The sequence below is a fragment of the Wyeomyia smithii genome, chromosome 2 (assembly GCF_029784165.1).
Source record: "Wyeomyia smithii strain HCP4-BCI-WySm-NY-G18 chromosome 2, ASM2978416v1, whole genome shotgun sequence".
NCBI classification, from domain to species: Eukaryota; Metazoa; Arthropoda; class Insecta; order Diptera; family Culicidae; genus Wyeomyia; species Wyeomyia smithii.
The window spans coordinates 52,138,294-52,426,651 of NC_073695.1; the positions used below are offsets into that span (position 1 = coordinate 52,138,294).

Consider the following 288,358-nt stretch of genomic DNA (forward strand, 5'->3'; position numbering starts at 1 on the left):
AAAATGATCCTCTTATGGTTAGACAAATGGGTCGAAACAAACGGTTTACTTTCAGATACTCAATTTGGCTTTCGCCGGGGCAAAGGGACGAACGATTGCCTAGCGTTGCTTTCTACTGAAATTCAACTCGCATTTGCTCGAAAAGAGCAAATGGCTTTTGCGTTCTTGGATATTGAGGGGGCTTTTGACTCTGTCTCTGTAGAAGTTTTAAGCGCGAAACTTCATTCGCAGGGACTTTCATCAAATTTGAATAACTTTTTGCTCAATTTGTTGTCAGAAAAGCATATGTATTTTTCACATGGCGATTCGACAACATCCAGAATTAGTTACATGGGCCTTCCCCAGGGCTCATGTTTAAGTCCTCTCTTATATAATTTTTACGTCAATGACATCGATGAATGTCTTGCAAATTCATGCACGCTAAGGCAACTTGCAGACGATAGCGTTGTATCCATTACTGGTAGCGAGGCTATCGATCTGCAAGGACCATTGCAAGATACCTTAGACAATTTGTTCGAATGGGCTCTTAAGCTGGGTATCGAATTCTCTCCGGAGAAAACTGAGATGGTCGTTTTTTCTAGGAAGCATAACCCAGCTCAGCTGCAGCTCCTACTAACGGGTAAAACGATCACTCAGGTTTTAGTCGCGTAATACCTCGGGGTCTGGTTCGACTCTAAATGCACCTGGGCTTGTCATATTAGGTATCTGACACAAAAATGCCAACAGAGGATTAATTTTCTTCGTACGATTACCGGAACATTGTGGGGTGCTCACCCAGGAGACCTTCTAAGGTTATACCAAACAACGATATTGTCAGTTATTGAGTACGGCTGTTTCTGCTTTCGCTCCGCCGCGAACACGCACATTATAGAACTAGAGAGAATACAATATCGTTGTTTGCGTATTGCTTTGGGCTGCATGCAGTCGACCCATACGATGAGTCTTGAAGTGCTAGCGGGTATTCTTCCGTTGAAACATCGTTTTTGGAATCTCTCTTACCGGTTACTAATTCGATGTACGGTCATGAACACATTAGTAATTGAAAATTTCGAGAGGTTGGTCGACCTTCAATCCCAAACCAGATTTTTGACTTTATATTTTGACTACATGGCTCAAGATATTAACCCTTCTTCATACGTTCCCTTCAATGTCGCACCTTTAGATACTTCTAACAATGCTATATTCTTCGACACCACCATGAAAGAAGACATTATTGGTATCCCGGATCAATTGCGCCCACAAGAGATCCCTGAGATTTTTCTAAATCAGTTTAAACATGTGAGTTGTGACAAAATGTTTTATACTGACGGATCTAATCTAGATGAGCCCACTGGCTTCGGTGTTTTCCACGAAAATTTTACCGCCTCCTACAAACGCGATGCTCCTGCTTCCGTGTACGTCGCAGAACTTGCTGGTATTCAGTACTCCCTTGGAATCATCGAAACCCTACCCATAGACCACTACTTCATCTTCACAGATAGTCTCAGTGCCATTGAGGCTCTGCGATCGATGAAGACTGTGAAGCACACCCCACAAATACGGCGGTTTTTAAGTGCTTTAACAGATAAAAATTACCGGGTTACCTTAGCGTGGGTCCCTTCTCATAGCTCGATTCCGGGCAATGAAAAGGCTGACGCTTTAGCTAAGGTGGGTGCTATTGATGGCGATATTTATGTAAGACCAATTGCTTATGATGAATTTTATAGCCATTTGCGTCAGAGAACACTCAACAGTTGGCAATCATCATGGAACTCAGATGAACTGGGACGGTGGCTACATTCCATTTTTCCTAAGGTATCGACGAAAGCATGGTTCAAGGGGTTGGATGTAGGTCGGGACTTCATTCGCGTGATGTCCAGACTTATGTCCAATTGTAACGGCCCCCACGTGTCCCGTGGATGCCTACAGGGTCCCGTCACATTAGGTGACATACTTAGAACCCCGAAAAGAGGCCGGTTTCCTACCGCATTCTTTTCGACGTTGGCGCAGCCTTCAGCTGTGCGCGAAAGTAGGTCGGAGCTTGCTTACTATTGAAGCCAAGTCTTCCGCTTGACTTGGGTGACGAAAACCGACACCCGTAAGCAAATTATATTGAAACAAACCAAAGTCCAAGGTTGGTTACTTGATGGGTCGGTAACTCATCGACGTGCGAGAAGTGAGTTACCGAAAATGTTAGTAAACAAGGTAGAGTGACGAGCGCACGGCGCCCCACTCTCAGTAGAATTGAAATTAAGTGTTCTAAAATAGAGACAGGCCGAAAAAAGGCCATTAAAGTAATAAGGACAGGTGCTAATTTCGCGAGGGGAAATTGTCTCTCGCGAAATACACTCTAGGGGTAGCTGTAAGTTCTCATGTAAGACAAAAATCAATCGCTAAGTATAAGAGATTCCGCACGGTCGTGTGACAGGAATTCGTGGTTCGGTGTAGATTTATTCGCACAAAATATCACAATTACTGGTAGGGTAACCCGGGGTTGCCCTACACAATCACTATACGTTAAACAAGCATATCTTTCGTATAGGGCTTGTAGACAGTAAGCACTGCGTTTTTGGCGATGGCTACCATGACATCGAGCATGTTGTTTGGTCGTGTGCCGAATTCTGTGATGTTAGGTCCGAGCTTATAGACTCCCTCCGGGCCCGAGGAAAACAACCGAACGTTCCCGTTAGAGACATTCTGGGAAGCGGTGATCTTCAGTACATGACACAACTGTACTATTATTTGAAAAAGACTGACATTAAAATTTAATATTCTTTTGTCTATTCGTCAAAATACCCGTATACGACGCTGGAGACACGAACACGAAGAGCTTAAATCTATGTTTTAAAAACAAAAAGAACACCAGTCGAAACACAAATAGATCGTATATCTTAATTAGTTTTAAGCAAGAATTGTATCTCCCCTCCCCTCACCTTTAATCCCCACTAGCTCGTAGTCGGCCGCGAAAAATAAAAAAAGTGCCTCCCTCCTTTTCCCGCTAATCTAGAATTAATAAAAAGTGTACTTGGCTCAGTTAAACTCAAAATTGTATTGTGCTGTGTCAAATAAACCATATTTAAATCATGTGTGAATGTGCGGAACCATAACTTTAATGAGTTTTTAATTACACAAATTAGATTTACATTTTCATAATTTCACAGTTGAGTGGTATCATTTTGTGCTGAAATCGTTAATCCAGTTTTTGAGGAATTAATGCTCGCTAAGTAAATAATCTTTTTAATTGTGCTCAATTGCAAAGAAATTAAGTTTCCCGAAAAACAGGAAGGATTAAAGGGTGATCCCATTTTGGAAGGTTGAAAATTATTAAATTTTTGTGATTTTATTTTCGGGTGTCTGCATGGGCGTAGCCAGAGGGGGCAGGGGGGGCCTTTGCCCCCCCCCCCCTAAATGTTGACATTGGTGCAAAATTTTGTTTTCAATAACTCTGATAGCACAAAACGACATCTTTAGCCCATAGAAACATCTGTGTAAAGTATCAGCCAGATCAAAAATAATTGATTGAAATGCTTGCGCTATGTTGCGTGGAATTGCACAGGTTTTTCAGTTGATCCACCAAGGATATTGCAGCGACAAAAGTGCCGGGCAAATCCGCATGCATAAACTAGCTTGGAGTATTGGAACCGAGCTGTGATAATTCCTTACCTTGATTCTCTTGTAACCTCACTGGAAACACGGTTCGATGAAGATAGTGCACCTGCCTACGCGTTGTCCTTGCTGCATCCCGCTAACGTAATACGCATTTCGTTGGAAGAGTTCAAGCGCAAAACCGAAAATTTCGTAATTTTTTATGAAGTTGACAATTTTGTTGAAGAAGTGGAAGTTTGATATTAACATTGCAGCAGCATGAGAGTAGACCGTAAGAACTTGAAAGAGTTGGATCTTATAGACCTGCTAGCTAAAGCCCGTTCTTTCTTCCCTGCGACTGAGAAAGCAGTTAAAATTGCACTTGCTCTACCTTGGAAACATGCACGATTGAACGCTCGTTCAGCACAACAATATTCGAACAGCGGTTGAGTGCTCTCTGCTTGCTGAGTGTTCATCGGCAGATGGTCAACAACAATCGTGAAAAGTCACATGAACCGCTTCCGGAACGTTTGACGTTTGATATCCGAAGACTGTACCTTCGCCGCATCATTCAGCTGGCCTGCATCGTTCTCGAAGAAGTCCTGGTAGCGGTTAAACAACAACATCCAAACGTAACTCCGTTTTCTTCGTCGAAGACAAACTCGATGATGTTCAAAGAGAGGGACTCCAAAATCTGCTCCGAGGTTTGATACTGCCGCTGCTGCTGGACCGCTATCCGCTGTAAAATTAGGGCCATCTTGTGAATCATATCTCGAATTCCCGGTTGCGGCTGCTGATCAACTCTATCTTCTGCCATGTTCGTGGATTCTTGAGATCCTCGTCGCCAAAATAATATGTCCAAAGGTTAAAATGAACTTAAAAGTTTTTAGTAAAGAACATCTATTTATATTCGAGGTTGGACAAAGAATAATCAAATTTTCCACTCTGATGTCAAGGACAACTTTTCACTGGTTGCCTTGATGTAACAATCACTAAAGACAAGTATTAATTTCTATTTTTCAAAACACACTAAAGTCGCTTTTTACGCGGGGGATACGTGCCGCGTAAAAAAACGCGTAAATTCCGGAATCCGCGTAAAAATGGCGTAAATTTCGGAATCCGCGTAAATTCCGGGATCATGGGTTACGAATACGCTAATGCTAAAAGTACCTATTTAGTGTTTGCACAGCCTGGTTGAGCAGTGTTCAACATTTACACAGTTTTATGTCTACTGCAAGACAAGTATACTCGCACTTTTAGGTATATTGAAATAAATTTAGAATGGTTCTCCCGAGCTGGTCTAACAAGCCAGTCGTCGTGGGCTCGAATCTCGGCTCGGAAGAAACTGTTAGTGTTAGTAGGATCGTAGCGCTAACCCTGCAATTGCCCTTTACACTAAACATTTGACTGCGAAGTCTATGTATAATGAACGAATCGGAATGTAGCACCAAGGCTTTGCTTACTTTGCTTAGCATAGATTTCAGAATATTCTTACGAACATTTGCTTCATTTGGTCAAACCGATGTTAGGATTTTTTTTGTTCAATTGCTATCATAGCATGTTTAATTGGTCTCATATCATGTAAACACGTTTTGTTTTGTAACTTTTGCATGAACCATCAGATCAAACAAATGTCCGATGATGACCTAATGGCCTTCAAGCCCTTCCAATTGCAGCCAAGGAAATCAAATCAATACATCCATTGCTGAGATAATCCAAATGTATTTTTCAAGATTGTTTTTGTACACTACGCATAATATCATTCAATTGGTTACCTCCAAGCTACTGCAATGTACTAGGCGTTTCCACAAGTTTTGTTTTTTTTTTTTTTTTAACGTACCTTTGGAAATTATCATTTAATTTTAAGTATATTTTTGAATATAAATCTACCCTCTAAATCCTTACAAACGCATCTAGCACCAAAAGGACTCAAATCAGTCAAACCGCTGAAAGAAAAAATCGGTTAGTTTATCAGTTCCTATATATGCTGACTACATTTCGTTACGTCATTTCTGAATGAACCTTCGGATCAAAACGATATTTTTCGTCAAATAACTAGACTTTTAGCTCTTTCAAACGCGACTAAGAACAATCGAATCGGTTTAGCCCATGCTGAGAAAATCGAGATATGATAGTCGTAAGAATGAAAATATTCACACATACACATACTTCTGCACACATACATACCTCTTTAGATTTTCGAAACAGGATTATTTGGAACCTATAGCTTCAGGTATGTATGTACTCAATGGAAAAAATAAGTTTGGGGCAAAATTAAGCTGTTTCTTGTCCAAAACAAATTCAAATGTTGTATGTGTGGAAAACCACACACCAGGGTAAACAACGTAAGTTTTTTTTTAGGATGCAATGAAGGTTAAAGATTTGAATAAGGAAGCTTCTGGCATCGCGTGCAACACATCACCGATCATATGGGTCCATGCATTGCTATAAAATCTCGAAAGAGTATCACGAAAGAGCGAGATCACAACACTGATGACCAATGACATATAATAATTACCCGTTGACGGACAACAATTAGTTTGAAACTAAACCAGCAAAAGATCGAATCATGTCGCCCCACTCGTTTGCACTGTCAACGGCTTACTCTATGTTTTTCCAAATGCGCGAGACTATCAAATGATCTCGGTTGCGGTCTGTCCCATAGCCAAACTGCGCTGAGTGATTCAAGCAAATTTAATCGCGAGACGATCATGTTCTAGGCAAAGCAAACTGTTCGTAATTTGGCATCCGAGCTGAATGAATTTGCCTCTTCCTTTACGCGAGAAGCTCTACTAGAGTGGCATTATCGAGGCGGATCATTACCGAGTCTGGGCCCGGGGATAGGATTGTATCAGCATAACGATAAATAAATAGTGTCGCTAGTTAATCTTGCCTTGCCACAAGGAATGGCGAACGGCATGAAAGATGAGGATCAAATTAAAATTACTCACTTCACTTTTTACACCCGGCTGCGTCACTTTAATTAAGTCATATAGCGTGCTTATCGCGTGGCCCAAGTCAACTAAATTACATATTGTTTTTGGCACTCGCAGGACAGAACCTAGGTAATGGATGTATGGGAAGGAGAAGGAATCGCCGGCACTAACTAATGGTGACGGATGACAGGCCGTGTGAATTCGTAAAACAGCAGCGGGAATGTTAAGTAGATAAACGACATGAAGCCTGCCCGAGAGATTTTTGTAGCGTGTACGATAGACACAGTCGAATCTTTTTTCTCACGACTTGGGTTTGATGCAATTAAAATTGTACTCTTTATAACTAGTAAGACACTTGAGACACACGGCGAAGGATATTTTGAGTGACATTTATGGTTTCGCTTTTCGGCAACGTATAAAATTTACAAACAACGTGTGTGCGCTAATTATGTGCGGAACCATAACTTTAATGAGTTTTTAATTACACAAAGTAGATTTACATTTTCATAATTTCACAGTTAGGTGGTATTATTTTGTGCTGAAATCGTTAATCCAGTTTTTGAGGAATGAATGCTCGCTAAGTAAATAATCTTTTTAATTGTGCTCATTTGCAAAGAAATTAAGTTTCCCGAAAAACAGGAAGGATTAAAGGGGGATCCCACTTTGGAAGGTTGAAAATTATTAAATTTTTGTGATTTTATTTTCGGGTGTCTGCATAGGCGTAGCCAGAGGGGGGCCTTTGCCCCCCCCCCTAAATGTTGACATTGGTGCAAAATTTTGTTTTCAATAACTCTAATAGCACAAAACGACATCTTTAGCCCATAGAAATATCTGTGTAAAGTATCAGCCAGATCAAAAATAATTGATCGAAATGCTTGCGCTATGTTGCGTGGAATTGCACAGGTTTTTCAGTTGATCCACCAAGGATATTGCCGCGACAAAAGTGCCGGGCAAATCCGCATGCATAAACTAGCTTGGAGTATTGGAACCGAGCTGTGATAATTCCTTACCTTGATTCTCTTGTAACCTCACTGGAAACACGGTTCGATGAAGATAGTGCACCTGCCTACGCGTTGTCCTTGCTGCATCCCGCTAACGTAATACGCATTTCGTTGGAAGAGTTCAAGCGCAAAACCGAAAATTTCGTAATTTTTTATGAAGTTGACAATTTTGTTGAAGAAGTGGAAGTTTGATATTAACATTGCAGCAGCATGAGAGCAGACCGTAAGAACTTGTAAGAGTTGGATCTTATAGACCTGCTAGCTAAAGCCCGTTCTTTCTTCCCTGCGACTGAGAAAGCAGTTAAAATTTCACTTGCTCTACCATGGAAACATGCACGATTGAACGCTCGTTCAGCACAACAATATTTGAACAGCGGTTGGGTGCTCTCTGCTTGCTGAGTGTTCATCGGCAGATGGTCAACAACAATCGTGAAAAGTCACATGAACCGCTTCCGGAACGTTTGACGTTTGATATCCGAAGACTGTACCTTCGCCGCATCATTCAGCTGGCCTGCATCGTTCTCGAAGAAGTCCTGGTAGCGGTTAAACAACAACATTCAAACGTAACTCCGTTTTCTTCGTCGAAGACAAACTCGATGATGTTCAAAGAGAGGGACTCCAAAATCTGCTCCGAGGTTTGATACTGCCGCTGCTGCTGGACCGCTATCCGCTGTAAAATTAGGGCCATCTTGTGAATCATATCTCGAATTCCCGGTTGCGGCTGCTGATCAACTCTATCTTCTGCCATGTTCGTGGATTCTTGAGATCCTCGTCGCCAAAATAATATGTCCAAAGGTTAAAATGAACTTAAAAGTTTTTAGTAAAGAACATCTATTTATATTCGAGGTTGGACAAAGAATAATCAAATTTTCCACTCTGATGTCAAGGACAACTTTTCACTGGTTGCCTTGATGTAACGATCACTAAAGACTAGTATTTATTTCTATTTTTCAAAACACACTAAAGTCGCTTTTTACGCGGGGGATACGTGCCGCGTAAAAAAACGCGTAAATTCCGGAATCCGCGTAAAAATGGCGTAAATTTCGGAATCCGCGTAAAAAAACCGCATTAATTCCGGGATCCACGTAAAAAAAGCCGCGTAAAAACCCGCGTGAAAAGCAACCTTAGTGTACCATTTTTTTACTTCTGAAATTTTAAAGAGCTTGCCCCCCCCCCTATTTGAAATTCTGGCTACGCCCATGGGTGTCTGGAGTAAGGTGTATTGTTCAGGTATTCTGGCTATTGATTAAGGTATATTTCAAGATGTATTTTGCATGTTGTGGATGCAAATATAAAGAGTATTACGCTGTTGGTGGCGTTTTTCTTGAAACATTTTTTTCAATCGGTGACAAGTTTTTCTCAGAATCTACTGAACCGATTTGGCTGAAATTTTTTTAGCGTGTAAAAATGGATTATCTAACTTGTAACATTGCCGTTTTTTGATATCTGAATTATTGAATTTATTTATGATTTTTCAATACAGGTCGGACTCGATTATCCGGAGACTCGATTATCCGGAAACTCGATTATCCGGAATTTTATTTTTTTGGTGTTCGTTTTTAATTTTTATTCCAAAATTTTACCTTTACCATTCGTTCTGGCATATTTGGGACATGTTCGAATAAAGTGAAAATAATCAATGTCCAATTTATTTTTTTCACTTCTAAAGATTTTACTCCTTTTCGCCTCGGAAATAAATTCTGGTTACGCCACTGCATCATACAAGTGAAATAAAAAAAAGAAAATGTTTATTTAATGTTCGTTAATAATTAATTTTGAATTCGAATTTTTTTTCTGTGACTCGATTATTCGGAATGGAATTTTTTTTTAATGTTCCGGATAATCACGTCCGACCTAGAATGGTCGTCCGTTTTTACTAGAATGGTCGCCATTTTGTTAATGTTTGGTATTTTCAAAACGGTTATGTAACAAGTTAGATAATTCATTTTTACAAGCTAAAACAAAATTTCAGCCAAACCGGTTGATAACGCACTTGGAATCCAAAACATAAAAAAAAAACCAAGATATTTCAATTTGATCTTACCAGAGGTTTAAAGTTATGGTGAAGTTTTTGAATTCAAATTAGCCTAAAAATCTCGAAAAAATATTGTACTTTAACTTAATTTCTACAAAGGTTTACAACCACTGTTCGACAACCTTTCCAAAAGAAATGAAGAGGCCAAAACCCAAGTGATCATATCGGTACAATTTTTATTGTATTGATGATAATTTGTTTCCATTTTCACCATTTCTTTTTTTTGGAAATAATATCGTCACCTCGTCACCTCGACATTATCATCACCCACGCTCCATCCCGTAAACAAGCATGGACATTTCCGTGCCTTTTACCTCCACTAAGTTGTTCATGTGGAAAGTGGACAGCCTTCAACTGTACTGCAAGCAACAAAATTCATCAGCGAATAAACTTCAATTATTGAATTAGTTAGGTGGAACCTTTAGTATAATTTAAATCATCTTACCTATACATGATACAAAATACTTTTTTATTTTAGTCCATTTTAATCAAGCATATGCTCAGAGCTTTCCACTTTCTACTCGGCATGATTGCTCCCCTGGCGGCGAATAGTAGTATTAGCACGTGCTATATGTCTAGACTAAATAGAAGTACATTTTTTACCCGCTGGTAGTAATATGGCGCCACTAGCAAACAATATGTGCTTTAAAGAGGTTTTCCATGGTGGAGTAAAAAATCTAACCGACCTTTGACGATTGCGCTTGATTTATTTCATCAATTTACTACTATCATACTTATCGTTTTACGTGGTGTTGGGACACAATGCCACTAGAAAATATAAAATTTTATGAAATGTTATAAGAAGAAGCTCAGTGAATTTTGATTAACCCGTGAAGACCCGGGACGGAACTTGTTTTTTGAAAATGCTTGTTCTCAGTACTGGAACGGCCGATTTGGGAAAACTTGGGATTTCATTCAAGGGGAATAGTCGCTCTAAGTTTTGGTGCATGTGCATGTTAGAAAAAATCTTTCACCATCTTTGGATTCAGAAGACGTTACTCTAAAAATATAGAGCTTGAAAATTTAAGAGCTAAGTTGAAACCTACCTTGGGAGACTGAGAAAATCAGGTTTCCATGAAAATACGTACTTTGGTGAACTAAACTGGTTTTTCTCAAAATGTTTGCATGCTAAAATAAATATTTCATCGCGTATGGATTCAGGAGACCTTACCGCAAAAATGTAGAGCTTGAAATTTTAATAGCGGTTTTGTTGTTTGAATTTTTATGAAAATACGTAGTTTTGTGATTTTGTACTGAAATAATTTAGAAACCCCAAAACTCACTATTACATACCATATTTCATCTACCTGACATGATTTGATACATGGAGCAATTGGTTCGTATGAAAATTCCTACTGTTTGCGCAATCTGTTTGAAAAATTAGAAAAAAACACAGACATATTTGCGTCTCACAAAAACGGGGAGGGGTCCAAAGGGGTGGCACCTTTACCAAAACTTAGAGCAACTATTCCCCTTGAATAAAATTCCAAGTTTTCCTAAATCGGCCGCTCCAGTGCTGAGAACGAGCATTTTCAAAAAACAAGTTCCGTCCCGGGTCCATACGGGTTGAAGAAAAAAATAACATGAAAAATCGAAACGATAATATAACTGTAAATTAAGGCACAAACAATTAAAAAAAGTTATCTTGGTCCTTTGAGTTGTTCAACCCAATGATTTTTCATGAAACTGACCATAACCTTAACTTTAGAATAATTCGTCCAATTTTTTTGCAGCCGAAGAAAGCTGTGCTATATTGATAATAAATTGCAACGAATCCATGCTGGTTACTGGAGAATCACAAATAATTCCAATTGAGATTTTCAAAACATATGAGCTATTTCATAGAAAATGAATAAAAATAAACATTTATTTTAACATGTCACTTCTGATTTCACTGTAGCTTTTCATAGGTGGTTCCTTTTGGTTAAAATCATTATTATAACAGTTGTTCATGTTAACTCACGACTTCTGTTTCAAAAGGACCTATCCAAAAATGTGACTGATAAATAAAATATTCTACATCAGAAAAGTGGTTTGTTTAATTGAAAAAGTGTCTTCGTCAAAGCTGCCGGTCATAAAGTTGCGGCTCTATATAAAATACATACAATGTATTATTTTCCTGTTCCAAATTTTATAAATTGTCACATATTAAATACCCCAAAAAATAACTATTGAAAAACCTAATTTTTTTAGAGATTGAATACAACAATGATTACTACATCGGTAAAAATTTGGTAATGGTGAAATAAAAACAAAAAAAGTTAAAATTTTCAAGAAAGAAATATTTTTTTATTTGAGCCAAAACGGTTTGTTTAATTTATGTCACGATTTCAGCAAATTTGTAGATAATATTTTGTCGCTCTAGAAAACAAAATGAAGTAAGAAAAAAAATTCTCGTTGAGAAAATGTACAAAGAGCTATCATAAAACGAATGTAGGGATACCATCTGGTCGAAGAGAAAAATCAGGACATTTTTTTTCGGCACAAATTTTATCTATAAATTATTTCATTCTTCGAAGTGTAGGAAATAAAACTTGTGGTATTTTATCAAGTAATTTTTGAGCATTAGCAGATATCTAAAAAATTTAGCACTGTTTGAAATTAAACCTAACAATTGTCACATGTTCAACAGTTTCTACAACTATCAATCAACGAAACAAATCACTCATAGTAAGCGTTGTGTCCCGGAAACAAATGGAAATACTGAGTAATCTTCAAAAATTCCGAGTATCCGGTAATATTCACGCTGCTATTGAAAAACTTGCACACTTTTGAATTTTAATTCTGATTGTAGTACTCATTGTCACTTTGGCTTAAAAACTTCTTTAGATTGACAAGTTGGTCGGAAACAAGGTCTTCGGCTATTTGAATGTTCCTCTCCTTGAGATATGACAGTTTTCTCAACATATTCGTACTTTATTGGCACATTTTTGAAGTCCAACCATTGGAATACCTGTAGACAATTACAATACATGTGAAGTTTCGTAGGTCAATCAGTGCAACGTAGCTTATACCCTGAATCCTTCTAGAGGTTCCGTCCATTTCTGCAAGTAGTGTTTTGTTGCTCAATCAACTTCCAGGGCCAATGGCTTTGTACTCTGTGCATTATTGTTCTTCGCCTTTCTTCCCTTTTTTGCGTAACTTGGCGAGTGTTGCTTGGATTGTCAGAGATAAAAACTTAGCAATGATTCTTTCATCGAGAGAATCATGTACCGTTTTGATTCATACTTCGAACAGTCTCAAACTTCGAACACTTTACAATAAACATCGTTCTAGTGAACAAAGCAGTAAAATGCTATCCTGTGACAGAATTTGTAAAACGAGATATTGTAGCGGTCATGGTTCAGGTGCCAACCACCAGGGGAAATACTAAGGGTATTTGTTGCTTCGGCTTATTTTCCAGGTGAAATAAATGAGGCGCCTCCTCCTGAGATTGCTTCGTTTGTCAAATTTTGCAGAGACAATAATAGGGCATTCATCATAGGCTGTGATGCCAACGCTCACCATACAGTTTGGGGGAGCAAGGGCGTTAATGGTCGTGGTGAGTGCCTATTGGAGTTTCTCTCGTCAAATAATATAGATATATGCAATAAAGGTAACAAACCAACATTTACAAACGCTATCAGAGGTGAAGTTTTGGATCTGACGCTATGCAGTCCAGCAATTTCTGAAAAAATTGCTAACTGGCATGTATCGGATGAAACCTGACTATCTGATCACGAGCACATTTTGTTTGAATGGATTGGTGGGAAACCATCATCTGTTACTTACAGAGATCCTAAAAAAACAGACTGGGATCAATATGCACAATATTTGCGAAAAGATTCACCTCTTGCCAAAGATCATACCGTTGAGCTTGGCAATCTAAAGCGTCACGACGGAATCTATACTAGTGGTCCTCGTGATACCTTAAATCTAATGATGGAAACGCATTTTCCCGGTTCTATTGAAAAGGCGGATTCAGCCATCTCTGATTTAGTTGAAATTTGTTCTACGCAGACTAGTTCTTGGTCTGCTAGAACGGAAAATACTGTATCAGATGTGGCGGATGAAATTTTTACGAGAACCAGGGTGGAAAGTGCTATGAGATCCTTTGAGCCTTTTAAGTCTGCAAGTGTAGATGGAATATTTCCAGCATTGCTTCAAAAAGGTGAAGCAATACTTATTCCTTCTCTCATTGAGATTTTCAAGGCCAGTTTAAGGTTGAATCATATTCCATCAAAATGGAGGGTAGTAAGAGTAATCTTTATACCTAAAACTGGGAAGCGTGATAAGACGCATCCTAAATCATTCAGACCCATTAGTCTTTCTTCGGTTTTGTTGAAGACAATGGAAAAAGTGCTGAATGATTTCATTCATACATCTTACATGCAAACAAAACCGCTTTCAAAGTTCCAGTTTGCCTATCAAACTGGAAAATCCACTATAACAGCGCTTCATACGCTGGTCATGAAAATTGAAAAGTCACTTTCAGCTAAAGAAATTGCTCTGTGCTCTTTTTTGGATATTGAAGGTGCTTTTGATAATGCGTCCTATTCTTCAATGTCTAGTGCAATGAAGAACAAAGGATTTTAACACGAGCATTGTTAACTGGATTCATACCATGCTTGCAAAAAGAAAAATCACTTCTGAGTTGGGAGGTTCGTCTATTACGGTAAGGGCAACGAAAGGATGTCCGCAAGGAGGTGTTCTTTCGCCACTTATGTGGTCTTTGGTGGTGGACGATCTTCTCAAAAGCTTAGAAGCAAAAGGTTTCGAAGTTGTGGGCTTTGCAGATGACATAGTCATCTTGGTAAGAGGAAAGTTCGACAACATAGTTTCGGAAAGAATGCAGGAGGCTCTGGAGTATACCCAGTCTTGGTGTATAAAGGAGGGTCTCAGCATTAATCCGACAAAAGCTGTAATCGTACCTTTCACTAGAAAGAGGAAATTCAATCTAAAAACTCTCAAGCTTGGAGGAGTAGAAATTCCATTCAGTGAACAGGTTAAATACTTAGGAGTTATCCTTGATGCCAAGCTAAACTGGAATGCACATCTTGACTATGCATTCAACAGGGCGGTCAGTGCATTATGGTTGTGCTACAAAACCGTTGGGAGAAAGTGGGGCTTGAGACCGAAAATGGTGATGTGGATATTCACATCTATTATACGTCCAAAACTGACCTACGCTGCGTTAGTGTGGTGGCCAAAAACCAAAGAGTCCACCGCTAGAACAAAGCTAGATAAAGTTCAACGACTTGCGTGCATTGCTATAACAGGAGCAATGAAAAGCACCCCGTCAAAAGCTCTTGATGCAATTCTTCATCTGCTGCCGTTGTACGAATACGTGCAACTAGAAGCAGAAAAGAGTGCCTTGAAGCTAAAAAGAATAAAAACTATCTTGTCAGGTGATCTTGTGGGTCACCTGACAATACTGGACTTTTTCAAAAGAGGGCCAGTGATGAGTATGAATGGAGACTGGATGGCACCTCAGGATAACCATGATATTCCCTACAAGGTATGCGAAACGTCGCGTGCAGACTGGGAAGTCGGAGTTCCTGATGTCCGTCCCGGTTCAACGATATTTTTCACAGATGGCTCAAAAATAGGTACCAAAACTGGTGCAGGAATCTTCGGCCCTGGAATTAATATTTCAGTGGCAATGGGACACTGGCCAACAGTGTTTCAAGCAGAGATTTTTGCAATCCTTGAATGTGCGAATGTATCATTCTGTCATTCTGACTAGGAAATACATACATGCAAATATTTGTATTTTCTCTGACAGTCAAGCAGCACTGAAAGCACTTGATGCTTATAAATGTACATCCAAGATTGTCTGGGAATGTATTCTCACATTGCGACAGCTATGTCAAACAAACTCAGTAAATTTGTATTGGGTTCCAGGACATTGTGGCATTGGTGGGAATGAAAAGGCAGACGAAGGAATGAATATTATACACCATTTTGTTCTTTGGAATGTCCAAAGGCTGGGCCACTTCCGGGGAATCAGCAGGCGTTGAAAAAAGTGACAGTCAGTATTCAGACGGTTTGCCTATCTATCTTTGTACATACGTCGGCCTAGTAACGGGGCACTGTCCGAGTAGATATCATTTAAAGAACATTGGCCGGGTTCAGGATGATATTTGTCGCTTTTGTAATATGGAAAACGAGACATCGGAACATCTGCTGTGCAGTTGTGGTGCATTATTTAAACGCAGATCAAGGTTTCTTGGCAGTGGCTGTTTACAGCCCAAAGAGATTTGGTCTTTGAATCCTGGGAAGGTGATTGGCTTCATAAACCATATTTCACCTGACTGGGAGCGTGTCGGTGCAGGTACCTGATCACTCAACAATAGTGGTCATTGTATTTTGCAAGGGGGCACGTATAGCAATTGACTGGGATATATATTACAAAAGTTCACATCAATGGACAACGTAATTCTAATTCCCTAACAAAAAAAAAAAAAAAAAACATCGAATTATTATAGCTAGTGTAATAAAAAGAATGAATATTATACACCATTTTGTTCTTTGGAATGTCCTTCACTTTGTTATGTATAGCTCTCCACTGTAGGGCCACTTCCGGGGAATCAGCAGGCGTTGAAAAAAGTGACAGTCAGTATTCAGACGGTTTGCCTATCTATCCTTTAGCGATTACGTTGAATGTTCGGAGTTTGAATCACAGCCGATTTCTAAATTCTTCTTGTTTTCATATACGAAACGTGTTTAAATATTAATAGCACCTCAATGCAACAACAATGATTAAGCTACATGCTAAACCTTTAAGATCGATAAGAAAGTTAATTTTCCGCAGATTTTTTATTGTAAGACGTTACATTTCTTAAGTGTTCTAAATTTAATGCAGTACGGTACTTCGTCAATTGTTCGCAGTACCTAGTCCTACCTCTACTGCGGTGTTGTCCAACCTCTCAAGAAATTCATCTTCTCACACATTAGAGAGTGCGTCAACAGCAGGTAACACTCACTTAATAAATCGCTAAAGAAACTGTGAAGAATTTTAGGCGGCTCGTCTTGTGAGAGAAAATATGATTTTAACGCACGGTACATTTGCAGTATTTGATGAACTGCTGGCTTCAAACTATGCCAGTGTGTTTTACTATGATACAACAATTTTCGATACTCGATGTCTACTTAAATCGCAAAATTCCCTCAACTTTGTTGTCCTTACAGTGTGAATCGAAAAGAAGTTGAAAATTTTCAAAATCAGTGAATCCATGTTAAAGACTTCCATCTGTTAAATATTGATGTCAAATATTTGTTTTATCACCTCAAAAATATTTTTCTATCCACGTCTGTTGATACCATCAAAGATGGTGTCCGTGTTATCCCTGCCAAAAGCTACCAATTTTGCTTGCAAATTGTACTTAATCACATTTTCGATATCTCCAGCAATGGTAAAAACTGTTTTATTGAACACTTCATGAAGATCCAGAATCCGCACTTGGATGCCACCTTTCGATAGGTCAAAATACTGCACGCTGATTGGAAATAGCTTCTGTTCCCGTGATCACTCCCATCCGTACTCACACTGATGAACGGAGTATTCGAAAGTTCATTCAAAGTAACGTCAATAGAGTGCGGTGGAAATACTCCGGAGACGATGCTCTAGGTTTATGAAATGAACACTCAAAGTAAATACAGATGGATATGTCATTATTACACGTTCGCAAAATTTGAGTCAACAATTAGAAAGTTTTTACTCAAAAATAAATTGACACAAAAAAAACAACAAAATTAGGTGCCACATGAAAATCAGGACAAATGTTAGAATATGGAAAAAAATCAGGACGCCCAAATAGGACATGTCCTGCTGAATCAGAACGGATTGTATCCCTAAATAAATGTCTCCAGAAGTTAACTTTTCCCGGACAATTTCCATCAGTCTGGAAAAAATCTTTTCTTATACCAATTTTTGAGCCAGGTAAGAGATCTGACATCAAAAATTATCTTGGTATTGCAATAATATCTTGTATCCCCAAACTTTTTGAAGCTATCGTAAACCAAAAAATATTTAATTAGGTAAAGAACCGCATAACGTGTAACCAACATGGTTTTTACAAAGGAAGGTCTACGGCTACCAACTTACTTGAATTGGTTGATTTCTCTCTTGCGTCTATGGACAGAGGCAACTTCGTGGAAACACTATACACGGATTTTAGTAAACAGAGTGACAGAGTAGATATTTCCATGCTTATGTTCAAATTAAAAAAACTGGGATTTGAGTCAGGCCTACTTAGATGGATTGAATCTTATCTGACAAATAGGATACAAACGGTTTGGTTTAAGGAACGCGTTTCTGTACCAGTAAAAGTGACATCTGGATTTCCACAAGGCTTCCATTTGGGCCCTTTGATCTTCATCTTATTTGTTAATGACGTTACCCTTGTGTTGAATCGTCTCAAAGTATTGATATATGCCGATGACATGAACTTGTACATGGAAATAAGAAACAAATCAGACATCCAACAATTCCAACAAGAGGTTGACATTTTCTACATTTGGTGTAAAAAAGCCTTCTTGATCTCAACGTAAAAAAATGTAATATTAAATCCTGAACATTCCAGTTGCACTCTTGGACATCAAATTGTAGAAAGGTGATATCAAATTGGAGATTAAGGAGTGATTATGGTTTCTAAGTTAACACTACAATACGATCATCAATAGAGCCAACAGTATGCTAAGTTTTATTAAAAGGTTCAGTTATCATTTCGTAGACTCGTACACTACAAAAACTCTTTTTGTTACATATGTTAGATCTATTTTAGAATACTATAGTGTTGTTTGGTCGCCTTATCAAGACGTCCATTCCAATAGAGTCGAATCCGTACAAAAACAGTTTTTGTTATATGCACTAAGAAAACTAGGTTGGAATTCATTTCTTCTCGCTTGTTATGAATCGCGTTGCATACTTATTCTGCCGTGATTGTGACGTAGATCCAAGTGATCAGTTTTTCAGTACGGCCCAAAAACGAATAAATTTCTCAACACTTTTGTATTGAAATGGGTGCCTACGTCACTTTGTTTTTTTGATTTTATACAACGTACGAATAAGTAACAACGAAAAGGAAAAAACCAAAAGAAAGGTGTTAGAATAATGAACAGACTGGCATGAAAAACCCAATCTTTGATGATTTCGATAAAATGGCCTTTACGTCACTTTGTCATCTCACGCTTGAAAAAAGAAGAAAAATTGCTTCGGTAACTCTTTTTAGATTTTTTTTTATTTAGATAGATGGACTAGTATTATTATATGTCAAATCCATCCAACTAGTGCTAGTTCAATGGAAATATCCAATGAACTATAGTTTGACAACCTACATCAAATGTCCAATCCATCCGCCATTACCGCTCGTGGAAAGCTGGATAGTTTTTAAAATGTAGTCTACTATGATTGACGCAAATAAACAAACAAATAAAGATCTGAATGTTTTTTTGCAAAACCAACACACTATTGGGTCAATAGTATTTGCTGAACATTGATACTAATTTGAAAATGGTAGAGTATAAATTAAAAAGATTTGATATTTTGAAAACAAAACCGAATTTTTTAAAATTTTTTCTAAAGTGTGTTTTTGTTGTTGAAAGGACAGAATTATTGCCTACATCTTTGCCGAGGATACTAATCCGATCAAACGAACCGTTTAGACGCAAAACATACTTTTTATCTTTAATTAATACTTAGCGTACTATGATTATGCCATAACTTGATGTTCCGTGTTTTGTGTTTTGACATCAAGTTAGGGACGTACACAAATTACATAACGCTGAAAACTTAGATTTTAGACCCCCTCCCCCCCCCTATGTAACGATAAGTAACGTTCGATATGACTCCCCCCTCTAAAATTACGTAACGCTGGACAACCTGCATCCCCATCCAAATTTGCAATTTTGAGCAAACATCAAAGTTACGTAACGGTCTCAACTAACCCCCCTCCCCCCTATGTAACAATAAGTAACGCAGACTTGACCCCCCTCCCCCCCTTCATGCGTTACGTAATTTGTGTACGACGCCTTATGAGCTAATCTCCTGCGCTGAGTATCTATTCACGTTAATAAATATATTTACCGTCTAAACGGTTTGTTTGTTCGGTGAATTGTCTTCGGCAAAGTTAATTTTGTCCTTCCAGAAGAAAAACATACGGGTCATTCCATACGAAGTGTACATGCCACTTGGACACGACCATCACAGATTTTGTTCACAGTTGGGGGAATTATTCATCTACTGTCTCTTTGGAAAAATCTCAATTTTGGTGTCGATTGGAATACCTCCCGCTCTCTAGGACCCCCCTCTTTTTTGCAGTCACGCAATTTTTGTCAAAAATCTCTTTTTTCTTTTTCTTACAATTCATAGACGTAAGATGTCCGGAAAATGCTGATAGATGATTTCTGAAGAAAATTAACCAAGGAATCCAGAAAAAATATAAGTTTTGGCCGGAAGTGTTGCCAGATAAATTATTTTTGTATTTGAAAATTAAATTTACATTTTTCGGCAAATGCAGCCATTTTTATTTTAAATTTGATAATTTCATCGTGTTCCTTGGAAAACTTCACGTAAGAAACAACTATCATCCCGAGGTAATATGAGCCAATCTCGAGATAGAACATTTTTACAAAAAAGTTGTAAACTTCGTAATTATTTTATTTTATAATTTATAGACGTAAGACACCCGAAAAATAGTGATAAGTGAATTTTGAAGAAAATAAACCAAGAAATCCAGAAAATATATTGTTTTTGCCCGGAAGTGTTGCCAGATATAATATTTTTGTATTTCAAAACTAAATTCGCTTTTTCGGCCAATGCAGCTAATTTTATTTTAAATTGGATAATTTCATTATATTTCTCAGAATATTTTACGTAAGAAACACTTACCACCCCGTTGTAATATTAGCCAATCTTGAGATATAACATTTTTACGAAAAATTAATTTCGAAATTCAGAACAATTTTCGTAAAAATGCTATATCTCGAGATTGGCTTATATTACCACGGGGTGGTAAGTGTTTCTTACGTAAAATTTTCTGAGAAACACAATGAAATCATTCAATTTAAAATAAAATTAGCTGTATTAGCCGAAAAAAGCGAATTTAGTTTTAAAACACAAAAATAATATATCTGGCAACACTTCCGGTCGAAAATATTATTTTTTTCTGGATTGCTTGGTCTATTTTCTTCAAAATTCACCTATCACTATTTTCCGAGTGTCTTACGTCTATAAATTGTAAAAAAAAAATAATTAGGAAGTTTACAACTTTTTTCGTAAAAATGTTATATCTCGAGATCGGCTCATATTACCTCGGGATGATAGTTGTTTCTTATGTGAAATTTTCCAAGGAACATGATGAAATTATCAAATTCAAAGTAAAGTTGGCTGCAATTACCGAAAAATGTAAATTTATTTTTCAAATACAAAAATAATTTATCTGGCAACATTTCCGGTTAAAACTTATATTTTTTCTGGATTCCTTGGTTTATTTTCTTCAAAAGTCATTTATCAGTATTTTTCAGACATCTTACGTCTACGAATTGTAAGAAAAAGAAAAAAGAGATTTTGAACAAAAAATGCGTGACTTTGCAATAAACAGGGGGGTCCCACAGAGCGGGGGGTATTCCAATCGACACCAAATTTGAGATTTTTCCAAAGTGACAGTAGATGAATAATTCTCCCAACTTTGAGCAAAATCTGTGATGGTCGCGTCCAAGTTTGTGCTTTTTCGTGATCACTTCGTATGGAATGACCCATACACATTAATTTTTTTCCAAAATATAATTTTTTTTACTTTTTGTTCTACTGATTAAGCTTCAATGTTTAGCGATCTTTAAAAAGTGGAATTTTACAGATATTTAATTTATATTTAATCATTTTATTTTTTCTCAAAAAGATTTTTTTTTGACACGGTATATTATTCCTGGAACGACGAGAAATCTACAATTTTGCTGAAGACATGACTTAAATTAAATAAGCCATTTTGGCTCAAATAAAAAAATAGCTTTTTGAAATTTTTACCATCAACAAATTTCAACAGATTGTAGTAGACATTGTTATCTTCAATGGGTAAACAATAAATTTTGAAAAATGGCACGTTCTGAGATATTTATTATTTTGTGACAATTTGTAAAATTAGAAGCAGAATTTTTTTGTCGGTGTATATATTTTTTCTAAAATCGCATTTTTATTGCCTATAACCTTGTCGAAGACACTGTTTCAATGAATCAAACCAGGTTTCTAGTATAGAACATTTTATTTACCAGTCATATCGTTGTATCATGTTGTGGCTCAGAAGGAAGACAACCAAATTCTTCTCGTATCGGGTGGGAGCAGGTTTTTCAGATATAGTATAATTTTGGGCTTGGTTTGCGCATAACAGTGGTCTCTGTTTTGACAATCAAAAGGTGCGTTTTCTCTAACTATTGAAAAAAAAAATAGCAATACAATACCAACGGGTGGAGGGAGGACTCTTGTTTCATCATACCATTCATCTCAGCTTTTCAGTTTGCCCTGGTGTACCTTAGGCGGCGTCAATGAATTACGTAACGCTTAACGCTAACTCTTTGAGCGTTACGATTTGTTACATAGGATAGGGGGGGGAGGGTGTAGGTAAGATCATCGTTACGTAACAATAATCTCTGGAGAAACTCTTCAAAAATCGTGCATTTTTATTAACCCATTCCAGGCGGAGAGAAATCAGTTTGCACTTAAAAAATGGGCTTCAAACTCTCATTACTCATCAACTATACGCACGATTGACACAAACTGTATTGCAGATTAGAGATCAATCTGTTTCCTAATCATACTGATTAGTTCCATCGTGAAAATTTTCAAGTATAATTGTTGAACTTAAATCAAAGTTTGGCTGTCAGGTCACCTGACAGTCAAATTTTGATTTGGCCATACAACACTCTTGTTTTGGAATCATAAGAGAACTTCGTCGGGTGTTTCAAGTGTTAAAATTTTTTTGTTAGTCCACAATGAATGTATCTTTATGGGAAATAAATTAGTTTTTTTTTTCAAGCTCTTCCACCTTTTTTGACAGCTTTAGAAAAACTTCCAAATTTTTAGTTGTCACCCGTTACTTACCCTTCTACTGCCCAAGTTATTTTTCAGATGGACTTCGGAAATCACTATGAAGCGTTATTAACATTTTTCATGTATTTATTGAAGCTTTTAAGAGGTTCATCTGAAGCGTGTCTAAAGGCGGCACTGGGTACTAGAGGGTTAATAAAATAAACAAAATAAACAAACATAAACATGAACATTCAAAGGAAAAAAAAAACAATTGGAAAGCAGTGGCTCATTAGTTACAGGCTAGCTTTCTGTTCTTGATGTGTATTTTAGACAAATGTTGTAAGAGACCTAACCTTTTTTGTAAGTGTTTTTTTGCATGTTATGAATGAAATTTGCTGAAAACTTACCGAGTGATTAGCGAAAGCAATTGGCCAAATTTCGTTCGTTCTTAGAGCTCTATTTTACATTTCTGTAGAGAAGCTTCCTCAGAGACGCAGTTCCAAGTCCAAAAAGAATTGTTCTACGGCAGCGGTTCTCAACCTTTTTTTGTCCGCGTACCCCATGGCGATATTCTCCAAACCAATTGTACCCCCTGGCTTAGAATGTTCTCGCAGAGTGGGAGAGAGTAGTGGTAGATCATTGTGTGGTAGTCTAGTTTAGGTTTTAAAATGAGCTATAGTTTGTTTGATTGGTACAGTCTTGTTTTAAGAGCAGGTTTGAACAACAAATGAAGTATTATGAAGAAAAACTGCTTTATCCGCCATTACTGATTTTTCTTTCGCGTACCCCCTGGAGGCTTTCGCGTACCCCTAGGGGCCACCGCTGTTCTACGGTGTACATTTTCTGTGAAACATTATAAGTTCTCTAAAATTCATTCTTAGACAATTTTTCTTTGTGCACCTTTGCAGGTTCTATTGTAAGTGTGGTAATATTATATTCATTTATTTATTCATTCATTTCCATCCAACCATAAGATCTACATGAAAAATAATGTAATGGGGAAAAGCCAAAAATTGGCATAAAAACCCCATATCTTTTTATTGCTTAATTCTAACAAAATACAGAACTTAGGTCTAACACATAAGAGTCTTTATTATTATAAACAGTAATACTATTAGAAGAAAAGTCATTAATTCTACACAACAAATAAATCGTAGTCAAGATATTAAAAAATTCAACATAATTATAGACATAATATTTGTAATTGCTAGATGAATATCTAGAAGCAACTTACGTCGGAACACTTCAGCTCTCTCTCCAAATTCAAAGAGATGGAAGTATAAGAGATGAATATAGCGCTCATCGAATGTAGAGGTGAGTTTTGAAAATACTCAGTTCTTGCAAGTGAACGACGAAAGAAACCGAGATTTCGAGATCTTAAACGCCTAACTTGGGCACTTACGCTAAGCTGCTCCAACAAAGAACTGCAAGCAATCTCAGACGAAAGAAGCTTAGCGGCGAAAACGGCTTTCGAAATCTTTCGTCTTCTCTCCAACGTTGTAATGCCCAGCAAGTGGCAGCAAGCTTCATATGGAGGCAGATCATGTGGGTTGAGCCATCGTAGATTCCTGAGGGCGTACCAACCAAACTTGCGTTGGATGCTTTCATTTTTGCGAATCTAAATTCCATAATACGGTGACCAAATGACGGCAGAAGATTCCAAATGTGACCGTACTAACGCAAAATATAGCGATCAAAGGCATAGCGGGTCATCGAACTCCAGGGCGATTTTAAATAAGAATCCGAGCTGTCGATTCGCTTTATCTACTACAAACTGCTGATGTTGTCGGAAAGTAAGTTCAGAGTCGAGATAAACACCAAGATCTTTTACGACTTCTACACGCTCCAACGTATGGCTAGCGATCGTGTAATCAAAGCGGAAGGCTTCGCGGTTCGATTTATGATGGAACGAGATTGTTATACACTTTTCGATACTAAGGGTCAATCGATTGATATTACACCACTTAGCAAAATGGTCCAGGTGAGACTGTAGAGTGTCGCAATTAGCCAAACTAATCACTTCAGTAAAGAGTTTAAAGTCATCCGCGTAAACAAGCTTGCGATTTCCGGTAAAAAAGGTGCATCGCATCGTTGAAAAAGAAAAAGAGCAGGATTGGCCCGAGATTGCTGCCTTGAGGTACACCGGAGTAGTTGGTAAACTCCTGAGATAGAGATGAGCCAATTTTTACTTATAAAGTACTCTGTTTCAGGTACGACGGCAACCAGCCACAGAGACGAACAGAAAATCCCAGTTGTTTGAACTTCTTGAGAGCTCTATCGCGATCATTTCGATCAAAAGTAGCATTTAAATCGGTGTAAATGCATCTACTTGATTACCTCTGGATATCTCGTCAAAAACATATGTTGAAACACTATCAAAAATCTATTGATAAACAGTCATTTAACGATCAATTTCAAAACCACATATTATACAAAATGATAGTTATACTAACATTAAAAAGTTTCTTGAGAAAGGAAATGCAGTTTTTGGTAGTCAGGAAACAAAATCCACGTTCAAAAGATTTGATAATATGTAGGGGAGGGGTGATAATAGCTATTTCTCAATTTTCACCACAATTCAACGCTTAAATCATGAGTTGATCGCGCACATCAACTGAAAACCAATCATTGATGCAAAAAATAGGTAGAGATACTTTAATATAGTATTTTTCGAAGTTTTCTTGAGCTTATTTAAAAAGTTTTTTGGGGGTAAATGGACACGTGTGGGTAAAATGAATATAGAGAGGTGGTATTATAAACATCTTGGATGTGAACGTTAATTACCGCTTTACTGGTAGCAAAATGTTGTTCGATTACACTAACACAGTTATGCTATCACCTACAGTTCAATTTTCACCGGTTGTCGTAGAATTAATAACAATATATGACCTTATCCGCAAGAAACTGGGAAATGGTGGAAGCTTGTTTTATGGACACGCCGCATTCAATGGCACGCTTAGCCGCTGCCATATGTTCATCGGTCCAGGCTCAATTTTGCGTTTTCTGATACAAACACAAAGCATCTATAATTTTGAATAAAAAATCGCACAATTTTTCTACCATCACTGTGGGCTGTCCATTTTACTCCCACAGTACGTGTTATGGAAAATACTTAATAATATTGAAAAAATCATTCAAACAATTACTAACCATTAATGATTTCTGTTAGTTAGTAGTCTGAGTACAGATATATGCACAAAAGTCCTTACGAAAAACTGTTACACACTAAAAAAAGGTTATTTTTTGTGAGCAACATCACTACCATGAATGTGCACGTGTCTTTCGTTTTTGTTTATTATTTTCGTTGTTTGACTGTTTCATGTCACATAGTTTGTCTTAAATATCTTCTAGTGCATCTAAGATAAGGTGCCAATGGAATTTGTACTTTTTTCAACGTATTTTACCGGCCCCTGTTCATTTCACCCACAATTCCCCTACAGATGTTAGCACGAAAGCAGGGTCCCTCTGGACACACAAGGAATTTCGAACGATATCCAAACCCTCAAAGTCACTTTTAACTTATTTTATTTAATCATAGCAATTTTTTGCAGGCGTGAACGTTTGCTAGAGATACACAATCTTGTTTGTACAATAAAAAAAAAGATCTTCCACCGTCATTCGAACCTATCATTTGTTCAAAATTATCCTACTACCGTTTGCTACAGTTTACTAAACGCTATTGCTGCATATTTCACTATGTACATGAATCGATGCCCAAGGTTTTCCTCCAAAAAGTGGACATCGATCGCAGTTTTATTTTCAGTTGGGCCTATCATTACAGTTTAGCTGGTTTCGGTTTCAGTATCTACATTCTGTTAACTCTATACTTGAAGCTTAAAAAAAACGAGCCATCATCAAGCTATACTACACATTCCTCGGCGTTACTAATTAGTTCTAGGTGATTTATGTACAATCTAAGCATAACTGAGAGGGGCTCAGTTTCATTATTAAATATCGATTATCTAATTAGTACTTTTATCAGCGATCAAGCATAATCCAGGAGATCAGTATCCGCTTGTCCGGCTTGTCTAACAGTGTATTTGTGTTTGTTGTGTACGTGCGAGAGCTATCATAATAAATAGGAAACATTTTCACCATTTTCGTTTGATTCACGCGCCAGCAATTACACCATCGTGGTCATGCCCTTGCTGATGTTTTCCAGGTGCTCCTTGGCTTTGATGCGCAGGGTGGCGATCGAGTTGGTCCTCATGTCGGTCGAATGATTCACAGTCATGTTGAGCGCTGCGGCCCCCGGAAGGCCATCTTTTCCCAGACCCAGCAGGCTACCATCCAGTGGACTGTCCTGCGAAGGTTGATCCAAGTTGGCTAGTTTCCCCATTTTTAGCCCCTGCGACGAAGTAGGCGACGATGCCGACGAGGATGAGTTTGGGCTAATTGGGTGGCCAGCGCCGATATTGTTGTTGTTGTTGTTATTGTTGTTGGAGGTATTGCTATTTAAACTTGGCGGCGATCTTAAACCAGGTGGCGTTAGTGAAAGATTTTGGGGTGATGATGTTATGGGTATATTTACAGAAGCAAGCTGCGGGGTATGCTGCGGTGGTGGCGGAGGTTGCCCACCGAGGGGTCCACCGTGTCCACCAAGTGGAGAATGTCTGGGGGTGAGCGATTGCTGCGGGGCCATCGAGAGGTTCTGCGGAGCGATGGCTCCGTTAGGATGGGGCGGGGAAAGGCGCATATTGGGGCCACCCATGGGCGAAGACATCCCGGGCATCCCTTGCGGGGATATCCTGAGGTTTTGTGGTCCATTCGGGTGTCCAAGGCCGTGATTCGCCATGCCCAGGTTGGACGGATTCAGGCTTAGCGGGGGCGTTAAATAGCTGGGATAGACGCCTTGCGGGTGGGAGAGAAAACCTAAATACAAATATAAATCGATTAGTTTTTGTCGGGTAAAATTAACTTGGAGGGGGAGGTTTTGTTTACCTGGTAAAGCCGAGAGTAAAGGAGGTGACAACCACGGATCCATCGGCAGATTGGCACCATTGCAGGATAATCGATGCGGCAGCTGGGAGAAATGCGACAGTCCTAACCTCAAACTTTCCGACTTCTCCTGGCGGCGCCATTTCGCACGTCGATTCTGGAACCAAACCTGTCGTTGTTGTAGCGGATGGAAGGGAAAAGAAAGAAAAACCAGTGAAGGAAAAATTAATGACATTATTTTTCATTTATGAACGTTTAATTACATTTCGAGAGCTTCATCAGAGCGACCGTTTCCGATGGGTGGTTGCGGGGGAGAAAATAATTACGACGGATTGACGGCGAATGCAAGCCGCCGGAAGTGGAAAGAAAATTTATCGCGATGCAGAGAACGTGAAAAACATTCAATTTTCATTATATATAACTTTTAATTAAAAAATGAAGAACCCTTAAGCGGTGTGGATGCCCACAGCGGATGGAAATTATGCAGCGCGCTGCGGCGGTCGGAGGCAGAAAAGGATCCTCTCTCGGTGAAATAATTAAGCGAAAGAGAAAAGATTAAAATGCAATTAGCCTTGTATTTCGGGTTTTGCAGTGTTTCGCTCTCTGCTCTGACGGCCCAGCCTTCCGGCTGCTGTTCTTCCTTAGTGGGCGTTTTTCTATTGATATCCGCCCGCGCTAGGCGCTGAAAACATCACGCTATTTGTTAGATTCTAGAAAAGGTGTCGGACTTGGTCAAGCATATTAAGCATTCAGGGAAATGGAGCAGAAACGTATTTGAAAGTGTAACGAAAAAAATGAGAATATTCACAGTGAGTCTGCCTTCATACCGGGTTACCACCCACTTTTATGTAAATTAAAACCTAATTAATATCTGAATTAAATAATTAATTTAACCATTGGGTTTGCTTTTCTCGCTCGATTCTGGGTAATTTTCTCCACCGTCACCGGAGGAGGATGATGGCATTAGCCCGGAGCGCTAGAAACAAACGAGACTGACTAGTTAAAGCGGAAAATGGTGAACATCCGCACTCGAGTCAGCAGTGAGGGTCGCTGGGGGTGTGAGAGTTTTATCTTTTTCGTGTGCGAAGCGTGGAGGTATTTTTCATTAGAATGCAGAAAAAGGCGCATTTAAGCAGCGGTGGTAGTTACTTTTGAGAGAAGTTTGGACTGACTTTTGGAGTTTTTGGTTTGTTAGAAGGCGGTAGAAAATGCATCAAGTAATGTTTGTATGTTAACAACGGTTTTGTGCACAACTTTTCCAATTTAGTCTGTTTTACAGACTGTTAGTCTGTTTTATATATTTTCAGTATCTTCCAGATTGTCTCGAGTTACGATGCTGGTCTAACAAACCAGTCTTCATATGTTCGAGTCCCGGCTTAGGAGAGACTGTTAGTGTCAGTAGGATCGTAGCACTAGGCCCGCAATTGTCCTGTACACTAAACAGTTGGCTGCTAAGTTTGTGTATAACAAAAAGAAACAGAACAAACAAACGGAATGTAGCACCAAGGCTTTGCTTTTCATGTATTTTCAGTATTAGGTTTCAACGCAGATTTAGTTAATGCACTAGTTACTTCAAAGTGAGTTTCTATACTCCTGAGTGTCGACTAATCAATTCCTAGTATTTTTCATAATAATAGTTTGATCCTATTTTTTTAGCTGCTTCAATGACCCACCTCATTAATCTGTCAATAGACTTATAGCGAATTTCTTTGTTCCCAGGGCTCATCTGGAGCTATCTGGCATCTCTTTCTTACATTATAATGCGCAATATCACTTCTCTATTTCTACGATTATTAAAAAAGGTACTTTTTGAGATATTCAATGTTAGGTGGCAATTTGGGAAATTTGGCACAGAAAAAAAAATTTACAGTGTATATGTTTTTCCTAGAACCGAAATTACATCACCTAAAATTTTTCTGAAGACACCATTTCAATCAAACAAGTCGTTTTTCTGATATAGATATTTTATCTATCAAAAAAGAAATTATTTTTGACCTATTTTCCATGGAATGCCTCATTTGTGCAGCCATCTGAGATAAAATCATCAGTTTTATTGTAAAACCACATACATAAGACAAACGCTAGAATAACGATACGTCCAAATTTAACAAAATGTTATTTACAAAATCAATGCTGAGCTAATCGAGTGGGAACGAGACAAATGTAGGGCTGCGCAGGTACACCGTCTTCCCAAACTACTCAAACAGTGATTTTGTTCAGAGGATCTTACCTTCCGAGTAGTTCATTTTTATCAACTTTCTCGGAAGATTTCCTCCTGAGTGTAACGTATGTCTCACATAAGTGGTAAAACTACTGATTACTGATAGCTGCGATTTTGGGATTCAATTGTGAAAAAAGATCTAGTGAAGATATTCACATTTTGAAGATCATGAATCTACCGAATTCAGCAAAAAAAAAAAAAAAAAAAAAAAACGACTTTAATTTTACATCTGGATGTTTTCAAATTGTAGCTGTATTTCATCTGATCAAATTTGAAAAAAAACACTGAACACTACCCTGAAAAATTAATTTTCGATTGAAAATTGTCAGGTAATAGAGATACTGTTAATCAGTGCTGATAAAGGTCATTTTCCCCAGCGAAATTCTTCGAAAATTATAGCCAATCATTTTCAATTTTCGCTTCCAATGACCGCAGCACTCTTTCAGATACACTAGATTTTCGTCCTAGTAACGTGCTTTTATAGTCAGATGAAATAGATCGCGCGCATCGTTCACGGTTACGGAATAAAATTTGACGACAAATCCAACCAAATGATCTTCACTTCAAATCGAAAAAGAAAAACAAACAGTCCACTCAACCAAAATGAACCTCACCGAAACATTTTTTCACTAGCACTGACCTTGACAATCTTCGTTAACTGACAAACTGATTTTGTTGTCTTGCTTTCATCGCATGAAATATAATGAGGTGTTTTGACAGTTCACTCCCATGCAAAAAACGGGAAGGGTGAACTCTGAAAGGATTGTAAAAAAATAACGTTTATGGATGCTTTTTTTCACTTTCACTCAAGAGTGTCAACAAATATCAACCCTGCTGTTAATCTTTGGCTTCAATTGAAAATCATTTGCTTTATTTTCACTCTTTAAGTCATATGAAAACTGCTCGATTGCTGTTGTGTTGATTTTGACAGCCAGAGGGCTCTAGAAGGAAAGGAATGATTTTCAACTGAAAGCAAGAATTAAAAGCAGCAGTATCACCTGACGATATTCAATTTTCCATTGAACACTGACGGAGACAGGGGGCATCCATGAAGTTTGTAACGCATATAGATTTGGAAAATTGTTTTATTTATTTATTATTCAGAACCTTTTTAGTTAGTACTCTGCTGCCGAAGAGATTTTTGCCACTCCCTATACCAGTTTCACAACCCTCACTAACGGACGGGGAGGTATTAATAATCAAAACTTGCATGGCGTACTTGAAGGATGCCACACATGGCCCTTAGTTTCCGCGCGTTGATTGTCGTTTAAACTGCGTTTGGTGGCGAACCAGCCTGTGGCTGAAAGCCACCCTAATAAAGAAATTAAAAAAAAATTTTAAACTGCGACTTGCAGTAGACCGAAAAATAGGCGCTGCCTTCGAAAAGTATCAAATAACATTTTATTTTCAAGTTTCGGGGCCTTCGAACACAATGCTCTTGGAGTTCAAGATTAATCCTTATTTAAATTTTATTTCTTGAGGACTGGTGAATATTAATATAAAACAAAACTAAGAAATTATTAAATATATTTCCTCCACTTTGACAGTATGGATGTCATGGAGAATAATGTTGTGAATTATAATTAACAGTGTTGATAGAAAATAGATTTTCTGATTCAACATTATCGACGCTATATTCAGAGCTGCAGACTGAACAACAGCGAGCTAAAATAGCTGTCAAACGAAGTTAGTATCAACTATGTATTTTAATTAGCTCTTTTCGAAAACAGCAACACCATAAAAATTGTTATAATACCATGATTTAGCTATGCTGTTGACAATTTCAATGACAGAATAAAGAACTCTGATGATCCAGTTGTATTATGAATATATAAAATAACATGTACATCAATAAACATCAATCGAAAAAATCAACCTAGATTATCGCCAATCAGTGCAAAACAGATGCAAAGGCTTTATTTATTGTGTCCGTGGTAATCGCGTTTTATTGTGGTATATAGCACGATAAATTGTGAATTTCGTGTGGTAATTGTGGGTAAAAGTGTTTCGAGTGTTATAACAGTGTTTTAAAAGTGATTTGGAAGTAAAACGATCTGGAAATTTAAAGTTTTATTGCCGTTTTTTTCACAATTTGTCGCCTAGCAAATGGCTGCTTTTAAAGCGCAGTGTTGTGTTGGTGACTTTCCTTTGATACGGTAGTGTGCAAGCTTATTCTCCGCCGACGGCACGATCTGCTGAGAGGCAGAAACTGAGAGAGCGGCAGTTGTAACCATAGAAACAAGTTGCCTTTACTTGTTTGCGTGCGAGCGGAGGCATGTTTGGTTTGCTGAAAGCTGATTCAATGGCTAAGAAAAGTGCATACATTTACAGACATGTTTGTTTATTTATAAATGACTCGAAGGTAGTAGTTTTCACCGACAAGAATCAAATTGTTTTTTTTTTATATATATATTTCGTGTTGTAGTGTGTGCAGTACAGTATGATTTTTTAGCGATGAATTTGTGCGTCATTTAATGGCGAATTCATCTTTCATGTGTAGCTACCACAGCGTAGCATTTTCGTACTGTTCTGTCATTCATTTATGCACCGCATGAAAAGGTGTACCAGACGATTGCTGTTTATCTATTTTGCGATATTGCATAATGTTAAAATTGTCTTGAATTTCCGAACTGAAATATATCTGATGACTATGTTTTAATATCCATTGTCATTCCTTTTCTATTTATGACTTCACTAGCTTTTGAATAATTATTTTTACGCCATAGCTAAGTTTTGTTAAATATGCTAAATTTTTATAGGCGCAGATCCAAAACGGTGAAATGAATAATAATTGTTCTAGCATTTTGTAAAGGGTTCAGGAATACTGTAATAGTGTGTCAAGCTCGTTTCCGCAGCTGTGCTACACCGTTCTGAACTACACTTTACAGCACGAAAACGAACACGCAAGCGACGCTACACTCAGTTGTCATATTTTTCGTACGGCATTTGAGAGCATTTGTTTTTGTTATTAGTGTTTTGAGACTGCACCCTGTTTCTTTCGGGTGTAGTCCAGGATAAAGTGTGAAGTCGGATACAGAAAAAGTATAGTCCGGAAAGTGAAAAAGAAAGTACAGGACAAAACTGTAGTCCGGGTGTGAACGTGCCGCGGAGACGAGTTCGACATTACTTATGCTTTTACGCATGTCGTTTGACAAAAAGGTCCCTATTGCTCAGCTTAATAATGAGCCAACATAACGCGTAACATTACTTGAACTCGTCACCCAGAGAGTACTGGTGTGGTTTGTGGAATTCAGAGTATGGTGCATTGTTGCTAGTCGAAGTCGAAATCTTATAATTCAATTTTTTCGATTTGTCTAGTTTTTGAGCAGAGGTTTTTGTATACTTTGTCCCAATAATGACTAGTTCGGCATTTTGTCAACAAACTATAGATATATATTTTGGTCAATCTGCGTATCTGCATTTTTCAAATTATTGGGGCTTTGGATGCATGAAACTTTGCCAATTTTTCTATTTGATAGGCAACACTCGCATCGACTGCTAATAGAGAATCGGCGTGAAATATCGTGCTCCCGAGCGTCTCCGTCGGTAGTCGGGGATTGAGCGGTCGTGCATAATGCTTTGGTAAAACGCGTCTCCGGCCCGGGAGAGTTTTATGATGTCTTAGTTCGAATCGTCCACTTAGTGTGGTATACCATTTTGCGTTTCACTAGGATGTACCACACTTACCTGTGCGTGACCCTACAACACTCTTTAGTTTATTACTGCTTTAAATCGGTCTCAAATCAAAAAATCGCTTTTATAGAACAGACGAACAGTATAAAAGAAACGTCGTTAGTCGACCTGTTAGGCTCAAAGTCAGATGCCCGGGTGACCGAATATCTAGAGACTTCGCGTCGATACCTTTCATGAGGTCGTATTTTCTACAGATTGGTTATAACCGTGTTATAATTTTCGATATAAATAGGGTCAATTCACGAAGAAGTGATAGGAGTCGCGAGGCGTTAACGTGGACTCAACTCTTGTAGCTTTCGTAACATTGTGTAGTCAGCTGAGATCAATCAATGGGAGATACGTTTCGGTAGTTTCATAATAACTACATAAACAGATGTTCAAATATTTGAGTCGGTCTTGATTGAGTCATAGGTCCGGTATCCTCGCGTGCGCTTTTTTATTTTTGCGGTGTTACTTCATCTAACATATTGATCGCGTTATGACTTCCGTAGAAGGTATAATGAACTCGTACGTGCGATATTTATTATTATGAACCCGGTACTCGAACTCAGCGCATCGTTTACCAAAACGAAACCTGCTGCAAACCTTAACCTTTTCACCAACATCCCAGTGATTTCTCGTGGAAGTGCAGAGGTGTTCTCGGCTTCCAATAAAGCGAGTATCACGTCAACATATTCCTATACACACTCCTTCTTTGACCTGCATTCGGATGCGGCCGGCGCTGGTATTGCCTAATATAAAGATTAAGGTCACCAGTTTTTACACATTGAAGATGAATGTTAGTCCCAAGCATCATCTGTTGGTTCTCTGTGTAATTACAGCTGATCTGGCAATAACGGAGTAGCAACCGCGGGCGGTCAATCATGCTCATGCTCATGCTCAATCAGTGCAAAACAGATGCAAACTGTTTAAAATAGGCTCGGATTGATTGAAATGGTGTTGTTCGATTGGGGATATCAACTGATTATTGTTAAAGGTAGCTAAACCAGTTTTATAATCTGATGAATTTTACAAAGACTCGTAGATCTCAGAAACTGGAAGAGAAAGAAATTTTTTGTATTCCACGAGGTTTCATAAAATTATACAATCTACAACTTCGTCGAAAACCGCAAAGCTCTAGCGTGTAAGAGAAAGAAGTTGACATCGCTGCGCCTTCTTTGCGGTCAAATCTCAAACTAATCTAAGCATCCAAATTGAAGCCCTAAATATACCAAGAAACTTTGCAGAACTTCGAAAACTGTTTGGTTTAACCGTGAGAGCGCTAATAATTTTGTTCTGATAGATTTCATTTTTGGCCCAGTGTGCAGTGGTGCCACTTTTGCTGCCCGCTTATCGGTTTTCCAGAACCAAGTTTTTTGTTTTTATTTGGAACCCCAAAAAATCCTACACCGGAAGATGACTGCTTTGATCTCCGCATAGCATTAAAAAATTTTCCAGGAAAAACCTGCTCTTTTGCATTTTCCTTCCTGAAGAGATCAGTAATGCTTTAAAAGTGCACTACATTAAGTAGAAGTATAGTGTCTAGATACTTAACACATTTGCCGAAAACACTAAAGAGCTAGACTGTCCTTGAAGAGCTCTAGCTTTTGACGTAGGACTACGTCTAACCGCACTATATCGAGATACATTCTGAGGAAACTAAAAACCAAGATGTAACGTCGGAATGAAAGATTTCAAACGGTATTACTGATGTAACCACATGATGGATCACAATAATCAATATGTCGTTGGATTGAAAAAATGATGGACAATTTTGTGATTCTTCATATATTGTTGTTACTCAATTGTTAAACAGTGAAAATTGATGAAAAGTTTCAAGGTCGTATTTTCACGAACAATGTACGAATCACATGCGAGCACGCCTGGCACAGACTTCATAAGTGGACACCAACTGCCTGCTATGATAACCTCTATATCAGTGGCAAAAAAAAAAATTTACAGAATCTCCCCGTCCCAATAGGTCAACTAATATTTGCTTATATGTACCTAGACTATTTCAATGTCTTAAAAGTGAAGCTTTTTTGGAAAGTTCGTATCAACCCCCTTCATCAGACAATTAAACGATCTGCTGTGAGAATATTATTAAAACTGATGTCTTGAAAGAAAACATGCTGGCACAGGCAACAGTACTGCACCGAGTCATGTATGAGAAGAGGGTCGCTCGTCGTCAGTACAGTAGCACTCGATTGCCATTTGTGTGCAGTCAAGCCAAGTGGAAACAATATAGCTGCTGTCGACGTACAGTGGTGCGTGTTCGCACACTACGCTGTGCGGCCGGGGATAAAATAATTCTGTACGCAACAGTATATCACGATGTTGGATGTTGCATCTAATATGTGAATACAACTGAACAGATTTTGACCACCAATGCTTTGATCGAACGACGACGGTTGTCTGCCAAAGCATGTGATACAATAATTGGCATATCATTGTACATTGTACATTGAACAGTAAATTAGTAAAAAGTTCAGTTGGAATCCACTTTTTCTAGTTTAATTTCGCAGCTTTCAACCAATCACGAGCTCGCTTTATATAGCTGCAACAGATGTTATCTCATCGTTTTAAAGTGCTTATTGTATTACTACCCCTGAACAGATTTCAAACACCGATGTCCTTATCGACAGGTTGAATATTGCGAAAGATTGTAATATAATAATTATAATATCTTTTCAACAAAAGTTGTGTTAAAAATCGTGGACATTCTACTAATCAAAAGCTTGCTTCCCCGTTGCTCATTTCGTTTTGGTTGTCGTGACGATTAGATGGTTTTTGAACTGCAACCGTAGTGATTTTCATATCCATGTTTAATGATGAAAATTTCTTTCGAATTCGTAAAATTCGAAGTTGCATTGGGTTGCTGTCTTTTTGAATTCCACACTCTGTTTTTTTCTCAGATTTATTTAAATGACCAACTATAGGCTATTTGAAAGACAATAGAAAACCAATATGCTTCGTAAAGATTTTTAAACAGATAGTTCAGATAGCTCGTTTAAGCTGTACTGATTGTTATATTTTTCCAGTTAAATAAATTTAATTCAATATGACAATTCTAGTTGCATTACGCGGTTGTGGTATAGAGAAAAACCAAATTATATGCATCTTGACGTTAGGTTTTAAGCATTCATATTCGTATTTTTCAATTACAAAAATATTACATCAGCATCTGCAAGAAACTATTTAGATACTAAACATATAAACACAACCTGTCATTGCCGGACTTGTAATTGAACAACATTATGCAAACATCAGTTGGAGAGGTTAATGTTGTTTATCAAATCGAGCTAGGTTTATTTTTGAAGGAAACAGACAGATGACTTTCAAATATGGCATTTTGTTGTTTGTTTTTTTATTGGTATCTTAAAACTGATTAATTTTTTTCTGGTTCTTCCTAATGAATAAATGTTTCAATTGGCCTAAAATAAAAAAAAATGAACGTCAATTTCAAAATTTTTGTAAATCTAGGTTTTCCACTTTAAACTGCAATTCAATATCGTTACTTTTCCAACGAACTTGTAAATACAGGATTTTTTTTATGTGACATCTTTGCTAAGCAGTTGGAAGAAACTGACAATGATGCTGCTTTGGAACCGGTGAGTGAGGTATCTTTTACAAGCGCAATTGAAGATGAAAGGAAGTTTACTTTTACTAAATCGTTCTTAATTAAGACCTATATAAAAAATTGCCTTTTCGCGTGTTGACTGCATTAGAATGCAAGGATTTCATCAATGTTAAAAACAGTATTTTTTCTTCTTAAATAGATGTCTGCAAATAAATAATCAGAATTTTTTCAGTTGTCAAAATCGGACCATGTTAAAAATAAACGCTTTTCTTTTTATGACTTTCTGGTGTCATATGAACTAAACAATATGTGGCCACCAATGAGCTAGTTATAGGATTGTAAGTCGTTAGAGGTGTCGCTTGATGAATTTAGGCTCAATAATCTGGAAGTATCAGGAACGCACCGGGGACAGGTCCGCATGAAGCCTTCAACGACCTAGAAACTTGATATGACTCTTCCGAGTAATTAGAGGTATAGCACGGTGCTGTGTACTGCTTTGATCATGTCTATTTCTGTTTCGGTTTCGGCAACACAATGGACAAAATGCCTTTCTTCTGGTGGTTGTTGAGCTTGAATTGGTTAAAAGCAAAACAAGAAAACTATGAATTATGATTAAACATAACCGCTCGTTTTTGGCTTATGTGTGCCAAAGTCGAACCGTGCCAAAACTGAATCGTGTCGGAAGTGAAACGTGGTCAAATCGAACAAAGTCTGAATTCTCTAAATGAAATATAAAACTAGCGTAGTCCTACGTCAAACATGCGGTCGTGTCTTGGATACCACCCTCGTACTATTTTTTAAAGTTGAGTATAGCTTATTAATCTCAAGTGTCCGAGGAAATGCATCGACCATCTCCGATTCTAACCAAAACTTGTGAGTTTTGTACCGGTTGGTGAACCCCTTGGCCGATGGGACTTTCGTCACTTTTTGCGAATCTAAAAAAACTAGCTGATATCTCTGACCGCAAAAAACTACAAGCTGAAGGGACGAATCAAACTGCGCAATTAATTTTTTCTGCAGTGTTGCCAACTTTTTTTTTTCTTATATAAAACAAAATTTTCAAATTTTTCAAAATGTCCCCCCTCTGTATTTCTATTCAGACCACGCTCACAGCTTACAGAAACAAGACTAGCTACTCCGGCACTGTCAATATGTTAGAAATGCATGAAACGTCGAGATCTGGTGTAAATTCGAAACAAATTTATTACAAAACATCGAAATCTGGGAGAGTGAATTGAATATCCAAATAGGAATTGGAATACAATCTATGGAATATTCATCACAATAGTATTGTAACATATTCTATATCATACACATAAAAATATTTTTCAGGTTATTGTTACGTGAAATTTCCTGTACTTATTCATTTTCTGTCATTTTGCATGATTTATGTAACAAATAATCTAATCTACGTGAAAATCATATGCATACTATGTTTTATCACGTTGCATCTAGGTACGTCAACTTGGCAACGTCAAACAGAATTAAGTATCGCACGAACTCTCCGTGCGAAAATACACAGAAATCAAAATGGCGAAGCTGTTGTCTGATTCAGTCTTTGAACATAAAAAGGAATTTCATGATGACTTGCCTCGATAAGTAAGCTTTAGAAAAATCATAAGAGTCCGACATCGAGATTTCACACAGATTCAGTTCAAATTGCGAGGAAAAACCTGAATATAAACAGTTGCAGCTAACAGTGATTATCGCCGGCGACTGTCGCAATATCACTTTGTCATTTTGTATGCCGTTTAATTCATTCACGAATTGGCGATTTTGCATGCCCGTACGACTTTTCAAGCTACATATTTGAATAATTTCTGAAAACTATTTCCAGTCTCCCAACGTTTGGGAAACCACAATTGAAAATTATACGTTGTATAAAACGAAGAACCTATCAGACAATCAAATGATTTTCACTTTACCGGTAGTTGAATTCTACGTGAAACTCACATGTAATGCATATATCTACTGAATAAGATTCAAAGGATAAATCATCTCACCAGTTCATGATGAACTCGAATAACAATCACGTAAAATCTACGTGAAAATGACAGTGGAGAATATTCACATAACTTTTCCGGTAATTATAACGTCAAAAATATTTTGAGTGTAGTACATCACTGCTGGCATACACTGAGAGAAAAGCACTTAAGAATTTCATAAGTTATAACTTATGAACATGCATAATTTTGATTTCATTAGACACTTATGCATTGCATATCAAGCTTATAAATTTCATAAGTATACTTTGGATTTTTTTTTATTCTAGCAACTATTGAATTTTGTGATCATTAAGAAGGACAACGCTGACGACATTCGGCAAAAAGAATCAAAGGCGAACTTGTTTCCCGAATTTTAATCTCCATTTACTTGTACTCTTAACTATATATTTGTAATATTTGCGAGTAAAGAATAAGTAAGAACTAGTGTAAAAAAGTTTTTTTTAAAAAAACATGTTAGCATACCCTAGTATTATTTGTTTATTTGTTTATTTCTAAGTGCATCATCTGACATAAAGTCTTAATGAAAAAGGATAATCATTAAAAGTAACTAGAATTAGTTAACCTACGTTTAAAAATATGACTAGGCACACCAAAATCAAAAAGATGCTCGACACTCGTGAATGTTCTCACACAAAAGGCAACAGGTTCATAATAACCATAGTTCGTGCGATGGAATTGGTTCAAAAGCATCGAAGAGGGCCTCAGCATACGTTGAGATGCACGGAAATTCATCAATGACAGCAACTTCGGGGAATCCAGTTCAGCGTTTAGAATCTTGGCAATGCATACAGCCTGTTGTACTTTGCGGCGGTGCTCTAGAGTGTCTAGTCCAAGCAGGCGGCAACGATCCGGGTAGGGTGGCAGATTCGTAGGATCACGCCAAGGTAGTTCTTTCAGGGCCAATCGAACGAAACGTCTCTGTATACGCTCGAGGCGCAGGTTCCATGAAAGCTGGTGCGGACTCCAAACCACACTTACGTTTTCTACTAGGGGTCGTACAAGTGAGCAGTATAAAGCTTTTAGACAATGGGGATCCTTGAAGTCACGTCCAATTTTTGCGATGAATCCTAATTGCCGACTTGCTTTCGAAATAATTGCAGTACGGTGACTATCGAAGGTCAGCTTTCTGTCAAGTATAACTCCAAGGTCGTTGACGTAATCTACTCTGCGCAGCACTTCTCCGTCGACAGCATAATCAAAAAGTATTGGCCGTTCAATGCGGTGAAAGGTTATCACTTCACATTTGGCAATACTTAGAATTAGCGAGTTTAGTTTACACCACGTCACAAAGGTATTTAAAAGTGATTGTAGATGATAACAATCCTCGATGGTGCGAATCGTCAAGTAAATTTTTAAATCATCGGCGTAAACTAATCTGCAACCAATCCCAAGTGCATCAGCAACGTCATTGAAGAATATAATGAAAAGAAGCGGTCCTAGGTTACTACCCTGTGGTACGCCAGACTTGTTCGTGAACGCAGACGATACACCTGATCCAAGCTTAACTTGCAAAATTCTATTACACAGGAATGATTCAAGCCATTTAACGAACCGTGATGAAGCACCAAGACGGGAAATTTTGTTCAGCAGTATTCGATGATCAATTCGGTCGAAGGCAGCTTTGAGGTCAGTGTAAATAACGTCAACCTGTACGTTTCGTTCGAGTTCAGAAATACAATTCGACGTGAAATCCATCAGATTTGTTGTTACAGATCGCCCAGGAACAAAACCATGCTGGTCCGAAGAAATGTAGTTGCGTGTGCAATTCAATACAATAGAGCTTACAATGATCTCGAACAATTTAGACGCAGCTGACAGATTAGTTATTCCACGGTAGTTTTTGACATTTCGTCGATCACCACTTTTAAAAACCGGAAACATATAGAAGTGCTTCCATACCTCAGGAAACTTCCCTTGAGCCAAAGATTGGGTGAAAATTGTGCAAAGTGGAGCAGCCAGAATATCAATACAACGGCACAAAAGAACGGCCGGTATTCCGTCGGGACCAACAATGTACGAACATTTAAGTTTCTTAGCGGCGGTAGTAATCATGTCATGTGTGACTTCAAAAATGTCAAGATCAACAAGGTCGGCAGGCACATTAGCCGCAGCACGCCGAGCATCGTCATTTGAGGCACAATCCGTGGCAAATACTGAAGAGAAAAACTTCGCAAAAAGCTCACAAGAGTCAGAGTCCGAGCAGGATACCATTTCCTCCAAATAGACGTCCGAAGGAGTTGAGCGACTTTTCCGTTTTGAATTAACGAAATTCCAAAATTTTTTCGGATTTCTGCGCAAGTCTGTTTGAACTCCCAGAACATATGATTTGTAGAGACTAGAGTTTAACCGCCGATATTATTCACTTGAGCGTTTAAAATTTTGTTTAGATTCGTAAGACCGCAAACGGTGAAGCCTGCGCAGGCATGCGTTTCGTTTACGCTTTAAAACTCTTAAGCTGTGATTACTCCAAGCTGGAGTGGAAGGCTGTTTCACAAATGGTAAATTTTCTCTAAGCCATGAACCAACAACTGAGCAGAAGTTTGCTGCCATCAAGTCCACATCGTTACTGTTCAACAGTGCTGGCCAGTCAATGTTTGAAATAAAAGCATTAAAAGCTTCAAAATCGATTCTTCTGTAGTTTAATTCCCGCCTCACGGGTGTGTCACTAGAACGGCCAATCGCATTATACAAGTTAGTAGTAGAAATTGTCAGGGGGGGATGGTGTACATCAACGGGTAGCATCGGGGCAACACTCTCATCAACGAAGATTTCGCAACCAGAGGTGTAAAATACCAAATCGAGCATGCGTCCAAGTTGATTCCGAGTAAAATTTCCTTGGTTCAAGTTTAAAAAATCCATACCGTCAATAAGAGTAGCACTTGCGTTCGATAGTTGCGTGGATTCATTGTGCTTAATGACACCATTGTAGTTGTCCCATACAATACGCGGTTGGTTATAATCCCCACATACCATCATGATGCTATCGACTGCGCTGCTCGCAAAAAAATCTCGTAGGGAAGCGATGTGTGCATCAACAATGGTACTGTCGTTACTCTTGTCAGGGGGAATATATATAACACATAGCAAAAACTTCAATCCATTGATAGTGGCTCTTACGCATACCTGTTCCAAACATCTTCCGTGTATAGACTCAAACACAACGCTAGCGTGATGCCGTGCGACAGCAATCAGAACACCGCCGAAAGAACGTTTGTTGCTGTTGAGTGGACTTCGATCGCATCGAAAAACGTTGAAAGCGTTGCCGAATAACTGTGGTGAAAGAATATTATCGTCCAATCCCGTCTCGGTCAGCATAATTACATCGAAGCTGCAGTCGGTGGTCGCCAGAAAGATGTCGTCAACTTTCGTCCTCAATCCGCGTACGTTCTGGTAGTATATACTAACGATGGACGCATCACAGACAGTTTTCTGAAGACGAGCCATACAGCACAGGCGGCGCAAAAGAATTAACGGAATACTCGCCTCTGGCGGGAGCCCGTGAGCTCCCACCGTCAATAAAAGATCGCAAGAGAATGGGTTCGGTAACAGCACACGATGCGGCAGACTGTGATCTGCTACAAGGAATTAGTTTTTTGGACGATCGACAAACTCCCTGAATAAAAGTCCAGTTGGCCAAGAAGCAGGATCTAGGGCAATGGATTTCAAGCCCGGGTCCAATCCGATTTTGTACGATACATATGAAAAGTTACTCGTGTCAGCACCTCGCTGCACTAGTCGTATAACTGCGATGGGCTCACTTCCATGTAAGCAACGAGAAACAATTTTTAGCACGTCGCCGTCGCTTATTTTTGGGTTTAGACCAGATAAATAAAGCCAAAAGCATTTCTGTGCTGCTGCAGAAGTAATAGACTGCACAGAAAGATCGCTGATGTCGACAGTGTTAGTGCCGCGATCAGAAGCAATTTCCACTGGCAAGCGATCAGCACGACGACGCTTGGGGTTTCGTACAGACCAGACTGGTGTGGCTGATAAATTTGTTGGGGTGCTAGTAGAACCATCAATATTCAGCGGTTTATGCGGCATGCTATCAATTTTCTTACTCAACCCCTCAACTACCTCGGCGAGTCTTTGCACTTGACCAGGTAAGTAGAACATGGGACTACTATGATTGGAACGGAAGTGTATGTGTCTGTATGATATGGTATGATGTGCGTGTGTCTATAATATGGTATGATTTGTGTGTGTGTGCTGTGTATGGTTTTTAACTCGGCACGTTCTGCTAACTGCTGAATCCGGTTCACGAAATTCACAACCCTTCATTAGTAGACATTATAACTCATTACCCAAGTAAAAATATTGGTTTTATCAAAGTTTTATAGCACTCAATACAGCCAAAAAAGCGCTATAAAACTTTGATAAAACCAGTTGTGTTACTAGGGTAATGAAACACTCAATGCATTGTACGTAGTTCTACGTCATTTATGTGGTCGTGTCTTGGATACAACCTCCTACTTTTTTGTTCACATTTCAAGATTTTCACAAATGATCGAAGATGAGCTGCAATGCATTCACAACTTACGAGTATGTAACTTTTTGGAATGGAAAGAAGTTTCGACTTTGTTCATGCTTAAGGTGTAAGAGTTTTTATTTTGAAAATGTAATTCAACCAACCTGTGGCTGAAAGTCACCTTAACCCTCTAATGCCCAAGTCATATTTCAGATGAACTTCGGTAAAATCACTATGTATCTTTATAAACATTTTTTAAGTATTTATTGAAGCTTTTTAGGGATTTGATTGAAGCCCGTCTAAAGACAGCATTGGGCACTAGATGGTTAATAAAGCAATGAAAAAAATGCAATCACTTACAGATTCACAAGCGTTGGGTTTACCTCAAATGAATTCCTCGTGACGTATAGTTAGAGAGTTACAAATTGTTCTTTGAACAAAGATTGTACAAACTTTTTTTTTTTTTTTTGATAAAAATATCCTTTCCATTTTCATCGAAGACAGTCGAGTTAATTAGAATTTGATACCGGCCTAAGTACGTTTATTTTTTATTCAATCGGCAGCTTCTCATTCAATTAGGTACGACTCGATAGCCGTTACTACAAACAATTGCATAATTTTTATTTTTTCTAATCAATCTCTTTCCGATTAAGTTTTCAAACAATACATAAATAAAGAGGTTCGACATTTGAGACAAACATGTCGGGCCGTGTCGAGAGTGGTAGAAATTTGTATTGGACCAGAATTTTCAAACTTTCGAGTTTTTTTATTCGAAACATCTTTGAACCTTTTTCAATAACATTTCATATTAGGCGCCATCCACATACCACGTGGACAGCTTTGGGGGGGGAGGGGGTAGGCCAATGTCTACGGTCCATACAATTGTTTTAGAATTTATATGGGCAGCTGTCCACGGAGGAGGAGGGGGGGAGGTCAAAATCGTTAAAAATCTGTCCACGTGGTATGTGGATGGCCCCTTAACACCAAGATGCTGGGCCTTTAATTTCAACGAAAAAAAAAATTTTTTTTTACGTTAAATTTTTAATAAATGAATTTTCTAAATTTGATACAGTTCAAGTTTAAAGGGTGTCCCACATCGAATTGAATCACGGGAAAAACACTGTAAAAAATTACCCATCTGGTTTATTGTCTTGAAAATTTGGGTAGTAGTAGTTTGAAGTGTATTCCTAATACTGTTTCCCGAAAAGCAACATAGCGAATTGATTTTGCGCAAGCACCTGGAAAATCGTCACCTCTCTCATTGGAACATCGGAAAAGAATTTGGAAGCGTCAAAGATTACTTAAACAAGATACCTGACTCTTGCAGTATGCAGCGGACAAGATTGTCGCTGCGCGTGAACGACAATCGAACTAATTTGTATATTTGATGCTGACGGCAAGGTGGCGAAAGGTGAAGCATTTTTTTTTCAAATATTTGTATGGTACTGCCATCTTATTTTCAATATCCTTGCTCGGTGCGGCTACCTGAGCTGCAATATCCTTATACGGTGCTGCCATCTAGTTTTCACCTTCATGTGGCGGAATGGATTTGGCTAATAACCAGTTTTATGCGCATTTAAGTCATCAGATGGCAGCACTAACCGTTGTAAAGGTGTCGTGGGCCAAATTTATGAAAAAACTGGGGCTCAGGTATCTTGTTCTAGTCATCTTAGGAAGCGTACAGTAAACGGTAACTTGTGTGATTGAACGATACTACGAGACTGAGCCTCAAACGGAAGGAGAAATGCGGTCAAAATGGACGTTCTATTAGGATCAAAATCATGTCGTGTAAACGTTTATGCGGAATCCCAATGCGTCGGTCAGAACGGTGGGAAAATCCAGGCACGGAAACTATACACCCAGATGCTGACGAAGCCTTATTGTCTCATCATGGACGATGAGACTTACGGCAGAGCGGACTTTTTGCGGTTTCCGGGGCTTCTGTTTTTCACTGCTTAGCACAATGTTAATGTTCCGGAGGAAGTTAGGAAGCAGAAACTTACAAAGTTCACCGAGAAATACCTGATTTGGCAATCGTTATCGGGACTGTAAACGGGGAGATCTATCACAAGGAGTGTCTGCACATGCGTCTGCTTCTTTTGTTGATACGTGGGACCTATGATCTTCTGGCCGGATCTGCTTTCGTGCCACTATTCAAAGTATGTCTTGAAGTGCTACGTGATGCAATTAAAACAGAATCCATAAACGTAGCACGCGATTCGCTTAGGAATCAGTCATTTTTCAAGCTAACAAAAGCTTGAAATGCTTCCCTAGTTTCCAAAGTGTCCAGTTAAGTTCATTTTTAATCACATTTACACCGTGTCAATTGCAAGTTTTTCAAACGGTGAGTTTTGACGTAGAACTACGTTTTACTTCAGCATACCACACAGGGATGCAAACTGAAAAACTGGGACGAAATTTGTCCCTTTTCAAATGCTTTTAGGTCGGTTGGTTTTCAACCGATTTTCTTCATTCTTGCAGCAATCGATTGGAAAATTATACACGCATCTGCCCAAATGCAAAAAAAATGTTGTTTAAATCTACGAACTATTTAACTATTGAAAATTGTCAAGCCTTGTTGAAATTAAAATAACGTCCTCTAATTGATCGCTTGCTTGCTGTGAGTGTATGATATGGTATGATATGGTATGATGTGTGTATGGTGTGATGATATGGTATGATGTGTATATATATATATATATATATATATATATATATATATATATATATATATATATATATATATATATATATATATATATATATATATATATATATATATATATATATATATATATATATATCTATATATATATATATATATATATATATATATATATATATCTATATATATATATATATATATATATATATATATATATATATATATATATATATACATATATATATATATATATATATATATATATATATATATATATATATATAAATACATATATATATATATATATATATATATATATATATATATATATATATATATATATATATATATATATATATATATATATATATATATATATATGATATGATATGTGTATGTGTGTCTGTATGATATGGTATGATGTGTACTGCCCTTCCGAGCATAGTTGTCCCAGCGTGCATAAGGTTTGTGTAGAACATGGGACTACTATGATTGGAACGGCAGTGTATGTGTCTGTATGATATGGTATGATGTGCGTGTGTCTATGATATGGTATGATTTGTGTGTGTGTGCTGTGTATGGTTTTTAACTCGGCACGTTCTGCTAACTGCTGAATCCGGTTCACGAAATTCACAACCCTTCATTAGTAGACATTATAACTCATTACCCAAGTAAAAATATTGGTTTTATCAAAGTTTTATAGCGCTCAATACAGCCAAAAAAGCGCTATAAAACTTTGATAAAACCAGTTGTGTTACTAGGGTAATGAAACACTCAATGCATTGTACGTAGTTCTACGTCATTTATGTGGTCGTGTCTTGGATACAACCTCCTACTTTTTTGTTCACATTTCAAGATTTTCACAAATGATCGAAGATGAGCTGCAATGCATTCACCACTTACAAGTCTGTAACTTTTTGGAATGGAAAGAAGTTTCGACTTTGTTCGTGCTTAAGGTGTAAGAGTTTTTATTTTGAAAATGTAATTCAACCAAACTGTGGCTGAAAGTCACATTAACCCTCTAATGCCCGAGTCATATTTCAGATGAACTTCGGTAAAATCACTATGTATCTTTATAAACATTTTTTAAGTATTTATTGAAGCTTTTTAGGGATTTGATTGAAGCCCGTCTAAAGACAGCATTGGGCACTAGATGGTTAATAAAGCAATGAAAAAAATGCAATCACTTACAGATTCACAAGCGTCGGGTTTACCTCAAATGAATTCCTCGTGACGTATAGTTAGAGAGTTACAAATTGTTCTTTGAACAAAGATTGTACAAAAATTTTTTTTTTCGATAAAAATATCCTTTCCATTTTCATCGAAGATAGTCGAGTTAATTAGAATTTGATACCGGCCTAAGTACGTTTATTTTTTATTCAATCGGCAGCTTCTCATTCAATTAGGTACGATTCGATAGCCGTTACTACGACCAATTGCATCGTTTTTATTTTTTCTAATCAATCTCTTTTCGATTGAGTTTTTAAATAAAATACATGAACTATATTTCAATTATAAAAAAGTAGCAAATAACGAACCGTTTCCCACCCCGCAAAAGTACCGTCTGCAAGTAGCGGCGTTAGTCCTCTCATAACCGCAGGGTTTAATCCAGTCAACGGGTTTTGATTTCATTTCCATTCAATTTGGCTCGGAATGTTACGAAACGGTTGTACTAAATACCAATCACGTTAATGGAATATGTGCATTCTATCTCACTTTCGCGCCCCATCCCAAATGGGGACCGAATAGAAATCAGTTTCTAATCCCAGACCAGGTTCGGTGTGCAGAGCCGCAATTTCCAATATGTGAATGTTGTGTTTTGTCAACGCTCTGTCGTTGGCTGGTTGTTTCTGCTGCGTGAATTTTAGCAAAACAAGGACTGTATTTTCAGGGTTATAGAGAAAACTAACATAGTCCGTGTCCCCGTGCTGCCGGCAGAGTGCGGTCTAGTCCGGGTCCGGATTCCCGGCGCTCTCGAGCTCCCGATGATGGCGAATAGACTCCGATAAACTATTATGCAAATGTAATTAAAACTTTTCGATCGGTATTTACACAGAACTTTAATTAAATGAAATCAGAGTTTTCCTGCCTGGCTGGTGCACATGCGATTTTCGCAAAACGACGATGTTTACACGCGGCAGCAACCCCGAGCCCCGGTTACGAGTTGGTACTCCCGATACAGACGTGAATCGTTTCCGGTCTTTGCACGATGTCGCAGATGACTGGTTTGATTGGTAAATCGTTTGCAGCATCCTGGTGCGATGGTGAGTCGATTTCGATGCGTGCGAAGGGACGGGACTGCCGCTAAACTACATACGGAAAATCTATTACGAATTTATCTTGATTTCTGGAACAGTCAGTATGAATGAAAATGAGGTTGCAGCGCGGTTACTAAGCAGGAAATTTCACAGTAAATAGTTTTGGTTATTTTGTGAATTTTAATGTAATTCATCACACTTTTCGATTTATTTATATTTGTCTAACCTCGAAATGACATTTCAATACAAACTCCCCCAGACACGCTAACGTAGCTCGAACGGTATCCTCTAAGTCACGTCAAATTACTTTCCTATGTCGTGTCTGTTGTCGTTCGCTAAACGGTGACCATTGTACGCCTAAAACGGTTTTGCAGTTTTTTTCGCCCAATATCATCCCATGCCCCAAGTAATCTATTTCCTCGGAGACCGAATCCGCACAACATTCACGTCGATTCGATGCCTTTACCCCGGGGGACACCACTCTGGCGCTGGACCCGCAAAGTGATTCCTCACCGGTTTGCGGGTAAATTCAATTAAAACAGTTATTTCATGCCATGGTTTCAATTAAGGCGCTTTTATCGTCAGGCGAGCGAACCGTTGCGTCTCACTTTTTTCTGCGCCCACCAAGAGTAAGGGAGAAAAAGGAGAGAGAGAGAGATACAGGGCTAAATCGCTGCACCCTGATTGGAAACTGTCAGTTTGGTTTCTGTAGTGTTCCGAGTTCCGAGCCTATTTCGGCCTGAAAAGATCCTTTGATCAAAGTCAAAGGTGCGCGCCACCAAAAAACGCACATCAATGAAAAAACTTCAATATCGTTAACTGCCTTTTTAGCTTGGGATTTGAATTTTGACCGATATATTAACACTTTTGTTGTACTTTTTTTCGTGTTTTTACAGTGTATCGCAAAAGACCGGCGATCGAAAAAAAGCATTTCCCTGACCGGTTGATGTTTATTGCGTCAAGCATACAGACGGGGGAAAAAGTCCACCTCGGTTGCTATCGACAGTTTGGAAATAAAACCAGAGGAAAAAGTGGTTCCATGCCAAAGCGTTAGCACACGAAAATTCATTACAGAATGCTGTCATAGCGGTGGGTTCACGTACCCGCAACCCGCAGGATGCGCTCGCACTGCAAAATCGTTTCAATTTCGCTCAATTTTATTATTTTCTTCATCGTATGCGTGCAGAAAGATCACATGCGCTATGCGTGAGTGTGCTGTTGGTCGTCATCGAACACCGTACCCGAAGATGGAATACAGAAGCTGGCGTCCGCCGTTGCACTGTCGGATGTTTAAGCGGACAGCCAGGATGAAACTGATGGAACACCGTGGGTTTAGATTGGAACAAAGCAATAAATGGCGTTTTTTTGCGACTATAATGGAAGCAATTTCTGTGGCCTCGTCCAACGGAACGGGACCGGACGGGTGACAGGTTTTTCCCACGATAAAATTGATTTTTCCAGTTTGATGTTTGCATGCAAGACATGTATGTTGAAATTGTTTCGTTAAAATGGATACACGAGTTTTATTGATAGCGATTGGTTTTTTGTCCAGCAATACTTTTGACCTTTTTCGGGTAAAATTTGATTTTAGCTATTTCCAAAAACCATTTTAGTGTTGCTCTCCTAAGTTTAGTTTTATTGATATTGTGAAAAAGCAGTTCTTGTTTGCGAGAGGAAACATGAAACAATGAGAAGTTGGGAACACGGGGTATGGTAGAAGTCAACTTCCTTCGTTATATTAAATCGATTTGAATTTATTAAACAAATTAAATAACGGGATTCGATTATACGACTTTTAGACCAGCTGGGAGAACGATACAGGCCAGTGTAATTCTTGATAGCGAAGCTATCGATTTTATAGTGTATCGGTCCTAATTTCGTGACGATTGGTACAGTTTAGCAGAGTTCAACTTCAACATTTTCTTAAGCACACCATCGCCTGTAGCCTGTACATGTTAAACGCCAAAAGGCTGCGTCGTCGAGGTGCGCCTCTCCGAAAAACGTTCTCGACTGTCAAGCCAATTTTCTTTTCAGCAAAACTGTCACGTCCAGCCACCGGAGCAGCAAATCTACCGCCTTCACGTTTCGGGGCCCATTCGTCTACGTGTTTCCCCCCTCAAAATCGAATCCCGTCGGCAAGCAGCCAGCCAATCTATGCTCGTTAAGAAGGGATACAAACAAACGTGCGAGCAGACCGGGAAGGAGAAACTTTCCAAAATCCAACTTCGACTTTTCTCGTGCAGAAAGAAGAAAAAATAACGGTGCCTTGCTGCTGCAGGAGGTTTCTACGATCTGCGCCTTTTCGTCTCCATCACGCCAGCTTGCGCCGCCTTCCTCCCGATCGTTTCACGCAACCAAAACGGTAAGCATCGAAGAAAACGACATTCATAATAAATGTTTTGATTGCAGTATGAAAGGGAAAATAAGCACCGCACAGCATGTTCCATTCACGTTTAATCTTCTGTCAAGGTTTCTTGCTGACAACGACTACGACGACGACGACGACGACGACGTCGGCGCTGCTTTTGCTTTTCTGCTTAGTTTGCGAAGCTTGGTTTAGGAGGGGTTGGGGAGGCCAACTAGCAACCATCTTGTGTATGGCTGCAAGCCGTGCGGTAAATCGATTTTTCTCAGCGAAACCGTCTCTAGTCGCCCGACTAATTGCGACAAATTATTAGATTAATTATTGCATTAGGCGAGCAATTAAGGCGCTACTAATGAGCGGACAAATTGTGACACGTTCGCGCTCGGTCTCTCTCTCTCTTTTTCTGGCCCTTTCTCTTTCACTTTGAAAGACGGATTTCTTCCTCGTTAAGCGAGGTGTGACATGTAATTCCCTATATGCCGAGGTACTAATTGTCAACCAGGTGGAGACAATCAGTTGCCCGTGCCGTCGGTAAACGATTGCGTCGGTCCTTTTGCTCCCGGGGGAAAAAAAATAGATTTTTTGGGGGATAATGAACTAAGCACTAATTGGCGAAAAGTTGTGGTTTATTATTGGGCACACGCACGGTCGGGTGGTTCGTTGACGTGTGAGTAATAATTTTCTGCAAATCAGAATTAATTTGAAATCAATTAGTTGTGCCGATAATGATGAAAATACGTAGGAAACAATTTATATATTGTTGAAATCGAATTTTTAAGCGTGCTTGTATGCTTTTGACCAGTATTCGTTGAGAAAATATTCATCGATTAGCTCATCTATTAGCTCATCATTCATTTCATTATTGTTCACAGTAATAATATTTTCATGAAAAGTTACTGGCACCACGCAATCTGGATGAAGTTTTCAGTAAGCACCTGATTTTTATACAAAGTTTAGATTAAGTTTTATAATTTCGGACTGCTTATTCCAAACATATTGGTAGATTTTCTCTTACAAGTCTAATTCATAAGATATGGTGAAAAAACTGCTTTGAAAACAAATGAAAGTTGTTTCATCTGAGGTACAAACAATAGGCTAAGGTTTTTTTTTTCACGATAACCCTAGCACGCGAAAAAAATGATGTTATATGAATTTGCAATGAGAAAATGAGAAAAGGTGAACATAAACAAGAAGGTAATTTTCAATCTTAAATTCGTCGATTTGCAAATTGTAAACTACAATATTTTTATATTTTGAAACTATTGGCCTAAATTAAAGGATAGCCGAAAATGTTTTTCTAATAATATCGTATACTAAACGAGTTCTGTATTCGAGTTCGTACGAAATTATCATATGAAAATTTTCAACGCTGAAAAAATGGTTCGACTTTGTTGTGACATATCTGTAACATTTTCGTTTTCTATTTTTCTTTACGTGTCAACTGTGAAACGTTTAGCATTTCGAAGTTAGTTTTGATGCAAAAACTGAAGAAATAAAAAATTTAGGACAAAAAGGTGTTTTTTCAACCTAAATCTGTTATTTTGAATAACAAAGGAAAAAAAGTTTACAAAGTTGCTTGAAGTTAACGGAACTACAACATTGTAGGACATTTTCTATTTGCATTCGCAAAAATGAGAAAGTTTAATGACTGATTTCATCGAAAATTTCGGTCATCCTAACTTTTGGAAACGCTTTTTCCAAAAATGTTACTATCGAGCCTTACATTCAAATTTCCTAAAGTGAACAGTGAATATAAGTAAATAATTGCACCTTTTAGACTAGAACAAAATGATTGCGATAAGTAAAAAATGTTTTTATCCACTAAATACAATTACGTATCTCCAATTTTGCTTAACATATTTTCAAAGCCAGATCTGAGGAGCAAATAAAGAACAGAACAAATTTTTACAAATTTTTATAGAGAACAATTTTTTATAGAATATTTCTGGTTTTGAACAAACAAATTTTAATAGAATATTTCTGGTTTTGGATAGTTAGCTTTTCATTAGGTTGAATTCCATTTTGTTTTTATTTCGAGTGCCAGTAGGTACTGTCGTTTATATCGTTTCTCTGATCATAGAATTTGTATCGTGATCGGACCAAAAAATGTATCATAACCGGACCAATGAACTTCTGAGACTTCAAGCGATTTTCCGTTTCGCGTGGTGGGCTTTATTGCATGGTGTTCGATTTGGGCTCGACAAATTAGATATTTCTGAATATTTTTTCTTAATTCTAAAATTATCTTCGAACGTTTTTTATATGACTTTGAAAACGTTATGAATTATATTTGAGTTTAAAACACGGGTAATTTCATATTTAATTTCCGAAGGTTACATTTTTGTTTCATTTTTCCTTTAAGGGGTTATATATCTTTTTGGTCGAGAAAAATAAGGGAAGTTTGAATTTATTTTTAAGTGCACAGCACCATTTTTTTGCATCAAAGTGGTATTTTTCTGAATTGTTATATTCAATTATTACTAGAGTAATGGCCCCGAAACGCTTTTTTTCGCAGAGGCTTGCGGTGATCCTGATAGAGACTCAGCGTGTCAACTGAATTAAATAAACTCATATTATTTCATTAGTTTAGAAGTGTGCCGTGTCTTTGAACGATCGCTTTTATGAATATTTTGTTTTCAGTGCAAACGAGAACGTTCTTCCCAATAAATGCACGTTTAGAGCGCCAAAAATTGCATTATTTTTTTTGCGGCAAAATGTAACTGTATGTTTCAAAAAGCGATCGTTCAAGGACTGGCGAATTCAATAACGAAAATTAAAAAAAAAGATGATGGAAATCAGTTCAATAGTTTTCCCGCAATCCGGATCACGGCAAAGTCATTTTTCGAAAAACACTATTCCGAGATAATCGCGTTTAAAGTTTCAAGTTTAGCTTATGCGGCCGTAGCGAGGCTTGTTGCAAATCGCTCGAACTTTCTCCCTATTGCTCAGATCCTTATGAAAATTTGTAAAAATGTTCTTAAGATGTTGTGGTTCAAGATAATGTAATAAAAAAATTTTCGATTTTTTGAAATCTAAAAAGGTATATAACCCCTTAATTTCAAGCTTACCGTTGTTTTGAAAACGTTATATTTTCGTATAGTTTTTGAACATGTTTTTGAGATGCCTCGATGAAAGCTTAACAACCAAATATCACGAATACACTAAGTCGCTTTTTACGCGGGAGATACGTGCCGCGTAAAAAAACCGCGTAAATTCCGGATTCCGCTTAAATTCCGGAATCCGCGTAAAAAAATCTAGCATTAATTCTGCATTCCGAGTGAAGGGAAGCCCAAATCCGCGCAAAAAAAAAAATACCGCGTAAATTCCGGAATCCGCGTAAGAAAAACCGCGTAAATTCCGGAATCCGCGTAAGAAAAACCGCGTAAATTCCGGAATCCGCGTAAAAAAAACCGCGTATATTCCGGAATCCGCGTAAAAAAACCGCGTAAAAAGCGACCTTAGTGTATAAATTTTCACATATATTTTAATTTATCACTTTCTCGTAAGATGGACGAAAATACGGAAAAAAAGTGTTTCTTGAATAAGGATGATAACGAGTTATCCTTTTTCTGTTTGAAGCATAATTGGCTGTTTGTAGTGGAGTTTTAGACGGGTTTTCTTTAATTTACGAACCTTACGTCGTTTTTGAGAGGCTTTATTCTATAGAAAATAAGCTGAAATTTTTTATTGGGTATATAAAGCATAAGCAAAAAGAAGCGGTGATGTCTTTGAAGTATGCTGATCTAATCACGGTTCAATGCTGTCCCGATCATGATACAAAACAGGTCTTCGCGTTTCTAGAATCTAGATTAAATTCCAGAAGAGTTTTTTTTTAAATGAAGCACAATTCGCCCTTGCAATTTTCATCCAGTTTTGTTTTTAAGCAAATTAGAATCAAATATTTAAAAATTGAATTATATTTTGTAGTAACTTGCTTCTGTAACATTAAAATTCAATGCAGGAACACTTTTCATACGAAATATTTGCTTCGAAATTGGAACTATTGGTGAAACGTGAAGTCCTGTTTTGTATTATGATCGGGCCATCATTGATCCATGATTTGATCAGCTCAATTCAAAGACATCACCGCTTCACTTTGCTTATGCTTGATGTACTCAATGAAAAATTTCAGCTTTTTTTCTATAGCAGCGGTTCTCAACCGTTTTTTGTCCGCGTACCTCTGGCGATATTTTTCATATCGATTGTATCCCTTGGTTTGGAATGTTCTCGCAGAGTGAGGGAGAGTAGTAGTAGATCATGTTGTAGTAGTCTAGTCCAGGTTTCAAATTTAACTATGGTTTGTTTGATTGCTACAGTCATGTTTTAAGAGCAGGATTGAATAACAAATGAAGTATTATAAAGCAAAATCGCTTTGTCCGCCATTACTGATTTTTCTTTCGCGTACCCCCTGAAGGCTTTCGAATACCCCCAGGGGTACGAGTACCCCAGGTTTAGAACCGCTGATCTAGAATTATCAAGTACCATCAAATATAAGAATTTCTGAAGTCGGAACGATACCCAGAGATGGCGAAATCCAAGATGGCGACTCGCTGTTTCTGGAATACAGCCTAAAATGGTCAAATGCAATACGAGGTTTTTCTGGATAGTGTCTAGAGGACAAAATCCAACAACAGATACCATTTCCAAATCCAACATGGCGACTTTCAGTTGGTTGAGAACCGCCAGAAATGGCCTATTGCCATCTTATGTGAATATTTTCAATTCCAGTTATCGGTTTTTGATCCAAGATGGCGAGTTACGGTTACTAGAAAATAGCCCAAAACGGTGAAATATCATTCAATATGCCGGAATCGAAATGGTTCCCAGAAATCCAATCTGGCGCCAACTGCTTTCTGTAAAGGGGCCTTGAATGGCCAAATACAGATGACATTTTGCTATCACTTTTTAATTCCATGGAGTGAAGAGTAGGGTCTCCCAAAATTGCAACAAGTCTGGAACCCTGGGGGCTCACCCTTCATATGATAGAAAATGGTGTTACGAACAAACTTTTTTTCGTAGGCAGCTCTAGAAAATGATGTTTTTAACTGGCCCCGATGACTTTTTTTTGGAGAAAATAGGTTTTTCTTGTGTTTAATTCAAAAACATGTCTGGTTATTCAATTTTCCAAGAGACCTAAAACTTTTATTTGTTTGCATGTTCCTAAGGGCCAAAACTATAAGGAAAAAATTTGCTTCGGTTTGTTTATCGTCAATTTATTTTCTTAAAAAATCACCTATCCTCTGGAAATAAGATTGTTTAAATATATTTTTACGTTTAATCGACAAAAGTGGGTATTAAGCAAAATGCAATCACCAAACTGAATACCGTCAAAGGATGGGAAATTTCATGGTAAAAACTTCACCGAAGACAGCATGGCTCTGAAATAACATGATCTTAAGTTATTCGTGATTGACTGTGAAATAGAATGTTTATATGCCGTATCAGATAGTATGATCAATTCAGCTAAACGGATTTTTTTTTCTCAAATTCGAAAGCAAAAAGTATAACAATAACACTAAGGTTAGATAAAAAAAATACTACAATGCTATTTAACCAATAACTAAGCCCTTGGTGAATTATTTTGAGTTTTGCGGGTTTCTACTACAACCAAATCCGTTATAATTTCCTACTACTTCAAGGGCACGTTCTACAGGGTCATTGATAACAGATAATAATTTCTCTCTATCCAAGTCTTGAGATCTTCCTAATTTAAAACAATCTACCAAGCTGTCAAAAATTCCAGGCTAACATTGAGTTTCGGAAGATACCATAAGTGCAGCCTACAGGCCCGGTAATTGGCCAAAATATCATGCGGAGACTGTTGGTTCGAGTCCCGTCTGGATAAAAAAAAACAATTTTTAAGTTTAAGTTCTACCACAGACAGACGTCCAAGCAAGAACAACATTGATCAAAATTTCCGTGTAAATTTTCAAAGTAAATTGCGTTATAAATCACTTGTACACTAGCGCCGCCTGGTGACCTTATCGCTACAATACATTTTTTCTCGCTGGTGTACGAGGCTGGCGGTACTGGTAGCGCCATCTGGTTACGGATTGCTACTACAAAAAACTTTACACAAGTTTGGAACTCAGCTTAGACGTCTGTCTGCGGTTCTACTTTCCGTCCTTATTAATTTTTCGCATCATCCTAAAATTACATAAATCGCCCCCTTTACCTAACTCGATATTGTTTATTTTGTTATTTTTTTATCTGACATTGATTATTGGTTCTTTTTTTGCATTCGAGTTGAACAATTGAGTTTAGTTGAATTTATATTACAATACGGCAAATAAATATTTTAGGGTAGAAAAACATAAAAATGCAACTTTTTACTCCACAGTAAATCATGTATAACTCATAATCACGTTATTTTTGAGCTTTACAATCTTTGGCAAAGTTTTCCCCTATAAAATTTTCCATTTCTTGACGGTGTTCAGTTGGCGCTAGCATTCAGCTTGATACTCACTTTTGTTGATTGAATGACAAAATGTACTTGAAAAATCTCTTTTCCAAAGAATTGATTTTTTTAGGAAAATAAATTGACGATAAACAAACCGAAACACCTCGTAGTTTGAACCCTCAGGAACCTGTAAAAATATAAAAGGATTAGGTTTCATGAAAAAATAAATAACTTGACGCGTTATCTGGATTTCACATCAGAAAGACCGATTTTTTTCAAAAAAGTCATCGGGGTCAGTTAAAACCATTATTTTCTAGAGCTGCCTAAGAGAAAAAAAAATTGGTCGTAATACCATTTCCAATCATCTGGAGGGTGAGCCCCAAGGTTTCCAGACTTGAATCAATTCTGGGACGCCCTAGTGAAGAGTCTTTCTGACTAAAATGGTATGTGGAATGTCGGACGACTTCGGCAGTGGTTTTCTTCGGCTGGTTTTCGTCAGCAGTCTTATGCTCATACCTGCCGAAAACGTTCGATACCCTATATGCAATGACTGTCAAACGTGTAGAGTTAAGATAGGGTTGCCATCCCTTTGGTTAAATACTACCCAATGGGAGAATTTTCGTAACCAGGATGAAATGAAAATCACCTCAGCCGCTATTTTGAAATTCAAGATAGCGACTTTCGGTTTCTAGAAAACAACCCAAATTTACTAAAGGCCAGCCAGGTATTAAAACTAATTGTGCTTAAAAACCATTAACTGTAATACCGCTTTTTACGCGTTTTTTACGCGGGTTTTTTTTTACGCGGATTCCGGAATTTACGCGGTTCGACTCTAGTGTATATTGGTTTTTGGATGCTTTACATCCAATCTTGTACCATTCCCTGCTTTGTGTTGGTTCAAGTTTCTAAGAAGTACCTGGTTCTCATCATTCCTAAAATCTACTAGTTTATCATGCAATATGTTGATTTCCACGAATTTCGTTTTGAAAGATAAAATTTAAAATTGGAAATTAAAATTGCCGACATATTTGTTTTTCTTCCCTTTGGATGGTTGATCTTTCTCGGTGAAATATACACACTATGTTTGTTTTAACATGACGTTTCGGCATACTGTTATTCAGCCATCGTTAGATCTAAAATTTTATTTCAATATTAGTTATACAACACGTACTACACATTTTTTTTTTAATTTTAACTTACATGACAAAACAACATTCTTCTTCCACCAGTGTGGTTTGCGTACTGACTTTTTTGTTACAATTTTTTTTTTAATTTATTACTCATATACTTTCCCTGTGTTGGTAACTTTTAATTTTCTGTTACGGTATGAGATATTGCTCGGATCTTACTCACTAAACCATTGTAGGCTGAATCCATCCCCCCACATTCGCGTTGAATATTGACCATTCTCTCGTCACCCACCCGCCGTATGTGAAACGCCTCCGCAATGGTTCTGCTCTCCTGGTTCTCGATGCGTTCCAATATTTCTGTGTTGTCAAGTCAAAATTGTGACCATGATCCAGGTGATGCTGTACTAATCCTGTTTTTGCTTCTTTTTTCCGTATATCATTTTTGTGTTCATTTATTCTTGTTTCCAACATACGCCCTTTTGTCCAGTATAAACTTTGCCATCATCTGTGCCACACGGAACCTCATATACGACATTTTTCGTTTTCATTTTTGGGATCGGGTCCTTTAGGCGGCTAAATACCGTGTTTTTTATCTTGCCACTCGGTTTATGCGCTAATGTTATTCCCTGCTTATTTAAAATTTTTGATAATTTTTCGCTTAGCCCTGGAATGTAAGGAGCAGAGATAAATCTTTTTTCTTGATGGATGCTTTTGTCTGTCTGAAGGGAGTTGTAGTGCTTATGTGTTCGTTTCTTAATTATTTTCCGTATAAACCATTCCGGGTACCGATTGCACAGAAGAATTTCCCTCACTGCTGTTATTGTGCACGGTCTTGATTTGCATCTGTGAGCTTAATTGCTCGATCGACTAACGCAATCGCTGTGTTGCACTTGTGTGCAAACGGACTTCCTGAATGAAAATCTAAGTACCGTCCATTTTCCTGTTTCGGTGCCCAAATCTTTGTTACTTTTCCCTCTCTTCTGTAAAGCATCATGTCTAGAAACCTAAGCTTTTGATTCTCCTCCCTCTCAATCGTGAACAATAATTTTTCATGATAAGCATCAAAAGTGGACAAGATGACGTCAATGTGTTGCTTATTGGCTATACAGAAGCAATCATCCACATATCTACGATATATTTTCATATATATTCCCTTCTCTTCTAGTTTATTTATTCTATCCTGCTCTAATCTTTCCATCACTAGATGTGCAACTACTGGAGATAACGGCGAGCCAATCGGAACGCCGAAATTCTGCTTATAGAAGACACTTCTGTACACGTAGAACGTAGATCCCAATACCAATTTGATCGCCGCTATGAAGCTGCCTTTGTCTATTGGTGTGTGGTCCTCTATCTCGTTCCATCGCTGTTCAACACATTTTATTGCGTATTCTGAGAGGAGTGCAAAAAAAGATTTATCTCTGCTCCTTACATCCCAGGGCTAAGCGAAAAATTATCAAAAATTTAATATAAGCAGGGAATAACATTAGCGCATACACCGAGTGACAAGATAAAAAAACACGGTATTTAGCCGCCTAAAGGACCCACTCCCAAAAATGAAAACGAAAAATGTCGTATATGAGGTTCCGTGTGACACAGATGAGGGCAAAGTTTATACTGGACAAACAGGGCGTATGTTGGAAACAAGAATAAATGAACACAAAAATGACATACGGAAAAAAGAAGCAAAAACAGGATTAGTACAGCATCACCTGGATCATGGTCACAAGTTTGACTTTGACAACACAAAAATATTGGAACGCATCGAGAACCAGGAGAGCAGAACCATTGCGGAGGCGTTTCACATACGGCGGGTGGGTGACGAGAGAATGGTCAATATGCAACGCGAATGTGGGGGGATGGATTCAGCCTACAATGGTTTAGTGAGTAAGATCCGAGCAATATCTCATACCGTAACAGAAAATTAAAAGTTACCAACACAGGGAAAGTATATGAGTAATAAATTTAAAAAAAAAATTGTAACAAAAAAGTCAGTACGCAAACCACACTGGTGGAAGAAGAATGTTGTTTTGTCATGTAAGTTAAAATTAAAAAAAAAAAATTGTGTAGTACGTGCTGTGTAACTAATGTTGAAATAAAATTTTAGATCTGACGATGGCTGAATAACAGTATGCCGAAACGTCATGTTAAAACAAACATAGTGTGTATATTTCACCGAGAAAGATCAACCATCCAAAGGGAATAAAATTATACGGTGACTAAAACCTCAAATAATATTTGTTTTTCACCGCCAATACAATTGTTTCGAGAAAATTTCTGTAGTCGGATGCTACATATATACATCTAATGACCAGAGAGGTTCGTGTGCAAAGCCACGACCGCAAGTTCAATGTAAAACTACATAAGGCAGTATGTAACATTAAATTCATTGTTATATTAAGTTATTTTAAGCTGTTCTCAAAAATTGGTTTTATTTGCCCGATGAATTACAAGTTTTTACATAACTTCAGTATGAAAGACCTCTCTTTCTGAATGGGGAATGATACCAAACCACAATAAAAACAAGTCTTGTCCCATTAAACCTTCACGTGCCAAATTTGGCTCCATTTACTTGATAAGGTCTTGAGTAATGCAAAAATTTGGGGTTTAGTTTTATAGTACGCCTCTCTTCTAGTAGAGGAAAGTGACTCAACCCAGCATGATAACCTTCCCCAGCCCAAAAAACCATTACATACAAATTATCACGCCGATCTGCTGACCCGTTTTTGAGTTAAATCGTGATTTACGAGTTCCAATTTGCTTCTATTATATAGAAGATATTTTTTTATATATGCAGCTAGAAGAGTGGCTTTTAAGGTGGAACTGTGTTGAAGCCACAAATGCCCGACTTCGAGCCACCACTTCGATTTTTCAAAAGCACAAGGCTCAGTAATAGTTAATGCAGTGTAGTGTAGTTAGTGTCACCTGTAAAAACGCAATTTGATGTTTGCCGAGGTTCAGCAATTTTCCTCAAAATCTCAAAATCAATTGCAAAAGTACCAACTAACCAATATTCAGCTCGCTTTCTATTTGAGATTTACGTTTTCAAGCTCTTTTCTGTAGGAGGCTCCGCTTTTTTGCAAGTTATGTAATTTTCCCAGTTTCGCATGTCGCAAAAAGATTTTATTCTGTATGTATTGCTGAAATCCACTTCCTTAGGCCCGCGAAAAATGGATCAACGTGATCAAGTTGATGCCGTTTATACTGATCTGAAGGCTGCTTTCGACCGTGTCGATCATGAAATTCTACTAGCTATTCTCGATAAGTTGGACGTATCGGTAAATTCAATAGCATGGCTTTCCTCATATCCTCATATGGCAGTGAAATTAGAAGCGTCAACATCTGTTTGGTTCCGAAATAGTTCTGAGTGCCTCAAGGTAGCGTTTTAGGACCTCTGCTGTTTTCACTATTTGTAAATGACTTATCTCTTTTGTTACCGACCGGGACAAGATTATTCTATGCAGATGATGCGAAAATCTACATGATTATTCGCAGCGACACTTCTTAACCTGTTTGCAGAGTGCTGTGGTTGCAACAATACACAGTCACAGATTGCCTCGAAAAAACCATACAGTGATACATGATTACTGTATATATGATCAGCCTTTGCAACGTATACTGTTGTTAGTGACCTCGGTGTTGTTTTGGATGATCAGCTTACGTTTCGACAACACTATGAGATGATCATCAATAAAGGTAATCGACAGCTAGGACTCATTTCAAAAATAGGAAAAGAGTTGAAAGATTCAGGAAAATGGTGTATACTTTTCTGCTCACTGCACAGTGGTCTAAACTCGAAAAATCGTGATCGTTTTAGATTTGACTGTGAAATATTGATTATATGTACCCAGTGTCTTCAGCAAGTTTATTCCATATAACAAGGCCTCTTCTTTGGCGTTTTAGATTTTTTGATCAATCCCCTTAGTAGTTATATATAAAAACTATTTCTTCCAATTTTCAAAATACCAGGTTGCTTTCTTCAACAAAGTTGTAGGAAAGTCTATAAGAAAAAGAATTGCTGAACACTGTAATCTTCTATCTGTACGTCTGATATGATGAATTTGGATGGTTTTATACAATCTTGACCTGCGTCACTCATAATTGTACAGTGAAAGCTAATACACAAAAATATACGAATATGTGCTTAAGGGGTCGTCCTCATTCCAGATTCCACGGACAATTGGATATTGACAAAACCACCTCCCCCCACTCCCTTTGTCCAGGTAAGCTTTTTTTTACAAATAAATATGAAAAAAAAAAATTTGTTCTGTGTTTTTTTGAGTGAATAAACATGAAAGATTTCAGCAGGAGACTAATAATAATAATATTAGATTCTGCTCAAATCCGACTAGACCAGAAAGGCCATAAATGAAAAACAAAACATCATAATTTAGCCTTAAAGGCACTCGAAACGCACCAAAAGAGCAAAAAAGAGAAAAGCGGAAATTGAAGTTGGAACCAATTGAAAACATACATGCTGATTTCCAAAGTTGCTGGAAATTTTTGTTAAAAAAATAGAAGTGTTGAACTGTTGTTTTGGTTATTGCTGTTGTAGATTGAAACCAGCAAAAAAATAAATCCAAATACTGATGAAATTAGAAAGCCAATTTTCAAGTCCTGTTAAGGTTAACACAATTACTCAGAAAATAGTTCATTAATTTAAAATTAAAAAATATCGCTAATCTTTTAAAAGAAAATAAGAGTTGCTTATTAGTGATTCATCGAATTAGCGAAATGTATGTATGTTTGTAAAATGTAAAAACTAAATGCCGAAACTATATTCAACGACAATTTAGTGAAAGAAAGAAATGGACACTTTTTCTTCTTATGCAGATAGTCTTGCAGCAGTCTTATATTCCATGTGACAAGAAGAAAAATTCTACTCAATCTCTAAATCGATTTATTTCAACCAAAGGAGCAGTGAAAGTGTTACTGTTTGCCACAATGAATAGGGTATTTACCAATATCCTACTCACGACACTGCTTGCGTAATCCTTAACTGTCTGTTTTTGAAAAAAGGCGGAAAAGAATTTCTCTTTAAATGATAGCCAGAAAAAAATAACGCTAGCCCTAATGCACTGCACCTTCCCTAATAGACCCTCGTACGCATCAGCCTGTAATGGAACTACAATAGATCCGTACAGATCAAACAGTGTTGATAGGAAAACAAGGATTTGGCTCTATTATTACCTCTGTCTGTTCGAATTTTTTTTTATTCGGGTAATTACGGTACAATGAGCTTTTAAAAAAGAGTTTCTCAAATGGATTGTTAGATTAAGACCGGAATGTGATTTGTGTGTGCGTATGATTGGGGCGAAAATGCGAAGGGTTCGGATAGGATTTACGGCAAAAGATGTGCAAAGCAAAAAAAAAAAAAAAACGACGGCTGTGTTAAACAACTTGAACTCAACTTCAACTACACTTGAGAAACAGGCCCCGCAACCATATGTCCGATAGCGCAAACGGATCTTACAGGAGGCGGAAAACAGCACATGTCGGAGCGGAGAAAAAGTGCGCCAACTAATTAGAATCTTGACGCACACTCTATCAGTTCGCCAAGAGGATCCTTTAATTTCGTTCCGGGGTAAGACAAGTCCCACCGAGATTGTCGGCGTAATCGTACACCGCAAGTAATCCGAGAAGCTTGCAATCGGGCGAAATCATCCGACAATTATCCGTGAAATCTTTGCTCTTGCCAGATCGCCACAGGATTCGGCTCGGGAAAAACTCAGTTAAGCTTTGTCCGGTGCGCGGTGATACCGTGCGAGCAAGCTGGAACAACTCAAATTTCAATTATTTCTCGCTGACAGTCCTAAACAAACAAGATCTCCTCCAGAGGTGTGAAGCGCCGCCGTCGTCGTTAGCCGATCCCGTTTCATTCGACATTCGACATGACAAAGTTCGATTGATCCCTCTTTCAATGAGGATTTAATTTGTAAGTATTACGCCTAGCTGGCAGCCGTCCCTTCGGGATACGAGCGACCTTTGACACGTTTGTCGGGTTCGAATTTCACCGCATGCGACCGTTTTCGATTAACATGGGAGTGTGAGCGTCAAGCACACTGTTGTCGGTCCCCTTTTCCATCAATCTTCGATTACAGACCATTTATAGAGGTTATGTTTATAAATAAATGGCTCAGGTTAGACCCTCTGAATGATAGCTTTCTTTTTTTTCCTATCTTGACTACTTTTTTGTCGGCAACATGCTCTCGGATACGGAAAGGAAAAATCTTCTGGAGGGGAATTCATACGAGACGGTGAGAATTTGCAAACTGTTTTTGACGGGCGAAACGAAAACGGATTCAGCTTCCGGCAGAGGACGACTCCATGTAACGCACACTTGAGTCCTATCGAAGCGGGCTTGTATGGCTTTAATTGTTTGGTGATTTGTCTTCTGAATAGCGGAAGGATCAACGCTTCTTTGCAGCATAAATCATGCCTAATCCTGGGGATCAATGAATTCTGCTACCACACGATGAAAGGGAGCCCTGTTTCCTAGTCGGGATTTAATATGAACGTCTACCGAAGCGTGTAAAGTGGCTCATAATTGTCAAATTATTCGTTAAATTAAATGCAATAAAGCTCGGTCGAAGCCTGGCTCTGGCTCCGGTACGGCGGCACCAAGGAAGCGGAACCTTGCCCCCGGAGGCGACTGCTTTGAACTTCGGCAGCCCGTGACGGTGCGCGATGCTCACTTTGTGCGCTTAAGGTCACCATTTGCCGTCATTGCCGTCATCGTGTTCTATTTACACTGGGTGGTGTGCATAGAGAATAAATTTCAATTTGATCCTTGTTGGTAAAACAAAAACAAACAGCATCGAGACGAAATAACTTTTTTGTGTCTCATCGTGAAATCGTGGGGGATATTACGGATGGGAGAAGTTTTCTTCCGCTCTGCTGAAGGGTAAAGAAAGAAGGTAGGAACATTGTTGGGTGAAACCTTTAAAGGGTGTTTGTCTCAGTCAAGATGACTGTCAGATTAAGATCGATTTTTTTCTGGTGGTTCTAGGGATTGTCTTCCGAGCATTGGATGTACCTCCGATTGAGAGACATTTTCTAGGTCCTAGGTTTTCTTGGTGATCGAAATCAAATCGGACCAGACAGACCAACAGACCAACAAGTCTAGTTCCAAGGTTTATTGAAACCGAATTTATGCTTCCATTTAAAATATAAAACAGATTATGGCCGAGTATTGGACCAGATTTCGGAACGGAGTGAAAGCGAATCGGTATCGAAAGCGGATTTTGGAGGCCGTTCTACCATTTGGATTGAATAGGAGTTAACTCCTCACTTCGAGCACTAGCTGCAACAAATAATTACCCAAAAGTTAAAAGTAAATACCTTCACAATCGCGTAGTATAACAATCTTAAAACCCGTCATTTTGCTAACACCAAACAAAATTGCTCTTTTCACCCTCGCACATTGCGGCGTTCCGCACGACTGAAGCGCTCCTATCGCTTCCTTAATCGGGGGAAAGAATCAATCTGCAGCACACGACCACTAGATCAGCGCGGGCGGACGCCACCGCCGCCGTCCGGTGATGTGCAGACAGGGAATTCTTCTCCCGACCCGAGCGAGCAGCCAACAGAGGAAGCCGATTTCGAATCATGCTTTCTATTAACTCTTAATAAAGTGCGTCTGTTGCTGTTGGCTGTGTGACTGCGAACCCAGACGGGGGCTGGTGCAACCGACAACAGATAGGAAATTGTTCGAATTCCCAACGGGTTAATTAAAAACCGATTTACCATGGCCACACTTGTCCCCCTCGGTTGCAAATTGAAACACGCGGTTATGGGTTGACTGACCATGGCAACACTGCCACCTCTCCCGGTTCTGACAGGCATCGTTTTGACAGTTCAAGGTTAATAACTCTTCCAACGTAAACGCATGGAAAGGTAATGCAGAAACAAAGAGAAAAAAAACATAAAAACAGTAAAATCAAAACAGGAAACAGCAGATGGTTCTATTTCTTTTCTAGTATAATTTAGTACCTCACTCGTTGTCGTTTCTCCCCGCCCGATGTTGGCAACCATCCCTGTTGCGTGCCCTGGCGTACCCGGGATAGGTGTGGTGCGCGCTGAGCTTCGGTCTGGGTGAAATAAGCAGCAATTTAAAATTACCATAAAACGTGTTCTTTTATCCACGTGTTCGCGCAAAAGTGTTTCAGCAACGCGTTCGCCACAGGAAAAGTAGAAATCGATTAAAAAAGATGATAATTTAGAGCTTCTGGGCAGCGCCGAGCTCTGCCATGGGGTAATCAATATAATTTCTGATATGATTTCCTCCGTAGCCCGAAAGAGCCTGCGTAGAACGCCTCGTTCCTCGCGGGTCTCGAGCGTTGGGCGAAACGAAGATTAAAGGAAAACCGCGCGCGTCCGTAACATGCGGAGATTTCGCGCCGATGGAGGAGCCTTCCGTGCTGACGATCCGGAGATGGTTTGCATATGTGGGCTCTTTGCACCCGCCGAGAGTGCGCTATTAATTTCATCGCTTTTGTTTTGCTTTGGACCTCCATTCAGCCGTTCATTCATACTTCAACAAATGTCTGCTGACGGTACAATACATACATATGTATATTGCTTACATGGCGAGCCCGACGCAAGCAACGGAACGGATGACGGGTTGAGGTTGTGCCTTTAAATCCCGGTCCTCCCCTTGGGATGAAACTACTCACAGTCGGGCATTGTTGTGTACAGAGGAAGGCAAAACAATACTCTTCCCTTTGGACGTGAATGTCGTTAATTAGCGATCTCCACCGCAATGGCAGGCTATTGTTGGCAAATTAAACAATTAGCTAGGTCATTTATGTGTGTGGGGAAAATTTTTCCTCGGAACAGGAAGCGGCAATGCAACGACACCAGGGTCTAAAACGGCAAAAATATCACCAGTCGAGTCAATGACGAATTGAACTGCCGAAAGCGTCAGCTGTGCACTGTTTTCAGCATTTTTTTTGCAATGCTTTGACATGCAGTTCCAAGCAACAATGGAGTCCTGTCCACATACACACACGCGAGTTCGTGCAGTATTTGATGACAGCACAAGTATAAATGCACGGATTAATGCTTTAGAGAATTGTGCCGACTTTGAGGGGCCGGCTGTTGAAGTTGTGTACTCGTATCATTTAACCTCGGAGATTGCGCGAATGGAGAATTGTTATTTCTTTGATAGGCAATTTTATAAGTTATTCACATCGTACATCAGCCACAAACAGATTTGGTTATCATATCATTTTTTTTGTAGCAATGGTAAATGCTGTTATTTCCGACGAGATTACTAAAATAAAATGTTTGCGCAATCTTTGGACTTTCGTCCTCCGTGAAACACTATGAATTGTTTCAAATCAGAGCTTCTTTTTAAACCTATTTAGAGTATTAATCACGCTAATTTTCGAAAATGATTTGCTTATTGCTTAAATTGGTAACCCTGGTAATTTATACAAAATAGTTCCAGCTTTCGTGAACCCCTTGTTTTGGCTTGACTTATTTCTTAATCAGTCTAAAAAAAATCATTTCTTATTATGATTTTCAAGTCGGGTAAAAGATCTGATAAACAATTCCCGTGGTATTACAATGATATCATGGATCTCCAAATTTTTTGAAGCTATTGTAAACCAGAAAATATTTAGTCTGGTGAAGAACCGTAAAAAGCTTTTAACAGAGTAGATATCCCCATGCTAATTTTAAAATTCAAAAAGCTAGGATTTGAGTCAGGCTTACTTAAATAGATTGAATCTTATTTGACGAATGGTACTCAAACGGGTAGATTTAAGGGACACCTTTCTGAACCAGTTAAACTGTCATCTGGAGTTCCACAAAGATCCCACTTAGGCCCGTTGCTTTTAATTTTTGTTAATGATGTTTTGATATGAAATGATTCGAATCATGCACAGCAGCCAAATCGACTCCAAACACCATTTTTGACGTGGGACTACGTCTTTGTTTACTATACTGGGATGCATTCTGTAAAATTGGAAATGAAACTGGCAAACGTTGCGTCAGATTTCAAACGTTAATAGCAGCATAACCACACGATGGATAACAATAACCAACATGTTGTTGGATAGATAAAATGTGTAACAATTTTATAAAACGCTAGTTATCATTATTACTTCACTGCTCAACGGTGAAAATAGATAAAAAGTTACAGGGAAACTTACGCGAACAATGAACCAATTACATGCGAGCATTCCTAGCACAGACGACGTGAATGGACACCATCCGTTCCCTGTGATATTCTCTGTATCAATATCGAAATAAAAATTGACAGAGTCTCCCCGTCCCAAAAGGTCAATTTATTTTTGCTTCCATGAGCTTGGACTTAAATGATGTCTCGAAGGTAAAAGTTTTCCGAAAAGTTTGAAACAATCCCCATTCCTGAACAATTTCTAAGCCTGCTTTCAAAACCTCATAAAAACTGATGTCTTGAAAGAAAACATGCTGGTAAAAGCAACAGTACCAGTGGAGTAAAGAACCGCAGGTCTCTCGTCGTCTATGATTGCAGCGGTACTCTTCTATTCGTACATTTCAGCGGTACACTTCTATTCGTACTGCAGCGGTACTATTCATATTGTAGTGGTACACTTTTGTTCGTACATTTCACATATTATTATTCAAAGCTTTACCATAATAAACGTATGTATATTAGCAGTCTTCGTAATACAGCGAATGTTGTTGTAAGTAAATGAATAAAATTGTCAAGCAAAAAACAAAAATGGAATTGTTGATTGTTATGGTTTTTTTGCTGGAACTCGTTAATAATCTTGTAGACATATCTTCTTATGTTTGTCAATTAATGAACCTTTATAAGGGCGTCTATATTATTTTGAAAGTAAGAACCATATCGAAGATTTGATTTAATCATAGTTAAATAAGACAAAACCATTTATTAAAATAACGTAAGTATTATTGGATTTGGTTTTCGAGGATATAAAGTTAATTCGGACTTTGACGTATTACGAGAAATTTTTGGTGCTTTTTCAACAAGAATGATATGTTTGTGCCTTGTCAAATACATATTGCTTGCACAAAAAAATACTACAGGCTAATACTAATATCACCAAATATATACGATTTTCTTTCGAGTGTTGTTGAATATATTTAAAAAAAAAATGATTTCCAGGGGAGGCTGAAAATAAAAATACGTACAGTCGCTGAGCAAATACCTTGATTCTGTCTGCAGGCTCTGTATATTTTGTAACAAAAAATCCCCTATTTACAGTGTTTAGTCCCACGTCACCATTTCATACAACCCTAGGGCTGTATACTCTGAAGTATTTCAGAATGAATATGGCGACTTCAGGGTACTGGAAAACAATCAAAAATGGCCAAATACCACTTAATATCAGTATTTCTAATTTACCTCCCAGCTGGTCTCGAGGTAAGATGGTGGCCTAAGAAGCCAGTCATCGTAGGTTCGAGTCTCGACTCGGGTGAGACTGTTAGTATCAGTAGGATCGTAGCACTGCGGGTCCCTGTACACTTAACTGTTGGCTGCGAAGTCTGTGTATAATGAACAGAAGGTCGAGTTCCGAATCGGAATGTGGCACCAAGGCTACGACTTACTATCGAACCATGATAATGCCAAGCGGCCAGAAATCGACTCCACATGGCATTTTTGAATCCGAGATGGCGACCTCCGGTGTCATGGAAAAAGCCGAGAGTGACCAAACGATTAAGGAAATACCGAATATAGGTTAGTCCCTAATAGTGATCATTCGCAAAAGCCGAACATATATCTCAGACACTGTTTTTTGACAGCGACCTCCAATTTTTGAGAAACATTTGAAAATGACCGAACCTCACTCAATATAGTTGATTATGTAATCGAGATGATGCATAGAAAGAAGCCTAGCGTTGACTACTACTTTACTTTCTAAGATGGCGACTTCTAGCTTCTGTAAAACAGTCAAAAACGGCTGTTTATTACCCAATATGGTTATTTCCGGAATCAGATTGATGTTCAGAAGCCAGAAATTGATTTCACATGCCTTTTTTAAAATCGAAAATGAAAACTTTTTGTTTCTGGAAAACAGCTGAAAATGACCGAATACTACCCAATACAAATATTATCAGAATCGAAGTGATGTATAGTCAAAGGGTGAGAATATACTCAATTTAATAAAACGAATCATTTCAAACGATTTGAGTTTGAACATCTTCAAATGAATTTAATTTTATTTAATTTACAGTCAATTATAACTAAAGAGAGGGAGCGAATAGTTTTAAAACGTGACGTAATCAGGGAGGATTTTTTTTTCAAATTTTGCGTGACATCATGGTCCCTTATCTTAAAATCAGTTGTTTGGTCGGGTGTGTCGACAAAAGCGAAACAAAATTGTCCTAATGTTTAAAAAAGTTGTCAGTTGACAGTAAGTGCTCATCGGGTTCGTCGCTTCTACGTTGGCTTACGGGAAAACTCATTTAAGTCTCTGAAAAAGTTTTAGGGGGACAAAAATTCACAGGAATGGTTAAAAAGCTATAATCTTTCTTTTTTCCATGCTTGAGGTCTAGGGCAAGCCCTGTGCTTACCACTGTTATTGTTTAAAAATGTTCATATAAAAATGATTATGATTCAGTTATAGTTGAGCAAGTTTTAAGGAAAATTATTTTGACAAGTTGGCAATACTTTCCAAACTTTTATTTGAAATATTGAAAAAATCGAATATTAATTTTTGAACCACGAAGTTATTTTGAAAAATCGGTAATATCAGATTTCTTTCGAAGTAATTTTTTTAGAAGGACAACTTTGTTGCCTAAAACTCTTTTGAACATACCAAAGTGGGCACGTTTTGTCTATTTAAAACTTATTTGAAAAAACTCGAGATGACCGTTTTTCTTTGTTTCAAAATAATTTTTTTTTTCAGTTTAAAATCTTAAATCCTTTTTTCTAATGTGTTTAAATGAAATTTCAGACAATTCCTCAGAAGTCATCCATTGACAACTTCTCTCTATCTCTTGAAAATATATCAGCGACCGCAAGGTTGACATAAAACTGCTTAGCAACATTTGAATCATTCATTTGGTTGTCCTAATAAGATCGAACCCAATAAACGGCTCTAACGTTTTGATGTCACTTGAGATGAGGAGCAAGAACTCGTTAGGTGTTAAATTTATGGTACCAGATTCTCAGTTAATTTTGCAGCTGCTATTCGCTGCTGAAATATGTTCGACGGTCGCACCATCCCATAGTAAAATGATTAGGCTGAGCAGAAGCAGGCTCTTATATAGCCCAAAGAAGGCTATTTCAGAGAGATGTTGCAAGATGCTACGCTCATTTTGTCTTTTTTGTCAAGTTTCGTCTCTTCCAGTTCCGCTAGACACTAGACGCAATGCCATAAGAAAAGGACCGATGGAGCTCTCACACACAACAATATAACCTGTATCGTGTTGCGACTTGGAACAACAAGTTTTTTTTTTCTTTTTCTGACGACTAGCAAAAGATGTAGTATTTTATTAGTTACGCAACAGCTTATTATGCTATTGCGTGTTGCTTATTGCAGCTATGCGGCTGGAGAACAACAACATTCTGTTCGTGCTGATATACATTAGGACGGAATTCGAATTGTTACTGTAAAGTCGAATTAACCATCTCTGTTAAGACTGTCCAGTATTTTGAATACAATGTAAAGAATATAAATGATGTCCAAACTAGAAGTTGAACTGCTACCGAGCTTTAATTTGCACATAAAAATACACCATCACTGGGAATGGGACCAACCCTATGCGATGCAAATTAAAATAACATTTCACTTCTAATTCTAGCACAAAACCTCTAGAGAAAATAATAAATCAACACTCATTTGTTTGTTTTGTCATTAAAAAGGACAATGTGTTGGTTAATTTAAAATCGAATATGATGCTGTTCGCATCTCTGTGATACACCGACAGTAGAAATAAAGCACTCTGGCATCAAAATAAGTAGAAAGTTGTTTTCAAGCCGAAAATTAGACGACCAGCAGATTTTGATTACTATAATTCAGAATGTTTGTGTTGTTGTCAAAACGAGACAGAGCTCACCCGAGGGAAGTGTCCGTCTGTGTCCCACCATTTGCTTGTACAATGGTATTTGATGCCGCTATTGCTATCTGCTGCTGATACCAGCTGCTACTAAGCTTGAGCTGTGCTTCCCACCATTCACTAGTAAAATGGGTGTTTTGAGCGGAGGCTTGTTTAAGGGGGGACCCTACTCTAGAGGGTCGAAAAATCATGAATTTTCATATTTATTTTGGCTGTCTAGAGTAAAGTGAAGTGTTTGGCTATTTTAGCTATTGATTAAGGTATATTTGAAGATGTATTTTCCATGTCGTGAATGTAAATATAGTGAGTATTACACTGTTGGCAGCTGGGAACGTGGATGCTCTCTCTAAATCAGTACCTAACTGGTGGTAAGTTTTTCTCAGCTTCTAGTAGACCGATCGGGCTGAAATTTTTTTTCAGTACCGTAAACTGGGGTGACTTTGATCACTTTTTTGATTGTATCTTAAATATTTTCAAAATATATTGAAAACAATATTGTTTGATATTTTTAAAATAAGTACTGACATGCATTGAGAAAGATTCAGTCACTATTTCAAAAGTTTAGCAACAATTTTGCTGTTTTTAAAAATGCTCTGAAAATTTTACATCATTCATCATTCTGGGGTGACTTTGATCACTTCATTATTTTAATGAATTAGGAGTAACACTTTGCTGCTTTCACTAAATTAAACAGCCTAAAACGACTTGAACGAGTTTATAAATATGGAAAAGAATTTGGAGGCCATTCTCATTCTATGTGAACAGTTTATGTTGGCGAATGTCCAAGATTTATACAAAATTTTTAGAATAAATATGAATGATTATCCACTGAGAAGGAAGGTGGTCTAAAATCATCGAAAAGTAGTCCACGTGGAATATGACTTATCTAATCCAAATTTGCATGTTACATCACGTCTTGGGTTTTTGTTAAGAAGAATTATGTAATACGCTGTGGAGATTATTGGGACTCAACATTGCTTTCGAGGAAAAACTTGCAAAAATAATAATGAAATGCATTGTTATAATATTTGTTTATCTTGAGAACTAATCTGGGAACAAAATAAAAAAACTTTACGTATTGCAACTTGTTGTTTTGAACCTGCTTGAACGGATTGTTTGTATGCAACAAAAATCGCAAAAAATACACTCTATTTTCAATTAATATTTTTGCATGAAAAACACGTTTAAATAGCAGGAAATGCATCAAAAGTAGCAAAGCAGACATATATCCACATGATCAGTGATGATTACGACAAATCCCAAGCACTACGAGTGCTATTTTACCACTTTTTCGAAAAAGAGGTACAGTGATCAAAGTCACCCCGGTGATCAAAGTCACCCTAGTTTACGGTATATAGAAATATATTATCTATTTTGTTACGTAGCCGTTTTTGAAAAATCCAAAAATTGCCAAAATGGCGGCCATTTTAATAAAATAATTGTTTTTTTTTTTGCATGAAAAATCACTATTTAAAAAATCATAAAACATTGAAAAACTCAGATATCAAAAAACGGCTACGTAACAAGTTAGATAATCCATTTTTACATGTTAAACAAAAAAATTCAGCAAAATCGGTTCAGTAGATGCTGAGAAAAATTTACCACCAGTTGAAAAAACATGGTTTCGAGAGAAACGCTGCTTACAGCGTATCCTCACTATATTTGTATCCAGAACGTGCAAAATATATCTTCAAATATACCTTAATCAATAGCCACAATATCCGAACACATCACGCTACTCTAAACATCCGAAAAGGAAAATTTATTATTTTTCGACTTTCCAGAGTAGGGTCCCCCCTTAACATAAAGCGTGCATTTCCTGTTAACTGGATATAATATTCCGTCAACCGTGTAAGTAAGTAAGAAAGTAAGCATTAGATGACCAACTAGAGGTCGAAATCTGCCGTTCGACAAGGCTTGACAATTTTCAATAGTACAACAGTCCGCATAATCAAATTGCGATATTCTGCATTTGGGCGGCTGTCTAGATAATTTTCCAATCGAGTGCTGCAAGAACGAAGGAAATCCGTTAAGAAATAACCAAAATCGGACGTATTTCTTCCTGTTTCTTCCGTTTTTAGATTTTTATTCTACGCTACCTTGTAGCGGAACTTTCTCAAAGACATAGTTTTACGTCTAAAACGCAGCTGTAAGAAATTTGGTAAATTCCAAAGCTGTTTTTTCAAATATTATAATAGGAAAATATCTATATAACTTTTTGACTCGCGAATGGTCTTGGCACTTTGGTTTTTTCCGAAAGTATTGATATGATTGAAATATTTCTACAAGTGGAGTCACATGCGTAAAAAGTGACTTCAGTGACCATTCAATGCAATATTATACATGTTGGTTGTAAAAAGGAGAAAAAATTTAAATTTACTGCCTTACATTAATAATATAAAAATATCTTCAAAATAAGACAAAAAAGTGAATAAAAAGTCGGGTAAGAGAAAAAAAAATTACATGATCAATTGTCAACAAAAATTCTTATTAGCCTGCTTAATTTTTATTATTTTGGTAGTTAGTCGAAATATTTTTTTATTATTTTGGTAACTGGTCCAAATATGCGCTCAAAATGCTATACATTTTTCAATAGTACAATTATTAGTATCACAAAATCTAAATTTTCCGCAGTCTGGTTAACGTACATTCAATTTTCTAACCGATTGCTGCAAAAATGCGAAAAATCTGTTAAATACTGACTGAGTTTGAAGCATTTGAAAGTGGACAACTTTCGTGACGCTTTCAATGTATTATACTGTATTATAATACATAATATTGCTGTGAGACGTAGTTCTACGTCAAAATTTTAGCCCTTTTTCAAAAGATAGTACAGATGAATTTTCAAAAAAAAAGCTGAGTTACTTAGAGTAGTAAGCCCTACACACCCACAAAGCTCCATTGTATCCAGAGAGTGTGCTGCCGGCATCTAGTCGACTGGGCGTGAAACCCCTCATTACACAATTTTCGTGATGCTGTCGATATTTTTGGTATTTTAATTTGCATCTTATTCCAGAAAGAAATGCCTAAGATCTAGATTTCTGATCCCCTTCCCCCCTATATGACAACAAGCAACGCTTTATGTGACCCCCCTAAAATTGAGTAAAGCTTAGGGGTCATCCACAAATTACGTAAGGGTTTAGGGGGAGAGGGGAGTATCCAAATTTCTTTCGAATGTTTACGAAGGGGGAGAAGGGGATTCGAGAGAATCTTACGTAAGATTGAAAAATTTGAAAGAAACTGAAAAAAAGTTTACAAAACTAAAAAAATAAAATTAGTTGAATTATTTATCGCTGCGTTCTTAACAGTTTAACCTTGTGAAAGCAGTGAATTCGCCACGGCGTGTATCCTAGAACAACTTTATTTTAAAAAAATGGGCATCGCCAAAATCTTCACCATTTGAAAATATATCTTTTTACCTTTCATTTGGGGCCCTCCGGAAAATCATCCATCGCGGGCTTTCGAACAACTTTTTTTTTCTTGAAAAGTTTATTTAACGGTGCTATAAATGGAAAAATTCAAGCACTTGACAATCTTACGTTAGATTCGTAGGGGGGAGAGGGGTAATGCAAAATCTTACTAGGCCTTATTATGGGGGGAGGGGGTCGAAAATTTCGAAAAAAGTCCTCACATATTCAATGGATGACGCCTTAACAACCTATCTCTCCCAATTTCCAAATTTGAGAAAATATTACAGTTGCGTGCCTATCTTAACTACCCCCTCATATGTAACAATAAGTATCGCAAACTCACCCCCCCTCACCTCCATGTGTTGCGTAAGTTGTGTTAGACGCCTAAGACGTAATTCTACGTCAAAAGCGTTCGACAATATTTAGCTTCAAGGTTGTACAACCTGATCCCCTTCTAATCTTTTTGTTTTATGTCCACGATGTCTAAAGTCACTGTTCTGTTATGACACAAGCATTCCGTTCAAGGAGAAAGTCTTGGTGTCTTATGCAAAAGTGGAAAAATTCTCCCAATAGTTCTAAAATTCAATGATTCATTTTTCCTCATAAGCCTGGAGCTTTTTCTCTCAAACCAACAGGCAATAACAATTTACAATTGTATTGTGTATTGTTATTGTGTTACAGAATAATTACAGAATATTACAAACAAATATTTAATTCAGGATTGTTTTATGCTGTCACGATCAATGTCAAGGTTTTTCTTTAGGAAGAAAACGTTTCAAAGCATTCAGAATGAAATCTCGCATTCTGATGGAAAATAACATTCCTTCTTCTCGTATCCCAAGAAGAATTACAGAATGGCGAAATGTCAATAATACCCTATGATATAGAACTGTTGCACTTCAAATGTTGCATCAACTGTACGTTACTCAACGTTCTACGAAGTTGAATTCAAAACTTGAATAAACAATTTTCATTGATTTACAGTAAAACATCCAACCTAACACAATCACAAACATAATGGCGTCTATATCCTAAACCCTCCGCCAACGAAATCATTCACACCGTACCGAAAGCATCTTCAATTAGCTCTATTGAATGCTTCCCCAAGGCGTACTGAGTCTCAAATAATCGGGGAGTTGATTCCCCGATCGAATCAGCATGTCCTCTCTTGTGTGTGTGGGAAGCGCATGCGTTCTTCGCAAGCTGATGGCAAGAGTGGAAAATCCAGCATCCAACTAACCGTCGGTGTAACCGTTTTATGCCGTACACAGTAAAAAAGCAATTAGAAAGTCCTCGGGAGCACATGGCCCTGGGTATACCGTTGACCGTACTCAGTGGAGGGTCTGCTGAACCTTATTAGCCCTGATGTCACACAGTCAGCAGCAGCAGCAATAATTATTCCGGGACATCCAAAGGTCCGTAAAACTAGGCCGCTCGCTGGCAGCAGCAATAGCATCCTTGTCAGATCTGCTGATTATGCAGCCCGACACAAAAGGAAACAATGTTTACCGCCGTGTTTGTCGGTGCAGATTGGCAGACGACAACGGCGCTATCGAACAGCATACGGTCCAATCGGTAGCATATTGCCCGCGCACAACCCCGGGTGAGAAACTACAATGTTGTTGATTCGTAAAATAGTTATTAGAGGGCTAATTAAACACTTGGCACGTGTGTACACAATGGATTGACTTGTTTTCGAGGTGGAAATTTAGCCGGGAAGCGTGCCGCTCGTTCGTGCCGGGACGCGGGTGCAATTTAGCCTGCGGGTGCGCGCGGGATGTCCTCCTGCAGCGGCGGTAGCAAACGGGAAAACCTCTGCCCAAATGGGAAACGAAATGTCACCAGACTCGGGATCGGGGCCCGGGGGTGCCACATACCGTGTGCACAAAAGAATGCGAATCCTATGTGTTCAGCTTTTTTGTTGATTTTTCCCGGTTGCAGACAAAAAGACGCATTGCATCCGGAAGCGGAGAAGAAAAGATGAAAAACCGTTTATTTTTCAACTTGTTTTCTTCGGTCTAAATTAAACAGTCAACTTGGGTGACGGGGTGTGTCCGTTCACCTTTTTGATTTTTGATGTTCTCATAATTAAAGAGTTCGGCTTCGGTCTGCCGATCCTCCCGAAGGCCTAGAGGCGCTATCGGACGACGTTCGTGGCGTCGTTCCCCGGTGCTCGGCAAGTACAAATCAATCTGTCAGATGCAAATGTCCAACGTCGATGCGGCTCGTACGATTAGCGTGATTGGCCCTTCTTGAGGCGAAAGTAAGTGTTGATTTAGGTGATCCTTTCTAACGGAAAAGGGATTTGTTTGTTTGTGTGAGCAATTGCTCGGATCCGAATCGAGTAAGGAACTTTTTGATTCGATGAATGCTCGATATTAATTTTTGATCAAATTAGTGGTAGCATGATGTCTTGTTTCCACGAAACTGGCTCTATTAGGCGAACCTGGAATTCAAATCTTTCAAAGTATCAGCAGACGAAAAGTAATTAGAGAGTTGACTTAAGAGAAAACTTTCCACCATCGTCAAACTACGAAAATAAGACGACAAGGAACTGAAGTCATTATCGACCCAACAATTATAACTTCGCTCACATTTGTGCTGCTAATTTGCCACCTCGAACCGTTTAACCTCAAAAAAGGATTGACGGTCATCAGGTGGATAATAAAAGTTTCGAACAATTTTAATTTACTTTTTAACGAATGTTTACTTAGGTACGCGCAGTAACAACACCCAAACTTTTTGAGGACTGTTTCCGCGCTTTCCTGTCACTTGCTTCACACGACAGCACGTCGAGTCCTGTCACCTACCATCGTTTACCGAGTTATGCCCGGAACAAAAACAAAAAAAAAGAAACAGGAAATAGACCGAGCTCTTTTCTGATGGTTTAATCAAATTGGGCTCACGTCGCGCTCGCGCTCTTCGCCTCGGTCGAGAATGAAATTGCTTTGACTACACCTTGTACTGGTTTGTTTGCCTCTGTCGGGTGCCCACGAGTGGGAGATGGTTCCGTGATAGGCGCTAATAAAATTAAAGCCAAGCAGCTGCAGAGTTATTCGGTTTCTTTTCATTTCCTTTCCGGAATTGCACCCAGGCTGGTGTGATTACGATGCGACAAGTAGTAATGAATTTGAAAGTTTGTAGCGATTTGGGTGTGATATTGTTACGATTTTTCCACCATAACTTTGGCGGAAACGTGAGGCAATGCTCAAACTAAGTTGATTGCTGATTGAAGCGAAAAGATCCTTTCATTACTTTGCGCAGTTCGGTCTGCCTACTAAACCCACCGCCCGACGCCGCGAAGAAGGAAACGATCGTCGTCGGCTCGGATCAAGGAAAATATCAAATAACATATAATTTTCGTTCTTTGTGTCTCACACCGGTTTTTCGGCACAACGTTTAATCGTTTGTTCCCTGGCGCAGGTTGGACCACATCGTATGGAAAAAAAGAAGGGTTTAATTGAATTACAATTCAAATTACCGGTACATGATCCAACAATTTGCGTGTCTCTCGAGAAGCCGAAGCAACAAAAGACTGCGCCGCTCAAATGTACGTGTCTTGAGCGGTAACTGGCTGCAAAACTTAAAAGCATTTGAAGCCGAACCGAAAACTGTTGACGGAATGATTTAAGCTAATTGCGTAATTGGTGGTTTGTCATGTATTTATTGAATTCAACAGGATACGACCTGACGTAACGTGTACATATGTGAGCTAGATCGATACACAGTTCCACTTAAATTACCACCAATATAAAAAAGCCCAGTACCAAGCGGGCATCGATAATCGTTTGTTTTTATTTGCCAATAAAAAGCGACATTCGTGAACGGCTTGGAATAAAACTCGATATAAACCCAACCGCTCTATGACACAACTAACTAAAACGAAAAACCGTGGGCCTTCCAACAACCTGCTCGATTTGAGCCTCACATGCGTTTGCATGTACGTAGCAGTTCCGATATTAATCCTAATTCATAAATTTGCTTCAGTCTTGTGTGTGTGTATCACAAACACGCGCGTCAACCACACATATGGGCAGGCGCTCACGCATTTATTATTATTGCGTGTCCCCCGGGAGTGCGGTGGAAATTCCGATTTGAATAAATCTATCAAATTTATATTGTTTCTGCTTTGTTGGGCTAGGAGGCATTTTTTTTTCTTTTCCTGGTAGCAGTTGCGGAGAAAAAAGATATGTATATCGTATCTCGATTTTATTCACGTATAAATATGGAAATTAAAGATAACGTAGTTTGGCCGCAAAGCGGTTGAGGGGTCTTGGGAAGTAAAAAGTTGGCGGTACTGCCGTCGCCATCAGTGCAATGAATGTTTACGACCGTTTTGTTGTTTATTAGGTATTTTCACGCATAATTAGGCAAGGAGCTAAAGTTTGAATATCGCTTTTGTGTCTCATTGGGGGAGAAAAATGAGCAGCGTGGAAATAAATTATGAGAATAATAGCCGAAAATGATGTATATGATCACAGATAATTATGATTATATGATCGTTGATAATTCTAAGGAACTGAGCATTTATTTTAGTCCTACTTGCGGTAATCATATCGATTCAGTGTACATCAGGGTTGATATTTTTCAGCGTTTCTGCATGAAAGAGAAAAAAGCCACTATAAACGTTTCTATCATTACGAGGAGACATTTCCCTTCCATACAATATTTATTATCTATTTCTTCGATTTTTTCATTAAATGTAAGAAAAAACAAGGCCAAATCATCCGTCAGCCGCAGTGGATGCGTGTTCGTTTGATTTACACCGTTTCGAATTTTCCTAAAATTTATTACTTTGAGTTTCATTTTGTGAACTGTAATTTTATAAGTTAGGTACGTGCATTACGCGACTATTGATGGATGGAAAAACACCTACTACCCCAAAATAAGTTGACCAAACTGTCTGGGTTATTGTTAAATGCTTGCTGTTTAATTTCGCTTTACCAATGGAACGAATATGATTATTCGATTGGATTTTCAGCAAATTTTGATGAGTTAATTTTATTTTGTGTGTGAATTATTCCATCGGAGTATGACAGGTGGGTAACGGTATCTGCGTTCATTAAAAGTGAAAATTTAAAAAACCATTTTAAAGGTATTGGCAACACTGGAATCGATATTGAAACTTCGACTTATCGAATATTTAAATAGTTTTATTAGAGGTACGACTATATTATTGACGCAGGAGTACGTAAATTATTGTCCATTAAAAAGCTATTTAACTCTTCATTCACTGCTTATATAAATTTCGTTTTATGCCTAATGCTGTACTATACCCAGCCTCTTCTCCTGTTGCCACTATCGCCAAATACAATTTTAGGGAAAGACTTCACAAACTTTTCTTTGTCTAGTTTTATCATAATTGGGACTTATTTTGTCAAGAGGAAGGGGCGATATCAAAACGGCTTTACCGTTGAAGATTGCTTTGAAAGAAAACTACTACTACGAACATCATCGAGTGCTGCATTAAGACCTGCTGGAATGAAAAGTCATTCCAGTATGCGTCAAAATTAGTAGGATGACATAACTTGAAATTGGACGGAATAGTCATACAGCATTAAAATAAAGATTGTAGCAGGGCCGGTGTCACATTTTATCCCCAAATGGGTAGTAAGGTAAATAAATATTAAACGGGACACAAACACTTATGGTTCTTACAATGTAAAAAAATTAGTAAGGCATCGGGGAGGAAAATAGATGCGACAACGCCCCTATACAAATTCATCACTCGCGATCAGAGTTGCCAGATCTACGCATTTTGTTTAGAGAAATTCTTACCGTCACTCACGCATCTTCACGTATATTTTGAATTTCGAACGTGGAAAATATTAGAATTTTTGTTTTTCCCGAAAATCTCGAGTAGGTAAGTATAAGTACCCACATGGATATTTTCCGAGAGGGTACTACTACTACATAGTACCCACAACAACAGCCGGCCCTGAAAAAGCCTGGTATTGATTAATCAGACGAAACAAACAAATTCGTGAACTATTGAGGAATAACCTTTTTCCCTGAGAAACTTTACAACTGTACATAAATCTGCAGCTTCATAACCTCTAGCCATCAAAAAATCTGTCATTTTTGTCTTGGTTTTGTCCAATAGTTCCGTGTGGGTATGTACCCACAGGAATATTTTCCGAGTGGGTACTACTACCCACGCTATCCACATGAACCGCCGGCCCTGCATTGTGGTACTGTGTAGTACCATATTAGCTCGTATCTTGGATGCCGCATGTGGTCTGACAATGACACATATGCATATACGTTGAAAAAAAGGGCCCTTAAAAATTCAGACAATTGAGCGATTTTGAATTGATCCATTCTTTAACGCAAGCAGCTAGTTTTTTGAACAAATTACCTACCCCAGGAAGATTTTCACGCACATGCTTTACTATCGCTTCAAGTATAGTTGTTCCATGTTCTACACAAACCTTATGTACGCTGGCCAACAAAAGTAAAGATAAGGTGCCCTAAAGCTCAAACAAGTTGTCTTGAAAAGATTGTAGCTTTTAAACCATTTTTGTGATTTTAGTGCCCCTAGTAAATGCGTCGCCATGTTCGTCGCTTTTACGTTTGCTTACTGAAAAATTCATTTAGGTCTATTAAAAAGTTATCTTGGCTAAGAAAAGAGAAGCAGGCCATGGTCGGACTCGGAGGTCAAAATTTTCGCTCGTGCGATTTTTCGGAAGAAAATTTGTTTAATATCGCGAAGTGAGTTTTTTCAGCAATATTTGCTATGTTGTGTGTGCTGCGAAATTTTTACTTGAGGTGCATCGTAGTGCCGTGAAGATTATTCAATGAAATAGCTAAATTAGCATATGGGATTGGCGCCACGGTCATCTGCAGCGGGTTTTGTCTTCGTTTATTGCGTCCGAAGTTGTCGCGTTTTGTCGTGATTCATAATACGTGGAGGGTGTAATTCGTGTTGTAATCATAGTTGAGAATGCATCGTTCAGAGTCCAGTGTGTTTAAAGGGTATTACGAATGAAAGGATTGATGAACACTGCTTTGAGAAGTGTTGAGTCAATCCTGTATCGGCTCGTAAAAAAAACTAATTTTAGTGGTGCAATTGAGACTACCGAATCCCGTGTGATAGAGGAAGTGAACATTACAACGATGCGGCTAATGATAAGTATAGTGAACATGCGGGAGGTAGTTTAAAAGTGATGGTTTTGTTACTTTCAAAATTGTTCATGCATAAAAAGTGACAATTGGAACGAGCGTCGCTTACTTTCCACATTAAGGCTTGCATGAAAGCTTGTGTGCAGGTCCGAGTGGACATACAGTGCTGCTCTTTTCCACCGTAAAAAATGCATTGCAAATAAATGTCTTTTTTTGCTTATATTTTTTAATATATTATTATTATTTCAGGTTGTATTTTCTTATTGTAGCAACTGCGTAGGCGACCGATTGACACATTATTTATTACAAGTTTAGCAACTTGTCATCAGATTTTAGGTAATACTTTGGTTCATACATAGGTTATATTTTGGTACGTATATATGGTAAGATTTATTCATTTTACTGTTTGGCACTCCTCTTGTCAATAAATATAACATGCTATTAAATACGGGTCAATTTTTTTTTATATAATTGTATCAAACGAATTGAAAATCTGAAAATAATAATAAAATCTGTAAGATTCTAATATTATTATTATGAGGCGGGGCTTACCGATTGGAAAATTACTCCGGAATGTACTGCAAGTACTCAGTCATTCTGTAAAGGGTCTTTGGAAGGTCGGTACAGCTAACACCTTCTAGAACCCGAAACTAAGATAGTTGCAGAATTGAAATATAATTACAACATTACAATATAATTACAGTGGGATCTAAAAAGGTTTCACACACACACGCATACACACGCATACACACACATACACACACATACACACACGCCTTAAAAAGTTATCTTGGCTAAGGGCCCGGAAATTCGCGGGAATGGTTAAATTTTATAAGGTATACAACCCTGGAGATTGTATTTCAACTCTTGTTCAACATATTTCACTACGCTTGTTGTACATCGTGTATCTTCAACAGTTACAGTCGTGTTAAGAACAAGAATGAAGTTGAATTTATTGCACGCTTTTGTATCGAGTTGAACGTAGATTTTTGCAATGCAGGCGCACATAATGCTCTCGACTCTGCCCTCCGGTAGCTGTACTAGCAAAATATCCTGCAGCATACGATGGTGCCTCTTGCTCCCGTATGCAGAATAAAGGTAAGGTGTTCCACAGTGCCTGATAGTTGTTTCGTAGTCCGCTCTCTTTTCCTGATGTCGCGTACCTCTAACAGCTATACTGTAGGCTCCCCTCCACTCGCTACCGTGTGACGAACAAGAATAAAGTTGAATTCTCTACACGCAGTCATTTGTATCGAGTTGAGAGTAGGTTTTTGCAATATAGGCGGAGCAACGCAGACTCGAGAATGAAAAACCAAACAAAACTGCTGAGTCAAAATATGTAGGCAGTGGAATTTATTCCGTCCATGTTATCCGTGCCCCGATAAGCAGGGTGATAGCAAGGAAAGTGTATGGAAAAACTTGACCTCGGAACTTTTCACCTATTTCTACCATTAAGCAGTAAAGCAACAATGTTAATATCGAACAATTGTCTCACATTTAATCTTTACACCGACATACAGATGACTAAAATGCATTAAGCCGTTCGCATGCTATAATCGTTTGAAATTTGACGCGACATATGCCAGTTTCATTTTCAATTTTACAAAATGTACTCTAGTGTAGAAAAACGAAGACGTAGTCCTACGTCAAAAGCTACGATCTTTTATTTTTTTCTGTTTGCGCTCTCGGACAAACCTTATGTTTACCAACGTAATGCTCAAAAACTAGATTTGAAAAGGAAATAACTGATAGCTTAAAACCTGACCTCTTTTTCCGTGGTAGCAATTTAGAATTTTTACATCAAACCCGTATTTAAATTATGTCGAGTAAAAGTTGCAGTGTTGTTACGATCTTTTTATCAAGTTTGCAGTACTAGTATGTAATGGTGTCGAATGGTGTCATGCATGCTAATTTATCCTGGAAAGACTTGCAGTTCAACTCTCGTTTCGGCCCTGTAGGTTGACCACCATAATCATGCGATTTGACACCACTGGACTAGGGTATAATTGCCTTTAGTGGACCACTTAGTAGCATGCCCGAGCAACAATTTTTATGCTTTAAAGCTGTAAACATAAGTGTTCGAAAGTGTTTCGAAGCCAATAAGTTTTTACACTGCAACATATTGCATTAAAATAAGTCAAAATAAGGACGTCTTGAAAAAGTTTTCAGATGCCCCCTAAGATTCATGTTTTTCTGCAATGTGTTATTCACTGTTTATAAAAAGGGATAAACCTGATATGCAGTTTTCAAGAGGATATATTGAATCAACATTAAAACAGTTTGGTCTATTGTAGGCTTTCGTGAGTTTATTCATAAAATTTAACTGGAAAAAAAAATAAAAAAGTGTTAACTTAAAAAGGGGAAAACAAGAGAAATAATCTTTAAATTCAACGATGGAGGCAACGAAAGGTTGCCGACCAAAACGTATATTTGTTAATTTAGTTTTAAAATACAGGTTTAACACCCTCTCGTAGCGTGGGCCCTAGTAGCTGTTATTTAGTTCTGTCATAGTTTAATTATAGCCATTGAGATTTATCCTGCTTAAAAGTAGATTTAGGAACGCATCTTTTAACAGCAATGTCGAGAGTATACATTAATTGTTACTTGGGATAGCTGCATACTTTGCCAGAAAAAGTGTATGTATCTCAATTGAAATCCACTGGACATTTGAGTTGTAAACAATTTGAAAAGCATAGTTTAATAAGTAAACCACTGATAATCTAGATTTGGAAAACTAAAAAAAACTATAATGAAATCATATATTTGAAAGATTTCCTATATTACTTCAATGTAAGCAAATCGGTCTATTTAGCGAGTAAATAGTAACTAATTGTTCAATTTTAAAATATTTTGTTAGTAGTATCGAATGTTTAACTCATGAAGACACAATTTTTGTACCCAGTCAATCACGGTATTTAGTAAAGCCATTTCTAACGAAAACGCCAACGAACCGTGGGTAGACCAGGCAGCTATTGTTTAAAGGTAATTGTTTTCCAACTTGAATGGAGAACATTTAAATAATAGTTTGTTGAAACATTTCTAGTGACGAATATTACAAAAACTGTCAATGCTTCTTTCCTGTGATGTGTTATTTGGGGAACAAGTGTTTAGGTAGTCTACTAAGGAAGTGATGTATATTACGCAGTTCTACCCTATTTTTTGTGGCACTACGTGAAATTGTTGTTGGACGAGCACAATAAAATTTGGTTATGTATGAAATGTTCGATGAAAACACAAATACCTTATTTTACGTTGGATTCGAACTCCAATACACATACCTAATATATATTAATATAGGAAAAAAAAGCGGGTAATTCACGTTATGTTTCCGAAAAACTCATTTAAGCTCTGAAAAAAAGTTTTAGGGGCTGGGGGCACCAAAAATCTTAAGAATGGCTAATTATAATTATAAGTTTTATAATCCTTCATTTTTCCTGAATTGAGTTTTAAGGTCACACCTCTGTTAATCAGTGTTTTCGTGTTCAATGTACTATTGACTATAATACCTAGAACACAGAACATCAAATGTGTTTGGTATTTTGTTTGAATACTAATGAAAGAAGGTGATTCTTCTCCCGTCGGTTCATCTTTGATTCAGTATTTGTGTCAACGTCTCGTTAATTTTGGATAACACATTCATGATAACCTTTCCACTCGTGTTGCAACTATTTTCGAGGGTTATTTATAAGTTTTTTTATTTTTATAAATTTCACAGACGTTCACTATAGATGTCTGTTCGCACACACCATTCGGACTGTATGGAGTTGAATCATTTAATTGATGCCAATCATTCGATGCGTAACGAAGCAAACAGGCCACGATGAATTGAGTGCCTGTTGTGGTGTTGGTGTGAGCTAACTGAACGGAGATGAATCGGTTCTCCTCTCTACATTCTACGTTCCTCACAACGCACAACGCGTACGCGCGTTGTACGTTGATTCACCTCGGCAGCCATTTTCTTCCAAACATCATCAACCAACATCATCGCTGGACGAGAGCTCGAAACACGAGCGAGCGAACGACGACGACGGTAGAAGAGATAGGAGGATGGCAACCACAAAACAGAAACGATGTTGATGGTTCAGCTACAGGGCACGGTGATGGTGTTCCATCCCACTTTTCTCGCGCCCATCAATCCCCCATGCGTTGTTGTCCTCGTCGTCTGCTGTGCTGCGAGCGATGGATGCCAGGCTTGATTTTCCGGTTTTTACCCGCGGCTGCTGCTGATGATGATGATTAGGGTGCTGTTTAAAAGTGTTAGCCTCACTGGTTATTTTTACCGGAGCAACATGCGTTTGACGATTAAAGTAATATCTCTATCGGAGTGATGTCATTTTTTTTACAGTTCGAACTAATCGATTGGCGGATTTGCACGATGTGATTCAGTGTGCAATTATCTGTTACTCACAGATGGATTAGTCACGGTAATGAAGAAGGATGTATGTTCAGTTCGCGTTTGAATTTTTTTGAGTCTTTGAATGATTGGATAATCGCGTTTAAAACTTCATATTTAAATGCAAAATAACAACAAGAACATAGTACACGAGTACTAAATCATAATTAAGAAAATTGTTAATTGCAATGCAAATAGTTTTCATTTACATAATTTTCCACTTTTCTCACTTTCTCTACAGTGCACAGCAGTGGAATTCCTTGCTTGCAGTCAATGCAGTTCCATGTTGGTCACTCACTTTGTTGAGGCGGCAGTTCACTAACAAGTGCAAAGGACTGACGTCTCGTGAGTTGACACGAAGCGAGATTGTATTTATCGTTATAATATAAAGTTTTTTTTTTGTTCCACATACACGCTATTACAATCAACGTTGTTTATTTGCTTCCCTCAATTTGTTTTTCAGCATTGTTTAATCGACGCATTCTATAGTCGTGTGCACGAGGTGAAAAGAACTCTTGATAAGAGCATAAGGGAAAGAAATAAACAGGAGCTAATTTAATTACATGTACAAACCAATATCATGATTTGACATGACTTATGCGTAGAATTGCAAATTTACAGCACTGGCGATGGTGGGAAAGTTCAACTTTATTAATATGTCCTTTCCCCTTAATTTTTAATGTGTCGAAACAAATAGGATAAAATATAGTAACAATTTAGTGTGAGTGGTTACGTGACTGGTATGTACCGATTTTGTAGAATTTTCCAGTGGCTATTGACGTAAAATTGTAAACAACAGATGAAAGAACAAATCAGTGGGGTGAAAATAGCAATTGAACAATAAGTTCAAAAGTGCAATTCGATGCTTGAGGGGGCTCTGGTGTTGTAATAGGAGTTAGGTAACGAATGACAGGTATATTTGAAGCTTTCCCGAAATGTGTTAGGAATGCGTGAGGGAACCACCGATCCTTCATGCAAGAAGTCCAACCTAATTCACAATAAGATAAATTGTTGAATATCTAATGCTACTCTAATCTGAAACATTTAAAACCTCTAAAAACAGCAGATTTTTTTGAAGTCGTAATGATAAATTACACAAATACCAATAAATATCCTACAAAAAAAACCTTTCTCATAAACCTCTAATGCGACATATTGTGACTCCCTCCAGTGGGCATATTGTTTGTTCTACCTCACGCACAGGTGGAAAGGCAATAAGACCAGGCGGCCTTGTTAAAACAAAGTGCCACGTCGTAGCGTGCTTACCAGGCAGGTAGGACATGCCGGCCGGTACCACATGTCTCACCTACCACCGCCAGCAGAATAACATGTTAAAAAGTCGTTTCCATCTACTTGCCGCTGGCGCTCTTCCAGCCTGGTTATAACTCGCACAATAACTGGAACTCTTTGTTCGTCATACTGTAGTTAAGATAGCATCTGCAAATGGGCCACACTAGTTGAAATAATTAATTTAATTAGCGTCGCCACAGTTTGCGTGCGTAATTTTATTCATCGAGCCAAAGGTACACCGCCAGTTGTAGTTGGAATCGGCCAAGACTACTGATTACGATGTGCCTTGACCCTCGCATGGCGACGCGAACGACGCACGACAAGTGTTTATTATTTTATCAAATCGTCATTTCACCTCGCGGATTGTTTCATAGCGGCAAGCTTCTACTCTCCACCGGCCGCAGAAAGATTATCAAGTCAACAGTGTTCATTTTGGTGACGGACATAAACTCCAAACTCAGAACTGTATTGCTCGGATTAGGAAACAAACGATGCCTAATCTCATATTAGCTACAATAAACTAGAGAAAAAAAAAAACACTTTTCATGCACCGTTAAAGCTGTGAAAGTTTTGTTCATCTGCCCGCCCCGAACTAATTACGCGACCCTTTTCACGCCCAACTGCAATCCGATCGTAAACATCTTGCTGCAGCCGATCAATTCAACTGCCGCTCTGGGACGACAGACAACATGAATAACGCAAAAGGGGTGAAAACCAAATCGAATCAACCGAGAATCCCATCCTAATCCTCGATAATGATGTGAGAAAACATGTGTTCTATGGCAATTATCGGGAAACTCAAGCTGCCACGTCGTGTCTGTCTTGTTGTATATAAACCACTAAACCGAGCAACAACAGAGTGGAGGGAAGCAATTGACCGCCGTACCGCTCTGACTATGACTGAGACAGCCGATAGCGCCATCCCGTACAAGAGAGCAACGAGAAAAAAAACACGAAAACCGATTCACCCGCGCGTCAAGCGTAATTTAATCCAAGTCTCGTGTCGGTTCGGATTCTTTCTGCCCCTTTCCGGGATCTGTTCGTTCGAGCCGGAGATAGAAGCCGGGGGAAATTCCAAGACACGCAGCCCGACGACGGCGGCGGTTGTGAAACTTTCTCAATCCCGTTTGATTGAATCGTATCAATTTGTTCGCCGATAAACTCGGTTTATTGTCGATGGTTGATCCAATTTCCCCGGTGTGGATTCATCTTTGGTTGAGCGTTTCTTCTGCACAGTGACGAGTTGGGGATGGTAATTTGGTTGCGTATGAACAGAGATCTTGGAACTATCGTTTTATCTCGGATGTAGGGTATCGATTTTACGAAGGTTTTTAGTTTAAATAAATATTAAACGGGACACAAACACTTATGGTTCTTACAATGTAAAAATTACCTTTTTTACCGACCGGTTTCGGGTAAGCTGTTACCCATCTACGGGGCGATGTCCAACTAATTAGTAGGAGAGAGTTACAATTTCAGTTTGGTGAGGTGGAAGAGAGGCGATAGTATGGGAGCATCATCTTCGTTCATAAGCGGCTGTTCCGATGTAATGATATGCATCGACTCCCATGCATTAAGTTGCGACGATTTTCTAATATTTTTCAAAATTTTCGCGTTGTCCCAATCGACATTGTGTTGGAAGGAAATAGCATGACTTGCCACACTTGATTCGTTGGCTCGTTTGTTGGCTACAGCTTTCTTATGCTCTTTTAAACGAACTTTGAACTTGCGCCGTGTTTGGCCAATGTACACAGCTGAACAATCCTGGCATTCAATTTTGTAGATTCCAGACTTCTCATTAGGCGGAATTTTATCTTTCGCGTTACACAAAAGATCTCCTACTAATTAGTTGGACATCGCCCCGTAGATGGGTAACAGCTTACCCGAAACCGGTCGGTAAAAAAGGTGATTTTTACATTGTAAGAACCATAAGTGTTTGTGTCCCGTTTAATATTTATTCGCGAGTTCTTACGTTGCACTAAAATTTAAAATTTAAAGTTTTTAGTTTAGTTTAAAATATGCTTGAAGAAAAATTTAAATAAACGTAAACACGTATACAAATGAATACTGAATCAAGCTTGATGCATAATATTCATATTTATGAAATACAGACCAAACAGTTCTATTGATATTTGTTGGGAATAAAAAAATGTTAAAGAATCTTTCAGTGTAATGTAAAGAAAAATATGAATTTTGGTAAACAAAATACCTAACATTCTTATAGTTGGTTGGTTCAACTCGGTTTCAAAAATTAAAATTTAAAACTTCTGGATTTCTGACAAGTACACCACACACATTTATGCGCGACCCTAACAGACATTGAGTTTAAATCGGATCCACATTGTGTAGCATAATATCTTGTATCTATTGGGATATACCACACACGCACACACACCTATGCGTGGCATCTAAATTTGTTTTGAATTAGGAAGTTCAACATTTTTATGCTCTTTTGATATACACCAAATATATTTGTGCGTATCCCCAACAGCATTCTTGCTGTCAGTTAATCGAAGCCGGCACCAAATGTAAATAAACTAATTATGCTTCTCTAATTAGCCGGCTGAATAGAGAGAAAACCAGTCGGTACTCGAAACTTGACAATCAAAAACAGCGGCAATGGTTGAAACGAAAGGCAAAATTCAGGTTGAGACTCCTGAACTAAAACCAAAAATGAAACAATTTATTCGGAGCGCCACAAAGAGGTGACAGTTGAATGCTTCGAAGATTGGAACCAGTAACCAAGAATTAATAGTCGACAATCGACAGATTGAAATTATAACATTAATAAATTCTAAGCCAAAGTTTTGCTTCAGTTTTATAGATACATATTTCAGATATTTTTTTTTTGTATTTTGATAAGCCCAAAGCAAGTATAAAGGTGAGCTGAAATCCAAAAGAAAAAAACTAACATCCAGTTCAAAATCGAAGTCAAAAGGCAAAAAACTATCAAGTGAAATAAAGTAAAAAGTAAAAAATAAAAAATTAAAAGTAACAAGTAAAAAAAAAAACCTAAATTAATCCACCTAGCGGTCAGACCCAGCCTTTCTCATTCAAACTTTTATTTGTAAAAATAGATTTACATGAACGCTTCAATCCAATAAATGTATGTCACATTTTAGGTTCTAAAATATTGATGTTGTAATCTATACATATAAAAATGTAGTCCGGTCTGTCTGTCTGTTTGTCCATAAAGGCTCGGAAACTACCGAACCGATCGATGTGAAAATTTGTATGTAGGGGTTTTTGGTCCCGATAAAGGTTCCTATGATAGTTTGAGACCCCTCCCTATTCTGGAAAGAATGGACCCCTTCTTACATACAAATGAAACATACATTTCTGCACAACTCAAGTACAAACCAAGCAAATGAAACCGAATTTGGCATGTGGATGTTTTAAAGGGTAATAAATATGTCCATAATGGTTCGACGCCCCTCCCTCTTATGGAAGCACATGTGTCTGCACAAATTTCTGCACATCTCGCGAACTAAACAACTAAATGGAACCATATTCGGCAGGTAAATATTTTTAGTAGTAACAAATATGTTCCATAATCGACCTCAGGCAACATTTTGGATTGTAAGATAGCAACTTCCGGTTCCTGGAAAACAGCCAAAAATGGACGATTTCCACCCAATATAATAATATCCGGATAAAGAAAGAAAGACAGGAGCTAAATTCGACCACAGATACCATTTTGAATTCTAAGATGGCGACTTCCGGTTTCGGAAAAACAGCGGCAAACGACCAAATACGACCCAAAAATGGGGGTAATTTCGGAATCGTAATGATGCACTGGAGCCACAAATCGACTTCAGACACCATTATGATTTATAGGATGGCAACTTGTGGTTCCGGATCTAGAATGATACACAGCAGCTGAAATCGTTCAAAGACCCTATTTTGGATTCTAGGTTGGCGACTTCCGGTTCCTGGGAAACAGAGGAAACTGATCGAATTACACCCAATATGGGTGTTTCTTCAACCAGAATGACGCTCAGAGGCCAGAAATTATCTTAAATACCATTTCGAAATCCAAGATGGCGACTTCCGGTTTGAGAAAAACAGCCTAAAATAACCAAATACCATCCAATATGAGTATCTCTGGAACCAGAATGATGCAATGAGCTAACAATTGACCTCAGGCACCATTTTGAATCGCTAAATGGCAACTTATAGGAAACAGCCGAAAATGACCAAATAATACTCAACATGGATATTTCCGTAATCGAGATGATGCATAGGAACCAAACATTGACCCTTGACACCATTTTGAGTTTAAAGACGACCCCTGTTAGTTTCTGGAAAACAACCAAAATAACTCAATACCTCCCAATATAAGTGTTTCCGGTGTCAGATTGATGCCAGAAAATTTGCTGAAAATGACCGAATACCACCCAATTTGAGTACAGAAGCCAAAAGTCGAGGATGTTGTCATTTTGATAAAACCAATCATTTCAAACGATTTGTCTTTTGACTTTGATCATATTCTATGGCCGATTCGTCGTGTATTTGCAGACTTTAAACACATAGCAAGGAATCAATGAATTTGGAACGTTCAAATAGTACAAAACCACATTTAAATTATGTGGAGACCACATATATCAATGAAAGCAGGTATAGTTTTAAATAGCCTTTGAATTCCTTTTCTTTCCATAACTTTTGAGCCACATATCAAATTGTTATGAAGTTTGTTATTTGTAAATTTGAGAGATGACTCGTTCGTATGACCCTAGTTATGTTCAAACGTGTCTTATAATCTTTGAAATAATAGACAATCGTTGTTTTATTAACAATTTAATATATAACGGTGGCATAAGTTCAATTATAATCAAATGAAATGGGAACGTATAGGGCAGCTTAACTTTGAAACCACGTGTTCAATCATAATTCATTAGTTAACCCTCAACTAGCCCGCTCATCTCATAATACTATTGATCAAATCGGTTGTGTAGTTTTTGAGATAATGAAGTTTCATGATTTTCACATTTTGGTACATTACAGACGAAGTTACAGTTCGATTACAGTAAAATTCAATAGGGTGTTACAAGGCAGCTAGACTTATGAGTTGACACTAATTTTGTGGAAATCGGGTCAGCCATCTTCGAGAAAAGTGAGTGAGTTCGAGTAGTCTTCGAAATATGTTCCTTTTCATAGCTGGATTTCACATTTTTAAACATAACAGGCAAACTAATAGTCCGAATGCAAAACAAATCAATAGGGTCTAATGGGGCAACAAGACCTTCCATTTGACACTGATTTTATGAAAATCGGTTCAGCCATCTCTGAGAAACATGAGTGAGATTAAGTAGTCTTCAAAACACGTTTCTTGTCATTACTTTTGAACCACGAGTTCAATCTTTATGAAATTCAAAAGTTAAGGGTTCATTTGAAATCAATTTTGTTCAAATCGGTTGTGTAGGTTTCGAGACAATGATGTTTCATGATTTTTACATTTTGATATATAACCTCTAAACTAAAAATCCGATTACAATGAAATTTGATAGGGTCTTATAAGACAACGAGACCTTTCATTTGCAATTAATTTCATGAAAATCGGTCGAGCCATCACTGAGAAAAGTGAGTGAGAATAAAAATCTGCACATACACACACACATACACACACACACATACACACACACACATACACACAGAAAATGCTCAGCTCGTCGAGCTGAGTCGAGTGATATATGCCATTCGGCCCTTTGGAGCACTTTTATACTTTCGGTTTTGCAAGCGATTGCTATACCTTTCTAGGAGAAAGGCAAAAAGTAAAAAGTAAAAAGTAAAAAGAAAAAAGTAAAAAGTAATATGTAAAAAGTAAAAAGTAAAAAGTAAAAAGTAAAAAGTAAAAAGTAAAAAGTAAAAAGTAAAAAGTAAAAAGTAAAAAGTAAAAAGTAAAAAGTAAAAAGTAAAAAGTAAAAAGTAAAAAGTAAAAAGTAAAAAGTAAAAAGTAAAAAGTAAAAAGTAAAAAGTAAAAAGTAAAAAGTAAAAAGTAAAAAGTAAAAAGTAAAAAGTAAAAAGTAAAAAGTAAAAAGTAAAAAGTAAAAAGTAAAAAGTAAATAGTAAAAGGTAAAAAGTAAAAAGTAAAAAGTAAAAAGTAAAAAGTGAAAAGTAAAAAGAAAATAGTAAAAAGTAAAAAGTAAAAAGTAAAAAGTAAAAAGTAAAAAGTGAAAAGTAAAAAGAAAATAGTAAAAAGTAAAAAGTAACAAGTAAAAAGTAAAAAGTTAAAATTTAAAAGTTAAAATTTAAAAGTAAAAAGTAAAAAGTAAAAAGTAAAAAGAAAAAAGGTAAAAGTAAAAAGTAAAAAGTAAATAGTAAAATGTAAAAAGTAAAAAGTAAAAAGTAAAAAGTAAAAAGTAAAAAGTAAAAGGTAAAAAGTAAAAAGTAAAAAGTAAAAAGTAAAAAGTAAAAAGTAAAAAGTAAAAAGTAAAAAGTAAAAAGTAAAAAGTAAAAAGTAAAAAGTAAATAGTAAAAAGTAAAAAGTAAAAAGTAAAAAGTAAAAAGTAAAAAGTAAAAAGTAAAAAGTAAAAAGCAAAAAGTAAAAAGAAAAAAGTAAAAAGTAAAAAGTAATATGTAAAAGGTAAAAAGTAAAAAGTAAAAAGTAATAAAAAGTAAAAAGTAAAAAGTAAAAAGTAAGAAGTAAAAAGTAAAAAGTAAAAAGTAAAAAGTAAAAAGTAACAAGTAAAAAGTAAAAAGTAAAAAGTAAAAAGTAAAAAGTAAAAAGTAAAAAGTAAAAAGTAAAAAGTAAAAAGTAAAAAGTAAAAAGTAAAAAGTAAAAAGTAAAAAGTAAAAAGTAAAAAGTAAAAAGTAAAAAGTAAAAAGTAAAAAGTAAAAAGTAAAAAGTAAAAAGTAAAAAGTAAAAAGTAAAAAGTAAAAAGTAAAAAGTAAAAAGTAAAAAGTAAAAAGTTAAAAGTAAAAAGTAAAAAGTAAAAAGTAAAAAGTAAGAAGTAAAAAGTAAGAAGTAAAAAGTAAAAAGTAAAAAGTAAAAAGTAAAAAGTAAAAAGTTAAAAGTAAAAAGTAAAAAGTAAAAAGTGAAAAGTAAAAAGTAAAAAGTAAAAAGTAAAAAGTAAAAAGTAAAAAGTAAAAAGTAAAAAGTAAAAAGTAAAAAGTAAAAAGTAAATAGTAAAAATAAAAAGTAAAAAGTAAAAAGTAAAAAGTAAAAAGTAAAAAGTAAAAAGAAAAAAGTAAAACGTAAAAAGTAAAACGTTAAAAGTAAAAAGTAAAAAGAAAAAAGTAAAAAGTAATATGTAAAAAGTAAAAAGTAAAAAGTAAAAAGTAAAAAGTAAAAAGTAAAAAGTAAAAAGTAAAAAGTAAAAAGTAAAAAGTAAAAAGTAAAAAGTAAAAAGTAAAAAGTAAAAAGTAAAAAGTAAAAAGTAAAAAGTGAAAAGTAAAAAGTAAAAAGTAAAAAGTAAAAAGTAAAAAGTAAAAAGTAAAAAGTTAAAAGTAAAAAGTAAAAAGTAAAAAGTAAAAAGTAAAAAGTAAAAAGTAAAAAGTAAAAAGTAAAAAGTAAAAAGTAAAAAGTAAAAAGTAAAAAGTAAAAAGTAAAAAGTAAAAAGTAAAAAGTAAAAAGTAAAAAGTAAAAAGTAAAAAGTAAAAAGTAAAAAGTAAAAAGTAAAAAGTAAAAAGTGAAAAAAAAAGTAAAAAGTAAAAAGTAAAAAGTAAAAAGTGAATAGTAAAAAGTAAAAAGTAAAAAGTAAAAGGTAAAAAGTAAAAAGTAAAAAGTAAAAAGTAAAAAGTAAAAAGTAAAAAGTAAAAAGTAAAAAGTAAAAAGTAAAAAGTAAAAAGTAAAAAGTAAAAAGTAAAAAGTAAAAAGTAAAAAGTAAAAAGTAAAAAGTAAAAAGTAAAAAGTAAAAAGTAAAAAGTAAAAAGTAAAAAGTAAAAAGTAAAAAGTAAAAAGTAAAAAGTAAAAAGTAAAAAGTAAAAAGTAAAAAGTAAAAAGAAAAAAGTAAAAAAAAAAGTAAAAAGTAAAAAGTAAAAAGTAAAAAGTAAAAAGTAAAAAGTAAAAAGTAAAAGGTAAAAAGTAAAAAGTAAAAAGTAAAAAGTGAAAAGTAAAAAGTAAAAAGTAAAAAGTAAAAAGTAAATAGTAAAAAGTAAAAAGTAAAAAGTAAAAAGTAAAAAGTAAAAAGTAAAAAGTCAATGGTAAAAAGTAAAAAGTAAAAAGTAAAAAGTAAAAAGTAAAAAGTAAAAAGTAAAAAGTAAAAAGTAAAAAGTAACAAGTAAAACCTAAATTAATCCACCTAGCGGTCAGACCCAGCCTTTCTCATTCAAACTTTTATTTGTAAAAATAGATTTACCTGAACGCTTCAATCCAATAAATGTATTTTCACTCTTTAGGTTCTAAAATATTGATGTTGTAATCTATACATATAAAAATGCAGTCCGGTCTGTCTGTCTGTCTGATCCATATAGGCTCGAAAACAAGGTTGTTAATCGATAATTTATTGTAAACGTCGATAACGATACCTGTTATTGTTTATTTTCCTGATGAGACGCGAAACATATACAAATATGGAAAAGTTTCTTCCTGTTGCCTAGTGATGTTTCGTCTCCAACCCTCCTAAGTGAAAAAACGTTTCCTCACCGATAACGTCTAGTGACTATCGTCATCGCCGATGTCGTTTATGTTTGAAGACGCTATCGTCATCGTAAATAACAATACCATACGTTATCGGTAACGGCGATGACGATTATCGACGATAATCTATCGTATTAACAACCTTGCTCGAAAACTAACACAACAAACAATTAAAAAACATAAATTTCTACACAACTCAAGAACAAACCAAGCAAATGAAACCGAATTTGGCATGTGGATTTTTAAGGGGTAACAAATATGTCCATAATAGTTGGATGAAACACAAATTTCTGCACATCTCGCGAACTAATCAACTAAATGGAACCATATTTGGCAGGTGAAGGTTTTTAGTGATAACAAATATGTTCCATAATCGACCTCAGGCAACATTTGGGATTGTAAGATGGCAACTTCTGGTTTCTGCAAAACAGCCTGAAATGGACGATTCCCATTAAATATGAGTATCTCTGGAACCAGAAAGATGCAGAAGATAAAAAATGATCACAGATACAGTCCTGAATTTTGAGATGGTGACTTCCGGTGTCTGGTAAACAGCCGGAAATGACCAAATACCATTTAATATTAATGTTTTCGGAACCAGAATTACGCCCAGATGGCAGAAATTGATTTCACAGGCAATTTTAAAGTCCAAAACGACAACTTTCGGCTTTTGAAAAACAGCCCAAAGTGACCAAATACCACCCAATACGAGTATCTCCGGAGCCAGAATGTTATGAATTGTAGGATGGCAACTTCTGGTTTCTGGAAAACAGCCAAAAATGGCCGATTTCCGTCTAACATGAGTATCTCCTGATCTAAAATGATACACAGCAGCTGTAATCGACCACAGACCCCATTTTGGATTATAGGTTGGCGACTTCCGGTTCCTGGGAAACAGCCGAAAATGATCGAATAACACCCAATATGGGTGTTTTTTCAACCAGAATGACGCTCAGAGGCTAGAAATGATTTTAAATACCATTTTGAAATCCAAGATGGCGACTTCCGGTTTGTGAACAAAACAGCCTAAAATAACCAAATACCATCCAATATGAGTATCTCCGGAACCAGAATGATCAACGAGCTAACAATTGACCTCAGACACTATTTTGAATTGCTAAATGGCAACTTCTAGGTCGAAAATGACCGAATAATACTCAATATGGATATTTCCGTAATCAAGATGATGCATAGAAACCAAACATTAACCCTGGACATCATTTTGAATTTAAAGACGACCACTTTAAATTTTTGAAATTTCCGGTGTCAGATTAATGCCAGAAAATCTGCTGAAAATGACCGAATACCACCCAATATGAATATATTCAGAATTAAGGCGATGTCCACAAGCCAAAAGTCGAGGATGTTGTCATTTCGATTAAAACCAATCATTTCAAACGATTTGTTATTTGTCTTTGATCATATCCTATGGCCGATTCGTCGTGCATTTGCAGTTTTTAAACACTTCGCAAGGAATTATTGAATTTGGAACGTTCAATTAGTACGATACCACATTTAATTTATGTTGATGCCACATATATCGATCAAAGCAGGTAAAGTTTTAAAAAGTCTTTGAATTTCTTTTCTTTCCATAACTTTTGAGCCACATATCAAATTGCTATGAAGTTTGTTATTTGTGAGTTTGAGACAGTTCAATGTTCAAATGTCAGTCATGTTCATTGACAGTCATTGAATTGACAGTCATGTTCAAATATGTCATATAATCTTTGAGATAATAGACTTTCGTTTTTTTGTTAACAATTTAATACATGACGGTTGCTGAAGTTTGATTATAATCAAATGAAATGGGAACGTATAGGGCAGCCAAACTTTGAACCACGTGTTCAATCATAATTCTTCAGTTAACCCTCAACTAGCCCGCTCATCTGATAATACTATTGATCAAATCGGTTGTGTACTTTCTGAGATAATGAAGTTTCGTGATCTCCACATTTCGGTACATTACAGATGAAGTTACAGTTCGATTACAGTAAAATTCAATAGGGTGTTATAAGGCAGCTAGACCTTTCATTTGACACTAATTTTGTGAGAATCGGGTCAGCCATCTCAGAAAAAAGTGAGTGAGTCCAAGTAGTCTTCGGAATATGTTCCTTTTCATAGCTGGATTTCACATTTTTAAGCATAACAGGCAAACTAATAGTCCGAATGCAAAACAAATCAATAGGGTCTTATGCGGCAACTAGACCTTCCATTTGAAACTGATTTTGTGTAAATCGGTCCAGCCATCTCTGAGAAACATGAGTGAAATTAAACAGTCTTCAGAACACGTTTCTTATCATAACTTTTGAACCACAAGTTCAATATTTATAAAAATCGAAACTTAAGGGTTTTTCAGGTAGCTCGTTCTTTTGAAATCAATTTCGTTCAAATCGGTATTGTAGTTTTTGAGATAATGATGTTTCATGTTTTTTACATTTTGATACATTCAATAGGGTCTTATGGGACAACAAGACCTTTCATTTGCAATTAATTTTATGAAAATCGGACCAGCCATCTCTGAGAAAAGTGAGTGAGAATAAAAATCTGCACATACACACACACACACACACATACACACACACATACAGAAAATGCTCAGCTCGTCGAGCTGAGTCGAGTGATATATGCCATTCGGCATAGAAAGCTAAAATCTAAAAGCTAAAAGCCAAAAGCTAAAAGCTAAAAGCTAAAAGCTAAAAGCTAAAAGCTAAAAGCTAAAAGCTAAAAGCTAAAAGCTAAAAGCTTAAAGCTAAATGCTAAAAGCTAAAAGCTAAAAGCTAAAAGCTAAGAGCTAAAAGCTAGGAGCTAAAAACTAAAAGCTAAAAGCTAAAAGCTGAAATCTAAAAGCCAAAGGCTAAATGCTAGAAGCTAAAACCTAAAAGCCAAAAGCTAAAACCTAAAAGCGAAAATCTAAACGCTAAGAGCTAAAAGCTAAAAGCTAGAAGCTAAAAGCTAAAAGCTAAAAGCTAAAAGCTAAAAGCTGAAGGCTTAAAGCTTAAAGCTTAAAGCTAAAGACTAAGAGCCAAAAGCTAGAAACTGAAAGCTAAAAGCTTAAAGCAAAAAGCTAAAAGCTTAAAGCTTAAAGCTAAAAGCAAAATCTTTAAAACTTAAATCTAAAAGCTAGAAGCGTAAAGCAAAAATCTGAAAGCTAAAAGCTAAAAGCTAAAAGCTAAAAGCTAAAAGCTAAAAGCTGAAGGCTTAAAGCTTAAAGCTTAAAGCTAAAGACTAAAAGCCAAAAGCTAGAAACTGAAAGCTAAAAGCTTAAAGCAAAAAGCTAAAAGCTTAAAGCTTAAAGCTAGAAGCAAAATCTTTAAAACATAAATATAAAAGCTAGAAGCGTAAAGCAAAAATCTGAAAGCTAAAAGCTAAAAGCTAAAAGCTTAAAGTTTAAAGCTTAAATCTAAAAGCTAAAAGGTAAAAATTGGCAGCTAAAAACTAGGCTAAAGCTTGAAGCTAAAAGCTCAAAGTAACAAACTCAAAGTACAAACTTTAAGTTAATGCTGAAGCTAAAAGCTGGAAGCTGAAAGCTAAAAGCTAAGAGCTTAAACCTGAAAGTTGGAAGCTAAAATTTAATAATCGAAAGCTAGAAGTTTAAAGTTTAAAGTTAGTCAATTATTAGCATGAAATATAAGGTGATATATGAAAAGTGAAAAACGAGAAATGAGGAGCGAAAAGTGAAAAGTGAAGAGTGAAGAGTGAAACTTGAAAAGTGAAGAGTGGAAAATTAAAAAGTGAAAATTGGAAAGTGAAGAGTGAGGAATGAAGAGGGGAAAGGTAAAAGTGGGAAGTGAAACTGAAATGTGAAAAGTTGGAAGCAAGAAATGACAAGTGAAAAAAGACAAACGAAAGATTGAAAGTCACAAATCAAAAATAAAACATGGGAAGAGAGAGGTGAAGATGAAGTAGTTAAAAGTAAGAACTAAAACAATCAAAAACTAAAAAAGTAGAAAGTAGATAATGGAAAGTGAATTAAAAGGAAAAGTGTAAAGGGAAAATAAAATGTGAAAAGTACGAAAAGGAAAATGGAAGGTGAAAAGTGAAAATTGAAAATTAGTTCTAAGTCAAAAATCTAAATTAGGCAAAGTAGGCAAAAGAAAGAGGCCAAAAGTCAAAGCTCAACAGTCAAAAATCGAAAAATGAAAGTTTAAAGCTATAATTCAAAATTCAAAGATGAAAAGTGAGAGGTGGAAAGTCAAAAATCAAAAGTCAAAATTTAGAAAAATTCCAAAGTCGAAAATTGAAAATCAAAAGATAAATGTTACAAAAAAAAATTCAAAAGTAAAAAGTCGAACGCCAAAAAGTAAAAATCCAAGATTTAGGATCAAAATTTATATGACAAAAAACGCAAATGAAACCTCAAAAAATAAAAATCAAAAAAGTTAATGGAAACCTCAAAGTTGAAAGTACAGAATGAAAAGATGACAGCCGAAAATTAAAAATTAAAAATCGTAAACCAGAAGTGATAACCTAAAAGTTTATGGTGCAGCCTATAAAATTTCAACTAAGCCATATACAGTCTTGATTTAAAAACAGAATTTTTTCGTGTTTATTGATCGAAGTGATCTTTCTCTCTCTCTACTAGGAAGTATTAGGAAAGAACCACTTTATCTGCAACGATACGCTGTTTTCTTGACTTTCCGATGGAATCCCACTGGCACGTGACAATGCCAACCGGGCTAATTGTAATCTGCCATTCGATAGACAAAAACCTGCCAAGAATTACGAAGCGAACTCAAGATTCCAGATGCGCTGGCATATTGACGTGTAACCGTTCCTTCGCTTCTCTATCCATTTTACTTCCAAATCGGATTAAATGGAAAGCGCACATTTTTTCACCTTCTACTCCACGGTGTGTTGTCTGTTCCATCGAAGATAGGACTTTTTCAATCACGCACGCGATCGAAATCGAACCGTAAGTCATCATTATCGAGCGGAACCAATTAGAGCTAATACTGTACAGCAACGTAAATGAAAAGGTGTTGACAATCTGTACAATTGGATACCGTCCCTTCCCGTTCGAATTCAAACGAAAAGTAATTAACTTGTAACACTTTGTATAGGGCACAGATTTTGGTTCGTCTCGAGCGCTAATTTGACAGTTCCCGAAAGACGAAACCCATTTTACAGGTGTCAGCTTCCACGTTGCTCGGCGTCTTAAAGAAGCGTATGGTGGCTGGAGGTGGTTAGACGCGGGAGGTAGAAATAAATAACATTTGTTTATTTGGCGGCACCGGCCGACCTCCCGGTGTGACTTCGACTCCCGGAGTCATATTTTCGCATGATTCGATGACATTTGTCATTTGTGCGACAAACAGGAGCACAGTCAGTTAGTCAGCCAGTCAGTTAGCCGGGTTTGGGGTTTTTGTCGGCACTGAACCGTTTAGCGTTGTCCTGAAAATTTAAATGACTTTTTGAAAAGTTTCAAATTTGTGATTACCAGGTGGCACAAAACAACGAGTCGGACGCCGCAGCTGTTAGTTGGATGATTTGATTTTACAATCTCGCGGTTGGGAAATTGAATTATATCTTCACACGGCATCGTAATAAACAGCGGCGCGGTTGGTGAAATTGGAAAAGTTGCCCCCCTTTTATGTAACGACTGTCAAATCAGATGGGGTCGCCCGGTGTCGAGTAGTTCAAGTCGTACCGAACTACCCTCGTAGGGAAATTAATGTGTTCCTTTTGCACTTGATATGACAATCATTTGGCTTGGATTCGTTAGCAATCAAGGCATGCAAGGTATTCCTGCGATTATAGGTAGGTACTAAGTAAACGATGCATTGCGTGCACTCAGTGCATTTCAATTTTGCAAGTGAGCAAATCGATTTGCAATTCCACCTATACTTCTGCTCCCTTCATGCGCTACTGCACTTCAGTGAATCAATATTGACATGAAATCAATATGCAACATATATCACCGTGATTGAAGTTCGTTGCGCACACGCTGGTTTTACTTTGAACTCAATTTCGTGTGACCTTTGCCACCTTTTTGCATGAAAATCAATACCATCCACCGAGGGGCGAAAAAAAATGTTCACGTATTGCCCGGGAAATTACCCACTAAATCGAACATCAAAGTTTAAAACTCAATTTATTCTAACTACATCGTTTTCTCCTCAATGTCATTTGCAACAATTCAACCTTCGGTAATTCAATCAAAGCACAAAGTCAAGTTAATAGAAAAATGGAAAATTAGACTGCCAAATTGAATGAAAAGTAGAGGAAAAAAACTCACCAGGAGAATCACAACAAAGCGATAGCATTCGCGACGGGTTAGACAATCTGTCGTTCTGTGTCGCGCAAGTTACCCAGCAAAATGTAACAGATGTAAACAAAGTTACCAACTTGGCATCCCGTAGTGATTTTCCGAAGAAAAGGCAACTTTTAGGCCTATTTGGACAACCCTCGTTGTCGTTGTGGAATTTCTGAAGGATCTCCATCCTCTTCTTCGGTGCGTTTAAAAATCGATTATGACAGTTTACGCTCTTTTTAGCCGTCGTCATTGACTTGACGATTTGGTCGCGCCAGACCGACACCCGGAAATGGCAAATAATTTAGACGAGAAGGCGGGTGAACTAGCGGAGGAGAGGAGGATTGCACTGTGGGTTACGGTGCTAGTTCAAATGGTAGAAATGTTCCAAGAGCCATCCAATATCTATTTACGATTACAATTATGTGCCAAAAGTTGACCGAAGAACTTGTTACATTTTCCCACTGTTTACGAAAAAACAAACGGTCCCGAAATAATCGAAAACGCTACTATAACAAATTTTAATAACTGCCCGTCTCCTGTCCTCCCACGTTACCGTAGCCGGTTCCCTAGTGGCACGCGATTGAACGCACTGGAACGACTCAAATTAACAGTGACGTTCCGGAGGCAAACTACGCCGATAGCAGGAGGATAGCCTAGTCCAGCCGACCGACCGTCGAACGGAGGGTTGCTTTGATCACACCACCATCAACGAACGGGGCTCTAAGCCGCCTGCCGTGGCGTCCCTGGCATGCGAGCATGAGGCACGAGTGCCGCCTGCCAAGGGAAAGGGTGCGCGCCCCAGCTATGCGATAATTGTATTCATATGATGGTAAATTGAAAACTCAATTACGACAGCCTCAAAGCCCTACGTCCCTGTTCCGGGTTGCGAACATCAGTGGCAGGCAGTATAGGCAGGAAAACTCCTCCGTCATTTGCAGCGAGATCTGGCTGGTGCTGCTGCTGCTGCTCGAGTGGTCCGGGGGTTGGTGGATGGGATTTATATGAACTGCGACTATTATTAAGTGTGGTCTGAAGAGGATAATTTACCCTCTTCACTTTGACTCCGTGCGCTTGATCTGGTGTGCACAGCATCGGGACTAGATTTGTGCTCATGCAGGCGGGGATGCGGAGCAAAGTAAACAAACCATCAAAAAGGGAGGCGTTCTACCATCAACGTCATCATCATCAAGCTTGTCATCACGGTAGCCGACTGTTTCGATGCGCCATCGCAAGGAGATCGTTTCGTGCCCAAGCCCGGTGCACGCCTAATGTAATTTTCCGTGCGGATTTGTATTTCGTTGATGATGCGAAGACTATAATTTCTATTATTTTGGATTTAAATTATCTCTGGCCGGCCTATTCCAGCTGGTAGGAAACGGGATTGATCAGCGTTGATTGAATTCCTGGTGGGTGTCATGTTTGGGATCTACTTGCAGGGTCAAAACACACCGCCTCTGACAAAGGGGATCAATTCGAAGCATTACAGATTTGTTTGAAATTGTTTGCAATTGGCAAGACTACCCGATCTATCGTTGCGTTGATGGCGATGCCACAATCACAACATGAAGGGTTCTGTTGAAAAGTTGCTATTGGAAATGTTGGAGGCAGCAATCAAAAACCTCGGTAAATCAATATTTACGATACCAACAGTGGAATTGAGGCTCATGGGAACTATGCTGAATTGATATTATTTTCTATCCATTATTCGATCGTTTGCTAGCGAAGAGCCAATTTATCCTCTGCCTGCCGTGTAACCTTTGGATAGCAATAACCGACGATGACGCCCATACATGGCAGTAAAATCAAGTATGTAAATCCTAAACAAACTATATTCACTCATGAAACGCAACATAGACCCTCATTTATCCTTTTGCCACTATATAAATAACCAAACATTCCCTTTTGTACCATGAAAGAAGCGCATAAAAAAGCACACTTCTGTCGTGCACCTCCTTAGAACTGCTCATATGTGAATTTCCAATTTATCCTTTCCATTCATCTAGCTTGATTTCTCTTTTCCCACCCTTCCTGTACTCGCAGTCGCTCCGATGATGTGCTAGTATGAAAACAAAATCGATATCGACAAGAGATTCACTCACCTGAACGCGAACTTCCGGCAGGTTCACCTTCATCGCTAGTTCTTCGCGCGAGTACACATCCGGGTAGTGCGACTTTTCGAAGGCTCGTTCCAGCTCGTGCAGCTGGTAGGTGGTGAAGGTGGTTCGGTTCCGTCGGTGCTTTTTCTTCGAGCAACCGTCTTCGCCACCTGGATTAAAAAACAAAAAAAGGTAAAAAGATTGTTATTCGTGAGGTGGTTTCTTTTTGAACAAGACTGCGTGGCTAATTGTGAATCTCTTCAACGGAGCAAGTAAAAAATCCTTAACAAAAACCTCAGGTAAATTCGTTAAAGAGGATCGACAGGTTTAGACATTTTTTATGTGATTTCGGAGGAATCTAGCAGAATGTAAAATTAAAGTTTAACATTTTAAATCAATGAAAAAGATATTATAAAAGTGAATTCAAAAGTCAAAAATTGAAATTTAGATATCAGTAATATGAAATCAAAAATCAAGAATCAGGGGTAGCGAACGGCTTCAGCAGTGTTTTTTTTCGGCAGGTTTTCTGCAGCAATCTTATGGAGAACCTGCCGGAGAAAACCGCTGCCAAAACCGTTCGCTACCCTAAGTCACAAAACAACCAATAAATCACAAATCAAAAATAAAATATCAGAAATTAAAAATATAAACTATCAAAAATCAGAAAACAGTTATCAGATATCAGATATCAGAATTTAAAAATCGGAGATTAATAATCAGATTTCAGCAAACTAGGATCAGACACCAGAAAACAGAAATCTGAAACCATATATCAGAAATTATAAATCGAAAATTAAAGATAATTAAGAATTGAAAAAAAAAACAAGAGATCAGATCCCAGAGATCATTTATTAGAAAATTGTTAGAAAATGCAGCTATCAGCAAACAGTTATAAGAAATGATAAATCATAAGCAAGATTTCATAAATCAGAATTCAGGAATTAATTCAAAGATACAAGTAACACGGAAACGGAGTGGAAGGCCAAAGCCCTCAACCGTCAAATCGAAATGTTTGTTGATTTGTTTAAGCCGAAAGCAAATTCGGAAAGCCAGCTGCTACCAGCGCAATCCGCTACGCTACTATAATCTAGGATCGTCCATCCGTTCCATCATCTACCAATAGAACCTGCGAAGAAAATGAAACGTTCGTTCTCTGCTGGACCTGACGGTATACCGGCGGTGATATTTGGTCGATGCGCACCTTTCTTGGCTGAACCTTTGTGTTGCATTTTCAACAAATCTTTTGAACAAGGCCAATTTCCTGAAATTTGGAAACAATCCTTCATGTTTCCGGTATTCAAAAGTGGAGATCGTCGGAACGTGAGGAACTATCGTGGTATAACAAGCCTTTCGGCTACCTCTAAACTTTTCGTAATAATCGTGAGTACGTTTGTTTTATCTCGTGTAAAGAACTACATCTCTACTAACCAGCACGGTTTTATGCCGAGGCGGTCCGCTAACACCAATATTCTCGATTTTACATCGACATGCATTTCCAACATAGAACGAAAAGCTCAAGTTGATGCAATATACAAGGACCTAAAAGCAGCGTTTGACAAAATTGACCATTATATACTGCTGGAGAAAATTTCGCGACTCGGTGCCTCTCAAAAGATTACTGCATGGTTGAGCTCCTATTTACACGGTATAGTATTGCGCGTAAAACTTGAAAATTTCTGTTCATCTCAATTTATGAATAACTCAGGTGTTTTATGCTTTATGAATAACTCAGGTATCCCACAGGGTAGCAATATGGGCCCTCTACTTTTTGCACTGTTTTCAATGACGTGACCTTGCTGTTAGGTGTCGGTGTAAAATTGGTATATGCTGACGACCTGAAACTATACCTCGAAATACGTACTGTTGACGATTGTCGTCGTTTGCAGAAGCTTTTGGACATATTTGTTTGCTGGTGCCGTAGAAACTGATTATTTCTGAGTGTCTCCAAATGCCGCGTTATAACTTTTCATCGTAAGTTGAATCCGATTGTCTTTGACTATCATATCGATGATCAGGAACTTGTGAGAATAGATCAGATCAACGACCTTGGAGTTTTATTGGATTTGAAACTCTCTTTTAATTTGCATCGCTCGAACATCATTGCTAAAGCAACACGTCAGCTCGGATTCATTTCTAAAATTGTGATTTCAACGACCCTTACTGTTTAAAAGCTTTATATTGTTCGTTGGTACGATCTCTACTTGAAAACGCAAACATGATCTGGTGCCCTAATCAACTAGTATGGACCAATTGTATCGAACGTATGCAGAAAAGGTTCATTCGTTTTGCATTGAGAACTCTACCTTGGGGGGACCCGATTAACCTGCCTCCGTATCCGGATCGCTGTCGTCTACTTAGACTTGACATTCTTGATCGACGCAGGAAAATTGAGCAAGCACTTTTTATAGCTAAAATTATCAATGCTGAAATCGACTCCCCGAAAATTTTGTCGCTGCTAAACTTTCGTGCTTCGCAGCGCATCCGATCTACTGGATTACTACAACCTAGTTTTAGTCGCACTATGTTTGGATACAACGAACCGCTAGCCTCCTGCATTCGCACGTTCCTCAAGGTTGAAGACCTATTCGATTTTAGTGTATCGTCATATAAGTTTAGACAACAACTTGCTAACTGTAGATATTTATGAAGCGTTCATTATTATCATTCATGTAAACCTAGGTTAGATGAATTAATACAAATACAAATAGATTTATATTTTACACTTTTATGTAGTGGGCTAAAGAAAGACGTACTTCTACGTCAAAAAATCAGACGAGTTGTGCGCGAAGCTACAACCGCAAGGTTGACGTGGAACTAGATTAAGTTTGTTACACTACTTGCATTGTTGCAGTCGAGTGTAATTGAAAGTGAATTGTTAAAAGCAAGTTTTCAGCTTTTTAACGTAGGACTACGTCTCACTTTAGTAGGGTGGGATACCGTGGGAAGTGTAACGAGAATGTGCCCTCTTGAAATGCATATTATGTATTTTTTTGTGTAAACCTCACTGCGGCTAGTAATTTTGATCTTTTGTGGCATTGTCCGAACGTTTTCTGCTGTTCGCACTTTTTTGTTTTTTTTTTCAAAATTGAGAAGTTACCTGCAACGTGTTATACAGTCATACCTCGATATGGGGCACCTTTTTTTTACGTTACGTTATATTGAGTTACGTAATATCGAAGCACGAGAACAAATTTTTATTGACGCAAAATTCTTGATGCATACTTAAAGGTGCGCAAAAACTTATATCCTTCACCTAGCAGTATATATAAACTTGTCTTACGCCCGTTTAAGAAAATTTTCGTAGACAAACATAACCAGCCATGAAATATTGAAAATAAATGTCAATTTTACCTCATTTCACGGTACTGGTTGGTTTTAAAACTTTCTAACAACATTTATTCGGAACATTATACACCCCAAAAATAATTGTTGTACTTTAATTTTAAAATATTTAAAAATGTTACTTTATATCGAGTTATGTTATATGAAGGTTGCCTTATATCGAGTTGCGACTGTAGTGCTTGTATTCACCCAGATTTACAATTCTTTTATCATTTTTATCGACCTTCTCATCAGCTCGAGCATGCTATCAAAGCGTATAAATTGCTAGGGGTGGATGAAGTTTTCCAAGGTATAGACTTCAGTCTGGAGAGAAGTTTTCATGTTATCGAATGGTGGAGGTAGGGTAGCCTAGTGAGTTAATAGTTCAAACATCCCTTCGGTAAAAAAAATGAAAACTGAGTAGAAAATCGATCATTTTTGGTTTAGTTTCGCAGCATTCAACCAATCACCAACTCGCTTCTATAAATGAAAACATTATGGTATAGTATAGAGTCGTACGTGCCTTGTGGCGATTCAAATGCATGAATTGTAACTCTCTTCTAACATATCTTGAACACAATTAGTGCTAACTAGTTAACGAGTGAAGTTTTCCTCAAACAATTGGTATAATAACTAGCATACTTTTCAAAACTACAAACTATACTGAAAATTATTCGGAAAAGCAGCGACTAACCAATCTTAAATTCGCTTTCTATCCGCGATGTTTATTGTAGATTTATGTTCTAAGAGGCTCCGCTTTTTTTAAGACTTTAAATTTTGCCTGTTTCGAAAGATGCGTTGTATCCTGTTGCCGCAATCAAAGGCAATCAAATTCTTCTCGTCTCAGATTGAAGCAGATAGCAAAAGAGGCCGTACTCTCAGCCACGGTAGCAGTTTATTACGCTGTTGCGTTTCATATATTGCCACTGTGCGAGTATTCGTGTTGATATTGGCTGAAGACCGACATGAGAGTAGAGTTTAAAACAGTGTTGTTAGTCTCACTCAGAAACAGCATGCAACACCTGAAGTGAGGTTCTCGTAGCTGCCTATATCACATTCATTTTATTCTCCATTCAAGCCATTCCTCGTTCTTTCTCGTTGTCTTTTCTGCTCGCATTCGCTCCCGAGATCATAAACACACACTACGCCTACTCTTTCACTCGCGTGTAGTCCCACAACTAGCCGATTACGACTGTTTCACGATGCATTACGATAGTTGCGGAGGAACAAAAAAATATTTCAAAGAAGGCAATGGACTACTCTGGTAGCGGTTTGCATACCCTACACGTCCGATAACCTACACGTTCCAGTATGCGATACTTCACATATTCTTCGCACCACTGTCGGCTGTTGGTGCATGAAGCAAAACCGGGTAGATGAAGAAAACACTTCCGTTTTCGAGCACAGTTTTTCAAGCACTCTTCCTAGTCGAGTAATTTTAATCGAGTATTCCTACTCAGCAAGCAGGAACTCGCGTACGCTTTTACAGTCAACAAAAGCAATAGTCAGCAATACGAAAGAGTTTTTGCGTGTCGGTGCGTACTTGCTGCTACTCAGGGAAATGCATGAAGAAGAAAGAGTGTTTCCAAAGCTGCAAAACACGATCGAAATTAGTTACACCGAAAACAATTGATTTCAGAACCATAATGTCTTCAGCCAAGTTTTTCCATTACTATCCATCTATTTATCCATCTATATCCGTGATCGAAATCATTTTTAGCAAAAATGTTCCATCAATTATTCTACATTTTATAAAATTTTCAAATTTGTGATCAGGCCACGTGACAGTGAGAAACGAATTTAGCTTATTTACGCCTATAAATATACACTTACCCCGACTTTAAGGTCGTCGTTGAAAAAGCAAAATATAAGGTTGAAGTCTTGGATATGCTACTGAATAATATCCTTTCTTATGTCTTCAGTGTTTCGCAATACTTGCTGAATAAAATTATTCCGCATTAGCCCGTGCATTTAGCATATTGGAAAAGTGGTATTGAGAAAAGGAAGTTTCCAATTTCATTACAACAGTGACTTGACGGAAGACGACGGCGATGAAAGTAGGTACAAGCTGTTTTTAGCTTAGCAACTAAAAACTTCTGAGCTCTGACAATTTCAACTTGAATAATTATTTGAAGTGAGCCGATCATCTACAGGAAATTAACCCTTTGATGAAAGCATTGCTTAAGGCTATTATCCCTCCGATTGACGAAACCAATAACCTTTCGGGAACGAACTTTCAGAAAAGTTGCAGTTTCAGTGTTCATAATTGAAATTATCTTTTGCGTGAAATTTATTTGAAATAACCTTGCAATTATTATTAACTTGGTGAATTTTTAACAGTAGGAAGCTTGAAAAACAAAACCAAGTATTTATTATATAGATTGAAGAAAAAAATATGAGAGGAGCTGGCAACACGACTAACCGATAATACGTGCCCCGAAAGCAATCCGTTAAAGTTATTTATTTATAAGTGAAATGAGGGACCAAACTTGCTAAAAAGTGTACAGTTGTGATCTGTGATGCTTTGTTTAAGTGAGAAAAGTGGAGGTTTTGTGAAAAACACAGTGTTCTATGCGTGGAAGTTATAATTTATCCACGAAATCAAATTGAAAATTGTTAGGCCAGTTAGGTTGCGTGAGTGTGAGTGCCTACTTCGTGCGTCGCGCTAACAAGCGGTTCATTATTAACGTGCGATAATGGAGTGCATATGGTGGTGTGAACGAAGAGAACGACACTTCCTGGAGAGCGGAGAGAATAGCGTTGCGCTGTGCTAGTCGGCGTTTGTTTCGCTGGCATAGGCATAACCAAACTAAAACAGATGAGTATATGTTTTTTGTATCAAACATTTCATGAATGTAAGGCTATGTGTGTAGTGGTTTTTAGCGGGCTTTGGACTTTGGCAGAAGCGTGAATGTGTAAGGCTGTGCGAGATTTCGAATGATTTCGTATAATTTCGCAAAACTCGAAATTTCCCGAAATTTCGCGAAATTTCGGTTTCGCGAAATTGCTGAAAAATTTCGTTGAATTTCGCTAAATTCCGCCTAAAATTTCGCGAAATTAAACTTCCAATTTCGACGATTACGAAATTTCGCGAAATTTCGGACCAAATTTCCGATGCACATTATTACATTTATTTGGTTTGTGCTCATTGCGACTATAAATTAAATTGAATATATCTCAACAGATATCTGGTATACTAAGTCAATCATAGAAGAATAAACTCTCAGCCGGTAATTTTTGTTTTTAAAGACAAAACCGTAACATCATGCGGTATTTTTTATTCGCGCAGAGCATAAAATTCATGTCATCACTGAAGTCATATTCGAGGAATATGAAGACGTCCAAATGCGCTACAAGGTATCTAGTAATTTGTTTGTAGGAATAAATGTTACGCATCTTTTACGTACATCAAAATGTGGTTATATTTGCAGCCCACAAGGTTAAAGAGGTAACTTTTAGTCTTTCGTTTAGGAGGGCATAGCAATTTCTGTCAAAACTAAAGCTCTGAAGCTCTATCTTACAGGCCAAATGTTCTATGCTACTCGACTTGTAAAAATTTTCAAGCGTTTTTTCGGATTTCTCTGTGTTAGAGGACTCCTCTTCGCACACCGTAGCGTATTTAAATGTGTTTTTTCAGATAGTTCATTGCTATCACTAGGCTGACGGGATATCATGCCTTATAGTGTGCAGACTTAGTGATCGATGTGTCAAGCAGAAAAAGTTGTAATTGCCTGAATTTTTAGTATTGTTTCAAAACACTCTGACTTCAAAGTCAGCATAGGTTTCAAAATTGCCAGGTACCTTATCATAAATATTTTAAACGTGTTACCAAAAAGTATACTTTATCAATGAATGAATAAAAAGTACATGGTTCGCTCTCGTTGAACACATAACTGAGAAATGTTACTCTTGTTTTATGGGACACAAAATTTTACAATGTCAAAAACAAGTTCAGATTATAGCATAAAAGTGATTCTGACTTTGCACTTGACGAATATACGAGGTAGAAGAAAAGAGAGGTTAGAAAGAACGAGAAATAAGAGAACGAAGATGATTACGAATAACTTAATTGAGTAAAGAGAAAACTATTTGTTTGTTGCATTACAACATTCCATCCTAACTGTTGATTGGTTAAAAGAAAAATAATTTTTGGTTTGTTTCAAAGAGGCCGTTCCCAAACCACGTAGTCATATATAGGGAGACGGGGGGGTTATCAAAAGACCACGAAAAATCACGTGGGGGGTGTGGGGGTTAACGAATAGACCACGTAGTCTTTTTTCTGACTTATAATTTTTTATTGCCACTAAGTCAAGACGAAGCTTTCGCAATTTTTTAATTAATAAATTTATTTGACACGACTAATTAATAAGTGTCACGGAAAGTTTGAGAGTTGTCAGCAATTAACTGTAATCAAATTTTTGAAACATATTTCAAATTTATCCGAACGAAGAAATATTTTTTTGTTTTAAACAGGCTTTGCCTTATATGGCATTTACTTCTTTAGAATAATAGTTCTATTTTGCTTTGCGTCAGGATTTATGTTATTTTTCCTGGAAGTATATTTCAATACTCAACGACCGGTAAAACAAATCAACGTTTTGGTCTTAAAAACAATATATAAGACCTGGATGTTCGTGAACTGAAGGAAGAAAGAAAGATGTTTATATTTTGTTCGACATTCAAAAACTTTGTAATTTATTAAAAAAAAACTAAGTTACAAATCCGATATCCGAAAATCACTAAAAGTAAGGTTTCACTTATTATCAACTAAATATTTTTCTAGATGATTTCTAGATGAGTATACAATTTACCATAACTATAAGCGATAGTTATAGGCTAGCCACTTTCAAATGCATTTTAAACTATTAAAAGTTGGTATTTAATCTAAGATGAATTTTTATTTTTGAAAAATCGAGTTGAAGCTCAAGATGTAACTATGACACTATCGACAATTCGATGCAGATGACCAGCGCTGATTTAAAACTAAATTAATTATTTAAACTACGATAAATCCTTCGTTCAGTAGATCGTGGATTGATTGCTTACTCGAAAACGACTCTGAATCTCGCTTCTTATACGGATCCACTGCACAGCTGTTTTATCCAATATCTAAAGACTTTTTCTCCATTATTTGATTATTTTCGAAAAACGATTTAATATTATTTTTAAATTTCATAACTTGAATAATAGTTCATTTTCTCAATTGTTTGATGTTTCATATGTTATATTCAAACTAAACTTACAAAATAACTGAAAATGAAAGTGATTGAAAAAAAAAAGGAAAAAAAAACCATTGCTCATGAAAAAATACTGGATTGCTCAAAAAAATATTCACACAAGCAACATTCATGCAACATGCAACATTCACACATTTGTCTCTGCAATTTGTTATTAACAATAGCAAAGCTTGGAATGACGAAGTACTGTCCTCTTTTAATCTTTGATGGGTAGTTCAAATCCCTCTCTAATACTTCGATATAACTTCACACATGATAAATGACGCGCATGAAACATCTGACATTTGCGTTCCATCACAGAAACCTTTTATAGTGTTGCGAAACAACATAACAATCCTCATTCCATCACCACCACCTTTGTCTACTTCCCAAGTAACACACAAAACATGTTAGAAAAGACTTCACAATGACAGTAGTCATATAAGAGTACTATAAACGCAATTGAAAACTTGTGTTGTTATATTGTTATTCTCGAGATGTTCTTTTATAGCATAATTGTATTATATAGATTATTGAATATAAACTACCGCTGCTCGTCTGTAACTTGTGTTTATGATGTTATCAAAACTGCACAGAAAACAACTTAAAATACAACATTTGTGAGAAGTTATTTTTCATCAGTGATTCAACCACATTTCGAAAACAAGCTCGGTTTTTCCTGGTTTTGGAGATGTTTTTCAACAGCATGGGTTAAGCGAACAATAACTATTACATGAATGGCACTTGTTTTCTAAATGTCTACCAGATGTTTACACTATTAGAAAAACTGTGTTTGAATTGCCCAGCCGGAGCAGCCGCACCAATTCAATATTACACGCTTAATAACGATACTACGTACCTGCAAAGTGCTTTGCTTGGTCTTAGTATTCAGCAGCCAACGCTAAATTGCTTGATCAAATTGTTATTGAAATTATTTAAACGATTTCAATAAAACTATTCGAGGTGGGTCAAAATGTGCCATGAAAAGATAAACAAAACGCTTGCAGTGCAACCAATATCATTTCACTTTATGTTACCATATATCTAACAATGTTTTCTAGCTTAACAATACATTAACAATACATTTGCGCATGCGCTGGGTAAATGTTGTCATGGCAACGCATTTGCGCATGCGTTTTGTTATAACGAATTCTGACCCACGAATGCGCAAATTTCTTTATTGCACTGAGTCAGTGCAGATCTACCCAAGAAAAAAAACGACATTGCGATTTACTACGCATGTAAGAAAGAGATGCCAGATAATTGTTTACGAACTAAGCCCATGCGGTGGTGGGGTAAATTGCAATGCAAAATCTGTTTTCCACTGATTGACAAATAGAAAACGGTATCCAATGAATGGCGCATGATTTTTTTTTCAGAAGTAACAAACAATGTTTCACCATGAAATTTGACGCGTACGTAGAACTTTGTATTACAAATATCGAAAGGATGATCTAATATTGTTTCTTATTTTTCGGTGATTATTCGAAACGCCATAATCACTATTTTTTTCTTGTTCCTACTATAAATCAGCGCCGTTCGGCAAATTTTTCACTTTGAAGTTTTATGCTTGCGTCAACGATGTTTTGATTAGTTAGCAATTACAACTTGAAAATAACCTGGAGATGTATTTTGCAGCTTCAGTCTAACAAGTTGGCTTGCTTTCATGGAGTTATATAATACTTCATATAGCACCAGTACTTGTTATAGTAGCCTTCAATTTTTGCGCTTTTCTGGTGATAGAGATGTCATGGAAAAGGTAATGTCAACTAAAATCTATAATTGAAGGTTGCATTAGAGAAGTTATCCCAACTGTTCTATAACAACGTGTGTTACTTGGGTTCTTTGTTTTCGTCTTCTTCTACATAAGTAAACAAATACTATTTGATAAAAAATTAAAAAAGTTGGCTTACTGTAGCGCATTTGCAGGATAGTAGATGAACCTATGTTTAATTTTAAAAAAATTTAAAAATTTAAGGTCGATATACCAAAATATCTTAAATCAAAACTGTTGATCAGATTTTACATAATGTTCAAAAATAATGGCCAATAGCTTAACCCGATCCCGGCGGAGAGAAATCAGTTATTACCTCAAAAAAATGAAAAAAAAAACTCTTATTACTCATCAAATATAAACATAATTAACACAAACTGTATTGCAAATTAAAGATCAATCTGTACCTTACTGAATAATTTCATCGTGAAAATTTTCAAGTATAATTGTTGAACTTGAATCAAAGTTTGAATGTCACTCGTCGGGAATGGGTTTATCTTATACTCTAAGTTTTTTTGAAACAGCTAAAATTTTCACGTATCAGCAAAATAATTATCCCTTTCTCCGTACATCTTGAACGTCGTAGTACACTTGAAGAATTAATTTGGGGTACAATATGTGCAGCATGTCATGTGAAGGTTAAATGTCTTTGCTATTTTTAAAAATATCGAAAAAAAATTATATTGCTCTATCTTTAAGTACAACTTCTTGAGAACATTTTTGTAAATTTTGTTAGAGCCTTGAGTAATAGGAAGAAAGTTAGATAGATTTCAAGTGCGGCTCGTCACGGCGCTATAAGCTAAACTTGAAACTCGATATGTTGTTTGCATAAAATGGCTTTGCCGAGTTACAGCCGGTTATCTACAATTTTTTTTTATAAATGTTAACGTCTTCGGTCGTAATTGATTTTCTAATAAACAAACAACTTTATGCACTCGAATAACTGTACTATTGAAAAATTACAATTTCAATCATATAAAAATTGCTACACAATTGAAAAAAATCCAAACTGCTTATTTTCTCGAGCAAAAAGGTTTATAATCCCCATCATGTTCGTGACATTTTCATAGTCTATCATCAATGAATTACAACATGTACTGCCTTATTCCATCACTCGACAACCTAATTTTGATGTCAATTCCATGACATTACAGAACTTATTGGACATGTAACTATAAAATAACGTTCATAATCGACCTACAGTGGTTTGGTTAACTTTAGATTTCATTTACATGCTTGATATCTTTGATACTATGTCTTTCTTACATCTTAAAATTGCCTTCCGTCCTTTATTACGTTTTTGGCGGTTTTTGTCGATGCACCTGAATCAGAGCCTATAGCCATGTGCTAATTTAACACGTGTGCCGAATATTAGTTTTAGACGCAATTAGCTTTGATTTCCTTACGACTGGCTTCATACCAGGCGAGAGGAGGTGAGTGGAGGACTAAAAGCAAAGGTAACTTGTAGTCAGAACAGGAGTGTTTGCGTTGCTACCCACAAAAAAAAAACAAACTTTAGTGTACCTCAGCTTCAGAGTTTGCTTGGGAAAAAGGCAATTTGAGTAACTTTCGTTTGTCGTGCGCGTGACTGAAAGACAAGCAAACTATATATATTCCGATATTTTTCTAGATGATTTCTAGATGAGTATACAATTTACCATAACTATAAGCGAAAATTTTATCGTAGATGATCAAACTACTTAAACAAATTTTATTTATTTTGATACTCAACAACAAATTAAAAATCATTTTGAATATACTCAACAGAAAAACATATTTTAAAATACTTTCAGGTAAGGAAATTATTATATTTGTTAAAGACAATGAAATATTATCAAAAATTAAACAACTATATCTATTTGTTATTTTGGTTGTGAGAAAATGATAATACTGAAAATTCTATTTACAATTTGCGCAATAACTAATAATCAGTTTTCTTGAACCTTAATTTTTTTAATAAATTTTTCATACTTTATTGTACATATATTTGCAGAATAAGATCACAAAACAAAAGACCACGAAAGACCACGGGGGAGTAGGGGGGTATAAAAGGGATCAAAATATGACCACGTACTTTAGGAATGGTCCCAAATGCATTTTATTATTTTTGGTCTCGCAGAAACTCACAGGGCATATTTTTTTAGGACAAAATTATTTTCTACAACCTTACCAGAGACACTAGTTATGCCAGTCAAACAAACCGATTTAGCTGGAAAAATAATTTTAATCTCGGATTGGACACTCTGTGGGTAATTAAAGTATTTTTATAATCAAAACAGTTGGTTTGATTGGCATAGTGCCTTTGGCAAAGTTGTAGATAACAATATTGTCCCTTCAAAAATAAACATGTTGTAAATTTTTTTTTAAATATAACTTTTTTTTGACTCCTTCATCGCTTCGGTAATTTTTTTGTAATTTTTATACAAAAAAAAAAAGATTTTTGAAAAATAAGCTTTAATTTTAATGTTTCTTTTACATTAAAAAATGAATTTTTTAGAGTTTTTTTATCGGAAAGATAAAATTACTGTCTAAAACTTTTCCAGAGACGTCACACTGATCAAAAAACTTTTGGCTCTGGAAATATTTATAATCACAATAACCCTCCCAAAATAGCATTTTCAATAGCTTCTCAGCCTATAGAAACGTTTATGCGAAGTTTAGGCCAAATCTAAAATGTCGAAAAATATTGAAACTGGGACATTTTTGTGGAACTGCTCAGTTAAAAAGTTATTTCAAGTTATATTAAAAAATGTGCAAAAATATTGAAAACTTCAAAGTTTACAGAATAGTTAACTTAAATTTTGTTTTCCTCGAATTGATAAAGATGTCACTTAGTCTAGTCTGACTAAACAGTGTTAAAAAAAATTCAATAACACTGGTCGACAAAAGCGACAAAAAAGTTGCCCTCCAAAGGTTTTACAGCTTTTAACCATTCCTGTGAATTTTGCTGCTTTTAGAATGCAGAAATACATCAGAAGGCCGCCGAGGAATTGCTTATCGGATTCGTCGCTTTTACGTTTGCATAGGGCCCATCTCTCATGTTTTCCAGTTCGAGCTCTAGGACAAAACTTGGATTTTGAATGATGAAAGTGCTATGAAAGAAGGATTACTATTTTAAACATAGTTGCATTCAAACCAAAAGAATCAGTTCAGAAGTTTATTAAATTATTATTCACAAAGACATTTCGAGTTTGACCTTTATATCATTTGTATCTATCGAGGTGCTATAACCTGCAATATAATCTGTATAAATGAATGCATCAAGATTTTAGTTTTTAACATTTTTGATTTTCTCGTCATTATCAGTTTATCGATATCTGAATACCTACGGTACTCTTCGTACTTCGTTAGCGTACGCTCCAACGTTACAAATCATTGTAATGCTATGTTTCAGAAACATTTATTTTATTTTTAGAAATTTCGCGAAATTTCGCGAAATTTAGAGCCCAATATCGTTTCGTCTCGAGAACTCGAAATCCACCTTGATTTCGTTTCGACTAATTTGGCGAAATCGAAATTAAGGGTTAATTTCGTTTCGTTTCGTTTCGACACCAGAAAAGCCAGTTTCGCACACCCCTATGAATGTGTGATCTGTTGGGTGCACGAGGTGTGGTAGCTTTTCGGCTGCGAGTAGGGTTTTTTTTGTTTGCGCGATGAGTCGTGAAATGTTTTACTTTTTTTCTCCCACAAGAATCGTCAGGTGAGGTAGGTTATCTTCTTATCAACGGGCTCGATACGACATACACGATTCGCTTTTGGAATTTTATTTTTTTTTTCTAATTGGTCCGCGTTCGAATATGGTTTACATCATGTGATGATCCACCGGATACCACGTAGTTGCCAGTTTGAGAAACGACGTTGCCGTGCCGTTGCCGTTTGATTGTGGCCGTTATGAATGTTTAACTGTTGCAGTTTCGATTGTCCATATAGGAAACAGAGTGCAATTAAGATTTTTTTCTGGAGACTTTTTTCGTGTGGTTTTGTGTAATAGTGTTGTTTATTAGAATTTATGGTAGAATAGATTAATTAAGTTGTATTTTCTGATGTGTCGTGTGCCATGAATTTTTAAACGCACTGACTCTCACATGACAGGTAATAGAAAATTCAATGGAGTCGAGTTTGACTTTCGAGGATTATTTAGTCAGCTTGAAATAATCATGATTGGTTTGGTCCTGTCAATAATTTCAAGACTTTTGATTAGTATGTACATCTACACCTGATGTTTGCACTTAATGTTTTAGATGCACCAAACTTTGCCATTTTTCTATCTTTCCAACAGTATCACACCCATTATAAGGTAATGGGTAGCTAAACTTAGTAATGAGCCAATATGACGCATAGTATACTTTGAATCCGTCATCTACCACGGTTTTGCACGGTCAGGCTTCAAGTAGGGTTTTATTAGCAAACATGTTCTCACCTCGAGAGCAATGGTGTGGTTTATGAAAGCTGGGAGTATGGTGCAGTGATAATACATGAAATCTTATGCTTCACTTTTCCGATTTTTCTAGCTTTTGGGCTGTTTATGTTTTGTATACAATGTTCCAAACATGACTAGGTCGGCATTTTGTTAACAAACTTAAGACCATATATTGGTCAATATGGAAATTTGCATTTTTAAATTATTAAGGCTTTGCATGCATGAAACTTTGCCATTTTTTTTTTTTTATTTAATAGGCAACATTCGCATCGACAACTAAGATAGAATCGGCGTGAAAAGTCGTGTCCCCGAGTTTCTGCGTCGGTAGGAGGGAATAGAGCGGTCGTGCATAGTGCTTCGATGTAAACTGCGTTTCCGGCTCGGGAGCATTTTACTTATATGAACGTTTTTAGAATATAGTGATTTCGAGGGCTATACCCAGATACTTGTTCATGTCTCACTGTGACTGTTTAACCGAAGATTTCGTCCGGTCGATTAATATCGCGATTAACGAAAACACAATGTATACCCTCTAAAGAATCGCGTCGGCCGACGTGCAGTCGTTTCTTCGAAAGTACTCGGGATTGACAAATAGCTGATGGCTACGAGTAGCAAAGGCTACATCGCGGACCGTTTGGCAAGAAAAATACTCATGGTTCGTTTTCGTAATAAGCGCGCATCATTGTTATCTTCTGTTTTTCAGGTGTGTTTTTCGCGGGATCGTATCGTTTTTTTAGAGCAGACAAAGTGTATACGAGAAACGTCGTTGGTCAATTTGTTAGGTAGAAATGTCCGGTTGAACGAACCCCTAGAACGAACCCCATGAGGTCGAATTATCTAAAGATAGATCAACAACGCGCCCTTGATTTCGGTGTAAAAAGGGACAGGGGATCACCTTACGAGAAGATACCATATCATTTGAAGTTGTCCCAATTTGATCAAAGGTCTAGTATTCTCGCGTACGATTTATTGTTGCGGTGTTACATTGTCAAACTGAATAAGTTCGAATCGCATTATGAATATCGTGGCGGATATAATGAACTTGTTCGCGCGATACTTGTTCTAAAGAACCCGACACTCGAAACCAGCGCATCGTTTACCAAAACGAACCCTGCTGTGTACCTTGCCCTTTCTCCAGCATCCCAGTGATTTCTCGTGGAAGTGCAGAGGTGTTCTCGGCTTCCAATAAGCGAGTATTATGTCAACATTTTCCTATACAAATTCCTTCTTTGACCTGCATTCGGATGCGGCCGGCGCTGGTATTGCCTAATACAAAGATTAAGGTCACCAGTTTTTACACATTGAGGATGCATGTTGGTCCCAAACATCATCTATTGGTTCTCTGTGTAATTACAGCTGATCTGGCAATAACGGAGTAGCAACCGCGGGCGGTCAATCATGCTCATGCTCATGCTCATGCTATAGATTGAAGAAAAAAATATGACCATACTCATGAAAAACATTTGGTGGGACCGATATGCGATTATTTTTAAGATGGGATAATCGAATTGAAAACAACAAAATCAAGGAGCATTACATAGAAAACTCCACAAAAATTTATTGAAATAGCAGAGAATAGTAAATGTTGTTTCTTATGAAATGTTCCACAACTTTGCCAAACAAAGCGGATTTTTATATGCAAAAATTAGAAAAGTAAAATTCGTTGCTCAATTTTAGTTGAATTATTTACAACCTTCAAAAAAAGGAGAATAATTTATGGAACAACTTCGCTGAAGAGATGGAAGCGTGTACCTTGATAAATTCCAACAATGAACAATTAACGAAGTTCAATGGAGCTCATAGTCACACATCTAAGTCACAATCTTTTTCGTGTCGGGTGGAAGCAGATAGCTATAGAAATTTTAAATCGCAAATCGGAGATCAAAAAAAATCCGGTATCAAAAAATTCAATTTATCAGAGATCAGATAACAAGTAAAATCAAAGCAAAGCCTTGGTGCTACATTCCAATTCGGATCTTGATCTTCTGATTACTTTACACAGACTTCGCAGCTAATCGTTAAGTGTACAGGACAATTGCGGGGCTAGCGCTACGATCCTACTGATTACAAAAATTAAAATTAGAATCCGAAAGCCCAAATCAAACATGAGAAATCGTAAATAGGAAATATAAAATCAAATACCAAAAAATTTGGTTAATATATTAGTATTTAGATATTAGAAATCAAAATTCATGGATTAGACACCATAAACTACAATTCAAAAAATGAAGGTATTAGAAAACTTTGGGTATATATAAAAAATCAGAAATGGTGAATCAGAAAACAGATATTGGTAAATGAAGGTTATGTAGCAAAAATCAGATAACAAATATCAAAAACGCACACTGTCTGCCCTCAATGAACTTGACGGGTAAAAAGTCGTAAGAATTGTAATTAGTTCGATAAAACTTGTTAAGTTAGTTATGACATAATAACAAACGTTTGCCTCAAAGGCTTTAAAAATTGCTCCCCCAAATACGGTTACGTAAAACTAAATTACTCACCTTCATCATCGCTTCCGGAACCCATCTTCTCGCCTTGCTCGCTGGGCGTCGTCTGATTCATCTCTTCGCTGGAAGCATAGCTGATACCACCGTCTTCACCTAGCTTGTCCTGGCCCTCCGGGTTTCCTCCACCTCCTCCGCCACCAGTACCACCACCGGGTCCAGCGGCAGACCCGAGCCTATAATCGTCGGGTCTGTGTTCGGACACGGCCGAACCGTGCATTGAGGAGCCTGCGGACAGTTGGGGCCCATGGGCGGAAGGCTGGGGCTGCTGCTGCTGCTGTTGCTGGAGAGGATGCTGCGATTGAATGCTATGCTGTTGCTGCTGCTGTTGGTGGTGATGATGAAGTGCCTGCTGGTGAAGTTGCTGCTGTTGTTGTTGATGATGTTGGAGCTGCTGCTGCTGCTGCTGCAGATGCTGCTCGGCATCGAATGCCGCTGCTTGTCGTGCTCGTAGATCATCAAAATTTTTCATATAATCGAAACTATTAGCCTTAATTGATTTATCGGCTGAGTCATGCAGTTTGCTGTATTTGCTAATGGAGCCCTCGACTGGGTTGCTATCGGGACCACTGCCCGCACCTCCACTTCCTCCGTCCAGCAGGTGATCATCGTTGTCCGAGTATTTGCGCTTCAGAGCACCCGTCGTCGGAAAGGAGAGTTCGTCTTCATAATCATTCACGGTGCTGTTTCCATCTTCGCTACCAGGTCCTCCTCCTCCACCACCGCCATACTTACTGTTGCCATATCCCGCCAGCGACGCCCGGTAGTTACGATCGATGAAGTACTTGTTGTTCTCCTTTAACGACTTCATGTATTCCAGTTCGGCATGGGAAGGCAACGTGTTATGTCCGGGATGCAAAACTCCCTGGTGATGATGGGACTGATGGTGTCCAGCTAGCCCGGATGGGTCCAGCGAGGCAGCAAAATCGAGGTTTTTGATGTGATTCTGGTAATTCGCCAGCTGCTGAAATTTGTCCGGCGAAGGGCTGCCCAGGTATTGGTTCGATAGTGGAGCCGTTTTAGCAAGCATCTGCTGCTGGTCACATACTTTTATCTGCCCGACCGGCGAGGCGCTTAGATCTGTAGCATCGCTGCTGTCGCCTAGAGTGAAAAAGAAACAGAAAACAGCAGAACCATGTGTTAGAAATGTTAGGTTTCGAGTTTTATTATGTTAGGAAAGCTACTAGTCTTTTTGTTATTGTTCTAAAACGTCTAACTACTACCCACAACATGCATGGAAACAACTGCTGCTTCTTCGAACCCACAGAGCCTCACAAACATTTTAACGCTATTTAATTACAGAACTTTCTGAGCACTTTTATTCCCCTTTTCACGAAGCGAACCACAAAGGTAGAGCAGGAGGTAATTAATTTGTCAAAATTTCCCCCCTGTTTACCGGCGCACCAAATGTTGCAGTTTTCCCGAAAAGTTTTTCATCCTTCTGTTTTCTGCCCCAAATTCTTGGCTCACGAAGCGTCCCCATGGGGGAAAGCGCTTTTTCACGCTAATAAATAACCACCGAAAATTGTACGGTTGAGTGTTCCTACAGACGGAAAAGTTTTTAATCATAAATAGCTACTTTGGCGTTCTTCGAAATCAGATTCGCTGGATTCCATCCAATCGCGCTTCTTGTGTTTTCATTTCCCATTCACAGACAGACTGACTGCTAGAGCAAACCATAGCGTAACACGCGATTCCAGTTAGCGAGAGCCGATGTGTGCTAGCTTGGCAGGCAAATTATGAGTAATTTGAGGTTAGTTATATGTTCTGCAACACATGGCCTTCGGCTTCGTTACTTTCGGAGTGGATTTCCTTCGGTGTTTTAATTTTGCGTAGCCCTGCAACATCGTCTAGCTGAAAGAAAGCGACCCACATGTGCCGCGGAAGGGCAAAAACTGCTACAATTTCCTTTCGTTGGCTAGGCTTGGGAGTGCTGTATGGAAATTACAAAAAAACGTGCTCATAATTAGTGAGTCAAGCCTGTGAAACAGTAATTGCCTTTTTGTGCAACTGAAAAGCTAAGCAAATAGTTTCAAGAACCAGTAAACGTCGCTCTCCACTCACACACATTCTTTCTTCACCCCCATAAAGTCATGTAGCTTCGTAAGCTAATTCGATTATAGTAATAGCCTTAATTTAAAAATTCACTTTTTACAGCTCAGTTGAAGCCCACTTGCATCGCAACTCGCGTGGTTTCAGGTTTGACAGTCGGTTTTTCCCAGTCACACAGCCACAGTGTGCAGGCTTGCGCGTCCATTCGCCCGGTCTGGCACGAAAAATTATATCGATTTAATGAGTGGAAAGCAGCTGCCGAACGGAATGGCCGGCTGAATAACGGGGGGAGAAAATGATTTCAATTTGTTTTGCCGGCTCATGAAACTACGATCACTTCACACATAATTAATAATAAAATTATAATTTTTGTTGATATTTGATTAATTCAGCTCGGTTTTGGCTGGCGCCCGGAGGCGGGGCGGGAGTCTCCGGTGGGGGTCTTATCTTTACCATCTGAGGTTGTGCAGTGTTGCCGGTTGGCGGAGAACAAGGTTTGGGCAAGATTTCAAATGCTTCGGTGGCAATAAATATGGCGGATAATCGGAATGAGGAATGCCATCGGGATGAAAGGTAATAAAACAATTGTTTGAACATCGTTTTTCAGTTGAGATAATCCTAAAACTTTCCTAGATTTAGAGTTTCACCTAGAAAACGGTAAATTGTAAGGTACGAACTAAGTTCTTGCTGTTTTGTAATAGCTACCTATAAATCCTTCAAAGTAAAAAGTCGATAGCTACATCTCTGTCTCAACTTTCTGGCAGAGCTCGAATATCGTTACGATAAGAGTGTTCGTCTTTCGAAGATATTCATGAATCAAGCTATTTCTGCTTGATTCATAGATATCTTCATTCATTTCTTCATTTAGTTTTAACGACTTTGGCGGTATGACACCGAGCAATGTCATGCCTTTTTGTGCGTTTGCTCATATTGTGGTCGTTTTTTGTGCAGTTTTGAGACTAATCGCACCAATTGTAGTTGATGTAGCTTCCCATAGAAGGTTTCGTTCGGTTTCAACAGGTAATGACCACACCAATCTGGTCCCATAAAGTACACTTTTGTAGCGTGTATATTCACTCGAGCTGTCGACGTAGAAGCATGACCAGAGAGCCACATGAATTTCTTTCTTTGAGCTGCTGAATCCATTGTTCATCACTCGTCACGATGCAATGAAGAAAACTTTTCCTTTTTTGCCTTTGGAACAGTTATTTAACCGTTATGTACTCGGCTGGGTACCCGGGTACCTTTTCAAACTTTATTGCTTTGCAAAACAAGGATAATCCCACCTCAGCTAGCTGAATCTTATGAAATACTCCTAACTAGTGGAAATAAACCATTTTCCACCACCAGACTGTTCATAGCAGCAGGGTGGGGGGGGGGGGGTTGTCCAGGGAGAAGGCTTCGAATTTTTTTTACCCCACAAGTACTCGGCAGGGTACCCGGGACCCACAAAATTAAATGTTTTACTTCTTCATTTCTTGGCCGATTTTCGATCTGGGCCTGTCAAAAAATTGGAGAATTTGTCTACTTTTAGAATCCGAGACCAACACGAACCGGTGACCACATATTGTTCCTGTAAATCCGGGTCTTCGGAAGCATGTTCCGGTGAAATAAATTAGTACAATTGTCAATAAAACCGACCAACGAATTTTGATACAAATTCGTGCAATCACACCAGGAGTTGATTTTTATTCATTTTGAGTCTATCTGATAAGTTGACCAAAATGGCCTTTTCGAAGCAGATTCCCGATCTTGAACATGGTCCCGAAGATCCGGATTTACGGTAACCATATGGGGACCAATGGCGACAAATGGAAATTTGTCGGGGCTATACCTTCTTCTCTGGCTAATTTTCTTATAGAAAGAGCACTCACGGTGCCCCATTTGTGTACAATTCGCTTTCTTTGCTCGGGAGAAAGGCCACGCATTTTCAAAATTTCGCACTAAACGTTAGAAAAAAAGACAGCATCTGTTTCTTTTGGATGTAAACAACAGGACGCAGGCAACGTTTGGTTGAATACTGCACGTTATTTGAAATGACGGTTGATCGTAAGTGTATTTATAATTATCGGAACGGTCTATACCCGGGTACCCTGGCGAGTACTTACGTGTGTTAAAACTGCCGAGTACATAACGGTTAATAACCCAAAAATTACGCTCAACGTCCTTTGGTTTCAAAGCATAAAGAACCTAAGGTCTTCGTTTTGAGTCACCCCAAAAACATTCAATCGCTTGAAAATGGCATGGCGAGTAATTCCTAATACCGAAGCTAGCTGTTCCTGCTTTTGGCATGGCCCCATCGCATTATTCCTCCAATTCAGCGTTTTTGGAGGTTTTTGACCTTCATGAAAACAGCCGGTGATATCGAAAACATCGTTTTTAGAGCAACGGAACCACGGCACATCGTTCCACTTAGAGCAACTTTTTCAACTCTCGATGCACTTGAGCCGCCGTTATTTTTTTGTAAAATGAGAAACGTAATTCCTCCCGCAAATGACGATTATTTGAACAAAATCAGACATTTTCACGTATATGACGCTACTATAAAAACACTATATGTCAAAATAGTTGGTTTACCATATATCTCAACTTAGTTCATCACCTTTTTGATATTTCAACTTTGACCAGCGCTTACTGCTGGCACCATCTATTGACAAATAGTGAGAATTAGGCTGTACATTTAATATTTTTTCTACGGAGAACGAAAAAGTCGCATAGCTAGTAAATTTTAAGGCTAAAGCTAAGGAAATCCTACAAAAAATGCTTACTGGTTGTGTGAACTCAGTATTTTCGAATGCATAAAAAATCACAACAATTTCTTTTTTTGAGCTACTGAAGTCTTTATAAAAAAAACAGTTTAAATAATAAATATTTTTAATAGTTTCCCCTGAAAAAGGCCAAACCCCTAGCCGAAACGTCGGGCAGTAGAAAACTCGCGTTTTGAATCCGTGACGGACTGCGTAGCCGAAACCCAACCCATAAATTGATTATTATTATTCATCATTTGCTTATGCTGTTATAAACGTTCGAACTTTGATGGAAAATTTTAGCAGTTTCATTTTTTATTTTACAGAATGTTTACCAGTATAGAAAGCAAAAACGAAGTCCTACGTCAAAATTCTTCTGTTGGATATAGTTGAATCTAGAATAATTTGCAAACCAGTATAACCGCAGAGAAGTAGCTAGTTTTGTTATAACTAATGGAGTATCTGCACTGTGGTCATGTTCCCCAAGGAATCAATATAGACTCAACATTAGTGTTTATTATCGACAAAAGACAGAGCAAAAAAAAAATCTGTGTCTTTTTTGTTTGTTCAAATACAGTTCAAGTTATATTATTATATTAGTTTGGTTTAAATTATGACATTTTTTAAATGAAATTGATCAAACATGTTTTACATTTTCGGTTTTTTATTCTTTCATATTATTTTTAATGTTAACAATCGTAAGTTTAGCTAGTGACGAAGAGATAAATGTTCAGAAATTATTACTGTCGATATCAAGTCCAATGTCGCAAAGAAGTCGCTTACTTCGTAAGCTACAAGTCATCAGTGATATTTGAATCTGAAAATCAGAAGTGGTAAATTCAACCCGGATCAAAATCTTAAGTCAAAAATTAAAAAAAAGCTGTTTTACAAAAAAAAACTTGCACTTTGCAAAACACTAATTCTTCCCGTGGCCCTCTACAGCCATGAAGCATGCACGTTGAAAGAGGCCGATAGGCGAGCTCTTGGTGTTTTTGAGGTAGGGTTTTGCGTTCAATCCTTGGCGGCAAACTAGAAAACGGTGTGTGGCGCAGACGCATGGACCATGAAGTGTACCAGGTGTACAAATCGGCGGATGTAGTTAAGTCAATAAAACACGATAGGTTGCAGTGGGCTGGGCATGTAGCTAGAATGCCGGAAGAACGGCCAGTAAAGGCTATATTTAGCAGAAATCCCAATAGATGCCGTCGACTTCGAGGCCTCGCTCTCGTTGGATGTTTGCTGTCGACGAGGATGCCCGCGAAATAGGTGTCAGGGGAGATTGGAGGATAGCAGCCCAAGACCGAGTGACATGGCGACGTATTCTGGATTCGGCATTAGATCGATAATCGGTCTGTCGCCGTAAAAGTAGAGTAAGTACAAAATAAAAAATCTACAGACAAAAATAACTCATAAACAAAGATGAAGGCTGCTGTCAAAAATCAAAAGTCGAAAGTCAATAGTCAAGGTTGAAAGCAAAAGTTGAAAGTCAATCACTAATATAGTGGTTTTTCAAATTTCTTCAAAACAGTCACATAATCATTTCAAAGCTAAAAAAGATCATGCATGAATTTTCTCTTTGTTTAGATTTCTTGTTCAAAATAACTCTATTTTTTTGTTTGGTTTTGCTTCGGACTGTCATTTATTTATAGATTGTAACTGTTACTATAATGAAACCTTGATTAACATAGATAAAGACAGAGTTGAGATAAAATACAGACGATAATATGTAAGGATAAAAAGAACACATGCACAGGCCTTTTACCCAGCATCAGGTACAGTTGGAAAATTCTATTCCTACAGACGGAAAGACATTCGATGCAATCTTCCGTAGTAAAATCGGAAACAGTATGTTGTTCAACATCCCAGAAAAAAATGCTTACATCAGACACCTCGTTTCCCATGGAAAACAACGACGGCCACATTGTAAGGTGCCAATCACTTATATGGGAAAAAAGTAACCAGAAAATTAAATAAAAACCCTACACAAAATGTATACCTGCCCGGAAAAACACCCTGAGCTAAATTTTAGCTTAATCGGATTTCAAAATCCAATCTTAGTGTGTAATCTTAGTAATCGCGTAACTCGCGTACGTACGGAACAACGTTATACTTTTAATTTGAACCGAACAGTCCTGGTAGGGGATCCGGTGCCCTCACATTCCTGGTGACAGCGGTGGGATTAGATCACTTGAAAAGAAAATTGATTAATTTTCGTAAAAAGTAATTAAGTGATGATTTTGGTGGTAATAATAAATGACACCAAAATACTCAGAGTTTCGGAAATACTTAAAATGTGAAACTAAATCTTCAGTGAATTTTGACATGACGAAAAAAGAAAGTTAAACTATACACCGACTAGAGCGAACTGGCAGTGCTCATGTTTTGCAAAATTGAGTGTCCATCGTGTTTCTAATCGGCTAGCGATCAAAACCACTTTCGCAGTTTCCAATCTTCGTCAGTCATAGTCACAGTAGTTAAAGGTTCGCAGTGTCCCTAAGCTAAATTTTAATGGTTGCTCTTGCGATGGCGATGGCGAGTCTAGAATACAGTTGAAAACAATGGACAATAAGATCTATTTTAACCTGGTGCGTAGAAAATGCGAACATTCTGAAATCCGTGTAAGCAAACTTCAGTTGCTTAAGGTTTTTATTCAGTTCTGCTAAATACTTTCGAGAAAAAATAAGTAGCGGTGTTATTTTCACCACCGAATCAAGCTGAAAATAAAGAAAAAATATGAAAAGGTTAGACCAAATCAAGGAATGTTTTGTACAGTCAGATTTTTACGCAGTTTATCAAGCAGATTTTCGTATTACCGCGTTTTTTTTTGTACGCAGATTTTAGAATTACCGCGGTCTATTTTTACGGGGATTTTTGAATTACGCGTTTTTCTACGCCTTACCACGTTAGTTAAAAAAAACTTCTTAATCTTCCGGAAATTATTTCGTCTTTACGAAAAACGGCAATTTAGTGTTATTATCGAAGAATTGTAATTATTTATTTGTGAAACCTCATTGAATCCAAAAATGGCCGACTTCAGGTCACCACTTCGAATTTTCGAAAGCACAAGACTCGGAAATAGTTAATGCGTTTCATGTCAAAATGGTATTTTATGTTTGCTGTGGTGAAGCAAACATAAAATAGATTTTTCATATGGAACGCAATGAGTATCTCCGAGCCTTGTGCTTTTGAAAATTCGAAGTGGTGACTCGAAGTCGGCCATTTTTGGATTCAATGAGGTTCCACCTTATCTAATTCCAGAAGAAATATTTTTCCAACATCATTGTGTATTGTCCAAGAACTCATTCGAACGATTTGGCTAGTGGAACTTAAAAAGTGTATTTTGGCCTTATGCATAAAAATCTACTTCTGAGCTAAGGTTATAAAAAAAGCGCGTTTTGGAAACCGTGTTAGTTCTCTCAATGTCGGTTACTCTGAATCCGACGTTTTGGTCTAGTTAGAAGATATATTAAGATCGATTCTTGAATCATTATATTCAGTACAGATTTTGTTTATGATTATTTTACGCCTAACATCGATATAATAACTTGATTATCAGTGGTAAGAACTGATAGAGACACATCATTACAAAATTTAATTTCATTAAAGATGTTCTGTTTAATCAGGGAGATAATTCGTATTAATAATTGCATTGCTTAATTTACACCAACGCAAAGCTTGAGTTATTAAAACAACAGCAACAGCGTAATTGAAAGCACAACTCAACGCAAGCCAATAGCGATGAAAACAGTATAATTGCCACTCTACATCAGACAGCAAACAGACTATTACACTCGCAAGTTGGCAACATTGCGACACACGGCTGACTTGTAGCTGAAAGCGGTAACTCATGGCCGTACACCGTGGACTGTGGGGTGCCGGTCACAATCAAAACAGAAATAAAATAAAATGCCATTCCAAACGTATAAACAATCGGCTGCGGCAGTGCAGTGAAATGGCCCGATACGGCCGTACCAATTAATCTCTTAATTACGAGCGCCAAATTAATATATAATCGTCATAATGGTATGCATATCGGTCTAGATCTAGGAACAGCACCAGCAGCGGACCCTCCAGCAAGGGTGTCAGATTATGTGCACCGTTCTTGAATATCCTTCTGCTGGAATCGAAAGTCCGTTGTTGGGTGGGTGGATGTGGTTTCGTAACAAGTTAATCACATTGCATTAGGAGTTATTTAAAATAACAAAGTGAGTTGTGTCAGGTTGTGGCTAAGTATGCTGGAGTGCGAACGGTAATTAATTCAGCGACTTTACCGATTAAGATCGCTGGGTTCGCCACCATCTGCAGCCGACTGTGAAATGTGCGTTGGAACGTGAATTTCCCAGCTGTTAAGAGCTTCAAATTGAATTATTAGGTCATGTCAACAAATTTGTTACAGATATTAATTCTAGTGTATGAAAGGCGGTATATTATTAAGTGCCAAAAGTATTTATTGCTTATAGTTGGTCTACATAGAGCGTAATTTCTAACTGGGATGAGCTAAATCGACTGAACGCCTCTGTAAAACCATCAAACTGTAATGAAATTAAGCTCCCACACTTGATCCGCTTCACTCTATAGCAGGAGTGACCTCGACCGCTAATGGACCGTACGTTCCCATCCGTTCTGCCTTTAATGATTAATTAAGTGCTAAAATGGGTGCCTTTTATGTTACCCATAAAGGAACATTGTTATTTATCCACACTGCTCCTACTCCCGCGCGGGCTTCACCCGTTTTATTCACTTAATTGAAAGCTCGTCTCGGTCAATTTGACAAGTTTGAAGGTCTCAACTCGCACTCGTGTTCAACGCGGACGGGAGGTGCGAAGAAATCCCTTTCACGCTCGCGTACAAATTTATTGGTGGTTGGGCATTAATAAATCAATCAAACGAAATTGATTAATTTATCTGTAAGCAGGCTTTCGTGCTCCGCTGACTGCCGCCGGTGCCTGCGCGCTTTCTGTTCTACCATTCAGGGATTATCCAACCGGGCAGAACCGGTGGATTGTTGGCCAACATTCGCAGCCCAGAAGATCGACAGCTGGACAGGTGAATGTACATATACATCGTCGCTATACGAACGGAGGAGGAGGAGGATAACCCGAGCGACGTTTTGATCGGTCGCGTGAGATTTTCATTAGCAGTCAATAAACACATGTTTGCAGTTTGTGAATGCGGTTACGGAAGTGAGGGAGCGAAAAATTGAAAAAATTTCGAAGACGAAAAGCTGATTCGAGGATAAGGATTTTGTCGTTTCAGCAGTGTCATAGGGGTGTAGACCTTGGTGGGTAATTAATGCGAAAATATTGAACAAAATTGCTTCATTCTAATGTTGGAGCAGAAGAAGAAAAATAACTTATCCACAAAAAAGGAAAATCAGCCTTAAAATGGTTTGGAAATTATTGGATATATAGGAAAATACTTGCATGTTTGTATAATGCATGTTTAAAACCATTCAACGTAGTTTCAAAAGCATGGTCATATCATTAATCAAATCTCAGTTAGACCTAAGGGGTCTAATAAGGGTGTGACATGTAAGGATTGATATGTGTATGATTCTGAGCTAATTGGGTACAAACTACTTATACTTGGAATAATTAGGTCTTCAAATCTGCGATTTTCGATGAAAACTCACTTCGAATAATCAGCGTTCCGTTTTTGGCCTCTGCTGAAAATTGTACACCTTCTTGTATAACCTACTTCATCATTCGTAAGAATGCCTCACCTTCAATTGTTAAAGGTTGTGTAATGGTTTATTCAATTCGAAGATAGATGGGTCAAATTCTGCATATTTCCGGTCATGTTACAATTTTATGTTGAATAAAAACCATCGTTTTTGATTAAAAATATAGAGAAGTTGTGTAGAACTAAACTTAAGTAAAAAATCATAGTTTTGTGTGTAAACCGCGTAAATATATCAAAAATTGTGTAAATATTGTCTAAATCCGCAAATTGCATGTTAACCTACGGTACATAAATCATATTGCTTGGATTATATAAATTAACACTATTTTTGTGGGATTGAAATTGACATATAATTTGACAATTTGTTGAAGGCAGCAAACTCGTCGAAGAGAACACAGAAGAGATTTTGTTTTTTTGAAAATGCTCGAAATAAAAAATTAAACCGCAATGCCAACAAATCTGCCGAAAGTCAATACAAAAATTATTCACATGGTGATCAGAACCAAAACACATCATTAATGCAAAATAAAAGTGAGAATGAATCAAATTTCAAAATTGTTCAAACGAACGACCCTGGCGAGCAATTTTGGCGCACTTTCTAGCTTGCTAGGGGCAAAAAGCTATAGGGGAACTGAGGCGAATATGACCACGCTAAAAGGAATCCGGCATTAGGAACTCGTCAATGCAGATTCACAAAATACACGAGATTGAAGATAAACCAGGTTTCTAACCAACACGTTCATTCAGAGTCTTAAAAATCATTGAAATACGTCGAGATCGTGAAATTAAAAAGGGTCATCGGAATTTTGTTTTCAGTTCCATTTGGGGCAGAATGCGCCTATGCGTGTATAAAACGCCCAACAACAAAGGGTCAGTAAGCGCCACAACGTTTCCAGAATGATCCGAATTCACCTGGATAAACTTTAATTTGATTTTTCTGGATCAGAGGCATCTTAGAAGGTTTTTTTCCGGAGCAATTCAGAATCAAAACAACACTACGTTTCACAAAGATTTTAATAATTTTTGACCAGCGTAAACACGCATGTGTTGCTATGACAACTGTTAACCAGCGCATGCGCGAATGTGGTGCTATGCGCAGTGCAACTACATTGACAATCTTTTTCATTAGTGCCAATTTGATTTATTATTAAATCGATTAAATCGAAACAATCCTCATCCTTTCAAAATGCACTGTTTTATTCTTTTGAATATTCAAATTGTTTGCGCATAGTTTCAACTTTGTCTAGACATAAATGCTAACAAAACTCGAAAACGTTGTATGGTATACAATGACAGAAATTGGAATGATATTGCTTGCACTGCACACTGGGCCAGAAATGGAATCTGGCGGAACGAAATTAATAGCGCTCTTAGAGTTTGACCAATCGATTTCCGATCTTCTACAAAGTTTCTTGGTATAGTTGGGGTGTCATTTTGGATGTTTGGATTGGTTCGGAATTTAACCGCAAAGGTGGCGTTGCGATGCCAACTTCTTTCCCTTACACGCTAGAGCTTTGCGGTCTTCGACAAAGTTGTAGATCTCTAAATTCCATGAAACTTTACAGAATATACAAAATGTCTAACTCTTCAAGTTTCAGAGATCTACGAGTTTTTGTAAAATTTGTCTAAATTTCACGTTTCTATGTGATAATTTTATGAATTCACTCGAAATAATTTCTTACAAAATTTTTCTCGATAGAAAGTAAATATTTACGTCGTTTGCATCTGAGTACAGAAGTTTCTGAAGTAAGTGAAGATAATGCACATAATTTGAAAAAAATACATAATTTTGTGAAGTAGATATCTCAGCGGGTAGCAAGTGTTAGCAAACCAATTTTTTTTCTAAAAATTGTCCATCAAAAAATCTTTATTTTCTGAAAATTTGAAAGAGGTGTTTTTTGGTGTTTTTGTGATAATTCTGTTTGAATATAACCATAAGTTTCATATAAAAAATTTACGAAAATTCATTACCTTTCGACCTTCCAAAGTGGGGTCCCCCGTTAACACATAATTTCAAATTAACCAACATAATTGCAGACTTCAAGGTATTGGATTAATGAGTGCCGAAAGCTCTCCTTCTCTTCTCAAGTTTACGATGATGAATCTCATATTGGTGATTGCCCTTCCAACAATGAATCACCAATTCAATCTAAAGGAGAGTAACAATTTAACACAAAACAATTCTTTGAACTACGGAAAATACTTTAAGAGAGTTTGTACCCCTTAATTGAAAAACAATTTTTAATTTTCAATTTTTTGAAATAGTAACTAATTGTTGCTTTTGATATTGTTAAATAAATGGTTTCAAAACGGATGTTGAAGTTCCGAATAAAAGTTAACTTCTGTAATTATTTTATACAGTACAGTCACATCACAGGTCACTCCCATACTAGGGTTGTTGATATTTTATCGATATTTGATATTATCGATATTTGCTCGTCACAATATCAATATTTTTGACCGATATTGGCGCATTTGATATTATCGATGTTTCGATATTGCGACTCGATATTGCTGTCCGATATTCTCGGTTGCCATCAGGGGAGTGCTGCCGGCAAAATTTTGCCTACCGATCATAGATTCATCATGGCATCAAAATTAAATTTAAAATGCTTACACACAATATAAGATATTCATTGAAAGTGCACATTATACTGAAAACAAACGTTAAGCAGGGTGACACTCAAAACTCGAAATTAAATTCCCGGGTTTTTCCCGGTTTTTCCCGGTTCGTTCAAATATTTTTCCCGGTTATTTGTACTTCAGAATTCTGCATTTTTTCATACAGTTAAGGGTTAAAAAAGCGTGACTGTCGATTTACATCCCATTATCGAATTACATTCTAATATAGTGACTTTTTAAGCGTGTTCACGCTTATTATAATCCAGAGATATTGTTGCAGAAATTCGAAAAATGTGACGGACGTCATCTTTTTCAAGAGGATAACGTTTGCGGTAAAAAAAAAAATGGTACCCCGCCACGTCAAAAACGGACATCGTGCGGCACTTTGTAGACGCCTGGTATGCCCGTTCCGGCATCTACAATATCTTGACACAATTGGACAACGATCAAAGCATCGGAAGAAAGCCCAGTTCTGGACGGCCAACGACCCTGAACGGCAAGAAGCTTCAAAGGATGCTGAAGAGGAAGACCGAGGGAAAAGTGGCTAAATCGCTGCGTGCACTTGGTCGGGAGGTTGGTGCATGCGGTAAAACAGTGAAAAAGTTGTTGGAAAACATGGGCATACATGTCAGAAAGCAGCAGTCCCGTCCACTGGTGCTAGTCTCGGAGCTGCAGGCAATGACGCAGCGACAGAGGTTTAAGATGGTCAAGTCGATTTCCCTGGCAAATCGCGATGTGACAGTGGTAATGGACGACGAGACCTATCTAACCCTAGATGACAACGATTAGTAGGGCACTTTGTATTTTACCTCCCCTACGAAGAAAGTGAGCACCGAGGTGAAGTATATTCACAGACCAAGTTCCCCAAGAAGGTGCGGCTGTGGCTGACAATCAGCGAGAAAGGGATGTCAAAGTTGCTCTTCTTTTGCTCCGGGCTGGCCGTGAACGAGGAATTTTACAGTACGAAGTGCCTGCCAGAAGTTGCGTCGTTTATCAAGAAATACCATAAGGGCGAAGACACGGTGTTCTGGCCAGATTTGGCGTCGGCCCACTACTCGAAGCGATCGTTGGAGGAGATGGAGAATTTCTGGGCATACTTGAAGCGCAAGATCTATTCCAACAATTTTGTCGCGAAAACGGAGGTGGAATTCATAAAAAACACAGAAAAAGCTTGAAAACATGCCTGCACGCAGGTTTTCGTCCGCCATGGCGAATGTTCCGGTTAACTGCCGGAAGGTCGCTCGCAGGGGCGTAGAATTTTTAAAACTTATAAACAACGCATATAATACTCATTACCGGGGACTCCTAGGCTAAATTAAGTTTGTAGGAACCGTTTTTACCTCAACCACCGAAGATTCAATATATAAAAGAACTACACTTAAACACATTAGCTTCAAGAGCACGGGCCGTGGCATTCTTCTTTCTGGCTTCTTCATCTTGATCTGAATTCTCCTTCTTCTTTGTCTTCAACAATTCAATATATCGGCTATGTGAAACGCGAGCGTAATAGATTAACGACTTGGTGATATCAATTTCGTCTTTACCACCGGCATCCTGTACTGCATCGTACATCAATCGCTGGATCAAAATCTCCGTCAAGTTAGGACGTTTCTTGCCTAAGTCAGCTATCAGATCTCTACAGAAAGTATCAAGGCGTTTTTCACTACAGCGGTAGGAAGTCAACAATGTCTCCGTCGAATGCATACCCAACAGTTGTGAGTATTCTTGGCGAAATCTGTCAACTTCAGTTCCCGCGAGATTATCTTTGTGAACCATTTGCTCTAGGCAAAATTCGAGCCGTTTGACTGCTACTTCCGGGGAGCTTACCGTGGTTAATTAATTTTCAAGAGAAAGATGAATAAAAACAAAACTGATATAAGCACTGTGAGAAATGAGTTAAATATACTGGCAGCCGGGGTGAGATTGTGCCATCCAGCCCGTGACCTGTCAGCCATCTCTTCCGGGTCAGAAGACCAGTCTTTCTTGGTCGTTTTCGAGAAAACTTATTCCAGGAATTTTAGTGATCGCCATGAGATAGCTGACAATCTCACCCCGGCTTGAAATATTCAGTGAAATTCCCGGTTTTTTTCCCGGCTCCAAACAATTCCATGTTTTTTCCCGGTTTTCTCGATTGGGTGGCCACCCTGGTTAAGGCTTGGTTTTCCATTGATAAATATATTTATTCGAAAATAGGTCAATAGAAATTAAAGGACGTTTACTCTATTTCAGCTATTTTAGGGCAAACCAACTAAAAAGTAGGTACCAGAATTGTTGGTATTAGAATCATTAAGTGCTAGATGGAAAATGTAAGCAGTTCGACAGAAATATGGTTGCCATATTTCTTTTTTATTGACAGCATGTATAGAGCGAATTTCCAGAAATTTGGGTGTGAAACTTCTCGGGGCAATAACCACCACATTAAACCGATCAAATGCGATGCCTTGGTGTTACATTGGGATGGCAAGATCAATGAATTTCAGTAAAGAATCGGTGTTACATAAGCGATAGCATGAATGTTCAGGTAGGATGCTTCAGTAACTGACTGCTGATTAGTCAATGGATCAGTGACGATTAGGAGACGCGGCTCACGAAACGTCGGTTTAATCTGATTGGAAAATGCACCTTGCATAAAGCGATCAGCAATCGGCCCGCTGTCCTAACGGACGAGATGAAATAGCAAACACTTCGCCGGAATATGCAATACTAAAGCAGGTATTAGACGACGAAAATATTTGCTATTTTCGGTACGATTTTTATTTGCACAAAATAAAATCTGTATTAAAAAATAGCAAATATTTGCTTCGTCTAAAACCTGCTTAAGGTGAAACCTCATTGAATCCAAAAATGGCCGACTTCGAGTCACCACTTCGAGTTTTCGAAAGCACAAGACTCGGAAACAGTTAATGCGTTCTCTGTGAAAATGTTATTTTATGTTTGCTGTGGTGAAGCAAACATAAAAAAGATTTTTCATAGGAAACGCAATGAGTATTTCCGAGTCTTGTGCTTTTGAAAATTCGAAGTGGTGACTCGAAGTCGGCCATTTTTGGATTCAATGAGGTTTCACCTTAAGGCATGAAACATGCTGAACACCAACGCGACCGATCGGGTGAGATTCTCGCCGTAGGTTGATGAACAATTCTACTCACAGCTGTTTGTTAACCTTCGGCAAGAATCTCGCCCGATCGCTCACGTCGGCGTTCAGCTTGTTTCAGGCCTAACTAAAATCCAAACAAAAAATATATGAAGGAAAATATCGGTAAAATATCGATATCGACACCTAATATCGGTTTCAATATCGATGCCGCTTTTAATATCGATAAAACGAATATCGATATTTTATTTTCAATATCGACAACCCTATCCCATACTAGTTTAAACTTTAAACCATGTGTAACACACTATATCCATCTCAAATTTTTTTTTGGCTTCATCTAATATTTCTATCCATAGACGATTTTGTAAGAGCTAACAATTGATAATATTAAAATCATTCAACTCTTATTAGTCAAAAACACGTTGCAATAAGCGCAGTATTTCGATTTTTATCTGGCACCAACTAATCAATGCAACGAATAAAACGCTGCAATCCCTCCGGCAGCAACAACAACGATTTAACGGATCGGGTGCCACTTCAGCGCCGCTATCAAGAGGATCAAGATCGCTGAAAGCCCGAGCTCACAATCGTGCAAAAACGAGAATCGAATCTGCCAATTTGGGAGCAGCTGCTCGAAGCGAACCAAGCACTCCCTCCCCGTCCAACCCAAGTGCCATTGCAATTAGCCAAACGGTATCGCACTTTGAAACCCCTTTCAACTGAGGCGTTACGGGCATCACTTCAGCACCCATCGAAACAAAGTGAGCGACAGGGAGGATGCGTTCGGCCATTGTTTGCTGTGTATACGTACCGTAGGTTCAAGTGTTGAAATTTACGAAACTCTCACTGTCAGATAGCCATCACTGCAGTATAGGTTTGCCTTCATGAACGAGGCTCATTTTTCTACCTTCCCCATCAAGATTATGTTCGCTGATATGTGTAAGAGGCTCAATAGCATAGAAAAACAGCTGCTCGATGGAAAAGTTGTGATATGCGTTTATTACGAGGGGCTTATTAATGTCTTAAACGATGAAAAATTGATTTCTTATCATGTCAGACACAATCAGCGCAATTAGAAATTATTTCCATTAGGATTATAGTAACAAATCAGCTAACTATGAACCATCAATTTTGTCTACAAAATGAGAAAAAAACAATCCCAGTGGAACGACGAAACTTTGCATGTCAACTGGCCGTAAGCCTACGGTGTGGAAATTGTTTGCGCTTAACTTTAATAGCTATACTTCCACAGAAAGTAATGGCTTGGCACCGTCGTTCTCGTCGTCGTTGGTGCTTTCTTGCTTTGTTTTTCCAACCAGCCCTCCTCACACGGTCACACGTTGCATAATTTGTTGCAACTTGGCGAGCGAGCGAGTAACAAAGGGACGAAAATAATGAAAACTTGTTGTAACAGGATTCCGAGGTCCGCACCCCGTCACCCACCAGCTCTGTACTAGCAAGCGTCGGAAAGGACACAGAGAGCGAAGGAAGCTCTAATCTAAATTGCGCTCAAATTCAATTTAATTGAGAGTGATTTACTGCTCATGATTCAGTTGTCGCTATTAATTCCCGCGCGGAGCCCGAAAGGAACGGTGTGCATGACCGGCTACGGGGCGAGCACCCTAATGGCTTTTAAATGCGTGTGATAGACGCGGGCTGGTATCAGGTGACTCCATTAGTCAAGTCATTAGCGCAGTCAATGATTTCTACACACGATAGCCGATAGGGATGGCAGCAGGTCCTGCCTGATCCGCTTTCGTCAGCCAGCCTGGGGTTCCCACATCGGGGTTTTCTTGCCGCCGCTTATTCTCCTGCTATCAAGATCGACTGTCAATATCGCAAAAGCACAGGTTAGCTTTCGAACAGATTAAGATTCCTTTTCCACGGAAATGTATGCGCAGAGCGCGTTACAACTGACGACCGACGGTCGTGGTGTTAAGGGCATTTTTCTACTCTGCTTCTTTTTTTCCCATCTGGAGGATCAAATTAATGCTCGATTTTGTTTTCGGGATCAGACCGGGGATTAGTGAGTTGCAACATCGTGTGGTGTGCTGTGCTATCCGCTCAATCTATCCATCCTAATTCAAATCAATCAGCCGGCAACCACAGAACAGCAAAGGAAAGGCGCGCGAGAGGGGGGTTAAAATTATAAAATTATCACCCCCTAAATGGACTAGACAGGTTCGCTCGCTACGCGTTGATGTGTTATTTTTCTGCTTGGTTCGTTTTTGCTTTTAGGAATTTTTATTTTGTTCGTTTTTTTTCGATGAACAGTGGGTCAATGGAAGCGAATGAAGGCTATGATGATTTTGTTCACAGAATGGTAAAACATTTAAGGTGGAAAAGTAAATGTGATAAATTTATGTGTCAAGCTTATATGGACTGATTACTGATCAATCTCCATCAATGTATCAGCATCTTTCCTTATCAGCAGTCAAATTAACCAAAAATTCAGTGCTTAGGAGATATATATATTTTCTCTGCAAACTTTCTCTTCTACCTACTTTTCTTCGTAGTTTCTTTGAAATTAACAAATTTGTTGTGCTGTAAAGTACTTTTAGCATTTTGGAAAAATTACAACCAGAATCAGATTTCCACAAAAATATTCACCGGGAGGCAAATTGCACAAAACGTAAATATAATCGCCACATGAAATATCATGACGAATAAATTTGCTGTGAAATATTCTGAGTAGTTGAGCAAATCTAATACCTAAAAAAATACCATAAGCTTCACAAGGGAGACGAATTGAAATACATAAAAACTTTCTTCTCAGGATGATAAAATACATTTTTTTTGCAATTTATGTATGAAATGTATTGTTAAAAATAAAGCTTTTACTCTCTCTCTCTCTCTCTCTCTCTCTCTCTCTCTCTTTCTCTCTCTCTTTTTCTTTCTTTTTCTATCTCTCTCTTTCTCTCTCACTCTTTTTTTCTCTCACTCTCTTTTTTCTCTCACTCTCTCTTTCTCTCTCACTCTCTTTTTCTCTCTCTCACACTTTTTGACCTTTTGAGCCTTGGTGCTACATTCGGATTCGGAAATCGACCTTTTGTTTATTATACACAGACTTCGCGGCCAACTGTCTAGAGTACAGGACAACTTCGGGGCTAACGCTACGATCCTACTGACACTAATAATCTTCTCCGAGACTCGAAAGTGCGACGACTGCTGTGTTAGGTCAGCATCGTACTTCGCGACCAGCTGGGTTGGAGTGAAAAAAACATAATACACTGCACCTCAGTTTTGAACGAATTTTCTTCATTCTTGCAGTAATTGATTGGAGAATTGGCTACGAGTCAATTAAATCGTGGAAAATCGTGATTTTCTAATGCTACCTTTTGTACTGTTGAAAAATGTTGTTTCGAAGGCCGATTTTAACCAATCAGAGCCGAAAACAGGACCAAATTTTTCGGGAAATTGACATTTTCAGAATCTAAATAATAATGCTCGGATACCGAGAATCCAGACGCAATTTCAAATTCCATAATAAATTCAAAGGACCTCAAACTAACTAAACAACGCTTCAAAAAAAAAGAGAGTTGAAAAAGAATTATAACTGAAATTTACCGCATCAGAACATCAAACTGGTTTACACCAATCGAGTGTATTCCCTAGCCTATTGTAAGAAATACATTGATAGGCTATCGCAATTCTACTTTCGCCTTCCTCTGAATTCAACTCATTCAACTTTGAAGGATTAGCTCAAATTCATATCAGTCATAATAACGTTAAAACCGGTTATTAGGATTTTTTTCTAAACTATTCCCTTTTTTGATCACAGTGGTCATTTCACGTGAAAACTCCACCACTTTATAAGATCCTCCCCACTTATTTTTTACTATGACTAAATCACCCCATATGGGCTGCCAGTCATTTGCTTTTCTGTCATACGCCTACTTGCGTTTTTCCTTTGAGTCTTTGCGGTTGATCTGCGTGATGGAGCTGGTAGCCACAAGGTTACTGAACCCGCTTTGATAAGCAGATGCAGATGGGTTTATTCTCAGGCCTTCGCATTCCATCAATAATTCCAACTTTAAAGCAACTATATCGCACAAGAAGTATTCCTACATGAAATTTAGATATTATACAAGCATTTTGCTAAAAAATATACTGTATTTTTCGAATAGTTGATTCCATAATTACTGCTTGTATGATAGCAATCGTAACGGCGAATAGTGCTAAAAAATTTATTTTTTTTATTTTTTTACTTATAATATTACTCAAAAAATCCTTATGAAACTTTCTGAACATCACCAGGGGAAATTGTCTGATGATACCGGTAAATATTTGAAAATTGTTCCGATCATGATACAACACCTTAATTACCGGTGCGTAGTTTTTAGCCACTATTTCCCCACATCGATCCCATAGTGAGGTGAAAAATCGAGAGCCCAAATTAAGTGTCGATTAAAATCTTCACTCGTTGCTCGATGCTCTACACCACCACTGTTGTACTTTTTACCATGCGTACAAACGCCTAAACAGATAGGCAGACAGACAGACAGACAGACAGACGGACGAACGGACGGGCATCAGCCGGGTTGCGTTTGAATCGGAACCTCTTGTCTGCCGGGCAAGTTGTTGGCCTCGCGCGGAATCGCTTGTCTGGAATCAAAATTACCCGCAAACAACAACAGATAATCCCCCTGTCTTTGATGGTGAGATTACGGGACTGGTTTGTTTTGCTTGGAACACGAACACCGATGATGACACTGACATCTGAAGCGAGCATTACAATTTGAACAAAAACGAAAGCATCGTTTTTTAATTGATTTATGAAGGATTAAAGCGGACAATCTATGAAAGTCATCAGTGGTCGTGAAACGCTGAACTGATTCGCAATTGATATGAAAACAAAGTTACAGACATTCGTTTTCTTTTGAAGTCTCCATCCGTCACCACAATGTTTCTTAATTACTCGTTTCCAACAGTCATTAACAGTATAAATCAATCACCCTCTTAAGTAGACACTTAATCAACTGACAAACGAATGAACGAGCAGCGAGCAGCAGAGAAAGAGTGCAACAGACAAACGGATATCTTCGAAGCAACATCCATCCCGGGCACAGAGGTTTGAGCAAACAAGATGAGGTATTAAATAACACTCCAACAGCACTCCAGAGCAATGTCCATTCAACTTGGAGTCAGTCTGGTGAGCTACTTTCTGCCAAATCATTGTTTTCCTAAATGAAAACAGACACAAAATTAGATAAACTAAGAAAAGATACAACAATTAGGCAGGCAGCCCCGAAGTGGCGGAAAACTGAAAGGCTTTGCGAACCGAGAAAAAGGGAAAAATAAAGACAAGAAGACAGAAGACAATTTCTTGCTTGTCCACAGTGAGTGTATCGGCAAAAGAAAAGAGCCTGTCAAATGGGAAACTAACTTAATAATGATCCCGATCTCGTTCGACATAATAGAACCAGTTTTCACTTTTACTCTTCACCGGAGGCACACTGGTCTTGTCTGGCGACAGGACTTCGGTGCGCGACCAGCAGTTCCACCAATAGAGGGCTATAATCTAATCACAAGCGATGATGGCCGCCGTGGTGGAAATGAATCCGACCGCATCGGGTGTGAACAAGAAGAACCGAAAGAGACAAAGTTATTGTCGCAAAGCTAGTCAAATGAAACTAGGCAAGGGGAGCGTCGGAATGGTGATTTACCAGAACTGTTGTTCCAAACCGGTTTGAACCAGTTTACCTAATTATAATTGATAGCTATCAATCTGTGCCTAATTTGAAAAATGAGAATTTTGATTTTATATCATAATGCTAACCACATAGAAGGAGTCCTCTTTCTACAGAAAGGAAGCAAAATTTAACAGTGTTTCGAATCTCCAATACGCATGTGTCTCGTTTTTCCTGTTCCGGCTATTTTTACATTGGCAGAAAATTTAAAAGGAAGCAACCTTCCCGAATCCCACACTCTGCCGTGGCCTGGTTTGTCAATGTCGACTCGGTTGGTCACAAGGAACTGCTTCGCCTGTCGGCTTAATGTAGATGTCTGGTGTAATTTGGAAGATAAAATCATCGGATACCGTCGGCGTTGCTTGCAGGAGATACCTCACGTAGGAACCGACCGATAAGTGTATTTTCCGGAGACCGAAGCAGGCAAGAAGGTTCAATGTTTGCACAGGATCCAGCGGGATGTTTTTCCATTTGAAGGCCCTTTTGCCGATCCAGGCGCACTGCAGTGATTGTCTTTGTTATGCTTGTCCATTTTCCTACTTTAGAATCCATACGAAACACATCCGTCCCCTGCAGGATGGGGCTGTTTCGAGAGGGTAATTGTTTGATTAGGGGGTAAGATTGAATATTAAAACTGATGTGTTTTTGGGATGGTTTTAGAGATTGCTTCCTTTGGGGCTGTGGTATTGCTTGGAATTGTTTAATTGGTTTGCAAGATTTGTTTTCTAAAATGCTCAAAGGTCGTTATATTTGATTTGAGCTTATGCTACTTCATATTGGACTAGAAAATTGTTTTTATTTTCGATACTCTAATGTTAATGATCAAATAAGTGAGCAAAACAAATCGCAACACATTTTAGTGCCGTGCTTCCACAAATCCACAGAAAGATTACACATTTCCAATATTTGAAATATTGCACTCCATGATTGAAATATTTCACCCGATGTCCAAAAAGACTATAGTTATGTTTGACAGTTTACGAGCATGTCTCGCCAAACATGTGAAAAGGGCCCATGTGCCATATGTAAACAAGCCACAATTTCACGTTTTTCAATAAATACAAGCTTAATCTACCCGTACAAATAAGATTGTTTGATGAAGAGTAAATTCTTTATCAATAAAGCTTATTGGTAAGGGCAGATTTCGCTTGTATTAATCAAAAAACGAAAAAATTTGGCTTGTTTACATATGGCACATGGGCCCTTTTCACATGTTTGGCGAGATGTGTTCAACGGAAGACAACTATGTTTTGCGCGTGTTTGAGTTATCCACTCAATTAAAGTTTACGCTTAAAAGTGTTTTTCTCCAATTTTTGGTGAAAATGGCGTGTTTGTGTGGAGAAACACTGCGGGCTGTCGAAGTACCCGAATATTAAACCGGATTCATCGAGTTTAGTAAGATAAGTAGGTACAATTATTTTGTAAAATCAATGATGTGTAAAGTGACAAGAAGTACCACTTTTCGCGGGACAGTCCTACGTTTTGGGCAAAATGTTCTCCTTTGAAATACGTGTTCCTTTAAAGTGTTCCGTGTGCGTTTAAAATGTCTCACATTTCAACAAAATGGTGATTCTCTAAATAAACGATCCAGTACTTCCGTTCCAAACTTTTTTTGTAAGAAACATGTTTGTTTTGTAAATAAAAAAATGACTCACGAGTAGGTTCTAGATTAATACACATTAAATAGCAAAACTTTTGACTTTCTACCTCATTCATTGAAACTTCAAGAACCGATTTTTCATTTACATTTTTACAGTGCTTTGCCGCCTCGAGATTTCTACTTATGCTTTTGATTAGTATTCGTCAGACATAAACATTGCGTTTACCAATTGTATTGAAATAAATATTCGAGTACACACTCTTACAATTTAGTATCAAATTTCGGTAATTTATTGTCAAGAACAGCATCACTGCGTGCTTGGTCATGATTCCGATAAGAAAATAACTACCGAGACGCTCGGTTTAAAACAAATATCACAGCTAGCACATTTTTTCGTGAAATCCGTTTTTACCTAACTGAAATTTCGCCACAACATATTCGTAAACTTGGTAGAAAATGTTAACAATTGAGTTTCTGTATGCAGTGTTGCATCGTGGTTTTAATTATTATATAATAATTAAATTTTAATAATAAATTCTCAGTAAATTGAGATTGTACTATGGTAATTTGCATTACCGAATTCAACAAAAATTTTTGGGTGTGTACATTAGAAGCTTGAAATTGGTTCAAATAGTTGAGAAAGTTCTTATTACCTGAGTTACTACACGCAAAACTTTTCCTTATTACTTTAGAAGCAATAGTGCAAAATTACCTTTTAGGTAACAAATCCATTACTAAAAAAGCAATAAAATTCTTCCCCAGTCAAGTAACAACACATACTGTCATATATTCAGCACGTGTTATGAGAGTACGACTATCTAATAATGGTCGTTTCAACCACATGCAACGTTTTTTCTGCCGAAAAATGCTCCCTTTCCACCTCAAGTCAAAAAAAAATCACACACCGTCGCATAAGTTGCACATGTTACAAGTTTTTTCAATCTCCAATTCATCCGGTGGGCGTGTATTAGTTCGCTCGTTGTATGCATACGGAGGAGCGAAAAAAATATGACAAGAGCTGCCAAGCAACATTTTCCCCGTCATAGAGTATGCAAACGTTGATGATTTCAAAGACTTGAAATGCGCCTTAAAATGACATCACGATCTGTCTGCGTCAGAGAAAAATAAAAACATTCGCTTTCTTGCAGGCTATTTACAGCACATAATCATTGGTTCATGGAAACTCATTTGGACCTGTTTGAATATACGAAACTCGTTCCCATTCAGAACAATATTCGCAACTTCGGCAACTCTGGTCAGACAGTATTACATATTTCCATTTCAAGTAAACACTAGGAGACGAAACGAAAGTGTTTCTAATTGGACATTTGAGGTTGACGGTTGAGATTCTGATTATGTGTGGATGAAGGGAGACAAAAATGAACCAGATCGTTGCATCAATACAAATGCAGCGAGTGAAGTCTTGCCAACACATGCATTGCGGTGCTTGGCTGTATGTTCTCCCGCAGAAACACATACAAGCGTGTGGCCGTCATAATTTTTATTACTTTTTGTTTGTTACTTTTTGTGTATAATGCGCAGTCATAAGACACAAAAAGTAATAAAAAATTGCCCAAAAGTAATAAAATATTCCCCGTTTGCGTTGGGTGTAGGTGTTGTGTAAAACCAGGAATGTTCCGTCATTTTGGGCTGTTTTACAGAGAGCAGCAGTCACCATCTTGTATTTCAAAATGATGTCTGGGGTTGATTTTGCAGAAAAATTGGTTGAATACGTGTTTCATTTGTGGGGAACTCCTCCACCTTGTAGAATTGGAGGGGTGAAAATCATCATAAAAACATTTTTTTTACTCTAAAATCTTCATATTCCAAATTTGGTTTCATTTGATTGATCATTTCTAGACTTATGTAGAAAATCGTGTTTTATTTGTGTGGGAGCTTTCTCTTTTAGAGGAGCGAAGGGTATCAAATCACAATAACACCATATCTTTCCCCTAAAAGCTCCTCTTGTTCAATTTGGTTCCATTTGCTTGATTAGTCCTCGATTTGTATGAAAACTTGTGTTACTCTATAATCTTCACATTCCAAATTTGGTTTCATTTGATTAATCATTTCTAGACTTAAGTGCAGTATGCAGTTCAAAAAGGAATTCATTTTCCTATCTCAATCCCATGTAAAATTCAGGCACTGAATCAGGCAATGAAATTTCTTCTGGTAGCTAGTACGCAGCTAAAAAGAAATCATAAACCGTAATGGATAACAAAGTTCACTTGCTGTGAACACTGCTGTGAAGCAAAATGTCACTTTTTCTTGCACGGAATAATTAGCACAGACATTATTCAGGTACTGAAAGTGTCAGGCAGTTGGTTGGTCGTCTCACACCCAGCGATGCCAGATTGGAAGACATTAGCCTACATTCAAAATATTTTTCACGTTATAGTTACCGGAAAAGTTACGTGAATATTTTCCACTATCGTTTTCTAGTAGATTCTACGTGATTGTCATTTGAGTTCATGAAATCAAAAGAAATAATTATCGGTTTCCGTTAGACTCTACTAGAAATTTGGGAAATAAATATTGAAATTCAGTCCGCGCCCAAATTAGAGTTCATCATGACCTGGTGAGATGAATTATCCTTTGAAACTTTCAGTAGATCCATGCATTTCATGTGAGTTTCACGTAGAACTCATCTACTGGTAAACGACGAATTTGCATATCTGATTTATTACGCAACATATTTTGATAATTTCTAAACCCCGTTTCCTACCTCATAAAAATTAGAGAAATAAATGAAAATTGTACATTTCGTAAAACGTAAATGCTACCAGATATCACCCAGGTATGCAAATTCGTGAATAAATAAAACAACAACATAAAACTAATAAATATTACGACATTCCCGGGGATTGTTATTATCCGCTGCAGCTGTTTTCTTTCAGGTAACTCTTCCACCTTTGAACTGAAGCTGTGTGAAACCTTTAAGCTCAAGTCTCGAGTTTATTAGGATTTTTCGAAAATTCACTTATTTGAAAGCCATCCAGAAATTCTGTTTTATGTTCAGAGTCAGACAACAGCTTCGCCATTTTAATTTCTGGTTATTTTCGCACTGAGAATTTACGTGATACATCTTTTTTGACGTTGTCAAGTTCACGTAGATGGTACGTGATTAACCATGGTATGCATGAGATTTTCACGTAGATGTTATGTTTGTCACATAAATCATGCAAAATGACATGAAATGAACAAGTATAGGAACTTTCACGTAACAATCACGTGAAAAATATTTTCAGTGTACGATGAAGACATCCATTTTTGTGACGACAACGTGAAGACATTGGAGAAAACATGTGAAGACATTGAAAAATATGTGAACGACCCGAATTTTGCATTAGTGCATTAGTGGTGACCTGTATTTTTTTTGCTCGACAGTTTTCGATTTGCCGGAAAGTTTTTTCAGCCTTCGGGCTTCGGGTAGGAAAAAATTTTTTCGCGGACCAGACTTTTGAAAAAATTACCTGGCATCCCTGCTCTCACGCCAGATTGCGGTAAACAAGTGTGTTCGAGTGTTCTAGAAAAAAGGAAAAATCATGCGCTCTCTCACGTCAGATATCGTTACTGTGAAGCATTCTCAGCTGTCAAAATTCCGTTTGGTAAAAAGGGCAAAATTTCGTGAACCTCTTTTCTTTTCAACTGCGTACCACGCTTTATGTAGAAAATCGTGTTTCATTTGTGTGGGAGCTTTCTCTTTTAGAGGAGCGAAGGGTATCAAATCACAATAACAACATATCTTCCCCCTAAAAGCTCCTCTTGTCCAATTTGGTTCCATTTGCTTGATTAGTCCTCGATTTGTATGAAAACTTGTGTTTCATTTGTATAGAGCCCTTTTCTCCCAGAGGAGGGAGGGGTCTCAAACTACCACATGATTATGTATTGCTACTAAAAACCTCCACATGTCCAATCACGCAAAAGTTGGATGGTGCGAAACCAGTACAAAATTGTGCGTTTTTAGCGCAATTGTTGATGTAATTCGGAACCAGTACAGTGATTGCGTGTTGGGCATTACGCAACTAATGCTCTAGCGTTTCTCCAATGTATTTGGCAGCTCCAAACTACTACACCTAAACAGTTTCAACTGGTATCAAGTAGCATTGCAAAGCGAGTGAGAAGCAAAACCATTCTCCTCCTTTCTGCTTGAGGACGAGACATATGCTACGCTTTTCAAGTCTTTTGCACACACGCTTTCGAGATACTTTTTCTTCTTCATGCATTCCTCTGAATAGCAGCAAGCACGCACCGACAGTATGAGTGGGAGACACTGGTATCAAGTATGTACAGCAGAGGTGTCTCGCTCATATCGTGAAGCAACGGGATATCGCCTTGCGCGTCGCAATCCGAGCCGAAATAGAAGCGGAAGAGCAACCTGCAAATTGTAATTTGTCGCACATACATGGAAATTCTACGAGCGAGAGAGAAATTTCTCTCGTCGCTTGAGAAAAAAGCGCGTGCAGTCACTAATACACTCGACGTGAGAAATAAAGTGTCGGTATATGATACATATTCTGATTTCATTCTATGTCAATGTATTCGCAGTACAACTGTTGCGTTATGGGTTTCACACATTTATTGTGCGATTTCTGTGCAACATTTGTGCGAATCGGGAAGACACAATGATTGTACAAGACTTCAACTTTTGCGTGATTAAATTCCTATTACTTCTTCATTTCTCGAGTTATGCAGAAATTTATGTTTTATTTGGATGGGACCCCTCCGTTCCAAAGAAAAAAGGGCTATCGAACATCCATGAAAATATTTTTTTGCTTCCAAAACCTTATGCATGTCAAATTTGATTCCATTCGCTAGATTAGTTCTTGAGTTATGCAGAAATTTGTGTTCCATTTGTATGAGAGCCCTTCCTTGTAGAAGAGGGAGGAAACTCTCTCCAGCATACAAGCCTTCCCGGGCCCATAAAACCGCTACATACAAATTTCCGTTGATCCGCTCTTGAGTAAAAATCGTGACACACGAACAGCGACTTAGTTTTATTTATATAGATAAATATAGATTCCGAAAATCATTAACTCTCCTTCGCAAGGCTCCACTTTTTTGACCTCTATTTACGCTGTCTGTGTTGTATCTCCCAGATGGTCTCGAGGTACGATGCTAACCTAACAAGCCAGTCACCGTAGGTTCGAGTCTCGGCTCGAGAGAGACTTTTAGTGTCAGCAGAATCGTAGCGCTAACCCCGCAATTGTCCTGTACACTGAATAGTCGGTTGCGAAATTCGTGTTTAAATAAACAGAAGGTCAAGTTCCGAATTGGAAATTGATGAAATTGATGACTGTTTCAGTTGACGGATTGACTTACGTAAAGTCCTTTCAAACTGATTTTTCCCGTTTTTTTCTGTGTGACTTTCGGTTATACTTTTTGTATCAATCACATTATATCATGTATGGAATGGAAGAGCCTGCGCCTACTCTGCGATCCACAACAAGCCACAGCTGGAACGGTAATGGACACGCGAGAGTGAGAGGCTATGTGACGGCATCCATTAAGCACATCACGCAAGTTCCGGGCAATAATAGTTCTCAATCGCGTAGCCACTCAGAGTTGTGGAACTGTTGAAAATACTCTTCGACAGGAAAGTAATTATTAAAAAGGTTGTAAAAAAACAACAATTTTTCAAATATTTTTTAATTTTTAAACCCCTGCGTGACAGATGCGTATGGATGCCACCTGTCTCTGTCAGTGCTCAAAGTCATTTTTGAACGAAAATCGTCAGCTGATAGTGACGCTGCTAGTCCCGTTACGAATTGACAACCATTTCCATCCTTTTCGAGCTTTTCAGTCGAGTGGTTTTCATCCCAAGTAACCAACTACAAATTGGTTTTATGGTTCATGGTAGTTTCTTAAAACATTACTAAATATATCGAGTTTTATCCTTTACCTTTTTTTATCAACAGTTTTTAAGAGTGATTGAAAAACATTCCAATTGAGTTCATCATCATCAGTGTAATACACCTCATGAGAAGATTTAAAACACACTCGATATCTCTTCAAAACATATCTAAGAAGCTTTATTAAAACTTAATAGTAGTTTTGTGATTTTTTTTTTTTATTCTCGCTTATCTTCGTCGGTCTAGTTCCGCCACTGTTGTGGCCAATCACCGACGCCCAGGGAGGCGACTCCACACCCAGGACCCTAACTCACGACCCGTTTATTAACGGACCGGCGCCAACGGCTTTACTTCCTCATGCGATGGAAGGCGTGATCCTAGAGATTTTTCGCCTCAGAAAATCTCCCGGTGTCGGCTAGGATTGAATCTAGACCAGTTGGGTTGGTTGTGAGTGGATCACGCCACCTCACAACCATCGACACCTATGTCGGCGGTGGGATTCGAACCCAGGCGTCGAGCGTGGTTGACGGAGACGTTACCAACCACACTAGGCCCCCGCTCTGATTGTTAAAGTTTTATAGTACTTATCTTTAAGGTCTTGAAAATGTCGCCTTAAAATTCTCCTAAAAACAGTTTTATCCCATAGAAGCTAACCCTGTTTTGAAAATTAGGTACTTAAAATAAACAAGGTGTCAGTTCACCAAAACTCACAATGGACGCCGAAAAAAAGTGGATCATTTAGACGAGAATTCAATAAAAACCTGACAAACGGTATAGGAGCTTCAACTTACTGAGACTTACTTATCAACCCTACTTACTTATCTGACAGATCTAAAATAGAGCTAAATATTAAAACTATATAAAAGAAATACGCTTATATGGGATTAATAAATAACAAGAAAAAATAATTTTCATAGCTGTAATACCAAAAAACATTTATTTTTGAGTTCTTTTTATTTCAACGTCGGCTTTTATGTTTTCTAAGAACCAATTTTAAGAACATCTTGGATAAACTAGATAGGAAAACCAGGCAAGGATTCGCCCTTATCACAAAGTAGTCCCGATATTAAAAGCAGCTTTTTCAAAATGTGTTGGATGAAATTCCAACAGAAGTATATTAATCTGTTCTTTATCTTTTTCTCTGTCCGAACTTGTTTTCAGGTTGTAAAACATTGTTAGCAAATTTTAACAATAATCAATTAAAGTTTCCAATCGAGGGACACTATTCCAATCACCCCGAACCTATTTTAACCCGAAAAGACCCGGGACGATACTTGTTTTTTGAAAATGCTTGTTCTCAGCACTGGAACGGTCGATTTAGAAAAACCTCAAATTTTATTCAAGGGGATTAGTAGCTCTAAGTTTTGGTAAAGGTGCCACCCCTCTGGACCCCTCCCCGTTTTTGTGAGACGCAAATATGTCTGTGTTTTTTCTTATTTTTCAAACAGATTGAGCGAACGCTGGGAATTTTCATACGTATCAATTGCTCCATGTATCAAATCATGTCAGGTGGATGAAATATGGTATGTAAGAATGAATTTTGGAGTTTCCAAATTATATCAGTACAAAATCACAAGACTATGTATTTTTAAAATAAATATTCCATCGCATATGGATTCAGGAGACGCATATGGATATAGGAGCTTAAAAATTGAAGAACGATTTTGTGATTTTGTACTGAAATAATTTAGAAACTCCAAAATTCACTCTTACATATCATAGTTAATCTACCTGACATGATTTGATACATGGAGCAATTGATACGTATGAAAATTCCCAGTGTTTGCTCAATCTGTTTGAAAAATTAGAAAAAAACACAGACATATTTGCGTCTCACGAAAACGGGGAGGGGTCCAGAGGGGTGGCATCTTTACCAAAACTTAAAGCAACTATTCCCCTTGAATAAAATTCCAAGTTTACCTAAATCGGCCGTTCCAGTGCTGAGAACGAGCATTTTCAAAAAAACAAGTTCCGTCCCGGGTCTTTACGGGTTAAGCAGTTTCTATCTGTTTGTTTTTTTCTGCACCTGAAGTGGCTCCTGAATGGCTGCAATATAGGTTGATTTGTTTGGATTGCTGTTTGTTCACAGATTTCTTTGTGATTAACGGTATTTCCTATATTCGTAAGACAACTAGACAATTGAAGCTTTTCGTTTCCATCATTGGAATTGTCGATATTGATTAAAATTCAGGAGTTTTAGGCCTGTTTTCGTCGACTGATGATAAAATAGGCGCCACTGCTAAAGCCGTTCCTTACCCTACAATTACAACGAATAGACAGTGATTGACTCCGTCATATCGATAGTCATTTGTTGATAAATGCTAATAAAAACTTAATATTCAGACAAACCCTAAACCTAATCAAAATTCGAATATTTTTTATATTTGATGAATCAATTTTTGATTCGGCAGTCATATTCTGGTGTGTTGCAAATTGTAAGCTTTCATACACGTATAAACACTTTAACACGTATAAACTTAATGTGGCAATTGAAGTTTTCAACTATGGGCTGGGGCTGGGATCGATGGGCTTAATTTTATAATTAGCTTCATGTGAATAATAAACAAATTCCGTCCGCAGCAAAATAAATTAAAAAAAGAAATGTGTTGTAGATTTTTCATGGTTTTGAGCAGCTCCTGAATGTGTTCACATCGATAAAAATATAAAGCTTCATGCGAACTCTCGGAACTATCCCTGAGCACCTTCCCTAGCATGGGCCTCCTTGATTTTGTACAAAATTTATTGTGAATTTTAGATTACAAAATGCGTTTTAACAAGTTTTAAAGGACAACGTGGATAATAAAAGCAGTGTATTTGTTATATATTTTAAATAGTTTCCTCTTTAGGCAAAAACATAAACTACAATTGGAAAAATGATTATTCTAATTAATTATATTTAAAGAAGTTTTTGATAAACAAGTTGAAGTACATATTTTCTGCGAAAAGTTTTGCATTATGGCATTAGAACCTTCTAAGTTGTTTACCGATTATTTAAAACAAAAACAAATCTAAGGAACACGCATTTTTTAAACACGGAAGTGGTTTTAAAAAATTGTGGTAATCTTTTTTATACCAAGCGTTTTTGAACCATCACCCAAAGAAATCAGATTCAGCTCAAATTTTTCCTCAGTTAGCAATCAATTTGATAATAAAATCATTATCTTTGTTGAGAAACGTTACAAAAAATGTAAGCGAACTTTTATAGTTACTTACAGAAATCATGTTCTAGAATTTAAGTCAAAAAATATAAAACAATGGCTTGACATGTAATAAATTCAAGCAAAGAGCTGAAGACAACCCAAAAGTTGGTCGAAATTGAACTATGTTCTAGTAATTTAACCGTAGCTTTTATTACTCGTAAGTGCTTGAAGTGCCTGAATTATTTACTACCTTTAGTAATATTGAATGAGCTTTCGAAGGTAAACAATAATAATTGTTATCAAATATCGCAAGAGTCAAAGCTGTGTTTTGCCAAAGTTTTATTGACAACATATAAAAAATGAAAAAAATTGGGATTGGAATATATATTTTGCTATAAAATATAAAAATAAAGTTTTTCAACGAAATGGTTCAGCAATAAACTTTTGACGTGGGACTACGTCTTTGTTTTCTATACTGATATGCATTCTGTAGAATTGGAAATGAAACTGGAGAATGTTGCGTCAGATTTCAGACGATAACAGCATAACCACAGGATGGATAACAATAACCAATATGTTGTTGGATAGATAAAATGTTGAACAATTTTTGTAATACACTAGTTATCATTATTTTTTCATTGCAAACCGGTAAAAATTGATAAAAAGTGTCAAGGGCATATTTACACGAACAATGAACCAACCACATGAGAGCATTTCTAGCATAGACGACCTGAATAGACACCAATAATTCCCTGTGATATTCTCTGTATCAATATCCAAAAAAATACAGAGTCTCCCCCGTCCGAACAGGTCAATGTTTGTTTGCTTTCATGAACTTAGATTAATTTGATGTCTCGAAGGTAAAGGTTTTTCGGACAAATTGAAACAACCCTTTTCTTTGAACAATTTCTAAACCTGCTGTTAGAGCGTAATAGAAACTGATGTCTTGAAAGAAAACATGCTGGTAAAAGCAACAGTACCGTAGAGTATATGTGGAGCAGAACACCGCTAGTTTCTCTTCGTCTATCATTGCAGCGGGCACGACTTCTGTTCTCGTGCAATCAAAACTGCAATGCTGCTACTGATGATGGTTTATCTCATGAATATGATTACCATGAAAACCATAAATTACTCAACACATTGAACATTTTTGTAACGGTTATAAGTTATTTTTATTTATTTTTTATCTTCGTCCCACGTCACCATTTCAAACAACCCTAGGTCTGTATACCTTGTAATATTTCAATAACAAAAGTATTTCAAAAAAAAAAAAAAATCTGAATTGCTAATAGTGGACATAAATTGCGAATGATGAATATACTTCACTGCTATCGTATAAGCCATATTGAAGTATTATCATCTTTAGATTATCGACGTTGAAGTTTTGTCCCGCAAAAATTGTCTTCAAGATGCACATCAAATTTGCCTAACTTCAGTTATTTTTCGACTCCAAAGATAATCAAGTTTTTAATGGGAACATTTTTGATAGTATGTATATATTTTACATACAAACAAAATTACTTTTGTTTTCTATGTTTTTTGACACTTTTTTTTATGTTTGTATACATTGTTACATACAATGAATTACAGCATATAACAATCTACATAATAATAAGTAAGCTACTAGTGATTAGTGAAAGTTTAGCTAATATGCCTTTTGCATTTAGAATACACTGGGGTCGCTTTTTACGCGGGTGGTTTTTATGCGTTTTTTTGAACGGGATATTTCTACAATAACGCGGATTATTTTCACTCGATTCGGAAGATGGTTTGTACGCGGTATCAAATAAGTTTAGTATGAATATATCTAATCTAATCTTTTAAATGCGGTATAACCAACCGCGTAAAAAGCGACCACAGTGTATGATGCTAAATTTTTTAAGTAGCGGATTGGCGATTAGAATCGCTAAATTTGTGAAGAATGGCTGTGTAACTCATTTAGGTATGCTTAGTTGATTGAATTAAAATTGAAACAATTAGGCTCATTCCACTGCAAACACATCTCAGTTTTTAAGTTTCAGCTAAATTTTGATTGTGAACTTTGTAAACAAATACCTATATTAGGCTCTTAAATGTCTATATCTGTCATTATGCTAGGTTGGTTTTTTATAAGACTAAGGCCAAAAAACCAACACTTCAGGCAATAAAAAATCTTCGTTATCGAATAATTTGAACTAGTCAGAAGTTTATTTACCAAAAACAAATATCCAGATCATTACCATTTATTTTTGCTCAAATAAGTTTCGCGAGGTGTTACAGTTGCATGTACTGCAGAAACATAGTAGAACTTGATGAATTAATGAAATTGACTGCGTATCTGAGTATATTTTATAATAACAATCTTAACCACAATAACAAAACTATATTTTGCTATTGAAATTTTTGTTCTAATCAGATATATTATTGTTGCACGAATAATTTCTTCATGAATATACGAAATCTGGAGAGAACTTCATGAACAAACATCAGACATTAGAATTCAGCCTCAAAGTGTACACAATTTCAAGTACTGAAAGATTGCTGTTAGACACAAACGAGAACATTTTAAGACGCCCAACTAATTTCTCACAATAAAAAAAAAAAAACAATTCGCACCATCACACATATCCAAACAAAACTCTCGAAAGCCCCATCAAAAGCGTTAGTGTGCACCACCACTCAAATCAAGCAAAGTCATCATCATTATTAGTATCCTACCTCCATTTTCACAATTATTCAAACCTAATATTGCGTCGATGGTGTGCCGCGGGGTAAGCGTCTGCCCACCGGGTCCGAACTTTTTCACGCTATCTTTGAGGAAAAATCCATTCTCTGCAAACAAAGCAAAAAAGACACCCCGGTTAGAGACTGTGAGCAGCGTCTCGATCTCATTGTACCGCTAACCTTCGCGAAAGTTTTCCTCGATATCTACGTCCAGCTGGCCGCACTCCTTCAGCTTTTCCATGATTTTGTGGAAGTTTTTGGCGTCACGCACATTCTCTAACAGTTTCTGGACATCCTCGGCCTCGCTGGGAGGAAACTTGTTACGTGCAATCAGCTTCTCAACCAGGTTTTGAAAGATCTGCTTCTGCACGTCCGACAGTGATTTGATGTCCATTTTACGAGCTGGTACCCTTCCGAGGCAACGACTTCCAACTCTTACTTCAAAAAAAGAACTGTTTGACCCCCGCCACTTACTCGACTGATTAGGCTGGGTGTTACACGATAAGATCCATTTGAAAACTAACCATCACAAGACACTTGAAGGTGTTTCTAAATTAGACCAATCCGTTCACGGAAAACCACTTAACTGCACTCACGTGTGCAGTCAAATCACACACACCTAATATTCCTGCAGCTTTTGAACGACACAAAGCCACATTCCTTCACAGTTTTCTTCGCTATCGGGCCTGGCAGGGCAGAAATCCTGTATCACGCAAACTGCAAAAAGCCACACGCGATTTTCCCACAAAACGGAGAAGTTTTCCACACACTTTTCCACTTCAGAAGTTGCCCACTCGCGAGCGCGATGTGTTTCACTGTCTACCGGGACCTGCTGCTTTCTAGTTCCAGTGGCATACGTCGAACGTTGTTCTATCGGATGACGAACTACGAATATTCGCTAGGCTAAAGTACAACAACCAAACGTTTCGCCGACGCAACGCTTTACTACAACACTTCAGTACGGTAGAGAGAACGCTACAAACAACTTAACACACGAAAGGTGAATCAACATCTACTTATCCTTGTATAGCTGGCTTCGCAAGCCGGCCACCACCGTGTAGACGGGCAAACCGGTCCGGTGCTACGAGATGGGGCGGTCTTTCGTTGAGCTGTGTTTTCTCTTCCTCTCTCTCTCGCGGGTACAATACAATCGAATGCAGAATGGGTGGAAATCTGTGCACACTGCTATGGACGGTGAGTGACCGGGTTGTGTTCCATGAATGGCGCATGAAGGAACTCACCAAATAATTTCCGTCGCTCACCAAACAAACGAGAATGTTTTCATTCGAAAAAAAAAAATGGAAACATTAATGGAATGGTTGTTAAACAGTGAGTAAAACGTAATCGGTTAAATTGAATCGGATTGTTGATACCCACTTACCGGTGTCTGAATAAATTTTGAATTTAAATGGTGTGATTCTCTAGTGAAAATATGATGCGGAAAATCGATGCGAATGCAATCGATTTCACAACTATTTCATGTATTCGTTTTTATCTGGGGCTTCAATGCTTTCTGCTTCAAATACACAGAACGCTCACGGTTTCAAATATTCGAAATATTATTTTGAATAACACGTTTCAGGTTCTAGAATAGTTTTTTATGTATTCTATAGCAGTAGAGCACTCTATTCATACTCTACTCCTAGTTTCGGTTTGACGTAGGACTACGTGAATTGTTTTTCTTATGAAAACTACAAAAGTTTGCGAAACGTTCAAGCTCAAGCTGAAAACTACAACAGTTTTGCTAATATTGATGATTATCTAATCGTGGAGAAATGAGAAACAAAAAAGCTAAAATTTTCAAAAAATAAGGTAAACAGCCAGAAAGGATTGTTTGATTTAAAAATATATACACCGTTAGACATGAAAATTTCCTAGGAAAAAAAAAACAAAATTATATAATTCCAGTCCACATATGAACTGATGGAAACTACAAGTCGTAGTTCGAATTACGTATCTGCGGACGAGTTAGTTTATTATTTACTTTTGAAGTTGATAGTGGAGTTTAATTTTTCATTCTTTCGATATTTGAAGGAATTATAGTTACCGAATAAACACCTTGAAAAAACTTACGTTTTATGAATCTAAATTTTTCTTCGAAAACACACTAAAAGATAACCAATAGTAATCAACTAAAGGTGGAAAAATGAATGATTAACAATTGAAATTAGTCAAAAGAAAAAAGGTTTTATTTTCAATTTTTTTTCACAATTTTTTCAGAAGTACATAATTGTTATCTACGACTTTGCCTAAGATTCTATATCGATCTAACAAATCGTTTAGATGCTAGAAATGTTCATCATTAATAGGCCCTTAGTGCAGGAATGAAACATGCAACAACTGTTGCGTGGCTGGGACTCTGAGACGAGTAGAATTTGATTGCCATCCCTCAAAACCGAAACACGAATCAACGTGTTCTTTTCGGTTCCACTGTTTATTAACACGAAATGAGATTCATAATTTGTACGACAGTTTTGTGAAACTGGGAAAATGACATAACTTGTAAAAAAGTTGGGGCTACTTATAACATGAGTCTAGAACAAACATCGCGAACGCGTGCTTTCGATTGATTAGCCGTTGCATTCCTAATTAATTTTTAATTCATTTTCTCAATGACTTGATACGGTTTGGGGAAAACTTCACATATCGATTAAGACATTAGTGTTAAAGTTCTGTTTAGTGAAAGTAACGAGCATGGACTCGGAACGGGACATGGCACGTACGATTTTACACTACACCATCCTGTTTTGAGCTATGGAACTACGGAAGTTAACACTTATTTGATAAAATAAATTTTGAAGCCACCTTAGATTAACCACACAAATCGAATTCAACTATATTAATAAAAACGGTCTTTCCTCATAACAACACTAGCGGCATTACTGTCGATTTGGGTTTGCTAATAAGTGTGGATGCTTGCTCCAAGCGGCACCATCGGCATTAGAGCCTATTAAAAAAAGTCAAATACAGGTCGGACTCCGAAGTGTCGAAAAACCTTAACTACGGATAATCGAATTTTACGGATAACCGAATTAGCATTTTTTTACAAATTAGCTTTTAACGAACGTAAAACAAATTTTGACGTAGAATACGTCTTACGTAAACAACTACAGGGACCCAATTTCAATACAGGGATCCAAATTCAAAACCGGAAACATCGAGAGCGTCACAAAAATTGTCCGATTTCAAACGTTTTAAACCCAGTCAGTTTCCAACCGATTTCTGTCATTTTTGCAGCAATCGGTTGGAAAATCATGTAAGCACCCGTCCAAATGCAGAAAATTGTAATCTGATTGTTCAAACTTTTGTAATATTGAAAATTGTTGAACATTGCCGAAACGCAAATGTCGACGTTTGATTGGTCGCTTGCTGGCTTTCCCTAAAAAGGACGACAGAATGGAGTACCTAGTTAGCCGGGAATGCACTCTTCGGGCTATATAAGAGACTGTTTCTCCTCAAACAAATCAGTTCATCATTCTCTGCTAGCTTGTTGAGCAGTACAGTAGTTTATTTTGCTCCGTTCGTTTTGTACGTTCATTCGTAAGTTTGTGTGTTCGCGTTGGAAACCGACGCTACGGTGAACCCTAATATGGGTAAATCAAAAACCAGTTCCAGTACGGGTAAACGGCCTCGGCCTGATAATACGCCTGATCCTGCGGCTAAAAAGCTTTTGGCCAACAACAGATTCGCTGTCCTGGAAAACGCCACGCATCCCAAAGTAGTGAAGAAGGAGAAAATCCCGCCTTTCTATGTGAAAGGCTTCCCGGAAGGACTACGTGAAGCAACAGTGTTTTATATCGACAAAGGACTGAAATGCACCATCTGCATGTGCACTGAGGGATACAAACTGATGGTTCCGTCGTTCAATCATTACAAGGCGGTACAAGTGATACTGCAGAAACACGAGGTGGAATATTTCTCCCATGACATCGAAGCAGAAAAACCACTCAAGGTTGTTCTCCGCGGTCTTCCTGACATGGAAGTTGACACCCTGTTGGAAGAGCTAAAGGCAAAAGGACTCAAACCAATCCAGATCCACAAGATGACGCGGCACAACAAAACCCGGAAGTACCGTGATCAATTATATCTCGTAAACCTGGAGAAAAATTCAACGTGTCTGGCGGACCTGCAGTCCATCCGAGCACTTTTTCACATCATCGTAGCCTGGGAGCGCTACAAACCAGTGCATCGTGACGTGCTCTAACTGCCTGCTGTTTGGAGAAGGGACTAAAAATTGCCATATGGCGTACCGTTGCATCAAGTGTGGTCAAACGCACGCCCCCGATGCCTGCCAGCTGATGGAGACCGCCGATCCGGTGTGCGCCAACTGTGGGGCTGCCCACAAAGCAACCAGTCGAACGTGCCCGAAACGCGCAGAGTTCATCGAGATTCGTAACAATCAACCAGGTCGACGAAAGGTGCCCCCAAACAACACAAAGGAGTTCCCTACCATTGGCTCCCGGCGCCCCATACCTTTGCTCGCCCCGCTACCGCTGAATCCAACCACCAAACCAGTCACAGCTGCCTCTACGTGTGCTGAAGCAACGAGATCCGGTAGCCGTTCACCCCCACCAGGTCTCCAAGGGAACTCGTCCGCAATGACTTTCTCCCAAGCTGCAACTGGCACAACTGAAAACGAACCCATGCTCACCATGGAGCAATACGTTTCACTGGTCGTGGAATGCATCAACACTTTTCGCAAATAGACATTGCAATCATCACGGAGACGTATCTCAAACCTGAGGTGAACATTGCTCTTCGGCGTGAAATAAGCTGTCATCTGCTACCGAGGTTTCAACTTAAGGTCATCGAGGCCGTGGGATTGGAAGTGACCACTGGAGTCGGTCCCATTACCATCATCGCAGCCTACTGTCCCAAGCAAGTCAACGTAAGGAACAGGTCAGCAACGAACCTAAGAAGCGACATCATCAAACTGACTCGGAGGCAGGGGCAGTTCATTATTGCGCGTGACCTCAACGCAAAACACCAAGCCTAGGGTAACAGTCGACGCAACCAAAACGGCTCTTCAACGACCTACAAGTAGGACACTACAACATCCTAGGTCCGGCCGCTCCCACCCGGTTGAGCAGATCTGGAGTACACGCAACCATCGACCTGTTCATCTCCAATATGGGCAACATCACCGACCCGGTTGTTCACCAAGAACTCAGCTCAGACCACTTCCCAGTGGAAGTCGAAGTTGGATCCTCTGCTAACCGAATCCAAGTCTCTCGGCGTAACTACCATCGAGTAGATTGGGCACGGTTCCAGCGATGTGTGGACAACGCAATAGACTACAGCGTTCAGCTTGAGTCCTCAGAAAACATCGACCAGTGTCTTCAGTCCATCGATGAGGCGTTATCCCAGGCTCGGCATCTACATGTGCCGGCTTCCAGTCTGGTGAGTAACTCTCTGAACCTAGACAACACAACCAAACGATATATCCAATTCCGTAATACTATTAGACGACAGTACCAGCGCTCTGACCTGCCTCACCTGAAGACCAATATCAATCGTCTTAACAAAATCATCAAAGCCAGGCTGGTGGATCTAAAAAACAAACATTTTCTCAACATCTTCGCTCCCCCCCAGTGCGTGGAAAGCCGTTCTGGAGACTTACCAAAATTTTGAAAACCAAACCGAGACCAATTCCCCCTCTATCACCCCCAAAACCAATCCCCGGTCATTTCCTTCTAACAGCATCTAAAAAAGCCAATGCACTTGGTCAGCATTTTGTCAACTCTCACAATTTGGGTCATGCCATGGTTAGCCCGCACGAGCATGCCGTCTAGGAAGTTATAACTAGAGTCACCGATCTTCCCTCAGTCATTCCCGATGAATCTAAAACATCTGCTGATGAGGTGTTAGCTGCCATCAAGCGCACCAAGAACATGAAGGCTGTCGGCGTCGATGAGGTCCTCAACCTTGAGTTGGAAAACTTGAGTCGAGAATTTTTCGAACACCTGGCAGCGATCTTTAATAAGTGTCTGAAGCTCAGCTACTTTCCGTCTCGCTGGAAGTTATCGAAAGTGATCCCCATTCACAAACCCGGTAAGGACCCTACCAACGCTAAAAACTATCGTCCCATCAGCCTATTATCGTGCATCTCGAAGAAATTCGAAAAGTTGATTCTTAGTCGCTTATTAAAATTCGTAAACCAGAATAACATTTTTCTCCCAGAACAGTTCGGGTTTAGGCAGGGTCACTCCATCGTTCACCAGCTGACTAGAGTTACTCAGATCCTAAGGCGGAACAAGTCCGTTAGTAAAACATCTGCCATGGCATTGTTGGACATCGAAAAGGCGTTCGATAATGTCTGGCATGATGGCCTGGTGTTTAAGCTGCAGCGATTCAACTTCCCGATCTTCCTTGTGAAGATAATCAAGAATTATCTGTCGTATAGATCATTCCAGGTCTTCCTCAACAACATTCCTTCTGATACGTTTAACGTAGATGCTGGGGTCCCACAGGGTAGCCTTCTTGGTCCCATTCTGTTCAACATATTTACCTCAGATGCTCCTCCCCTTCCGGGTGGTGGCATCCTGTCTATGTTTGCAGACGACACTGCCAATATCTACAAAGGTCGAGTGATTAGAGCTTTGACGCGTAGAATACAAGAGGGTCTGGATGTTTTGTCCAACTATTTCAACAGCTGGAAGATCTGCATAAATGCAGCTAAGACCCAGGCTATTATATTTCAGCATTCAAAATCAACTCGACTTGTTCCACCTGCCAATGTGAGAATCCATCTTAATAACACTTCCATCGAATGGTCGAGTGAGGTTTTTTATCTTGGTCTCTCCCTGGACCAAAAGCTTCTATTTCGTTCACACCTAGAGAAAACTGTTACCAAGTGCAACATACTGACCAAATCCCTCTATCCTCTCATTAATAGAAAATCCACCCTTTCCCTCACCAACAAGCTTGCCGTTCACAAGCAAATAATTTCACCGGTCATAGAGTACGCTTTACCTGTCTGGGAGGGCTGCGCTAAAACCCACCATCTTAAACTTCAGATTGTTTAGAATAAAATATTACGTATGATCCTAAACACCCCTCCGAGGACACGAAACTCTGAGATCCATCGCCTGGCTGGTCTTCAGGTGCTGGAGGAACGGAGAACAACATCGTTGACTAGGTTCAGAGAGTCCTGCGCCAGATCACCTCACCAGATTATTCGTGAGCTGGTACCTTAGTTTTAAATTAATTTTAAGTTAGTTATTAGTAGTTAGGTAGGCTATAAAAATTTACTTTTCAATTAAAAACATGTCCTATAAAGGAAAAACTGTAAAACTTTACACAAATAATGTAAAACTATAGAAATAAGCAACCAGCAAACCTCAAAACAAAGATGTAGAGCCTTAAAAAGCTAAACAATTATGTAAACCATATGTAGCCATATAAAAATATGAATAAATATACTTTGAGTTAAAAAAAAGAGTCAAACAAACCAGTTTACTAGCAGCAGGCAGCAGCAGCGAACATCGGCACCGATGGCAGTAGGCGAAGTGGATCAGCAGCGGGCAACAGCGGCGGTGGTAGTAGTTAGCTGCAGTTCTTACCTTTTTCAATTCGGCTTCCCTTCGATCTGAGTTGGACCCCACCAGCGGTAATCCGATTCAGATATCGTTGGGTGAATACAACCCGCAACTAAAAAAGACTCGCACCGCCTGATGATTTGAGAAACCATCATCATCCAGCGTATGTATATATAGGGTGTGTGCACATAACGTGTGTGAATATTCGTAGCGTGTGGCCTAATATATAAGGTGTGTGGCTTGCTATATAGCGTGTGTATGTTTATGGCGTGTATGCATGTCTCTAGCACGTGTGTGCATGTTTATAGCTCGTGTGGCTGATTGATTTTCAATTCAACTTTTCATCTACCGTTTTGATTCAAACTTCGAACAGTCTCAAACTTCGAACACTTCACAATAAAAACCGAATTGTTAGAGCTAGTTCAATAAAAAGCATGATTATTATACACCATTTCGTTCCTTGGAATGTCCTTTACCCAGTGATGTATGGTTTTTTACTGTAGGGCCATTTCTGGGGAATCAGCAGGCGTTGAAAAAAGTGACAGTCAGTATTCAGACGGTTCGCCTATCTATCTCTTAGCGATTACGTTAAAGTTTTCGGAGTTTGAATCAAAGCCGATTTCTAAATTCTCCTTGTTTTCGTGTACAAAATGTGTTTAATTCTGTACAAATAGCACTTAATTGCAACAACAATAAAATAACCAACATACTAAACCTTTAAGATCGATGAGAGAGTTCGTTTTTTGTTGATTTTTCAGTGCAAGAAGTTACATCATAGCTTAAGTGTTCGAAATTTGATACAGTACGGTATAAAAACTTCATTTTTTTATTAAATTACTATTATACCACAAGTTCGGAGCAACCTCCACCCTGTAATAAAGACTTTGGCGTACAAAATTCGTCCACCAGTGATGACATATTTGGCTCGCAACTAAGTTTTCGCTCTTTTTGTTTTAATAAAAATATATCTTTATTTTGCAAAATTATTATTATATCAAATCATTAACTTGACGAGTAATTTCTAATCCCAAAGCAAACTGTTCCCTCGTTTGGCTTGGAAAAAGTAAGACGTAGTCATACGTCAAAAACTTACCACCATTATGATGTTATAAAGATCATATTCATGAAATAAATTTTGAGAAATTTTGGAATGTTCATAATACTTTATTTTAAGTCGCGAGATTTTCAGTTATGCCACTAGAACATTCACATTAGGGGTCTTCAAATCGAGCTCGTATACGAATACCCAGCCGTAAACTGTGTATCTTCCATTACTCGTCAATGGAGGTGAGTATTTTTACGGCTGGGTATTTGTTTACGAGCTCGACATGAATACCCATATTGAGTTTTGTGTTTAAAATGAAATGAAAATGTTTATTGCAAGAATGGTCTCAGGTTTAAAATTACTTAACCAGTAAAATCAGATTTTGTTAGTTATTTCAATACCCAATAAAAGTCCTATCAATATTTCTATCAGTCTAAGCAAATCTAGATCTAGGCTTAGAAAAATCTCGTGCGCAATATTTGACAGAACTGTAATAATAGAATCTATCATTTTAGGGTTAGTTTGAACTGATAAGAACCAGTTATTGAACGTGGCTATGCCATTTCATTCATCCTTTCATTCCGTTACTTTCTCCTGGTTCTAACGTCTCTAGCGACACATTGTTTGGCAGCTACTCTAGGATCCAGAGTTCTCGATGAATGTTATTGCGAGTGTCGCAATCTTCTGAAGAGAATGAGTACCGATTGCTGTTGGTGTCTGTGAAAATATTACTTTACACTCACACATGTACATCTTTTTCATCTAGTATAGAGAGGGTGGGTCATTTGTTGGAACCCATCATCAACCATTAGCCGACTACCCAGTAAGAATTGTCGGGCCGATGTCGGACCAATTCGCGTCCGATTCTCCGATAGATCGGTCCGACAACGGGTGGACATTTGGCTCAACATCGGTCCGATATCGTGTCAAATGCAACAAAAATGTCGGACCAGGGTTCATTCGCTCCTAGGGGTTCATTCGTCTTCGTGCGTCGCGGGCGAGAGGGAAGTTTAGTTGTGTTTGTTTTGAAGCAAGTCCGGTGCGGCTGGCATGCGGACTTGGTCAAAACAAACACAACCAAACTTCTCCTGCCGCAAAGAGATCACGATGGCGGGGTGTGCGATTCAATCTTCATTGTATGCGACGCAGCAACGGCGGTGTGCAGGTTGCTTTGTTTTGATTATTTTGATAGCGCAATATTGGATTAGAGCGCTTCATTTATAGGATGGTGCATGGTTAATTATTTTTATCCACTATATAAAAATGGATTTACGTAACGCAGATTTTATTGATATTATTCCCGCCGTTACTGAGGTGCACAATAAGCACCATCATTTTAAATCGTTTTAAATCAAGAAAGTAAGCGGTGACATGTACATTTTATTGAAAGAAAATATTCGTAGAGTTCGAAGCAATATATTTGTGAAACATTTAGGGTTTCTTAATACATAATTGATATTATTCACATAATGTAAAACGTGGCGACGGGGCTGTGCAATTTATACCTAGTGGTGTGGGATGTAGTAACGGCGGTGTGCAGGTTGCTTTGTTTTGATTATTTTGATAGCGCAATATTGGATTAGAGCGCTTCATTTATAGGATGGTGCATGGTTAATTATTTTTATCCACTATATAAAAATGGATTTACGTAACGCAGATTTTATTGATATTATTCCCGCCGTTACTGAGGTGCACAATAAGCACCATCATTTTAAATCGTTTTAAATCAAGAAAGTAAGCGGTGACATGTACATTTTATTGAAAGAAAATATTCGTAGAGTTCGAAGCAATATATATGTGAAACATTTAGGGTTTCTTAATACATAATTGATATTATTCACATAATGTAAAACGTGGCGACGGGGCTGTGCAATTTATACCTAGTGGTGTGGGATGTAGTAACGGCAATGTGCAGGTTACTTTGTTTTGATTATTTTGATAGCGCAGTTTTGGTTTAGAGCGCTTCATTTATAGGATGGTGCATGATTAATTATTTTTATCCACTATATAAAAATGGATTTACGAAACGAAGATTTTATTGATATTATTCCCGCCGTCACTGAGGTGCACAATAAGCACCATCATTTTAAATCGTTTTAAATCATGAAAGTAAGCGGTGACATGTACATTTGATTACAAGAAAATATTCGTAGAGTTCGGAACAATATATTTGTGAAACATTTAGGGTTTCTTAATAATAAAAATTGTGATATCATTCACATAACGTAAAACGTGGTGGCGGGGCTGTGCGATTCGAACCTCATTGTGTGCGATGCAACAACGGCGATGTGCAGGTTGCTTTATTTTGATTATTTTGATAGCGCAGTATTGGATTAGAGCGCTTCATTTATAGGATGGTTCATGATAAATTATTTTTATCCACTATATAGAAATAGATTTACGTAACGAAGATTTTATTGATATTATTCCCGCCGTTACTGAGGTGCACAATAAGCACCATCATTTTAAATCAAGAAAGTAAGCGGTGACATGTGCGTTTTATTGCAATAAAATATTTGTGGAGTTCGGAACAATATATTTGTGAAACATTTAGGGTTTCTTAATAATAAAAATTGTGATATCATTCACATAACGTAAAACGTGGTGGCGGGGCTGTGCGATTCAAACCTCATTGTGTGCAACAACGGCGATGTACAGGTTGCTGTATTTTGATTATTTTGATAGCGCAGTATTGGATTAGAGCGCTTCATTTATAGGATGGTTCATGATAAATTATTTTTATCCACTATATAGAAATAGATTTACGTAACGCAGATTTTATTGATGTTATTTTCGCCGTTTCTGAGGTGCACAATAAGCACCGTCGTTTTAAATCGTTTTAAATCAAGAAAGTAAGCGGTGACATGTACGTTTTATTGCAAGTAAATATTCATAGAGTTCTAAGCAATATATTTTTGAAACATTTAGGGTTTCTTAATAATAAAAATTCTGATATCACTCACATAATGTAAAACGTGGCGTAGTGTGCGAAACAGCAGGGGCGGTGTATACACATTGCTTTGTTTTGATAGCGCAGTATTGAATTAGAGGGCTTCATTCATACGATGATTCATGATTAATTATTTTTATCTACTATGTTGAAATAGAATTCCGTAACGCAGATCTCATTGATATCATTCCCGCCATTTCTGAGGTGCAATGGTAATGGTAATTATTTTAAATCGTTCTAAACCATAAAAGTAAGCTGTGACATGTACGTTTTATTGCAAAAAATGTTCGTAGAGTTCGAAGCAATATATTTGTAAAACATTTAGGGTTTCCTAATAATAAAAATACTAATATCATTCACATAACGTAAAACGTGGTGGCGGGGCTGTGCGATTAAAACCTCATTGTGTGCGATGCAGCAATAACGATGTGCAGGTTGCTTTGTTTTGATTATTTTGATAGCGCAGTATTGGATTAGAGCGCTTCATTTATAGGATGGTTCATGATTAATTATTTTTATCCACTGTATAAAAATGGATGTACGTAACGCAGATTTTATTGATATTATTCCCGCCGTTACTAAGGTGCACAATGAGAACCAACATTTTAAATAAAGAAAGTAAGCGGTTACATGTACGTTTTATTGCAAGAAAATATTCGTAGTGTTTAAAGCAATATATTCGTGAAACAATTAGGGTTTCTTAATAATAAAAATGGGGATATTATTCACATAACGTAAAACGTGGAGGCGGGGCTGTGCGATTCAAACCTCATTGTGTGCGACGCAGCAACGGCGATGTGCAGGTTGCTTTGGTTTGATTATTTTGATAGCGCAGTATTGAACTAGAGCGCTTCATTTATAGGATGGTCCATGATTAATTATTTTTATCTACTATATAAAAATAGAATTACGTAACGCAGATCTTATTCATACTGTTCCCGCCGTTTCTAAGGTACACAATAAGTACCAAGATTTTACATCGTTCTAAAACAAAAAAGTAAGCGATGACATGTAAGTTTCATCGCAAGAAATATTCGTAGAGGTCGAAGCAATAAATTTGTGAAACAGTTAGGGTTTTCTAATAATAAAAATTGTGATATCATTCACATAACGTAAAACATACATAAAACCTGACTTTTTTCCATTCAACCTTTAGCTTTCAGCTATAATTCGGAATTCAAAGCAATGGGATGTGTTTTTGTATATCGATATTCAGACGAGACATTTGAGGAGAAATAATAGGTATCTGATTACTAAAGATATAATTCACAATGACATGTGATTTTTTCTACATTAAAATGTTCTGAAAGATTCTTGAAGAGAAATAGTAGGTATCTGACTATTAAAACTTGAGATATTATTTACAAAACTACGTGAAACATGATTGTGCTTGTTTAGAAAAGACATTTGAGAAGAAACAACAGGCAGCTGATTACTAAAACTTAATTATTATTCACTACATATAACATTCATAATCATGATATTTAATGCGTAATTCGGCTCAAACATGAAATTCAAAGCGATGATAAGTGCTTTTTTGAATTAAGAGGTTCGGTAATGCTTGGGAATGGAATTTGAGGATATCTGACAAATGATGAAAATATGGAAATATATTGCAAATAATTTATTCTGATGAATAGAAAATGAGAAATTGTTCATAAAACTACGTAGACATGTAAAATTAGTAGCCCCAAAATTGATAAATATTAATCACATCAAATTGTTTGATTCAAATGTGATGTTTTTAAATATCCATATTTTACACACTAGTCAGTTTTTTTTTCGCATTTTTCACGATTTTTTTCACGCGGATTTTTGAATAAATGCAGTTTTTACACGCTTTTTACGCTTAACGGTGCATTATATACGACATTATGCGCATTGTGCATAAGGTAAAAAAAATCTAACGTCGCAAGTCATTGTTTTTGATTTTCAGCTAGAACGGTATAACATATGACAAATAAATGTGTGCCTCACATCTCAGACACATGATGCTATGTCCATCAAATACGTAACTACAAACATTGTAGCAATCGTGATTGATCTTGCAGATTATTAGACCTAAATTTAAGAATGATAAAAAACAACCCTAACTGGTCATCCCATATCAACTCCAGCTGCCATATTTAATTATGTGACGGTATTTTCCGGCTTCTGGCGAACATCCCATGGTGGTCAAATACAATCCAATCTTAGTATTTTCAGAAACAAGATTATGCCCAGAGGCCAGAAATCATTTCCAATAGCAATTTCGAACTCCAAAATGACGACTCCGGTATCAGGAATATAGCCTAAAGTGGTATTTGGCCAATAATTTCAATACTGTCAAAAGCAGTTTCTGTAGAGCAGCCCTAATCGCAAAATAAAATTGAATATGAGTATTTCTCAAGTGAGTTGTGTTAATGCGACAGAGAAATATTGATTGATTTTGATATAATTGATTTTATTAAATGAATCGGGTTTAAACTACCGCGAGTGTATAAGAAGTAATTGATTGTTCGGAAGGTTTGATCAATTGACATTGTTTGCCATTTTTTTTATTTTAGAATAATTAAAAAGAGTGTATCAATATCACAAAGTTGCAGGTTTTTGAGCTCATGAACAAGGAGAAACAACATTATTTTCATTATTTATTCATTCTTCAGCTAATCAGGGTGTGCAATTTTCTTAAAACGGCACAGACATTTTATAGTTTTATGTTCATATTTTAAATAAATTTGAAATTTTAAAGCTAAGAAAATCTTCACACATTTAATCTTAACTGTTTTGTCTGCAAAGCCTACAACGATTCACTGGGTCGCGTGTTTCGGGTGTATCACAGCATAGTTCCAATTTATGTATCATAAAAAAAATTCCGCTTTGTTTCAATTGCGTAGGTCATTCGCATATCCAGTAGGGTGGGGCGAAAAATAATTGTTAGCTCCCATGCACTTTTCGTGTTCCTAATGGGTCCCATAACAACTGTGTAACTTTTCAGATCGATCGGTGAAACGCCCGATTTGCGTCCGATTTTTAAAGTTTCCCTACGATTTTATATGGGAAAATCCACTTTTTACTTATTCTCTAGAGATGTAAAGTTGGCTCTCAAAAAAATATCAATGCATGCTATTTGTAGGAAATTTTCCTGGAAAAAACTCTTCTGAAGACCGTAAGGCGCTACGATGCTTGTAGAAACAGCTATTCACCCCAAACTGATTGAATGTCTGACGGACGGCTCACCTTTGAAATATTCCAGCAACACTGCTACAGCATGCTGCTATTGCAAACTCGCTTAAGTATGAGAAATAATTTTGCGTGGAAATTATTTTAAAGTGTAATTGTTGCTCATAGTATCTTCGGGGAAGCCTCCAAGATAAATTTAAGCGATATTATTTCTCAGCACATGGTTGAATTTGCAACAGCAGCATGCTGCAGCAGTATTGCTAGTAAAATTCAATGGAGAGCCGTCCGTCAGATATTCAATCAGTCGGGGGTGAATATCTTTTTTCACAAGCAAGGTAGCGCTTTGCGGTCTTCAGAAGAGTTTTTCCCAGGAAAATTCCCCCCCCCCAGGAAAATTTCCTATAAATATCATGTATTGATATATTTTTAGGAGCCAAGTGGACATCTCTATAGAAAAAGTTTTGAAAAAGTGGTTTTTCCCATATAAAATCGTATGGAAGCTTTGAAAATCCGGCGCAAATCGGGCGTTTCACCGATCGATCTGAAAAGTTACACAGTTATTGTAGGACCCATAAGGAACACGAAAAGTGCATGGGAGCGAAAAAATAACACCATCGCTTTTTTCCCATATTACCATGTCCCAGTCTAATATTCAGGTGCGACAGCCGAAGTGGTGAGGTGTCTCTAATTCAGGGGCGACTCATGGCTTTTGAACCTACCTGTTCAACTACAAATTTTGAAAATCGCAGTTTGAGGAAGTAATCACAATCATGTTCGCATAATTACGCAAGTCATTCTATTTGTTACTATTTGAAAGTGAAACTAAAAACCAATAAAATATTAATATAAATTTGCGATTTAGATATATTTTTTGCAAGGCGTTCCCATGTGCAATGCACAGGTTGCACCTATGGACGAGTCGCCCCTGCTCTAATTATTAATACAGTGCTATTTCGAACGAATTCACACCAAGCCGCTGTGCAATGTCCGGGACAGTGCCGTGTTGTCGCCGTGCGAATGAAAAATATCGTTGCCGACGATATTTTGTGCTTTCCGGAGAGTGCATGGCAGCAACTTGCGAAGATGTGACTATGTGGCAGTGAAATATTTTCGTTTTTTTTTGCATTCGCGTCACAGCTTGGACACTGCCCGAAAGCAGTGAGAATAGCTGAACTCTGTTATTCTAATTCGTACATAAACTTTATATATATGACTGGAGCAAGAGAAACCAAACCTACCGTCAAACACTGACGGTACACGAGCAAAGTGAATAAACTTGACTACTACGCTTGACTTGTTAGCAAGGGTATTGTAATCATTTAAAAAAAAAAGTTTACAATAATTTGAGTTTTTATTCTTTTTGTTTATTTTGATCATTCTATCATTTGGAAAAGCTTAGATTACATTGAATTTTATTTTGTTTGTTCTTTAAATAAATCATTTTCTGGTAACAACAGGATATGTGTATGACTGCAGCGTTCCGATTGTGTAGGCTTGCTTGCCCGATCGATGTCGCAATCGCTTAATTTTTCGAATCAGTCTAAGAAGTAGAATAAAGGGAAAAAATAAGCAATTGTTCTCATAACGGAAACTTTGAGTTTTTACCCAGGTTCTCCCGCTGAAGCAAGTTTACCGATCCCTTTGAATATTTCTGAGCTTTACAGTTGATCGTTGGACCATGTAGTAATAGTTGTACCTAGAGTTTCCACAGAACTGCTTGGAGGCAACAACTCGGCAGCAGTCCCAGCAGCAGTAGCAATAGTCCCAGCAGCAGTAGCAATAGTCCCAGCAGCAACAGTGGTCCCAACAGCAGCAGTAGTCCAGCAGCAGCAGTCTCTGGATTAGGATTTACTCTGGTAAAAAAAAAAACAAAAAAAAACACACACACACAAAAAGTAAAACAAACCTCTTTCATGCTCTCGTGCTGGTATGTTTCACTCAAGTTCGGCATTGGAAGCTTCAAGCGCACCCGGTATAGACCTCAGCTTCCTGTGACTACGGCCGCGTACAGATCTCGCTCGTAATTAACATGAAGCTATTCATAATGACAAAAAAATAAATTTTATTCATCACTTGCAATTATTTTCTTATTTACTTACACTGCAAAGTCGGGTGTTTCCGGTAGTAAAATAGTTTGCTGGATAAGAGTAAAAGTCAATTAACAGCTTTCCAAGAATTCAAATGATTCCTTGAAAACTGTAGCGTATCGCCAGAGTGTTTATCTCCAAACGAAGTGCATTGTGAAGAAGTGAATATACCACTATATCGTCGGTTAGTGACACAACTCAAAATTTTGAACATTTGATGTCGTAAACTATCATCTCACAAAGCAAGACCACGTACTTTTAAACGTGTTTTTTCCCGAAACAAGTAGATTGGCTGATCGTACTCACCTTTCTTATTGTTTTTCATTGGACCCTAGGAATGAATGCAAGATATTTCTAAAACTGCAATACTTTTCAACTAAAATCAAGTTATATTTTTGTTAAGAGAAATTCACACAAAGGTATTATAGAATTGAACGTAAAGAAAAAGTAAGTGATGGGGGAACCTGAGAATAAACCCATGTTTATTCATTTTTGATATCGACCGACAAAGCTTGACAAAGCAGACTCTAAAACCTTGCGGCCACGCAGCTCCTGTCTCAGAAGGTTATGCACTTGTTCTCGCGATAGATAAAAATTATTTCTGTTGGTGTAGACAAACATTATATTTTAGAAAAGTAAATGCATATTTATTTACGCATATCATTTGATCAAAAACTTTCGAAAAAAAACTAGTCACAGCAGTCATTGTACCAAAAACATGATTCCAACGTCTCTCGCGGTGAGCATGTTACAGAAAGAACTACTTATCAGAAACACAAAAACAAAACATAAAATAAAAAAAAAAACAAACAAACAAACCCTGTAGGTTGTACCTTTACGCTGTACACAGAGGCGGACGAAGAGTGATTTGAGCTGCAGGCGAAAACTGTTTTTAACGCCTCCCTTCATCAGATTCAGATTTTCTAAACCTCCCTTCATTTTTCAATTTATATCAATAGTTGTATTTGACATCAGACCTGGATTCCAAAGGGTGCGGTCCGAAGAGAGAACATAGCTATCTGAACTTTCGCGATCCAAAAAATTTCGAAAAGCGATCAAATTCAACTTGATTTAAATCACAAGCAGCAGATTTGCAGGTTTATACATTTGCATTTCTATGAATGTGAATAATTTCGATCCATGTATCAAACATTCCTAAAAAATGTGTTTGTTTTTCTATGCTTTTATTCTGAACCAAAATAATTTCTGCTGTAATATAAACAATCACAACTCTGTTAGTTTAAACGTCACATTCAGCTCTTTGCGAAAATGTAAAAAAATATGTAGGGTTTTGGAATACTTCAGCAGCGGTTTTCTTCGGCTCCTTTTCAACAGCATTCGAATGCAAAACCTGCTGGAGAGCGACCGCTGCTGACGTAATGCAATTTTCTACCGGTACTCAAGTTATATTGTCATTCAGTTAAATGCATCCTTTGAGGATTATTTGCAAGTGGTTTATCTTTAGATGGTGTCAAAGTTGATGTTTTAAAAATAACGATTGAAATCGACGGGGCATCTTAACCTAACCTCACCTAGTCCTAGAACAATCGAGTTTTTGAAATTGAAACGGTAGTATTCTCTCTAAAGAATTCAGAAGTGTTAAATGATTTTTGTTTTATTTGGCATCCGCTTTTATTAAAGTTTGTAAATGTAGGGAAATTTTTGAACAATGAAATTTTGTTTTGTCATAAATTTCAAAAAAAATATATAGATGTCCAATTTAATTTTTCTTCCTTTATCTATTCATTAAACAATTTAATAAACTGTTTTAAAATTGGAGCTCATATTTACAAAATCCGTTTGAAACTGTCTTGGTTTTTCGTTCAGAAATACACTGAAATTGCTTTTTACGCAAATTTTTGCGTGATTTTTTCTACAACAAATTCTTAACAAGTCGGCCATTCCAAAAATTGTTTTGATGATGAGAACGTCGGCGAAATTTCCCAAATTAAATTTCTGGAAAATAACTTATTTCTTTTGACCTTTTTTGTCCTAAATTTTGTTTCGTTTCGTTCATTTCACAGGTGAAATTGACTCTGCTATTTAGTTGCTTTTTCAAGTACTAAGAACAGTTTCGAAATTAATATTAACATTGATTCTGGAGTTTTCATGTTTGTTCCATGCGCCACGTATCCCTCGCGCAAAAAGTGGTTTTGAACTAGAAAAAATAAGATCTCCAAACACAATATGTTAGACAACAAAACTAATTCTCAATTCCAAGCAAAAAAAAACATTTTCATACAAAAATGAGTGATGGTCAAGTAAAAAGTTTCAAAGATGTCCAAAACAAATTAACATTTATTCATTCAACCAAAATAAATATGTAACCAAAGTAATTTTAATTTTTCTAATTTTAAACTCTTTTTAATTTTTATGAACGTTTGCAATTGTGAAAGAAACCGTCAGAATAAATTCGGTAGCTGATATCCAATAAATTTCATGGGAAAGAAAAACAAAACATAGATTTTTCCCCATTTTTTAGCTTTGCTACAGTTTAGAAAGCTAATAAATAAAACTTTTATCAATATATCTTTTGTCCTTTAATTTATATAATTTATGCAGTCAGATTTTTTTATGCGAAAGATACAAACCTCGTAAAAAAACCGCGTAAGAAAAACCGCGTTAATTCGAAAATCCGCGTAAAAAAACCGCGTTAATTAAAAAATCCGGCTAAAAAACCGCGTTAATTCAAAAACCTGTGTAAAAAACTGGTAAAAAAATCGCGTATAAAAACACCGCGTAAAAAAACCTGACTGTATAAGTCCTCATAACTTATATTAGCATTAACACAGTAAATTTCTTTTTTAAATAAGTCTTTCTAACTTTGTCAATTATATTGTGGCTGGATATATAAAATATGTAATATTTGTTTAAAAAAAACCAAGTCTTTATAAGCAAGCAAAACAGAAATCCAATAATGATGAATCACGACAGTCTAAAATTTTGGGAATGTTCTTGGAACACCGACAAGCTTATGCCAACATGATAATAACAGTAATAAATTTTGAACTTTACTAAAACTTAGTATGTCCTGTTGACAATTGTCGCTATGCCCAAGTGCTATTTGTAAAACTTATATAAAAAATCTCCAACCACTCTTTACTTTCTAGATCAGTTCAGCAGTTAAAAATAATGAAAAAAATTTATATATTTGAATTATGAACAAATTCAGTTGACACAAAGAAACTTTATAACATAGTTTCCAGTTCAGTCGATTAAGTCTAAGTTTCGTGAAGCCCTCATGATCAGGAGATCATCCATTTTAAATATCACGACTCCCCGTCAACTACGTGAGAGTAAAAACAGCATTACTATTGACATGGTGTTTATTCTAAAACGGAACAAGTTTAGCAAATATACAACGGTTTTTGCATGTTTCCATTTCTTAAGTATTCCAAAAAACTAGAATTTTAATTTGATTTATAATCGATGTTTCAAAATAAAAAATCAAATGTACAAATTCATATTTTTATTGACTTGATGAGCAAGCCTGGAAAACCACCCAACCAACTAAACTTTCCGAACATTCAAATTATTATTGTGGTTTGAATTTAGATTTTTTTAATCTTTTCGCTCCCACATTAAGCGCCCTTATATGATTGACGAGGAGGCGACCGCCTGCTTCGCTTTCGTCTTAATCCGCCCCTGGATGTACATGAATGGAGGATTTTGCATGCTTTATTTTTTTTACAAAAATGGTGATTGTTTTTCTTAAAAGTTTCGTTATTTTAGTAAAAATTTTCGGTAGGAAAAAAATGTGGCTTTAAATTGAAATTCCTTCGTTCCGAGCACGCTATTAATGTTAAAAACAAGCCTGTCTAAAATTCAGGCCTATCACAGCCACATTGGAAAAAATAGTATCGAGATAATCGTTCGTGGCGTGTGGCGCGCAGCAGCCAAATCGGTGCTACTGCTCAGAGGTTTATGATATTTTGAGAAAAGATACTCTAGTCGAAAAAATCCGAATATATTTATTGCTTTATCTGAAGGTACATATCCTTTCATAAAATGCAATAAAAAGTTTTTCGATTTTTTTAAATAACACAAGTGTATAAATGCAGATGTATTTAGTACCGTAAAAAGCCATATGTATAGTGAGCGCATACTTTACTTCCACTGATAATGGCCTGTATCTATTTTAAAAAATGCAAAAAGCGGTAATTCAAATAATCATTTCAGGTTGCCCAAGTGCAAGTTACTTCGATGCACCCAGCAATTTCGAATAGGTATTATGTAACATTGGTGTATCACCGGTTTACTAACGACAAAAAGTACAAAGCAAAAAGTTTTGAAGCACTGTTTTCAGACACTCTTTTGAAAGATTTCAAATTAATTTTGAAACGATGCAAAACGAGCTTACTATTGGGGTTAATTCAACGAATTGGCACTGCGGTACCAAGTGCCTGAAAATGGTGTCGATTAGAACTTGGACATGCCAAACGTATCGAAAACAATTATGATTACGATTTTTTTCAAGTTTGAAATTGTTATCTGCAAACTATTAGACTTTTTTTTTTTTAAGGTAAACATTCCATCACATGGTGAATTCCCGATTTTCACACTTCAGCAGCGGTTTTTTTCAGCATTCTAATTCAAAACCTGCCGAAGAGCGACCTCTGTCGATGTGATGCAATTCCTTACCGATACTCTAGTTTTTTCTCTATTTCGTGTTCATCATTTTTACTGGATTTTATTAACATATTTTGATATGCGTAAAAAACTAATCTTTGATACATTCATTTAACTTTAAAAAAAAGGATAATCATACGTCGAAATGACTCCTGAATTCTAAATAATTGAATAGGTTTTTTTTCTTTAAATTATCATTGAATGGTCATTACAGTGTCACCTCACCGATAAATAACAGAAACCAGGGGAGGCATTGCGCAGCTCGATTCGAACGATTTTCGCTATTTTCGAGTAGGTCGCATACTGCCAGTTATGCTTTAAGCTTAAAATAAGCTGTCATTGTCATTTGTCCTGCGGCCCATCTAACCCGCAAAGTCGGAAAAATACGAAAAACGAAACATCACGCCCCCAGCGATCATTTAGTTTTATTCGAGTTGCTCGAAACGAAATGCGCAATGTCACCCCAGAATTCAAGTTTTAATATTTCTTTATTGTTTTAGAAATAATGAGAAAAGACCAACGCACTGTTAGCAAAAAAAATGGACAACATTGCAGAAAGCGAGCAGTCAAAATGACGCAGACTACCTTTCAAGGACGCAACTTTAAAAAAAATACAAAATAAATTGTTTTTTTTTAACAGTACAACTTTTTTCTCTTGATTCCTCCATGACCGGACAGTCCGCAATGTTTAGGGAATCTTTTTTATTTTTTATTAAAAAAAATCAGATTATTAAAAAAAGAGTTTTTCCACATAATTAATTTTGAATTGTTCTTTTAATGTTTAAATTCCAGAGTATATTTTTTTTGAAAGACAAAATTATTATCAACAAGTATGCCGAAGACGTCACACCAATCAAACAAACCATTTTGTCTCTAAAATACAGTAATCACCCGATTATATCTGTACCCGATTTTATCTGCCACCGATTTTATCTACCCCCGATTTTATCAGGGTGAACTGACTTTCTAAGATATTTTTCATAATTCTGTGTATCATTCTGGATGCAGTTTACATTAAAAATTCAACCGATGCACAATGTTACATTTTGTTATCGTGCGAATAATTGAATAGTGATACAAATGTTTATTTTAACCGTATAATATGTTCGGAGAAGTTTCAAAATATTTGAAAACGCATCTTTTGATGTAGAAAGCTGGAAGATCAATCCTCCTAAAAGTGAGATAGAATATTTACTTTTTCATTAGATAAAGATAAACGCTTGGTGTCTTAGGCAAAGTATTAGGTGATCTCAAAACAAGAAACTTTACGGAAGACATCATTTTTCTATCTCTTACAAATTGCAAGCAACATAAAGTTTTCTATGAGAAGGCATTGAAAATCGTTATTTACATTTTAAGATTTTTCTGGTTGCAATATGTGAGAGATATCAGCATGCTGTCTTCGGCAAAGCTTAGTGTTGTGAGAACATCTAATATTTTGCTTATGGTACTGCGCTACAAAAAAGCAAGCAATTGATTTTACCAATTCAAACAGAAACATGATCAATAAAAAAATTTAATTGTAATATATTTGCACCTCTACATCGATTTTTTAGGTTTTTTATTTTTTAAGGTTTGTTCAGAAAAGTTTCAGGCAACTGAATTATCTATCTAAAAAAATGTTTAAAAAAAATAGTGATGATCGATTTTTTATTGTCACTTTTTGTTTTTGAAATTTTTTTTCCAGTACAGGATCTCAAATTAAATTTTTTAAATATTTTTTTTTAAAGCTTAAACAATTTTCTCAAATTCATCCCTTGATAACTTTTCTCTATCTTTAGTCATTATTCAGATATATCGATTTATGAAAAAACAACTGTAGCTTTTTTCATATGTTTGTACAGATAAATTTTCCAAAAAATATTATAATCGCTGATTTCACGTATTTAGTTATTGATTTAACACCTTCAATAAAAGAAATAAATTTTAAAAATTTCCCGATTTTATCACTTTCCCAATTTTATCACGCCAAAAATCAACAGGGTGAGATATAATCGGGTGATCACTGTATTCATAACCATCAATACTTTTTCAATATAGCATTTTTCAATAGCTTCTCAAAAAAGAGTCGTGTTTCAAAAAATTAAACCAATGCGTCTTTTGCCCATAGAAACATCTATGCAAAGTTTGAAACTGGGACATTTTTTGTGGAAGTCTTTTAGATTAAGAACTCTTTAGATTAACTAACTATTGTTTAAAAATGACGAGTCAAACAGCGAACAACATAACCTGAGCTCACCTGGGCCAAGAAAATTTTTTTTCTAAAAGAGTATTCTACGCTTTTACGACAGAGTTTCCTAAACACTTCCGTTTTTGTTTTTAAAAAACAACGAACATTTAATTTGTTTTTTGAAAAATTTGGCAAAAGTCCCACATACGCGTTTTTGGTATGTAATAGCCCTAAAAAACAAAAACTGGAATCAATATTCCAGTCGACTGTAAAAATGCTGTTTCAAGAAAACCGCTCTTAAAAATTCTAATATCCTAAAGTCGTTTGCCATGAAAGGCTAGCTTCCAAAAAACGCGTTAAGTTCAAAATCCACGTAAAAATACCGAGTGAATTCTGAAATCCACGTAAAAAAAATTTACTTGTAAAAAGTTTTTAATCATGTTTGAAAATTAAAAAGCAGTGTTATTTCATTCTGCGAATGAACTCGAATATCAGAGAAAATGACCAAAAACCATTTAAATTTTTCTGGGAAATTCAAGTGAAAAACGCGTTTGTTGCTTGCCCACTTTTGGAATGTTTAGAAGAAAAGATTTCCCATTTTGTTCTACGCGCCGCGTATCCGCCGTGTAAAAAGCGACTGAAACGTAAAAATGAATTTCTTGAAACAAGTTGTTAGACAACAATTTCAATTCTCAATTTCAAGCAACTTTCGCATACAAAAATAACCGATGATCGAGTAAATAATTTCAAAGATTTCAAGAAACAAATTTAAAATTCCCTTGATCATCCAAAAATAAATATATATTTTAAGATTTTGCTAATTAAAAAAAATGGAACCAATCGGATTAGCACACTGAAAGTAATTTTGATTGTTTCCCATTTTAAGCTAATCAAATATTTTTGGAAAATTGAAAATGGCGAAAAACATCATAGTAAACTCGGGAACTGAATTTAATGGAAAAGAAAAATAAAACTTACAATGTTTCCCATAGACTTTGCTAGAGTTTAAAAAGCTAACTGATTAAAGTTAACTAAACATATCTGTTCCTCTTTCAATTATTTGTATTAGCATTAACACGGGCTTTTTATTCAAAGTAAATTATGTTTTTATTCGGGTCTTTTTATTTTATTTTTTTTTTTTTCAATAATCATCATATTGTGGGTGGAAAGACAAAATATGTAATATTTATTTTTAAAACTAAGCAATCAAAACAGAAATCTTGCTTTTAGAACGCTGACAATTAGAAAAAAACATCAAGCTTATACTGGCATGATATTACCTATAGCCAATTTTGAACATCATTGAAACTTGGCGTGGTCTGGACAAATTGCCGTTTTTCTCAACTGCTATTGTGTAAAACTTATATTGAAAACCTTGAAACACTCGATACTCGCTAGATCAGTTCAGCAGTAAAAAATAATCAAGTTCTAAACCGTCTCTCTTAACCACGATTATGAGATGCGGCAAAGTCAATGGTACGGAAACACGCATCATGCTTGGAAACTTCTGTGTACAAACATGCACTGCTATTGGGGTAAAAGTTTTTAATATTACAGGAAACAAATGTGATTGACACAAAAACTGAGCCAAAAAATTCCCAGCCCAGTCGATCAAGTCTAAATTTCGTGAAGTTTTTAAAATCGAGTATCCTTTTGAGAATCAAGACTATTCGTCAACTACGTGAAAATAAATAATAGCATATTCGATTAACTAACGAAATGTTTTTTATTCTACAACGAAGTTTTTCAAAATTACAACGATTTATGCATGTTTGCAATTCTTATAAAGTGCACTGGTTTTAGAAAATGCACTCTTTGATATTTCAAAGCGAGTTCATTTTTGTTTTAATTTTTTTTATGTGTTTGCAAAAACGAATTTGCCATTGATTTGTAATCAATGTTTCAAAATGAAATTTAACAAAAGTCCACTTAACAGTGGCTAAGAAACAATGTGTCACTCTAATTTTGACAAAAAAAAAAAGATATTTAAAGAAGTGCAGTAAAATTTCACAACAAAACTTATTTTGCATTGAATCAATTTGATCAACCTGTTTCATATAAGACTTTATGATTCATTTTTATTAAACGCTTGCAAAAAAAACTGACAATTTTCGCCCTACACATTGAACAATTATAACTCGGTGCAATGTGAAATGCAGTGTAATACATATGCGAAAACTCAGTCACTAGTAATTAGAAATTAGTTTAGATTTATCTTAGAAAAAAATATAGTTAATAATTACTTAATAATACAAACAAACTCAAGCTCCCAACCCAACAACCCCCAACCAGAAAATTGTCAAACCATACTAACCCCAGTAAATCGGGTGTAGCGATGACTCCCTCTAACAAGTTTGTTTTAACCCTGTGAAAATAATATGTATTGTAAACACTGCTCCGTCAAGCTAACGCAAATGAGCTAGAAAATAAACAACTTTAAATCTCTAACATTTAACAATTAAATGCATATTTTAATTGACTCGATAAGCGGTCTAAAAAAAAAAAAACAACTAAAACAGCCGGCCGGAATTATTGCTGTGGTTTAATTTTTTTTTTTTGCTGAAACACTAACCTGGCGAGTGCAATTGCACTTATTAAAGATGCAGAAGAATAAACACAAACACCAAACACCAAAACAACACACTTGCTGGTTACCAACCAGCATTCTTTTATCATCTAGCGCGGATTAAATCCGTTTTAAATTCGCTAGATTTTCCGTTTCACTCACGAATGATATGCACCGCACTTAACTTCCATGGGTTTTACTTTTTTTTTTCACATGAAAATTATAAATTTTTCACTACTGCACTCCCCATTACAGAAAACATAGCACCGAATTACACCCAGAAGCCGAAAAAACACTTTCGACACTTTTAAACCCGCCGCGACAGTATTTTCTTACTTTAAACACGCGAATTTTTAACGCGACACGAAATAATTAAACTTCAATCACAACTCGATTGAAAACAAAAAAATGTTTGCGCTACGTTTGCTTTCGATGAGAATAAACAAGAGTTCAATACACACACCAATACAATAAATCGTGCATCTGTTTGCGCGACGTTTGCTATCGGTGAGAATAAGGTCTGCGCCAAAGCGAGAAAGACAGAAAAAAAACCGAAAGAATATGCCCGGCGCCAAAAGAGAAAGACGAAAAAAACAGAAATAGAGCGTCCAGCGCACACACCAATGCGAGAGATCGTGTATTTCGAGCGAATTTCGTTCAACCCGCATGAATTTTGAGAGAAGCGGGTCGGATGGTCCGAATCGCGTTCCATGAAATTCTGACTGGGTACTGGGTTTAGATTGTCTCTCCTGTCGTTTCGTCATCGGTGCGGTTTGCCTTCGCATCACGTCACGAGGGTTCTGGCTGGCGTCGAAGCCAGGGTGATGCTGAGTTGCCGTCGTCGTTCAGTTCGTTGTTGTGAAGGGTATTCTGCGGGTAATGTAATTATTTGAAGTTTATTAATATTGAAGCATGACGAAGCCGAGCTTGGAAGGGCTGAGGAAACATGGAAGGCCGGTCCATAGTGGATGCTGGAGAGTGTGAGTGAATGAGATGTGAAGAGCAAGCGCATCAGTGTGCTATACGGGGGAAAGGGTGCTTTTTTCCTGAAAGGAAACGATGGGACCGGAGGAACGGTTATCGTCGTTGATGTTACTGATGGAGCGGATGGCGGTCGCTCGGGCTGTTGCCGTTGTTTGGGGATGTGGTTAAAAGTTTAATTTTGTGATGATAAAGGTTCATTGAAATTACGTTCGGTAGAGTTTGCTTTTTTCTGGTGCTACCATGCGTGCTGATATGATGACGGATATTCCAGTGAATTTAGACCAGAGTTACGAAATATTTAAATTTAATAAGTCTAATTAATTCAATTAATTAGTTTGTCATTCGGAGTGGTCTGGCGCTTGCGGTGGTAGATTGTTTCATGGAGAAGGTTTTACACGATACAAGCTGCACATAATGAGTTGTCAATTTCGAAAGCTAACAATGAACTGTATGCAATGTGGCTTCCAGTATTTAAGTGGACATGGCGCTTGAATATACTGTTGTTGTGCTGTGTATCGGTGGGGTCATATGCGGACGGTCGCATTTTGCCCTTTGTTGAGGTGGATGGTGGTAATTCAAAATTGATATGTGCCAGATTTTCGGTTTGTTCTGTAAAATTTTAATTATGAACAGAACAGAGATTCACCTTAATGATTTGTTTTCAAGGTTTTTGTTTCATCATGGCGATCCGTCAACAAATAATGATATATGTATATATCATTGAATAAAAATTCTTCTGAGAAAACAGCTCTCACCCTTTGGTATAAATCAAATGATCTTTTATTTTTCTGTGTAGACTCATCACTGCGACCAGATATTTATTTATTTATTTATTTATTTCGTCAATCATATATGTAGACTGGTTACAATAATTTCTAAACTATACACGAACATAAAACAAATTAATTTTGTGTCCTCAGCCTCAAGGACTTGAAATACTGTTTCAGTTTATACCGGGACATCGTAAAGTCAAAAGCTTCGCAGTGTTGATTATAAGAATTCATCATACTATTTATAGGTCCATTTTTTGCGTATTCCGTACGATGATGGTTAAGAGCAAATAAACTACGGTGTCGAAGTTGTCGAATGGGTACATAAAAGTTCAATTTAGAAAGTAGTACTGCTGAGTCAACGTTCTGCGAAACGATATCGTTTACAAATGAAGCCATCGCGTACTCTCGCCGTTCTTTTAATGTTTGAATGTCAATCAACATGCAGCGTGCTTCATATGACGGAAGACGATGTGCGGTCCAACCTAGCTTACGAAGAGCATATAGTTGAAATTGCTTTTGTACTGATTCTATTCTTTCTTCATGTACGCCAGGACGAGGAGACCACACAATGCTACAGTATTCCAGTATTGACCTCACATAGGCAATATACAAAGTTTTGATAGTGTACGGGTCTTGAAAATTGTAGCAGAAGCGTTTGATAAACCCTAACATTTTGTTTGCCTTGTGTATGTTAGTGTTATAGTGGTCGATGAAATTAAGTTTAGAATCTAAGATTATTCCTAAATCCCTAACTTTATCACATTTCTTCACATTCTGATCCCCTAATGCAATTACAATTTTAGGCGTTGTTAATTTTCTGCTAGAGGATGTTACATTGCATTTTTTTACATTTACTTCAAGTAGGCTTTTCTTACACCAGATGTAAAATGTGTGGATTTCATTCTGAAATACATTGATGTCTTCTTTATTTTTTATTTCCAAAAACAGCTTCATGTCGTCGGCATATATTAGAACTTTAATATTTTTGAGGATGAAGGAAATGTCGTTTACGTACAAAATAAAAAGAAGTGGTCCTAAGTGGGAGCCTTGGAGAACACCTGAAGTAACTTTAATGGGATTTGACTTTTTTCCATTAAATTTTATTATTTGTTGCCTGTTTGTTAAATATGATTCAAGCCACTTCAGGAGACCAGACTCAATTCCAATTTTTTGCAGTTTAGTAATTTTATTAGCGTTATGTGGAGGAAAGTACACAGAATACGTGTGTTTCACCTGCTATGTGCGATTTTATCCAAATGTGCTCGAATTCTTTGAATTTAGGTGCAGCAACAGTTTCTGAATTAAAATTCACAGAGACCGCTATGAGGACTCCTCCGCCTGACTTCTTTTCGGATTCTTGAAGATTCCTGTCATTCCTGAATACATTAAACATATTTCCGAAAATTTCTTCACTTTTGACACTTTCATCCCAATTTGTTTCAGTCGCCAATATGACTGAAAAGGATGAGCCAAAGAGATTGTTGTAAATTTGTTTAATTTTGGCTGGGCCTTTCATGCGATTGAAATTTTGACAATAAACCAAAATTTCAGTCGCTTTTTGTGTTGGTGAAGAAATTTTTGGGGATATGGTGGTTGACGATGTTTGAAGGTTGGTGAGTGTTACCTGTAAGTCTTCTTCTTTCTCATCGAAAGGGGTCGTTATTTCCGAAAACTCGGTTTGTAAAATTTGTCGGTGCTTTCCCTTAGTTGTTGTAGGTGGTGTGTTCGTTCACTGGATAACGATGTCCGATGAGACTGCAGGTCTGCTAAACGTCCAGGAAAATTTCACGTAGCAGGTTTAAGTCAGTTGGTAGTCCTTCAGCTGCCAGCATCACCGATGCACTAATTTTGGTGATTCCTCGAATGCATACCGTTATTGGCTGATCATGCAGGAAAGCAAGGAAAGTTCGTACCGTATCCATAATTTTGTGATCATGCTACCGTGCTTTCACCAGCAGCGGATTGCTCCGTTAGCCTGACAATCGGTGGACGCATAGGATCTAGCAGCGGAGCAGTATTTTCCGGTTCTGACTGTGAAGTAGTGCTCTGTGTTGTACCTTTTTCAGATCGATACGGGTTGATAGTTTCTCCTTTCCTGAAGTTGATGAGTTTTGGAGCAGAAAGTGCTGCTATCGGATGGTCGGTTGATGAGGGTGGCCCGGCGAATTGAACTTTTGCTGTGGCTAGTAATTCTTTGTCTGATGCGTTGATAGTTTTGCGTACCGCTGTGCTGGTTGTTTTGTTTACCGGTATGAGTGATTTGTTGTTTTCTTTTTTTACGGTTTCTTTTGGCTTTTTCGGCAGCTTTTTCTTGTAGTCTTCGAGACCGTTGCTTGGCATCATAAGTGGACCAGTCCTGCTTCCATTGCCATCTGTTACCCAGAAATCTCCATCCTGGAGATGTGTGGTCCGCTTTCGGGTAGTAAGATTTTTCAGCTAGTTCTTCCTGAAGATTTTTTTGAGGTTTTGTACTGCATGTGTTGGTCACCTGAAGATTGGAGACAGTCCCTGAGACAAATTTCACCTCCTCGAGTATTTCAGTAAGTTTTGAGTCGTTATTTGTATGAGGTTTCAATGACTCAGCCTCTGCGATTGAACTAATAAAATTGCTAGTCAGGCTTGAGAGCCGTTCGTCAAAATATTTATGTATTTTTTGTGGCATCGTTGAAAACGACTCGCTGATGTCGGTCAATGTATTGTGTAATTTATTGTCACACGACTTTATGTGCTGCCCGACCGCACTGCACATGTTTTGATTGCTTTTGTTAATCGCTGACAAAGTTTCTTTGACATCATTAAGCAGGTGCTCAATACTGTCGAACAATTCTGACACTAAGCAGATTTTTTTCATATCCGCAGCAATTCGATGATTGGCGTCCGTCTGTCGATGTATTGCCTCCACAAGCTGCTCCTGTTGATGAAGCAGCTTCCGTACGTCAGCTTGCTTCCGGAGAATTTCTTGACATTCCGTACACAATGGCGCCATATAAGATGTGATGAAAAGTTCGCGGTGTCGTTGTACGCCGATACATGCAGCATGGTAAGTTCTACTGCAGAACTCGCACTTCCAAAGAAAGCGGTCGTCGTTTATGCTGCACGAATTTACACCGCACGGCATGGTTATTTACGTTAATACACTAAGCGGAAGAGTTACGACACGGATGGTCAGCAAAAACACGCGACGTTGTCAAGGTGTGAAAAAAAAACAAAAGAAATGTATACTATACAAGTTAATTGCGGAGCGAAAAGCAAACGCGTCCGCGCCCGATGACTGTTCGAGGCGAAATTTAGATCTATTGTGATATTACCAAATGTGTTTTCTGTACCCCGTACTTTATATTATTGGCAGTATCACTATTGAAGTAAGTGATTCGCTTCGCTATCGTCTAGTTACAATTCCATGGAGAGAACATTCATACGTTACTCACACCAGTTTTATTATTATAGGGGCTTATTATTGTTAGAAGGAGAGTCAACAGGGGTAATGTAGAATTCAAATTGAAGGAAAGATACGTGGTGGGAGCCTGAGAATAAACCCATGCTAAAGCCCTTCGACCAAATGGCCTGATTCTGCTATATAAGATTCGAACCCACGACCACCCGCTTACCAAAGCGGACTCTGTAACATTGCGGCTACGGAGCTGCCGATCAAACGATCCTAATATCGGTTTCATAAACTGCAAGAAACCATAAATTATTAGATTAGGAACAACAAAAGACAGCATGCAAAACGATAAAACTTGCACCCAGCAGATTTTATAATAACCTCTCAAAATAACTGCTCATTTACTAGCAAAATTTTGGCTAGCAATGTATTGTATGGTACTTATTTGATCAAACTGTTATTTAACGGTCGAAACATCTAAAATCAATTTGAAAAGATTTTGGAGCGTCTGATAGGGTATAATGAATCTGTATTAAGTGGACTTCCTACCGGAGACTGAACCACTGCGACCGGTATTGTGTTATGCCTAAAATTTTTAAGGGGCGTACGAACCGGTTAATCACTACTTGGCGAGACGACTAAAGTCCTTACTACATTGCATTTTCATCCCAGCTAGGCAACGAACTTCGTATGAAGTTTCTTACTTCACCAGGACTTTCTCCCCAAATATCGACAGGATCTATGTGTCCCGCTTTCAATGCCACAAAGGCGATTCGCTAAAATCGCTAATTAGCGACGCTAATTTTCGGTTAGTGATTTTGCGATTGCACTGGTTTTTGAGCTAGTTAGTCAACTGATTAGCGTAAAAATTTGTCCTTCGAAACGCTATTCGCTTTATTTGATAAATTTACGCAAACTGTTAATTTTTAATGGCGTACTACTTTTCATTCACACAACTTTCAATTGTCTCAATGCCGTTTTTCTTATTAGTCTCGCGTGTTAACGAAATTATGATACTGTGGAAAAACGATAGAACAAATTTTGTTTCGTAAGAAACATGGTGAATAAAATCAACTTTTACGAATAGTTTCTTGTGTTTTTTGGTCACTTAAATTGCTTGCCATGTAACAAAACGCATAATTCATAAAATTCACATGAATGTCTAAATCCGCCTAATTAAACACGTAAATTTTGAGATCCGCACAGAAAAGGCATGAAATTTAAAATAAATTATATTTGTTGAATAATTTCGCAAAAGACTTAAAAGTAGAGTTTTTTCCACCTGCGAATCACGAGGCAAATAAGAAGAAAAATCGTGAATATTCGAGACATTCAATTTAGAAATTCGCAATCGATCTTTAAAAAGCTGTTTACATTATTAAAGTACAAACATAATTAATTTTGTTTCATCTTGTTTTCGCAAAATCTTCATGTATGAAAACTGTCCCATTAATTTTTAACGACTTGTTGTAAATAACACAGAAAAACATTTATTTTCGTTGTTTTGATGAATAATATATTTATTCCGATAATCTGAGTTCAGCGTTTAGCAACTATCGAGCTTACTTTATCATCCACATTCCACGTGGACAGATTTCGATTTCAGTATCGTATAGAGGTACCTGGGTAATAGGCACTGTTAAGGCAAGATGCACCCCCTCCGATTTACAATGGAAAAACATTTTAATAACCAAATAATAATTCTATCATTTGAATCGAGGTTTTCTGTAGTCACCCTGTCAATTTTGCAGCACTACAATGTCAGAAAACGTGAATAAAAACAAAAAAAAAAGTTCGTTGCATACGGTCTAGTTTTCTTCTCAGCTGAATTAAGTGTTTTTAGCTCTTTAATTCCTGTTTTCCACCAGCGAAAAGAGTTATTGCATCGAATATCAATGATAATTACCGTTATGTAACCAGAAACATTCTTCTGTTACGTTCAGGGCAAAAGGACTCTTTGTAAACAAATTTTTTGCTTACTTTTCATCTCGTTTTCAGTATTGTCCGGAAGTCCAATCGGCGATCATGGACCGTTGAACAGCTACGATCGGTGCTAGAGGCAATCAAAAACGGTGTTTCCAAAAACCATGCCGCTCGAGTGTATGGAATTTCGAAGAAAACCATTTTGCCATTATTTATTAGATGACAAAATAAGTCGTACTTCCGCAATATTGTGGTGCATTCTCCCCGTGGACGGGGTGCATTTTACCTAATTTGCATGATGCTCCTCGCCCTTTGTTGCGGTGCGTCTTTTATAAATTCTTACACTCACTTAAAAAATGTGTGCTATGCATTTTCTAGAATGTTTTGGAATCAGATGCGAGTTTGAACGAATAAATAAAGGTTTTTATATTTTGATCATAAAAATATAACATTGGTTTTATCTCTCAGATTTAACAAGAATAAACTCTGCTTTCGCTAACTGGTGCGTTTCACGCAAATATTTGCGTGTCGGTACTTTCTTTCCAGACACGTATATGCGCGTTCTATTATCGCGTATATTCCCGCATGGAATACGGTTGTCCAGTGTCCCATCAGGAGAGATTTATTTATTCTTGCATCTGTGAATCCTGCTCCCGCAGAATCAATCAGTTTAAAACCGTCCAAGTATGTAGAAACTAGAAGAGCCTTCTCGAATTCCGGGCCTATCTTGTTCCCAACTTTCTCGCTCTGTTTCTAATATTCTGTAGTGAGTTTCTATGTTTGATTCCATTTGTAAAAAATCCACGTGGTTTATTAGAATATTTATTAGGAAATTTCTCAGTATTCTTGGGTGTCCGGTTAGATATTTTGCTTTTAGATTAACTTGCCGATCCTGCCTATGAGCGCTTGTTTCCACCTCCAGTTGAACCACCTGATGAAATGGAGGAAGGTGAAGTATTGCTTCTAAGGCTTTTGATGGTGTACTTCTCGATGCATAGTCCAATAGAAAGTTTAGCTTCCTGTAGTTAGTAAATTAGTTTAGTTAATGTTACTGTTTCTTTTCTAGAAAACTATTTCATCGTCACGGTATTATAATTTAAGCGTTTTATATTAGTTTATTTGTATCTGATTAGTCGTCTTAATGAACTAAAGTATTGTTTTTCTTATCATGTGGGTTCCAATTCTCACCAGTAAAAGCTTCTAACTGCGGGAGTTAACACTTGTTTGATAAAATTAATTTTGAAGTCACCTTAGATTGACCACACAAACCAATGTAAAACTAAATTCATGAAAAAACTTGATGCTTGCCTTTGCAAAAAAAACATATAAATTTGGCCGCGTGGATTTTTTCAAACCAAATTATTTACAGTTTTTCTCAGAGATTTTTTTGAAATATCTACGAAAAATTTTATAAGGTAACATAGATGGTATACGTGGTATAAGAATTATTTCAACGCGCTTTCGGATGAAAAAAAATGCAAATTACAATTCAAACCATATTTTTCATTTTACAAATTTAAATAACTCAAGCAAATGATCAATTTGTGTCCGCAGCTGTTAGTGGCAGCTGATCTTTGATCTGGTGCCAATGAAGGACTCTAAACAATGGTGTCCTCCAGTGAAACAGCGGGTTGGTGCCGGCCTTATAAGAATCGGCCATATCCAGGTAGCGAAAATGAATCTGGGAAATACCCGCAATCTTTCCGACTTCTATAGGGACACGAGGGTGTCCAAACTCGCCTTTAAATGGGCGTTAGTAAAATGTCTATAAGACTTTATAAATATTTTTTAAGTATTATTAATGATTTATAGAGATTTTATTGAAAACCATCTGAAAGCGGGCTTGGGCACTAGAAAGTGAAGGGTCCGCAAGTTCGACATTGCACATTGTTTTATTTTGCTGATTTCAGGCTCTAAATTGATAGTGTCCTCACATTTGGTTTCAGTGATATACTTTATTAAGAAAAGTTTAGGGGTCATCCACATACCACGTGGACAGATTTTTAACGATTTTGAACCCCCCCCCCCTCCCCCTCCGTGGACAACCGGTATTTCGGTATTCATAAAAATAAAAACCGGTAAAAAACCGGTATTTTTTTCGGATTAATACAAACCAGAGGTGACTTGTGGTCTTTGAACCTTCTTTTTCAAATACAAAAATCTTAAAATCATAGTTTGGGGAAGTAATGATGATTGTCCGCGAAAAAAAAACGCATGTCATTCTCTCTGTACTAGGTATTTAAAATAAAACTGAAAAATAATTAAAGATATAAGGTGTCGAACGTCTCCGGTAGTGGTTGTCTTCGGCCGGTTTTCTGCCGCAGTCTTATGTAAAAACCTCCCGAAGTAAGCCACTGCCGAAGAATAAAATTTGGATTCGAAATTTATTTTTTGCTTAGCGTTTCAGGTTGCATCTATGTATGGACGTGTCGCTGCATGATTATGTTTTTGCATATATGAGTACCTATGCATCATTACGATCCAGATTGTTTTGTAAGATTAGGACCTCCGCGACCACAATTCGATCTCTTGTGGTATACGATCCAGATACAACACTGGATAACAGTGTTTGAAGAACTCCAATGAATGAATCTAGTGATATGATTGCGAAGAACATAATTTCGTAACTAATGTTATAACAAAAAACATGCAGATTTTTACTTAATTTTTTTTTCACATCGCAAAACTTAGTTTCAAATTAGTGAATAACTTTAAAATTTGTAGATAAACAATATTTGAAACTGTTGAGAAGAGTATATGAATAAAGTAAAAAAAAAAAAAAGAAATCACGATCAGACCAGAATTTACTTTTTACGAATCCGAATGAATAGAAGATAAATACTTCTTTATTCTGTTCGATGCTCTTTAAACAGATCGTTCAAATTATTTATTATTATAATTATATTATTTATTTTAGCTCCTGATGGACAAACGAAAAATTTGGCATATGAACAAGTTTGTAACTGAAATAGAAATTAATGTTTGAAATGAGAGGTTGGTAAAACATATATAAAAATATAGAAAATTATGGAAAACTTTTACACGAGTGAGGCCGGGTACATTCAGCTAGTTGCTAATAAAAGACCGCTGCGGTACGGGCGACGAAGGTTTGAAGTAATCAAATTTCACTTTTCACTTCATTTTACTGCTCCTTGAGAGCAGTAATTTTTAGGATGAAATTCTTTATTGGTTGATTATTTCATCCTGTAAACACTTTATATCAACAAAAAATGAATTCCCAATCCAAATTTATATTTATTTATTGTTTTTTAAGTTTTACTTTCAAGTTGCACAAATGAATAATGAATTTTCGCTGACATGATTGTGATTACTGCCTCAAACTATGATTTTCATAATTAGTAGTTGAACTGGCAGGTTCAAAACTCACGCGTTGCCACTGTGAGTATAAGAGTGTAAAAAGACTAGTAAAAAAAATGTTTTGCTTTACTGATATGAAGTTTTTTGACATATTATCGATACAAACAAACACATCGTCTGAATCCGAGCAGAACAAACAAAAAGATAACAAAAATTGATAAATAGTTAAGGGTAAATTACTATTTAATGTTGCTTTTGTATGAATGTATTAATTATATACATAATTATATACATTATATAATTATATACATATACATCGTCATGTGATTTGTAAAGCCTGCCCAAATGAGTAGCATTCATTAGCCTAACAATGATTTATGAATATTGTGAAAAGTTTTTTTTTCAATTTAAAGAAAAATACCAAAAAAACCGGTTTTTTCGCCTCTCTAATACCGGTATTTCGGTATTGAAAAAATATCGGTTTTACCGGTTTTTGTTTTACCGGTAAACCACCCTAGAAAAATGAAGTGTTTTATCCATCTGGAAGCGATACGAAACATTTAATTTTTGAGGACTGTGAGATAGACAGCCAGTCTCTTCGGGATATATTTGCCAGCAGTTTTGTCGAAGATATCAAATCTCTATCTATTACATTTGAAAGAATATAAATAGTTTCATATGGGAACCTCACTCAAGGTATAATCATCAATATATTTATTTCAACTTTTTCTACATATTTTATATCTTCTTCAAGATAATTAATTCAATAATAATAATAATAATAATAATAATAATAATAATAATAATAATAATAATAATAATAATAATAATAATAATAATAATAATAATAATAATAATAATAATAATAATAATAATAATAATAATAATAATAATAATAATAATAATAATAATAATAATAATAATAATAATAATAATAATAATAATAATAATAATAATAATAATAATAATAATAATAATAATAATAATAATAATAATAATAATAATAATAATAATAATAATAATTATAATAATAATAATAATAATAATAAAAATATTAATAATAATAATAATAATAATAATAATAATAATAATAATAATAATAATAATAATAATAATAATAATAATAATAATAATAATAATAATAATAATAATAATAATAATAATAATAATAATAATAATAATAACTCGGTACCGTTTGAGAAGGTGGGGACTCGACGCGGCTTAGCTGCTAGCTGCCGAGCGGGTCGTAGGTTGCGGATAACGATACGGCCATTAAATATAATGGTTAGTTGCGAATACTTGAATAAGCAATCCCGGACAAGCAGCGAGGATGGTCTATGGATGTGGCGGGGCCTAACAATGGGCTTTGTTGAGCTCCCTAGAAATACCACAATATCCGAAAACCAGTCCTGACAAGCGAGCTGGTCAGTACCTAAGCCCAAAACCCTACCAATCGGTTAGGCTTCCGATTAAAAAAGTGAACCCAGAATGGAGACACGACATAGAAGAAATAGGCCAATGCGATCGCCCGAGGAGGGAGCCCTTACTGGAGCTGGTCCTGGAACAGGGGACAGAGCGAGCGGCCAGCGGTTGGAGGAGAACGAGGTGCAAGAGCGGCTCTCCAGTCAACGGGCACAGCCCGTAAACTATACGCAAAACAGTCAAAGCAGCAACAGACACCACCAAGGCACTGCTGCACCTGCTGATGATGCTGCGACCGACCGTCGTCAGTCGCTCACGTTGGCAGGCCGCCAACGGCAATTGATCATGTGGACTAGGGAGATGAACATGTATGTGATTCGTTGCTACCACGTTTGCACGAAGTTGGAGACGGATATGTCTGGCAGGCCAAGAATGCTAGACATGTTCATTGAGCAGTACCCTCGGTTTGCCAACCAGCTTGACCGGAACAAGTTGTACAGCCGACAGCGAGCAATACTATCCAACAATATGCTCACTGTGACGGAGCTGGACACCATCAGGCTGGAAGTGCAGAGGGAGTTAAGAGAAGGGAATGGATCGAGCGATACGTCGAGCAGGAGTTCTGCAGGGCATGATGCATCGGTTGCGAGTGAGGAGCCGGAACACAATGCATCGATAAACACGGCAGTGGAGGAGCTACGCGCTTCGGAACAAACAATGGACCAACAACGACAACAACTACGGGACGAACTAGCTTTCCAGATCGACACAGCGGTTACACAGTTTCGGGGAACAGACCCCACTTCCCGACACAAAATACCAAAACTACAGTATTCCTACCGGCTGACGAATGCAGTAAGAACCTTCAATGAGGATATTTTGCCACAGTATTCGGAAGCCGCTGAGAACCTTGAGGAGCTGCAGTTTATAGTGTATTGCGCAGCTGTAGCCGTCGTGAGAACCCTGGGACTACGGACCTATCCCCAAGGTAACGGTGAAGGTCGTCCCTGTCCCAGTGCGCAGAAGCCCGCATGGATGCGAGGACTGGAATTTAGGATTGCAACTTTGCGGGTAAAAATCGGTCGGTTGACACAGTACACGAGGGGAAACCGATCAAGGAGGCTGGTTCGTCAAATAGCGGAAATCGTAAAGCCCGCAGCGCTCCGAGATCTCAGTGAACCCAAAATCACGGAGATTCTCGACACCCATGTACAACGGTTGAGTGCTCTTGCAAAACGGATGCGGCGTTATGGTGAATGTTCGAGACGGAAGAAAGAAAATCGGATGTTCAGCACGAACGAGAGAGAGTTTTATAACCACATCAGGAACGACAAACCCGATTACAGCGAGGGGCTTCCGGAGATTGGCGAAGTTACACAGTTCTGGGTCAATTTATGGGAGAACCCCGCTCAACACAATGACAGCGGGATGTGGTTGGTAGGAGAGGAAGAACATTGTGATGGAATTGAACGCATGGCTGCTGCAGTAGTAACCACCCAGGATATCCGGGAGGCTACGCGGTATATCAGGAATTGGGCCGCACCCGGACCAGATTTTGTGCACAACTTCTGGTATAAAAAACTGTCAGCAGCCCACGGACGACTAGCGGAATGCTTCAACATGGTGCTAAGAGACCCCCAGGAGTTACCAGAATTCATCACGAAAGGGGTAACCTACCTCCTACCGAAGGATCGTAACACGGCTAATCCAGCTAAGTACAGACCAATAACATGTCTCTCAAGTCTGTATAAAGTGCTCTCGTCGGTAATCACTCGAAAAGTGCAGGACCATTGCGAGGTGAACAGAGTGATGACTGAGGAACAGAAAGGCTGCCGCAAAAACACGCAAGGCTGCAAAGATCAGGTCATCATTGATGTGGTTATTGTTGGCCAGGCAAGCCGAAGCAAACGAAACCTTGGTATGGCGTACATCGACTATAAGAAGGCATACGACTCGGTACCTCACTCGTACCTCATAAGGGTACTGAAGTTGTATAAAATAGACGATGGCGTCATCAGGTTGATGCAGCACGCAATGGGAATGTGGAGCGCGTCTCTCCACGTTACCGACGGAGCAACAGTGTTACGGTCTAGAACTCTCAGCATTAGGAGGGGGATTTTCCAAGGCGACACCTTCAGTCCGCTATGGTTTTGCCTCGCGATGAACCCCCTTAGCAGAGCACTCAACCGATGCAGCTATGGCTATCAATTGAAAAGTGGGACTATAAGTGCAAAAGTAACCCACACCTTCTACATGGATGATTTGAAGTTGTTTGCGGAATCAAAGGAGAAGCTGCGCCATCTGTTACAGGTGGTGACAACGTTCAGTAACGATATCCGGATGGAGTTTGGTGTCGACAAATGCCGACTTGTCAAACTTCATCGAGGCAAATTAGTGGACGCCGACAGTTTCCGCATCAACGAACGAGATGAAATTCGAAGTATGGCTGAAGGTGAATCGTACAAATACTTGGGTTTCCTGCAACTGAAAGGTATTCACCACACCGCGATCAAGAAAGAGCTGCAGGAAAAGTTCTTGTATCGTGTCAGCCGTATTTTGAAGTCCTTCCTCTCAGCCGGCAACAAAACGAAAGCAATCAACACGTTTGCCGTGCCAACACATATTGATAAGGTGGCATCAAATGCGTGGCTGGTGCGAGGTGATCTCTTTATGGAGACAGAAGGTTTTATGATAGCCATCCAGGACCGGGTCATTGCGACGAAGAACTACCGTAGGTACATATTGCACGAAGAGGTGGAAGATCGATGCAGAAAGTGCAATGCGGTAGGGGAAACGATCGAACATGTCGTCGCAGGTTGTCAGGCGTTAGCAGAGGCAGCCTATCTCGGTCGACATAATGCGGTCGCCAAAATTGTGCACCAACAACTTGCACTGAAGCACAATTTGGTGAACCAGTATGTGCCCCACTACAAGTACCTGCCGAGTCCGGTTCTGGAGAATAGCTGCGTAAAATTGTACTGGGATCGCGAGATCACTACGGACGTCCTGATACGTGCCAACCGTCCCGACATTGTGGTCTACGACAAAAGGATGAAGCGGGTAACCATCATCGACATCGCTGTACCGTTAGATCGTAATGTCCAATCAACATTCTCGACCAAGATTACGAAATACCACGATTTGGCTGAGAAGTTGAGGCAGATGTGGCACCTTGAGGGTGTACGTATAGTCCCGGTATTAATCTTTGCTACTGAACTGGTTCCCTATGCCCTTATAAATTCCCTGGAAGAGTTGGAGCTGAGAAATGAACTACACAGCATACAGAAAGCAGTGGTTCTTGGGACCTGCAACACGGTACGAAGGTTTCAGAACCACCACAACACATCCAACTAAAGCAGACGGTATTAGGATTAGGATCAAACTTGACGAATCCACCGAGCCTAACCCCTTTGGCATTCAAGATAGCCCGGGGTAAGTGAAATGTTCCAGCAATATGCTGAGAAGTGCGAAATTCGGATAATAATAATAATAATAATAATAATAATAATAATAATAATAAGATTATTGACCATGCCTAAATACACATTTTTTGCTAAACATTTTACCTTGGTATAGTTCAAAACAAAAAAGTTATTTAAGTATTATTGGGTTATTATTAAAGACAATGGTAAATCGTGATTTCGCGGAAGCCGCGAATCCCGCGAAATCCGGCATCGACCGCGGAGCTAACAAAAATCCGCGAAATGCCGCGAAAACCAGCAACACAAATCTGAAGACTAATGTGCACCTCGATGACGACGAGAGGTCTTTTCTTACGCAACCAATAAGATGGAATAGTACTACTCCCTGACAACGAGATTGTCTCAGGCTGGGTTACTACGGTACGGTTACTAGATCCTCTCCGAGCAAAGATTTTGGCGATTGGAAAAAAAGAAATCCAGAGTGTGCAAAATCGAAGTTACAAGATCGACCTACTTTGTTCAAGTAACAAGCATTTTTGCATTTATAAAAATACGCGAGAGTGAGATCGATATTATAATTTTGGTAAGTAGTCGAAACGCGAACGGTTTCTTGAACCTTTCCGGTGGGCAAATAAATATTTATCGATTCCCGGAAACTCGATAGTTGCGGAATGCAGCGTGAGTCAGAATAACTTGAAAACAACGAGCCTGCCGACACCAAAACATGATTAAAGATAATTCGACACAGAAGTCCGTACTGCAAGGAAATCATGAATCGTACGGTTAAATTACCGTATGTTAAAATAAATCAAACAGTTTTTTTTGTTTTACTCAAAAAAGCACTTCACTTGGCGTTCTCTAAAGAAAAAGTTGCCGCGAATTTTGAATATTTTCTATTTTGCCACCCGCGAATTTTCATCTTTTTTGCCACGGATTACCATTGTCTCTAGTTATTATTATCACAGGAAAAAAACTAAAATTTGAAATGTGCATTGTTGTGAGCTACCAGCATGTTGTACACTGTACACTGTACACTGAGTAATCAAAATTACAATTAACACTTGAAAAACTGTAAATGGTTAAACAAATTTTTAATTTTAAACTATAGCGAGGTTAATTTTTAGGCAAAAATATAACTTTTGGTATAGGTCAGCGGTTCTCAACCTGGGGTACGCGTACACAGTAATAGAATCAGTAATGGTGGACGAAGCAATTTTTTTTATAATACTTAATTTGTCGTTCAATCTTGCTCTTAAAACATGACTGTAGAAATCAAACAAACCATAGCTCAACATGAAACCTGTACTAGACCACCACAACAAGATCTACCACCACTTTTTCCCATTCTGTGAGAACATTATAAGCTAGAGGGGTATGATAGATTTGGAAAATATCTCCAAGAGGTACGCGGACAAAAAAAGGTTGAGAATCAGTGGTATACCTGTACCTTTCTTGAAGCTATTAAACATGTATCGTTTGCATTGGAAAAATGTACTTATTTCGGATGGTGATAAAAAAATCTAAGACAGACAGTTAATAATTTACAAGGAAATTAGCTTACTTGCAAAAAATTCTATGCCCTTGCGAGAAAAATTTTATACCCTTAACCGGAACATTCACCATGACGGACGAAAACATGCGTGTAGGCATGTTTTGGAGTTCTTCTTCGTTTTGTTTATCAATTCCTCCTCCGCTTTCGTGACAAAATTGTATGACTAGACCTAACGCTTTGGGTTTACCTAGAAATTTTCGATTGGATGCTGCTTGAGAACGTTGGGCGGGTTCGCTGACTTGGGAACCACATTGATATCCAGCCGCTCCAACTCCTCCAACAATCAGTTCGAGTAGTGGGTCGACGCCAGATCCGACCAGAACACCATGTCTTCGCCCTTATGGTATTTTTTGATGAACGACATAACTTTTGGCAGACACTTCCCTTCTCACTAATTGTCAGCCGCAGCAGCACCTTCTTGGGGAACTTGATGTGTGAAAAAAACTTCACCTCGGTGCCCACTCCCTTCGTGGAAGTAAAATACAAAGTGCCCTGCCAGTCGTTACCATCCAGTGTGAGACAGGTCTCGTCGTCACCACCGCCAAGTCGAGATTTGCCGGGAGAATTGACTTGACCATCCTAATCAGGCGCGGCCGCTGCGTCATTGCCTGTGCAGCTTCGAGGCTAGTGGACGGGACTGCTGCTTTCTGACATGTATGTCCATGTTCGCCAGGTACTTTTTCTCTGTTTGGCCGGTTGTACCGACCTCTCGGCCAAGCGCTTTTTCCACGGTTTTCCTCTTCAGCATCCTTTGGAGCTACTTGTCGCTCAGGATCGTCGGCCGTCCGGAACCGGGCTTACTTTCAATGCTCTGATTGTTGTTAAACAGTGTCATGATGTTGTAGATGCCGGAACGGGCATATCCGGTGTCCACGAACTGCCGCACGTATCCTTTTTCGACGCGACGGGGTACCGTTCTTTGAACTAGCATACTTTTATACGAAGAAGCTTAACTGCTTTCGCCATCACGGTTAGAGTTCGACTGATAGAGCTGTCAATTTAATTTCTGCTGACTCACGGGTTAATATGAATGATTCTGCATGCGTAGTTTCTTCAGTGCGTGTAGAGGTTAATCCATGAAAAATCTGAAATTTTTGTCCATTTTTTTTACCGCAAAAGTTATATCGACTCATTGACTTTCGCCATGCGTATTACCTACTTTCAATATAGTTTCCCATATTGGTACACTTGGGGATCCCTACAAGAGACCGAATTAATAATCGGTTACGTTTTGATTAACGGAAGGCATTTCTCGTATATTATCGACGCCCCAACTATCGCGGCGCAAACGTGGATGCTGTTCACTATTTCTGGTGGTTGAAATACGTAAAAGTCTGACTGTTATCAGCAATATGCGCTACCGTACGCACAAAGCCTTGAGGTAGCGTTTCCGAATGTGGGAGAGCTTATCGAAGCTCAGTGGTCCCCGTGGCTCTGTGGTTAGTGATGTCGGTCGGCTAGCTCTCCCATACGGTTGTGATATGGTGTTCGATTCCCGAACGAGTCGAAGAACTTTTCGTGCCAAAAATTTTCTCGACTCAGCACTGGGGCACGGTGTGTCGTTGTACTTATCCTACACATGCAAAATGTGCCAAAAACAATATCGATAACGAATTCTCTCAACTTCTAGGTATTAGCCTTGGGGCTAGGCTAAGCGTGCGATATTGTGTTGTTATCGAAGCTCTTTTAAAGCACTGCTGGAGTATAGTCAAAGCAGCGGAATGTGCTTTTGAGTTCGTTGAGAGGAATCGACGGCCGTGTCTGTCCGAGTTCTTTGATGTGCCGCAAGCTAGGTTTCGAAACCATTCCCGGAACCGATTCTCGGAACTCAGCCAGTAGTGGCCAAAACACATCCAAGTAGCCAATTACCGATCGCCAACAGTGTTGTTTTGCGGGAACTTAGAGTTTGATATGTCGCAAGCAAGATTCCGCCACCGATTTCAATCTAGCTTGTGTCTCTGGAAGGGTACCCCACGGTTCCCCTCGATACATCCGAAACAACATCTTCGAAAAAGGTTCGATTAAATTTGGTTTAGATCTTGGGGAATGGCAGGTAAAGGAATTTTAATTTTTACGGCTCTGGAGGGGATTGGAATGAGAATACGAGAAGGGCATGAATGAGAAAACTACTGAGCGTTCACGACTTTCCAGGCAAAGTGATTTTCCAGATCATCTTTAGCCGTCCCTCACCGCTAACAAGTGAGTTTGTGGTAGGTTATCAAGTCAATTTTGTTTATGAGTGGTAACCAACGGATCAAATCGTCACGCTGCGTCGGATGCTTAAAAAGTGTCGCGAATATTCAGTCCCCACGCTATTAATCGGTTTTTAGACCTCTTACGATACTATCACCCGTGTAGAGATATTAAAAACTATGAACAAAAATGGTTTTCCTGTGAAACTGACAAAATTGATCAAAACCACGAAGAATGGTTCATGCTTGTCATTCTCCTCAGTATGTGGAAAGAGCGGAGAAAAAAATCACCGCGCTTTTTCCTTTCAGTATGTGCCTGCGTGTAGCAAATGCTTTCACCACACTGCTTCTTCCTCCACTCCAAAGTGTCTCAACCAACTTATAGAGAGACAAACAAACTTCAGCTCACCCCACATCTGATAGAAACAAGAGGGGTGAATACAGAGAAAACGCAGAAGTACACCACAGTGTCCACTGACGAGTAGTCCCGAAGATGAAAGAAAAAAACCTACCGGGCAAAAGTGTAGTCGTCGTGTAGCTATACCGCGAAAACGAATTCGACCAGAGTGAACTCGACCGGCACGAGCAACGCAGTTTTTTTTTTTTCTCCCAATCTCTTTTCCCCTTCTGCCATGCTCAAGAAACAAACTGTAGAACGCACCGCAGATAGCTCTGCTGTGTAATTATTGGCCGTGATGTCCATACGTGTGAAAAAGTAGTTCATTTCAGATTTCACCGCGATGCTTTCAGGAGGCTCAGTAGATAAAAATCGTCTGTCACTCTCTTTTAGCATGTGCGTTGATTTGCTCTTTAGTGTGAGAGCTGTTGTTTTCGCAGTGCAAGATGTTCTCCTGCACTATAGAGGTTTTCTGAGGAGAAAAGACAAGCATGAATGGTATGCAGTCTGTGTGAAGATTTCGGGTACGTTGGGGTTGATCCATTTCAAACATGCAAAGAACTTCGACGAGGGGATGGTCTATTCTTCCTCCTGCTCAATATTGCATTTGGAGGTGTTATGAAATGTGCGGCCTTTAACATGCGGAGCACGATCTTCAATGAATCCAGCCAGATCTTCTGCTTCCCTAACAACGTGGACCTTATCTGAAGGACATTCCAGACGGTTGCTGAACAGTACACCAAGCTGAAACGTGAAGCAGGAGAGGTACGATTGAAGCTGAATATTTAAACTGTGCAAAGTTTCTGCCGGAATAAAAATGGTCGATTACATTGTCCATATATGCATATCTCCACATATGCACTGAGGAAGACTCACGGGGAACAACTAAAAATTTGTATTTTTTTTGAGGTTCTCTTACTCCACAATAAACATGCTCAGAGAGAAATGAGAGTATTTATATGAAAACTCTCTCTCTCCTCTACATGCCAATATTTTGAAGTAGAATACTTCTCTCAGGACGTTCGGCTACATAGGGATGTAAAATGAAAATCTAAAACCGAAAAAAGTGAAAAATATGTCCAATTTCAAATGCTAATAAATCGGTTAGTATTCGATGGATTTCCTTCGTTCTTGCAGCAATAGATTGGAAAATCTTCTAAGATTCTTCCCAAATGCAGATAATTGTAATTTTATTATTCAAATTATTGTAGTATTGAAAATAGTCAAGCCTTGTCAAAACTAAAAATTCGGCCTCTGATTGGTCGTTATATAATTGCTTCCCAAGCACGGTCGACAGAATCATAGACCTTGCCATTTGAAATGTGCAATTTGGCCTGTATAAGAGCCTGTTTCACTCGAAGCCGCTCATTATAATTCTAGACTGCAACAGGAGCAGTCCTCCCTTAGCAGCAGCAGTGGATACAGCAGCAGTAGCAGTGCACCGGATAACGGCCACAGCTGTGGTATGGCAACGGATAGCGGAGCGCGTCTCAGCATCGATAGCAGGACCAGGTGATGCAGGGCAGCGGATACCAATGGCAACGGAAGCGTCCATCACTGTGGCAACGGGGATAGCGCAGCGGATGACGTTGATCTCAGCATCTATATAAGCAGGGCCAGCTGATGCAGTGTGGCATTTTAGTGAAATGCTGACTCTAAGCGATAGCAGGCACACTAGCAAATGCATCCAATGAAAATAATGTTCTGGAAAGTTTTTCAGTGTTTATTTTCCCCCAAGGAATACTTTATTCGCTCTGCCAGTGATAACGCAAAGATGTGATTGGCATCTTATCAAACATTGAATTAAACAACAAATTGTCCTTTTCAGGATGAAATAAAAACCTAATTGAAGAGCTTATATTTAATCTTAAATCGATTTACACTTTCAAGAAATTTGGAACAGATATATATTTGGCTTCATCTTCATCGACGTACTGAATTATCTTTTAGTTCAGTCATGAGCACAACATCCGGAAAGCTTTCATTATCAGCATAAAAATTATTTTTTTGCATAATCAAAATTCAAAAATTATCAAGTCCAAATCATGATAAGCAACTATATTATTGAGAATGGTCCTTGTTGAAGCGCGAAATTCGACTGATCTGATTAGTCGTTAATATGATTGCTTCCCAAGCACGGTCGACAGAATCATAGACCTTTCCATTTTAAATTTGCTTTTTGTCTGTATAAGAGTAAGGATGGGAATTATCGACTGAAATGGCTATCGATAGTTATCGGTGACTTCCTACTACTATCGATGGGTTTTTCATCCCTATATAAGAGCCTGTTTCAGTCGAAGCCGCTGATAATAGTTCCAGACAGCGACCCTTAGCAGCAGCAGTAGCAGTGCAGTGGATACCAGGCGGATAGCGGCCACAGCTGTGGCATAGCAATGGATAGTGCACTAGTTGCAGCGGATCTCAGCATCGATAGCAACTGGGCCAGCTGATGCAGGGACAGCGGATACCAATAGCAGCGTATAGCGGCTGAAACATTTGCATGGTTACGGACAGCGTAGCAGTTGCAGCGGGTTTAGCATCGATAGCAGCTGATGCAGCGAGGCACTTTAGTGAAATGCTGTCTCTGTACGATAGCGGGCACTAGTAAATGCATTCAATTAAAAATGTTGACTCATTTTGACAACACATAAGCCGTCTAGTTTTGAGTGTTTAATCAGCTTTTCACTGTTTATTTTATCACAAGGAATACTTTATTCGCACTGTCAGTGATAACGCCAGGATGTGATCGGTATCTTATCCGATATTGAATTGAACAACAAATTAAAAAATAACTGACACGCAAGCAGCCGGGTTTTCTTTCTTGTAAAAGTATTCTACTTCATCCTTGCGGTCGTGGCTTTGCACACAACCCTCCTGTGATTTTTTGTTTTGATTATGCACGCTCAGTTCTGTTCAAAGTGGCGTCGAAACAAGGTGCATTCCACAAGCGCATTGTACAGTTCGCTATGAACTGCTCAACAATTTTGGCAAGCAGTTCACGGTAAACCATTTGGAAAACGAAAAACTTCCAGTTTCTATTGTGTATGATTTTCTGCAAACCTCAACTATAATCCGCGAGGAAGGTAGTGGAAGACCGGCCAGAGTAGTTGGACAGAAAAGGACTTGTTCTGTTTTGTCAAAATCATGGCTCAAACCTAGTGGTTTGGCTATCAATCAAACCCAACGAGTCTAACTCAGTGTCGTCCAATCGATGATTTCTTTAGGATTTTGAGTTCCTTTGGTGCAAAAATAATTGAAGATTAACGAATTGCGAACGGTTGATTGGAAGAATCAAGAGATGCATTCGACAAACGGACTTGAAGGCCGTACAACGTTCTTGTTCTTTTCTTATCTCTTGTTAGTTTATGATAAACGTATCTTTATGAGATATGAATCAGTTTTTTCTAGAAAAAAAAATCCAAATTTTTAGTTGTCACTCGTTATTTGTCGTATTTGAAATACGTATCTGCGGACGAGTAAATTTAATATTTACTTTAGAAGTTGTGGTAAAATTTAACGGAAACTTTTCGTTTTTTTCATATTAGATTAAAATGGTTTTGTGGAATTGCGCAGAAAGTAACTGAGCAAGTAGGCTAAAATATGTTCGAGCTGATAAATTAAATTAAAATAAATTATTAATAAATAGTCATTCCAACTATTGGAACTGTTAATTAAGATACTTTCCTGAAAAACAGAGTGTTTTATAGTTACTGGTGAATTATTTTTCTAAATAGTTTACTGTCCTAATATTTCAATGTTTTGCGAATGAAAGTTGCTATGTTGAAAAAAAAAAACGTGTTGCGTGCGGAATATCCATTTGTGCTCTTGCCCAAAAAAAGACGTTTAATGCAGTGTGGTGTAGCTTCTATCGATATGAATTGACTGCGAAATGTCTGTTAAATGATAGTTTAACTCGCTTGACTCTATCGCCGTTTTCAGCTTAACAACCCGTAAACGGTTTCAATTTTTTTTCGCTCACATTCCTGCCCCGTAGCTGACCAATTTTTAGCAACCGAAAAAAAAAACACTTCTCCAACCGCTGTCCGGCGAATCAACTATGCTAAAATGAATAATTATGACCCCCGCCGTATCGACTCTTTCGGTCTCCTACACAGTGTTTTTCAGCTCGTTCGATCGTTGAACAATTATTGCCTCGATCGGGTGAGTTCATTGACTATACAAACGACGAGCGTCCGCTTGAATCGCGTGCAGGTGGTGCCTTTTTCTTAACTTCTGTCCAAGGTGCAGCACCCAGGGGGAATAATTGGGCACATGCCTGCACCCAGTAATCTCTCCTATAGCACTTGCCGGCCGGCCGACCGCTCGAGCCGAGCCAGGAATCAATCAATTTCAATACCACTTCGAACCCTTGCTTGGGTGCAAATCATGCTGCGTCAAAGGTGGAGGAAGGGGAATGGAAAAGATCTTGCTGCCTGATTGCAGAGCAGAAAGGAAATGAATCAAAGCACATTAAAATATCATTTCGGAATGTATGGTAAATTACGTGCTCCTCACCGCTAATTTGGGCAACATTTTTCGCTGCTACCGGGCCGTGGTTTCACGTTCGTGTGTGTATGCGCTTGGTGCGTGGCGTACATTAGAGAGAGTGCTCTATGCTGGACCACACGAACAGACTGCTAGTCGAGTTATTTTTGGTTGCTGAACCCTTTCGAATCGAGTCTGCGTCACTGCATATACGTTCTTTTGGCTTGGACTAATGGTCTATCGATTAGTGGTAGGTTATTGTCAAAAGGTTGATTCATGTGATTCAATATGAGTTACTTTCTACTATTTTTGGATACAGAATGGTTGTCATTGCACCACGATTATTATTGTCAAAGAAAATGAAAAATAAATTAACCCAATGCATATCTCAATCAAAACCAAATCTTAAACGTTGTTAAAACAATTAAGTTTAAAAATTGCAAGATTCAATTATTTATCCGTTCCGCCGAAAGTTGATTCAGGAACCGGCTGCTGCAAAAGTGTTATTATTTAGAGCAGGGATTTTCCGGGCGCCTGATCTGGCCGGTGCAAAACTTTGGTGCGCTGGCCAATGACGTCTGCTGCTGATTTTCGCTTGCTTCGTACCTATTCATTTGCAGCAATCATCGAGCCGAATTCCTCTCCGTCGTTTCCAAACAACTTCCAACTGATTGATTGGGAGCAGCGGTGTTCTCTCAATATGCCAGGGTAGCAGCTTCTGTTTGAAGAAAACAACAAAAAAGCAGATAATTACCATACGGAGAGCCTAAAGGAAACGAACGCGATGGAGCGCAAAAGGCAGTGCAGGAAAAAGCTTTATAATTGCACAAATCTAATTTAAATTAATGCACTAATGCCCACAATAACATCAGAAGGCATCAGGCACCGACAGACAGACAGACGTGGATCGAAAATCCGAAAGGAGCTGGATATGGTAGCTGATCTGATGTTGGTCTTATCAGTCACAACATAATTCCAAGCTCACTTCAAAGCATTATGACTAGAATGGTTACTATCTCTGGCTGCTGTTCAATCCTATCGTCGTTGCTGGAATGGGTAGAGGGCAATCCCGGAGATAGTCTTTGGATCAGGCGCACGCACGATTCCTGCTGAAAACTTTGTATTGGATTGGAGAGACTTCGTACAGTCCGCCCCGCTCCTTAGTTTTTCATTCATTCTACGGTCCAACTGCCAAAGCTAGCAGAGACCCCGGTTCGGACGGACGAACCGAACGAAAAGTGCAATTAAAATAAATCATCGACATCCTTCATTTTATTGATCAAATTGCTCAACATAATTGCCTGCAATAATACTTCAATTACTCAATTTCGATAGAAGAAGCGGTTGGGAGGCATCATGAGGAGCAAAGAAGAAGGAAAGCCGCAGTGCTGCAGCAGACGTAGAAGAGTCTAATGGACTGAAAGGGGTATTGTGAATATGTGTGAGTGTGTCTGTGTCTGTCTAGAGCAAGCAGTGAAGAACAATAGCGAAAAGTGAACAGCACAAACACACACACTAGGGCACTAATTATTAGCTCGAATTCGGTTTGGTTTGAATTCGACGCAGGATGTAGTCAATCGAAACGTGGCATCGATTGACAATCTAACTGTTGGAAAGTTGATGAATATGAAACTGTAGAACGTGCCAAAACTTTTCTTTCATATCAGCCCTGCTTTCCATGAAAAAATATTTTAGTGAATGCTTTGTATACGCAGTGCTCTGAGTAAAAGCATTTGTATTTTGGAATATTTAAAAGATTACAAGTTTTATCGCGAACAAATCACACTTTTTCGAAGTTGTAATGATATTTTGCAGATTCATGAATTTTTTTTAAAGGGTATGTATTTTAGTAAACACATGGTTTCCAACAGCGTGATAGCTCGAAAAGTTCGGTTGTATGAAGAGTGTGACAATTTAACCAATATTTGGAGAACAAAAAATTAAATATTGAAAAAGCCAAAACTAGTAGTCTTTGTGCCGATTGGCTACCATGACATTGAGCATGTCGTTTGGGCATGCCCCACAGAGTATGACGCTAGGTCCAAATTGACAGATTCGCTTCGAACTAGTGGTTCCCGTTCGTCATGTTTTGGTAAGTTTTGATATTCCCTATACCAAGCATAGTTGTCCCAGCGTACATTAGGTTTGTGAAGAACATGGGATTACTCTGATTGGAACGGCAGTATATGTCCCTTATTTGTTTGTTCCTACAAAAATACAAACAAACAAAAGAACTAAAGGAACAATGAAATTTAAAACTGTAGACGAAATGACTAAACCAGGGTATCTAGCATCTGGATGAACCTGGAAAACCTTGATTTTTCGGGAAATTTGATTTCAAAAGTCAGTTAATCTTGGGGAATCAAGAAATATTCAAATGAAATACTGTCCGTAGAGAACTGTTTTGAATTTTTGTACGTTTGTATATTTAACATTCTTCTTAATTTTTTTCGCTTTAGTAAGTATATTTGTGAGCCCTCTCAGCTGGTCTCGAGGTACGATGGTGGCCTAACAAGCCAGTCGTCGTAGGTTCGAGTATCGACTCGGGAGAGACTATTAGTGTCAGTAGGATCGTAGCGCTAGCCCAACAATTGTCCTGTACACTTAACAGTCGGCTGCGAAGTCTGTGTATAGTAAACAGAAGGTCGAGTTCCGTATCGGAATGTAGCACCAAGGCTTCGCTTTAAGTATATTTGTGTAGTAATTTTTGGCTATTAGTTCAGTAAACAATTCTTCTTAATTCACTATCTTCGATTTTTTCTCGTTCTTATCCAAATCTTGATAAGTACATCAATTCAGTAAATGTATAAGAAATCTACCTGCTCTCTGAAAGGAGAGTGCGAAGCGTCTCTATAACGCACAAGAGCGCAGGTACGCAGCATTCTTGAAAGAAGGCCATTCAAGGGGTGAAGCCAGAATGCTCACCTTCCGTTCCTCCGGCAGGCCAGACTTACAAGGTCAAGCTGCTGTCAAACGGCAACGATCGGATGACGTCGCATCATCAAACAGCTTTAAACCTGTCTGTATGGCTTTTTCGAAGATAATATAAAGTAATAATAACAATTATTATTTTTTTATTTTTTTTGAGTTTTTTTTAAGAACAAAATTACTATCTGAAACTATACTAACGGTTCTGTACTAGTGAAATGAACAAGCCAAATTTTTTTTCTTTACAAAATTTGAGCTACTCAAATATTACTTTTATTACTCCATGATCCAACAACCAGCAAAATTGAGCTAACCTTTTGTAGATTTTGCAGGCAAAGACATGATTATTTTGAAATAAATTTTCAAATCTATTTTTTTATTTTTCCTCTTAATTTTTTTTACAGTGTTTACTTTTTTCGGAAGGACAAAACTACTATTTTCAACACTGCCGGAAACGTTATACCGATCAAACAAGCCGTCCTGGCTCTAATTTTTTTTGTTCATTAATACCATCTTTACACAAGTTTACTTTTTTCAAAAATTAGTCTTGTTAAAAAAATATTACTAGAAAACTGTAACCAAATCGAAAATGGTCGATTAACATCGTTGTCTTATGTGGCTTGAAATTGCTCTACTGATCATGTAAATATTCCCTTTGTAGTGTCGAGGCATTTGGGTCTCGAAGCAAAACAATAAACAGTTTTATACGAGGCGGTTTTATCCCGTCAAAATTACAAAATTCCTCTTGGCTTTCGATATTTCTGAAAGGAGACAGATTCAGACAACTGATTAAACGTATATTCACAAACAAAACAATAGATTTTTAGACAGAAAAAACCTTAAGTCCCGTTGCCCCATAACAATAGCGCATTGACCGGTTGCCAGCTGAAAGTTTGTTTTTGATTATTTCTGTGACCGTTCGCGCACTATCAAAGCAGAAAAGGGTGCAAAATGTTATGTAATTATACTGTAATAGACACGCTACAGAAATTTTTCAATTATTATATAACTTGGTAGGAAACGGTGGGCGGTCTTACCCTGTTTACCCCTACTGAAAGTTTAATAATAGAAATGTAAAAATTTAAGTGAATTTCTGGCACTTGACAATTGAAAAGACCACGTGGGTAAAGTCGAAAGAGGGGGGGGGGGGGCTGTTTGGCCAAAAATCCACGAAAGACCACGGGGGGTATGAAAAGTGATCAAAACATGACCACGTGGTTTTTGCACCGATGGAACTCAAAACATTGAGGTAGATTCGTTTGAATGCGTATTTGGGGTACAAATGGAGTCGAGTGGTTGTTCAGGAACGTTTGTTTTTTTTTTTTTGACGTAATGTGATGATATTTTATCTGGCTAAAAGACATAGTTTTCATCGGTATGGTGTTTTGGAAGAAATGGAATCATAATTTGGTTCAATCATTCGTTCTGGTATACTTTTTGATTGATAGCCAAGTTTGAACCATGAATTATACAAAAAGGAGAAGTCCTTTTCTGTCCACTACTCTGGCCGATCTTTCACTACCTTCCTGGCGGATTATAAATGAGGTTTGCAAGAAACCATACACAATAGAAACCGGAAGATTTTCGCTTTCAAAATGGTTTACCGTGAACTGTTTGCTAAAGTTTTTTTGCGAACTGTACGATGCGCTTGCGGAATGCTCCTTGTTTCGACACCATTTCGAACAGAAATGGGCATGCATAACCAAAACAAAAATACTGGCATTAAGAGGAGAGAAAGAGCTTTCATATACATACTCCATTTCTCTCCGAGCGTGTTTATTGTAGAGTAAGAGAGCCTCTAAATAAATCCAAATTGTTAGTTGTCACCCGTTATTTGGCAAAACTTGGGGATTGAAACTATGGGCCCTCTGGTCCTACATAACAAGGGACCGTTGTATATCGCGTTTTCGCGATTTGTATGCCTGAAGCTTGTTGGGACTAAGAGAGCCACTGCGATCGTCTTATTTTTTTTAATTTTTTTTGAAGGGGGGGTTTGGTAGTAGCTTAAGTATTTATGAGAAATATTAGTAAATAATGAGTATGTGTGTCCAATCACAAATGGTGACTTCTCAACACTGTTAGAAATTTGTAATTTTAATTGTTAGGATTTGTTTGCTTTCGCAATTAGGACTTATCATTCGTAGGGATTTAAACCTACTTGCCAGAAAAGGGGAAGTAAACCTACAACTAACTTAATTGCTAACTTATTGGCTATAAAGAGAGCTTATCGTAGCAATTGAGGATTGCAACGATTTTTGTCGAAAATTGTTAATAATTTTATTTGACATAGCTTCTAATGGTTCAACACCAGTAAGTCTATGTAATTCGAATGTACCAAACCAAGGAGGACGCTTCAAAATCATTTTCAGAATTTTATTCTGAATCCTTTGGAGCGTTTTCTCCCTTGTTGAACAGCAACTTGACCAGATCGGTACAGCATAAAGCATTGCTGGTCTAAAAATTTGTTTGTAAATCAAAAGTTTGTTCTTTAAACAAAGTTTAGAATTCCTGTTAATGAGAGGATATAAACATCTCGTATATTTGATGCACTTGGCTTGTATACTTTCAATGTGCTCTTTGAAAATAAGTTTTTATCATAAATTAGTCCCAAGTACTTAACCTTGTCGGACCAACTTAAAATAACCCCATTCATCTTGATAACGTGATTATTGTTTGGCTTGAGGAAAGAAGCCCTAGGCTTATGCGGAAAAAATATCATTTGAGTTCTAGAAGCATTGGGAGAGATTTTCCACTTTTGCAAATAGGAAGAAAAAATATCTAAGATTTTCTGCAATCGACTGCATACGACACGACGACTTTTTCCTATTACGGAAATGCTTGTGTCATCGCAGAACAATGACTTTGTGCATCCTGGAGGTAAATCAGGAAGATCTGAAGTGAATATGTTGTACAGGACTGGACCCAATACTGAACCTTGAGGTACACCTGCTATGGAAATCTATCAGATTTTGAATTCTGATAGACAACCTGCAGAGTTCGATCAGTAAGATAATTTTTTAAAATTTTGATTAGGAAAATTGGAAAATTAAAAGTTTGCAATTTCGCAATCAAACCTTTATGCCAAACACTGTCGAATGCTTTTTCTATGTCTAAAAGAGCAGCTTCAGTGGAATAACCTTCAGATTTGTTAGCTCGTATCATATTAGTAACTCTGAGCTATTGATGAGTTGTGGAATGCCCATGGCGAAATCCAAACTGTTCATTTGCAAAAATTGAATTTTCGTTGATGCGTGACATCATTCTGTTAAGAATAATTCTCTCAAACAGTTTACTTATTGAAGAAAGCAAACTGATTGGTCGATAACTTAAAACTTCAGCTGGGTTCTTATCCGGTTTAAAAATTGGAGTAACTTTTGCATTTTTCCATAATTTGGGAAAATATGCAATTTTGAAGCAGCAATTGAAAATTTTCACTAAAAATTCCATTGTGCTCTCAGGGATATGTTTGATTAGTATAATAAAGATTCCATCGTCACCAGGTGCTCTCTTATTTTTGAAATTTTGAATAATTGATTTAATCTCATTCAAGTTAGTTTCAATTATTTCTGCAGGTAAAAAATTCTGGGAAGAAATAAAATCGAATCGACGTGTGACTTCATTTTCAATTTGACTCACAAAATTCAAATTTGAGTTATGAACACTCTCAAACTGCTGAGCAAGTTTTTGAGCCTTTTGTTCATTGGATACAAGAAAACGTTCACCGTCTTTTAAAACTGGAATAGGCTTTGAAGGTTTCTTTAGAATCTTCGACAGCTTCCAAAAAGGTTTTGAATATGGTTCCAATTTTTCAACTTTAGTTTCAAAATTTTGATTTCTCAGATGAGTAAATCTATGTTTAATCTCTTTCTGTAAATCTTTATAAATAGTTTTAAAAACAGGGTCACGAGAACGTTGATATTGACGTCTGCGGACATTTTTCAAACGAATTAGAAGTTGAAGATTTTCGTCAATTATTGGTGAATCAAATTTCATTTGAGCCTTTGGAACAGAATAATTCCTGGCATCAACAATTGCACATTTTAATGCTTCCAAAGCGGAATCAATATTCACTTCGTTTTGCATATCAAGCTCATTATTGAAATTTCTCTCAATATGAGTTTTGTATCTTTTCCAATTAGCCTTTTTATAATTAAAAACAGAGCTCATAGGGTTTAAAACTGATTCATGTGATAAAGAAAAAGTTATTGGAAGAAGGTCAGAATCAAAGTCAGCATGTGTGATCAAATCACCACATACATGACTTTGATCTGTAAGCACCAAATCAATTGTTGAAGGCTTTCTTACAGAAGAAAAGCATGTAGGACTATTCGGAGACAAAATAGAATAGTGTCCTGAAGAACAATCATTGAATAAAATTTTGCCATTGGAATTATTTTGAGAATTATTCCATGAACGATGTTTAGCGTTAAATCACCGATTATAAAAAATTTCGAACGATTTCTGGTGAGTTTTTGTAAATCACTTTTAAAATAATTTTTGTGCTCGCGTGTGCATTGAAATGGTAAATATGCTGCGGCAATAAATAAAATCCCAAGTTCAGTTTGAACTTCAATTCCCAAAGTTTCAATAACTTTCGTCTGAAGATGGGGAAGAGCACGTTGTTTGATTCAACGATGAATAACAATTGCAACTCCACCGCCTGAACCCTGTATCCTATAGTATCTATAAACCACGTAATTGGGATCATATTTTAATTTTATGTTAGGTTACAAAAATGTTTCAGTAACAATTGCAATATGCACATTATTTACTGTTAAAAAATTAAAAAGCTCATTCTCATTGGCCTTCAATGAGCGAGCATTCCAAATTAATATTTTAATTGTTTTATTTAAAATCATTGCTAAATTTTAAATTAGAAACAATTTTAATAGTAAAATTTGTGCCTATTTGAATGGCTTCGAACATTGATTTTGCCTGCAACATGGCTTTCAAAAGATCGAACATTGCCTGTTGCAAAAAAGAAAGTTTACCTGCCGTAATAGGCCCCAGGCAGTTGACATTAGAAAAAATATTTTCGGCAGCAATATTGGCTGGAGTAAAGGTGTACAATTATTTTCTAGCGTGTTTTGCTTACCCATATTAACGGTCATTTTCGAACTACCAACACTAGGCGGTATAATGTTCGAACTACCTGTAACCTGTGCATAAGTTAAACGGCTATGCAAAGGGGTAGGTAAACTATGCGTCACTGGTACGCTTGGAGAATTTTGTTTTGAAGTTGGTTTTAATTGAGAAATTGAATTTTGTTTACCTTGCCTAGCCTTAACAATTGCTAAACGGGCTGGGCATTGATAAAAATTCGACATATGGTTGCCGTTACAATTCGCACAGCGAAAATTTTTACTCTCTTTTACAGGACATGTGTCCTTTTTGTGAGAAGAGTCTCCACAAATGAGGCATTTTTGGTCCATGTTACAAAACTTTGAACCATGGCCATAACGTTGGCAAACACGGCATTGGGTGATATGCTTTTCACCTCGGCCAAACTTTCGATATAATTTCCATTTTACACGCACGTTATATAAAGCATGTGGTTTTTCAAAAAATTTAAAGTTATTAAGCTCACTGCGGTTAAAATGAATTAAATAATTTACAAGGGAAATTCCAGTTCGCTGACTGTTTTCCCTTCTTGATTTTTGTTTCATCAGAATTACTTGGGTAGGGGCTATGCCAAGTAATTCTGTTAAAGTAAGTTTGATCTCATCAACGGCTTGATCGTTGGTGAGACTTTTCAATACAACCTTGAGCGGCTTGGCGCTCTTAGTGCCATATGTAAAAAAATTATACATCTTTTCAGTTAAATACTGAATAAGACGATACCAATCTTTCAATGTTTGGGCCAGTAAACGGCATTCGCCTCTTCGGCCAATTTGATAAGTAACTTTGACGTCGGAGAGAAACGTAGAAAGTTCTCTTTTAAAAATATTAAATTCAGAAGCAATAGTTACCACAATAGGTGGAACTTTCTCCTTTTTTTACAGAAATTTCACTTTGAATAGTTTTACTTTCGATCATTTCAATTTCGCCGGCTTCTTGCTCAGGCAGAATATCATATAAATTTTCACTGCATAAGCTAGTTTCAGGAAGAGATGCCTCTCTTTTCTTCCCCGTAGCGATGCGTGGTTTCTTTTTTCGTCCTGCCATTTCAGGTGATACGAAAAAAGTTCAAAAATAATATCAAATTGCAAGTATTGAGGAAGAAAGAAATAGGAAGTCTTGAGAAAGACTGATGTAAGTTAACTTCCAGGTAATCTTTAAAAGACACACTGACAAAACACAAACTTTGAAGCTATAGGCAGTCAAAGACCAGTCCACAAGCAACCGAAAATACGTTTGATCTGTCGGGCAGCTCAAGACGCACTGCGATCGTCTTATTGATTTTGTTTTGTGGCTGGGCTTGATTGCTGTACACAGATTACAAGGTACCCGTACTCATTGATGGAGCAGGATTGGTTGGTATTAATGCTTTGCCCCAATTTGGTATCATAAATGGAACAAAAAAAACTTGGTTCTGTAAAATCGATCACTAATATGTATAATAGAAGAAGAAAGATAGGTATAAGATCTGACGTTGAAAACTTACGCATGTGACTGGCAATGTTAAATTTCGAACATAAAAAATATAAGTATTTCTGGTTATGTCCGATAGTCCCGAGTGGGTAGTACCCACAGGGATATTTTCCGAGTAGGTAAACCTACCCAGGTCATTTCGTTGTTTTGCTTTCGTCTCGATTAGACGCAAATTGTTTATCTCCGTTTGAGTTCGCAAAATAACAATACACGAGTTATCGTACGGGTGTTTTTTTTTGTCGATTAGTTCTTGTGTTGCGCGATAACAATAGCCTGTTGTGTATCGGCAGAAACATATGCACACTGGTAGGGGCAGGCTACCCCGCCAGTGATCTGATACGCAGCTGATATATCAGCAAGAATAATTCTCCCGCACCGCTGTTACCCCGCTAGCAGCACGGACCACCATACGATCGAGCGAGTGGAAGTCAACTACAAGTGGCATCTACAAGGTCGCGTGTAAGATACGGCCACTGTGTCACAACACGAAGCTGGATCGTCATTGTTTGTTCTGCGGAGACACTCGATTAATCCAACTATCAGCCGTGAGGTCGTGACTTAGACGTTCGGTGAAGTATTACATATAGAATTTTTACTATAATTATCAATATTATTACTATGTTATAATATTATTATTAATATTATTATTGATATTATTATTATTGTTATTATTATTGTTATTACTACAATTATTATTATTATTATTATTATTACTATTGTAATTAGTATTAGTATTACTGTCTTTTTTTTATTTGATCCATTGTAGATTGAAAAATTGTTTTTAAAATTTAATATCAACTACTTGAACCCCCCCCCCCATATTCGAATATTTATCGTTTGTGTGCGGTAGAGCGTAACGCTCCCGCAAAATGGACGACATGCAGGTGCAACTTTTCCTGGAGGTGGAAACAAACAATCAGCTCACCTCTACCTTCCCCTGTGCCTTCCCCTTTGCCAAGTCCTGTACCAAGAGTACCGGAAGTACGGGTAAAAGCTTATCCAGATGCCGCTGGCGGTCCCTTCGTTGTTTTTTTCCGGCCCATAAAGAAGCCATTGAATATTATTCAAATTGGCAAAGACCTGGCAAAACATTTTTCGGCCGTAACCGAGATTACGAAGGTGAGGCCGAACAAACTGCGAGTTGTCGTGAGTAGCTTGAAGCAAGCAAACGAAATTGCTGGCTACGAGCTCTTCACGAGAGAGTATCGCGTGTACATCCCTGCCAAGGATGTAGAAATCGACGGTGTGGTTACCGAGGGGAATCTCACTGTCGATGACATTTTGCGTCATGGAGTTGGCTGTTTTAAAAACCCCTTGATGCAAAGTGTAAAGATACTGGATTGCAAGCAATTGCATTCAGTATCCATCGAAGAAGGGAAGAAGAAATTCCTCCCTTCGGATTCCTTCCGAGTAACATTCGCCGGATCCGCGCTGCGGAACTACGTCCGCTTGGACAGGGTTCGTCTACCTGTACGCCTGTTCGTACCGCGGGTCATGCATTGCCAAAACTGTAAGCAGTTAGGTCACACAGCCACCTACTGCTGCAACAAGGCACGCTGTAGCAAGTGCGGAGGCAATCATGCTGAGAACGCTTGCAGTGGGGATACTGAAAAGTGTCTTTATTGCGAGGGAACTCGGCATGACCTTCCGGCATGTCCCGCGTACAAACAGCGCGAGGAAAAAATTAAGCGTTCCCTTAAGGAACGATCAAAGCGCTCTTTTGCAGAAATGCTTAAGAGGGCTGAGCCACCCTTGACAGGAAACATCTTTTCCCTCTTGCCAACTGATGAGGGTACATCTGACGATCCCGTCGAAGGGTGTTCTTATGCCTTGCCAGAGGGATCTAGGAAGAGGAGAATGCTCAACTCTCCTAATCTTTCTCGCAAAGGTCGTAAGATAATCCATAGCGGAATGACCAATAAGACAACACAAAAAGGAAGCGGTGAAGAAAAACCGAAGCAAATACCCCCCGGTTTTAATTTCAAATCAAACCAGGAGTACCCACCGCTTCCTGGGGCACCAAAAACCCCTCGTGCACCCATTTCTCGATCAGAAGATAAAAAAGAAACAGGGTTCATAAAATTTTCTGATATTGTGGACTGGATATTTAAAACATTCAACATACCAGATCCCCTACAAAATATTCTTCTTGCCCTTCTTCCTACAGTGAAAACCTTTTTGAAGCAACTCACAGCAACTTGGCCCCTCATTTCAGCTATTATATCTTTCGATGACTAATACGGCGAAAGAGGTTAGGATTTTTTTCACTGTATTACAGTGGAATTGCAGAAGTATCATCCCCAAATTCGATTTATTTTCTCATTTGATGAATACATACAACTGTGACGCATTCGCGCTCTGTGAAACCTTTCTCAATTCGAACGATCAACTCAATTTCCACGATTTTAACATTATTCGTCGAGATCGAGACTCACAAGGTGGAGGGGTACTTTTAGGGATCAAAAAGTGCTATTCTTTTTTCAGAATCGACCTCCCCTCGATCTCGAATATTGAAGTTGTTGCCATTCAAACGAATATGAATGGAAAAGACCTATGCCTTGTTTCGTTATATATGCCTCCATCCGCGCGGATTGAACAGAAGCATCTCACTGATATAGCAGAATTGCTTCCCGCGCCTTTTTTGATATCGGGAGATTTTAATTCTCACTGTTCGCTATGGGGGTCGCTGTACGACGACAACCGATCTTCTTTAATCTGTAACTTGATCGACGACTTCAATATGACACTTTTGAATACTGGGGAAGCGACACGTGTACCTAATCCTCCAGCACGTGAAAGCGTGCTTGACCTATCCCTTTGCTCGACATCACTAGCGTTAGATTGCCGGTGGAAAGTAATCAACGATCCCCACGGTAGTGATCATCTTCCAATCGTTATATCAATAGCTAATGGTTCAACTCCCCCGAACCCAATCAATATTTCCTACGACCTTACACGTAATATTGATTGGAAGTGTTATGAGTCTATTATAGCGCAATCTATCGAGACTCACGAGGAACTTCCTCCGGAGGAAGAATACGCGTTCTTAGCTGGCTTGATAATCGACGCCGCGACTCAAGCTCAGACGAAACCGATACCCGGGGTAACGATTAGACAGCGCCCTCCCAACAAATGGTGGGACAAAGAGTGCTCTGAGCTGTACGTGCGAAGGTCCGCGGCGTATAAGGACTACCGGGAGTACGGCACTGTCAACCTGCTTCGAAAGTACGAGGCACTGGGCAGGCAGATGAAGAGCTTAGTAAAGGCGAAAAAACGCGGGTACTGGCGGCGGTTCGTAAACGCGTTGTCCAGGGAAACAGCGATGAGCACTCTTTGGGATACCGCCAGGCGCATGCGGAACCGTGACGTTTCGAATGAGAGTGAGGAGTATTCAGATCACTGGATACTCGATTTTGCCAAAAAGGTCTGTCCGGACTCTGTACCGGAACAGAAAACCTTTCGCGACGCGTTTATAGTAACTACGGAAGAGCCTCCATTTTCGATGTTAGAATTTTCAATGGCTCTCCTGTCGTGCAACAATAAGGCTCCAGGGTTAGATAGAATAAAATTCAACCTGTTGAAGAATCTACCCGACTCTGCAAAAAGACGCTTGTTGAATTTGTTCAACAAGTTTCTTGAGCTAAATATTGTTCCGCATGACTGGAGGGAGGTGAAAGTCATTGCTATTCGGAAACCCGGGAAACCTGCCTCTGATCACAATTCATATAGGCCGATTGCGATGCTCTCTTGCCTCCGGAAATGAATGGAGAAAATGATCCTCTTACGGTTAGACAAATGGGTCGAAACAAACGGTTTACTTTCAGATACTCAATTTGGCTTTCGCCGGGGCAAAGGGACGAACGATTGCCTAGCGTTGCTTTCTACTGAAATTCAAGTCGCATTTGCTCGGAAAGAGCAAATGGCTTCTGCGTTCTTGGATATTAAGGGGGCTTTTGACTCTGTCTCTGTAGAAGTTTTAAGCGCGAAACTTCATTCGCAGGGACTTTCACCAAATTTGAATAACTTTTTGCTCAACTTGTTGTCAGAAAAGCATATGTATTTCTCACATGGCGATTCGACAACTTCCTGAATTAGTTACATGGGCCTTCCCCAGGGCTCATGTTTAAGTCCTCTCTTATATAATTTTTACGTCAATGACATCGATGAATGTCTTGCAAATTCATGCACGCTAAGGCAACTTGCAGACGATAGCGTTGTATCCATTACTGGTAGCGAGGCTAGCGATCTGCAAGGACCATTGCAAGATACCTTAGACAATTTGTCTGAATGGGCTCTTAAGCTGGGTATCGAATTCTCTCCGGAGAAAACTGAGTTGGTCGTTTTTTCTAGGAAGCATAACCCAGCTCAGCTGCAGCTCCTACTAACGGGTAAAACGATCTCTCAGGTTTTAGTCGCTAAATATCTCGGGGTCTGGTTCGACTCTAAATGCACCTGGGCTTGTCATATTAGGTATCTGACACGAAAATGCCAACAGAGGATTAATTTTCTTCGTACGATTACCGGAACCTGGTGGGGAGCCCACCCAGGAGACCTTCTGAGGTTATACCAAACAACAATACTGTCAGTTCTTGAGTACGGTTGTTTCTGCTTTCGCTCCGCTGCGAACACGCATATTTTGAAACTAGAAAGAATACAATATCGTTGTTTGCGTATTGCCTTGGGTTGCATGCAGTCGACCCATACGATGAGTCTTGAAGTGTTAGCGGGTATTCTTCCGTTGAAACATCGTTTTTGGAATCTCTCTTACCGGTTGCTAATTCGATGCACAGTTATGAACCCATTAGTAATTGAAAATTTCGAGAGGTTGGTCGACTTTCAATCTCAATCCAGATTTATGACTTTATATTTTGACTACATGGCTCAAGATATTAACCCTTCTTCATACGTTCCCTTCAATGTCGCACCTTTAGACACTTCTAACAATGCTTTATTCTTCGACACCACCATGAAAGAAGACATTATTGGTATCCCGGATCAATTGCGACCCCAAGAGATCCCTAAGATTTTTTCCAATAAGTTTAAACATGTTAGTTATGATAAAAGGTTTTACACTGACGGATCTAATCTAGATGAGTCCACTGGCTTCGGTGTTTTCCACGAAAATTTTACCGCCTCCTACAAACTCGATGCTCCTGCTTCCGTGTACGTCGCAGAACTTGCTGCTATTCAGTACTCTCTTGGAATCATCGAAACCCTACCCATAGACCACTACTTCATCTTCACAGATAGTCTCAGTGCCATTGAGGCTCTGCGATCGATGAAGCCTGTGAAGCACACTCCGTATTTCCTGGGGAAAATACGGCGGTTTTTAAGTGCTTTAACAGATAAAAATTACCGGGTTACCTTAGCGTGGGTCCCTTCTCATTGCTCGATTCCGGGTAATGAAAAGGCTGACTCTTTAGCTGAGGTGGGTGCTATTGATGGCGATATTTATGAAAGACCAATTGCTTATGATGAATTTTATAGCATTTTGCGTCAGAGAACACTCAACAGTTGGCAATCATCATGGAACTCAGATGAACTGGGACGGTGGCTACATTCCATTTTTCCTAAGGTATCGACGAAAGCATGGTTCAAGGGGTTGGATGTAGGTCGGGACTTCATTCGCGTGATGTCCAGACTTATGTCCAATCACTACACGTTAAACACGCATCTCTTTCGTATAGGGCTTGTAGACAGTAATCACTGCGTTTGTGGCGATGGCTACCATGACATCGAGCATGTTGTTTGGTCGTGTGCCGAATTCTGTGATGTTAGGTCCGAGCTTCTAGATTCCCTCCGGGCCCGAGGAAAACAACCGAACGTACCCGTTAGAGACATTCTGGGAAGCGGTGATCTCCAGTACATGACACAACTGTACTGTTATTTGAAAAAGACTGACATTAAAATTTAATATTCTTTTGTCTATTTGTCAGAATACCCGTATACGACGCTGGAGACACGAACACGAAGAGCCTAAATCTATGTTTAAAAAACAAAAAAGAACACCAGTCGAAACACAAATAGATCGTATATCTGAATTAGTTTTAAGCAAGAATTGTATTTCCCTCCTCTCACCTTAAATCCCCACTAGCTCGTAGTCGGCCGCGAGAATAAATAAAAGGCCTCCCTCTTTTCCCTGCTAACGTAGAATTAATACGAATTGTACTTGGCTCAGTAAAACAGAAATTGTATTGTGCCGTGTCAAATAAACTAATTTTAAACCTAAACCTACCCAGGTCAACCGCCGAACCTGAATATCTCCCATATTTCCCTTGTAGATATTCCTTGATCAAGTTCTGTCTTGTTTTCTGCAGATAGTGTTCTGATAATTGCATTCAATGGGTTCTCGCATCTATCGATTGGCTCAGATCTAATAATTTCGATATTCATTGAGACATATCATTTTTATCACTGACATGATTTTCATTGAGAATTGACACGAGTGAGAATTGAGAGTGAGAGTGAAATTGCTGTTGTATCATTTTACACGAGTCGGCCTAGGTGGTGAAATCCACCTACGTCTAACCGTAAAGGAGTTTCGGGCAGCGACGAGCCCGCGGAATCTTCGGGCAACTGGCCCTGATAGTAAAGGAGGACCCTTATCGGTGACGCCAATACAGTCTCGTCCGTGGCCCATCGATTGAGTCAAAGAAGGAAGACGCTGAAGAACCCGCTTCCCCGCCACACCACGCATCCGCCATTGCGATTTTGGTCATCATACCAGAGTAGCGCAGAACAGCAACGAGTTTTCCCCCTCCCCCGCAACCAGCAACGCAGCATCGCAGCATCGCAGCAACCACAACACAGCCCAGCAGAACCAGAACCCTACGAAGTAGCCGGTACGTACCGTGAGAAGAAAATTGATCCGCTAGCGTAGTTCTCCAGCAATACTGTCATGGTACTGCTCGACAACAAACTTGTTCAATCCAGATTCATTGTACCTGGTTAAAATGGTTGCTACCTTAGCTATCGATGTTTTCGAAGTCATTTTTATGGTACGAATTCTAAACAAAACGACATTCCAGCTGGAGTAACACAAGGCAGCCTACTGGGCCCAATCATCTACAGTATATTCACATCGGGCCACTTATCAGTAGTGGATGGAAATCATAGTAGTATACGGATGATAGCGCGGTTTTGGTAAATGGACGAATGCCGAAGGACTACCGAGTCCGGCTATAGCGTAGAGTAACTGGGTACGTGGCTTATCACGCCAGCTGGAAAATGAAAGTTAAGCTGGACAAGCGACTTACTCGATCGCGGCGTTATACAGCAGACGAACGAACCGGCGCCGTAGCACTGCATAGTATTGCTGAGTGTGTTCGGACATGTTAGTACTATAGTCCGGATCTGTCGCGTCGCATTTCTTTCAGCCATTTAGCCACTGCTCGTTGTTATCGTTGTTATCTTGTTTGCTTTCTTGCAGTTAATAGAAGTTATTGAAATTATCGTTATTTTTTTAATACATGATGGTATATCCTGAGTTGTGACGAACCATGAGTTATATCCGTTCAATGTCAAACAATTTACAATCTTCAATTTCAAATATTTTCCTTCATATAGCTGTTTGCTGAGAAAGAAAAAATATTCAAAGTCACAAAAAATAATATTTGTCTTGGCAGTAAAGCTACAATTAACGGCTTGTCTGATTCGAATATGTATGAAGTAGAGGCGCTAATATAAAAGAGCTTCATCCAGCTATTTAGTATAAATCATTGCTTATATCACTTAAACGTCTCAGCATTTGGATTGCACTGTTAGATAAAATTGCGAGAAATACTAGCGTTACAATTGCGTCTTATATTTATGTTGATGGAATTTAAACATACCGTAGGCCAATGCGGTCGTATCTTGGATACCACCTTCCTACTTTTTATTGCCTAGAGATGTAGCTGAATTTTATCTTTTCGGGTCCATTCTTCAGATACTCGTTCCTTTGAACAAGACAATAGATTTTCCGATGGGTAAAACAATAGCTTGAACGCAATTCAAGTAGTGTTTCATTATCTCAAAGCATGTCTGGTTTAGACGAAAGTTAAAAGCGAACTGAATTCCTAGGTGTCAGTGGATTAAAAATACTGATAACACTGTCGGCTCTTGCTGGAAGCATATTTCTTCAACTTTGCCTTATTCATTTTAACATGCTTAAAATTTTTCAAAATAAAGAAAAAAACAATATAGGTCATTCCATACGAAGTGTTCATGCCACTTGGACACGACCATCACAGATTTTGCTCAAAGTTGGGGGAATTATTCATCTACTGTCTCTTTGAAAAAATCCGAATTTTGGTATCGATTGGAATACCCCCCGCTCTCTAGGACCCCCCTCTTTATTGCAAAGTCACGCAATATTTGTCAAAAATCTCTTTTTTGTTTTTCTTACAATTCATAGACGTAAGATGTCCGAAAAATACTGATAGATGATTTTTGAAGAAAATGAACCAAGGAATCCAGAAAAAAATGTTATTTTGACCAGAAGTGTTGCCAGATGGATTGTTTTTGTATTTTAAAACTAAATTTACATTTTTCGGCAAATGCAGCCATTTATATATATGTATATATATATATATATATATATATATATATATATATATATATATATATATATATATATATATATATATATATATATATATATATATATATATATATATTTATATATAAATATATATATTATATCTAACAGTATTTTTCGGGAGTCTTACGTCTTTAAATTATAAAAGGAAATAATTACGAAGTTTACAACTTTTTTCTTAAAAATGTTATATCCCGAGATTGGCTCATATAACTTAGGGATGATAGTTGTTTTTTTGTGTAAAATTTTCCAAGAAACACATTAAATTATCCAAGGAACACATGAAATTATCAAATTTAAAAAAAAAATGGCTGCATTTGCCGAAAAATGTAAATTTTGTTTTCAAATACAAAAACAATCCCTCTGGCAACACTTCCGGTCAAAACTTATAATTTTTCTGGAATCCTTGGTTCATTTTCTTCAAAATTAATCTATCACTATTTTTCGGGTGTCTTACGTCTATGAATTTCAAGAAAAATAAAAAAGAGATTTCGAACAAAAAATGCGTGACTTTGCAATAAACAGGGGGGTCCCACAGAGCGGAGGGTATTCCAATCGACACCAAATTTGGGATTTTTTCCAAAGTGACGGTAGACGTATAATTCTCCCAACTTTGAGCAAAATCTGTGATAGTCGTGTCCAAGTTTGTGCTTTTTCGTGGTCACTTCGTATGGAATAACCCATATCGGAATATATATAGTTTCGTAAGCTGTCAGTGGTCACGCACACGCCAAACGCAAGTTACTAAAACTGTCTTCTTTCCTAGCGAACTATGAACCTTAGGTACACCAAAGTTTGTTATTTTTTTATGTGTAGCAACTACAAGTTACCATTGATTGCGTTTAGTCCTCTACACACCTCCTCTCGCCTGATACGGACCCATTGAAGCGTGAGGAAATCAGAGTGAACTGAGTTTTAACTTTCTTAGGCACACGTGTTATTATTCGCTCATGGCTAAATGTTCTGATCCAGTTGCTTCGACAAAAACCGCAAAAAATATAATACTTCGCTGAAGACAGAAGGAGATGATTTCGGGATGTAAAAGGAACGTAGTGTCATAAATAATCAGCATGTCCCAGAGATTTGAAATTAACCAAACCACTATCAGTTGATTATGATCGTCAATCTATAGTAACATATCCAATTAGTCCTGTAACATCATACAGCTTCATTAAAATTAGGTTGTTAAGTGATGGCATAAGACAGTACCCGACTATGAAAATGTCAAGTACATGATGGGTTATTTAAAACAAGAGCTCCAACGTAATCCTTTAACTATACTCCGACGTTCAAACTGTGTGGTTAAAGCAATAATTCATTTGCCGATATGTAAAAATAACACCAATCAATACGTTATTAAATAATAAGATATTATGTCACTGCTTTTTAAACACAGCTACAGAATATGCTTACACTATTTGTCATTACTTTGAAACATGATGTCAAATTTAATTACTGGTCTTTATTTTAGTTGTTTGAAATATCGCCATATAGTTTTCGATTTTTCTAAAATCCAACATAGGTACTATCCTACAAAAACCAATGCCATTAAAAAAAGCCACAACAAAAACGACTATTCTGCAAAATCTGCGTAGAATCCGAACTGCGCATAAAAAACGCGTTAATTTCGAACTCTGCGTAAAAAGACCTTAGTGTATTTCCCGTTAAAAACCTTATACACATTCAAGGCTTACACCACACATTTCAGATTTAAAACCATGAACAAGAGAACGCGGGGGCCAGGCTTTTCATGCGCAAAATTGATAATGTGTGAGGTTATACCGGAGTATCACAGAGTGATTTGAACTGCCCAATAATGATTAGGAGACGTCAGTACCCAGTTATTCTAGGCTTTGCCATGACTATTATAAAGTACGGGGGCAAACTTTTGCACGAGGGAATAATTTCTGGAGTAGTTCAGTATCGTAGGCAACTATATTGCAAATTGTTATGTTTTTCTCAATCACATTTGTTTTTGTTTGTTTTGTAAGTTTTACTTGAAATGTAACATCATACAATTGAAAATTTGAACTCTTATTTAAATTTTACAGCTTAAACGAAAATTAAAAAATCATTAGAAATTTTTTTTTCGAAAATGGTTAAATAATAGAAAAAAATGTTCTGTGCAGTGGTTCCGTATGGGAGGCAAGATATTCATTCGTCTTCAAATAAACGACCAATCCAAGCATTTTCATGATACACTGAAAGAAGGATGTTTCTCACAGTTAAGGTTAACATTTGAGTTTCAAATTAGCGTTTATCATCTGCATCGAATTGTCGAATTGTCATAGTTGAATCTTGAATAGATTTTTCGAAGAAGCTTCATCATTTTAGAATAAATACCAGTATTTGTAGTGAGTCGAAGTAATAGTCCAACATGCATTTTAAAAGTGGCTAGCCACTACGGGTCAACTAGTAAAAAAATAGTCATCAAAAGCATAGTATTAATAACCACCAAATACCAATAGAATCAGGCCATTCGATGTCAAAGGACTACAGTATGGATTTGTCCTAAAATTCCCCTACTTACCTTTTCTTTTCAATACTGGCTTCCTCATGACAAAATAAGTACCTTGCTATTATGATAAAACAGACCAAAGGGATACATAGTTGAAACCTCTCCAGGTAGTTATAACTGGCGATACTAGATAGGAAATCCGAAGCCCGATATAGTAGAACAGTAAGCGTAAAAATAAGGGAAAAAGCGGGTAAATAAAGCGCATGTCAATTACTAAATGCAGAAGAGAAAGAATAGAGTGATTATATTTTATATTTTATGATAGAAAATATGACTGAAACAAACGAATCAGTGGAAAACATTATATAAAAAACAGAGCCAGAACAGAAATTGAGGACTAATTGAAGATACTTATAAATCGTGAATTTATGAAAAAAGATAACATAGCGGGGTTGCTAAGTACTGTGCTAAATAGCGCTGAAAATAAGACTTAACAAAAATTAAAACGACGCCACGCTCAATTCAATCCACTACTACTAACTAAATCATCAAGAGGTGTGAATGCTTTTCTCCGGCGATTTGCCGCAGCCAGCATGGCGGCTGATTGTTGTTCGCTATGGAAGCATACCTGAACTTACCGTGCTTCGCTTCAGAGAGAAAGAAACCACGACTGAAAGCTCTAGTGGCACCTCTTGGCGGTGTTGCGTTAATCTAGAGCGGGACGCGAAGCAGACGCGGTTTGCGCTGCGGCCTAATGTTCGCAATTCGCGTGAAACCTGCCCGGGCTGATTTCCATTTGTTACAGTTTCATTAACGCAAATTAGACGCTGGCCAATCTAATGTGATCGGTGCGGTTGTGTGGATCTCCGTTACCGAGTCTGTATGGGAAAATTGATTTGATTACATGCATTATTCATGTTGAATGCGTTTTGTGTTTCGACTGGTGCACCCGGTGGCGGTTTCGGAATCGGTCGCTCATATGTGCGCGAAATTTATCCATTATTTTCGACTTAAAAAGCAAAAAAAAACTGGATTCAGTGCGCTGGTTGGCGTTGTTGATAATTGATTGAAATCAATGAAGCCAAAAACACCCGAATAAAAGAGTAATTAACCGCCATAGATCAATGAGTCGGTCGTATTTGGGGGATGGGAGAAAAGTGCAAGCGGGAAAAACGGTCCGAGCACACAGTTTACCGGGGCAAGATCTAATTATAACCACTTTCAACGCTAATTACGACGAGAGCAAGCGGTAAATGGTCGAAGCCATTTCGCCAGTGCTTGGTGGACTGACCGGACAAAAGATTGCCGCCTTCATAATAAGTATAAATTAGACACCAGGGTGTATTGTATTTGGAATCGGAGGCTGGCAACAGAAAGTGCAAAAATTGTATAATTATTTCGAGAAATACTGATAGCTACGACATGAAAAATAATAAAATAATAAAATAAACATTTCATAAATATAAAATTTGATTTTCAAATAACCATGTTACTAATGATCGAAGTTTCCGCAAACGATGACCAGCGACGGTCGGTAGTCGAAAGCAATTCCACTCGAAATACCTCCAATTAAGTTATTTCATTACGAAAACATTCAATAATGGACTGTTGGCTGTTTTCCTTACTGTCACCATCATTAAGCCATTATTTACAGGCCACAAAAAGTCAATCTCAATCATGCCTCAGTCAGCCCCTGGCTTCGTTCCCTCAGAACCGACCGAAGCCGCTTCGAAGTAGAGAACAGAGCGAACTCGAAGGAGAGTGCGCGCTGCTGTGTTCTCTTACGAGAGCTTTTCATTCGCAAGTCATTCCGGGACAGGGACTATTATGCTACCCATCTTACACTCTCAGCAGCTGTCCCCGGCGGGCCAAAGTGGAACTGGATGATGATGACACAATGGGAACAATGGGAGCTTTTTATGAACGCCAATTATCGTTTGTTTGCTTACACGTGTGCAACTCAACTTTTTCGATGGAGGCGCAAGCTACTTGACTGCTGGAGTGGACAGAAACAAGCTCAGGCGCATACATTAATCAATAGCATATAGCAATATAACAATAAAAAATTGTATTCTATTCTTTAACCTTGAAGTGCAGTCATATTACGGCAAACTTAAACTGGTCCGTTGAAACAAACCCAATATTTTTCACAAAAAAATAGAACGCCGGCACGTTTAACGAAAAGTATCATTCTTTAAGATGTGTTTAAAACGCTTTCGCTTGGTTGGTTAATTATATACCCTCTTCACCATTACTTAAGTATATGATTCGAAGCCAAGCAGGGACAGCCCATTTTATGCTACGCAATTCTGAGCACAATTAAATCACCGACAGCTTTCAATTCGGCGGTACACTAAAAACAACTGCATAGGAAAAATACACATATCAATTGATTTAAAACAAAAACTGAACAGTTCTCTTTGAGTGTTCATCAATAATGGGGAAGCAGTTGGAAGATTAAATAGAAATCAACAGTAATCTACAATAATTGATGCATTGAGTAGATCAATACACCAACGATATATGATATAAGTGCTTCTGAGATGAATCAAACAAGGAGTTGATTTTTATGTTGGGTATTAATGTATTTTAGTTTAAATTATATCCACTGGTAATAAAATAAATAACTTCAAACTAAAAGCCGTCGCTAGCAAGCGACGAAATCCCGTCGGAAGTTTCGCTTCAGCTCGCTTTTGTGCCGTCAGCACAAAAAAAAAACGCAAACTCCTACATCCTGTTGCTCTTCATTTCCGCAAATTAAAACGTCAGTCCACCACCATCATTACCATCATAGTCATCCCGGCCAGACCTTAAGCCGCACTCCGCTGCTCTAAGCAGTTCGACCATTTTAATAGCTTCATTCATTTTGCCTCCACATCTCATCCCCAAAAATTGGCGAATAGCTGCAACAGTATTGCGTGCTTCATATGTCCAGTCCGAGCGAGAGAAAGAGAAAAAGAGTAAAAAAACACAGTGCTTTCAATTTTAAAGCACAGCTCTAAACCCCACCCCCCATCCGGCTTTTCATCGGGTAGAATTACGCCAATTCCGGCATTTCGCACCGAATTCTGTGCGTTCCTTCTTACAGTTGCTGGGCAAGGAAGGCAGAGTTTGGCTCGGTTTGAAATTAATTTGCCGAGAAATTTGCTTTAGAAATTTGGTCCCGCCGTGATGGCGGACAGCGTTCTTTAGGAATTCTTGGAGAGAAGTTCAGTTTTACTTCCGGTGTCTGATCTTTCATCGCAATGATTTTTAAAGAGCTGTTGGAATTAAATTTGTGATATCATCGAACCTCTTTGGTGTTAAAGTTTTCATGTTTTGCCATTCGTTCGCCTTCCGGTTGGCTAATTTTTTTCAGCTGAGAAATCTATCTATATAAATATATATAAGTTGATATTCACAGGACGAGATGACACCTCGAAATCGAGATTTGGTCCCCAAACGAATGATCAACCGACCCTAGAAGTTAACCTAAACTGTAAGAAAAATATGAAAAGGCTTCCTTAATCCACACTATTGATTATTGCAATTCGATCTCGTGGTAAAAAATAAGCCTTACGCCTTTTGCAAATAAACACTTCTATAATAACGACCACGTTTGCTCACAGTTTAGACCACTAAAACAAAAATATACCTATATGCGAGAATGTTTCAAATTTCTCAAATGCGATAAAAATCAATGTATTTGATTCTTGGAGCAAAAAACTGTTTCAAAGATATATAAGTTTGAGTGGTTTTTGGTGCACCGCATTGGTGATTGGAGATTATCTACCACAGCGCAAGATTTTGTATCTCTCGTTTGTGTGGGAAGGTGAGGTCACATATTTGAAACGCTGCTGAATATGTCCAGAAATGATGACGATGAGTGATTCTGTCCGGATCTGGAGTGTGCGCTTTGAGTTGTGCCAATGTTAACTTGTAATAAGCGTTGTTTGCTTGCTTGTAGTGTGCGAAGAAATAAAAAGAGAACTAGAGTTATCCCGTGTCATCGAAAATGGCAATCCGCAATGACGATAAGTTAAACAAAACACATCAATCGCACTTCTGAGAGCCTCAAAATTGTTCAATTGAAGTTATGTGAACTAATAGTTATTAGACTGGGACACGGTTATATGGGAAAAAAGTGATGGTGTTATTTTTACGCTCCCATGCACTTTTCGTGTTCCTTCACGATCACACTCCTATTCGACGACGTAGAGTTCGCCCACGTTTCAATCAACCATGGTGGACTTCCGAGCTCCGAAATCTTCGCAACAGATTACGTAAGATAAGGAAACGTTTCTTCAAATCACGCACTGAGGACAACAAGCGATTGCTTCACGAAATGGAGGAGCTCTACACCGGTCGTCTGAACGCAATATTTCATGACTACATATCGCGCAATGAATCGAACGCCAAGCGGGATCCGCTCTCGTTCTGGTCATTCATCAAAAAATTGAGACGGAATAGCGGTATACCTCAGGATGTATCCTACAGGAATATCAGCGCGGACTCCACTGATACCGGTGTTGAACTTTTCGCTAAATTTTTCAAAAACGTATATTCGGACACCCCACCCACCCATTCACCGGACGAACGTCGCGAATGGTTGGATAGCATAGCTCACTACAACGTGAATTTACCGCAATTTAATGTTTCTGTTGATGAGGTTCAAAGAATGCTAGTATCATTAGATGCTTCTAAAGGTCCCGGTCCGGATAATCTACCGCCAGCTTTTGTTAAGCAGTTTGCTACTAGCCTCGCCTTGCCCGTATCGATTTTGTTCAATCGTTCGCTAGGTTGCGGTGTGTTTCCGACAGTGTGGAAAATTGCGTCTATAACGCCAATACATAAAACTGGAAACATTCATAATGTTGAAAATTACCGTGGTATTTCAATACTTAGCTGCCTTCCAAAATTGCTTGAAAAAATTGTTTACGACACTACGTATCGTTCTATTCATCCAATCATATCTGAACATCAACATGGTTTCGTGAGAAAGCGTTCTACAGTCACGAATTTGATGATATTTATTGACTCGCTGATAAATGGTATTGAAGAACGACGACAAGTTGATGCAATTTATGTGGATTTCAGTAAAGCATTCGACAAAGTACCACATGCACTAGCAGTTGATAAGATGAGGTGTATGGGTTTCCCTAACTGGGTGACTAAGTGGATACTGTCCTACTTAACCGATCGCTCGGCCTTCGTATCAATCGGTGGTACTAAATCTTCCTGCTTCAAACAACCTTCAGGTGTGCCACAAGGCAGCCATTTGGGACCATTAATATTTATTTTGTTCGTGAACGACCTGTGTACCCGTCTACGCTCCTCAAAACTCATGTTTGCGGATGACTTAAAAATATTCCGTGTAATTAAATCCAGACTTGACTGTTGTGCTCTACAGAATGATAGTGACGCACTTTTACGCTGGAGCACATTGAACGGCATGCAGGTTAATGCCACTAAATGCTGCGCCATCACCTTCAGCCGCTTACGCAATCCTTTGCATTTTGGTTATACAATAGGTTCCAGCAGTCTTCCCCGAGTGAATGAAATAAAAGATCTGGGTGTAATCATCGACTCTAAGGTCAGATTCAACGGGCATATTTCCATGATTACTGCCAAAGCGTTTGCCACCTTAGGTTTCTTGAAAAGAAATACTAGTGCATTTCAAGATATCTATGCGCTCAAATCACTATACTGTGCTCTAGTCCGCAGCATTCTGGAATACGCTGTTGTTATATGGGCGCCATATCACGCTGCGCAACTAAACAGAATCAAAGCTATACAGAAAAACTTTATAAAATATGCTCTACGTGTCCTGCCCTGGAATAACACTGTTCACCTTCCGCCATACGAGGAACGATGTCAACTAATTAACCTGGAGCCACTGGCAGTAAGAAGAAAACTACTTCAGCGGCTTTTTGTATTTGGTTTACTCAATGGAGAAATCGACTGCAGCTCTCTGTTAGGTTCTATTGGTATTACCGTTCCACGGAGGCAGCTGCGAAATTACACGCTGCTGTGGCAACATACTCATCGTACCAACTACGCTTATAACGCACCATGGAATATGTGCTGCCGAGTTTTCAACGAAGTTTGTGACGTCTTTGATTTTAATATCAGTAAAAGTACTTATAGACAAAGAATTCAACACCTAGACTAAGTAAATATCTGTACAACTTTTTGTTGAAGATTGACCAATAAATTAAAGAAGACTCATGGGTCCTACAACAACTAAGTAAATTTTCAGATCGATCGGTGAAACTATATATTTGCGCCCGATTTTTTAAGTTTCCATACGATTTTATATGGGAAAATACACTTTTTCAAAACTTATTTTCTAGAGATGTCCAGTGGGCTCCCAAAAATATTTCGATACATTATATTTGTTGGAAATTTTCCTGGGAAAAACTCTTCTGAAAACCGTAAGGCGCTACAATGCTTGTAGAAAAAGTTCTTAAGCAAGTTTGCAATAGCAGCATGCTGTAGCAGTGTTGCTGGAAAAATTTAATGGTGAGCCGTTCGTCAGACATTCAGTCAGTTTGGGATGAATAACTTTTTCTACAAGCATCGTAGCACCTTACGGTCTTGAGAAGAGATTTTCGCAGGAAAATTTCCTACAAGCATAATGTATCAATATGTTTTTAGGAGCCAACTGGACAGAGAATGAGTTTTGAAAAAGTGGATTTTCCCATATAAAATTGTATGGAAACTTTAAAAATCGGGCGCAAATCGGGGGTTTCACTGATCGATCTTAAAATTTACACAGTTATTATAGGACCCATAAGGAATACGAAAAGCGCATGGGAGCCAACATTTAGTTTTTGTCCCACCCTAAGTTATGTATAGAAATAAAATATTCATGGCGGGGGCCTAGCGGGGTTGGTAACGTCTCCGCCAACCACGCAGGACGCTTGGGTTCGAATCCCAACGCCGACATAGGTGTCGATGGTTGTGGGGTGGGGTGATCCACTCACAACCAACCCAACTGGTTTGGATTCAGCTCTAGCCGACATCGGGAGATTTTCTGAGGCGAAAAATCTCTGGGATGACGCCTTCCATCGCATGACGTAGAATGCATACAGTTATTCTATATACCTATAACTCATAATGATTGCAATGTTTTTATTATGTGTTAGGCATTATTTCTAGTGGGTTTTAGACAGTTTTCAATTTGTTCTATTGACATTGTGGTGCCTAAAACTGTGAGTTCTTCAGAAAAATTTATCAAGAACATGGGAGCGATTCCGTCAGGTCCCGGCCCTTTGATGCGACTAAGGTTTCAAGTGCTTTTAAGACTTCGTATAAAGAAAGTTAATTGACCGATACATGATTAGAGATTTCGGGGATAAATGCAAAGAAGTTACGGTTGCAGTCTTTTCCGGAGAATGTAGTGTTAACTTCCTGAGAGAATTAAAAAAAAAAAAATACAAATTTCGGTTGAGCCTTTACCTACATTTTCATCATAATGCTTTCGGGACGGAAAATCGCTATTTTTCAGTTTCGTGGTTGAAATTTTTTTTTTGGCATGATTTGACATTACAATTATACTCATCCTGTGCGGCATTGAAGGTAAGGTTGAGCTGGCTACATATATCTAAGTAATTTTGTAAATCGGTACTAGTTTTTTTGCACAGATTATGTGAATTTTGCTTTTGATTTAAAAATTTTTTTGATGTAGGTTAAACCACACTAGTAGCTTACTGCTCTGTGATCGTCTTCTTCTTATTTTCATTGGTACAGTTTCTGGAATTATTTTCTGCAGAATTTTCTGTAATTCAGCTGACAACATATCGACATTTCTTTCAGTATTATTAAGATTCTGAAAATTCATTGTAAAAACGCTACTCTCTGCAATTTGTTATTGAACCCTTTACATGCATTAAAACGTAAAATAAAATTATTGGATTTTAATTTCTAGTGAACAAAACTTTGGCAGCTGAGCTGACAATTAGAATTATTATACTAGAAAACTGAGTATAATAATTCTATTGTATATATATATGAGGTTTAAGCAACATACATTTCACTTGAAACATTCGGGCTCAGCTCAAACTTTTGGTCTAAAAACGAGTTGTAGTGATAATGCCTCAAGGTCATCTACAAATTCCATGAGAGATTTTTTTTCAATGTAGACTTCTCGCTCATCGTAAGATCTTAATAATCTTTTAATTATCTTCTAAAAACTGAATTCAACCAACTGGTAGAGAATAAAAAAATACTCGCCCATTTCAGTTCATATCATTTTGAAGTAAATAAAGATGAACGAAAAAAAAAATAAAGTTAATTATCCAATACTTCATCCGAGGGGAATTTGCTGCTTGTCCAGGGTTCATCTATAAGCGCTTTAGATGTTTTCCAACACATATTGAAAATTGAAAGTTTTTTTTAATTTTCATTTTTAAATCTCACATAAATTTAAGTCTAACCACAGCTCCGAGTAGGCAGTTCCCAAGAATCATAGGCAAAATGATTTAAATGATATGTTTTATACCTTCAACCTTTTGATTTAGAATACTTTTTCACGATATGGATATTATCACAGAATAATTATACGTTTTTTTTACGTTTTTCATTTGCTTGTTCAGTGTACAGTGATATAATAATTCGAATAATCATTTGGTAATAAATACCACCTCAGCAGCACTGTTCCTCACTCGCATCCTCCGCGAAATAAAATAAAAAAACTCTCCAACAAAAGTGATCCAGCCAATTTTAACAACCACTTTAGAGGAAGGATATCCCCTCACATTCACCGGATAGCTAACCAGTTAGCTCATCAGAAGACTACCATTGCATGCAGCACCACTCAATATGGATGGTTATTTCAGTTTCTCCTCCTCCTTCTCCACACGAGGGTAGATATAGCCCGCCATCGCCCGATGCGATCGCCTCTACGCGGTCCCCCCTACCCCACCGGAGGGGTTTGCCAACCTAGCCGGACTTCGGAAGCATTAACAAAAACCAATAACGATCATTGGAATTTGGGGAGGAAATGGAAGAAGTACAAAATAATTATCCGAACCTCTATGCCTTGCTCCGGCACAGATACAAAGACACACACAGACGTATCACCGCCGAAAACAAGCGCGCCCGTCTGCTTCTTCGCTTGCTCGCGTCGTTTCCAAAGCTATAATTAAATTTATGAAATTAAATTATATGTTTATGCTAACACACAAGCAAGAGAAACAAACAACTGCTTAATTTTGATCTCACTCGTACGCTCTAACCTATGCCGTATCTCGCTTCAGCATCAGTGGTAATGATGGTGCGCTCTCGTTCTGTGTTTTTTCCTCTTGTAGCTCTTTTTCGCTCCCTCACATGTGAAGCTGATTCAATTATCTTCCATTCTCTCGTCGCCCTCTACTAGCTTCGTTAGCAGCATCCAAGACGTGCCAGGCGAAAGAATGAGACGGAAGCAAGCAGGGGTGGAACGAAAAAGAAAATCAACTCGCAACCATACATTACCCAGAGGATGATTCGCTTATTATGGAATTAAGTTGTTCTCCGCTGCTCAACGGCACCCCGATCGAGACTGACGGCAGCATCAACTGCCACGAAAGAAGAAAAGGAAAAAAGCAAAGTGAAGCAAAACTGGCAAAGAGTGAAAAAGAAATCCCAAAAAGAGGTGGAGCTTCCGAGCGAGATAATAGGCGTCATTTTTATCTTGATGGACCAATCAGTGCCGAAGCATGAGAAGAGCGTGAAGGAAACTATTGATTGGAGTCACTCATGCTAGCCCTACTGAGAACCCGTTCGGTATGTGGTATTTGTGGGCCCATTTGATAAACTCTTTGGGAGAGTTTTGGGTATGTGTATGGGTGAGACATTTTACTCAGAGAATTAGTCGCGAGGATGAGAATCTGAACACGTGCGTTTGAGTGCATTTGGGTTCTGGATGCGCAGTCCGTTTTTTTCTGTTTAGAAGCACTCATGATAGAAATTAACGAACGATTTGTATCATTTGTTGCGATTACCAGGAAATTCGAACTCAGTTTAGGGATTGATTCATTTATAAGAAGGAATGTTGATTACAAAAAAAAGGTTCAGATTTGCTAATGGTATAACATGCTTTCAGAAAATATTTATCACCCTGATCACGTTCTAGCGTGCGTCTGATTTTCTTTTTTGTTTTCATCAGTTTTATAATCGCTAGCTCCTCATAAAAATTATACGTTAGACACTAGCTAGCGTTCATAGAATGTTGATCATTCGAATCAACTATTATTTCAATAAGTGTGTTCCAAATAGTTCAATATATTCTACTGTTAAACTGTTAGAAGTTACTAAAAAAACAATAAACAATATAATATACAGTAATTTCCTATACCATGTTCAGACCAATTTTTCATATGCGAGATTGCTTCACTATTGCACGAAAAATTACTTCAAATATTTACCAGTGCCGTCAAACAACACCTCTCGATGATGTTAAAAAAGTTTCATTAGAATTTTATAAGTATTATTAGTGGTATTTGATCATTTTGGCTCGATCATGAAATTCCATGATCAGTAAAATCATATATTTGAATGAATTCACGACGGTTTTGCTATAAATTATTATTTCTTTGAACACGACAAATAATTCGTTTCAATATTAGTTGGAATACTTTCGCCTGTGAATTTTAAATTTTATAATATAAAGCTAGAAATTTTAACTCTATTTCTCTTTCAGCTCTCTTTTTTATAATGACTGGTGGTTGAATTTCGAAAATACTCATATTGAGTGGTATTTTGTAAGTTTGGGCTGTATTACGTAAACTTGTATTCCAAAATTAGGTCTGGAGTCACAGACCGTGGACTTTCTCTGATTCCAAAAATATATGAATGACATTTGGTTATTTTATGCAGATTTCCGAGAGTCGGATTTCAAAATGGTTTCTGGTGTTTATCTACGGTTCTATTCTGAAAATATACGCTATCGATGTTTTCGGTTTTGAGATTGCACCCTTATAATGTTACCGTAAGACGTAATTCTACGTCAAAACGCAGAACTATTAGCGGTTGTAAAAAATGAGCTCGCATCGAAAAAATCGAGCATAAAATGGTAACTAAACTTTCAATTTACTCATTATAAGTTTAATTCACTTACAGTCTTATGAAATGGTTATTTCAAGCTTAAGTTGTTTTAATAATCAGTTCCCTAGGCTGAAAATCTCCTTAAAAACAGAAAAAAAACATCAGTTTTCTGGAAAAAACATGCAAGTTTTTGATTCTTTGTACGCTATGTCTTTTGGCAAGCTTTTAAGGGCGGGTTTAAAATGAATGTTTGAAATCGTAACACGTATCAGTTTTTTTCAATTCCGGTCAACTTGTAACGAATTCCTCTTGTGTTTAAATTATTTAGTGATCTCATCTTTTTCGAGACATTTTACGTATAACTCAGAGCTCGTCCTGTTAATCTTGATCAACGCTTCAATATCAAATTTCGGCGTCTTGTTAAATAAACCATAGCCTTGGAACAGTTTCTGTCATATTGGTGTTCAAATGGTGTTAGTTTAATTTCTCATGATTGTCGATATGATATTTTGATAAAGTTTCATCTGTTTATTCATTCCAACTACAGTTCACATATTTTCGAATAATTTTCAATGCCAGACATTTTTTTTTAAATCTAAAATTATCTATAAGCTTTTAAAATTTTCTAATGTATGTAGAAGAATAATTACATTGTTTCACAGTTAAACAAATTTTTAACAAATAGTTTATTTTACGATTTGTTTTTATATTTCATTCATTTTTTTGTTTGGGCTAAGAATTTATTTAAAAATGAAACTCCATTGTTGATTTTCAAGGTAGTACAAGACTGATAGTTTTGACTATATGTAGTACTATATGATTAATATTATTTTGTAAACAATTGGGATTTCATTTTTATAATGTTTGGATGCTTATCTAAAAATAACAAGTGACCATTGGACGCACACTATTTCTAAAGCTGAAAAAATCCGATCGAAATCATTTTGACTCAAAAAAATGATTTTACAGTTGTACTGGCTTTGCAACATTCTTGTATTAAACGAATTTTACTTCTTTTCTTCAATGACTAAAGAAATTTCAGAGATAAAAATGTATGTTTTATTGGAGTGAGAAAATGAATTTGGCATTTTATAGAAAACATAAGTTACCTTTTTAATAGGCAAATGCAAGTATAGGGTCTTCAACAAAGTTATTTATTTTAAAATGTGCCGAGCTTTGCCGAAAAAATTGGATTTTGCTATGCAATAATGAGAGAAGTGAAATAAGTTTCTCACTTCTAAGTGGAGTAATCACAAAATTGTAACTTTTTTTATCATCTATCCAAAATTGTAACTTATATAAAATAAAAACTCAATAAAAAAAATTTATTGAAGACACTACGATCGAATTTTTTTTCAGATCAAAATAATTTTGATCACGTTTTGGCAGCGTGTGCAGTCTGAGCCGCTCAATTTATAGTATCAGTTTGATTGCTTGAAAACATCAATAGCTACTACTGTAAACCAAGGTCATAACTTGCCAAAATAGTATTGGGCGATCATAACAGAACTGCTGATATTTGAGCGCATCTTCTTGAATGCAAGAGACAGCAAGAGAAAAAGGCCTATGTCTGGATGGAATGCTGTTTGATTTAAACTTTAATTTGAACGGATTGTTCCGTGGATATTTGTTAGTGTTAAAAGTGTTAAAAACCATAGAAAAACCAGAAATGAAACTTCACCTATTTTCGGTGAAATTGTGTGTTTTGTAATAGCAAAAAACATTATGGAAGATTGAAAAATTGTAGAAAAACACTATGAAAAATTATATTGGAAAAGTAGATTTTAGGAGGCATTAGAAAACATTGCAAAAATCCATTCAAACAGAAAGATAGAAGTATGGTGTCTTTGTAAAAGTTGTTTCTTATAAAATTTACCAAAATGGTATAAAAATATTTCTTATAAAATTTACCATAATGGGCGCGAAGTTCGGGAAATATGACGGGAGAGGTAAGACTTCCATTTTGAGTGTTTCTATGTATGTTCCAACGAGTTTGGCAATATGAGGCCGAGCGTTGTCATGCAGTAGATTTATATATTTGGTGCATTTACTCATATTGTGGCAGTTCCTCGCACAGTACCCGGTTTAATCGAGATAACTGCTGTCGATACCGTTCCTCAGTGTAAATAAATAATAAATAACATCGACCTGCACCCACCAAAAACAAAGCATAGAGCAGCATTTTCGTGAACTTTTTTAAACTCTCGATGCGCTTTAGCCTCCGTTTTCTTCAATTGAATTGAGAAATGTAACACAATTTATTATGTATCTGCTTGAACCAATTGTTTAACATATAATATAATATAAAAATCGCTCAAGATTCAGTTTATTTTCAATTCATATTTTGGCATGAAAAAAACTCTTTAAACAACAGGAAATGTTAGAATCGTATTGAAGTAGACATATTCAAAAACAGTTAGTGATAGTTACGACAAATCCCGAGCCCTACAAACGTTTTTGCCTTTTTCCTAGAAAGGTATAGCAATCACTTGCAAAACCGAAAGTATAAAAGTGCTCCAAAGGGCCAAATGACATATATCACTCGACTCAGCTCGACGAGCTGAGCATTTTCTGTATGTGTGTGTGTATGTGCAGATTTTTATTCTCACTCACTTTTCTCAGAGATGGCTGGACCGATTTCCATGAAATTAATTGCAAATGAAAGGTCTTGTTGTCCCATAAGACCCTATTAAATTTTATAGTAATCGGATTTTCAGTTCAGAGGTTATGTATCAAAATGTAAAAATCATGAAACATCACAATCTCAAAAACTACACAACCGATTTGAACAAAATTGGTTTCAAATGAAGCCTGAAATACCCTTAACTTTTGAGCTTTATAAAGATTAAGCTTGTGGTTCAAAAGTTATGAAAAGAAACGTGTTCTGAAGACTGGTTTAATCTCACTCATGTTTCTTAGTAATGGCTGGACCGATTTTCATAAAATCAGTGTCAAATGAAAGGTCTAGTTGCCCCATAAAACCCTATTGATTTGTATTGCAATCGGACTATTACTTTGCCTGTTATGTTTAAAAATGTGAAATCCAGCTATGAATAGGAACATATTCCGAAGACCTTTTGTACTCACTCAATTTTCTCAGAGATGGCTGACCCGATTTCCACAAAATTAGTGTCAAATGAAAAGTCTAGCTGCCTCATAATACCCTATTGAATTTTACTCTTATCGAACTGTAACTTCGTCTGTAATGTACCGAAATGTGAAAATCCCGAAACTTAATTATCTCAGAAACTACACAACCGATTTGATCAATATTATTATCAGATGAGCGGACTAGTTAAGGGTTAACTAATGAATTATGATTGAACACGTGGTTTCAAAACTTGGCTGCCTTATACGTTCCTATTTTATTTGATTATAATTAAACTTAAGCAACCGTTATGTATTAAATTGTTAATAAAACAACGAAAGTCGGTTATCTCAAAGATTACATGACTTATTTGAACATAACTATTGTCATACGAAGGAGTCATCTCTCAAACTTACAAATAACAAACTTCATAACAATTTGATATGTGGCTCAAAAGTTATGGAAAGAAAAGAAATTCAAAGACTATTTGAAACTATACTCGCTTTGATCGATATATGTGGCCTCAACATAATTTATATGTAGTGTTGTACTATTTGAACGTTCCAAATTCATTGGTTCCTTGCGATGTGTTTAAAGTCTGCAAATGCACGACGAATCGGCCATAGGGTATGATCAAAGTAAAAAACAAATGGTTTGAAATGATTGGTTTTATCGAAATAACAACATCCTCGGCTTTTGGCTTCTGTACATCGCCTTAATTCTGAATATATTCATATTTGGTCCCTTCCAAAAAAGGAGGGGTGTCAAAACATTATGGACATATTTTTCACCACTAAAAACATTTACCTGCCAAATTTGGTTCCATTTAGTTGATTAGTTCTCGAGATGTGCAGAAATTTGTGCAAATTTGTGCCTTTCCTGCAAACGTATGTGATATAAACTTAACAAGTTTCTCACAAAATAAAGTTGTAGAGGCTCTGAAGCAGTTTAAATCATCAGTGATCCCCAGACCGGATGGAATACCATCAATCATACTGAACAATTGCGTATCTGCTTTTTCAAAACCGTTACAGTTAATTATCAACCAGTAGCTTCATCCGGAAACATTTCCTGAATGCTGGAAAAGGTCCTATATTTTTCCTGTGTTCCAGAAAGGAAACAAAAGTGATGTTACAAACTATCGGGGGATTACATCGCTTTGTGCTGGGTCAAAATTGTTTGAGATTTTGATCGGTGGATCGTTGCAAAGGAGTGTTACGCAATACTCAATTAGTACAAATCTAGTTGAATTCAGTACTTTTTGTCTGCAAAATATGGAAAATGGAGCACAAGTCGACACGTTGTATACTGACATTAAGGCAGCGTTTGACCGCGTTGATCACAATATACTGTTAGCCAAATAAATGCATCTTGGTGCTTCTACTACCTTCGTCCGGTGGTTGACATCGTTCCTTGAAAACCGCTATTTATCTGTAAAACTAGGGAACGCAGAATCCCGTGGTTTCCGGAGTACTTCAGGTGTACCTCAAGGTAGCAATGTTGGACCTTTACTGGACCTCGCTGTATTACAACGATGTCTGCTTGGCACTTCCTCCAGGCTGTAGAATCGTGTACGCTGATGACCTCAAAATCTACTTCGTAGTTCACTCAGTTACTGATTGTATTGAATTACAAAAATTGCTTGACACATTCCATGTGTTTTTAACCGTCTCAGTATCAGTGTTGTCAAGTGCTCCGTAATCAGCTTTAGCCGAAGAAAATCCCCTATCGAATACAACTACTTCATTAACGGTCAGGATATTGAGCGAGTTACGGTTGTAAAAGATCTTGGTGTTCTTCTGGATACCGAACTCAGATTCTACGATCATTACAGCAGTATCATTTCCAAAGCAAGCAAAAATCTGGGATTTATAATGAAAATTGCTAATAAGTTCCGTGATCCGTACTGCTTACGAGCATTGTACTATACACTTGTACGCTCTATCCTTGAAACAGCGGCAGTTGTTTGGAGTCCTTATATTGGGCTCTGGACTGCACGAATCGAATCGGTACAGAGAAGGTTCATCAGATATGCACTTCGAGGTCTCCCTTGGACAGATTCTGTGGAGCTTCCTCCATATCAGCCGTATATGTGCCATCGAGCAAATTGTTCAGGAGAAGTAATTTTCGAAAAATCTCTGAATAAAATTCTTTTCAACGGATTCCTTCAAACAAAATGTTCTAATATAAAGGTTATGAAGTGGTTTAACATTGGGATACATAAAACTAACAGGTTCTTTGCGAAATCACCAATGTACACAGACTACTCTGACTTTATATATATATATTCACTGGAATCCTCGAATCGTTTCGGAACAGAGTGGTCTATGTACACAAACCCGGTAAATGACAAAGAAAATGACGGTAAATCGTATAAAATTATCGTATAAAACTCTGTTCCGAAACAAAACGGCCATTCTGTTTCGGACGAGTTTTTAACACGGGATAAATCAGCTATGAAATTCGATTTTTCGAAATTTTCTTAACTTCAGCTTCTTGAGTAGATGCGGTTTATGCAAAAAACTCATTTTCGAAATAAATGGTCTTTAGACCACTCTGTTCCGCAACGGCTCATATATAGATAGGTGCAGGCTGCTGGATATGGACACATTAGAGAAAAGAAGAGATGACATGCGTGCTGTATTTGTTAGAAAGGTGCTTTGTGGATCAATAGATGCGCCATGGATTCTAGCCATTGTCAATGTTTACGCGCCCTCCAGAATTCTTCGATCAACTGACTTTCTCAGAATCCCTTTCCATCGGACTGCATATGGTCAAAACGAACCAATTACTGCTGTGTAAAATTTTGACGTAGGACTACGTCTAACCGCACTATATCGAGATACATTCTGCGGAAACTAAAACCAAAGTGTAACGTTGGAATGAAAGATTTCAAACGGTAATGCTGATGTAACCACATGATGGATTACAATAATCAATATGTCGTTGGATTGATAAAATGATGGACAATTTTGTAATTTCTCAGTTATCATTATCATTTCATTGTTTAACAGTGAAAATTGAATAAAAGTTTCAAGGTCGAATTTTCACGAACAATGTACCAATCACATGCGAGCACGCCTGGCACAGACTTCATGAATAGACACCAACTGGTTGCTGTGATATCCCGTACAGCAGTTGCAAAAAAAATTGACAGTATCTCCCCGTCCCAATAGGTCAACTAACGTTTGCTTCTATGAGCCTAGACTATATTGATGTCTTGAAGGTGAAGCTTTTTCGGAAAGTTCGTAACCACCTCCACTATCAGACAGTTTCACGTTCTGCTGTCAGAATGTTATTAAAACTGATGTCTTGATGGAAAACATGCTGGCACAGGCAACAGTACTGCACCGAGCAATGTATGAATAGAGCGCTGGTCACTCGTCGTCTATCAGTACAGTAGAACTCGATATCCATTTGTGTGCAGCCAAGCCAAGTTTAGACTACATTGCCGTTGTCGACGCACAGTGGGACGTGTTGGGTTAACGCGTAGGTATCGTTTGGCGATCTGGAATACAATCGAATTGCCGTTTAAATTGTCTTCTTCTTCTTCTTGTTTCGTATATGTAGTAGCAAATATCAGAATTCAAAATGATTATTCGCAAAATACGCTGCACCACCGGGGACAGCAAAATTCTGTACGTGTCGGTAGAGGCAGATAGCAGGGTGTATAAATTAGGTTCATTGTACAGATAAAATGCGTTGTTTATTTTTAAACTCTACATTCTGTTTTTCTCATGTCCATTTAAAATTTTCTGTGAATAACATTTTTGTTCAAAAACTGTAATTTTTTATCGTTATTTTTTCCACGACCTTGTAATTGCAGGAAAATTTTATTATGTGACATCTTTGCCGCTTGGTGATTGGAGAGTGAGCCATAACAACAAATAAATATTGTTTAATTTCTACTAAATCGTACTCAATTTAGGTTTGTATAGAAGCTTGCCTTTTCGCGTATTGAAGAGAATGGACTGTATTAGAATGAAAGATATTCATCAATGTTAAAGAGAATATTTTTGCCTTTCTCCTAGAAAGGTATAGCAATCACTTGCAAAACCGAAAGTATAAAAGCGCTCCAAAGGGCCGAATGGCATATATCACTCGACTCAGCTCGACGAGTTGAGCATTTTCTGTATGTGTGTGTGTATGTGTGTGTGTGTGTGTATATGTGCAGATTTTTATTCTCACTCGCTTTTCTCAGAGATGGCTGGACCGATTTCCATGAAATTAATTGCAAATGAAAGGTCCCATAAGACCCTATTTAATTTCATTGTAATCGGATTTTTAGTTTCGAGGTTATGTATCAAATAGTAAAAATCATAAAACATCATTATCTCAAAAACTACACAACCGATTTGAACAAAATTGATCTCATAAGAACGAACTACCTGAAAAACCCTTAAGATTTCATGAAGATTGAACATGTTGTTCAAAAGTTATGAAAAGAAACGTGTTCTGAAGATTGTTTAATCTCACTTATGTTTCTCAGAGATGGCTGGACCGATTTTCATAAAATCAGTGTCAAATGGAAGGTCTAGTTGCCCCATAAGACTCTATTGATTTGTTTTGCAATCGGACTATTAGTTTGCCTGTTATGTTTAAAAATGTGAAATCCAGCTATGCAAAGGAACATATTCTGATGACTACTTGGACTCACTCACTTTTCTCAGAGATGGCTAACCCGATTTCCACAAAATTAGTGTCAAATAAATGGTCTAGCTGCCTCAGAAGACCCTATTGAGTTTTACTGTAATCGAACTGTAACTTCGTCTGTAATGTACCGACTTGTGAAAATCACGAAACTTCATTATCTCAGAAACTACACAACCGATTTGATCAATATTGATATCATATGAGCGGGCTAGTTAAGGGCTAACTGATGAATTATGATTAAAATGTGGTTTCAAAGTTTGGCTCCTCTTTTGGCTTCTGTACATCGCCCTAATTCTGAATATATTAATATTGGGTGGTATTCGGTCATTTTCAGCAAATTTTCTAGCATCAATCTAACACCGGAAATACCCATATTGGGAGGTATTTAGTTATTTTGGTTGTTTTCCAGAAACTAACAGTGGTCGTCTTCAAATTCAGGATGGTGTCAAGGGTCAATGTTTGGTTTCTATGCATCATCTCGATTACGGAAATATCCATGTTGAGTATTATTTGGTCATTTTCGACTGTTTCCCATAAGTTGCCATTTAGCGATTCAAAATGGTGCCTGAGGTCAATTGTTAGCTCCTTGCATCATTCTGGTTCCAGAGATACTCATATTGGATGGTATTTGGTTATTTTATGTTGTTTTTCACAAACCGGAAGTCGGCATCTTGGATTTCAAAATGGTATTTTATATAATTTCTGGCCTCTGAGCGTCATTTTGGTTGAAAAAACACCCATATTGGGTGCAATTTGATCATTTTCGATTTCAGCTGCTGTGTATCATTCTAGATCCGGAGACACTCATGTTAGACGGAAATCGGCCATATTTGGCTGTTTTCCAGAAACCACAAGTTGCCATCCAACAATTCATAATGGTGTCTGAAGTCGATTTGTGGCTCCAGTGCATCATTACGGTTCCGAAAATACCTATATTGGGTGGAATTTGGTCGTTTGCCGCTGTTTTTCCGTAGCCGGAAGTCGCCATATTAGAATTCAAAATGGTATCTGTGGTCGAATTTAGCTCCTGTGTATCTTTCTTGTGGTCCCCGTGGCTCTGTGGTTAGCGATGTCGAAGATCTTTGTGAACTGGAAATTTTCTCGACTCAGCACTGGGGCACGGTGTATCGTTGTACTTATCCTACACATGCAAAATGTGCCAAAAACAATATCCAAAATGCTCCCTGAGGTCGATTATGGAACATATTTGTTACCACTAAAAACATTCACCTGCCAAATATGGTTCCATTTAGTTGATTAGTTCGCGAGATGTGCAGAAATTTGTGCAGAAACATGTGCTTCCATAACAGGGAGGGGCGTCGAACCATTATTGATATATTTATTACCCTTTAAAACATCCACATGCCAGATTTGGTTTCATTTACTTGGTTTGTTCTTGAGTTGTGCAGAAATGTATGTTTCATTTGTATCCCAAGTAACACACGTTGGTATTGAATAGTTGACGTTACCTATTCCATGACATCAATATCACCAGAAAAGCGCAAAACATGAAGGCTAGTAGAACAAGTACCGATAACTGCATGAAAGCAAGCCAACTTGATATAATTAAGTGGCAAAATACATCTCGAGTACTAATACGACAATGCGCAAATCTGTTGCTATGACAACTGTTAACCAGCGCATGCGCAAATGTGTTATGTCTGCGCAGTGCAACTAGATCGGCAATTTTTTTTCTCAGTGGCAGTTTTAATTGATTATAATATGATGACAAGAAATAATATTCAACCATTCAAAAAGAGTTGTTTCTTTCGCTTGAATATTGAAATTGTTTTCGCATAGTTTCAACAATATCTGAATATAAAATCTAACAAAACTAGAGAACGTTGTTAGATATACAATAACAAAAATCTGAAGTGATATTGGTTACACTGCAAGGGTTTTGTTGATCTTTTGATGGCGCGTCAAAACCGCTCCGAATAAATATAGAAATCGTTCATATAATTTCAATAATAATTTGATCAAGTTATTTTAAGTTAGGTGTTAAATGCTACGACTACTATACTAAGGAAAAGCATTTTACAGGTACGTAGTGTTGTTATTAGATTGTGTAATGTCTTATGAAAAGACCAAGTGATAGTGATTGTCATTCTTGAACTCATGTTATTAAAAACATCTTCAAAACCAGAAAAAACGAGCTTGTTTTCGAAATGCGGTTGTATTACTGATGAAAAACAACTTCAAACACAATATAATAACACAAGTTTTCAATTTTGCTTGTAGTACACTTATATGACTACTTTCGTTGTTAATTATTTTCTAACATGTTTTGTGTGTTACTTGGGATTGGACCCCTCCTTTCCAGAAGAGGGAGGGGTCTCAAACTATCATAGGAACCTTTATCGGGACCAAAAACCCCTACATACAAATTTTCACGTCGATCGGTTCGGTAGTTTTCGAGCCTATATGGATCAAACAGACAGACAGACCGGACTACATTTTTATATGTATAGATTGCAACATCAATATTTTAAAATCTAAAGAGTGACATACATTCATTGGATTGAAGCGTTCATGTAAATCTGTTTTAACAAATAAAAGTTTGAATGAGAAAGGCTGGGTCTGACCGCTAGGTGGATTGATTTAGATTTTTATTCCATTTTTTACAATTCTATAACAATTACCTTTCGCATAAAATCTGAGGTATGAACAACTCTGTTTGCTACTTAGTACGATTTTCTATTGCTATAAACCAAGCATACATACAATTCCGTTTCACCCGTATTATGATGCTTCCACGATGCTCTACGAACTTAAACGCAGCAGTGTGTAACCTGTACTGCGAATAAATTTTGCATTATATACAACCTAAATTTTCCAAATAATAAAAAAACATAAAATTGAGTAGCAACAATTTCATTTATATTTTTTTTTAATGAGAAGTACGCGTACCATTACATTCTTTGGTAAGTATTAATTATGAAGGTTGGATGCGGTATTTTTCTTTATTATATTTTACAGGGCTGTGTTCAGCCTCGAGAACCCCCAACGTTCCGATCACTGCTCTTATTCCCTATCCTCAGAGTCATTCTACGATGCTGCATGACAACGAATTTTAGGTAGTACTGTTGAATGCCTCAAATCGTATGAACCTGTAAATCGTATATAATGTCACTTATTGTCTTCAATGTTGACCCAAATCTATTTATAGACTCTGATGTCAATATGTAACTCAATATTGCCTCATATACGAAGGAATAATAACATGCGATCTGCATTGACCTTCTTTTTAACTGTTAGGCGATTCAAGCAAATGCAAACAAAGATTAAAAATCTTTCAAGGCGTTGCCCATGTTTATGTGAAACCCGACTGTATGTGCCAATTTTTTGGGTGATTTTTTCTTTTAGTCAAAACTGCTTTCATGATTTATACCCAATCCTTCAAACTAGATTTTAAAAACCAAAGTTGCTGAAAGGGGCATTTTGAATTAAATTAAATTTGACTGAAAAATGGAATCATTCTATACTATTCAACGATTTCGTGTTTCATAATAGACGATTTTAACTGTCACGAGATAGTAAAATTTTCTTTTTTTTATGCAATCCTTTAACAACTGTTATAGGAGTTTTCAAGGAATATGAATATCAACGTGGATCACATAAATTAGAAATCAAACAATTTTGCACTGCAATTATGTTTAGCACTGTAGACAACTCTACTACGATGAAACCTGATTTATTATGTGCATTTATACGAGGAACAATATGCAGTCATATATCACGGACTGTACGACCCATATATGATGAAAGATAACTTGAACTGGTTATATCATGAACTATATACAATTTCGATTGAAACTGGATGTTTATACGATTTTGTATTACCATTTTTATACAATTCCTGGTTATCTGGGTCTCTTATAGAAGAGGGATTCGGGTGTCAAACCATTATGTACATATTTGTTACCACTAAAAACATTTACCTGCCAAATTTTGTTCCATTTGGTTGATTAGTTCTCGAGATGTGCACAAGTTTGTGTTTCATCTAATTATTATGGACATATTTGTTACCCCTTAAAACATCCACATGCCAAATTCGGTTTCATTTGCTTGGTTTGTTCTTGAGTTGTGCAGAAATTTTTGTTTCATTTGTATGGGACCCCTCCCTTCCAGAAGAGGGAGGGGTCTCGCACTATCATAGGAACCTTTATCGGCACCAAAAACCCCTACATACAAATTTTCACGTCGATCGGTTCGGTAGTTTACGAGCCTATATAGATCGGACAGACAGACAGACCGGATTGCATTTTTGTATGTATAGATTATAACATCAATATTTTAGAACCTAAAGAGTGAATTGGATTGAAGCGTTCATGTAAATCTGTTTTTACAAATAAAAAATTGAATGAGAAAGGCTGGGTCTGACCGCTAGGTGGATTAATTTAGGTTTTTCTTCTGAAATAGAGTGCTGCAAATAAATAATCAAAATACAGACGCCGTTTGATTTTGCCAAACACGACATGGCAGAATTTGCCAAAAATGAACGGTTCTCTTTTCATAACGTTTTTTCATAGATATTTCCACCAATGAACTAGTTTTAGTTTCAAGCTTGATGAATTGAGGATGATGACCTAGATACTTGATTTTACTACCCGAGTAATTAGAGGCTTAGTACTGCTTAGATCATGATCATTATACATATAACTGACACATGTTCCGGTTATGTTCCAGGAACCGTTTTACCAATTCCGGTCATTCGCTTTGGCAACATAAAGAACCGAAGTACTTTTCTTTTGCAGGATGTTGAGCTTAAATTTGTTGAAATAATGAAGAAGACTAAGAAATGTGTTTAGACATAATCGCTCGTTTTGGCACATGTGTGCCAAAATCGAACCGTGCTAGAAGTAAAACGAGCTCAAATCAAACAGAGCCTCAAAGGGAAATATTATACTATTGCAGTCCTACGTCAACTATGCGGTCGTATCACGGATACCACCCTCCTACCATTTAATTTCGTGTTCCATTTGTTCGACTTCAATACTAGCTGTGAACCGTTTAAATGTCGATTGCGTAGCCAAAGCTCTTTTTAATTTGTTAGTTTTCAAGTTTTATTTTGTCCGAGATGCTAAGTATATAAGTAAATAAATAAATAAATAAATAAATAAAATTGTTTTTCGTTCAAACTGCTTGATCTACTGCATTATAGACCGTTCCGATAATTATAAATACACTTACGATCAACCGTCATTTCAAATAACGTGCAGTGTTCAACCAAACGTTGGCTGCGTCCTAGTGTTTACATCCAAAAGAAACAGATGCTGTAATTTTTTCTAACATTTAGTGCGAAATTTTGAAAATGCGTGACCTTTCTCCCAAGCAAAGAAAGTGAATTGTGCACACATGGGGCACCGTGAGTGGTCTTTCTATAACAAAATTAGCCAGAGAAGAAGGTATAAGTGTCGGAGCAGTTCAAACCGCATTGTGAAAGTATTGTGGAGAGGGCACATTTACTGATGCCCCAAGACGTGGTAGAAAACCCGGGCCTGTTGATCCCACAATGGACAAAAAGGTTAAGGAATACTACAAGCGGCATCCTTCAGTATCAGTACGAGATGTGGCGAGAAAGCTTGGAACCTCGGCGAGTAACGTTATGCGTGCCAAGGGAAGAATGGGTCTGCAGACCCGTCGGAAGCAGAAGCAGCCAAAACGAAATCCAAAACAAGCTAAATCTGTGAAACCGAGAGCTCGGAAGCTTTATGACAAACTTCTGACCAAAAAAATGGGGTGTGTTATCATGGATGACGAAACCTACATAAAACTGGACTATAAGACTCTGCCAGGACCGCAATTTTATACATCACCGAAGGGAAAGGATGTCCCTGGACCAGTGAAAGCCATTTACACCGAAAAATTCGGCAAGAAGGTAATGGTTTGGCAGGCCATTTGAGAATGTGGGAAAATATCTCGTCCATTCATTACGAATGACACAATGAATGTAAAAATTTACGTGAAAGAGTGTTTGCAGAAAAGGTTGTTACCCATGGTTAAGCAGCATAACAATCCTCCAATCTTTTGGCCCGATCTTGCTTCCTGCCATTACTCTAAGGATGCACTAGGGTGTTATAAAACAAATAATGTCACATGTGTCCCAAAGGAGATGAATCCTCCAAACTGCCCTGAAATTCGCCCTATTGAAACTTTTTGGGCTTTGACCAAGGCAAAGCTGAGGAAATATGTTAAACCAGCGGACAATGTTGAAAAATTCAAAAAAGATTGGCTTAAAGTGGTAAAAATGGTCGGAGAACACACTGTGCAAAAGCTTATGAGTAGTGTTAAGAGAAAAGTTAGAGAACTCGCGTATCCTACGAAAAATAATACCAACTTGAATTGAAACTGGAAAGAAAACACTTATTATTTATATTTCAGAATAAAATGATCCAAAAAATCCTGTATATTTTGTTTTATTCAAGAAAGAAGCTGTATTTATAATTTTCGGAACTGTCTATAAGTAAACTCGGTAGTAGGTTAGTTCTCTAGTTTACATTTCACTTGGTTTCACTGAATTCAGCGGAAGGCTGCGATTCTGTTGCAAACGTGACGAAACATCGGGTAATCTGCGCGGGGTGTTGCGTCACACGGCGATATCGGTCGAAAGTTTTGAGCGCAAAGATACTGCAATTGGTTCGAGCCACTATTCGCGCCGCGATTGGTGCGTGCGTTTGTAATGTCTGAGAAGAACCGGCCGTCGTTGACAACATGGTCAATTTGGTTTGCTTCTCGTTGGTCAGGTGATCTCCAGGTGGTTTTGTGGATGTCCTTTCGGGAAAAGAAAGTACGTGGGACTGCCAGTCTTCGGGAAGCCAGTTTTCGTGAAGTTAACGCATCGCTGGCCGTTGTCGTTCGTTACGGCATGCAGGCACCGGCTTGTATATGTGTTCCCTACCGATCTAAGCGTTCTGTCCCCGTCCCCGATGACGGTCTTGATGTCTCTGCAGCTTTCGTGGAGTTTCTTCAGCTGTGCCTAGAACGCTTCTTCCTTTACACCGGGTCTTCCTTCGCGAGGGCAGTGCACATTGAGGATGGTGTAGTTGTAGAACCGGCCTTTTATTATCAACAAACACAACCTGTCGCTGATCGCCTGCAACTTGATCACACGACTTCGCATCCTGCCCAGCTCATTGGTTGTGCCGTCGTTCTAGTAGTACTGTGCCCTGCAGCCGTAAATCCTTCGTAACTTCTTTCCGGCACAGCTTCTGAAGCGTAACGATGTCGAAGCTGCGGGGTTCTAGCTGATCCAACCGAATCCGGTCGCCACCCGCGGTGTTCAGCGATCTACAGTTCCATGTACCGAGCTTCCAATCGTCGTCATTATTTCGTCGCCTAGGTCGTTGCCGATTGTTCCTGTTCGTATTCAATTCTTGATTTTTCGTAGTTTTTCAATTTATCGGCATGCTGCTTTACTGCGGATGTTTAGTCTCGCAACGAGGATGGCATTTTGGGTTTAGCTTGCGAGACACCACATTATATAATTCAGCCGTCTGCTCCGGATCAGACGCTGTTTGAGCTGCCCCTAACATGAAGAACAGACGCTCAGGCAAGCTGCCCTCGTAGGACAACAGCTCCTGCCAGCATACGACCAAGTTCCCACCGGTTCACCGATCTTCCCTTGTTCCTCGTATCCCAACCGGTATTACGTGGAGGTAGGGATAGGAATTGTACTGCCCAGGCATTTATCAACCATCGGTATTAGCACAGTTACACTACAACATTACAGTTATCATGAACAAAATGTAGTTATTCTAATCTTTTCTAATCCTATGTTACAGTCTCAAATTTGATAGTGTTTTGAGAGTTTCACGGAAAGTTCAAAAGTGCTGTTTGATAATAAAAGTGCTCTTAGGCTGTAGTAGTCGTTGGGTAATAAAAAATAACTGGTAGGTGACCCAAGTAATTGGTTGAATCAAAGTTTTATAGTGCCGAAGGTGTTTTCTTGGGTACACACCTGTACTCATTGTAAATTAATACTGCTTGAAAAATATTATAAAAGAATAATTTGACTTTATTCAATGTAAAAAGCAATGGAAGCAAATAATTGATCTCGCGAGTAGGGTAATCCCTCCTATATTCATCACAGTACCTACATTCATCTCATCACGCCTTTTTGATCAATTTATCGTCAAAATTTTACCATATTTCCAACGTAAAACTTTCAACCACTTGACAAAATCGAGAAGCAAATAGATTTACTTTCAAAAATTTGTAGAAATTTGACCGTTAATTGGACAAATGAGAGAAATAAGATGAATATAGGTGCAGCTAGCTGTTGAGATTAATAATGGAGCGATTACTCTATTGTATTAGAACAAAAAAAAAATAGCTCAGAAAAAAAGAAAAAAATCACAGGAGGGTTGTGTGCAAAGCCACGACCGCAAGGTTGAAGTAGAATACTTTTACACAGCTCTACTTACGGCTGTACATTAACCTACGGCCGGGCGAATCGATTCGCGCCGCTCTTCGCGTTTAGCCTGGCAGAGGCCTAATGCGCACGGCCAACACAATAGAAAGCTGTTTTCACATTGAAAATTAGATACGGCTTTACTGGAGTAAGTGTTGGCAAATGCATCTACCGCTAATACCGCCACTATCGTCGAAAGCGCGTCGTTTCATGTGGAAATAATATCAACAACGAAAAATGACGCGCGTCTAAGCACACCCGAACTGTTTCGCCGTGCCGCTTCCATTTACTTCCTTATAACATCAGCCTTAGGGAAGTACCGGCTGCACCTACTGCTGAGGCTGTTACCATACTGCTACTGGTACCCAAAGCTATTAACTCTTCAAATTAAGTGTTCTATTTGTCCTCAAAAGAACAATTGTTCAATTCCATATCGGATATAATGCAATCGCATCTGAATAATATTATAATTCTTCTAATATTCTTCTGAACAAAATGATCCAACTTTTCCATTAGAGGAAGTGCCGGCTGATGTACGGCGAAGATCTCGCCCGATCGCTCGCGTTGGCGTTCAGCCCGGCAGAGGCCTGAGACGTGGTGACCAACCACAGGGCAAGTGATTTCCCTAGTAACAATATTGGTTTTATCAAAGTTTTATAGCCCTCAAGAAAGCCAGAACAGCGCTATAAAACTTTGATAAAACCCGTTTTGTTACTTGGGCTGTTTGATTTGAAGGCAGCCACAGGCGCAACCCGCTGCTATCTTCTGTTACTGCTGAGTGCTGATATCTGCTGCTACTGCTGTCAACGTTGTGGACGGTCCATCCAGCTCACCATCCGACTGATGAATGTAGCTAGTTTTCCCAGAAAAACTCTTTTACAGCCGAAGGGTGCTACAAAATAGGCCACGCCTTTCTGTTCAGTTGTACCATTTTCTAATGTTCTTTAGACGAATTAATCTACAATTCGCATTTGATGTTTGTATCTAGCGAATAAACACCGATGGTGTTCTCACACACGCAACGATTTAACCCCTAACCGTATTGCGGCTTGTAACATCAAGCGATTTCGTTTGCTCGCTGTTGCGTGTTGCATCATTTTGCAATTGGCAGCTGGGAGACGACAAAATTCTGTTCAAGCTGATTGATTGAATCTAACTAATCTAACTAACTGCTTTTGTGAATGCGTTCTAACGAAGAAGTTTGTTATTCACAATCGGTTATGCTGATCACAGCCTTTGCGCTGCCCCAACAGTGGGGGGTTTACTAAATAAAGTGAAAATTAGACAACAGAATTTGATTGCATCCCGCACAGAATGACTGCTTGTCTTGATGCCAGAAAATTATTAACCTTCAATTACTTGTTTATTTGCCTTTAAAAAGGCATTTTGCGGTGCAAAATCGGTTACTGATTACAACTTTTGAGCTGCCCTAACATTGGGGGAATTAAGATACACGGACAACATGCACTGTGGAAGCTATTTCACATTCAGTAAATTAGACGGGTGCGACAGATTTAAATTGCTAGGATGCAACACAGAATGCTTGCTTGCGTTGACAAAAATTATTAACTTTCAATGACTTGTTTATTTACCTTGAAAAAGGCATTTTGATTTCCAAAATTGGATCTCCTGATGGCAATCTTCATGCTGCCCCAACACGGGGGGAATAATGGCTGTCTGGCGACACACGCTGAGAAAAACCGCGCTGCTCCTGAGACGTGGTGACCAACCACAGGGCTAGTGCTGCTGCTAAGGAAGGACAACTGCTGTTGTCGCTGTCTAGAACTATTATGAGGGGCCCCGGCTGAAACAGGCTCTTATATAGGCCAAATAGCATGTTTTCAATTGCAAGGTATATGATTCTGTCGACCGTGCTTGGGAAGCAATCATATAACGACCAATCAAAGGTCGAATTTATCGTTTTGACAAGGCTTGACTATTTTCAATAGTACAATAGTGTGAATAATAAAGTTACAATTATCTTCTTTTGGGAAGAATCTTAGAAGATTTTCCAAACCATTGCTGCAAGAACGAAGGAAATCCATCGAATACTAACCGATTTGTTAGCATTTGAAATTGGACATATTTTTCACTTTTTTCGGTTTTAGATTTTCATTTCACATCCCTATGTAGCCGAACTTCCTGAGAGAAGTATTCTACTTCAAAAAAACCTTTTGGACTCAATACCGTTTTACTTGAAATCATGCGAACAGTACGCACAATAGTCAGGGCCATCTAGATTAGATTGTTTCTCATCTAAAAGATCACGATTCATTCGCAATGTCAAGCTGCACTTTATTGGCTAAATCCGATCTCGACTGAATATTAATTCACTAAAAAATGACCATACACGTTCTGATCACGATTACACAGTACACAATTTTTTTGCCTTGGCTTTTATGCATGATTTTTTGATTAAGTTTGATGCGAAAATAAATTTCCCCGAGTTTGAATATATTTCTACTTAATGGCGCCAGTTTGAATTTTTCGAGAAACCGAAAATTTCCGATGTTTTTTCGATGCCAGTTTGTTTTAGACCAAATATCAAAATTCTTAGAGTTTGTTCACATATTAGTATTTTCTCACCCATCTTTAAAAAAAAAACAAATCTTGAATCGGACAAAAACTGAGCTCAAAACGGTGATTCTATGAAACCGATTTTGGCATGGTTTAAGTATATTTCACAAAGCAAAATAATATCGAGTATGCCTGAGCATTGAGGATAATGCGCTAATATCTAAAAGTGCTAGTCAAATTATGTCTTATATTGTCAGCAAAATGTCGATTTTGCCCCAATTCCCCTACAATACTAAAATAGTTTTATCTCGACGCTAAATTTAGTTATTTGAAATCTGTTCAATGTTATATCAAGAGTGTAAGTGATACTTGAAGATACAATAACAATTTGTCTTCACATAATCCTCCCCTTTTTGCGGGGAGGTGGTTGCATTTAACTTTATCGAAGACGCGATGATTCTGTTCATAGCTGAAGCGAGATTTTTATGTTTTGACCGGACCTACTCAAAAATGCAAACCCCTTCCCGCAAAAGGAGGAGGATTATGTAAAGACAAATTGTTATTGTATCTTTGAGTATCGCCTACACTCTTGATATTATATTGAACAAATTTGAAATAAGTTAATCTAACCTATTTTAGTATTGTAGGGGAATTGGGGCGAAATTAATATGTTGCTGACATTTTACGTCGTTCAGACATCTATCAATCGAATCCTGAGACTTTTTTACTCGATATAAGACATAATCTTACACGCACTTTTAGATATTAGCGCATTACCATTGATGCTCATAGATATTCGATATTATTTCGCTTTGTGAAATATACTAAAACCATGCCAAAACGGGTTTCGTAGAATCACACTCAACCTCAGGGAAATTAAGTTTTGCATCAAAATACTCAAAAAAATCATATATAGAAACCAAGGCAGAAAAAAAGTCATTTTTTGCACTGTGTTATTTATCGCTTTTCATATCACTTTCCATAGACAAATTTTGAATCCGATTCGGAATAAAATCGAACTTTTAATGTTAATGAAAGATGATTTATTGAATCAATAACATTGTTTCCGTTACTTTTCTAGAAATGTTTCATAAAGAATTTTTCAGAACTACTGTATATAATATGTACTCTTTTTACCGGTGAAGCTTCACGATGTAGAATTTCTCGCCCAGTCGTGCCTGTTTCTCGGTGATCCGTTAGTACGCATTGTAAATAAAAATCCCGTAGAAGCGATCGATAAACTCTTTCCCCATAAGCGAAACGCGCAATGTCACTCGTTTTTTCCACTACTTTTTCTGCTATAAACCACCACAAAGCATCCTGCAACAAAAAGGGTTAAATTTGTATAAACAATGTGAAATTACGTTGCGAACGCCATCATGGGCAGCGGAATGATGAAAGTGAATTGGTTTGTGTTAAGTTTTAATTTTTTTTTTTTGGCTCGCATCAGGTGTGATGGAACAGTAAAAACGGTCCCAACCGTTGGCTCGTTAGGTTCGCTTCACGGAAAAAAGCAACATTGTTTCAAGGAACAGGGAAAAGGTGCAAATTAAAACAAAACATAGGTACATAGAAAGAGTAACGTGGTTAGACCACGTGTGGATAAATTGTATTACTTCTTCAATTACTCCTATTTCGTATGTGAATTTCTATTACAGCAGCGTCCGTTAGATTTTGGAAACAAAAAGTGACAAAAAACGGACAGCTGTTTGTGACAATGATAATGATTACTTTTTCCGCTACTGCTAAACTAATCAATAAACATTTACGGATGCCTCAATGTTGCTGTATTCATCAGATTATTAGTCTCGGCTATATTAGTCCGATCCTTCGAAACTGAGCCCCTCTCGGTTGCCGTTTGCTATATTTGATTTCATTAAGATTGCCTCAGCAATTTTCGTGGTGGAGGTTGGTTGACGCTTTTAACCAGACACTTTAAAAACATTAATTAATTATTTCAGGGTTGGCCCGAATTCCTGCATTATTTTGGCCTCAGCGTCCCCGGTAGGAGCGAACCGAAACGAAGCGCAAGCTGTCATATCTAATGATGTCGATCGTACGGAGCAGCACAAGAACTCGTAAAAAGCTGATTCTCGCTAAATGGATCGTTGGCTTGTGAGGGGATGAAGGATAAATTGAGTGATTTCTGTTGGCAGCACCATCAATCGGCATTTTGAATTAATTATCGCTGATTTATCCATCCATCAGTTTTGAACACAATGGCTTCTTAGGGGTGCTAAGAAGTATAGGTGATATGCATCAGCATTTTGGTGGCTGTCTTTACTTGTATATATGTACCTCAGAATGCTTTTAGTTCTTTTTTATATTAATACTCAATTTAGCAAATAAAAAAACACCCGAATATAATTCAAGTCATCAGCGGTACATTATAATCCCCCGAACAAATTGAAACCTGATGATGAGCCAATTCAGGTTTCTATTTACAAACAGGGCCCCAGTAGCAACAATCGGTGCAAAACGAAGCAACACGAATTCTCCGTTCGTGGTGAAGCGCACTGTCGAAATAATCCTCTTTGTCGTGCACGGTCATGCCGATTTTAAATTTCCTCCGTAATTTCCGCTCTTTCGGGTATTCACATGTGTGTTTGGTTTGGGGTCGGGAAGTAGCAGATTTCGCCTGAAAACATTCCCCGATCAGGGCCATTGTCAGTGTTACACGCAAACAGCGCACAGGGACGAACAACGTTGATGCGACAACCGACAACAATCACCATTCCAGCGGGAGGAAGTTGGTTTTCGAGCCCATTATGCTGCTGTATGGTTCGCGGCACTTCAACAATACGAGCTCTTCCCAATGATTCACACTTGGACTGCAAGAATCCGGCACCGCCCTAAGGGAGGATTTCATCTGCACCGACGGACGAATCCGTGCCGTGGACTGAGCGAGTTTCTTACAAACAACTAACAACCGCAAAGCAGCAGGGAGTCAGTTCTAATTGGGCAAATTATGATCCCATCACGGCTAAACGATTCTACCCACAAAACATAACACCTTTCGGAGAGCGAAAAAGGTGAGCGATAATTTAACGGCTAAAGAGTGTGCAAGTGCGAGCGTGGAAAAGATAGGGTGAAAATCGACCGAAGGGTTTGATAATACTTCATACTTTGCATATTCGCTTTCCGTTATTGCATGGAAAATTTTCCTTTTATGAAACCTAATTCGTGTGAAATTAACGGCTTCCCATCGAATACACTAAAGTATGAAATATAAATTAGAATACTTAATGCGTTTCGGCCAAGCTATTGTTGAAAAAAAAATATATATACGGGTCATTCCATACGAAGTGTACATACCACTTGGACACGACATTACAGATTTTGCTCAAAGTTGGGGGGATTATTCATCTACTGTCTCTTTGGAACAATCCCAAATTTGGTGTCGATTGGAAAAACACCCGCTCTGTGGGAGCCCCCTGTTTATTGCAAAGTCACGCATTTTTTGTTCAAAATCCCTTTTTTCTTTTTCTTACAATTCATAGACGTAAGATGTCCGAAAAATACTGATAGATGATTTTTAAAGCAAATAAACCAAGGAATCCAGAAAAAAATATAAGTTTTGACCGGAAGTGTTGCCAGATAAATTATTTTTGTATTTGAAAACTAAACTTACATTTTTCGGCAAATGCAGCCATTTTGATTTTAAATTTGATAATTTCATCGTTTTTCTTGGTAAATTTCACATAAGAAACAACTATAATCCCGAGGTAATATGAGCCAATCTCGAGATATAACATTTTTACCTTTGTTATACTAAACAAAGGTTATCGGTCGAAAAACGCAAAATAAATCCATGATCCGGAGAGCCGAATCGTATATACCATACGACTCAGCTCGACGAACTGAGCAATGTCTGTTCGTGTGTATGTGTGTGTGTATGTGTGTGTGTGTATGTATGTTGTTTGTATGTATGTGCCGCAAAATACTAACGCACCTTTCTTACAGAACGCAATATTCGATTTTAATGATCTTATACGCAAACGAAAGCTACTGTGTTCCCCCAGAATGCTGCCGAGTGGATTTTTGATTTGTGGCTTAGATTTTGAAATATTGATCTAAGAGTATTTTTTATATAAGAAATCTAACTTTTAAGGCAAAATTAATGGCACGGAGAGCCATGTGTTGTATACCAATTTACTCAGATCGACGAATTGAACAATTTATGTATGTTTGTGTATGTGTGCCTGTACGTATGTATGTGTAAATATGTTGTTTATATGTATAGTATAACAAAATCGACCCAAAAAAGGAAACAAAAAAAACGCTCTTTACAGAACGCTTATTCCGATTTTGATGTTCGCATGCTCAAATGAAAGCCCCAGAGATCTTTGAAAATCATACTGAGTGCGATCTTTTCTTGGTTGCTTGAACTGTAGAGTTTTGACTAGAGCCTGACAAAGTCATTTTCAGTAGACAATTATCAGGTAATAGTGACGCTTTGACCCGTCGCTTTCAATTGAAAAGCTTTTGTATCATTTTCGAGCACTTCGTGAGTCACATGACACTCAGTCGAAAGCTCTTACTGTGATTCTGACAACTGAAGGGCTTGAAATTGATACAAACGCTTTTCAATTGAAAGCGGAGATTATCACCATCACTCTCACATGACGATTCGCAACTGAAAATTACAATAAGCGCTGACTGAGACAGAAGGCTTCCATACAGTACTTTACACATATATATGGAGGAAACTTTGATCGGAACTTGCGTAACGTATTTATTGGATGCAATTGCCGTTCTAACTACGGCTTGCGGTATTAGAAAACTAACATCAAACGACGCGATACGGTGCTTATTTCAATTGAGACGCTGAAGGAAAGGAAAGAGTCTCTCTTTCCGTCACTCTCTCCGTCGATTGAAATAGTCATTAGTTTCATTTGAAACGATCCGATGAACAACAGACGGGAAAGTGAGAATGAAGTGAATTGGTGACAGTAGCCCAAAGAAATCAAGTGGAAATGAAACGGTTCGAATCCAAATGACAGCGCGAGTATATCAGTTTCATTGTTTTGTTTCGAAAATGTAGAGCCCTAGCTTTGACCAAAGTATATTTTATAAATTGGCTTATTTTACTATCTGGATAATTTTTCTCTCTCACTGCTCTTTCCTCTTCTCTATCCCTCTTTTTTCGTATCGCTATTTATTTCTCAAAGGAAATCAACAATCCTGGACAACTTTTCAAAATATTTACACTCTATGTAGTGCGTCTTAACTGGTGTGAATAAATTACCCTTACGCTTTTTCTTGGAAATTTAAACCAGATTTTAGGAAAAACTGCAATGCTTACTTAGCTCCTTTTCTTCCGAAGCTCCCGTCCTCATTTCTTATAAAAAATATACTAAATTGTACGTTGAACCTAGATATGCGAAGAGTAAGAAACATTTACAGCTTTCGGGAGCCAAGCATTGTAGCAAAATCTGATCCCACAGTTTGCACATGTAACACAATTAGCGATGCAGATGTTTTGAAAAGCTTTACCAAAGATGTATAGACCTATTTACGTACGAATGTGTTATTGCCACCCGTTGAGAAAAACACAAATAAATCGCTGTTTTGTTTGCAATGCTACGTTTTGAACAGCTGGAAAATTTTTCAGTTGAATACTTATTTTATGTATTAAATTTGTGACCAGGAATCTACAGTAGCTGGTGAACGTAATCGGCAAAATTAGGAAAAAGTGTTTAAGCAACTCTACATGGCTATACACGTTTACTAGTGTGCGCAGGTGAAAAGTAACTTATCTCGATGAATGATACAATATGCTCATGTTAGATATAAATATTGCTTTCTTATTCAAGACGAAGTGCAAACAGAGTATCCATGTTATTTCACTTCTCGTTATCGCAGCAAGATTTAAAAAGTCTTCATTTCGGATTTTTTCATACAGCCTAGGACTTCGAAAAAAATAATGTTCTCGCCTACACTCTGAAAATCTAAAATTCTTAAAGATCGTGGAGAACCTTTATTTTCAGATAATGCATTTGAGATAGCATTAAATTGACAACTTTCATCAATAGCTATATTTTTTTCCTGTATAATTCTAAACTATATTTCGAGAGTAGGTTTGTATAATTCTAAACTATATTTCGAGAGCAGGTTTGTAGAAGTTTGTTTCAATTCGTAAAAAAACTTGATGCTGATTCATAAATCTAGGTCCTGCGATTTCTGAACATAAAGCGAATAAGTAGAACCGCATTAAACTAACATACATATTTGCTGTTCTACTGTGAAATCAGCATCATTGTTCTTTATTACTGGTTCCCCACGTTCGATTATCTCAAAAAAAAAAAATTCAATCACTTCTAGCCAGCATTTAAAAATTGGTTTGTGATCAAAAAAATAAGACACATGTACTCCAGTGATAACACTCATATTATTTGCAAAAACCACATCAAACTTTAATTCAATGATCGTCTTTGGTTAACTCTCTGAAAACTATCTTTCAAATTCATTCCATTCATTATTGAAATTGGACTTATGCTGGTATACGATTTGTAAGTGACTGGCCAAATATGTATAAAGTAATAGTTAGTATTACAAAGGTTTCTGCACCACTAGGTGGATTAATTTAGGTTTTACGAAAATAGTTGTAAACTTCGTAATTATTTTATTTTATAATTTATGGACGTAAGACACCCGAAAAATAGTGATAGGTTAATTTTGAAGAAAATAAACCAAAGAATCCAGAAAAAATATTGTTTTTACCCGGAAGTGTTGCCAGATAGATTGTTTTTGAATTTTAATAGTGACTTTGCCTTTTTCGGCCAATGCAGCTAATTTTATTTTAAATTTGATGATTTCATCGTATTTCTCGGAAAATTTTACGCAAGAAGCACTCACCACCCCGTGGTTATATGAGCCAATCTTGAGATATAACATTTTTACGAAAAATTAATTACGAAATCCAGAACTATTTTAGTAAAAATGCTATATCTCGAGATTGGCTCATATTACCTCGGGATGATAGTTGTTTCTTATGTAAAATCATCCAAGGAACACGATGAAATCATCAAATTTGAAATAAAAATGGCTGCATTTGCCGAAAAGTGTAAATTTAGTTTTAAAATACAAAAATAATCTATCTGGCAACACTTCCGGTCAAAAATAATATTTTTTCTAGATTCCTTGATTTATTTCCTTCAAAATTCATCTATCACTATTTATCGTGTGTCTTACGTCTATAAATTGTAAAAAAAATAATTACGAAGTTTACAACTTTTTTCGTAAAAATGTTATATCTCGAGAGTGGCTCATATTACCTCGGGATGATAGTTGTTTCTTATGTGAAATTTTCCAAGAAACACGATGAAATTATCAAAGATAAAATCAAAATGGCTGCATTTGCCGAAAAATGTTAATTTAGTTTTCAAATACAAAAATAATTCATCTGTCAACACTTCCGGTTAAAACTTATAATTTTTCTGGATTCCTTGGTTTATTTTCTTCAAAAATCATCTATCAGTATTTTTCGGACATCTTACGCCTATGAATTGTAAGAAAAAGAAAAAAGAGATTTTGAACAAAAAATGCGTGACTTTGCAATAAACAGGGGGTCCCACAGAGCGGGTGGTTTTCCAATCGACACCAAATTTGGGATTTTTCCAAAGAGACAGTAAATGAATAATTCTCCCAACTTTGAGCAAAATATGTGATGGTCGTGTCCAAGTTTGTGCTTTTTCGTGGTCACTTCGTTTGGAATCCCGATCAGAAGAGCATAACTAAAAAATTACAAAATTCTATCGACGGGAGATACAAATAACATATTTTGATACGATTTTGTATTCTCCCATTTGTTTTTGATAGCAAAATTGAATCTGAATGAGTTATAATAACCTATCATGAAATGGAGTTGTTCTGAAACACATCTAACAATTTGTTCGTCTCTATCAAAACCTGTTGTTTATAACAATGGTTGTTATTATACTGTTCTATGTGCTATCTAATTTTGTTAGAAAGCTAATACGTTAGTAACAAAGTTTGATATGGGTTTGATATTAGTAGAATATTTTTTGTTATGATTTCTTTTATTTTAACACCTAACGGGATCAGAATTAAAACACAATCTGAAAGGTTTTTCACATTACAAACTAACAGCCTCTGTTACATTTCTGTTTTGGCTTTCTGATCGGGATGACCCATATATATAAAAAAAATTAAATAAAACTCTGGAAATGATTTTGAAGTGTTCTACTTGGTTTAGTACACCAGAGTTACATAGACCTTCTAATGACGAAACAGAGAAATTACGTCACGAAAAAATATTAACAATAAACGCCAAAAATCGTGGCACTCATCAATCGCATCATAATATCGTAACGATAAGCTTTCTTCTTGGGTAACCTTGAACACATCTTGAACAGTATTGTAAAATCACCGTTTGTGATTTGCCACAAAAAATTAGCTACCCGATCAGAAAGACAAAACAAAAATGTAACAGAGGCTGGTAGTTTGTTATGTGAAAAACCTTTCAGTTTGTTTTTTAATTCTGATCCCGTTAGGTGTTTTAATAACAGAAATAATAACAACAAATATTCTACTAATATCAAACCCATATCAAACTTTGTTACTAACGTATCAGCTTTCTAACAAAATTAGATAACACATAGAACAGTATAATAACAACCATTGTTATAAACAACAGGTTTTGATAGAGACGAACAATATGTTAGATGTGTTTCAGAACAACTCCATTTCATGATAGGTTATTATAACTCATTCAGATTCAATTTTGTTATCAAAAGCAAATGGGAAAATACAAAATCGTATCAAAATATGTTATCTGTATCTCCCGTCGATAGAATTTTGTAATTTTTTAGTTATGCTCTTCTGATCGGGATAATACTTAAATATAAAACACTTGAGGTTTAGCTCTTTTATATAAAAAATTGAAGTATGAATGTAACGTCACGGAAAACGTTATTTACATCATAATATTGATGAATCCAATATTTTGTTTCCACTTCATATTTAAAAATACCTTCAATTTGACACTAGTAGATCTGAGCTAGGTTGAGTATACTGCCGTGAGATGACATGGTGACGTAGATCCATTTGGGCCATAAATTAATGAATTCTTTGTCACTTTTTCATCAAACTGGTGCCTACGTCATTTTGTTGGCTTTATTTTATGAAACATACGAATAAGTAATAAGAAAAAGGAACAGAGGATAGGTCTTCGAATAACGAACAAATTGGCATAAAAACCCATATTCAAAATATGGCGTTTACGTCTCTATATCTTCTCACGGCAGTACATAAAATACATAACATAAATAACGGGTTAGATTACGGAGCATCCATAGATTACGAACAACACTGAGTGAAATATCTGATGTGTAATGTTATTTGAATGAAATAGAAACAAAATATTAAATTTAACTCATTTTCAAAGCGGATAACTTTAAGTGCAGTTTTTACGCAAATTTCACAATAACCGCATTTTCTACGAGTCTTTTTTACGATGTGTGTAACACTCAAAAAATCTAAGTGTATTCACAAGTTCTTACATGGTTTTGAATACACCCATTGCGACGATTGGATTTGTTTTGTTCAGTCGACTTTGAATTTCCTTGGTGCTTGTTATCTTTTTTTCCTGTATGGACTTCCTCACTGCGACCAGAATCGTAGATCTATTGTGAGATATGCCCGGGTGTCTGCTGTATCCCGCACTTTTGTTAATAGCAATACCGCTATTGAGACGTGGCATGCTTATTATTATTGTTCACCAATGCTTGTGTGTAATGTGATACTCTCCCTTACACGCTTACTGTTCTACTATACCGATACTCGTTCCTCTTGCCAAATATCACCAATTATAACTCCCTGGAAAAGTTTCGTCGTGCGTCCTTTTGACCAGTTTTATTGATAAGAGGGACTTATTTTTTGTTAAGAGGAAGTCACGCAAAGGTTTTGTAGATTTCAGCGTAAAGGAAGGGTAACTGGTGGACAGCCTGAGAATAAACCCATGCTTAAGTCCTTTTTGACATCGGATGGCCTTGATTCTACTAAGATTCGAACCCACGACCATCCGCTAGACAAAGCGGACTCTATAACCTTGCGGCTACGCAGCTCCCTGCTTGTTATCTTGCAACAATCGAAGATTTTCTTAGATTTTTTTTTTTTTTTTAAGGGGGGATTTGTTAGTAGCTTAAGTATTTATGATAAATATTAGTAAATAATGAGTATGTGTGTCCAATCACAAATGGTGACTTCTCAACACTGTTAGAAATTTGTAATTTTAATTGTTAGGATTTGTTTGCTTTCGCAATTAGGACTTATCATTCGTAGGGATTTAAACCTACTTGTCAGAAAAGGGGAAGTAAACTTACAACTAACTTAATTGCTAACTTATTGGCTATAAAGAGAGCTTATCGTAGCAATTGAGGATTGCAACGATTTTTGTCGAAAATTGTTAATAATTTTATTTGACATAGCTTCTAATGGTTCAACACCAGTAAGTCTATGTAATTCGAGTGTACCAAACCAAGGAGGACGCTTCAAAATCATTTTCAGAATTTTATTCTGAATCCTTTGGAGCGTTTTCTTCCTTGTTGAACAGCAACTTGACCAGATCGGTACAGCATAAAGCATTGCTGGTCTAAAAATTTGTTTGTAAATCAAAAGTTTGTTCTTTAAACAAAGTTTAGAATTCCTGTTAATGAGAGGATATAAACATCTCGTATATTTGATGCACTTGGCTTGTATACTCTCAATGTGCTCTTTGAAAATAAGTTTTTTATCATAAGTTTAGTCCCAAGTACTTAACCTTGTCGGACCAACTTAAAATAACCCCATTCATCTTGATAACGTGATTATTGTTTGGCTTGAGGAAAGAAGCCCTAGGCTTGTGCGGAAAAATTATCATTTGAGTTTTAGAAGCATTGGGAGAGATTTTCCACTTTTGCAAGTAGGAAGAAAAAATATCTAAACTTTTCTGCAATCGACTGCATATGACACGAAGACTTTTTCCTTTTACGGAAATGCTTGTGTCATCGCAGAACAATGACTTTGTGCATCCTGGAGGCAAATCAGGAAGATCTGAAGTGAATATGTTGTACAGGACTGGACCCAAGACTGAACCTTGAGGCACACCTGCTCTGACAGGAAATCTATCAGATTTTGAATTCTGATAGACAACCTGCAGAGTTCGATCAGAAAGATAATTTTTTAAAATTTTGATTAGGAAAATTGGAAAATTAAAAGTTTGCAATTTCGCAATCAAACCTTTATGCCAAACACTGTCGAATGCTTTTTCTATGTCTAAAAGAGCAGCTCCAGTGGAATAACCTTCAGATTTGTTAGCTCGTATCATATTAGTAACTCTGAGCAATTGATGAGTTGTGGAATGCCCATGGCGAAATCCAAACTGTTCATTTGCAAAAATTGAATTTTCGTTGATGTGTGACATCATTCTGTTAAGAATAACTCTCTCAAACAGTTTACTTATTGAAGAAAGCAAACTGATTGGTCGATAACTTGAAACTTCAGTTGGGTTCTTATCCGGTTTTAAAATTGGAGTAATTTTTGCATTTTTCCATAATTTGGGAAAATATGCAATTTTGAAGCAGCAATTGAAAATTTTCACTAAAAAATCCGTTGTGCTCTCAGGGAGATGTTTGATTAGTATATTAAAGATTCCATCGTCACCAGGTGCTTTCATATTTTTGAAATTTTTAATAATTGATTTAATCTCATTCAAGTTAGTTTCAATTATTTCTGTAGGTAAAAAATTCTGGGAAGAAATTAAATCAAAATGGCGTGTGACTTCATTTTCAATTGGACTCACAAAATTCAAATTTGAGTTATGAACACTCTCAAACTGCTGAGCAAGTCTTTGAGCCTTTTGTTCATTGGATACAAGAAAACGTTCACCATCTTTTAAAACTGGAATAGGCTTTGAAGGTTTCTTAAGAATCTTCGACAGCTTCCAAAATGGTTTTGAATATGGTTTCAATTTTTCAACTTCAGTCTCAAAATTTTGATTTCTCAGAAGAGTAAATCTATGTTTAATCTCTTTCTGTAAATCTTTATAAATAGTTTTAAAAACAGGGTCACAAGAACGTTGATATTGACGTCTGCGGACATTTTTCAAACGAATTAGAAGTTGAAGATTTTCGTCAATTATTGGTGAATCAAATTTCACTTGAGCCTTTGGAACAGAATAATTCCTGGCATCAACAATTGCACATTTTAATGCTTCCAAAGCGGAATCAATATTCACTTCGTTTTGCAAATCAAGCTCATTATTGAAATTTCTCTCAATATAATTTTTGTATCTTTCCCAATTAGCTTTGTTATAATTAAAAACAGAGCTCATAGGGTTTAAAACTGATTCATGTGATAAAGAAAAAGTTATTGGAAGATGGTCAGAATCAAAGTCAGCATGTGTGATCAAATCACTACATACATGACTTTGATCTGTCAGCACCAAATCAATTGTTGAAGGGTTTCTTACAGAAGAAAAGCATGTAGGACTATTCGGAGACAAAATAGAATAGTATCCTGAAGAACAATCATTGAATAAAATTTTGCCATTGGAATTACTTTGAGAATTATTCCATGAACAATGTTTAGCGTTAAAATCGCCGATTATGAAAAATTTCGAACGATTTCTGGTGAGTTTTTGTAAATCACCTTTAAAATAATTTTTGAGCTCGCGTGTGCATTGAAATGGTAAATATGCTGCGGCAATAAATAAAATCCCAAGTTCAGTTTGAACTTCAATTCCCAAAGTTTCAATAACTTTCGTCTCAAGATGGGGAAGAGCACGATGTTTGATTCGGCGATGAATAACAATTGCAACTCCACCGCCGGAACCCTGAATCCTATCATATCTATGAACCACGTAATTGGGATCATATTTTAATTTTATGTTAGGTTTCAAAAATGTTTCAGTAATAATTGCAATATGCACATTATTTACTGTTAAAATATTAAAAAGCTCATTCTCATTGGCCTTCAATGAGCGAGCATTCCAATTTAATATTTTAATTGTTTTATTTAAAATCATTGCTAAATTTTAAATTAGAAACAATTTTAATAGTAAAATTTGTGCCTATTTGAATGGCTTCAAACATTGATTTTGCCTGCAACATGGCGTTCATAAGATCGAACATTGCCTGTTGCAAAAAAGAAAGTTTACCTGCCGTAATAGGCCCCAGGCAGTTGACATTAGAAAAAATATTTTCGGTAGCAATATTAGCTGGAGTGATTGGTGTACAATTATTTTCTAGCGTGTTTTGCTTACCCATATTAACGGTCATTTTCGGACTACCAACACTAGGCGGTATAATGTTCGAACTACCTGTAACCTGTGCATAAGCTAAACGGGTATGCAAAGGAGTAGGTAAACTACGCGTCACTGGTACACTTGGAGAATTTTGTTTTGAAGTTGGTTTTAATTGAGAAATTGAATTTTGTTTACCTTGCCTTGCCTTAACAATTGCTAAACGGACTGGGCATTGATAAAAATTTGACATATGGTTGCCGTTACAATTCGCACAGCGAAAATTTTTACTCTCTTTCACAGGACATGTGTCCTTTTTGTGAGAAGAGTCTCAACAATTAGGACATTTTTGGTCCATGTTACAGAATTTGGAACCATGGCCATAACGTTGGCAAGTACGGCATTGGGTGATATGCTTTTCACCTCCGCCATAGTTCCTATAAGTTTCCCACTTTACACGCACATTATACAAAGCATGTGCTTTTTCGAAAAATTTTAAGTTGTTAACCTCATTGCGGTTAAAATGAATTAAATAATTAACAAGGGAAATTCCAGTTCTCTGACTGTTTTCGCCTCGTGATTTTTGTTTCATTAGAATTACTTTGGTAGGGGCTATGCCAAGTAATTCTGTTAAAGTAAGTTTGATCTCATCAACGGTTTGATCGTTGGTGAGACCTTTCAAGACAACCTTGAACGGCTTGGCGTTCTTGGTGTCATATGTAAAAAATTTGTACATCTTGTCAGTTAAATACTGAACAAGACGATCACGACCCTTTACTGAGTCGGCTAATAAGCGGCATTCACCTCTACGGCCAATTTGATAGGTAACTTTAACGTCAGAAACAAACGTTGAAAGTTCCTTTTGAATATATTAAATTCAGAAGAAATAGTTACCACAATAGGTGGAACTTTCTCTTTTTTTAAAGATTTTATATTTTGTATAGTTTCATTATTGGTAACTTCCATTTCACCAGCTTCTTGCTCAGGCAAAATATCAAAAGGATTGTCACTACAGACACTCGATGTGTCAGAAAGAGATGCCTCTCTTTTCCTCCCCGCAGCGATGCGAGGTTTCTTTTTCCGTCCAGCCTTTTCAGGTGATATGAAAAAAGTTAAAACAAATGTTAAATTCAAAAGTAGGTAGTCTTGAGAAAGACTGATGGGAAATAACTTTCAGGTAGTCTTTAAAAGACACACTGACAAAACACAAACTTTGAAGCTATAGGCAGTCAAAGAACAGTCCACAAGCAACCGAAAAAACGTCTGATCTGTAGGACAGTTCAAGACGCACTGCTTCTTAGATTTTTTTTATCTATTATTGCAAAGTTAAATTTATTTATACTTTTATATTTTTGTAAATAATGTTTTTAACTAGAAGCTACATATCTGTAAAGGACTTACTATTCACCACACATGCCTACTGATGTTAAAAAATCTTCAAATAGTTTTATTAACAAGCCAACTGCTACACACACACACACACACCAAACAACGGTTACGCGCATTGGAAGACTTGGAAGAGGTCTTCAATATTGAGCCGAAAAAGATAAAGAATAAACATAATTAAACGAAGTGTTTTTGGTCTCATTTTAAGCTGGATTATCGTAGAAAGGACATATATTTCTGTAATTTTAAGCGGAAAAAAGGTTGTTCTCAGATTTTGGATACCTTGTTGTTACATTTTTTTTTAAAATCAGGATGGGTAATACTGTTGAATAAAAAATCAAAACTCGAGAAAAAATCAAATTTTCACCTTAGAAATATTTTCGGATGTTCATATTTTGGGCGGAAACTATGATCCTACGGAGAAACATTTTAGGTACATTCACTTTGTATAAAAGTCTTATAAAATCTAGAGGAATAAAACAAGGCTGTCCAATGTCCCCGTATATATTCACTTTGATTATTCAAAAAATATTAAAACAGATTAAGGAAAAGATAGGAACATTAAATATCTTAGAGTTGCATGACAAAGGTCTCCCAATTATCCTAGCCTATGCAGATGATTTGTTACTGATAACTAAAAATGTAGATGAACTTGAAAAAATAATTATATTATTAAAAGCAGAATTAAGTAAAGTAGGATTAGAATTAAATACAGTTAAAAGTAAAATATTAATAAGGGAGCCTAATTCAGACAGAAATATTCCTGACATTATTGAAATAGATAACGATAAATATGAAGTCATACAAACATTAAGATACCTTGGAACATATTTTACGGAGACATTGGATAGACCAAATACAACAAGAATTAGATGTAGACAAGCTCTCAACACCACAAGGGTAGTTTTAGAGTTTATGAAAAAATTTAAACCAAGCTGGTATATAGCAAAATTAATATACAAGACTGTTATATCACCGGCAATAACCTACGGCCTCAAATCAGCGGCATGGGTTAAAAAGAATAGAACATCGGTTGCTAGATACGAATTGCAAATTATTAGGGAATTATTAAAATTAGCTAGGGATAGGCCAAAAGGTAGAATAAGGGTTTCAAAATTATTAAATGGTAAAACAGCAGTGAATAGAGCAAGAGTAATGAGGCTGAAATACTGGGCACACATACAAAGAAGAGAACAAGGACACCCATTAAAATCAGCTGAAAGATTGGAATTTACGGGAAAAAAGAGAGGACGACCCGCGAAAACATGGAATGACACGATTAGGGAAGACAAAAACAAACTAATGGAAATATCAGAAACAGAATGGCACGAACTAGCGAAAAATAAAACAGAATTTAAGAAAAAAGTGGAAGAAATTTACAATACTATAGGAAGTGAAGAAGAATCCAGCTCAGAAATCGATTAATAAACATGACATGAGATTTATACCAAGATGGCCGAATAAAAAAAATTAAAATAAAACAGATTAAATATACAGACAAAAATTAATGTGTATATAGATATAAAAAGAAATTGGAATAAATATAATTTTATGCAAGTGTGTATGTATACAATCTTAATACCTTAATCGAAGGACGTAAAACGCCCGTCGTTATTTATTCATCTAATTAAATTTCTATTTACTCAAAGATATTTTTACACTTTTTACTTCCATTTCAAAAAAGAAAACATATATATATATATATATATATATATATATATATATATATATATATATATATATATATATATATATATATATATATATATATATATATATATATATATATATATATATATATATATATATATTTATATTTTATATATATATATTTAGGGTAATTTACCAATTCTCGTCAGTCATGTCATGTTTTAAACTGTCATCTTTCTCTAGTAAGCTGCCAAATTTCATCTATTAATTTTCTGGCATACTTTCCTACTTTGTGTCTTGTTGAGAGGATTGAGAAGGGACACAAGTGGTTCAGCGGAGCTTCTGAATTTAATTGTGAAAGGGCCACTCTTGCAGTTCCTTTTTGGTCAACCCATTTGCGAGGCGAGGATCTGCCATTGTAAGGTTGGGGATCTTCCACGAGGATGTATCAATGGGGACAGTTGGTGGGTTGACCGTAGGCCGTTGAGTGTGAGGGGCTCAGGCGCGGCGGTGTGCGTTTGGGATCGAGACCGTATGGTGGCAGTCGGTTGGCGCTTGATCTGCTTCGTGGCTTCACCGATGCCGGCTGCTGCAATATCTACTTTCGTGCGATGGATATTCGGTACGTTTGCGGGCTTCTTGGTCATGAAGTTGCGCATGGATGCGGAGTCGAGCGGCGCTCGAGCGGAGTGCGTTCTGCCGTTCTGGTCTTCAACTGGCATAGGGGCAGTTTCCGGTAGGACTGTGCCTTGGCACGATTGCACCGATAGACGCGCTTGGGGGTTGGCATTCACTGATCCTAGTTTCATGGTGGTGGACGTGGATGGAGTTGCTTTTTGGTTTGGTTGGTTCAGCATAGTTAGTGGTTGCGTGGTGGTCTTCGTGGATGCCGATTCATGCAGCAGGGAGTGGTGTTTTTCATGGCATGTACGACAGTTGTATTTCGACGTGCAGTTCCTGGCTTAGTGTGCAGTACGGAGGCAGTTCCGGCGGAGGTGCTTCTGGGAAGCCAGCTCTCGTCGTTGGCGTACAGACATGTTGGAGGGCGTGGTGCGTTGAAGGAGGAAATGTTTGTCCGGACATGCAATGCATTGAAGGATTCGGAGGATTTTCTTCCGTATACGGAGACACGGCCCAGAAAGGCTTCAGACTGGTCTTTCACACCAGCGGTTCAAGCGCCACGGAATAGTATGGCCTTCTTCCCGCCAGGTTCAGATTGGCGATGGCAAGTGGAAGGAAACGCACAGGTCTTATAGAGTGCAGGGGTTTGATCCGTCTTCTTTTGGGATTTGTTCGGTGCTTACAGTTTATCAGTTGTAATCTGTCACCTATCCATCGATCGATCTTCGTGTGACGGCGCGGTCGTGTATCGGGGGGTTTGACTAATTCTCACTCTCACTCTCTTGTCACTGGATGAATTTTGGGTCCCAGACAGAGTGGAGAGTTCTGCTCATATGGATGTTTTCGAGGTGTGGTGTAATGTACCACACGCACCTGTGCGTGGCTCTAATAACACTCTATCGTTTGTTTCTGCTTTGAATCGGTTTCAAATCGGGAAATCGCTTTCCAGGAGCGGACGAACAGTTTACAAGAGGCGTCGTTGGTCGACCTGTTGGGCTCAAAGCCAGATGTCCGGGTCACCGAATATCTAGAGACTTCGCGTCGATACATTTCATGAGGTCGTATTTTCTATAGATTGGTTATAGCCGTGTTATGGTTTTTCGGTATAAAGAGGGTCACTTCACGAAGAGGTGATGGGAGCAGCGAGGCGTTGACGTAGGCTTAACTCTCGTAGCTTTCGTAACATTGTGTGGTCGACTGAGATGGGTCAGCGAGAGATGCGTTTCGGTAGTTGCATAGTGACTTCATGGACGGATGTTCGAGTGTTTGAATCTGTCTTGATTGAGTCATAGGTCCGGTATCCTCGCGTGCGCTTTATTTCTGCGGTGTTATGTCATCAACCGGAATGAGTTCGGATCGCGTTGTGATTTCCGTAAAAGATGTAATGAACTCGTACGCGCGATGTTTGTTGTTATGAGCCCGGTACTAGAAATCAGCGCATCGTTTACCAAAACGAGACCTGCTGTAAACCTTACCCTTCTCTCCAACAGTCCAATGAATTCTCGTGGCTGTGCAGAGGTGTTCTCGGCTTCCAATAAAGCGAGTGTCATGTCAACGTGTTCCTGTACACACTCCTCTTTGACCTGCATTCGGATGCGGCCGGCGTTGGTGTTGTCTAATATAAAGATTAAGATCACCAGTTTTTACACATTGAGGATGAATGTTGGTCCCAAGCACCATCCATTGGTTCTCGGTGTAATTGCAGCTGATCTGGCAATGGCGGAGTGGCGGCCGCGGGCGGTCAGTCATGCTCATGCTCATTGCTGTGTGAGTGTGTTGCACTCATCGCAAGAAGTCGCAACACAAAGCCATATGCGATGAAACACTTGGTTGCTCATACAGCTGGACGATAGTGAGGTGCCATAGAACTTAATATGAGGTAATCCGCGCAATCTTTTGCGACTTCTGGTTGTCTGGGATGTGTTTCGTTATAATCGTATCGTATCTTTAGGGTGATTCATTTAATTAATTTTAGTTATACTGTAGTGTAAGTAATTATGATAAATTTAAGAGATTAGGTTTAGGTTTAGATTAGGGTTTAGTTTAACTAAATCTAGATTTAATATTTAGCTTTAAGAGGTCGAAGCAAGTCATGACCGAAATCGGACGCAAAAATTTTTCGCTCGCATGTTATATCGGAAGCAAAATTGTTTAATTTAGTTGTGCATGTTCGTTATAGATGTAATCGCGGAGTGAGTTTATTTTCTAAATTTAAAATTGTTTTTTCTTGGAAAAGTTCGCGGACGGTTGTGCGAGGCCGTGATCAAGATTGGCCAGCTGGTTCCTGCTTTGAAATCATCACATTGTTTGGTGATTTTCGGTTATTTTACACCTAAAGAATTGTTAAACACATATACAGGTGTTCTATTGAAATGTGCTGAGTGCGAAAAGTGTGAAGTTCCACAAAAAAAAAAGTGAATTTAATTGTGAAAATTGAATATTATTGCGTTGCTTTTTAGATTCACCAAAGTGTTTATTTTTTCTTGTTCTTTTTTCTATCGCTGTCTTGGCGACGGTTTGAAAGTGTGGAGTGTGTGGTGTTATTACATACAATAAGGAGAGTGTTTTTCGAGCAGCTGCTCCACATAGTTTTATAGTGATTGGATGCTCATTAGGGATTTATTCATTGGCATAGTGCAAATTATATTTGGCTTGTATCTAGTTAAACATGAAGTGAAAATTTGCCAATAAGATCAAAACCATGCATCGCCGTTTACAGTGTTTATGTGCTATCTCTTTTCAACGAATGAAATGTTATATGGATTAAACGAGTGTGTGAAGACATACATGCATGTTGCCAATGTACTTCTATTTAAAGAAAAGTCCAAAAACGATGAAAACAACTGGAAAATGCAGAGATGAAAGCTAAGTATACGTTTTGTCTTGTCTGTATTGTAAAGTGATATGTTGATGCTTGTTACTAGTTTTACTTTATGTGAGAAAACAGATACAGAGAGATTTTGATTTCATCGTTGAAATTGTGTGCGCGGTATTTTTTTCCGCAGAGTTTCAGTAACAAGTTTTAGTTTTGTCCACAAAGTGTTAGTGTGGTTTGTGGAGTTTGGAGTATGTGTTTCTCAGGAATCATATGCTTAGATTTTTTGATTGTTCTAGCTTTTGAACAGTTGTTTTACATAATTTGTTATATTTATGACTAGTTCGGCACTTTTACACATTGAGGATGCATGTTGGTCCCAAACATGATCTGTTGGTTCTTTGTGTAATTACAGCTGAATTGGCAATAAAGGAGTAGCAACCGCGGGCAGTCAATCATGCTCATGCTCATGCTCATCTAGATTTAATATTTAGCTTTAAGCGAATAATATTTTAGATGCATTTTGAATGATTATGATACAGATTTTAGTTAGAATTTTTGGTTTATTTATGGTTAGAATTTTTGGTTTATTCTAGGTTCCGAAAACAAGACAGATGCAGAAACAAGAATCAACAGCATTGTCTTTTTTCACCCTATCACTGCCAGACAGTGGAATCTAGAAGGTCATACATACACATACATTTATGGTTCAACAATAAATTTCAAAACCCTCTTTTGTATAATTTTGGTCACTATTTGGTCGTTATCCGGTCTCTAATTGGTCAATATTTAATGAAAAAAGTCACTAAAGTCACTATTATTTTGCTACTAGCCCTGATATTTCACGAGAAAATCGTAACCAAATATCGCTAGCGACAAAGATGTGTTTCGTGGAAGTTTTCTTCGACCGGGAAAAATATCTAGATGTGTGAAAGTGGCAGTTTAAATTTTGTCAAAAAACAATAAATATGTTTGAGTTTTTTAATGGAGTGATTCATTCATGCGAACAGAAAAACTTCAACGTAAAAGGTAAGTTAATACACATTGAGTTTCTGAGTGGAATAAAAGCAGTAGAGCTTGGCAAACTGAATCCTGCCCACAATACATATCACATGATGAAGCCGTCAGTTACCTATATATATATATATATATATATATATATATATATATATATATATATATATATATATATATATTAAATACGGGTCAATTCTTTTGATATTGATATGTCAAATGAATTGAAAGTCTGAGAATAATAATAGAATCTATTAGATTCTAATATTATTTTGAGGCGGGGCTTACCGAATGGAAATTGACTTCGGAATGCGCTGCAAGTACTCAGTCATTCTGCAAAGGGTCTTTGGAAGGTCGGTAGAGCTAACACCTTCTAGGTTCCGAAAACAAGACAGAAGCAGAAACAAGAATCAACAGCATTGTCTTTTTTCACCCTATCACTGCCAGACAGTGGAATCTAGAAGGTCATACATACATACATACATACATACATTCACTTTGTATAAAAGTCTTCTTTAAACATAGAGTGTCTCGGTTAACTAGGTATAACGGATGAGTCATAAGTAGCTGGACTTAATAAAAACACGTTTGGTAAAAAAATGTTTTCTTCAAACTCAACTCTCTACTGCATTTTCACAAGTCCGTTTAATATGTAAAACAATTTAAAAAAAGTTTATTAGCTCACAGATTACACGACATATTTGAACATAGCTAGTGTCATACGAACGAGTTATCACTCAAACGTACAAGTAAAAAACTTCATAACAATTTGATATGTGGTTAAAAAGTTATGAAAAGAAAAGAAATTTAAAACTTTACCTGCCTCGATCAATATATGTGGCCTCAACATAATTTGAAACTATTCGAACGTTCCCGGTATCGCTCGTGATTAAAGTGTTCGAAATGAGGAGTCACGCCTTTCGCAATTTCTTAAGCACTAACATAACGTCAAATTAAATATTTTATACTTTAATTATTACTTCAGAAACAACATCAATATTTTAGAACCTTAAGAGTGAATACAACTTCATTGGATTGAAGTGTTCATGTAAATCTGTTTTAACAAATAATAAGTTTGAATGAGAAACGACCAGACCCAGACCGCTAGGTGGATTAATTTGGGTTTTTAAATATTTATTCAAAAAAAAAATAGACATCGAGATTTTTTTACCCGTTTCACGAATTCTAACCCATATCTCAAGGGGCAACTTTTGATGAAAATCCAAGTCGGATAATTTTTTTATTACTTGTCAAATCAAAGCGAAATCTTCAGCTAAGCTGTAGGTTATCTTATGTAGAAAAACTTTGCTGAAGATACATTGATTCTATATCCAAAAATTCGACTCAGTTCAATGCACAAACACTAAAAATATCTAAACATAAAAAATACCATTTAACTTTTTCTGCTTTTAGAGACCGCCTAATATCTTCTAGATTTTTTTTTTTCTATTTGAAAAATACATCATTCTGCTGAGCAAACTTTGAGAATATTTCCAACTTTTCATATGTGTCGTTTTTGATAAAAAATTACACTTTTCCAACTAAAATATTTTGTTGCAAATAGTTGTAGAAACAGTTTTTGAAAGATAGAGGTTAACACTAGTTTTGCTAGATAGTTTCTCACTTTGTTGTTGGTAAACATTTTTTAACGTAGAATTACGTCTGACAGCAATACAAATCGAAACACCGATAACATGGAGAGCGTCACAGAAATTGTCCACTTTCGAAAGCTTGAAATTCTCAGTTTTCAACGAACTTTCTTCATTTTTATAGCAATCGATTAAAAAAGTAGCTACGCGTCCATCAAAATGCGGGAAATTGTGATTCTGTGATGCTAACAATTGTATGTGAGGCATTCCATGGAAATTAAATGAAAATAAATATTTTTTTAGGATGTCCTTTCCGATTTCGCTGAAACTTTGCACAGTTGTTCCCAGTTGATAAAGAGGTCATTCTACACTATCAGTTCTTCATGTAGACTCACGACTGCTGTTTCAAAAGGGCCTATCCAAAAATGTGACTGATGAATAAAATATTTTGCATCAGAAAAACGACTTGTTTGCTTGAAATGGTGTCTTCAGCAAAGTTGTAGGTGATAAAATTGCGATTCTAAAAAAATATATACGCCGTAAAAATATTTTTTTCTGAGCCAAACATTCCAAATTGTCACAAATTCTAAAATATCTTAAAAAGTTCCTTTTTTTAAAATCTATTTTTTACGCATTGAAGGCGACAATATGTACTACTATCTGTCAAAATTTGGTGATGGTAAATCCAAAAACAAAAAAGTTATGAACGTTCGAATATTTTTTCATTTTCATTCAGAACTTATTTTTGAGGATTTTTTTCTGTTATTGTTATAAATTATCACTAAGGGCATGATACAAATCCAACGCGCTGTTTTTGTGGCATAATTAACTTTTTAATCGATAATACCTGCCATGCTATCATACCTACCAACAGTATTTCCCAGCCAAATAGCTGCTATAACTACACGCAAAAGTTTAACTTATTATTTGGAGAGTAATTAAAAAACATTTTCCTTAGTGTAACAAATCTATTACCTTACAAGTAACAAAATTCTTCTCCTGTTGAGTAACAACCCTTACTGTCATATAGTTTGCACATGTTGCAAAATCACGAGTGTCTAATAATAACCGTTACAACTACTTGCAAAACTTTTACTCACTACATGAAAAGGTAAATGAAAAATTAGCCTCATCTCCAGTCGATTTACAACACACACTGTCGTGACTTAAATGAATTTGATCGCTGCATCAATACAAACACAGCAGATGATGTCTCGCTTACACATGCAACGCGGCTCTTGCTTGTATGATCCCCTGCAAAAATGCATACAAGCGCGTAACTTTATTACTTTTTGGTTATTGGCATCTTAGCAGTAGCAACAACTATACATAAAACAGTTTTGAAGTGAATAAATAAGTGGTTAAGTGAAATTCATCCGTTCGTTATATATTACAAAGAAAACATGCAGAGTAAACTTTTCAGTTTTATGATAATTTCAGAAGATTAAGGACATGACTCAGTGGCAGTTAATTTGTTAATTTCCAAGATGATTATTTTTTTACGAACAAAACTGCAAGCCGCGAAAAACGTGTTTTTATAGAACTTCATATCATTGCTTCTTATGAGATGAGACAACATATTTGGATGTTTTCCCGAAAATTTTGTATTATTCTACACTAAGAGTACTGCAAAACGCATGGTAACAATATAGGGTAAAGAGGTAAATTGACGAAAAAAACGCATTTTTCTTTTAGAAATTGTCAATTTTCAGGGTCATCCTACTCTTTTCAACATCGCTAGTAAAAATATCTGAATATGGCGTTATGTAGAGCAACTCAAGAGCTTTGATGTCATGTATAAGCCGAGTGTGCCAAATGGGGTAAAACGGCCCTAGAAAGTTTTTTTTTCAAAAAACCGTCAAAATCACTAAAATCACTGTAGTTTCTGCTAGACTTAAAATATTTTACTAAAAATTTGGATTATCACTGTACCTTACCAGAGCTACCTTCTCTATCAGAAGATAGGCAATTTGGGGTAAAACGTTCCTTGAAGATTTTTTTTTTTGAAAAATGCCGTAAAAATCACCAATACTGCAAGACCTCGGGTTAGACTCGATAGATTTACTGAAAATTTAGATAATTACTCTAAGTTAATACGAACTCAAAGGCAAGATGACAAAAATGACAAATAGATTTACATAAGGGGCCATCCACATACCACGTGGACAGCTTTGAGGGGTGGTTGGCTAATGTCCACGGTCCATTCAATTTTTTTAGAATTTATATGGACAGTTGTCCACGGAGGGGGAGGGGGGGGGTTCAAAATCGTTAAAAGTCTGTCCACGTGGTATGTGGATGGCCCCTAACGAAAATAAATATTTTTCTTGAGAAATACTTAGCGATTGTCGGGGTGCTATTTTCTCTACAGAAAAGGTCCAGAACCAGAAGTTAGCATTTTATAAACAACTACAAAGCTTTTATTTGGCATAATATCCAGATGCATCTTTTGGGAAGTGACTAAAAAGGACTAAAGTTATCCTTGACTTCACGAAAATCTTCAAACAAGGTAAAAGATATTATCGACATGATGGTCGCGAAAATAAATAATTCCAACCGAGTACTTTCTTATCCGTGGAGCAAATAAAATCGTTATTTGCACGATTCTCTGCAATAGTTATGTATGCAAAACTTAGCGTAAAGGAAGATGGTGCTTTGATGAACGTTGAAGAACATCATGAGTAAAAATTGTTAAGCATTAATGTTCGAAGTCGTGATTTTTCAAAATGATTGTTCATTTTTGTTGATACAACAGCAACCAGAGTAACATGATTTTTTTGGCCAACACTCAGGAGAAAGCGAAGAATTAGACCGATGACAATTCAGTTAAAAATAATCAAATTAAAATGATTCAAATTAAATTCAAAAACAATCAAAATAAAAAGATGAACATGAAACTCAAACCATAGCTTACTTCATTTGCTTTAACAAAACTCGAAATATTGCAGTCTTTCAGCAACCGTCTCATCGATATTGTCTTTTTCAGGGTTTGATGCTTTTCTTGAAACTTAGTGAAAAAGTCAAGAAAAAGTTCAGTCCTTTTTAGTCAGTTTTCAAATGTAGTAGTATTTTCCAAGAAAAATATTTTTTTTTTTTTCGTCATGTAAATCTATTTGTCACTTTTGTCATCTTACCCTTAAGTTCGTATCTAACTAGAGTTATAGTCTAAAATTTCAGTAAATTTATCAAGTCTAACCCGAGTTGTTGCAGTTTTGGTGATTTTGACGGCATTTTTCAAAAAAAAAATTCTTCAAGAACCGTTTTACCCCAAATTGCGTATCTTCTGGTAAAGTAGGTAGTTCTGGTGAGGTACAGTGATAATCCAAATTTTAAGTAAATCTTTTAAGTCTAGCAGGAACTAAAGTGATTCTAGTGATTTTGACAGTTTCTTGAAAAAAACCCTCTAGGGCCGTTATACCCCATTTGGCACACTTGGCTTATACATGATACTCTGAAAATTGACAATTTTTAAAAGAAAAAAGCGTTTTTTTTCGTCAATTCACCTCTTTACCCTATATTGTTACCATGCGTTTTGAAGTACTCTTAGTGTAGAATGATACCACAAATTTTTGGAAAAATCCATCAAGTCTAGCAGGAGTTATTGCACTTTTCAGAATTTGGACGCTTTTGGACATATCATTTTCAATGGCCGTTTTACCCCACTTAACCTCAATGAAAAATATTGAAATTTTGCAAAACTTCCTACCTTGAATAGACAAACAAATGCTGAAAATTTCAGCCCAATCGGAGAACATCAAAACAACATGCGGTTGCGCCTCTCGCGAACTGGCTCTTAATCTCATATTTTATTCATCAGTCACATTTTCGGATAGAACCTTCTGAAACAGCAGTCGTGAGTCTACACTGATATTGTAGAATGATCTCTTTATCAACTGGAAACAACTGTACAAAGTTTCAGCGAAATCGGAAAGGACATCCTAAAAAATATTTATTTTTATTTATTTTTCATGCAATGCTTCCTGTGCATAAGTAAACCGGGTATACAAAAGATTAAAAAAAATTGAGCGGTACCACTGGTACGCTTTGAGAATTTTAAGTTGAAGTTTGTTTCAATTGGGAAATTGAATTTCGTTTACCTTGCCTTGCCTTAATAATTACTAAACGGACTGGGCATTGATAAAAATTTGACATATGGTTGCCGTTACAATTCGCACAGCGAAAATTTTTACTCTCTTTCACAGGACATGTGTCCTTTTTGTGAGAAGAGTCTCCACAAATGAGGCAGTTTTGGTCCATGTTACAGAATTTTGAACTGGCAAATACGGCATTGGGTGATATGCTTTTCCCGATCAGAAAGACAAAACAATCAAACTTTGTTACTAACGTATCAGCTTTCTAACAAAATTAGATAGCACACAGAACAGTATAATAACAAGCATTGTTATAAACAACACGTTTTGAAAGAGACGAAAAAATTGTTAGATTTTTTTCAGAACAACTCCACTTCATGATTTGTTATTATAACTCATTCAGATTCAATCTTGTTATCTGAAGCAAATGGGAAAATACAAAATCGTACCAAAATATGTTATTTGTATCTCCCGTTAATAGAATTTTGCAATTTTTAAGTTATGCTCTTCTGACCGGGTCACCTCCGCTAAACTTTCGAGGTAGTTCCCACTTTATTCGCACATTATAGGTAGCATGTGCTTTGTCAAAAAATTTCAAATTGCTAACCTCAGTGCGGTTAAAATGAATTAAACAATTGACAAGGGAAATTCCAGCTCGTGATTTTTGTTTCATTAGAATTACCTGGGTAGGGGCTATGCCAAGTAATTCTGTTAAAGTAAGTTTGATCTCATCAACGGCTTGATCGTTGGTGAGACTTTTCAATACAACCTTGAGCGGCTTGGCGCTCTTAGTGCCATATGAAAAAAAATTATACATCTTTTCAGGTTAATACTGAATAAGACGATTCCGATCTTTCAATGTTTGGGCCAGTAAGCGGCATTTGCCTCTACGACGAATTTGTTAAATAACTTTGACGTCGGAGAAAAACGTTGAAAGTTCTCTCTTTTTTTAATGTTAAATTCAGAAGCAATAGTTAGCACAATAGGTGGAACCTTCTCTGTTTTTAAAGCAATTTCATTTTGAATGGTTTTATTTTCGAACATTTCAATTTCGCCGGCTTCTTGCTCAGGCAGAATATCAAATAAATTCTCACTGCATAAGCTAGAGTCAGAAAGAGATGCCTCTCTTTTCCTCCCCGTAGCGATGCGTGGTTTCTTTTTTCACCCTGCTATTTCAGGTGATACGAAAAAAGTTGAAAAACTATATTAAATTGCAAATAGATAATCTTGAGAAAGACTGATGTAAATTAACTTTTGGGTAATCTTTAAAAGACGCACTGACAAAACAAAGACCAGTCCACAAGCAACCGGAAATACGTCTGAATTCAATATAGATATTTCAGGAAATGGGTCGTTATTCGATAGCCAGAAATCAACTCCTTTTAAAAATCTAAGAGTGTGACATGAGAGACATAAGAAAATATAAGAAAAAAAGAATATTAAACTTTTTCTCAAGCTAGCAGCGAAATAGAAATTTAAAAAAAATTAGAGCTAATGCATGTATTGTTTCATCTTCGGAAAAATAAAAAAATACTGAGCGAAGTTAACGAAATTATTTTCAAAATCATTTTTTTTCCAAGAACATTGAAATTATTTTGACTATTGCACAGCAATTTATTAGTTAAAAATGCTGTTTTTGATCATTGTTCCGCTAACTTTTTCCAAAGCTAGCAGAACCGAATTTGGAAAAATAAATATCTTTACTCCAAAGTGCCTAAACTTAACTAAAACTAACATTTGTTTGTATTAACCAGTTTTTTTTTCGAACTAAATTTCTATCTCTAACAACGGCTTTTACCCGTACACACAAGTTCATTAAGCAGACAGTATGTGCAGTAAGGAAAGCGAAAATTAAGCGAACTGGAAATATGATACAGATTTGGGAAAAGATCCCGACGGGATGCGGTATATTTTTCCAAATCTGTATTACATTTTCGCTTTCCTTACTGCACATACGGTCTGCTTAGGGGCCATGCACATACCACGTGGACAATTTTTTAACGATTTCAACCCCCTCCCCCCTCCCCCCGGGGCAACTGGCCATATAAATTCTAAAAAATTTGTATGGACCGTGGACATCACACAGACCCCCCCCCTCTTCCCAAAGCTGTCCACGTGGTATGTGGATGGCCCCTTAAGGAAATCAACCAGCTCTTAATCATTTTCAAAAAGAAAAAGAGAGTCAGAATAAGAGTTTCGTGTCTTATACATCTGTTTTCTTCGTGTATAAATTGATGGCACTTTTCAGATGATGTTAGTAATAACATTGTTTTTAGTGAAGAGCATTTGAACGTGGAATTAAACAAGCCTATGTTTTGTGACCCTTTCCTAATGAACGGTACTCGTCAAGATTTTGCGATTAAAATGGAAACGTTGTAAAAAAATTAAAATTAATTCACTGTTGAATTCGGCTGTATAGATCTCCAAAATCAATTGAACTTTAGTTTGATATTGATGAGCACTCACACAATCCCATCATGGAGTTTCAACTGTCTACTAATTTAAAAAAAAAATCTTTTACCTTCGAAAGTTGTTCAGCAAAAAATTGTTACCTGATAACCGTTGGCTGCATACTATTTCATTTGCTCTGCATGACGTCTCGCATTGGTAAATAGCAACCCATTCGTCGTTGAGATTACGCCGCTCGAAGGCAGCAGGGGAAATGTTGCTCTGAAATGTTAATTGTAGGTTCAATGGTATTTTAAAATTAGCTCACGAACACTGGGTGTACCGTATCAACGTCAACGCTCGAGCAGATGTTACCTCAAAGGATCGTGGCAAAGACGGATTTTATGTAAGTTTTGTAAATTGATTTGTCCATCGTCGATGAAAGTAGAAACTATAATGGCAGACAATAATTAACCTCTCTTAGAATGGTGGACCTATCACTACCCATCACTCAACAATCGGAAATTATCCAACCAAATTGTACAAAAAAATGTAGACGTGATAATGATTAGTAATACGCCAAATGTTGGGTGAACTGGAAAACCAGTAATGAACCCTTTAAAGCGACTTTTTTTCAAACATTTTATTCAAAATGATCGCACCTGGCGGATTACTGCTGCAATTATCGTTTTAAGGCGGGGCACCTGCAAATGGAAATCTTACAGTCAATGGATGATAATCATGATGTACACACAATGAAAAGAAAGCCATGGACGATTGCATGTAATCTGGAAATTTTGGAGCTATTGGTGGAATCAAAAATTAAATTATTTTGTTCACATAAGATTTCGAAATTAATGCCATGAAGAATTACATTCGCAATTGTTCGCAACTTATTCGCAGTTCCAAAATCAAATTTGATCTTCCCCCTGCGATGGTTAATCAAAAATGTATCACAGCACCCGATTCGGCGTACCATTTGGTGGATCCTCCCACCGTTAGGAAATCTGCCGGAGATAATGATCTCCGATGGCAATGCCGCTGCGTGTGTACCATGTTAACCGTCAAAATTGAATAATTTTATCAAAATCTCTTCAACAATTTTGTTACCAGCGTTTATTTGATTGAATAATTTTCATTTTCTATCCTGCGGCGACCAGGGGGCGGTCGAGAATGGTTCGACCCTCGTGCGTAGGGTATACAGAAATACACCATCGATTCCGATTTTTCGCTCCCTTTTACTTGTGCTAAATTTGTGTTGAATTATGTTCTGATCAAATGTTAACCTGTAATTAAGTTTTGACATTCGGCTGTAGCGATTTGCGATGGTTTGTTTCTTGGGCTCACGCCGGGTAGATTGAAAAATATTATTTTGTAGCATTATTAGCCGCCGTGGCACGAGTGCCATTCGAGAGTGGCTATGGACAGAAATTAGACAGATGGTGAATGTCCCGCTGATAACAGCGGGAAAATTATGCGTATAATAACGCGAGTAATGTTCGAGCAGTTGA

At 37.5% G+C, this 288,358-nt stretch overlaps 2 protein-coding genes and 1 long non-coding RNA gene across 6 annotated transcripts; 1 reads left to right on the plus strand and 2 right to left on the minus strand.

Moving 5' to 3' along the window:
* Positions 1-26,080: 26,080 nt before the first annotated feature.
* Positions 26,081-158,819, minus strand: LOC129723976 (retinal homeobox protein Rx). Of its 3 annotated transcripts, XM_055678503.1 has the most exons (7): positions 158,001-158,819; positions 157,815-157,928; positions 122,636-123,739; positions 105,404-105,570; positions 27,481-27,646; positions 27,071-27,411; positions 26,841-27,011 (listed from the first exon to the last, which is right to left on the minus strand). In XM_055678503.1, exons 1-7 carry the CDS (start codon positions 158,212-158,214, stop codon positions 26,991-26,993), a joined length of 2,127 nt encoding a protein of 708 aa, XP_055534478.1. In that variant the 5' UTR covers positions 158,215-158,819; the 3' UTR covers positions 26,841-26,990. The 3 variants fall into 3 exon arrangements, with proteins under 3 accessions (XP_055534477.1, XP_055534476.1, XP_055534478.1); XM_055678502.1 differs by having other exon boundaries at positions 26,081-27,411; positions 157,839-157,928; XM_055678501.1 differs by having other exon boundaries at positions 26,081-27,411.
* Positions 158,820-173,977: 15,158 nt separating this feature from the next.
* LOC129723112 (uncharacterized) lies at positions 173,978-175,398 on the minus strand. 2 transcript variants are annotated; one of them, XR_008727716.1, is made up of 5 exons: positions 174,909-175,398; positions 174,615-174,652; positions 174,422-174,550; positions 174,121-174,351; positions 173,978-174,055 (listed from the first exon to the last, which is right to left on the minus strand). It is a non-coding gene; the product is annotated as an uncharacterized LOC129723112 (long non-coding RNA). The 2 variants fall into 2 exon arrangements; XR_008727715.1 differs by having other exon boundaries at positions 174,422-174,652.
* A 20,440-nt stretch (positions 175,399-195,838) lies between these two features.
* LOC129719619 (uncharacterized) lies at positions 195,839-199,126 on the plus strand. Its single transcript, XM_055671010.1, has one exon. The coding sequence runs from the start codon at positions 195,839-195,841 to the stop codon at positions 199,124-199,126; it is 3,288 nt and encodes a 1,095-aa protein (XP_055526985.1).
* Positions 199,127-288,358: the final 89,232 nt, after the last annotated feature.

Coding starts and splice junctions, on each gene's coding strand:
- LOC129719619 (XM_055671010.1), top strand. CDS start 195,839: ATGGAGACACGACATAGAAGAAATAGGCCAATGCGATCGCCCGAGGAG.
- LOC129723976 (XM_055678501.1), bottom strand. CDS start 158,214: ATGGACATCAAATCACTGTCGGACGTGCAGAAGCAGATCTTTCAAAAC. Junction 157,929..158,000: donor CGAGGAAAACTTTCGCGAAG/GTTAGCGGTACA, acceptor CTTTGTTTGCAG/AGAATGGATTTTTCCTCAAA. Junction 27,647..105,403: donor TGCCGGAAGTTCGCGTTCAG/GTGAGTGAATCT, acceptor CAACAACGACAG/GTTTGGTTCCAGAATCGACG.